This window comes from Phoca vitulina, unplaced genomic scaffold (assembly GCF_004348235.1).
Source record: "Phoca vitulina isolate PV1807 unplaced genomic scaffold, GSC_HSeal_1.0 scaffold3, whole genome shotgun sequence".
NCBI classification, from domain to species: domain Eukaryota; kingdom Metazoa; phylum Chordata; class Mammalia; order Carnivora; family Phocidae; genus Phoca; species Phoca vitulina.
Window position 1 is genome coordinate 78,775,543 of NW_022589706.1, and position 281,440 is coordinate 79,056,982.

The 281,440-nt window shown below is 38.5% G+C and overlaps 6 protein-coding genes and 2 pseudogenes across 15 annotated transcripts in view; 4 read left to right on the forward strand and 4 right to left on the reverse strand.

Annotated features, from left to right (window-relative positions):
* NFKB1 (nuclear factor kappa B subunit 1) overlaps nucleotides 1–8,399 on the forward strand; it is a 113,475-nt gene extending 105,076 nt beyond the window's left edge. For 2 of the 3 annotated variants that reach the window (XM_032400905.1, XM_032400906.1), the window contains 5 exons: nucleotides 2,274–2,398; nucleotides 3,801–3,867; nucleotides 4,193–4,365; nucleotides 5,117–5,297; nucleotides 7,542–8,330. In XM_032400905.1, coding sequence (XP_032256796.1) covers nucleotides 2,274–2,398; nucleotides 3,801–3,867; nucleotides 4,193–4,365; nucleotides 5,117–5,297; nucleotides 7,542–7,699 — 704 coding nt within the window. In that variant the 3' untranslated portion in view covers nucleotides 7,700–8,330. Of the gene's footprint in view, nucleotides 1–2,273; nucleotides 2,399–3,800; nucleotides 3,868–4,192; nucleotides 4,366–5,116; nucleotides 5,298–7,541 lie in introns of all 3 variants that reach the window. The other variant, XM_032400904.1, reaches the window with a different exon arrangement.
* Nucleotides 8,400–19,481: 11,082 nt separating this feature from the next.
* MANBA (mannosidase beta) lies at nucleotides 19,482–129,195 on the reverse strand. 3 transcript variants are annotated; one of them, XM_032400907.1, is made up of 17 exons: nucleotides 128,910–129,195; nucleotides 112,890–112,984; nucleotides 110,037–110,142; nucleotides 109,048–109,215; nucleotides 102,469–102,592; nucleotides 87,577–87,752; nucleotides 86,525–86,635; nucleotides 69,915–70,066; nucleotides 67,577–67,694; nucleotides 65,973–66,059; nucleotides 62,742–62,909; nucleotides 52,357–52,575; nucleotides 42,423–42,587; nucleotides 29,281–29,425; nucleotides 25,378–25,520; nucleotides 24,241–24,498; nucleotides 19,482–21,852 (listed from the first exon to the last, which is right to left on the reverse strand). In XM_032400907.1, the coding sequence occupies exons 1-17, from the start codon at nucleotides 129,084–129,086 to the stop codon at nucleotides 21,628–21,630; spliced, it is 2,637 nt and encodes an 878-aa protein (XP_032256798.1). In that variant the 5' UTR covers nucleotides 129,087–129,195; the 3' UTR covers nucleotides 19,482–21,627. The 3 variants fall into 3 exon arrangements, with proteins under 3 accessions (XP_032256798.1, XP_032256799.1, XP_032256800.1); XM_032400908.1 differs by lacking the exon at nucleotides 52,357–52,575; XM_032400909.1 differs by lacking the exons at nucleotides 109,048–109,215; nucleotides 110,037–110,142; nucleotides 112,890–112,984.
* LOC116630185 lies at nucleotides 119,760–123,205 on the forward strand (annotated as a pseudogene).
* A 20,336-nt stretch (nucleotides 129,196–149,531) lies between the features above and the next one.
* Nucleotides 149,532–224,072, reverse strand: UBE2D3 (ubiquitin conjugating enzyme E2 D3). Of its 6 annotated transcripts, none has more exons than XM_032400915.1 (8): nucleotides 223,874–224,072; nucleotides 178,109–178,263; nucleotides 164,990–165,053; nucleotides 164,871–164,902; nucleotides 158,137–158,214; nucleotides 156,861–156,966; nucleotides 154,654–154,747; nucleotides 149,532–152,628 (listed from the first exon to the last, which is right to left on the reverse strand). In XM_032400915.1, exons 2-8 carry the CDS (start codon nucleotides 178,130–178,132, stop codon nucleotides 152,583–152,585), a joined length of 444 nt encoding a protein of 147 aa, XP_032256806.1. In that variant the 5' UTR covers nucleotides 178,133–178,263; nucleotides 223,874–224,072; the 3' UTR covers nucleotides 149,532–152,582. The 6 variants fall into 6 exon arrangements, with proteins under 6 accessions (XP_032256806.1, XP_032256804.1, XP_032256807.1 ...); XM_032400913.1 differs by lacking the exon at nucleotides 223,874–224,072 and adding an exon at nucleotides 179,567–179,657; XM_032400916.1 differs by lacking the exon at nucleotides 223,874–224,072 and adding an exon at nucleotides 179,294–179,439.
* Nucleotides 224,073–224,153: 81 nt separating this feature from the next.
* CISD2 (CDGSH iron sulfur domain 2) lies at nucleotides 224,154–241,464 on the forward strand. Its single transcript, XM_032400917.1, has 3 exons — nucleotides 224,154–224,393; nucleotides 235,403–235,617; nucleotides 237,183–241,464. Exons 1-3 carry the CDS (start codon nucleotides 224,291–224,293, stop codon nucleotides 237,270–237,272), a joined length of 408 nt encoding a protein of 135 aa, XP_032256808.1. The 5' UTR covers nucleotides 224,154–224,290; the 3' UTR covers nucleotides 237,273–241,464.
* Nucleotides 241,465–247,702: 6,238 nt separating this feature from the next.
* On the reverse strand, nucleotides 247,703–248,883 carry LOC116630190 (melanoregulin-like). The gene is made up of 2 exons (XM_032400920.1): nucleotides 248,320–248,883; nucleotides 247,703–248,208 (listed from the first exon to the last, which is right to left on the reverse strand). The coding sequence occupies exons 1-2, from the start codon at nucleotides 248,664–248,666 to the stop codon at nucleotides 247,890–247,892; spliced, it is 666 nt and encodes a 221-aa protein (XP_032256811.1). The 5' UTR covers nucleotides 248,667–248,883; the 3' UTR covers nucleotides 247,703–247,889.
* A 2,511-nt stretch (nucleotides 248,884–251,394) lies between these two features.
* LOC116630288 lies at nucleotides 251,395–259,550 on the forward strand (annotated as a pseudogene).
* Nucleotides 259,551–261,860: 2,310 nt separating this feature from the next.
* The window catches only part of SLC9B1 (solute carrier family 9 member B1), a 49,161-nt gene continuing 29,581 nt past the window's right edge, over nucleotides 261,861–281,440 (reverse strand). The window contains exons 6-11 of the mRNA XM_032400918.1: nucleotides 273,048–273,223; nucleotides 268,866–268,972; nucleotides 267,630–267,779; nucleotides 264,084–264,192; nucleotides 263,494–263,630; nucleotides 261,861–262,091 (exon numbers count right to left, since the gene is read on the reverse strand). Of these exons, the coding sequence (XP_032256809.1) occupies nucleotides 261,879–262,091; nucleotides 263,494–263,630; nucleotides 264,084–264,192; nucleotides 267,630–267,779; nucleotides 268,866–268,972; nucleotides 273,048–273,223 (892 nt within the window). The 3' untranslated portion in view covers nucleotides 261,861–261,878. The remainder of the gene's footprint in view (nucleotides 262,092–263,493; nucleotides 263,631–264,083; nucleotides 264,193–267,629; nucleotides 267,780–268,865; nucleotides 268,973–273,047; nucleotides 273,224–281,440) is intronic.

The window sequence follows — 281,440 nt, forward strand, 5'->3', positions numbered from 1 at the left end:
GGCCTGGCGGGCAGAGCTGGAAAGTGCTATCGGGAATGCAAACCCTACTCCTCCGGGTTGAACAGCCCCGCCTCCTTTAAGCCGCGGAGCTCCTGCTGAAATGCAGGAGTAAATAAAAGTCACACTTCCACGGCCCCCTGGAATGGCACTGCTGGGACTCGTAATCCTGGGCTCCATCCTGATGGTCATGTCAGTCTTTACCCTCTAATTCATCCGTTTGTTTTGGATATTGGTGGTTTAGGTTGACTCCCATGCCAGGAGATCTTCTTAAAGTTGAATTTGATTCCTTAAAGAAATCTGAGCAGTACCAGCCTCGGATCATGCCAGAAGTCTCCAGGAAAAAAGCTGATTGGTAGAAGACATTTTAAAATTTCCTTTGACAGGAGAGGTCCCTTAGAAGTAGAAATAATAGGAAAAAACAAATGGGCAGTGTATTGAGTGCTACCATATGTGAGGCACTAGAACTTGCTAGCATTTATTGACCTTACTATGTGTCAGGCACTGTGCTAGAGCTGTCAGACGCACTGTCTCATTTAATCTGCAACAACCCTTAGAGGTAAGTACCATTATTATTTTTCCCATCTCACAGCAGACAAAATAGACTGAAGAGACCTGTGGGACCCAGTCCTGGGGTCCTAGTAAAGGCATAACTATGAATCACACCTCGTCCATCTGAGCTTCCAGACTATTCTCTCTACTGTTTCTCTCCCCTGCTCTGCTCAAGGATCTGTAGACGTTATTCCATTTAATTCTCTAGTTCGGTGAAGTATAGAAAGTTATCCCTGCTCACCCTTGAATCTCTCTTGCCTTGTATACTTAGAACCTCAACACATGCTTAATGGGAGTAGTCTCTCAAACCTTGAGCTATCTGATTTCCTATAGAGGTTTTTAAAACTTTTTTAGAAAATAAATGCTTTATAAATTCAAGAAAACAGAGCAAGTTAAATACCTCTTTAAAAACTGAGTCCAGGAAGATGCACAGACTTTTTCTTTGGGAGCCCCACATACTTCTAAGTGAATAAAATCATATCCAAATAAACAATAGCCTTTTCTTTTCTTCGTCTCAGTCAAGTCAAACTTTCTCTTGGACAAGAGACTCTGATTGCAGTATGTATGAATAGTTTGGGAAGTCACTAGTTATAATTAAGAAATGCCTTCAGACAAGAAGCTATAACCCTTTCAAAAATGCTTTCTCTTGAATTCTTAATATCCCATGAAAGGAGTGCCGAGTAGCAGTTTCTCCATGATATAAATGAAGGCACTCGGGTGAAAAACCTAGTCCTGAGCTCCCAGTCATGAAGAAGGTCACTTCAGGAACAGATAGCTCAGCTCCTCTAGCATTCTCCAGCCCATAAATTGTTCGTCTTGTTTCTATTCTGTTTCCATGGTCAGATGGCACTCACTGCCTTCTAGATCAGGCCCGGGCTGGAAGGTTGAAATAAGAAACAGCATGAAGATCCTTCTCTGACTCTCATTAGGCCCTCTCCTGTTATTGAAGTTGGCACAAAGCAAATGATCTCCCAGCAAGATAAAAACAAGTTCTTCCCAGAAGGGTGTACCAAACTGACTACTGTTTGTTAGACATTAGACTAAACACTCATAAAAATAGTCTCTAAGCCTCTAAGAGGTAACTAGCTCTAATCTCTGAGTTACTTTTGGTGCACATTAAGAAACAGACTACATTTTTCCAAGATCAGCCCTAAAATTTTCAATTACTTTACATTGTAGGAGAAGGTTTTTGCAGTGTTTGTCTGTTTAAGGATCAAGACCCCGGCCGTGCTGTACCCAGGAATAAAAGTGAGCCTGTTGTCCCTATACAGCAAAGTTTGCTCTTTTGAGCAAGTGGGAGAACAGCCTGAGACATGTGCAGTGGTGGGCACGAACTTGAACATTAAATTAGGTCCTGAATCCTAAGGGTGCAGCCCAGCCCCTGTAAATTGCTGCTGTTACTCCTCAGCTTAAAGGTGTATCATTCGGTTGAAAACTGTCCTAGAGAGTTAAATGTGAGGGTCAGGGTACTTCCAAGTCTTTTGTCTTTGAAAATGTCCTTGGCTATATAGCGTATCGTAAGACATCTTTACAGTCAAAATAAATTAGAATTTAAAAGAAGTTTTCTGAATATTTCAGTGGAAGCATGTTTTATGTAATAAAAATTATCCAGGTAATTGCCTCGAGTAGCTGTTATGCTTTGCCTTTGGAAATCTGACCTCTGCAGGCATTTCAGAGTCGACAGGATCGTGGTTTACCTAATGCTGTGTAACTTGACTTAACAGGTGCAGATCCCCTGGTGGAGAACTTTGAGCCTCTCTATGACCTGGATGACTCTTGGGAAAAAGATGGAGAGGATGAAGGAGTCGTGCCTGGAACCACACCTCTAGATATGGCCACCAACTGGCAGGTGCGTGTGGCTCCAGTCTGTTTGATGGCAGCTCTGGAGGGAGCTAATGATTCAGGAATATAAGAACAGATGGTCTTCTTGGGTTTTTACTCCCCAAAGCACAAGCCTTTTATTTTTAAGAGAGTCTGCTTATCAAGAGACGTATTTATCTTGAAAAGCCTATCCATGAAAGATCTAGGTCAGCGGAGTTATGAGTATGAAAGTGTATGCCTAATCAGATCACGGTTAAGTTGTGAGAGAGGGTTCCACAAGAGAAAACATAAAATTCACAGAAGAGTTTCCCGTTCTGAGCTCACACCAGAATGGTCCCCGTCTCCATTTCGGAAGCTAGGAGAAATGTTACAATTTGCTTAGAACTTTGCTAAGTGATTTCTTTACATAAAAAGAACCCAGGGATTCTTCTGAGGATTTTAATAACTATAAACATAGTAAATAGACTTAAACTCTTCCTCCAAACTCCAGTGACCTGAGATCTGAAGGTGAAAAGCAGTGAGTAGGTATTCATGGCCCAGGGAGAAGAGCCAGAGGGAGGACACGGGTAGCAGACGGATCTCCAACACAACAAAATCGACTTTCTTAGGGCCAAGCGCTGCTCCACATCCAAAAACTGCTTGTTTGCCCCTTGGAGGTCCATGGTGTTGAGCTGAGTGACCCTGGCAGAGACCACATGGTTCCCCTTTAATGCTGAGCACCTGGCTTTCCCAGAAGCCTCACCACAGAACACACAAAGATAACCCACTTCAGCGACCCCATGTCGTCCTCACCTAAGTCAGCAAGCACGGAGTGACTGCAGGGCACACAGAAAGGTCTCCATAGCTACGGAATTGTGTTTTTCCTTTTAACCTATGACTTTTCAGTTTAAAATGTAGCTGGCGCTGGAAAGAGAACATCAAGCCTTGTGAGCATTACTATACCTCAGTTTGAGCAAGTTTATAGAATTCGTTCTCAGAAGGCTTTTCCTAGGGAGGAGGGGGCAGTGAGGCACGGCTGGCTTCAGCGTAAGCTCTGCGTAAGCTCAGTCCTCATCCGGGCCCTCAGGGACACATCACTTACTGATGACTCTCCAACCAACACATGGCCGATTCTGGTGGCCTGGACTGTCTTTGTCCTTCAGAAGGACCGTGGCACCGGCTCTCTGCAAGGTTGGCTTGGGTCTTCCTACCCACCTCAGAAGCCCCTGTAGAGCCCCGCCTCCTGGCCCCAGAGCCCCCAGGGCTTTTCTTTGCCCAAAGGGCATTGTCATGACTTTGTGGGTCATGGGACTAACTCCTTCCCATTCCCCCATCTTTGGGGTACTAGGCCCTCCTCAGGAGGACACAGTGAGTTCTTCATTACAAAGAAACTGACTCCCGTCCTGGTCCCTTTAATGTATAATGTTTCTCCACGGTTTTCTCCCCAACAGGTGTTTGATATATTAAATGGGAAACCATATGAGCCAGAGTTTACATCTGATGATTTACTTGCACAAGGTGAGCTCTTAACCAGTGTTCCCTCCACACAGTCATGTAAAGGGCTGAGGGAGAAGCAGCATTATCCAGGCCATACTGTGAAAGGCTCGGTGGCTTATTCCAGCATCGAAAGATCCTGGACGTATGCAAAGGAGACCGTCCAGTTGTAATCTGCTAAAGCACGCATACTGCTGTTACTCAGCGGGGCTGCTGCCGACTCCAAGTAACGCAGCTTCAGTGCTCCCACTGGGAGCTGGGGGCCCAAGGGCAGCAGCGTGGCCGTACTCAGTCCCTGCCGATGTCTCCGGTCGCTTGGGACAGCTGTGCTTCTTCTTCATTCCTTCAGGAGACATGAAACAGCTGACTGAGGATGCAAAGCTGCAGCTCTACAAGTTGCTAGAAATCCCTGATCCAGACAAGAACTGGGCAACTCTGGCACAGAAACTAGGTCTGGGGATACTAAATAATGCCTTCCGGCTGAGTCCTGCTCCTTCTAAAACTCTTATGGACAACTACGAGGTAACCCATCACCTCACATTTGTACTTGACTCCCGTCTGTTAACATCGCTGACCCCGGCATGGTCCCCCCCCCCCCCCCCCCCGCCCCGGACCCTTAACTCTGAGGAGGAAAATCAGTCATTACCCCTGTCCTGGGAGGGTGACCCAGGCCAGGGTGGAAACCCGCCTTCAGAAAAAGCAGTTTTCAGATACCCTAAGGTGTTCCCTATTTTCAAATACTTTGGGATTTCCTGCAGAAATCCTAGGTAGAGGGTCAGGGTTGTCGCCAAACTCTGACCCCCACCCCCCAACCAACCTGATAGGCTGTGATCCACATGCGTTATCTTCCCGTCCCCAAGAGCGTGCCTCGATCCCGTGTCGGGGCACGGAGTCAGCTTTCTGTGAGGTGCAATCATTGTCTACTGAAAATGCCCTCGTTCGCTCTGGTTTCTCGGTGGTTTTCAGAGCTTCCGCCTAAACAGGGATACTGCATGACCTTGGCGGCACGTAGGGTTTCACTGCCTCAACCCCTCTCCCCCTCGCTGCCTTCCGCGCTTACTGGAAGCCGCTTGTCTGATTTCCTGAGCGGTCTCGGAGCTGACACAGGAAGCTCGACGCAAAGGTCACGCGGCTCCGCAGCCGGCTTCGCTGTGAGCCCTGGCGGCCCAGGCGCTCGCAGGGGCGGAGCGGGGCGTGCGTCGTGGCCCCAGGCCGCCTGCTGGCTCCGGGCTCGGGAACACCTCGGGAACACAGCTTCCTGTCTCTCGCGCAGGTCTCCGGGGGGACCGTAAGAGAGCTGGTGGAGGCCCTGAGACAGATGGGCTACACCGAAGCCATCGAAGTGATCCAGGCGGCCTTCTGCGCCCCGGGAACCGTGGCCCCTGGCCCCGGGAAGGTGGCGCCTCAGACCCTCTCGCTGCCCCTCTCACCTGCCTCCACGAGGTTGCCAGTAGGTAAGGGAAGAACAGAACCAGCCCCTGAGGTAACCTCCTGCTCCCCAGGCTGTGTCTCGGCGTCTTGGGCTGTGGCTGTCCTCCCCACCGTTGTCCCCTGTCCCGTGTGCCTGTCACCCCCACAGCTCACAGGTGCTCCCCTCTGCGCCTCTCCTGACGCTGCTGGTCAGGTGGGCTACTCTCCCCAGGAGCAGTCACATTGACCCGGGAGTCACTTGGATTCGTTCTAAATACTAAAAACAACATGATGTGGCTGCTTAAGGCTAATAGTGTTTCTCTCACTTCTTAAATGTAAAAGAGAAAGAAACTCACAGAGCAAGGCGTAGAGAGCCAGGACTGGCCCCAGACTGGGGATGACACCGCAGTTCCCACCACAGCGCCCTCAGCTCCTCACCTCAGCCCAGAAGTGGCTTCACCTTCTCCCTGCGCCTCCTCCAGGTCCCCAGCACTGAACCTCTGTCACCCACCCGAAACACGCCACAGAACAGCACTCCCAACAGCCCAGTAACCCTTTGTTTCCCGCCAAATGTGTTCTCACACTCTCTCAACAACCACTCGGCGCTTTGTCTGGACCCTCCCTCTCTCAGTCCCCACCGAGAACACAGCAGCAACTCGAATTCCCTCGTCCTTGAGAGACTAACAGTTGGCCTTGTCGGGCAGAAGCTCTGCCATCCTCCAGGAGGTTAAGACAAAAATCCGAGCCTCGCCCATGGACACTTGCTGCTCGCAGTCAACACACAGCCCCTAGTCCTTCCTCTGGGACCACCTCTCTTGTCCATCCACGCTTCATTTCTTGCCTCAGTTCCTGCAGCAGCTCCTGGTCTGCCCCCCTCCCTTCAGTCCACTCTTGACACAACAGGCAGTAAGAGTCTTTTTAAAAAGGAGTGCTATGCCTATAGCTGTTATGTGCCTCCCAGTTCACCTGTCCGCTCACCAGAGCTTTATTGAATTCCTCCCGTGTGCCTAGTACTGTCTGAGGCTCTGAAGATGGAGCAGTAAGTAATAAAGGCAATGTTCCTTTATCCATTCTCTCTCGCAAATCCCTTTCATACGCCTTTCCTCCCGCCCCACTTCCCTGTACCCCCCGTCCCCCAAACCTCCGCTCACAAGTCTGATCCCATCTTAGGACCCGAACCTTCTCTTCCCCTTCCCTGCAAAGATCCTCACCTCGTGGCTCCTTCTTGCCCTTCAGTTTCAGCCCAAATGTCACCTCGTCAGGGGCCTTTCTAGGAGAGTAAGGACAGATGTTGCACACTTTGGAAGGAGTAATGTGTCCACTAGCAAAACAACCCTCATCTCCTATCTCGTGACCTGATGCTCCTTCCACACAAAGAAATAGGAAAATACTCATATCTTTAACATTTGATTTGATCTCTGACTTGTAGTTATTTTTAAAATTCCTCCTACACATAATAGAAACCCAGTAAAGATTGGGTGACTGAATCATCAATCAATAAATCAACCAAATTAGTAACAAGACAATAGTGTGTCACTGCCATTAAGGTCTTTATATTTTAATATTGGAACTGAATATACAAGAAGATAGCATTTTGATTTGTGTATATCAGACTTTGTTTCTTTGATCACTTTCTCTCTATAGGAAATAATTCAACATTGTTCAGATCTCTGAAGACACTTGTCAACAAGGAGAATGTGACCTAATTGTTCATCACAGACTCCTTTTCATCATAATCACCTTATCTTTTTTCTGTTACCGGAAGGTTTTTGAGGCAATGTGTAGCATTTATTAGCACGTGAGGCCCAGAGAGATACCTCATTTTTAGTTCCTACTTCAGTCACGCATTTATTTTGCCTGGGTTCAGCAATTTCCCCAGCTGGAAAATAGGTAATACAGTGATTGGAAAAATACACCTGATTTCTAAGAAAAAAAAAAGGCCCACCATGAGTTAGGAGAAATCAGAAAGGATTCTGATAAACGTGATGGTAAGAAAGAGATTTGAAAACATTTGCCTAATTTTGATGTCTTCCTGGTTTTTCTGTTGCTCGGGGCTCTGCCTCCCTCGGCCGACCGGCGAGCACAGTAACGACATAGTGACAGGCCGGTGGCGTGGGGCGGGGGGGGGGGGGGGGGGCCTGGGCCTGTGGAAGCTGACAGGCAGAGCTGCCGCCGGAGAGCCTCTTAGAGCCAGACTCGGAGCCCCGCTGGAATAGAAGGTGTACGAGAGCCACGGCTCTGCCTTTTCCCCCAGCTGTGCCCCAGTGAATCTGTGCTTCTTTCCCCAGACGAGGCCCGAGATGACAGCATCTGCGACAGCGGCGTGGAGACATCCTTCCGCAAACTCAGCTTTACAGAGTCTCTGACCAGCGGCAGCTCCTTGCTGACTCTTAGCAAAGTGCCCCACGAGTACGGGCAGGAAGGACCCATAGAGGGCAAAATCTAGCCTGCTGGCCCTTTCCCTCACACCGTGTAAACCAAAGCTCTGAAATTCCACCACTGTCCAAAAGAAGGAAGGCGAAGTGCATCCGCAGGAGCTCAGAGGAAAACCAGCCTGCCTGAGTCTCTCGGAATTTCATTCAAGGCCCCTCGAAGTCAGCTCCCTTTCTCGGTTCTCACGGGAATATTACTAGTCCGGTCCACGAACACATGGTCCCGAGTGGTCACCGGCCGGCCCGCCGCCTCGCCGTGGGCGAGTTCGCTTAGTGAGCTTTCCCAGCTGCTTCCCGTTGTCACTGCTGCTGCCCCAGCCCCCCCCCTCCCCCCCGCGCTCCCACTGGCATTAAAAGGCGGCCCAGTCCCCACCTGGTCTTCTCTCTGGCCGTCCACAGCACTGTCGTGCATTCAGATTAAGGATTATGAAAAGGGATATTTTTAAAATGAAAGTGACGTGTATAATAAAAAAAAAGGCTTGACTGCTTTTTCTAATGTGGTTATCTATGTGATTTGAAAAAAGAACATGTAATGTCACTATGTAAACATGGTTACAATCAGTGCTGAAAATGGTCTTTTCCCCCCTTTTCTGCATTTTGCTATTGTAAATATGTTTTTTAGATCAAATACTTTAAAGGAAAAGATGTTGGATTTATAAATGCTATTTTTTATTTTACTTTTATAATAAAAGGAAAAGCAAATTGATGATCTCATTTTGTTTGATCTCCAGAAATACTTTTCTAAGATGATTCCTTGTAATCATGGGATCATTCCACAGCCCGTTATCACATTCACATTCCCCTTTAGAGCCCGGTTTTTGACCCAGAAATGAACCAAAAAAAAAAAAAAAAAGATCAAAAGAGCAGTGTTTTAAGCTGAGATGAAAGCTTTGGGTTTGTCAAATCGTCGCTTGGCTCATTTCATTCAGTACCGCCTCACCTCCCGCTACCTCATTGGACAGCGGTCCTCCGCACCCCTCAGGGTGCTCTCAGGGCCCCTGCGAAGCATCAGGTCCTGCAGTCTCAGCACACGGGTGCTGTGATGAACACTGTGATATGCAACCAAGAACCCTCTTTAACGAAGGCCGTGTGGACCCAGCCGCCAGGAGCACACTTGGCTAAAGTCCTCTCTATCTGTCAGTTCCTTCGGGGATTGCCTCAGCCACAGAGAGCTGCCCCACCAGCTCACACTCATGTCCCTGATGGCCCCAAGTAACACCGATGGACGTGGGGTACAAAGGCTCCCTGGCATGGGACGACGGTGAAGAGCTGTCTGTGCTCCCGAGCCCCCTCACTGGCTGAGCTGTTGTTTGGGTCTGTGTCACGGCTCCGGTCTTCCCTCTGCCCAGGACGGCTTCCTCCCCTACCCTGCCGCAGGCGTGGGTCCCAGGGCACCCCGGCTCTATCTCAGAGCCGGCTTCCACGGAGTCCGACCTGCACAGGGGCTGGGAGCTAATGATGGCCACTTTTGCACAACATATGAAGTCATGCAATCTTGAAAATAACCCAATCAGGTATACAGAATTATCCCCAATGTACAGAGAAGGAAACTGAGCCCCAGGAGTTCAAGTAGGCAGTGGCTAAGCTGCTTCTGAGTCTATATCCAGATCTGTCTAGTTCCAGAGCTCATGGGCTAGAGAATTATCTTGGTGAGGATAAAAAGATAAGTTAAAATAATTGAGTCCAGAAGTAGACCCCAAAATATATAGGAATTCAGTATATAATTTCAAATCAATGAGGAAAAGATGTTTAATCAATAAGTAGATGTTCCATCTGGTTAATCACTGGGAAGAAGTCAATCTGAACTCCTACTTCCCTTCTTTCATCAAAATAATTTCCAAATATATCAAAAATGAAACCATAAAAATGCTAGAAATACTAGAAATCATGTATGAATAATCTTGAAATAGAGGAGGCCTTTTTAAGTAAGACTTTGTCCTCTGGAGGTAAACAGTTTGGGTTCTTCATTTCACAGTGTGCCTCAAAGAAATGAAATATTTTTCTTTTTTTTTTTTTAAAGATTTTATTTCTTAGAGAGAGAATGAGAGAGAGCATGAGAGGGAGGAGGGTCAGAGGGAGAAGCAGACTCCCCGCTGAGCAGGGAGCCCGATATGGGACTCGATCCCGGGACTCCAGGATCATGACCTGAGCCGAAGGCAGTCGCTTAACCAACTGAGCCACCCAGGCGCCCCGAAATATTTTTCTTTAAACTCTACTTCTATGTTTTACTACATTGCCATTTCTCCACATGCTCCAATCCGTTCTTCCAGTTTTTGAAAGTTGTATCTTTAACGTTTTTATTTTTTTTAAGATTTTATTTATTTATCCATGAGAGACAGAGAGAGGCAGAGGCAGACGCAGAGGGAGAAGTAGGCTCTCCAAGGAGCAGGGAGCACAGTGCGGGACTCGATCCTAGGACCCTGGGATCATGACCTGAGCTGAAGGCAGATGTTTAACCATCTGAGCCCCCCAGGCACCCCAAAAGTTGTACCTTTAAAAAAAATACCTTACTTTCCTTAATTTTCCAGCAACAAGCCCATGCCACTGTTCCTCCACCTGTTGCTCTCTGTGGCAGATGGTCCTTTTCCAGCTGGCCAACACCGGGTCTCCTGTCTACGAGATGTGCTCCTCCCTCATCAATGTAGGCCTATGACAAGGATAGAAGTGATGGGCTTCCAAGGTTAGGTGGGAAAAAGCAATGCAGCTTCTGCCCAGGCCCCCTGGGTCACTCCCCCTTGGAACCCCGTTACCATGCTCTGGGGGAGCCGCGTGGATACATGGAGAAGCCGCGTGCAGGTGTTCGGCCAGCAGCTGAGGTCACAGCCAATGCCAGCACCACCAGCAGATGTGTGAGGGAGGGAAGCCTCGAGATGATTCTAGTAGCCATTGGGTCACACCTGTCTAACCTTCAAGCTGCCTCAGCCGATGCCGTCCAAGTAGAGACAAGCTGTTCAGCCAAGACCTCCGCAAATGGCAGATTCACGAGTAAAATCATGGTTGATGGTTTAAGTCCTACGTGCGGAGAGTTACCATTCTCCAGGTCTCTAACCTGACAGTTCCCATGCCAGAAAGCCACTTTAAAGAGAAGCTGACTCCAGGAGGAACAACTAAGCAACTCCTGCCGAGACTAAAAATAACATTCCCCTTCTTCAATAAGAAGCCCTGTTTCTCTTCTGTTCCAGAAACTTCCTCTTTCTCTCCTCCCAGAACTCAGTGTGGCCTGAGCCTCTGCCACGGTGCTGGAGCAAAAAAGCTATCGATGCGGTCTGTGCCTCCGAGAAAGTAGTGTCTTTCATACTGTGCCAGCAGATGGGGATAAAGACCAGGAGGAATGCAGGAGGTCAGGTGGAAAGCTACAATGGGCCGGAAATAAACCTTCCCAGAAAGCCGGTCTCTCAGCAGGAAGCCATTTAAAAATAGTTTTCTCAGAACTTTGTCATCTTTACTGTGCAGACATCACCTAGACGTCGGCAGGATGGGCAGTCTCTGTTGGCAGAGGGAGGCCCTCTCCACCCACCTGAGTCCCCTGCAGTAGTCCGACGGGCCATGGATGGTCCTAGTCACCGCATGGACTGCAGCCTCACAAACCAGACCCTCTGCACCTTCGCCAGAGAAAGGAAAGGAAGGAGCCAGGCAAATTTACATGCAATTCCCTTTGCATTGATGATTTCTACCTTCTACATGATAGTTGTCAGGACATCCCTATGAGGTACATATTTAACGCCAATTTCACAGCGAGGAAACAGATAATCTGAATATTAATTCAACTCAGATTTAAATCCAGGTCTATCAGATCCCATACGTTACTCTTTAACCATGTCTGAAGACCTTTGAAGGAAAGAGGTTGTATTTAAAAGAGAAAGAAAAAAAATCCATACAATTCTGTATGAGGATGATGGAGTTAAAATGTACCCCAACCAAAATACAAAATGAACCCAGAATATCACTGAAGGGATATGTTGCTTAAATGTTAACCTCACTTGATTTTCCTTCTAAAACCAGGCTAAGATGCTTAAGTATGAATTATTCATGGACTGGAGGTCACTAGGGGCATCTCTTTCTCCTTATTGGGCTTTCGGGGGGAATTTTCTTTCTGATTTGTGCTTCCCCAGGTAATGGGCTTGGGGAGGCACAGGAGTCAAGAGATGGTGAAACCAGAATGCTGTCTATTTTGGGGTGCCTGGCTGGCTTAGTTGGTAGAGCATGTGACTCTTGATAACAGGGCTGTGAGTTCGAGCCCCATGTTGGACATAGAGATTACTTTTAAAAAAATGCTGCTTATTTTCTTAAGCATCACAGAACTTAGAGCTGGGCAGTATCTTAAAGATCACCCAAGTAAATCATCCAAGTTGTCATCTTTTTTTAAACACCTATGATAGGAAACATCTCGTCTCTATAATCCTCATTATAGCCTGCTGCTTCATTTAAACACCAATCCCAGAGACTATAAATTCTTGTCCATTGGTTGGGGGAGGCGCAAAAGAGGGGCTTGAAATTAAATGGATTCTCTCATTCTCCATTATTTTTTTTTTAAGATTTTATTTATTTATTTGACAGAGAGAGAGACAGCAAGAGAAGGAACACAAGCAGGGGAAGTGGGAGAGGGAGAAGCAGGCTTCCCGCCGAGCAGGGAGCCCGATGCGGGGCTCGATCCCAGGACCCTGGGATGATGACCTGAACTGAAGGCAGACGCTCAATGACTGAGCCACCCAGGCGCCTCCTCATTCTCCATTATTGTGGATTCCATTATGTCTACAATGGCCTGCTTCCATTACCCTGGACAAAAGATGAGTTCTACACATTGTTCAAGCTTCTTAGAATGAGAGGGAGGAAGGGGCTGAAATATCATTTTTTCACTTCCATCAACTAGCTTTTCCATCTTGATCTCTTTCCAAAATAATCATTTCATTGAAATATCACAACAATCCTCCAGGAGTGAAGATACGTATTCAGTCAAGATTTTTTTGAGCATCTGTTGCGTGCCAGGTGCTACAATAAGTGGTCATCATTCACTAACTCGTATTACTTCTTTGAAAATCCTGTGAAGAAAAATTTGTCCCTATTTTACAGATGAGTAAACTAAGGCACACATAAAGCATTTAACCGCAGGATCTCCTGATTGCAGTAAAGTGGTTTCATAAGCCACACTTGCAGGAGGGACAGGGGTGGGTGGGTGGGGTATGTCTCTTCCACTTAGTCATGAAAGGATCCTGGCTGACAGTCACTCTTCCTCCCACCCTTGGCTCCCAGGGTCCCAGTCAGCTGAAAGAGGAAAGGAGCATGGAGGAGTACGTGTGGGAGTTTTGAACGGGTCACTTCCTCTTACATTGCACTGGAGACAAACTTCAGTCCCATGGCCATGGGACTAAAAACAGGGAGGCGATAGTGGTGATCAACTTTTGTTCCCAATATTAGGAGGGGGGTTGATTTTGGTGAAGAGATCCCAGGCGCTGGCGCGGATCAAAATTCTATACCTAACTGTAGCAGGAGCTTGAACCTGAAGCTTCTTTCTAATTCTAACGTGTATGCAAACATCCCCTCACTGAGAGTCCCCTGCAGTCGTGGTAAATGGCTATAACAAAAGCAAAACCATATCCCAGGATTAAGAATGAAAGATGCACTGTAAGGACAGTCACCGTTCTTCTTCAGGAAATCCTCAGAAATAATCAAGGCTATTAGACCGGGTAGGATGGGGGAGAATTACAACGAGGGCTTATTGCCCTAGCACTGACTCAAGGAGGACTCCTGCTCTTCAGCCCCTGTCTGTAATTCCTTATATGCCACACAGTACACCTTGGGTTTATTGATGCTAAAGATTAAGAGTCTTCAAGAGTCCATGTCCCTTGGGACCCCATCCAAAGGAGAAGGGCAAGCAAGTGATCTTCCTTGTGATCTGCAGAGAACTGGCAGGACCTTGATTCCCATTTCGCGGATGAATGGGAAAGGAGCAGAAATGGGTTCTTAGGGAAATAATACCCCTCCAGGCCAGAAGAATAGCAAGTGAAACAGAATTCTAGAAACCCCTTCTGGGATTCCTAATTCTTAGGACTCAGGAAGCAGGGTTGGTGCTGAAGATGGTCAGATGAAACCTCTGGGCACAGGAGGGGAGTGTGTAGATCAGGGGAGGTTCTGAGTTCATGCTGGATACTAGACAACCAGGTTGCTAGGACTATTCTCTGGCAATAAGAGATTTTTTTCTTTTTCCATTTCAAAATTGATGTGCCGTTGCCCTTCCCTTTCAGGCAAGAATTAACAACAAATTATTTTGTTTCAGAAATTCAAATGAGAAACTTCTAGTTATGGATTTTTTTTTTCTTTTACAGGACACCTTTTTATCACTTTGTTCAAATGTAGAGGTTCCCTTTTGCTTTTGAAATAAATTTCCTTTTGTAGTTTTGGGGGAAACAATCCAAAAACAAAATCTTAAACTTTCACCTACACAACTTTTTCAAATGTTTATTCTCATAACAATCTGAGAAGGAAACAGGGAGGGGTTTTAATTCCCGCCTTTTTTCATAAAATGGCCAAGCCCCCGACGTCCCTGGAGGTTCCTGGTCTAGTGGAAACAGTGAGGGCTGGACTCGGCCTTCAGTGCTCACACTGCCCTCCTCGGCCTGGCGCTGCAGCCCATCCTAGAACGCGTGGCTGCTCCGAGGGGGAAGGTCACATGGGCAGGCCCGGGAGAGGGAAGAGAAGGCGGCCGAGTGCAGGCACTGGAGGCTGGCAGAGGCACGCGAAAGCAGCCTGGGGCCAGCGGCGCACGCGGCAGCACGTGGCGCAGCGCACCAGTCCCTGCGGACAGCGCCCCCCCCCCCCCCCACCAGCCACCACCACCAGCCACCAGGGGCCGCGGGATCACGCCGGCTGTCCTCCCTTCCGGCCCCTCTCGCCTCTTTGCTTTGGGGCTCAGGAGCGGCTTCTCAGCACTCTGCCCAGTTCTGCGTTTTCTTCCCCCTCCTGTTCCCCCAACAATTCAGCCGGGGCCTCCAAACTCTCCCGACGGCCCCCCAAGTTAATGTGGGATTCCGCCCCACAGCTGAAGCGAAGCCTGGCCCAGAGAAGCCAGAGGGCCACAAATCATAACCCGGGGAAACCCCACGCAGCTGCCCCCCAAAGTCCCGGCCTGCGCCCCTCCTGCCACACGTGAGACCACCTCCCCGGGGCTGGGACCTCCCCCTCCCCACCACAGGGGCCTCGGCCGCCCAGGATGTGTTCACCCGCTCCTGGACCCCAGCAGTCCCCAGTTGATCTGGGAAGGTCAAAGCCGCCCTTGGGCCCTCCTGACTTCCTACCTGGCCCAGAGCACCTCTTGAGTGATGGTCAACATATGCGCACTTACATGAGCCAGGGACCATTTTAGTTCTGAAAGGCAAAGAGACTCCAGATTTAAAGCTTCAAGAAAGAATGTGTGGGCAGCGAGTCACCCACACGCCCACATGGCCGCCTCCTTAGCCGGGCTCTCTTCGTCACCAGCAGGTCCTGCCTTTCTTCAAATGACGCCTTAACTGGGGTTTCCGTCCCTTCCCACAGCTCCCGGTTACTGCGCCTTGCAAGAGCTCGTCTGACTTCTCCCTCATCCATCACCTCTTCTGGAGGCTTTGTGCCGTTTTCATGATCCGTCGTAATGAAATTAGGGTTAAAAATCATAATCCCTCCTCCACCCTCCCTCGGCCTCCCCGCCTCCCTGCCTCCTTCCATTTTTCCTCCCTCCCTCCCTTTTCTGTCTGCCTATCGTCCTCCTCTTGCCCTTTCTCTCCTTCCTCTTTCTTTTCTTTTCTCTCTCTCCTTCTTTTTTCCTTTTTCTTCCTCCACCCTCCTTTCTCCCTCCATCCTCCACATCCCCCACCCACTTTCTCTTTCTTCTTTCTTTCTTTTTCTTTCTTTTTTTTCTTTTTCTTTTTCTTTCTTTCTTTCTTTCTCTTTCTTTCTTTCTTTCTTTTTTTTCCCTTCTTTCTTTCTTTCTTTCTTTTCTTTTCTTCCTTCCTTCCTTCCTTTCTTTCTTTTCTCTTTCTTCTTTCTTTCCTTGAAGAAAGACTCATCCATTCCAGGACACTGGCCTCTAGCACTCTGAGGCAGAGAGGGGCTGGGGATGCGGGGAGACACCCTGCAGGCTCTTCCCCAGAGTCTCCTCCACACCTTCCTCAGGGGAAGCCTCCTGGAAACCAACACCCTGGCCCCACCGACCCCATTTCCTGTGCACAGGAGGCCTCTGCTGGAAGAAGCAGAATTTTGCACAATCATGCAGCAGCTGGTCTGCCTCTTGCTACTCAACTTTTTTTACTTCAACAAATTTGGAAAGAGGCTTACAAGAAAAGGGAATTAGAAACTTCTTGGGCTTTCTGCCTGAATGTTTTTCCTTCAATTCAGGTCACAGAATCCTGATGTTATTTTCCCTTAGCAGAGAGGACTTAAATTGTTTGTTCTTTTGGCAGGAAACATGTAAACTCCCCGAGGCCTGATCATTCCAGCCAGGGCAACCTCGTAAGCCAGCATTTGCTACTTGCCCATCCTAGGCATTGTACATCCTGCCTCTTAGTTAATCCTCACAATCCTATGAGATCCTAATTACTATTAACCCCATCTTAAACATAAGGAAACAGAAGTGTGGAGCTTAAGTGGTTTGTCCAAGTTCAGTACGATCTAGAGCCAGATTTGCTTACTGGAGGTTCCATATCAAAGCATGAGCCACTGCACTACGTGGGGCCTTCATGTGTGTACACACTCCCCCCCCCACACACACACACCGTTTGGATCTTTAACATGGGAAGATCTAGTTCATTGTATTTGCAAGTTCGATGAGCTAAAAATCTTTTTGTTCAAGCACCAAAAACATAGATAGGGAAACACTCCAATCACCCAACTTGGGCTGGCTTCCCATGATAAAAGAGCAGGGTTCTTCCTTCACTCACCTGGGCAAGTCAGGCCTCCACCGCCTTCCTTACTAGCGACACCCAAGTGCAGGCAAGTGACGACCAGGAGGCCCTCGGCTGAGAGAAAACCTCGGCATCCACCCCACCCCCTCCAAGGCCCAGCTGTGTCTGACCCCCAAGCCCATGCCTGCATCTGTTTGAATGCTTCTGATCACAGAGTAAGAATACCTATGATTGAATTAAACAAATAGTGGCTTGCTTTTCTTATATCATTACAAGATGAGAGATAGATAGATCTAGATTTCACATGGAATGTTCCCTTGTTGGCAAGTAATTCAACCTTTCAAATCACTATTTGTGCCAACAAAATTATCTGCTGGCCAAATATGACCTGTGTGACTTGACCCACACTTTCTACAATTGTACCTTCAGGATGACCAGGTAGAGTGATGAGCTTAAGGCTTTGGGAAAGAATCAAAGTCTTTAACTCTCCCTTTCCATGTGGCACTGCTGGCCCCTCCCTCCCAGCAGGGACCCTGGCTGATACCGTTCCCAGCCATCACCCAGTGCCTGAGCAAGTTCCTGTTCTGACCACCTGCCTATGCCTAGGCTTTCTTTGATGACTTAACACAGAGGAAATGATAATTATAATAGCCAACATTTGTTGAATAGTTATTGTGTGTTATCAATATCTAGGCATCATCTAATTTAGTCCTCACTAGTGTTATTATTTTATTACTCCGATTTTTATTTTTTAAAAGATTTTATTTATTTATTTATTTATTTATTTATTTAGAGAGCATGCAAGCGGGGTTGTGGGGGGCACAGGGAGGAGGAGAGAGAGAATCCCAAGTAGACTCCATGCTGAGTGGGGAGCCCAATGTAGGGCTTGGTCCCACGACCTCAAGATCACTACCAGATCTGAAACTAAGAGTTGGACACTTAACCAACAGAGACATCAAGGCGCCCCATATTACTCCCATTTTTTAAAAAAGATTTTGTTTATTTATTTGAGAGAGAGAAGGAGAGAGAGAGAGCACGAGCTAGGGGGGAGGGGCAGAGGGAGAGGAAGAAGCAGACTCCCCAATGAGCAGGGAGCCTGACGCGGGGCTCAATCTCAGGACCCTGGGATCATGACCTGAGCAGAAGGCAGATGCTTAACTGAGCCACCCAGACACCCCTCCCATTTTTAAAGATAAAGAAATTAAGGCACAGAAAGACTCAGTAACTTATATGCAATGTCAAACAGCCTACAAGTGGTGGGTCTGGAAGTCAAACGTAAGTACGTCTGATTTCAAAGCCCACACCCTTAACTGCTATATCAATTTGGATATTTTTGGTTGTAAAATGAGAATACCTGACTACAGCTGGATTACACAAATAGGGCCTTATTTTTCATAAGAAGACCAGAGTTAGATGACTGCCGGGTTAGCTCAGCAGCTCAACATCTCTGACATGCCCCGGTGTCAACAATGATTCCTCAAGCTCACAAAAAGGCTGTAGCAGCTCCAAGTATCAGATCCTCACACAGCAACTTCTCAACTTCACCAACAGCAGAGTTCCTCCTCAGGTCTCTTCCTTGTCAGGCAGGAAAAACCTTCCCACCCCAAACCCCATATTAAGTGTCAACTTGTATTTCATTCCCCAGAAGTGGGTCACATGCCTCACCCTAGACCAATATTTGGCAAAGAACAGAATTAGTGTAACAAATTACAATTCAGTCCCTGGGGCTGGACACAAAGTCACCTCTATTAGCAGAGGAGAGGTGGATATGGCTGTCGGGTGGCTGGCCCATAATGTCTGCCCCAACTATTGGGAATATGTGAATTGTCTCTCAGGATCCAGTAAATTTTACAAAAGCCTAAGTAAGTAACAATAACAGAATAAGGGGGCGCCTGGGTGGCTCAGTCAGTTAAGCGTCTGCCTTCGGCTCAGGTCATGATCCCAGGGTCCTGGGATCAAGCCCCGCATCGGGCTCCCTGCTCAGCAGGGAATCGGCTTCTCCCTCTCCCTCTGCTCCTGCTCTCTCTCTCTCTCTCAAATAAATAAATAAAATCTTAAAAAAAAAAAAAAAAAAAACAGAATAAGAACAAAGGGATTGTTCTCACATGGATGATGAGCCAGGAAATGAGTATGAGTACTCAACCAGAAATTTCCATGAACCTGACAGCCCATTTCCTGGGAATTCTAGGTCACTTCGGTGTTACTGTCATCCGCCGTACTTTGTACTATGCTCATGGCATAATGCGCCACAGGCTGTTGCTCAATAAATCCTGTGTAAACGCTGAGACCCGACCTAAGGGCTAAGCTGCATTATTGTTGCAAACGTTTTTTTCATGGCAGGATTCAGTAACCCATGTCGAAGATAGAAGGAGAGGTAGTGATAAACCTGACAGAGTGACGCAGGACCTTTACTTTTGCAAAGTGCATTCACGATTTGGCCCCTATTCAAGGGCTCAAAGATGTCTTGGCAGGTTGCCCAGGCTCAGCTTAACAATCTCAAGCTCAGAGTCCAGCCTCACTAACTACCTGGTCTTGTGCTTTTCCTTCCTTATGTATTAATTACAGTGAAGATCTTTTAAGACTCTTTTCTCAATTGAAAAGCTTTTCTTCATTGGTATTTTATCATAAACTTTCAAAACAACTTTCCTAAAGGGTTGAACAAGACGGCCTTAACTAACATGGCTCCCCCTATCACTGTCACATTAATCTTACAGGACTTGTCACCAGCTGAAATGGCCTTATTTGTCTACTCGCGTGTTGTCTGTCTCCCCCCGAAACCACTTAAAAGCATAAAGTTGAACAAAAGTCAAAATGGCTACACTAGAGCTTCAGCAAAACCGATTTTAAAGCAAACTTTTTCAGGGCGCCTGGGTGGCTCGGCCTATTGGGCGTCCGACTCTTGATGTCACTTGGGTCATGATCTCAGGGTGATGGGATCCAGCCCCGCATCAGGCTCTGTGCTCCACAGGGAATCTGCTTGAGATTCTCTCTCCCTCATCTCTGCTGCGCTCCCCCGCTTGCTCACTCCCTCTAAATAAATAAAATCTTTAAATAAAATAAAAATAAAGTAACCCATTTCCTCTCTTCCTCAGACTTCCCCTCCTCCCTTCTTAGCCTTTTGTTTCGGGATCCCAGGCCCACCCTGAAAAGGACTAACAGCATATACAATTCCTGTCGAAACCAGCTAGATCCTGTATTTCCCGACAAACCCCCCAGACCCTCTCTGGGGGTGGGGGTGGGCGTGGGGCTGACAGTTGTTGAAGGCCATAGCCTGGTGCTGCTCAGTGTAACTGCTCATTACAGTTTGGTAATTTCCCACAGCCTTACATAAATTCCCATGTATTTTCTAGTATCTGACACAGTGCATGGAACGTCAGACTTTGGCAGTGACAGAGCCAAAGCCGGAGGAGACGCGCTCCTTGTTGGCCCCCGTAAATGTGCCGACAGGCATTGTGGATAGAACAGGTAGGTCTCCCCTCGCCGTTCACTTAATTTATCTTTTTCTTTCAGGCCCTCATCTGTCCCTCACTAAATGCTTGGTAAATGAACGAATAAATTAAGCTCAACAGTCTTTGCAGTCAGAACATAGATGTGTCTTAATCCTGGTTTTGTCTGTGACTTTTAGGGCCTTGCACACTATCAACCATCAAGTGGTTGATACCCTCTGAGAAGTCTATTAGAAAACAAGAATTCTGGGCAGATTTTGAAATGCTTTGAATTTCATGCACAAATAATGCCTACTGGTTTTTCTCCCTAAATCTTACCAAGTTGGGGAGCAAGTTTCATATCTAAGACAAGAGGATTCTTTCTGTCTCGGGTCCCTGTCACTTTGGGACTGTGTGAGAAACTCAGCTTTATTTCTCCTGTGCTCCAATTCACTTTCATTCCAACAGAGAAAACAATCTTCCTATTTATTTTCCAAGTGACTTCCCATGGTTTGAAAACCTCTCACAATGAAAAGTCAAGTAAGAAAAAAAACAAGAAGAGTTACAGTGAATGTGAATGAGGAAATTACCATTTTTATTGTCCTCTTGGTTCTCACATGAGAAGACGGAATCCCGTGAACTGACCTCTCTTCATCTCACACTCGAATGTGCTTTGCATCCAGCACGGCAGAAGGGCCCCACCCCGCTCTTTCCATTCTATCTGTTAATGTTTGCATAACTATTAGCAGAAAAGTCTTCTCAGAAATCCAAAGCCAAGAGTAAGTACATCAGACTCTAACCCAGTATGTGTGGCAAAATAAAATCTATTAAAATGGTAGAGATGACTAAACACAGCGCCACACAGGAGCTGTGGAAGACCATTTCCAACGTTACCATTCTCTTACGGCGATAACGTGTATACAGCACATTTCTCTCTTTGATACCCATTACCGGGCTCACCCCTGTGAGGTGGGCTTTGAAATTGATGCACCAGAATTTGTATCACAGTTCTGCCCTTCCTAGCTCTTAATAAGTTACTTCACTTCTATGCTCAGTTTTCTTATAGTGAAAGGGGAATACATACACTGCCCTTGTAAGTTTGCCTTGAAGAATAAATTTAAAGTTTAGCTAAGGGCTAGGCCCAGTGCTGGCACATAATGAGGCCTCCGTGAATGGAAGCACCATCCTGGGGGGTGCATTTTCCAATTCAAAAGCTGTGAATTAGATTTATATTTGTTGACCCTGGCAGCAAAGTGGTATTTCTTTTAGCTTGGGTTTAAATCATTTTTATTGGGACGCCTGGGTGGCTCAGTCAGTTAGATGTCTGCATTCAGCTCAGGTGGTTGGGTCATAACTGGGTCATGTGGTGCCAGAGCTGGAGGGGGAGGGCTAAAGTCACAGGCCTGGCACAGGGTGAAGGACACCGATGCCCAGCCTTGCTGGAGGATGTCACCTGAGTAAGCAACCTTCCCCGGCAGAACGCACCATACAAACTCTGCACAGAAGGATGAATCGGACATGTGGCGGCAGGTGGACACATTTCCTCGCTTCTTGATCTTGTCTCTGGCTGTCTTCAGCTCCAGCTGGGGCCTTAGAAAGGCTTTATTCCAGGGTCCGCTGAAAATACACCCTGCACTCACTCCCTCAGTAAATATCCATCAGGGAAGTCACACGAAAAGATTGCTCCAATTCGCTCTTGCTGGTGGGCTTCCAAGGGTAAAATAATACAGTCCGCGTCTTTTCAGTCATGAGGAAACCGTTGTCGCTGAATCTCCCGGGGATGCTTCCTACATCTAACCAAACAAAGGGAGCAACAGTGGAGGTTTCCAGATCAAAAGCAAATGTGTCACCTTGCTGAGAGATGATGGCCTGAAAGAAAAAGATAAATTAAGTGAACGGCGAGGGGAGACCTACCTGTTCTATCCACAATGCCTATCGGCACATTTACGGGGGCCAACAAGGAGCGCATCTCCTCCAGCTTTGGCTCTGTTACTGCCAAAGTCTGACGTACCATGCACTGTGTCAGATACTAGAAAATACATGGGAATTTATGTAAGGCTGTGGGAAATTACCAAACTGTAATCTCCAGCCAAGTGTAGAAATTCGTCGTCTCCAATTATTAAGGAGAATATTTCACAAGAAGCTCAGAGCTTTATATCTTTTACAGTTTTTCTCAGGGGATGAGAGGAACATTTTGGCATAAGGGCTGGGAAGTTTCAATGACTTTCTCAGGATATATGTGGAGCTAGCACCACCATGGAACTTGTTCTTCTAGAAAGATCCAGCAACCTAGGCAGCCGCCTGCCAGGCATTTACAAAAGCTCTACCGTTAGAGCTTTCTCTCTTCTGCTGCATAGTACCAGAAAGCCACATTATTAGCACTTTTAACACGTGCAGATCCCACACAGTATCAGCAAAGGAAAGTGCAATTTAAGCCCTGTCATTCACTCACCAATTAGCGCCCGCTAAAGTGAGGCTAGGCTGGGCTGTGCCCCAGAGGGTAGGGGGCTGTGAGTTTCTCTCAGTGCGAGCGTGCAGCTGAAACTGATCTGGTATTTAAGGCTGTGCCTTTGACATGAAACGTGACCCCCTCAACATGCAGACACGCCACACCGTAGGTCTGACGTTGCACGTGATGTGTGGCATAGAGAATTTCAAGGAGCCGTTTTTACTCTATATAATTTCGGCCTTACACATCATGGAGGGTTCTGAGTTATAAACAAGAAAACGTACTTTGGAGGAAACAGCAAAGAAACTTAACAAAGCGTATTAGGTATCTCTCGGAGTTTGGGAGAGTCAGGTCTCAAGCTGGATGTTAAATTCCCAAATCACGCCGCCCAGCGGTTGGGTGAAGACCCTAAGGCAGGCCCAGGCATGCCATCCGCGCGGCTGGCCCCAGCCGGCCTGCAAGGCTGCCAGGGACGCCTCAGCTACTGTTGCTCCAAGGCCAAAGCCAGAAGGGACACTGGTGCCGGCTCCCTCGTATTGCCTGCTTCCGATCTGAAGTCTCATCTCTATATGTGACTGCAGAGCCCAGGGTCAAGCTCGTAGCCTGGCTTCCGGGAGGTATGGACAACAACTTCCCGGCATCCTACTGGGGACAGCGCACCCGCGTGCCCGGCCCGTGTTAAGCCTGCCGTAAATGTTAACTGTTACTACTACTATTATATCCCTTTAGGAAGGGCAAGTCTCACTGAAGTCCAAATGCGGTAGGACAAAGGAACAAGTCCCACTTCTCTCCCACACCCACTTGTCCCAAGGTAATGAAGGCCTGGTTTAGGAAAGAGAAAAAGATTTCAAAACTCTAAGTCTAGAGACTGCGAATTTGTCTGCTACAGTGTTTCGGTTTTGTTGCCGTTATTGTTGTTGTTTGTCTGGAAAGAAGCTGTGTAAATGTATGGCATTCCCTTCAGGCTGCTCTACCCCGGCTGCCCCAGATGACTTACATGTCATCATGTGAACATTTCACTATTAATTAGAAAGAAAGATATGTTTTCATTTCAAGGACTGAGTTTTAATACGATTATTTCTAAGTAAATGCAAATAAACCCTGTCACTTAAGCATTCTCAGTGAAGTACAGGTCTGAAACAAATTTAACCTTCACTAAACAGAGTAAAACTTTCTAGAGAATACATTCAATCACCGTGTGTCCGTGTGTCGGGGAAAGGGTAGGAAAGGTTTTCAATCAACTAGACAGACTCCACGTTCTCCAGCTGCACAATTTTTATAACAACACATCCTGGTCATCCCATTTGCTTCTTGGCAATTATAGATTTGGTGATTAAGCTACTTTGAAGCAATAAACCAAAGAGAACAGAGGGAAATTTTTAAAAATTCATCGATTGTCCTTAAACCCTCAAAGTCAGAGTGTTTCTGCTGGGGCTGCCTGGTCCCCCCCTTTACACAGGTCTGCTGGCTTGTCAGGGCGGCGCATGACACTTCAGGGGTGAAGCAGGAAAGGCCGGGGACAGAGCCTGGAATACGGTGACAAGTCCTGCTGCCTCTTCCTGCCCCGGTCCAGCCCACTAGGGGCCAAGGGGTGGTGGGGGTGGCAGGAACCCGAAACTCTGACAGACACTGAATTAGAAAAGCAGTCATTTGGTCTTTGCTTCCAGTGGGAAGAGACTACCATTCCCCAGGTCCCGGGTAAACTCAGTACCAAGGAGAAATTCTGCAAAATGCAGGATGCCATGTGCTTGCCCCAGAAGCAGGGCACCTCTGCAAGGCCACGGGGACCCCAGGCCACCGGTACTTACGGTGATGTGAGCCTTGTGGAGCCCCACGCTCTCACTCAGTGAAGACAGGAAGTGATAGTTGGTTGGGCTCACAAGTTGGCTGTCAGCTGAAAGGTAAAAGGAAACCACACAGCTTTGCCGTGTACAATTCCCACAATTCTCCAACAATACAGGCACCGACTCCTTATAGAGGAGAACGGCCTCCCCTGCTTTCAGGACAAAATGCTCCGTCTCAGAGGAGCACAATGGCTCCAGGGAACGCCACGTATGGACTCTCACCTGGGGAGAAACAAGACAGAGCAAAAACAAACATTCTTGGTTACTATCTTTTTTTTTTTTTTTTAGAGAATAATAGATGGAAGTCAGAATAGCAGAACTAGTTAAGAGCCTATGGACCCTGGGCTTAACTGCAGCCCCACTGAGTACCAGAGCCTGGAACAAAGCAAGTTACTCAACTCCTCAAAGGCTCTGTTTCTTCACACGTAAAATGAGAATAAGAACAGCACTAACTTCACTGGCTGTTGTGAGAGTTAAATAAAGTAATCTATGGAAGACACAGGACCTGGTGCACTGTCATTATTCTGTAACTGTGACCTATTTGCAGTGTCCTCCAAACTGCAACCACCTGAGACTCTGAGTTCCTCCCGTTTTGCCTCGCATTGTTTTAAATACAGGTGTATTTTTCCATATACATACGGAATTCTTTTACAGATTTTCACTTTAACAAACCACTTTTAAGGATTTCTTTCTGTCAAGTTTAGGCTATTTCCAGCTTCTTGTGATTATATAACCTTATATCATAGTGGCACTTTACAGTTTATAATTTGCTTTCGTCTAATTATTTTATTGTTTATTTTATTCACTGCCCATTGAAATCCTTCAAGACAGGCTGACAAGTGAAGGTATGATAGTCACAGATGAGGAAACTGAATCACCAAGGCATTAAGGCTTAAGGTCACGGGATAAATGGCAGAGTTTTACCCTGAAGGTACAGGTATTCTGAGTCCAAGGACAGCCCATTTTCTGCGACAGGCACTTAGAAACATTTCAATACAAATTAATTTCTCTTTTCTTTTTCCCAGAAGAAATACAACCAATAACTAAAGAGATGACCAAAAACTCTCATTCTGTCTCAGAAAAAAACTCCAAGCAACTTACAGTGAGCTTTGCCTTGCAGTCAGAGCGAAGGTCTGACACACCATAGATGAAAAACACGTCTTGATCCTCAAAACCCACTGGCAACAGTGGAGCGAAGAAATGCCGAGCAAAGTAATGAAGCATTTTCCACTTTCCTCCATACTCTAAAAATAGGCAAGTTAAGAGATGGGCAGGGTCAAGCAGTCAGGGTCATCTCCCCCATGGTCCAGCTATGCTGACTTGTCATGATTCTAGGGACTGAACATAGCAGGGAGCTTCAACAGGGGCATGAACCCACGTGCACTGAGGCCTCGGGGCATTCCAGTCTTTACCTCACGGCATCCTCACATCTGGGTGAGGCAAGCATTCACATCCACTTTACAATGAGGAAAGGGAGGCTCAGACCGTACATCAAACATGCCACAGGCAGTACTCTGAGCCCAGACCCGACTCCTAGGCAGCACTTTCTCATACATAATTCTGCTTCCAGTATTCCTTTTTACTACATACACATGAAGAAGGAAATCGGTAGCATGGAAGTAAAAATATTAAATGTATTAGCAACTGTAAGAAAATATTACACTTGTATAAAACATTATAAATATTCATTTATAAATGTTAAAGGGAGGGGCGCCTGGGCGGCTCAATCGATTAAGCAACTGACTCTTGATTTCAGCCCAGGTCATGATCTCCGGGGCATGAGATTGAGCCCCGCGTCTCCATGCTCAGCAGCTCAGCACAGAATCTGCTGGAGATTCTCTCCTTCTTTTTCTCTCTGCCCCTCCTCCCGTTCACGCACACTGTCTCTCTCAAATAAATAAAATCTTCTAAAATTTTAAAAAAATAAGAGTTATAGGGAACATAGTCAATAACATTGTAGTAACTTCGTATGGTGACAGATGGTAACTACAGTTATCACGGTGAGCATTTCAAAATGTACAGAAATGTCAAATCACTGTATGGTACACCTAAAAAAATATATAAACAGAACACTTGGGAAAAAAACAATTAAAAAAGTGACAGAAAGAGTTATTTAGAACTCAAAGTCTCCTTCCTTTTCCCATAAGTACAAAAGCCTCTGAGTGAAATAAAACAACCATTATCACAAATGCCACTGGCAAGTGCAGACTCGAGGAGAACATCCAAACAGATGACAGTTAATGACAGTTGCCCTGATACAATTAGAAGCTTTTGAGAACCGGGGCGCCTGGGTGGCTCAGTTGGTTAAGCAACTGCCTTCAGCTCAGGTCATGATCCTAGAGTCCCGGGATCGAGTCCCACATCGGGCTCCCTGCTCAGCGGGGAGTCTGCTTCTCCCTCTGATCCTCCCCCTCTCACGCTCTCTGTCTCCCATTCTCTCTCTCAGATAAATAAATAAAATCTTTAAAAAAAAAAAAAAAAAGAAGCTTTTGAGAACCTATGAATTCTGTGCCCTGTTGGCATGTCCAGGATGCTAAACCCCCAAACTAAAAAACGTGTCACCATGCCTCTATTCCAAAAAGCTCTTTCCCACAGAGCACTGCACCAATGAACAACTTCCAGAGAGATGGTGGGGAGGGGGAAAGGGTGGAGGAGGGGCGAGGGAGTGTGTGTGTGGGGGAGGATCATGTCCAGAATTCACAGTGCAAGCTGCTGAGATGGAGAAATGTGGTTTGAAGTTCAGAGAGAACCAATTTCTTCTGGCTTTCCAAAATTTCAACTCTCAGTGCTTCAACTGCAACTCCTAATATTTCCCCTTAAAAACAACAAGCAGGGAGGGGTGGAGAGGCCTTTCATATTAGATCTATAAAATGAACTCGAAGTTACAAAGTTGACCTTGAACAACATGGGGTTCGGGGCACCAACCCCTGTGCAGTCAAAAATCCACAGGTAACTGCTGACTCCCTCAGAACTTAACTAATAGCTTACTGTTGACCAAGCCTTACTGATAACATAAGTGGTCAACTGACACAGATTTTATATGTTATATGTATTATATACTGTATCCTTACAATAAAGCAAGCTAAAGAAAAGCAAATGTTATTAAGAAAGTCAGAAGGAAGACAAAATACATTTACAGTACTGTACTGTCTTTACCCAAAAAATCTGCATCTTCATGGACCTGCACGGTTCAACCTCATGTTGTTCAAACATCAACTGTATTTGGAAAGTTTTCTCGTAAGTGGAAGGTGGCTCAGACCTGAGGTAACTTACAGACTCTCGTGTGGTATCCATTACAGAAGAGACTTCATATGCATGGTTCCAGCTTCATGGCCACACACAGAACACAGGAGGACAGCAATTGAAGCACAAGGTCTCACTGGGACACACACTAGTTACTCATCAGTGACAATATAGCTACCAATATAATATCCTGCATAGCCAGCTAAAAATGCTGTGGGATTTCTGGCCTTTCCGTTAGCTCTGTGCCTGTCCAAGCTTATGAGCCAAGCAAAATAAAATGCCCAGGTGGATTTCTGTATTTGCAAAATTATAACTAAAAATGAGACTAATTTTTTAAAAGGAAATGTGTAAGAATCTATAGATTCCAAGCGGCTATGATCCCTTTAAAGGATCACCATTTCAGATACGAGCTGACACATGCCTTCCCCCACCCTCACCGGCACACACTATAAGCAGCAGATTCATTAAACCAATGACACAGAGTTAAACAGACGCTGTGAGGCTGTCCAGACCAGGAGCAGACATGGCATACCTTGTCACAACTCCTCCCTGGCACCTGTTTTCTGTACCAGGTACAAGAAGACGGTGATCCTCTCCATGGAGGCACTGTCCTGCGAGACTTTAGAAAACAAATTCTTGCTCTGCCATCATACTCCTGGTTCCTGGGTTTACTCACCCTTTCTAAAGAACTCATTAAAATAATTTGCAATACAGTCATTTAAGGGAAGATTAACAAAGACTGGGCTCTCCCCATTCTCGAACCAAACTCTGCTTCAGGAGTCCACGACCTCATCCACGTACAAGAAGGCAGGGTCAGGGTCCAAGTGTCCCTGAACAGTATCTCTTTGTCCAGTTTTAAGCTTCCCAGAAAGGCAACTCTCCCCAGGCTACCCCTGATTCTCATCCAATACTCTTTATCTGGTTGGTGTTGATAAACAGTTTGGTCAGAGGTGACTCGGCACACTAATCAAAGCACGCGGGGAATGGACTCCTTTGGATTTGCATTCACAGCTAGTTTAAGAGCCTCACCCAGCAAAGGGGCTTTTTATTGTATGGCCTTGCCTCAGTTTTGGCCCCAAATTCTTGTGTACATTATTAACTGAATTTCTTTTCAAACCACCATTAGTGAACACCAAAGATTCATTATTACTCCTTGATTTTTAAAAATATATCAAAATAGAATAATTCAAACTGCAGGCACCATGCCAGTCATCTCCCTGTTGCCAACGGAACTGGTGCAACTGCTAACCCCTCCTACGTGGATTTCTGACTCCACCACGTTTCCCCCCAACAGATAAATAGGGCAAAAATAAAGATGACCTTATGGACCTAGAGGGGAATCCGGGAAAAGGACATTTTAACATTCAGCTGGGCCAGCCTTCCACTTGGCTGAATTCTTCCGAGGAAGAAGCTTACATAAATGCTTCTTTTGCCTGGAAATTCCTCCTAATTAAATTCAAAATTTTAAGCAATCATTGTAAGACACACGGCTGAGACCTTCATGCATGAATCTACCCCCTTCATTAGCCGGCTTTTGTGACTCTGCACAGCCCCGAACTCGAACAAGGCTGCCGCGAAGGCTCCCGGAGTGACCAGGAAGGTGGGCGGGGCGGCCGCAGTTCACGGGCTGCAGGAGGAACCCCTCCACTGCGCTGGGGTCTACCCCGATTAGTCTGACCCCTCAGGCTCCGTGCTTTCTCAGTGCGTCTCCGCACCGGAGTTGCTTTCTCTCACAGACACAAAGAATGCTGCAACACTTACCTAGAGAAGCCCAGGAAGGAGCCTGCCAGATGTCATTCAGCTGCCAATAAAGTGCTCCCATGGTGTAGCCTTGCGCATCCACTATCTCGCTGCGACTGCGGCGGTAGAATTCAGTCTCTATTTTGACACACTGGGCCTGCATCACCTGATTCGGGGGACAACATCGAAGCACACGTGTTATTGTTTGACGTAAGTGTGTAGATCTGAGAAAATTGCAGGCTTGAGGGTGTTTTTTAAAATTAGGTTGGATAAATTAGGGAATCTGATTAGCATTATGTCTACCATTATTATACTAGATCTGTAACTAGCCCCTCAGTGTGACAGAAGGGTTGTCTATAACAGCTGATTTATTTGGGAGTCTTAGTGTTTCCTTTATTGTAACAATGGGTGATCGAGGAAATAGGATGGTATGAAAGGTTCCTTGCTAATGATAGTGTAGGCGATGATGGAAAGCAGACTATTATTCCAGAGTAAATGGTATATGTAGTCAAACACTAAATTTTTTTGTGGTGATGGGTTTTACAAATATATTCATAGCTACTGAAGAAAAAAGTTGTATTAGAAAAAAATTCTACAGGAAAAATAACATTATTATGAGTCTTACACTGTCCAATCCCTAACCCCTTTTCTCTTTTTTCTTTTTTCAAGATTTTATTTATTCATTTGAGAGAGAGAGACAGAGAGAGAGAGCATGAGCAGGGGAGAGAGGCAGAGGCAGAGGGAGAAGCAGATCCCCTGCTGAGCTGGGAGCCAGACATGGGGCTCCATCCCAGAACCCCAGGATTACAACCTGAGCTGAAGGCAGATGCTTAACTATCTGAGACACCCAGGTGCCCTCCCCAACCCCTTTTTTCTACTCAAGCAACTGTTCTTATATCATGACTTCTGATAATGAAAAATTTCTTATGGATGTAATTCCTTCATTATAGCAGAACAGATGGTAAATTGCAGCAATGAGACAAGTGAATTTAGTTCCTATTGAAGAGGCATTAAAGAACTTTATGCAGGACTCTTAATTATTGGCAACATCATTGAAAAATCACTCTTTCATTGCTGCTGTTATCACGTACTTTTTAAAAAGATTTTATTTATTTTATTTTAGAGAGCACAAGCCAGGGGGAGAAGAAGAGGGGGAGAGAGAGAGGAGTCCTAAGCAGACTCCTCACTGAGCACAGAGCCCGATGCAGGGCTCGATTCCACCACCCTGAGATCATGACCTGAGCTGAAACCAAGAGTGGGAGGCCCAACCAGCTGCACCACCCAGGCACCCCTGTTATCTCATGCTTTTAACTTAGAGTTGTAGTAGGAGAGGCTCATGAGTGAGAGGTTCTTAGGCTCATTTGGAGAGGTCACCAAGGAGAACCTGCAGAGACGGTCAGAGCTGCAAGGACTCCTCATTAGAGTGGGGCCTGGATTGTAACAGAGGAAGGAAAAGAAGGATGCAGATAAGGTCTCTTGAAGACTAAGCCCAGATGCTTTCCTAAAAGCTGGAAGAGCTCAGATAAAGGTAGAACCTTTAAATAGGGTTAGGCTGGCTAGTGAGATAATCATAGGTGAAGGTATGACTTATATGAGGTGGGGCCACAAAATTCCAGAAGGATGAAGCAAGAAGAAATCATGGTCATTCAATAAAGATTTAGTAAGCACCTACAGTATGTGTTACATGCTGGTAATGGTCCACCTCTCTCCCAGCAAAAAAATACAGGAGCCCACCCTCATGGAGCTTATTGGCTTGTGTAGAACACAGGACTTAATCAAAGAGTCACGCAAATAAATGTAAACTTTAAACAGTAGTAAGTGCTAAGAAGGAGGAGTGAGCAATGTTACGAGTGTAGATAGTAGGGGAAATAGGCCTAGCCGAGGAATGATGATTAGTCTCAAAGAAGAGGAAAGAGACAAGGAGAGAGGGCAGAACCTGGCAGCCGGAGAGGACATGTGTGTTGAGCAGAGAATTCACAGGCGAAGAACTAAAAGGCACAGAGAGCCAGGAACAATGGAAGGGAGGCCAGTGAGATGCAGGGACCAGACCTGGGAAGGTTTTGGTGTGTGTCCTAGAGGCTACTGGAAGTCACAGAAAGCTTTTAAGCTCAATGGGTGAAGGGACCAGATTTGCATTCCAAAAGAAGATACTGCTGACCAAAAGAAGAAATGGAGGCACCGGGGTGGGGGAGGTGCCTACAGTGGGCTTAGGGCGACCATTCAGAAAGCTATGAAAACCATCCCAGCAAGAGATGATATCAGCTGTGAGCAGATAAAGAAATGTCCTCATTCAGGAACCAGACCACTGGGACCACAGCAATGAGAGCAGTGAATACACTCTAAAGAAAGAATCTCACAGACGGAGTGGAAATTGTGCCAACTGAAAATGACCACAGGATACAATCTGCATGTATTTAGTCCCAACACTAAGTCAGAGGGAATGAAATAGAAAAACAGACCTATGAAATTTGATCTGTCAGTCAAGCCAATCTGCAATTATACTCAGAAATTTCCAGCCAAGTTCCTTGTAAAAATACCAATCTTGTCTGAACTAAAAAAGAAAAAAAGAGAGAGAGAGAGAGATTTACCTACTTCTAGGCCTGGATACGTAGGCACAGAGAAATTAAGTCCCTTTGTAAGCATTCATGTATGTTGAGTTATGGTACAAAATCAGTGCTGTGGAGCAACTTCTAGAAAATTCAGTGAAGATGAAGCAGCCCAAAAGTAGAAATCTCAGTAGAAACAGATTCTAGGGCAGCATCATCCATGCCCACTAGAGATCTTTACCTTACATCAGCACGGAAAGTAACCTTTATAGTTGTTAAAAAGATTTGATCTCTGAACTCATTTATATCACCCTGAGCCTCCATATAATAGCCCCACCGACCAACCTAAATTTGGCCTATGTGCACAAAATCGAGCCAGCCGCAGTCTCTGCCTCCTCAGGACCCACACCCAAGACCCCGAACAAGAGGAAATCTCAGTTCTCATCCAGAGAGTCCTGAAAAACAGCCATTGCTTTATAGACTGTGTGTGGAGTGATCATGAGAGGAGAAGCTGAGGAAGTCCTCATCAGACTGGTGAGTAACAATAGGAGGAGAGGGGTTCTAGTCACCAGATATTCTAGAAACTGCTGGTCCAGCCAAGCACGGGCATCGAATGGCAACCACCATGGACAATCCACTTTTGGTGCCAGCCCACAATTCTGGAACTCCCAGTACCTGAAGTACCCCCGAAGTCTGGGCAATTCCTGATATACCAAAGAAGCCAAAGAACCTGCAACATTCTGTTATTACCCCAGAGACTTGGTTCAGTGTCAACTCATGAGTGGTATGGAAGGAGGGGTGTCATTCATGAAGCTTGGGACTGGAATCACTTTCCTTGGATCCACATTTATAAAGTAGGGTAAATAGGAAAAAAGTAAAAACAGAATTCTGAGGGAACAAAATATCAATGTATACCACAGTAGGAAATTAAGTTATCTCTTTCAGGCAAAAATGAAAACTTCTAGGACAAAGCCATAACGTATTAAATAGTCATGCTTGTGCTTAGCTGGATCTAATCCAGAGGACAACTAGATATTTTACTGATGGCCTTGGTAGAGGTGACCTGCATTTTCTTTTTCTTCATGTAAGTTTCTTTTCAGGAAAAAAAAAAAAGATCTCATGAGCATCGAATTATTTACATTGCTCCAAATTCTTTTCCAATCTTTGTGAACACATATTGTAGCATATACATTTAGTGTTCTATTCTCACTTAGTTTTCACATATGTATATTTCCATGCCCTGGAACTTGCTAGCATCTCTGTGCTTTAAATGGTCATACAGTTATACCACAGTGTGATTCATCATTCTCCAATTATTAGGCATTTGAATGATTTCCAGTTTTTTCTTTCAACGCAAGAGCTAAGAACATTTTATGTCCTTGTGTTGCTTCTTTTGGTAATAATAGATGAAAAATGTTAAACTCCTTGCTGCATATTGCTATATTAGGTTCCAGTCAAGAGGCTGCTATAGGGGCGCCTGGGCGGCTCAGTCGTTAAGCGTCTGCCTTCGGCTCAGGTCATGATCCCAGGGTCCTGGGATCGAGTCCCACATCAGGCTCCCTGCCCGGCAGGAAGCCTGTTTCTCTCTCTCCCACTCCCCCTGCTTGTGTTCCTGCTCTCGCTATCTCTGTCTCTGTCAAATAAATAAATAAAATCTTTAAAAAAAAAAAAAAAAAGAGTCTGCTATAAACCGGTGGCCTCCAGACTGAACTTTGCCCCACAAAGACTTTTTTTTATTATGTTATGTTAGTCACCATACAGTACATCATTAGTTTTTGATGTAGTGTTCCATGATTCATTGTTTGCATATAATACCCAGTGCTCCATGCAATACGTGCCCTCCTTAATACCCATCACCGGGCTCACCCATCCCCCCACCCCCCTCCCCTATAAAACCCTCAGTTTGTTTCTCGGAGTCCACAGTTTCTCATGGTTCGTCTCCCCCTCCAATTCCCCCTCTTCATTTTTCCCTTCCTTCTCCTAATGTCCTCCATGCTATTCCTTATGTTCCACAAATAAGTGAAACCATATGATAATTGATTTTCTCTGCTTGACTTACTTCACTTAGCATAATCTCCTCCAGTCCCATCCATGTTGATGCAAAAGTCGGGTATCCATCCTTTCTGATGGCTGAGTAATATTCCATTGTATATATGGACCACATCTTCTTTATCCATTCATCTGTTGAAGGGCATCTCGGCTCTTTCCACAGTTGAGCACTGGGGAGCATATGGCCCTTCTTTTCACTACATCTATGTCTTTGGGTAAATACCCAGTAGTGCAATTGCTGGGTCATAGGGTAGCTCTATTTTTAATTTTTTGAGGAACCTCCACATTGTTTTCCAAAGTGGCTGTACCAACTTTCATTCCCACCAACAGTGTAAGAGGGTTCCCCTTTCTCCACAACCTCTCCAACATTTGTTGTTTCTTGCCCTGTCAATTTTTGCCATTCTAACTGGTGTAAGGGGATATCTCGATGTGGTTTTGATTTGAATTTCCCTGATGGCTAATGATGATGAACATTTTTTCATGTGTCTGTTAGCCATTTGTATGTCTTCTTCAGAGAAGTGTCTGTTCATGTCTTCTGCCCATTTTTTGACTTGATTATTTCTTTAGTGGGTATTGAGTTTGAGAAGTTCTCTATAGATCTTGGATACCAGCCCTTTGTCTGTAATGTAATTTGCAAATATCTTCTCCCATTCTGTGGGTTGCCTCTCTGTTTTGTTGACTGTTTCCTTTGCTGTGCAGAAGTTTTTTATCTTGATGAAGTCCCAAAAGTTCATTTTCGCTTTTGTTTCCTTTGCCTTTGGAGACGTGTCTCGAAAGAAGTTGCTGTGGCCGATGTCGAAGAGGTTACTGCCTATGTTCTCCTCTAGGATTTTGATGGATTCCTGTCTCATATTGAGGTCTTTCATCCATTTTGAGTTTATTTTTGTGTATGGTATAAGAGAATGGTCGAGTTTCATTCTTCTGTATATAGCTGTCCAATTTTCCCAGCATCATTTATTGAAGAGACTGTCTTTTTTCCATTGCATATTTTTTCCTGCTTTGTCGAAGATTATTTGACCATAGAGTTGAGGGTCCATATCGGGGCTCTCTATTCTGTTCCATTGGTCTGTGTGTATGTTTTTGTGCCAGGACCATGCTGTCTTGGTGATCACAGCTTTGTAATATAGCTTGAAATCAGGTAACGTGATGCCCCCAGCTTTGTTTTTCTTTTTCAACATTTCCTTGGCGATTCGGGGTCTTTTCTGATTCCATACAGATTTTAGGATTGTTTGTTCAAGCACTTTGAAAAATGCCATTGGTATTTTGATTGGGATGCCCCACACAGATTTTAACTGGCCCACAGAGGTGGGTGTTTTTTGGTTTTTTTGAGGTTGGTGGTCTTTTTTTTGTTTCTTGTTTGGATATTGTTTAATGTCTTAAGTCCTGGCCTATATGTTCCATTTTGTCACAATTCCCAATAATCATACTCCTATCCATTTAAATTACCTTCCTAGCCCCCAGAAACATTTGAGTTTTCAATCTCTATTTCAATTTTCAGAACTACTTGCAAGATATCTTGATTTTTGTATATCTGTTCTAACAATCTCGCTGTAATTTATCTTTTCTGGTTTAATAGATAAATGTTAATAATCTTTTAGAATTTTTAAACTTAAAATTTTTTTTTACATACATGCAGAATTCCTACCCCTTGCTAGCAATGAAAGGAAAAGGACACTAGGCAAGCCCTAACTAGTGGCCTATCATAGCTGAACTTAGTGTGAAGGAGGATAATCAAGACTCTTGAGTGCTCTGGTCTCTAGCATAGTGCAGTACACTCCACAGACAGATGGTGCCGCGTGCCAATATCATGGATCTGGGTTTACCCGAACCAGTAGGTGCCAGCAAGGGCTAATGAATGACACCTTTGTTCATAAAAGTGCAGAAGGCCACTGCCCACTATCCTCCCTAAAGGGTTGTTGTACAATCCCACTTCCCTGGAAAATGTCTGGAACTGCCTCTTTCCCTTTAAAAATTATACCTGTATTTATACACTCATGCATCCTTCCCTAAAGAGGACAATCTTTACATATAAGAAGGATAAATGCTTAGTCATTTCCTAGGCTACTCAGTCCCACTGTTAGCAGACAAATCTTATTTTAGTTTCAAAAAAGTCTATTTTCAGCAGCTTGCTTGATTACACTTATGAAATCAGTCTCCTTGGAGAAACAGATGGTAGGGTAAAAAGAAATTGGACCAGGATACAAGACCTAGGTTCCAGCTTTGCCACTGTGATGGAGATTGCTAGCTGTTTACAAAAACCCATTTCCCCTGTCCTCCAGAGTCACAGAGTTATAGGTGGGCTCCATCCTCCAGAATCACATCCCTTACCGTTGGAACTAGGGGTAAGCCATGTGACTAAGCTCTCCTGACAGAATGTAATTTATATTCTTCATTTACTTAAAATTATCCTGACAATAAGAATTTCCAATAAAGCCATGTTTCAACTGATATAATTCATACCATACAATTCACCCTTATAGCTCCCAATTTGTTGGCTTTTAGTATTATCACAGGTTGTGTACTCTCTCCACTACCTAATTCCAGAATGTTGTCACCCCAAAAGGAAACACTGTACTGTCCTGGTTAACAGCAGCTCCTCATTCTCCCTTCTCCTCTGCATCTGGAAACCACTCATGGACTTTCTGTCTCTATGGATTTGCCTATTCTGGACATTTCATGTAAGTGGAACACATTTTGTTTATCCATTCTCTATATATAGAATTATATATTCTAATATATATATATATATAAAATATATATATAACTATATAATTATATATAGTCATTATAATAATTAACTTACTAGCTCTCATAGGTTTTTTAGGTGGATTTTTAAAGCTTTTCTATATATAAGATCATGTCATCTGCAGACAGAGATAGTGTTACTTCTTCCTTTCCAATTTGGATGCCTTTTATTTTATTTCCTTGCCTAACTGTTTTGACTAGAATCTCCAGCACAGTGTTGACTAGAAGTGGCAAGAGCAGGCATCCTTGTCTTGTTCCTGATCTTAGGGAGAAAATGTTCTGGTTTTTTTTCACTATTTAACATGATATTAGGTTTAGGTTCTTCATAGGTGCTCTTATCAGGTTGAGGAAGTCCCTCCTTGTCCTGGCTTGTTGAAATTTTTTTCTTCATCTATTGAAATGATCGTGTAGTTATTTTTCCTTTATTCTATTAATACGGTGTATTACATTGATTGACTTTCATAGGTTGAACCAATCTTACATCCTGGGATAAATCCCACTTGATTATAGTTTATAAACCTTTTTATATGCTGCTGGATTTGGATTGTTAGTATTTTGTTGAAGATTTCTTTCTTTCTATATTCATAGAAGATATTAGTCTCTGGTTTGCTTTTCTTATATGTCTCTGTCTGGTTTTAGTATCAGAATAAAAATGATTTCACAGAATGAGTTAGGAAGTGTTTTCCCCCTCTCCTTTTTTGGGGGGACAAATTTGTGAAAGATAGTGCTAATTCTTCTTTCAATATTGTTTAGAATTCACTAGTGAAGCCATCTTTGTAGAGGACAATTCTTTGATTACTAACTCAATCTCTTTAGTTGTGATAGATCTACTTAGATTTTCTATTTCTTCTTGAGTCAGTTTTCATTATTTGTGTCTTTTTGCCATTTTGTCTAGGTTAAATGACTTACTGTCATACAATTATTTACAGTATTCTCTAATCACCCTTTTTATTTATTTGAGGTCAACAGTAGTGCTCCCTCTTTCATTCCTGATTTAGTAATTGGAATCTTCTCTCTTTTTTTTTTTCTTGGCCAATCTAGCTACAGTTTTTTCAATTTTGTTGATCATTTCAAAGAACTAACTTTTTGGCTTTGTTGATTTTCTCTATTGTTCCAATAAGGCCTCTTTTAATGTGCCAAATTTCTGATGTCTGCTTTATTTAAGTGCTGCAAATTGATGTTAAAATTCAACCAAACACCTCAGTAGTTATAGAATTTCCCTTATCTCAATTGTGAAAGGACATAATATTGTAGTTTAAAAGGCAGAAACTTGTTCCATTCATTGCCTGAGAACTTGGGAAAATACTTAACCTTTCTGAGCCTGTTTACTCAAATATAAAATGAAAACAGTAACATAGATGTCTGGAGATGTTGTTAGAATTATGTAAGAAGATATACAACACATCTCATGGCCCAGGGCGAGGCATTTGGTAGACACGCAAAGAATGCTGACTGTCTTCTTGACTGCTAAATTACATGTTGCATATATATATATTAGTATGTAATGTACTCTATTAATCACTCCTCTCTTTTACTGACCCCATCCATCTTAAAAGCTCAGCATAGCCTGGATCTTCTATCAAATCTCAGTGCTGCTTACCAAACAAATAATTGTTCCAAGGTAGCAAGTATCATCAACACCTGGGCCTACAACATAGTCTTCCTTTTTTTTTTTTTTTTGTTCTTGTGATCAAGTTACACGCAACATAGGAAGATAAAATGGACCCCTAAAGAATATGAATCTCTTAAGGACATCCCCAAGCATCTAGCCCTGATTACGTGCTTAATAAATATGTGAAGAATAAATGAAGGCACTAGAGGGAGCTATAAGCTAAGGGGTTAGTAAGGATTGTCAATAGCCCAGCTTCCTAAGTGGCTAGTAAGAGGCCTACTGGCAGAGTTAAATTGATCAAGTTTAGATGTGTTAGTTTAGACAGTCCTCGGACTAAGCAGTGAGCCTGTGCAACATAGCTTAAGAGAGTGTGCCTAGGTAAGTAGGCTATTTGGAATACAGTATAACAGGATAAGGTAGGAAAATGAAAGGTGAGGCAAGATTATTTTGGAATATTAGAAGAATTAAAGAAGTAAAAACCGAGGATACTTTTGCTGTTGTAAGATAAGGAGAAGATAAGAAAAGATCTAAATGTGAAGAAACTTAGTGCACAGCTTTCTCAGCCAAGATTTTTCTGAAAGTTGCAAAAAATTGCTCTATAGACCGTCTTAAGAAGTGGTACCCAAGCAGGCACTTCAGAACAGTCTGACAACAACGAGAGAAAGAAGAGAGGGTGGAAGCAGGAACAGAAAAAATGGACCAAAGAAAGGTTTTTATTTCTAATGCACATGTCAAAGATAATTGTTCTAAAATCAAAGTAGCAAGGGGGAAAAGAATGTTTTACTCTAACATTTCCTGTCTATGTTTCAGTCAAGAAAATTCAACACTAAAAACAAAAAAAAATCATAATTCTGATTTTTTTTTCATCTCAGATCCCATCTAGTGCATTAGAAAGTTCAAGGTACAACTAACACAATCCAATTCCAAGCCAATGCCTGATAAGACACCAGTGCTAAATTATCATATGAAAGCCATCACCAACAAAACCCAGCAACAAATAATTCCACTTGTACACCCAGCTCCTAACTATGTACCGCTAATGCTAATGAGTTCAGAAAGAACAATTATTTTTGTCAGTTCTCTGAATGTCGTTTTGAGAAAATAGAATAAAGTAACAGTAATAAAATGAACAGCTGGGAGGAGGACAGCCAGCATGAAAAACAACAGCTGAAAAGGTTCCCGCGTGTGCGTGCACACACACACACACACACACGCACACACACACACACACGAATAAGGATCATCCTATTTCATATATCAAAACTGAGACTCTTTTATAGAATATTGTCTATGAAAAGCTAATAATGACGAACTTCAATACTTTAAAAGGGACAGATATCAGCTTTATCTTTTAACTTGTGTTCTATGAGGTAAGTTCATAAATTACACATCAAAACTTCCCTAACTGATAAGCTTATGGTTAAAACATTAGAATTTTCTTTATTAGTTTATCATCTTCTAAAAAGGAGTATTCTTTTGGCTTAGAGTTTTCTGCTTCAGCTTCCATCCAGATTTTTTTGTTTTTATACAGGAGAAAACTGATGAGAGTAGGCATGAGTTTAGATTAAAATTGGTATATTTTTAGGTGCTAAGATGCAAAAATTAAAATGTGATCATGTTTAACAAAAACTTCAAATCTATTTCAGATCAACTCATATGACTGAGATTAGGCTCCTGCCTTCTCTCTCTGAACTTGAAACAAGTATGGCAAAAACATCAGATAAATAAGCCCTGGCTTTAATATAGTCTTATGCATGCATGTAGTTCACAGGTTCATGAAATAAAATTGGCAAATAAAGAGAGTAAATGAAAACATTAAGAAGAAAATATTACCTAAAATTTAGCTCGATAGTTTCTTACAAAGTTAAATATAAATTCCATATAACTCAGCAATTTCACGCATGTATTTCAACTCAGAGGAAATGAAGATATGCGCACAAAGATTTGTATGCTAATATTCATAGCAGTATTATTCATAATAGTCAAAAATTGGTAATAATCCAAATGTGCATCAAGAGATGAATGGATATATAAAATATGGTATATCCATTACAACAGAATACTATTTAGCAAGAAAGAGGAATGAAGTACAGGTGTATGCTACAACATGGAAGAACTTCAAAAACATTATGCTAGGTGAAAGAAGCCAGATGCAAAACATCACACATTGTATGAGTCCAGTTACAAGAAATGTTGAGAAAAGTAAAATCTATACAGACAGAAAGCAGATTAATGTTTACCTGGGGCTGAAGGTGAGAAAGGAGAGTAACTGCAAATAGGCACAAGGATCTTTTGGGGATGTCAGAAATGTTCTAAAATTGGATTATGGTCACGGTTGCATGACTCAATAAATATTCTAAGAATCACTTAATTGTACACTTAAAATGAGTGAATTTTATGGTATGTCAATTATCTCTCAATAGAGCTGTTTAAAAAATAATCCAGGGGCGCCTCATGGCTCAGATGGTTAAGCGTCTGCCTTCGGCTCAGGTCATGATCTCCGGGTCCTGGGATTGAGCCCCATGTCAGTCTCCCTCTCCCTCTGCCTCTCCCCTCACTTGCACTCTCTCTGTCCCTCTCTCTCTCAAATGAACAAATAAAATCTTTAAAAAAAATCCAGTAAGGTGCATAAAGTAACATGCAGATATCTTAATTGTATGCCTCAGTGAATTTTATCATGTATATACACCCATGTAACCGGCACCCAGATCAAGATATAAAGCTTTTTTAGCACTCCACAGAGTTTCCTGATACCCGTTTCTAACCATAATTCACTATCCCCTCCACAAGAGTGGTTACCACCAATTTGCTCTCCATCATCTTCATTCATTTTGTCTATAACTAAAACTTGAATGTTTCTTTTGCTCAACATAATGTTTGTGAGATTCATCCAAGTTGATGCTGATATCAGCAGTTCATTCTTTTGTATTGCTATGGAATATTCCATTACATAAATATACCATAGTTTATAAATTCTTCTGTTAAAAAACATCTAGGCTGTTTCCAGTTTGGAGCTATTATGAATAAAGCTGGTATGAACATTATTTTAGAGGTCTGTTGGCAGACATATGCACTCATTTTTCTTGGGTACATAGCTTGTAGTAGAAATGCTGATTCAGAGAGGAAGCAAATGTTTAGCTTGGATAGAAACTGCCATAAAATTTTCCAAAGTGATTAAACAAATTCCTATTCCTACTAACAATGCCTACAAGTTCCAGCTGTCACACATCCTCACCAACAGTTGGCATTGTCAATCTATTTAATTTTAGCCATTGTGCTAAAATGACATTGTGTACCTTGTAGTGTAGGGGTACCCTAGCATGATTTTAATTTTGCATTTCCTTGATTGAGAATGAAATTGAACACATTTTCACATATTTACTGAACACTGGATATCTTCTTTGGTGAAGTGCCTGTTCAAGGTTTTTGTCCATTTTTTAATAGGTTATATCCTTTTCTTATTACTTCATAGAAGTTCTTTATTTTGAATACAAATCTTTTTATCAGATATATGTATTACAGATACTGTTGCCCAATCTGTGGCTTGTCTTTATCTCTCTTAATGGTGTCTTAATTTACAAAAGTCCATAATTTTAATGAAGTCCAATTTATCATTACTTTCTTTTATAGTTAATGTTTTTTATGTCCTGTTTAAGAAATCTTTGCCAAGGTTATGAAAATGAGACCTTTCACAGTTGATTCCTTGATCACTGATCAAATTAATTTTTGTATATGGAGTCAAAGTTCATGTATTTTCCTACAAAGATACCCACTTGACACTGTACTGTCTATTGGTAAAACTATCCTTTCCCACCGGATCGCAGTGGCATCATGGCCATCAATCAAGTGATTATATTATACATAAGTCTGTTTCTGGACTCTACTGTGTTCCATTATTCCATTTTATCCTTGGGGAAAGCTATTTTCTTAATTACTGACACTTTATAGTGATCATGAGCTAGGGAACATTTTAATGCACAATTTGCTGTAGAACATTGTGAGCTGTTTGTTCTTTGTAAGAGAGACAAATGCCAAAAATTAACTATTTCAAGTATTACATGTCATCATTCATCTGTTTTGAAGAAGATAAACTCCTCAATCAATGAAATAAAAACCTGAATATTTTTTCACCACGTAAGGCTTACAAAATCTACATGATCCCCTACGTTAACTGAAGGAACCAGTTGAACTCCAGAATGAAAATGCCTTACCTGAGTAAGGTAAATGGTATCTTTGAATGTCTGTAATGTATCTGTGCTTTCCGGGAGTTTGAAATGAAATCCAATCTGAAGCAGCATTTCATTATTACCATCTGCATGATGTTGTCGATGAAGTGAAAATTTGCTGTTGTAAGACCAGTCCTCTTCAGATGAAACCTTTCGAGTAAAGAATAAGAGGTACAAATGGGGAAGTTAGGAGTTCCACACACTTCTGACAAACTCAGAAAGTACTCTGCATACGGAAAAGAGCTCAGGGTTTGTGCTGCGACTCTAATTTCACAGATGGTAGATGTTTTTGCCATCATACTTGTTACTGGTGAAAGAGTAGCCCTGTGCAAAGTTGAATCACAAAACCAGGATTTGGCACCTATACCTTCCCTTACTCAAACCTAGGAAGTTACACTTTGGCATTTCTATCAGAAGTCTTATCTTATCAAAACATTATTCCTGTTTTTAGAACACTCACGTGCTTATTTTTAAATGTCATTTAAATGTCATTTACTTTTATTCAAGTAAATAAATTGTCACAAAAGAATAATGGCCTGAAATCAGCGTTCTGTTAAAACTGTCAATTCTTTAACAGGAATAAGATATGACTACTAAGACAGTAAATGCTTAGCACTTGCTCATTTGTTTCTCAATTACTACTAAATATATTTGACATATACAGATGTTTAATTTTGATATAGTTGAAGACACAAACCAAACAATGATGCTCTTTTCCCCTAACAGTAAATCTTTTTTTAAAGCCAAGTACAATTTATGTGATCTTTCTGTCATCTCTTTGAGAAGCTATCATCAGGTCAAAGTAAAAAAACAAAAACAAATACCACACATATGTTAGTAGTATACCTTTTACAGAAAAACAGACAATGATTCTGGCTTCTAGGCCTATGATTTAATGCCCTGTTAGCATCTGAGAAAGATGTAAGACAACTGCTGTCTACACCTGAAAACATCAGTTTAATCCAGGTTATACAAAGACTTTGAAAAACACTCTACCCCACCCTCAAAAATCCCTGAAAATTAAAAATATTAATCCCTGTTCATAAAATATGACTTATAATTCCCTATAATCATGCAATGTACAGACCAATCACCTTAAAAGGAAAAAATTATTCTTTAGGAAATTGTTTATACCAAAATGTAAGTAGTGTACATTACCCATGTTTGATGTGGAAGTTTTTCCAAATTATACGTATTTTCCAAAACTATTATCACCACAGTTTAGAGAACTAATTATTTCAGTTACTTATTTAAAAGAGGTATTAGTATTTACAGTCATCTTGTACACATTTGAGATGTACACATCTTTACCAACAGGCTTCCTTTCTTTCAATGCTTCTTCCTTTTTAAAGCCTGAAACACATCTTCAGGCTTCTCAGCCCTGATTGGTAATGATATGAACGTATCCCATAACTGGTAAACCTGATCTTCTGTTATGTGGAAAGCTTTCTAACTTCTGATAGCCATGGTTTGAGCGTCTTATAAATTTCAGCTGTAACAATGTTATCAGAAGGAATTCAAAGTGCCAAAGAAGGCTCTAATTGTTTTAAGACTATTACCTCACTTAATCCTCATGACAACTCTACAAGTTGGTATTATCACTCTATTTTAGAGATGAGGCACATCTCTAAAGGTTCAGAAATTTCAGTAATTTGTCCAAGACCCTAAGCTAGTTGGCACAGTCTAGCTCTAGCCTCTAGTTCTTTAAACCTAGATGCCTCTGAAGAAAATAAAACTTTCATACAAATCCTATGGCTAGAATGGATTGTATTAATAATAATAATAGCTTACATTTTATGGGTTGTAGCTATGTGTCAAGAACTGTGCTAAGTGCTTCAATGTGTAAATTAACTTAATCTTTACACATGATCACATGCACACACGCATACCTGCACACACACACACACACACACACACACACGCACTCTCTCCCTCTCCACCCCAGAGGTATTTTATTACTACTAAACCCAATTTACAAATGAGGACATTAAAATTCAAAAAGATTAAATAATTTGTCCAAGGCAATAGAGCTACTGTATGGCAGTTCTCGTATTAAAATCCAGATCTGTTTATTCCATAGCCCAAGCTTTTAATCACTGTGCAATACTGATAATGGACTATTGAAAATATGATTCATTTACAAAGAAGTAATGCATCCCAAACTAGAAAGGGACATTTTAATATTTTTGTTAAGTACATGAAAAAAAACTCTAACTAGAAACCTAAGTTTTATGTAAAGTTATTCTTTTGGTTTCTTTTATATTCCCAATTACCTAATTCAAATCCCCAACTAAGCAATGTAGCTCAGAAAAGAGGTAATGGTTAAATCAAGGGTTCATAATGAACAGAACTTCACCTTTCCCTATTTTAAAACAGTGTTTAGTATCTTTGAACATCATCAGGCGTTTCACAAAAACACGGCAATTGGATTACTGTCAGACGGTAAACAGAAATGCTAATAGATTTAAGAAAAAGGTTTAGCAGTTTATAACACTCACCCTCCCGAAATGTAGTGAAATGAAAATGGTTCAGCTTCTGGTGTTAGATAATAAGTTTGTATCCAGATATGCTCCTTGGTTATCTGGGGATAATGATGGAACTCTCACCCTCGAGTACCTTGATTCCTCCCAGACCTCAGTCAAAGGGTTGGGGGAGGGGGTAGATTATTGTTAAATGAAACAATGAGTCTCTGGTAAAGAGCATCCACTCAGTAAATATTTTTCCTTCTTTCATTCCTTCCTTCCCATTCTAACACCTGTTCCTACCTGAGTCAGGATACTCAACTCCATCCTCCTTCATTTTGAAACAATAGTATTCCTAAAAAATCCACCCCATAAGATGCAAGTAATAAAAAAAAAAAAACAAGGGGTAGATCTAAGGTTATGACATTACACTTATTAAAGTTAAAAATACAGGGGCGCCTGGGTGGCTCAGTTGTTAAGCATCTGCCTTTGGCTCAGGTCATGATCCCAGGGTCCTGGGATCAAGTCCCACATCAGGCTCCCTGCTGAGCAGGGAGTCTGCTTCTCCCTCTCCCTCTGCCCCTGCTCATGCTCTGTCAAATAAATAAATAAATGAAATCTTTTAAAAAATAAAGTTAAAAATACAATATAACTGCACTGTGTGGAAGCAAATATAATTGGGTTCAGGTAGTAAAATTGAGGAAGATTTTGAAATTGTCTTAAATTTTTTTTGTGGTTACTTTACACAAGTAATAGGGGAGGGGAAACAAAAACTACAGGTACATGATTATTTTTTTATAACTTTTTTTAAAGTTCTTATTTACTTATTTATCTTAAGAGAGAGCACACGTGCACGTATGAGTGGAGGAAGGGCAGAGGAGACAGAGAGAGAATCTCAAGCAGACTCTGTGATGAGGGCAGAGCCCACGACCCTGAGATCATGACCTGAGCTGAAATCACACTTAACTGACTGAGCCACCCAGGGAACCCCAGGTACATGATTATTTCAACAGATGCAGAAAAAGAGCATTTGACAAAAATCCAACACCCTTTTATGATACAAACACTCAACCAACTAGGAATAAAAGGGAACTTCCTCAACCTGATAAAAGGCATCTATGAAAAACCTACAGTTAACATCTTACTACACAGTAAAAGACTAAAAGCTTTCTCCCTAAGAAAAGCAATGAGACAAAGATGTCTGTTCTTACCATTTCTATTCTATGTTGTACTGGAGGTTCTACCCAGGGCAATTAGCCAAGAAAAGTTAATAAAAGGCGTCCATATTGAAAAGGAAGAAGTAGAACTAATTCTATCTGCAGATGACATGCTCTTAAATATAGAAAAACATAAAGGATTCACAAAAACTATTAAAGCTAATAAATAAATTCTGCAAGGTTGCAGAATATATGTTCAATCTACAAAAATCAACTGTCTCTTTATATACTAGTAATGAACAATGTGAAAATAAGTTAAGAAAATAATTCCATTTACAAAAAGAATAAAATACTTAGGAATAAATTTAACCAAAGAAGTATAAATTTTGTACAATGAAACTACAAAATAGTGAAAGAAGACATCACATGTTCATGGATAAGGAGACTTCATATTGTTAAGATGACAACACTTTGCAAACTAATCTACTGATTCAACACAATCCCTATCAAAATCCCAGTGGATTTTTTGGCAGAAACTGGCAAGGTTATCCTAAAATTGATATGTAAATGGAAGGCACCCAGAACAGTCAAAACAATCTTGAAAAGAAGAACAAAGTTGGTGGAGTCACCCTTCCTGCTTTCGAAACTCACTACACAAAGCCGTAAGTAATGATGACAGTGCATACTGGCATAAAATAGACAGGCAGATCAATGGAAACAAACTGAGAATCCAGAAATAAACCTTAACATTTATGGTTAATTGATTTTGACAAAGGGGTCAAGAGAATCAATAGGGGAAAGAATACTGTTTTCTTTTTTTTTTAATTTTAATTTTATTTTATTATGTTAGTCACCATACAGTACATCATTAGTTTTTGAAGAATAATGTTTTCAATAAATGATGTTTGGATAACTAGATATCCACATGCAAAAAAATGAACCTGGACATCTACCTCACACCATATAGAATAATTAACTCAAAACAGATCACAGATCTAAATGTAAGAGCTAACACTAAAAGACAACACAGAAGTAAAACTTTGTGATCTTAGGTTAGAAAATGGTTTCTTAGATGCAATACCAAAAGCACAAGAGATGAAAGAGAAGATTGATAAGGACTTCATCAAAATTTAAAACTTTTGGGGCACCTGGGTGGCTCAGTCGGTTAAGTGTCTGCCTTTGGCTCGGGTCATGATCTCATGGTCCTGGGATCGAGTCCCATGTCAGGCTCCTTGCTTGGCAGGGAGTCTGCTTCTCCCTCTCCCACTGCCCCCTCCCTGCTTGTGCTCTCTCTCTCTCTCTAATAAATAAAAAAATCTTTTAAAAAATTTTAAAACTTTTGGGTGCCTGGGTGGCTCAGTTGGTTGTGTGACTGCCTTTGGCTCAGGTCATGATCCTGGAGTCCCAGGATCAAGTCCTGCATCGAGCTCCCTGCTCAGAGGGGAGTCTGCTTCTCCCTCTGACCCTCCCCCCTCTCATGCTCTCTCTCTCTATCATTCTCTCTCAAATAAATAAATAAAATCTTTATTAAAAAATTTTAAAACTTTTGTGCTTTAAATGACACCATCAACTAAGTAAAAAGAAAACATACAAATTAGGAGAAATTATTTGCAAATCATATATCTGATAAAAAAAAATATCCAGAATATATATATATAAAACTCTTTTTAAAAAAATTCTTTAAATTCAATTTAGTTAACATATAGTGTATTATTAGTTTCAGGGGTAGAATTTAGTGATTCATCAGTTGCATATGTATGAAGTCAGTGCTCATTACATCACATCCCCTCCTTAATGCCAATCACTAAGTTACCCCATCCTCCCCACCTACCTCCCCTCCAGCAACCCTCAGTTTGTTCCCTATAGTTAAGGGTCCCTTAAGGTTTGCCTCCCTCTCTGTTTTTATCTTATTTTATTTTTCCTTCCCTTCCCCTATGTTCATCTGTTTTGTTTCTTAAATTTCACATGAGTGAAATCATATGGTATTTGTCTTTCTCTGACTGACTTATTTCTCCTAGCCAAATATAGTCTAGTTCCATCCATGTCATTGCAAATGGCAAGATTTCATTCTTTTTGATGGCTGAGTAATATTTCATTGTACATATATACCATATCTTCTTCATACATCCATCTGTTGATGGACATCTGGGCTCTTTCCATATTTTGGTTATTGTGGACATTACTGCTATAAACACTGGCACAATTCAATAACAAAAAGAGAAATAACCTAATTAAAAAATAGGAAAAGGGTTTGAATAGACATTTCTCTTAGGTAAATATAAGAATGGCCAACAAGCACATGAAAAGAGGCTCAATATCATTAGCCATGAAGGAAATGCAAATTTCCTATAAAGGCAAATTTCCAGGGAAATGTGAAAAAAAAACAAAAAGGGAAAATTAGTGTTGACAAAGATGTAGAGAAATTGGAACCCTCATACCTTTCCTGGTGGGAATATAAAATGGTGCAGTGATTGCAAACTATGGGAAACAGTTTGGCAGTTCCTTGGAATATTAAACATATAGTTACCATATGACCCAGCAATTCCACTTCTAAGTGTATACTTAATAGAATTGAAAACACATGTTCACCAAAAAAATGTATACAAATGTTCACAGCAGCACTATTCATAATAGCCAAAAAGTGGGAATAACACAGTGTACATCAACTGATTAAAGGATAAACAAAATGCGGTACATCCAAATGGTAGAATAGTATTCAGCAATAAAAAAGAATGACAAACTATTACATGATACGACATGGATGAACCTTGCAAAATTTATGTTAAGTGAAAGAATCCAGCCTAAAAAGATCACATATTTTATGATTCCAATATATGAAATGTGCAGAAAAGGCAAATATATAGACATACAAAGCAGATTACTGTGCCTAGAGCTGGGGTGGGAGAGACTGAGAGAGTGGGGAGTAATTTGGGTATAGAGTTTCTTTGGGTTGATGAAAATGCTCTAAAATTAGGTCATGGTGATGGCTGCACAACTCTGTGAATATACTGAAAACCATTAAAGTGTATCTTTCAAATGGGTGGATTGTATGGTCAGTGAATCATATCTCAATAAAGCTGTTTAAAAAAGAACACATACTTCCAAACTCATTCTATGAGGCCAGCATTACCTTAATCCCCAAACCAGGCAAAGACCCCATCGAAAAGGAGAATTTCAGACCGATATCCCTGATGAATATGGATTCCAAAATCCTCAACAAAATCCTAGCTAATAGGATCCAACAATACATTAAAAGGATCATCCACCACGACCAAGTGGGATTTATCCCCGGGATGCAAGGGTGGTTCAACATTCACAAATCAATCAGTGTGATAGAACACATTAATAAGAGGAGGGAGAAGAACCATATGGTCCTCTCAATTGATGCAGAAAAAGCATTTGACAAAATACAACATCCTTTCCTGATTAAAACTCTCCAGAGTATAGGGATAGAGGGAACATTCCTCAAGCTCATAAAATCCATCTATGAAAAACCCACAGCGAATATCATCCTCAATGGGGAAAAGCTGAGAGCCTTTCCCTTAAGATCAGGAACACGTCAAGGATGCCCACTTTCGCCACTCTTGTTCAACATAGTACTAGAAGTCCTAGCAACAGCAATCAGACCACAAAAAGAAATAAAAGGTATTCAAATTGGCAAAGAAGAAGTCAAATTCTCTCTTTTCGCAGACGACATGATACTTTATGTGAAAAACCCAAAAGACTCCACCCCCAAATTACTAGAACTCATACAGCAATTCAGTAATGTGGCAGGATACAAAATCAATGCACAGAAATCAGTTGCTTTCTTATACACTAACAACGCAACTGTAGAAAGAGAAATTAGAGAAACGATTCCATTTACAATAGCACCAAAAACCATAAGATACCTCGGAATAAACCTAACCAAAGAGGTAAAGGATCTGTACTCTAGGAACTACAGAACATTCATGAAAGAAATTGAAGAAGACACAAAAAGATGGAAAAACATTCCATGCTCATGGATCGGAAGAATAAACATTGTTAAAATGTCTATGCTACCCAGAGCAATCTATACCTTCAATGCCATCCCAATCAAAATTCCAATGACATTTTTCAAAGTGCTGGAACAAACAATCCTAAAATTTGTATGGAATCAGAAAAGACCCTGAATCGCCAAGGAAATGTTGAAAAAGAAAAACAAAGCTGGGGGCATCACATTGCCCGATTTCAAGCTGTACTACAAAGCTGTGATCGCCAAGACAGCATGGTACTGGCACAAAATCAGACATATAGAACAATGGAACAGAATAGAGAACCCAGATATGGACCCTCAACTCTATGGTCAAATAGCAGGAAAAAATATGCAATGGAAAAAAGACAGTCTCTCCAATAAATGGTGCTGGGAAAATTGGACAGCCACATGCAGAAGAATGAAACTCGACCATTCTCTAACACCATACACAAAGATAAACTCAAAATGGATGAAAGACCTCAATGTGCGACAGGAATCCATCAAAATCCTAGAGGAGAACATAGGTAGTACCTCTTTGACATTGGCCACAGCAACTTCTTTCGAGATACATCTCCAAAAGCTAGTGAAACAAAAGCAGAAATGAACTTTTGGGACTTCATCAAGATAAAAAGCTTCTGCACAGCAAAGGAAACAGTCAACAAAACAAGGAGGCGACCCACAGAATGGGAGAAGATATTTGCAAATGACACTACAGATAAAGGGCTGGTATCCAAGATTTATAAAGAACTTCTCAAACTCAACACCCAAAAAAACAAATAATCAAGTCAAAAAGTGGGCAGAAGACATGAAAAGACACTTCTCTGAAGAAGACATACAAATGACTAACAGACACATGAAAAAATGTTCATCATCATTAGCCATCAGGGAAATTCAAATCAAAACCACATCAAGATACCCCCTTACACCAGTTAGAATGGCAAAAATTGACAAGGCAAGAAACAACAAATGTTGGAGAGGTTGTGGAGAAAGGGGAACCCTCTTACACTGTCGGTGGGAATGCAAGTTGGTATAGCCACTTTGGAAAACAATGTGGAGGTTCCTCAGAAATTTAAAAATAGAGCTACCCTATGACCCAGCAATTGCACTACTGGGTATTTACCCCAAAGACACAGATGTAGTGAAAAGAAGGGCCATATGCACCCCAATGTTCATAGCAGCAATGTCCACAATAGCCAAACTGTGGAAAGAGCCGAGATGCCCTTCAACAGATGAATGAATAGAGAAGATTGGATCCATATATACAATGGAATATTACTCAGCCATCAGAAAGGAAGGATGAATACCCAACTTTTACATCAACATGGATGGGACTGGAGGAGATTATGCTAAGTGAAAGAAGTCAAGCAGAGAAAGTCAATTATCATATGGTTTCACTTATTTGTGGAACATAAGGAATAGCATGGAAGACATTAGGAGAAGGAAGGGAAAAATGAAGGGGGGGAAATCGGAGGGAGAGAGACTATGGACTCTGAGAAACAAAGAGGGTTTGGGAGGGGAGAGGGGAGGAGGGATGGGTTAGCCCGGTGGTGGGTATTAAGGAGGGCACGTACTGCATGGAGCACTGGGTGTTATACGAAAACAATGGATTGTGGATCACCACATCAAAAACCAATGATGTATTGTATGGTGACTAACATAACATAACAAAATTTTAAAAATTTAAAAAATAAAATTAAATAAATAAATAAATAAAAAAGAACACATACAATTCTGAAATTGAATCCATCTATGAACCTGAATCTGTAGGAACAAGGAAAGTGAAATGCCATTGTGAAAATCAAATACACCAACATGAAAGAAAAAAGGAGGAGGAAGGGGGGAGGACATAGAAGAGGAAGGAGAGGAGGCAAAAGAAATAATATGACTGATAACATTAGATAAAACTTTACTTATCACATTCATTTCTCTTACTGTAGCAAACCATCCAGTTCTGAATATCTGTAAATGATAAAACAGTTGTTGGATATACAGAAACTAGCAAGTGAGAATTAGTTTCATGCATGATAAGAAGTCAGGCTTAAGCAACACTGGTTCCCATTTAATTTTTAAACGTTAGGGAAGGAACATAATTAAAAGCAATATCAAAAAGTTATAATCCTCAAAATGATGACCACAAGAAATTTAGCTTCCCAAACTTTAAAGAAAAAAGTTCTCTTCTATGATCTTCCTAAACTTTCATTTAAATAATAAACACATTTCATTTGACTTTCTGAACCACTGTTGAGAAAGTGACATACGCCTATCGCCTACCATTCTGAATCACTGGGAAATCAAAAGTGGCTTACCTTTTCTAATGTACTGAAGGAAGGCCAGGACTGATATCCATATTCAGATACAAATCGAGCTTTTGGGAAAACTTTCCAATTCCAGCAATCACTGATATAGTCATAAAAATGTACATCACCAAAATTATTGTCATATGGGTTGACAGAGAGCCAGCCTTCTTTAATAGATTCGGCCCCATTTGTAGGGCTGGATATGATAAAAGGACGAGTCTTGTCTTCCTGAGTCCAGAAATAAAATGAGTTAAAAGATATTTTCAGCCGGGAAAGTACGTATCACTTACTTTTTTATTAAGTTTTTGTTTTAATTCCAATATAGTTAACATACAGTGTTAAATTAGTTTCAGATGTACAATATAGTGATTCAGCACTTCCATACATCACCCAGTGCTCATCAAGACAAGTGTCCTCCTTAATCCCCATCACCTAATTCACCCACCCCCCTCTGGTAATCATCAGCTTGTTCTCTATAGTTAAGAGTCTGTTTCTTGGTTTCTCTCTTTCTCTTTTTTTCTTTTTTTCCGTTGTTCATTTTTTTGTTTCTTAAATTCCACATATGAGTGAGATGATATGGTATTTGTCTTTCTCTGAGTGACTTATTTCACTTAGCATTATACTTTCTAGCTTCATTCATATTGGCGCAAATGGCAAGAATCCATTCTTTTTTATGGCTGAGTAATATTCCATTATATATACCATATATACCACACACACACACACACACACACACACACCACATCATCTTTACCCACCACAACACCATTTACCCATCTATCACTGGACATTTGGGCTGCTTCCATAATTTGGCTATTGTAAATAATGCTGCTATAAACATAGGGGTGCATGTTATCCCTTTGAATCAGTGTTTTTGTATTTTGGGGGTAGATACCCAGTAGTATGATTACTGGATAGTAGGGCAATTCTGTTTTTAACCTTCTGAGGAACTTCCATACTGTTTCCCACAGCGGCTGCACCAGTTTGCATTCCCACCAACAGTGCAAAAGGGTTCCCATTTCTCTACATCCTCACCAACACTTGTTGTTTCTTGTGTTTTTTATTTCAGCCATTCTGACAGGTGTGAGGTGATGTATCACTGTAGTTTTGATTTGCATTTCCCTGATGATGAGCATCTTTTCATATGTCTGCTGCCCATCTGTATGCCTTCTTTGGAGAAATGTCTGTTTATTTTAGATCATTTACTTTAAAAAAAAAACAACTGTCAGGTTCCAGAAATGCCAGTGGCTGACAGACAAATAATAGAACCATTAACCTTCTGCCTTCAACAACCACCAGTACCTGCCGTTCACCGATCCTTTATATCCTTTTGTAATTAACACTTAGCTTATTACTCAGTACCTGCTCCTAATTTTTTTAATCATGTCGTGCCTCTACATTACCTTCTAACAACAAGGGTAGTGTACGGTCTACTGCAGAATTTCTCATCCTTGGCATTATTGACATTTTGAGCTTGATAAATTTTGTGTGTTGGTGACCAGGGAAAGGGAGCAAGGGGAAAGGGAATGTTTAGCAGCATCCCTGGCCTCTACCCACTAGATGCTAGTAGTACCCCCACACACACCAAAAAATGTCTACAGACATTGCCAAATGTGCCCCTGTCACTTGGGGGACAAAATCACCTCCTTAAGAAACATAGGTCCAGTGCTTAAGAATAAGAAGCTAAGGTGCAGGGCGCCTGGGTGGCTCAGTTGGTTAAGCGACTGCCTTCGGCTCAGGTCATGATCCTGGAGTCCCGGGATCGAGTCCCACATCAGGCTCCCTGCTCGGTAGGGAGTCTGCTTCTCCCTCTGACCCTCTCATGCTCTCTCTATCTCATTCTCTCTCTCAAATAAATAAATAAAATCTTTAAAAAAAAAAAAAAAAGAAGCTAAGGTGCAGATACAAAAATAGTACCCAGAAATTGGTAGTATTTCTATACACTAATAACAAAATACCAGAAAGAAATTTTTTTTGAAGATTTTATTTATATTTGACAGAGAGACACAGCGAGAGAGGGAACACAAGTAGGGGGAGTGGGAGAGGGAGAAGCAGGCTTCTCGCTGAGCAGGGAGTCTGATGTGGGGCTCGATCCTAGGACCCCAGGATCATGACCTGAGCCGAAGGCAGACGCTTAAACCAACTGAGCCACCCAGGAGTCCCTCAGAAAGAGAAATTTTAAAACAACACCATTTACAAATGCACCAGAAAGAATAAACTAAACCAAAGAGGTGAAAGACCTCTACTCTGAAAACTATAAAACACTGATGAAAGAAACTGAAGATGACCCAAACAAATGGAAAAATAGTCCATGCTTGTGGATTGGAAGAATCAATATTGTTTAAATGTCCATACTACTCAAAGAAATCCACAGATTCAATGCAATCCCTATTGAAATAACAACAGCATTTTTTACAAAACTAGAACAAATAATACTAAATTGTATGGAACCACAGAAGACCCCAAATAGCCAAGGCAATCTTGAAGAAGAAAAACAAAGCTTGAAGATGTGAAAATTCCAGATTTCAAAATATACTACAAAGCGGTAGTAATCAAAATAGTATGGTACTGGCATAAAAATAGATATATAGATCAGTGGACTAGAATACAGAGCCCAGAAATAAACCACGGATTATATGGTCAGTTAATCTATGACAAAGGAGGCAAGAATATACAATGGGAAAAGACAGTCTCCTCAATAAATCGTGCTGGGAGAACTGACAGCTACACGCAAAAGAATGAAACTGTATCTCTCTTTAATATCATAAATAAAAATAAACTCAAAATGGATTAAAGACCTAAATGTGAGATCTGAAATCATAAAAATCCTAAAAACCATAAAAAAACACAGGCAGTAATTTCTCTGACTTTGGCCATAGGATCATTTTTCTCGATATGTCTCTTCAAGCAAGAAAAACAAAAGCAAAAATAAACTATTTGGATAACAAGTAAAAGGCTTTTGCACAGCAAAGGAAACCACCAACATACACACACACACACACACACACACACACACACACACATGTATCCAAAATATATAAAGAACATGTACAAGTCAACACCAAACAAACCCCAAATAATTCAATTAAAAAATGGGCAGAGGACTTGAATAGAGTTTTTCAAAAAAAGACATAAAGATAGCCAATGGACACATAAAAATATCCTCAGCATCACTCATCATCAGGAAAATGCAACTCAAAACTAAAATAAAATATCATTTTATACCTATCAGAACGGCTAAAACCAAAAAGACAAGAAACAACAAGTGTTGGTGAGGATATGGAAAAAATGGAACCCCTGTGCACTCTTGGTAAGAATGTAAATTGGTGCAGCTACAGTGGAAAACAGTATGGAAGTGCTTTGAAAAATTAAAAATAGAAATACCATATAACCCAATCATTCCACTACTGGGTATTTACCCAAAGAAAATGAACACACTAATTCAAAAAGATATGTGCACTTCTGTGTTTATTGCAATGTTATTTACAACAACCAATATATTGAAGCAATCTAAGTGTCCATCAATAGACAAATGGATAAGGAAGATGTGGTATATACATATAATGGAATATGGCACAGCCATAAAAAGATGAGGTTGTGTCATTTGAGATGGACCTAGAGGGTATTATGGATGGATGCACCTAGAGGATATTATGGTAAGTGAAATAAGTCAGACTGAGAAACACAAATACTATATGATTTTACTCACAAGTGGAATCTAAAACAAAAACAAATGAATAAACAAACAAAAAGCAGAATCAGACCTATAAATACAGAATAAACTGATGGTTGTCAGAGGGGGATGGGTCAGCAGTTGGGCAAAATGGGTAAAGAGGAGTGGAAGATACAGAGTCCCAGTTATGGAATGAATAGTTCATGGGAATAAAAGGCACAGCAGGAGAAAAAAAGAAAATAATAGAGGCTATTGAGTCAGAATGACTTGAATTTAAATCTCAAATCGGAACCTTATTATTTTTGGACAGGTCTAAGCCTCAATAGTCTCACCTGTAAAACAGGGAAATTGGGAGTCCTTCATAGGACTACAGTAAATGGTAAAGAACTCATGTGTGGACGACATGGCTAAATGTCCACCAAAATTCATGTTCCCATTTCCATAATATAGAGCTGTTTCTAGGAAGTGACTTTCTAACCTCTTTGCATCACTGTGGGGCCATGTGCCTCATTCTCATCCTCCTGGAATCATGAGCTCTTAACCACTGAGCTGTGAAATGAAAATCCTCAAATATTAAAATCCATTTCTTAAATCCATCAGATATGAAAAATGTAACACCAACACTATGAGTAAAAAGATTATAAAATAAATGTTTTATAAATATTAATTAAAGCTTATACCATAACAGTGTATAGAAAAATTCTTCATGACACATGACTAAGCATATCAGATAAGCTAAAAATCTGAACCTAAGATTTTCGTGAATTCTCACTGAAGTTTCTTCACATAAATGAATAGTGCCATGAACTGAACACATTTGGATGCCAAAATCACATACTGTTCTTTTAAATATATCCCTTTTCAAACTGCCTCAGGATATACCCAAATATTTAAAATATCTAATTACAGGGTCGCCTGGGTGGCTCAGTCGTTAAGTGTCTGTCTGCCTTCGGCTCAGGTCATGATTCCAGGGGGATTGAGCCCCGCGCCAGGCTCCCTGCTCAGCGGGAAGCCTGCTTCTCCCTCTTCCACTCCGCCTGCTTGTGTTCCCTCTCTCGCTGTGTCTCTCTCTGTCAAATAAATAAATAAAATAAAAAAGAAAATAAATAAAATAAAATATCTAATTACAGATAAAAAATTAAAAGGACAATCAGATTATTAAATCACATATTAAACATTAAAGTTTTTAAAACTTAAATCCTTTGCAGGGATTACTGCAAAAACAAAATAAATGCTGCTTCCTCCCCTTGAAAAAAAAAAGCTAACTTATATTATTATATAATGTGTATATAGTAAATGCAAGTATAATATGCCTATTAAAAAGTTGTGATGAAAGAGAACCACCATAAAGGAAGGGCTCTATGGTGGAGTTGGGAACAAGCTCTTTCCTTTCTTCTTATTTCACATATCAACATATTCATATATATCAAGCTCTGCTTTAGCATTTATAATTACAGAATTTTAAATGACACAGGAGACCAAATGGACTTAACAGATATACACAGTACATACCATCCAAAAGCAACAGAATACACATTCTTCTCAGGTGCACATGGAATGTTCTCCAAGACAGATCATCTGTTAGGCCATAAACCAAGTCTTAACAAATTTAAGAAGACTGAAATCATTCAAGCATATTTTTGGACCCCACGGATATGGAACTAGAAATCAATTATAAGAAGAAGGCTGAAAAATTCACAAATACATGAAGATTAAGGAATATGCTACCGAACAACCAATGGATCAACAAAGAAATCAAAAGAGAAATTGAAAAATACCTTGAGACAAATGAAAATAGAAATACAACATACCAAACTTATGAGATGCAGCAAAAGCAGTTTAAGAGGAAAGATCATAGAGATAAATGACTACTTCAAGAAATAAGAAAAATGTCAAATAAAGAACCTAACTTCACATCTTAATAAACTAGAAAAAGGAGAACAAACACGGTCCCAAGTTAGCAGAAGAAGGAAATAACAAAGATCAGAGCAGAAATAAATGGAATAGAGACTAAAAAGACAATAGAAAAGATCAATGAAACCAAGAGCTGGTTTATAAAAAAATAAATAAATAAACAAAACTGACAAACCTTTAGCTAGACTTGCCTAGGGGGAAAAAAAAAGAGAGGACTCAAACAAAATCAGAAATGAAAAAGATGTTACAACTGATATCTCAGAAATACAAAGAATTTTAAGAGACTACTATGAACAACTATATATCAACAAATTGGACAACCTAGAAGAAATGGATAAATTCTTAAAGACATACAATCTTCCAAGATTGAATCATGAATAAATAGAAAACATGAACAGACCAATTAACTAGTAAGGAGATTGAATCAATAATCAAAAATCTCCCAGCAAACAAAAATCCAGGACCAGACATCTTCACTGGTGAATTCTACCGAACATTCAAAGAATTAATACCAATCCTTCTCAAACTCTTGCAAAAAATAGAAGAGGAGGGAAAACTTCCAAGTTCATTTTACAAGACAAGCATTACCCTGATACCAAAACCAAATAGAGTCACCACAAGAAAACTACAGGCCAATATCCTTGATGAACATAGATGCAAAAATTCTCAACAAAATATTAACAAACCAAACTCATATAAGTAAAAAAAAAATCATATACCATAATCAAGTGGAACTTATTCCAGGGATGTAAGGATGGTTCAACGCCTACAAGTCAATCAACATGATACACCACCTTAATAAAATGAAGTATAAAAATCATATGCTCATGTCAACAAATGCAGAAAAAGCATCTGACAAAATTCAGCATCCATTTATTATAAAAACTCTCAACAAAGTGGTTACAGAGGGAACATACCTCAACATAATAAAGGCCATATATGACAAGGCCACAGCTAACATCATACTCGATGGTGAAAAGCTCAAAACTTCTCCTCTAAGGTCAGGAACGAGAACTGGATGCCTACTTTCACCACTTTTATCCAACATAGTATTGGAAGTCCTAGCTAGAGCAATTAGACAACAGAAAGAAATAAAAGGCATACAAACTGGAAAGGAAGAAGTAAAGTTGTCACTATTTGCAGATGACATGTTATTATATGGAGAAAACTCTAAAGACTTCACAAAAAACCTGTTAGTATAAATAAATTCAGTAAAATTGCAGGATACGAAATCAATATACAGAAATCTGTTGCATTTCTATGTACTAATAATTAACTACTAGCAAGAGAAATTAAGAAAACAATCTTATTTACAACTGCATCAAAAAGAATAAAATATCTAGGAATAAGTTTAACCAAGGAAGTGAAAGACTGACATTATTATCGAAAATTATAAGATACTGAAAACTATAAGACATTGTTAAAAGACACCGAAGAAGACATAAATAAATGAAAAGATATTCTGTACTCATTGACTGGAAGAATTAATATTGCTAAAATGTCCATACTATCCAAAGCAATCTACAGATTCAATGCAATCCCTACCAAAACCACAATACATTTTTCATGAAATAGAATGAATAATCCAAAAATGTTTATGGAACCACAAAAGACCCTGAATAGTCAAAGCAATCTTGAGAAAGAAGAACAAAGCTGGAGGCATCATGCTTTCTGACTTCAAAATATACAACAAAAGCAAGGTAAGTAAAACATTATGGTATTGGCATAAAAACAGACACATGGATCAATAGAATAGAATAGAGAACCAAGAAATAAATTCATATATGTATGGCCAATTAATGTATGACAAAGGAGACAAGAATATACAATGGGGAAAGGACAGTCTCTTCAGTAAGTGGTGTTGGAAAAACTGGACGGTCACATGCAAGAGAATGAAACTGAATAACTATCTTCAACCATGCACAAAAGTTAATGTAAAATGGATTAAAGACTTGAATGTAAGATCTGAAATCATAAAATTCCTAAAAGAAAACATAGGTGGTAAGCTCCTTGGCATTGGTCTTGGCTTGATTTTTTTGGATTTGACACCAAAAACAAAGGCAACAAAAATAAACAAGTGGGACTACATTAAACTAAAAAGGCTCTGCACAGCAAAGGAGACCATCAACAAAATAAAAAGGCAACACACTGAATGGGAGGAAATATTTGCAAATCATATGCCTGCTAAGGGGTTAATACCCAAAATACATAAAGAACATGTCCAACTCAACAGCAAAAAACAAACAATTCAATCAAGAAACGAGCCAGGGATCTAAACAGACATTTTTCCAAAGAAGACATACAGATAACCAATAAGTACATGAAAAGGTGCTCAACTTATTATCAGGGAAATGCAAATCAAAACCACAATGAGGTATCACCTGACACCTGTTAGGATGGCTATTATCAAAAAGATAAGAGATAACAAATGTTGGCAAGGATGTGGAGAAAAGGGAACGCTTGTGCATTGTTGATGGGAATGTAAGTTGGTGTAGTCACTAAGGAAAACAATATGGAGATTACCTAAGAAATTAAATGTAGAACTACCATATGATCCAGCAATTCCACTTATGGATATTTATCTGAAAAAAATAAAAACACTAACTCAAAGAGATATATGCACCCCCATGTTCACTGCAGCATTGTTTATAATTACCAAGATACTGTAACAAACGAAATGTTCATTGATGATGAATTGATAAAGTAAATGTAGCATACACACACACACACACACACGCACGCGCACGCACTGGAATATGACTCAGCCATAAAAAAGGAATGAAATCTTGGAGCACCTGGATGGCTCAGTCAGTTGAGCATCCATCCAACTCTTGATTTCGGCTCAGGTCATGATCTCAGGGTCATGGGATCAAGCCCTGCATTGGGATCTGTGCTGGGCATGGAGCCTGCTTGGAATTCTCTTTCCCTCTGCCCCTCCCCTCTTGTGATCACTCTCTCTCTCTCTAAAAAAAAAAAAAAAAAAAAGAATGAAATCTTGCCATTTGTGACAACATGGATGGACTTTGAGGGCATTATGCTAAGTGAAATAAGTCAGAGAAAAGCAAATACTGTATGATCTCAGTTATATGTGGAATTTAAAAACAATAAGAACAAGCTCATGGAAACAGAGAACAGACTGGTGGTTGCCAGAGGTATGAGGTGGGAGGTGGGTGGAATCGGTGAAGGTAGTCAAAAAAAAAAGAAAGAAAGAAAAAGTAAAAGAGTCTCTACGTCTCTAAGAAAGGAAGGGAAGGGAAGGGAAAAGTGAAGGGAAGGGGGGGGAGGGAAGGGAAGGGAAAAAGGGAGGGGAAGGGAAGAAGGGAGAAGGGAAGGGAAGGGGAAAATGGAAGGGAGAAAGAAAGAAAGAAAGAAAGAAAGAAAGAAAGAAAGAAAGAAAGAAAGAAAGAAAGAAAGAAAGAAAGAAAGAAAGAGAAAGAAAGAAAGAAAGAGAAAGGAAGGAAGGAACGAAGGAAGGAGGGAGGGAGGGAGGAAAGTAGGAAGAGACAAAAATAGAAAAGAAAAGAAATATCCATAGAACAGTTGAGCCTGCTCTGTGCCTTCTTCTCTCTGTCTATGGAAATCTTCTGGCTGGGGTATTTGCTTCCAGAGGTAATTCCAGACATCCACAATGGACACACACACACACACACACACACACACACACACAAGAATGAGAGCAACTTCCACATTCAAACACTATTTGCACTGACAATCCTGGAGTCTCTCAGCCTGCACAACTTCTCTACTTACAGCCTGCTCTACAAAGCATATCTACTTACACAGAAATCTTTTAAGTTCTAGGTAAAATGCTATGTTCCTGGGAAACATAAATATCCATAGTTCCAGAAGTTGTAAACCCAAATTGGATAATAACTATAGGAGAAATGTATATGAGGGAGGAGATAATTCTTGCCCCCACAAAGGCACTGGGCCCAGATTGTTTTATGGGTGAATTTCTCTCAGTAAAACTGATAATCTCTATTTTATTTAAATTGTCCCTAGACATTAAAAACAACAACAAAAGGCTCCTAACTCATTCTGTGCAGTGAGCACAAACATATACACATATACGAAGTGCCACAAGTTGGGTTCTCTAGGCTAAATCTGTCTCACAAATAGTTTTGTTTACATTGCATTTTTTAAAATACTGAATATAAATGAGACCCAACATCCATATCCTATTACCACAGTCCCCTCTTCTTTATGAGCCTCATCAACTCTACTTACTTTTTTTAAACAAATTTGGCTCCTCTAGGCATATGAGTTTACAACTCTTACCATAGACTGAGTTTGCTTGTGAACATAAATTTTTAAATTCTAACCAAAATATTAGCAAATCAAATCTAGCACAGGATAAAAAACAAAGCATTATAGCTAAATAGAGTTTATACTAGAACTATTTTGTCATTAGAAAATTAATTCACAGGATTCACTGTATTAATATATTGAGGAACAAAAAGAAAGAAAGAAAAAAAGAAATGGCATTATCAATAAGTCATCTAAAGTAGAAATTCTCAACCCTTGGGGTTCCATGGATGGGCTCCAGAAAGAGTCCATCATAATCTGCAGTTGTAAACACAATATTGGTGTATGTGTGGTGAGTTCCACAGATAAGTTAATTCTCAAGTAAGTCCAAAACCCATAAATCCATTCACATGCTGCAGCATTACAGTGGACTGTTCTGTATTAAAATATTATTGAAGGTTGCTCTAAAAAAAGGACACAAAGATATACTACACTAATATTCAAACTGATCCATTTTTAAAACAGGTTCTTAAATTCTATTGCATGAAAAATCATTACTTACTGCCAAGACAATCTTTCGAATGTTTTTCACATACAGTATCACATAGTCTTTGATGTAGGTATGCAGTTCACTGGCGGGTATATTATACCAATTCATCATCAGCGCTGCTTCATTTTCATTATTTCCACCCCATACGATGATGGAGGGATGATATTTCAGTCTCCTGATCTAAAATTTCAGAAAACATAAAACAATTTTCAAATGATCAACAAGAAAAAAAAAGCCTCAGAGCTATAGTTATTCACAAAATGATAGCCATTGCATTTCTGCACATAAATTCTTATGTACCAGAAAACTCATTAGAAAATGGCTTGTAACATTACCTGTGGGAATACATTTTAAGAAATCTCTGATTCTTTTTACCTAGATTTTATAAACACCAGTAAGATAGGGTTCTTCTTCTCTACTGTATAAAACCTGAAGAAAACATAATCCTTTTTATTAAAAAAGAAAAATAAATCAACCTCATCATCATCTGACTTTCCACAAAAAGGCTCTAAGAAACACAAAAGGCAGGAGACATTACATTACAGAGGAGTTTCTCAAGAACAAGTTGGAGTTTTGTGTGAAGAAACAAATGAGGAAGAACAACCACTTCTGCTGAAAGAGGGATTGAGGTTGTCACGGTCTCCACTGAGATCAGAAAACCACAAGGATAACCAGAGAGGGTTTTACAAAGCAAGTGAGTTCCCAGAGATACTCTGTAATTTAAGACAGATATATGGAATATCCTAAAGGAAAAAGGATTAGGGCATCAAGAGGATGTCTCCAGAAAGAACTATCAGTGTCATGTCCTGAGAAATCAACTAAGCTTAAGTAAGTTACTGAATATATCTGAACATGGAAGAAGAAATTAGGGAATCTGTCTGAAAATCTTGCCAACCTTAAGAATTGAGCCTGCATGAACTGGGCTCTCTGTGGGCTGGCCCTACATAAAGGTGGAAGGATCCAGTTCTTCAGACATCCTGGGAGATGTACTCCAGCAGAAAAGGGCAGTTAAATCTCTTTGAGAACACAATGAGTCAATGGTCAGGAGAAATCCTCTGGACCACATTTTAGCAAAATAACCTTATTGGTTATAGCTTCTCTTCCATGTAATGCATGGTTACAGTGATGGATCCCAGATGATGTTCTCACTGTGGCCTCCATTCAAGATGCTAAGTATCTCCTACATGAAACAGAGATGCATTAAGGAAGCATTAAAGGGATTTATCTCATTCTTAAAAATTACAGGTGATGGGTATTAAGGAGGGCACATATTGCATTGGAGCACAGGGTGTTATATGAAGACAATGAATCATGGAACACTACATCAAAAACTAATGATGTACTGCATGGTGACTAACATAATAAAATTAAATTAAATTGAAAAAAAATTACAGCCTTGTGTTTTTCTAAACCAGCCTTATGAACGCTATTTCCTTTATTTGCCTCTGTGCGTGCCCAGGTAAGTGACGACTGCTACCAACTGGGACTGGCACGTTCATGGTGCTACTGAAAACACAAATACTGAAGAGGCAAAAAGACCCAGTGACTCTGTGCTACACATACCCTTCAAACTGACCCAGAATTTTTGAGAAGCTTCACTTTAAAATCTTAACAAAGTCTGCATAAAAAGCTCTCCTCCTCTTTAATAATACATAAAAGAATTGAAGGTACATAGATACCATGTTTTATTTGTATGAGAAAAAATTTTAAAAAATTGAAATGTTTGCAACCTACACAACTATAATTAATATTTTTTAAGCTCATCCATCCATCTATCCATCTATCCTCCTGACGAATAACCCAGCCAAGTAGTGGGGATACAGAGAGGAACAAGCTCCTAGGCTGCAGGGAGATTACAAACTTGCAGGGGAAACAAAACATTGAACAAGTAAGTCAAAGTGTGGTACAGGTCATAAAGGGCAAATGATGTGATCTAGACTGGCAAATATAGAAAGGTTTTTTTCCCAGAAAAATTCATGCTCAAGGTAAGAGGTGCCAGAAGAAAATGAGAGAGGTGGTCCATAGGGAGGGTGAGGGGGAAAGTTTTCCAGAGCATAGATGGCACAGGAAGAGGGTGCCTGATGGGGCCAGGGAGGCCAACAGAGACAGGATAGTGCACAGTATCTTTATCTGGAGGGCTCCGAGCAAGAGATGATTCATTTGTACTTTTTAAACCTTTTTTTTTTTAACTTTTTTTTTAAAGTAAAACAAAGATATAAAAAACAAATTGTGAAATAGTAAATTACTGTAACACAATCACCCTTGTAACCACCACCCAGATCAAGAAAGGGAGCCCCAGAAGTCCTCAAGCACTCCTTCCCAATTGTAGTCCCTTCCTGCTTCCAACAGTAACCACTATCTTGAGTATTATAGTAATCATTTCCTTGCATTTCTTTTGGTTTTCCATGCAAATGTCCATCCACAGACATTGTAACTATGAAATCACGGATTTTAACATGCTTTCTGGATTTCAATCCATGGACACTCTTTTCCTTATTGAATCTCAAATTGTCCCACTTTTGGTTGGTGAGAGTTTCATCAAAGTTCTTTTAACATATCTTTGATAGTTTTCTTGTCATATGTATGTCAAAATATTCCAGGGTCATCTATTAAACTTCCTGTCCCAGACCTGGAATCAGCCATTTCTCTAAGAAGCCCATCTGTTAGTGGGAAAAATTATTTCAATAGAAGGATACACAATATTATTAGGTTGTTCTAGTCCTTTTCGGTGGACAGAGCTAGGTTATAATCACTTCCTTGCACTTATAGATCTATAAATATAAGTGTGTACATATGGAATGCAAAAGAAATCAAGGAGTCAAGAATCACTTTAAATTTCTGACCTTAGAAATGCAAAGACTGACTTTGCCATTTGTTGAGGTGGGGGAAACTACAGGAAAAGCAGGTTGGGAGAAGGTAATGCAAGTTTGGTTCAGACATGTTACATTTGGGATGACTATGAAACCTCCAAGCAGAGGGGCCAAGTAGGCAGCTGGATACAAGAACCAGGAATTCAGCAGAGATGTCAGAACTGGGGATAAATGTGAAAGTCATCAGCACAGAGCTGGTGTTAAAGCCATGAGACTGGGTGGAATCACCTAGGAAGTCAATTATCCAACCGTGATTTTCATGGGATTTAGTAAAGAGAACAACAACAAAAAACAAAACAAAATGAGGAGAGGTTTAACAAAAGGCAAATGAAACATTAGCATTTTCCCTCTTCTTGGAATGGTAATGACATACCTGGTGAGCAACTTCTGCTCTCACTGAATTCATGAAGTCCCGATCGGTTGGATAAAGGGCACAGGCAAACATAAAATCCTGCCATACCTGTCAAACCAGTAAAAAGCAATAAAGTACTTCCATAGACTTTATTACACAGAAAGAAATTCTTCATTCTGAACTTTGGGAATTATCTTTCAGGCAAATGAAAAAACAAGTTAGCCTGATGAGTGTGACCATTTGAGCACTACTATGATTGAGGCAGTGGGAGAGGCTCTCATACGGACCACACGACTTTCCAGAACTGCACAAAACTGTGGGGGAGACCCGAGAGGAGAAAATGTTAAGTAGGGAGAAAAGAAAGAGAAGGAAAGGGAATTCAAATAAGGAAACAGTGAGTGTGTTGAGGGGAATGTGAAATTCGAAAAGAACCTTACCCCAGCCCCTCCTCACTTGCAATACTTTAATATTCACTGGGAATTTGATATTGAGAGATGGACCAGATTATTTATAAAAGAATTAACTTTTCATGGCCAAAAGGATTACTACATGGACATTTTCATAATGAAACCACATAAGTTGATCGTTCTCTTCCTTCCTTCCTTCCTTCCTTCCTTCCTTCCTTCCTTCCTTCCTTCCTTCCTTCCTTCCTTCTTTCCATCCTTCCTTTCTTGAAGGAGACAGAGAGAGTGTGTGTGTGAGCTGGGGTTCAGAGGAAGAGAAAGAGAATCCCAAGCAGGCTCTGCACGATGCAGGGCTCAATCTCACGACCCTGAGATCATGACCTGAGCCAAAATCAAGAGTCAGACGCTTAACTGACTGAGCCACCCAGGCGTCCCACAAAAGTCCATTTCTAGAGAGGCTGTTCTGATGCAGTAGTTAAGAGCACAGGCCCCAAATCAGCCGACCTGAGTCAGAAACTTGGTTCCACCACATACCCACTGCGTGGTTTTGGGCAGGTTATTTCACCTCTCCTCCATGTGTCAGTTTCCTTACTGGTAAAATGGGGATGGAGAACAGCAGTAACTACTTCATAGGATGGGCATGAAGATGAAATAAAATAACAGATGCAGAGCACTGAGAACAATGCCTGGTCCTCAATAAATATTATAGAATATTGTCACATTATCATGACCATCAGCATTATCAATATTATAATTACTATTCTTCTATGGAATGCTTTGTATTTTAGAACTGTAATGCCAGAACTAAAAGATTATATTTCCTGCGCTTAACCCTCACCAATGCAAAACATGTTTGGAGTACTTAGTAACAATATTAAGCATAGCTTTTCTTCATTGAATTTTATGATTTTTCTTCTCTCTAGGTCTTGTTAGATCTCCTTAAAGTTAAAATTTTTAAATATGTTTATGCATACCCTCATATCAAAAAGAAAATTACAAATATAGAATGTTTACCACTTAAAAATAATTAAATAATTATGATATTCACCATCAGCTATGGTTCTGGGTTTGCAAGATGTCATTTATTCCTCTGCAAAAAATGGAATATCAGTCCTGGCTCTGAGAAAAGAAGGAATGAGCCATAGCACCCACTCAGAACACAGGAGCTCAAAGTGAGGATATAGTAACATATCAATCAATAAAATGCTGTCGACTACCCACCATTATTCCTAGTTCATCACAGAGTCTATAGAATTCATCCTGCTCATAAATTCCTCCTCCCCAAACCCGGAGAGTATTCATGTTAGCATCCACAGCAGACTGCAAAAGGAGCCGTAACCTATAGAAGAAAATTTAAAAACAAATGTTAATTTGAAAATCTGGGGCTGTTTAAGAAAAATTTAAAAAACACATGATGGAGGCGCCTGGGTAGCACAGTTGGTTAAGCGTCTGCCTTCAGCTCAGGTCATGATCCCAGGGTCCTGGGATCGAGCCCTGTGTCGAGCCCCACATGGGGCTCCCTGCTCAGTGGGGGGTCTGCTTCTCCCTCTCCCTCTGCCTGCTGCTCCCCCTGCTTGTGTTCTCTCTCTCTCTGTGTCACATAAATAAATAAAATCTTAAAAAAAAAAAAACAACACATGGTGGTTGATAAATACATTTCAAATCTCTTAGAAAAACACGTTCTAAAATTATGATGGTTTGGATATAATGCTAGGTGAAGAAAGTGAGACAAAATTATATACACAATAACTGTAACCACATAAACAAAACTGGAAAATTGTGGGTTATATATCTTTTCTCTGCCTTCTAAATTCACACTGTTATTATACTGTTTTTGAAACTAAATTTTTTCTTAGTTATTCTTATAGAAAAAGAAAACATTTGTAAACCTTAGAAAGTATGAGCTAATTTTATACAACCATTTCAAATTATAAGACAAAAATCAAAGTTTGCATATTAGTACCTGGCTTACTCTTACCTCCTTTTTTCAATTCCTCCAGTCCAGTACAGATTTTCCTCAATTTACAATGGGATTATATCTCAATTAGCCCATCATTGTAAGTTGAAAGTATTGTAAGTCGAAAATGCATTTAATACACCTAACCTACCAAACATCCTAGCTTAGCCTCACCTGCCTTAGATGTGCTCAGAACACTTACAGTAGCCTACGGTTAAGCAAAACCGTAACACACAGTCTAGTTTATAATAAAGTACTGATATCTCATGTAATTGAATACTGTACTGAAAGTGAAAAACAGAATGGGTATACGGGCACAGAATGGTTGTGAATGTATCGGCTGTTGACCCTCAGTATGGCATGGCTGACTGGGAGGCCTCGGCTTCTGCTACTGCCCAACATCACAAGAGGTTACTGTACCACACAGCGCTAGCCCAGGAAAAGATCAAAAGTCAAAATTCAAAGCAAAACTTCTACTGAATGTGTATCTTTTTTACACCATGGTAAAGTCAAAAAATCACATCAAACCATCATAAGTAGGGTACCGGCTATGTTTCTTTCTCTAGTAAATTAAATTTCCTTTCTGATTTTTCCAATTCCTATTCACATCACCCACAGGATGATGTCCAGCCACTCTGAGAACATCTACCCTGCATTTCCAGCACAGAGTTCAGAGAGGAACCAAGAAGCCCCCAATAACTGGCTGGCCAAGGACCCAGAGCATTGTGCCTCAGCGGATATACTAATTGGCCCAGCTGTACTGAAAAGTCACTGCCCAAACCAGCCAGATGAGAGGAGCCGGAACATGAAAAGGAAAAGAGGCAGCAAATTATCTGTGTCTATGTCTGGAGAATAACTTCATTTTCATATGAAATTCAAGACCATATATATACAGTTTAAAGTAAAAGCAAATTACTACAACTTTCGGCAAATTCTAAACACCAAATAATATACTACAATGCATATTTATACATATGTAAATAAGTTAAATGTGTTTATTTTCTCTTCACAAAGTTTATTTTTACTATCACAAAGACAGTTTACAATTGCAATCAGGAAATATTATTTTCTTATGAAGTGCTATTCTCAAAGCTTCAGATAAGCACTTTAAATTTTCTTCTAGATTTAAAATTGTAAAGCTTTTTTAGTTCCTTTTACTAACGTAAAAGTAAAAGAATATACAAATAGCTTAGAATGAAGAAGGAAATATGGGTTTCCATTTTTTAAAAAGAATGTACAAAAATATTTAAGGTATTCTTTGAAAAATTAAAAAAAAACAAATTTAACCATTTTTTTCAGGGATTATCCAAAATGTGCATTAGTCATTTTCTTGTTCCTCCAGAGGAAATATATAATAGTTTTCTAGAAATTGGATGGTTTCAGCAGTCTCAAGTCATTTAGCTGTTAAGACTATCTATAGCTCATGAAAATGGAATATATGATTTAAAAATCCTTTCCATTCTAAAGTTTCCATCATCCTAGAATTCTGTCTTACCTCTCAGTTCCTTCCACTGGAACCAAAGAAAATAAAAATGAGTAATTCTTTAGCTTTGTGGGACTGTTAATAAAAAGAAAAACAAGAAACAAAAAATGATAACTTACAAGTCAGAGGTTACTCGATCCTGGAATGAATCTGCTGGGATCCAGTTCGAGCCTTTCAGAAATATGGGCAATCCATTAATTTTGAAGTAGAAACTCAGACCTTGAGATCCTTCAATGGGCTCTTCTATAAGTTCCACTGTCCTAAAATAAACCTATTATGAACAAAATTAAATACTGAATATCAAATTTAAAACATAAGCAAAAGAGATTTTTTTAAAAAGGAAAGCAAACTTTTAAACAATTGACACGAACATAATTTAATGTTAATTTCCTATTTGCTATGAGGCATTTAATGTGGAAGTACACGCTTCAGAAAAATATATATATAATAAATTATTGCCAGATTCTGTCTTTTAATAGATATAAAATATAGAAACTATTAAAGAAGAAATATATTCTAGGGCGCCTGGGTGGCTCAGTTGGTTGAGTGACTGCCTTCAGCTCAGGTCATGATCCTGGAGTCCCGAGATCGAGTCCCGCATGGGGCTCCCTGCTTAGCGGGGAGTCTGCTTCTCCCTCTCCCGCTCCCCCCTCTTGTGCTCTCTCTCTCTCTCACATTCTCTCTCTCAAATAAATAAATAGAATCTTTAAAAAAAAAGAAGAAGAAATATATTCTAGTCTTCCTCATGAAACAGGCATTTGTAATTCCATCAAAAGAAATATATTTGAAGGGTGCCTGGGTGACTCAGTTGGTTAAGCATCCGACTCTTGGTTTCAGTTCAGGTCATGATCTCAGGGTTGTGAGGTGGAGCACCATGGCAGGCTCAGCATGGAGTCCGCTTGGGATTCTTTTCCTCTCCCTCTGCCCCTCCCCCCGCCCACTCAAATAAATAAATAAATCTTTTTTTTTTTTTTTAAGATTTTTATTTATTTATTTGACAGAGAGATAGAGAGAGAGCACAAGTAGGCAGAGCGGCAGGCAGAGGGGGAGGGAGAAACAGACTCCCCGCTGAGCAGGGAACCCGACATGGGGCTCGATCCCAGGACCCTGGGATCATGACCTGAGCTGAAGGCAGCCGCTTAACCGACTGAGCCACCCAGGTGCCCAATAAATCTTTTTTTTTTAAAAAGAAATCTATTTGAAGATAACATTTCAAAATTAGAACAAAAACTTATACTATTTCACAAAAACGGGGGAGAAATCCCACCAGTTAAACTGATGTATCCTGCATATATAAACACACTCTCACTTCAGTGTTGTTAACATGTGCCAAAATGTGCATCTTAGAATCAAAGACATATAGCACAAGCAATTTAATCCCAACTAATCATCACATTAAACTTGATGCTGGAGCTCTAGAGATGTAAGTGGTGTTTCAACTGGAAGATGGAATAGGAGTGCATACTCCAAAGTTATAACTGGTATGCAAGAAGCTGAGACCTTTGTCTCTGTCACACTCTAGCCAGGTTTTCCCACGGTTAAGCAGGAGCAGCAAGACTCTTGATAAAGAAGACTGATGTTCCTATCCAAATCTTCATTCCTTCCAGCCATGAACTGGATCAAGGAGTGAGGAACATGGTTCTACGCCAACAAGGCCTAGCCTTGAACCAAGATTAAACTTTTCTTCTCTAATTAAAATAAATAAATGAGGGGCGCCTGGGTGACTCAGTCGTTAAGCATCTGCCTTCGGCTCAGGTCATGATCCCAGGGTCCTGGGATCGAGCCCCACATCGGGCTCCCGGCTCCGCGGGAAGCCTGCTTCTCCCTCTCCCACTCCCCCTGCTTGTGTTCCCTCTCTCACTGTGTCTCTCTCTGTCAAATAAATAAATTAAATCTTTAAAAAATAAAATAAAATAAATGAATGAATTAATCAATTTATTTCATGAAATAAAAGTGCCCACCATTCTTCTACTTCCTTACCCTTGCCCTTATGATTCTGACAGACAAAAAGATACGAATTAACTTTATGAGAAGACATAGAATAAGGCTTGGTTGAGGGGGATCTTGACATGGAATTACCATAGCTGCTTTAGGATTGCAAAATATAAAAAATGTAAAGTGATTTTCACAGATAACTTTTAAAACACCTTGATGGGTAGATTCAAATATCTAGAACAGCAGTTCTTCAAGTATGGCCGGGGACTACAAGGGACCCCTTGGAATCCTGCCAGAGGTCCTTGTGTTAAAAAAAAAAAAAAAAAAAAAAAACTATTTCCATAGTAAAGCTAAAACATCATTTGCCTTTTTCACTCTCACACTCTTGAATGTACCGTGGAATTTTCCAGAAGCTACATGATATGTGATGACATCATCACTTTGTTGGCTAATGGAATGCATGCTTGCATATTCTGCTGTGTTCTACTTCTACGGTAGAGGTTTAGTGTTTAAAGAGGTGTGTTTTCAGAAATTAACTCAGTTTGTTCTCAGCTTCTACTGTGTTCTTAGTAGTGGTGTCTGGTTATTCCTGCTATAATGTCTGTAACCTCACTGTCGTTCAATAAACTCTCCTTTTGAATCTCAAAGTTTCCCTTGCAACCTACACAGAAACACAAGAGAAAGGGCGCCTGGGTGGCTCAGTCGTTACGCATCTGCCTTCGGCTCAGGTCATGATCCCGGGGTCCTGGGACCCAGCCCTGCATCGGGCTCCCCGCTCAGGGGGACGCCTGCTTCTCCCTCTCTCACTCCCCTTGCCTGTGTTCCCTCTCTCGCTGTTTCTCTCTCTGTCAAATAAATAACTAAAAAATCTTTTAAAAAAATAAAGTAATACATGCATATTTATATCAATTTTCAAATTATACCAAATATTTATTTATTTATTTTTTAGGATTTTATTTATTTATTTGACACAGAGAGAGAGAGAGAGCACAAGCAGGGCGAGGAGCAGGCAGAGGGAGAGGGAGAAGCAGGCTCCCCGCAGAGCAGGGAGTCTGATGTGGGACTTGATCCCAGGACCCTGGGATCATGACCCAAGCTGAAGGCAAATGCTTAACCGACTGAGGCACCTAGACACCCAATATATCATTAGTATTTGATGTAGTGTTCAATGATTCATTATGACAAGCACATGTATTAGCTGAGAGAGTTTTACAGTTGACATTGCTGAATGCCTACTGGATAAAAAGTCAGAAAATGAGATCACCACATTGTCACATTGCAATGATACAGTTAAGTCATCCAATTAAAGATTAAGCTGCAACAGGATACTGAACTGATCTCTCATCTGAAGTATCACAGTTTGCCTGAGAAATGGATGAATCTCCAGAATGATGGGCTTACTGTTTGCTTATATTTATCTGTTAATCAGCACAATGAATCATCAAAGATCTCTTTTATGTGAATCTTTGGCAACAAAATACAGAAGATGCTGAAATATTCGAGGTATTGAATAGTTTCTTTGAATCTCAAGGTTAGCAACAACTGTGTTAACATTTGCCCTGATGTTACAGAAGCAGTGGTGGGTAACACTCCTGGTGCCTCAGCAAAAATCAAGGCAGTAGATCTGAACTGTGCTAACTGTCACTGTATCTTTCACCTTCAGGCATCAGCAGGAAAAAAAAAAAAGTCAGTTTCACTTAAGAATGTCCTTGATAAAGCAGTAAAAATTACTAATTCTATCCTAACCTTGAGTAGACATCGTTATAATAGTCTGTGTGATGAAATGATAGAATGGGAAACACGGATAAAGTCCCACACAATGGATTTCTTGAGGAAAAGCATCTGCGCCATTGCGTGAGTTGTAAACTGAATTAGTCACCTGGTCCATGAAACTTCATTTTAACTGGAAAGAACTGCCAGACAAACTATGGTTATTCAGACTTGGTTATTTGTCAGACATTTTCTTGAAAATGAATGAAGTGAGCCTTGTCACTTCAAGGAAAATAAGTAAAAGTATTGTGGACAAGGATAAAACTCAAACTTACAAGTAAAAATTAGGATTTAGGAAAACTTGTATCCACTACCATGAGCTCGAGCGCTTCCTAATACTTAAAAGACTTTTCAGATAACATCAGTGTGGTATTAACAAATGTGAATGTGATATTATATAATGGAATGTTTCAATGTTTGGAAACACTTGGAAATCTCAAGACACTAATATTTTTCAAATAACCAACGCACTATATTATGATATCACATACAAATAAAAGATCCATTAAGAATGAGTAAGTCATGTTTTTTTTTTTTTTTTTAAAGATTTTATTTATTTATTTGACAGAGAGAGACACAGCGAGAGAGGGAACACAAGCAGGGGGAGTGGGAGAGGGAGAAGCAGGCTTCCCGCTGAGCAGGGAGCCCGATGCGGGGCTCGATCCCAGGACCCCGGGATCATGACCTGAGCTGAAGGCAGACGCCTAACGACTGAGCCACCCAGGCGCCCCAAGAATGAGTAAGTCATGTTAATAAAAGGTACAGCATAGAGAACATAGTGGTGTTGTAATAACATTGTATGGCGACAGGTGGGAGCTGCACTTGTGGTGAGCATAGCATAAGGTACAGAGTTGTCAAATCACTATGCTGTACACCTGAAACTAATGTAACATTGTCAACTATGTCTCGGTAAAAAATAATAATAATTTAAAAGATCCCTTAAAGGTGCAAGATATAAAACCAACAGATTTTAATGTAACAGAGTACAAACAGTTCATTAAAATGGCTTCAGATTCCACATTGCAACTAACCTTTAAGAAACAACCACTACTTAAGTTCTGTAGTACCAAAGAATAGCCTCGATTATTTGAAAAGGCTATTAAAGTACTCCTCTCTTTTCCAACCAGGTATCTATGTAAGATCCTTTCTTCTTCATATGTTTCAATGAAAACAACATGTTGCAAATTGAATGGAGAGGCAGATGAGAATCCAGCTGTCTTCCATTAAGCAACACATTAAAGAGATTTGCAAACATGTAAAACAATGTCATTCTCTCTACATTTTCTGTTTTGTAAATATACCTATTCTTCATAAAATAACTCATATATTAACATGTCATGGATTTGGTACTGTGATTTGAAATGAGTAAATATTTAAACCTCAGTTTTAAAATCTACCCACATAAACAAAGGTACGTTGGGATTCTCAATAATTTTTATGAATGTAAAGTCATTGTGAGTCCAAAAAAATTTGAGAATCACTAACCTAGAAAATAGAACTCATTTATTTCTTTAGACCGATTAATGCTACAAATATTATTAATGATAAAACTCATCTTCCCCAATTTTTTCTTTTCTGTTCAACTTTTCTCGTGAAAAGACAGCTATCCCCATCTTCCGCTCTGGCAATAACAATTTTATGGCCCAGGTCAAAGTAAACCCTAAAGCCCCTGACAGTTGTCAGAGGTGAAGCAGGAATTACCAGCCACCTTTCCCTCTGGACATTCTTTGACAGGTTAAACGCTGTTGGGTCTATGATTAGTGTCAGTCATTCTCCGTGTCCTCTGGGAGTCCTGATAGGTAACATAAAAGCCTTCTTCTACAACAGGTATTTTACTTCAGAGGAAATAATAGGCTCTGAAAGAGGTTTTTTGAAAAGACCCCTCAGTAACACATATTTACATCCAGAGTGAATTACAAGATCAAAACTATTTTAAACAGCCCAACAAAATAAATTATTGTCTAAAAGTAGAAAAAAATACCTAAGAACCTAAATGTGTAAGCCAAGCAGTTTGAATTTAAATTTTTTTAAATTTCCAAATTTGTCGGGGAGTCTGGGTGGCTCAGTCGTTAAGCATCTGCCTTCGGCTCAGGTCATGATCCCGGGATCCTGGGATCGAGCCCCCGTGTCGGACTCCCTGCTCGGCGGGAAGCCTGCTTCTCCCTCTCCCACTCCCCCTGCTTGTGTTCCCTCTCTTGCTGCGTCTCTCTCTGTCAAATAAATAAATAAAATCTTTAAAAAAAAAATTTCCAAATTTGTCTATTGTTGATGATTCTATTAGCAACTCACTAGGTAAGTTTTTAAATTAGCTTTATGATTACATTTCTGAACTAGAAGGATTAACTTTCAAAGTACACTTTGACAAGAGTTAGGAATATCTTAACTAAAGGGCTTAAGAGGTGTGTGACTGATAATACTGTACTTCTCAAATTTCTTTCTCTGGCAGACCAGATGATGATGTAATGAATCATAGATTCATAAACTGCACATCACTTCTCAGCTGTTTGTAATCAAATCCTAAAAAGGCTGTCATAGTTGGGGCGCTTGGGTGGCTCAGTGGGTTGAGTGTCTGACTCTTGGTTTCGGCTCAGGTTATGATCTCAGGGTGGTGAGATCGAGCCCCAAGTCAGTCAGTCAGTTGGGCTTTGTGCTCAGTGGGGAGTCTGCTTCTCCCCCTCTCCCTCTGCCCTGCTCATGCTTTCTCTCTCTCAAATAAATAAATCTTAAAAAAAAAAAGCTGTCATAGAATCACTAGATACTACTGATTTTCTTCTTAATAAAAAACCTTATTTCCAAATATTGACAAATGTTACCTGAAATATTTTTCAAATAATTTTCATGATTTTCAAAATACACCTAAAATCATTTCACCTACATTATGTATTTTTAGAGACAAGCAAACGTATTTCTGTCTGTTCTGAAAGTGCTTTAACATGCAGAAGCACTGAGAAAACACGTGCTGGGTTTCCACAAAGAGCTGTCCTCACACAGGCCTGAGCAGGAGGACAAAGGAGAGCCTCGCTTTGTGGAGCCCTAGAAACGTACAGAGAGCACAACCAGAAGTTAACGGCTTCAAGTTTACACCAGCATAGTTGTAGCCAGAAGTGTATTCTTTGTATCGGACAGAATAGACAGAATCACTTTCTAACAAGCCCCCTCTTCTCCATGACAAAATTATTTTCAGTAATAATAATGAAATGAAATGAATAGTGATAATATCCAGAAAAGAAACGCAGACACTTTCCTTTATTTAACTTTATATGAACAATCATACTATTTTTAAGTAAAATAAATATTAGAGTAGAAAAAAGGAAAAGTGGGCGCCTGGGTGGCTCAGTCAGTTAAGCACCTGCCTTCGGCTCAGGTCATGATCCCGGGGTCCTGGAATCGAGCCCCGCATCGGGCTCCTTGCTCAGCAGGGAGCCTGCTTCTCCCTCTCCCTCTGCCTGCCACTCCCATTTCTTGTGCTTGCTCTCTCTCTCTCTCTGTCAAATACACAAAATCTTAGAAAACAAAAAAGGAAAAGTAATGGACTCGTGTATTTGATTATATTAATGTTTTTGAAAAAAGTAAATAATATTTCCATATATTGGTTCATTATGGAAATGAATAATATTATTTTGAGCCTTAACTTCTAACAATGTCAAGAACTTTGTCAAAATTGATCTTCTTTGTATGTATATGATTTATAAAGAATATAGGCAGATTTGCCAATCTATCCTTGCATAGTTGATAGAGGAACACCTCTTATTAATTTTAATTTAGAAATGTTTTTTCAAAAGAAGCCCAAAATATACAAATATTTTGGGAGAGTATTAGACATAAAGGTAAGTCTGACAGAGATTCATAAAAATCCCACTTCTCATTAAATTCCAAAAAATGCAGTAGTATCCATGCCTTTGTTTCTTTGAGAAACACTCAAAGTGTTTACAAATGCCTCTGGGCTGAAAAATTTCCACTTCTCAAGTATGTCTTCTGAACACAGCAAAATCAGAGAAAAAGAAAATGGCCAAATGCTAGTGAACACAGACATTATTTGATCCATTGCTTTAGAACAAGCATCCAGTTCTTGGTGAAAATGACTGGGGTATTCAACACTGCTGTTTTGATTTCTCTTGGCAATGTAAGATCAGCATCTTGTTGTTCCCCTGACACTCTTCTTCAGAATTGGATTCTTTTTTTCTATGTAAACGTCCTTACAGTTTGTTGTTGCACAGTGAAGAGCCTTCACCAAAATTTCTGTGCGCTTATCTTCAAAGAAAAGTTTGAAAGCTTGGTATTTCACTGTACATCGTTCAAGGCAGATTCTGGCTATTTGCAAATATGTTTGTATCTGATTAACCTCATCTAAAATTCTACACCAGGAAAAAAAAAAAAAAGGATAATTCAAAAGAGAAAAACTGCAGTAGCAGAGGAAAAATCTGAGCTGATTCTCACACATCCACATTCCTTTGGATCACGGAGTACTTCGAAGTGGAGATTAACTTTTCGGAATTTACTGTGTCCTTACCTCATAATTCGCATTCCATATTATCTAGGAAAGACTTTCTGTAGCTTTTTCCAACAATGAGGTGAGATTTAAAAGAATGAACAGAATTTTTCCCAAGTTCCAGAAAACATCACACATGAAGAAATGTTTCCCCAAAAGAAAATTCCACAAGGTTCAAAGAATGATTTCCAGAAGACAGAAATAAAATTTGAGATTAATCTCTTTGATTTCTGTATGAACTCTACTGTGAACACTGGGCACGTATGCAGCAGGCTCCTGTCACTGACGACAACAGAGGTTTATGAAACAAGCATCCAGTTGTTTCAAGATATCCTCTGTGAGTTCAGCTGCAGTCTTTCCAGAAACATAAGAATGACTTCTTTATATCAACTCTTAACACCTTTCATACAGACAAATCTAACTTGCACATTTGATCTCTATGAAGCATCTGAAGTGCTACCAAAAAGAATTCCAAGGTATTTTGGTGTTTTTTAATATCTGCCACTACTAAAGCATACACTGATGTCATGTTTCACTTTCATTCTTTCTTTAGTTTTAGTTTTAGAACAATTAACAATTCCCACAACTATATGGTCAACTAATCTTCAACAAAGCAGGAAAGAATATCCAATGGAAAAAAGACAATCTCTTCAACAAATGATGTTGGGAAAAAATTGGACAGCCACATGCAAAAGAATGAAACTGGACCATTTCCATACACCATACAAAAACAATAAATTCAAAATGAATGAAAGACCTAAATGTGAGACAGGAATCCATCAAAATCCTAGAGGAGAACATAGGCAGCAATCTCTTCGACCTCAGCCATAGCAACTTCTTATTAGACATGTTTCTGGGGGCAAGGGAAACAAAAGCAAAAGTGAACTACTGGGACTTCATCAAGATAAAAAGGTTCTGCACAGGAAAGGAAACAATCAACAAAACTAAAAAGCAACTGATGGAATGGGAGAAGGTATCTGCAAATGACACATCTGATAAAGGATTAGTATCCAAAATCTATAAAGAACGTATCAAACTCAACACCAAAAAGACAAATAATCCAGTTAAGAAATAGACAGAAGACATGAATACAGATTTTTCCAAAGAAGACATTCAGATGGCCAAAACAGACACATGAGAAGATGCTCACTATCACGCATCATCAGGGAAATACAAATCAAAACCACAATGAGATACCACCTCACACCGGTCAGAATGGCTAAAATTAGCAACACAGGAACCAACAGGTGTTGGCGAGGATGTAGAGAAAGGGAACCCTATTACACTATTGGTGGGAATGCAAACTGGTGCAGCCATTCTGGAAAACAGAATGGAGGTTCCTCAAAAAGTTAAAAATAGAACTACCCTACAATCCCGCAATTGCACTACTAGGTATTTACCCAAAGGATACAAAAATATAGATTCGAAGGGGCACATGCACCCCAATGTTTATAGCAGCACTATAAACAATAGCCAAATTATGGAAAGAGCCCAAATATTCATTGACTGATGAATAAAGAAGATGTGGTATATATACAATGGAATACTACTCAGCCATCAAAAAGAATGAAATCTTGGGGCACCTAGGTGGCTCAGTCAGTTGAGCATCCAACTCTTAACTTCAGCTCAGGTCATGATCTCAGGATTGTGGGATCGAGCCCCATGTTGGGCTCCGTGCTGAGAGGGCAGTCTGCTTCACTTCCTCTCCCTCTGCCCCTCCCCCTGCTTGCATGCTCTCTCTTTCTCTAAAATAAATAAATAAATCTTAAAAAAAAAAAAAAGAATGAAATCTTGCCATTTGCATTGACGTGGATGGAACTAGAGTGTATTATGCTAAGTGAAATAAGTCAGAGAAAGACAAATACCATATGATTTCACTCATATGTGGAATTTAGGAAACAAAACAGATGAACATATGGGAAGAGAAAAAGAGAGAGAGAGGGAAGCAAACCACAAGAGACTCTTAATGATAGAGAAAAAACTGAGGGTTTATGGAGGGAGGTGGGGGGGGGATGGGCTAAATGGGTGATGGGTATTAAGGAGGGCACTTGTTATGATGAACACTGGGTGTTATATGTAAGTGATGAATCACTAAATTCTACTCTTGAAACCTATATTACACTATATGTGAACTAACTAGAATTTAAATAAAGTTTGGAAGAAAAAAAGTAACAAATAAGGAATTTCAACTCTAAAGATATTAAAATTAGTAAAATATTTCATATATGAATTCAAATATGCACTTACCAAACAAAATATTACGTATTACACATCACAGTTCACACTTTTCTCTATGTAAGTTTTTTTTAACAGACTTTTTTTAGAGCAGTTAAGATTCACAGGAAAATTGAGGGGAAAGTACAGAAACTTCCCATATACCCTCTGCCCCCATAGTGCATGGCCTTCCTCATTACCAGCATCCTCCACTATGGTGGTACATTAGTTACAACTGATAAGCCTATATTGACACATCATTATCACCCAAAAACCTAGTTTACATTATACTTCACTCATGGTGTGTTACATTCTACAGGTTTGGACAAACGTATAACAACATGTTATCATTATGGTGTCATACAGAGCAGTTTCACTGACCTCAAAATCCAGTATGCTTCACCTATTCATCCCTCCCTCCTCCCCACAGCCCCTAGCAACCACTGATCTTTTACTGCTTCCATAGTTTCATCTTTCCCAGAATGTCATATACATGGAGTCATACCGTATGGAGCCCTTTTAGATTGGCTTCTTTCACTTAGTAATCATCATTTAAGCTTCCTCCAAGTCTTTTCAGGGCTTAATAGCTCATTTCTTTTCAGCACTGAATAAAATTCCATTGTCTGGATCCACCAGGTTTACTTAGCACTTCACTTACTGAAGGACATCTTGGTTGCTTCCAAGTTTTGGCAATTAGGAATAAAGCTGCTGTAAACAGCAATGTACAGATTTTGTGTGGACATAAATTTTCAGTCCTTTGGATAAATAGTGAGCAGATCGATTGCTGGATCATATGGTAAGAGTATGTTTAGTTTTGTAAGAAACACCAGACTGTCTTCCAAAGTGACTGACTGTACCATTCTGCATTCCCACCAGCAATGAAGGAAGAGTTCCTGCTGCTTCATATCCTCACCAGTATTTGCAATTGTCCTTTTTGGCCACTCTTTTTTTTTGTTGTTTGTTTTTTATTTATTCATTTGACAGAGAGAGCGAGCGAGCGAGATCATGAGCAGGGGGAAGGGTCAGAGGGAGAGGGAGAAGGAGACCCCCCACAGAGAAGGGTGCCCAACTCAGGTCTCCATCCCAGAACCCCAGGATCATGACCTGAGCCACCCACGTGCCCCATCTTTTGGCCATTCTAATAGGTGTGTAGTGCCATCTTGTTCTAATTTGCATTTTCCTAATGACATGTGATGTGGAATATCTTTTCATATGCTTATTTGCCATCTGTATCTCTTCAAGTTTCTGTTACAGTTTTTGGCCCATTTTTTAATTGGGTTATTTTCCTATCGCTGAGTTTTAATAGTTCTTCATGTATTTTGTTTAACAAGATGTCTTTTGCAAACATTTCTCCCATCTGTGACTTGTTTCCTCATTCTCTTGACATTGTCTTTGGCAGCGCAGAAGTTTTCAATTTTTTTTAAAGATTGATTTATCTATTTGAGAAAGAGAGAGAGCACAAGTGCAAGTAGGGGGAGGGGTTTAAGGAGAGGTAGAGAGAGAACCCCAAGCAGACTTCCTCGGAGTGTGAAGACTGACACGGGGCTCAGTATCACGACCCTGAAATCATGGCCGAAGCCAAAATCAAGAGTTGGATGCCGAACCAACTGAGTCACCCGGGTGCCCCCAACCTGGGTGTTTTTAATTTTAAGCATAAAAATAAAAATTCCAAGAGGTCACACTGAAGTAGCTCATGTTAAGTTTTTGCTTTTTTATAATCACTCTGCTATTGTTGTTTCTAATCTACTTTTAAATACAAGAATATGTAATAAGACAGAGACTGGGGACATAAACTATTCCAAAACAAGTTTAAACTATTTTAAACTATTATAAACTTGCTTTCAAAATGACTATATGCAGCTGAGTCTCCATGATCCTGGGGACAACTAACTATATAACTAAGAGTTCTCCAAATTTACTTCTAGGTAGAATATAACATTTATTAAAGAGTTAATAATTAAAATGTGCTAAATTGAAGCCTACGTATGTTACTAAAACTCAAGAATAATCTCACAGATGGATAAAACTTAGACCAACAAAAGATTTTGCAAGGAGGAGTATTTAATCACTGACATTGTAGAGAATTGCCAGACATACTACTAATAATATGCAGACCAACCTGTAACCTACACATAATGCACCCACTTACTGCCTGTACCCAGGGCTAACTGCTCCCATGGCCCAGCCTGGGTAAGCCACTACCCATAGCCATTTTGGAAATGTTTAATTAAAATCTGACAGAAAGACAAAAGGGGGTGGGGCACCTGGGTGGCTCAGTCCATTAAGCGGCTGCCTTCAGCTCAGGTCATGGTCTCAGGGTCCTGGGATCAAGCCCTGAGTTGGGCTCCCTGTTCAGCGGTGAGTCTGCTTCTCCCTCTCCCTCTACCCCTCCCCCTGTTTGTGCACGCTCTCTTTCTTTCTCTCAAATAAATAAATTAAATCTTTAAAAAAAAAGACAAAAGGGAAATTTACTAAGATGCACAGTGTCCCTCAAAATTCATGTCACTCAGAAACTCAAATGTTTTTGCCCTAGGAAACCTGGGACACAGAGAGGGAGACATACTTCACAATCTCTGTGAACTCTCAGTATTGATCAGAAGTACAGAGTGGTCAGAAATACACCGATTATTCTGAATTCCGTATTTTTTGGCTATGTACTTTTAAGGTCTTTAAAGAGCAGCACTTAGAAAGAAAAAGAAAAAAATTTCACTGGCATTGTGCTCTCTTTCTGCTCTGTAGATACTGCAAAGATGAAACTGGGAACTTAAAAGAAACAAAGAACAAAGCAAAATCTGAAAAAAGAAAAAAAGAGGAATAAATCTCCATTACTGTTCTAATTATAACAGCTAGGGGCAATTTTTTACCTCTTCTGGCTTAGGAACTGTGCAATATAATTTCTAATCGTGGATTACATACTATTACATTATTTTGTCTATTTCCCTACAATAATTTAATTGGAGAACCTTGATGCTAAGTCAAATACAAACAACTACCTTCTGTTGCTTTTAGCAAGATTTATCTTACATAGGGAATACATGGGAGAGTCTTACAAAATAAGTGGTGCTAAAGAGAAATATCAACTAATTGATTTCCTATTTTTCTAGAAAGGTAAACTATAATAGTCCTTCAAACATACTTATTATGTCTTTGACACATATTAGGTAGGAATTCAGTATAATCAATTAGTAGGATAGAAATATTCAATAAACCTGGGCATAAGATGGCAAAACAGTGATTAGGAAGATTTTTGTATCCCATTTACCCAGAGTAGCCTCTCCCACTACACTTATACACAAAACTTCCTTTGTTAAAAGAAAGCTGAATCTACCAGACTTGCATTCTAGGGTCCCCGTGAAATGACTTTTTGGACAGAATTTATAATATCCCAATGCCTATCTTTTGGTTTTTTAATTTATTTTAAAAATTTCCTATATTTTCTTCATATGACCTCCCTTCAACTTACAGTATATGCCTCAAAGTTATTTCTTTCAACAAAAAAAAAATTTTCAGTCATCAAGATATTCTTCCCTGTTCACAAGGAAATGTAGTCAGCCCTTTCCCCTCCTACTAGACCCAGTACATCTCTGCTGCATGGGCTGTATCCAAAATTTGTGACTTCCCCAAGGCCTTTTGTCTGAGCTAACTCTGCTGCTGTCATGAGACATACTCAGTAAAACAAAAAATAAAAATGCAGATGTCTAGGACGCCTGGGTGGCTCAGTTGGTTAAGCGTCTGCCTTCGGCTCAGGTCATGATCCCAGGGTCCTGGGATCGAGTCCTTGCTTCTCCCTCTACCTGCTGCCGCACCCCACCCCACCCCCCCCCACTTGTGTATGCTCTCTCTCTCTCTAATAAATAAAATCTTTTAAAAAAAAGTATATGTCTAATCTCAATGGAAGAGAGGCATGAAAGATATAAAACTGAAGCAAGATGGATTTCAATAAGATAGTTTAAAAATAGGAACAGTTATACATAGAGCAAGCCCAGGATAACAACAGAACCATCAGGATACGAGAGCAATTGAGGTGAGACAAGGAGGTGCCTGTGACGAGAACAAAAGTCCTGACACAACAGCTAGTACTGGGGGGCATGTGAGCACGTGGAGTAGAAGTGAAATATAAGCACTCTGGAAGGCAGTTTAGTACGCTCTCTCAAAGCTGACCTACACGTGCCCTGTGATCCAGTGATTCCAGTCCCAGCAGAAATGCTGTGCTCTGACTGATCATCAATAATGTTCATAGTAGTGTTAGTCAGAATGGCCGAAACTGAAAACTACCTAAATTTCAACAGCAGAATGTATCATACATTGAAATATCACACAGTAATATAAATAAACAAACTACAGCTATATGTGACCACAGATCTAAATGTCACAAATATAATGTTGAGCCAAGTTAACCAGACACAAAAGAATACATACCACGTGGTTCCCCGTACATAAAGGTTAAAGACAGGCAAACTACACTATAGTGTTACAAGGCAGGATAGTGGATCTTTGGGAAGGAGGAAGGCGCAGTGATTGGGGAGGCTCACAAAAGGCAAGGGGAGTTTCGGAGGGGCCAGCAATGCTCTATTTCTTGATCAGGATAACTGTTACATAAACGTTCTTTTTCTAATCATTCACTAAGCATTTCACATATGTTCTGTGTATTTTTCTGTATACTTCACAATAAACAGAAAATAAAAAGAAATTCTAATCTGACAACATGGATGGACCTAGAGGGTATTACATTAAGTGAAATAAGTCAGACAGAGAACGACCAATACCATATGATTTCACTGACATGTGGAATCTAAAAACCAAAACAAACAAGAGCAGAAACAGATCCAATTTCTATTTCAACAAATTGATGGTTGCCAGATGGGAGGGGGTACGAGGATGTGTAAAATGGGTGAAGGGGAGGGGGAGGTACAAGCTTCTGGTTACGGAATGAATAAGTCACCGACATTAAAGCACAGCACAGGGAATATAGTCAATGGTATTGTAATGGTGTCACATGGTGACAGACAGTAACTCCACTTGTGAGCATAGCGTATTATACAGAGTTATCCGAATACTATACTGCACACCTGAAACTAATGTAACATTGTGTGTCAACGATACTTCAGTTTAAAAAAAGAAGAAAAGAAATCCCAATCTGACACTTTCCCACTAAAGAGATAAGACTAAGAAACCCCTGCCAAGACAGATAAGGATGGCAAGTAGCAGTCAAATTCCTTGCTTGCTGAAACACTGGCAAGTCTGAAACCATTGAAAACATGAAGAAATTTAGGGCTGACAAGTATTGAATTCCCTGTAAGAACCACCCTGGAAACACAGGTCAATTAGGTATTATTTCTCACTTACAAAACGTGAAATTAATCTATACTTTAATCTAAATTTCAAAGGCAAACACTGATTCCTGAAACTTGCAGAGAGCTCAAATTTTATTTCATTCTGGTTTCCTCTTTTGGGCAATCAGAATCGTGGGGAGGCACAAGAGATCCTCTGATCCAATCTCTACCATCCCAGTCTAATGGACAAATGGACATAAATACTCTTCAAAGTTCCCACTGCAAACACATGCTGAGATGTTCCTCAGTGGCCCATTCTAGTGTGCACCACCTTGACTGCCGCACAGCCGCTCCCATGGGTGATCTTGGAAATATGATTTTAGGACACCATGCAATTCAGCTTTGAACAGTATATTCATAATATAATAATGTAAACACTGAATACTAAGTTAACAAAAATGGCCACAGGACAACACTGGAAGGGCAGAGGGAGGTAATGTGTACATTGGGGGCCAAGCAGGGGTCAACAGAGAAAATCATGTAAGACAGCTATATCCTCATCCTCTAGGTTTGAAGTCAATAGATAATACATCATACTGAAAAATTAGAAAATGCCAGTAGAAGCAGGTTATTTGGGAAAGTGAAGATAAACAGAAGAAATAAGTAAAAGTTAAAAATGATTGATTCTAAGGAATAGAAAATAGGAATAGGAAGCATTGGGCAAGGTACCCTATTACCTTCTGGTAATATCTGAGCTTTAAAATTATACATATGTACTACTTTGATATAACGTAAAATGTAAAAACACAGTAGGAGAATATTTATAAATAAAATAATATGTAAAGCCTGATCCATTTGTAAACATAAATACACACACATACACACACACAGAAGCTTTGGAATGCATGTAACTGTTACTAATGACTGTCTCTATGTGATGAGATTACAGGAGTTTTGCTGGTTTCTTCTTTTCCTACAAAGATCTGTTTTGCTATTTTAACAAGAAACGTACTTTTTCTTCACAAAATATTTTAAAGTATTTGCTTACCTTAGCTGATTTTTCAATACTTAAGCCTCCATCCAGTTTAAAAAGAATTGTCATGTTGTATCCAGTCTGGTTTCCATGTCCATGAGGCCACCAAGTTTCTACGGTAACATTCTTTGAAGAAACAATGTAAGTCATTCTATGTAATTTGTGGCATATTTTCAGCAAAATATTATAGTGATTAAGAGCATTATATCAATGTCTCATAGAGTCAATCACAGAAATTCTAGGTTCTATATTAGGCCAAATTATACCAATCCATACATAATACTTAAAAATCAACATGCTAGGTGTTTTAGCATGGATTAATATACCAAAAGGGGAAGGAAAGAACAGAATAACATGGGTTTTCAGAAAAACAATTATTTCCATTTCTAACACTGAAGCTTACATTCATTCTGTATTCTTAACAGTTAGAATTGGACTTTGAGGTTAACTCTTTTTCCAAGCCCAGAACTAGAAATTGTTTCTCACTTTTAATCTAAAATTCTCACTTTATCCGAATAGTCACAACGTTGCTTTACTCCATCCTGTTCAGTTCACAATGATCAATTAGAGGAATAAAAAAAGGAAAAAGAAAAGGGAAAATCCAGCCCACTTCTACCCATGAAAGATCAGGAGTTTGGAATTAGAATTCTGCATGTAAAATAAGCACCAATATTCAAAATAATTTACTGTATTTAATAATCACTGAAATCAGAAATAATCAGAAATTATACAGAATTATACAGAAATAATCACTGTATTTAAATGTAATGCTTAGAATGTATTTTGGATTTCGGATACTGCAAAGAGTGCAGAAAAATTAAGATACAACACACCTGACTTCTTGAGAGAAAAGGATGCCAAATCATACGTTCTCCATTTTCTTAATCTTAAAATTTGGAAATATCGTTCCTTAGTTCGTAACACACACAAAATATATGAGAGGTTAAAAGTGAAGGAGAAAATGGAAAAGTACATTTCTCTTTCATTCTCAGCCCCTTTTTTCTAGCCATTTCTTTTGAATAGTATTGCTTTTCATCTAGTGGTTCTGAGGAAGTACCATCATTCACCTTATTAATTTTCACAAATAGCTCAACAATCCTTTCCCCAGGTTGAAGTTCAATGCTGTATGTCTGCTGTGTCTGCAGTTTAGGGATGGCTACGATCACTTGACCAGAAATTGGCTTTGAGCTGACAACATCAAAAGAAGACTCTATTTCAAGATTCCACCCCTGGGTATGGTTATCTAAGGCATAGAGAAAAAAAAAAAAGAAAAGAAACATATATATATGTATATATGTATATATACATATATATATATATATGAAATATGCTAAGCATTATTGCTGCACTCTTTAGGATTCATTGAAGAAAACACTGAAGCAGCTTCTAAACTAATAAGCACTCCACTGATCCTGTCATGAGAAAAAGTCCAGTGGAAATTCTCATTTAATCTTTAGAGTTTAATCATTCATTTTGTTTTCTTGTGTTTTTTTAAATCATTCATTCTGAAGAAGAAAAACCAAAAGCATATATTTTATATATACTTCTACTCTAAAAATGTTACAATCATAAGTCATAAAACTTTATATATAGGGCATGAATAGAATATCACAAATGAAAATATAACTAAGATTGATACATGCTCGTTCCTTTTTATAAAGCAAAGTAAAAATACACAGTTTGAAGCCATGTAATAAGATATAACTTAGATGTAGTAGAATTAATCAAATGTGAAAAAACAGAGATATACAGTTGACCCTTGAACAATGTGGGTTTGAACTGCATGGGTCCACTTACATGATTTTTTTCAAAAAATACATTGGAAATTTTTTTGGAGATTTGTGACAATTTGAAAAAACTCACAGTTGAACTACATAGCTTAGAAATACCAAAAAATTATTGTAAGGGTACAGTATATAATACATATACAAAATATGTGTTAGTCGACTCTATGTGTTATTTGTAAGGCTCCTGGTCAACAGCAGGCTATTAGTAGTGAAGTTTTGGGGGAGTCAGTGGAGTGCCTGGCTGGCTCAGTTGGTAGAGCTTGCAACTCTTGATCTTGGGGTTTAAGTTCACACCCCATGTGGGTGTAGAGATAACTTCAAAAAAAAGTTATATGTGAATTTTCAATTGCACAGGGAGTTAGTGCCCCTAATCCTCATGTTGTTCAATGATCAACTGTTATTTTAAATGTAGATTATTTAACCAAGAAATATTTACTGAAAACATTCTATGTGCCATGTACTTTGCTAAGTGATGGGAATTACATGGTGACCAGGATAAACATGGCCCCTAACCGCATGAGTTAAGAGTCTAATGGGATATAGCCAAATACAAAAGTGACATAATACGAGGATGGGAGAAATATGAGGTTGTTCTGAGAAAACATTCATAGGAAGGAAGGTCACTTAACTTACAGGGGTGAGGGAAGGCCCTTAAGAATAAACAGTATCTAGCTGAGCCCAGAAGGATGCTTTAGCTAAGTTCAGAGGCAGATGAGAAGTTTTCTAGGCACAATGAAAACCAAGGGTGAAGAGCCATGAGTGAGGAGAGCAATGCTTTTAACAAAAACTTGAGCAATAATGAAACTGGTAAGGGACATCAGAGCGACAGAGGAAGTAAGCAGGGTCCAGCTCATCCTGACTCGTGTGAGGAGTTTGGCAACTTTACCCTAGATCAATGAGGAGCCGCTGGAGATTCTTCCTCAAAAAGGAAAACATGGGGCACCTGGGTGGCTCAGTCAGTTAAGCCTCTACCTTTGGCTCCGATCATAATCCCAGAGTCCCAGGATCCAGCCCCATATCGGGCTCCCCACTTAGCAGGGAGTCTTCTTCTCCCTCTGACCCTCCCCCTTCTCGTGCTCTCACTATCTCTCTTTTTCAAATAATCTTAAAAAAAAAAAAAAAAAAAGGAAAACACGATCAGATCTGCGTTTTAAAAAAATTACAAAGGGCTCCCTCACAATGACATAGCAGGATAAAAACAGAAGAAGCAGAGAGACATGAAATTTCTATCTGTGCAAAAGGGACAGAAGGTGCCACTTGGAACATCTAGGAATGGAGAGGAAGAAAAGAAAAAGAAAAGGGAGCAAGACTGAAGAGGGAGGCCACAGGGAGAAAAGAAAGATGAGACAGCTGCCTAAGGAATAACACTTCGGGAGTGGAGTTTGTGAATGGGGTAGAATGTTTCAAGAGGGTTCTGAAGTAGTGTTTTATATTATGTGCAACATAACCCCTTCCTCCATCATCCACTAAACTTACATCATTTAGTCTCCAGAATAGAATCTGTGTTTGGTTTTGGTTTTAAAATAAGACAGTATGCCAAAGGAGGCTTTGGGCAAGAGCAGAGTGGAAAAGCTGACTCATATTTTTTAAGTTACCCAGGAGAAACCAGGGATGGAGTACCGAAAAAGGTTGCATAGGCAGGATGTGAGAGCCACTAACAAAAGTTCTCATTCCTGACTGCCACAGAAAGGACAGTGACTAGTGCAGATACACTTAGTTTGTATGCTCTATGGCAAGAAACAGGAATTTCCTGCTGAATGGCTTCTATTCTTCTCTGTGAAAAAGAGATGAGAGAAGGTTATCAGATGACAAATATCTTAGAGACCCTTTTCCTACAAATAAGGAGGGGACTAATAACCATGGCTCTGCTGCAAATGAAGGAAAAGTATGTATGCTGATCAATGAGCAAAGACTTTATAACTGGCATTCCTTACAAATGTAGAGCCACAATCAGGCTTACTGTAAAGATGATCATAGCACGTCTCATCATCTGTATCCCACATCAACCAAAAGTAGAGATGGACTGGATGCACACAGAAGTAAAACTAATCCTGAACTTAAGAACTATTTTATTTTTTAAATGATCCATTCTTTTTTTAAAGATTTTATTTATTTATTTGAGAGAAAGTGCACAAGCTGCGGGGGGAGGGGCAAAGGGAGAAGCGGATGCCCTGCTAAGCAGGGAGCTGGACGCGGAGCTCAATCCCAGACCCTGAGATCATGACCTGAGCCAAAGGCAGACGCTTAACCGACTGAGCCACCCAGGTGCCCCTTAAATGATCCATTCTTAGGAACATTAGTCAATGAGCCTTGAATTAATTTGCTCTGATCCAGCCAATTCTGGAGTTTACCCGCCCATAGCCTCCAAGTTTTTCTAAGATATAGTAAAGTATATCAAGACAACCACACTTGTTTGTTAAAGATACTTTCTTCCTACCAAGTATATACTAAGTCTCTCAATTTTCCCTTTACAGCATTTTTATTGTTTTTAAACAGAAGCACACACTACAATCTGATCCAAAGGTATTTATTTTCTAAAATATCCCCAAATCTTTGACAGCTACATGACATTTAGCTCTCTATCACATATTCCCTCTGGCTTCCCTTACTATCTCTTATTTCAAGAAATAAAAATAGATAACATTTACCAAGAACTTCCTGTGAGCTAGGTACTGTTTTATGCTCTCAACATGTATTAACTTATTTAAGCATCACAACATTTCTATAAGGTAAATTTTATTATCATCACCGTTTAGATAAGAAAACTGAAATACAGAGGAGTTACGTAAATTGCCCAAGGGCACACAGCTAGTAAGTTGCAGAACTTGGACATGAACCAAGACAGTCTGAAACTAGAGACTGTACACTTAACCTCTAAGTTATGCCAATTGTAACCAAATAATTTCCCCCAAAACCATGTCTTACTGGTGCTCAGAATTTTTACAGCAGGGAGGGATTTAATTATATAGGGGATCATTTATTTTAATGATATCAAGCGATGACAGACATCAAATATATCTTTTGGCTGAGTCTTTAGCCACAACAACACAGAGTCATAAAACTTTTGAACTAGATGTTGACAGATCCCCCAGTGTACTTTCTGGTAAGTGTTTAATTCCCTCTAGACCATGGCTGACAAACAACTGGTCTTTGGGCCAAATCTGACCTACCTCCTCTTTTTATAAATAAAACTTTATTGGAACACAGCTGCTATGGACTGAATTGTGTCCCCCCACCTCTCCGAAATTCTTACGTGGAAGCCCTAACTCCCCAGTATGATTGTATCTGGAGGTAAATCTTTAGGAGGTAATTAAGTTAAGTGAGGTCATAAGGGTGAGGCCCTAATCTGATAGGTCTGTGGTCTTATCAGAGGAAGAGATCTACCTCCTTCTTTCCCTCCCTCCCTTTATCTCTTTCTTTCTGTCTGCCTCTCTGTCTGTTTTTCTTTCTTTCTCCCCACCACCCCAATCATGTGAGGACACAGCAAGAAACGCAGCTATCTGCAAGCCAGGAAGAGAGTCCTCACTACAAACTCATCAGTGAGCACCTTGATCTGAGCCTTCCCAGTTTCCAGAACTGTAAGAAATCAATGTCTGGGGGCATCTGGGTGGCTCAGTCAGTTAAGCGTCTGCCTTCGGCTCAGCTCATGATCAGGGTCCTGGGATCAAGCCCCACATCGGGCTCCCTGCTCAGTGGGAAGCCTGCTTCTCCCTCTTCCACTCCCTCACTGTCCTTCTCTCTGTCAAATAAATAAAATCTTTGAAAAAAAATAAAATAAATCAGTACCTATTGTTGGAGCCACCCAGCCTGTGGTATTTTGCTAAGTCAGGCTACAACAACCATGCTCATTTGAGGACACGCTGTCTTTGGTTGCCTCTGTGCTACAATGGCTGAGCTCAATAGTTACAATAAAGGCCACATGGCCCAAAAAGCCTAAAACATTTACTATCTGACCCTTAACAGAAAATGTTTATTGATCTCTACCCAAAAAGGCTATTCTAATCTCTCTAATATCTATAAGGAGAAAACCCTCTGCCTCACAAAATAGCCTTCCCTTTTTGCTAGCCTTGACTACTATAAAGTCTTCACAGTGAACTGAAATCCCCTTTTCTTTAATTTCTTCAAAAAGATTTTAGTTCTGCTCTACTAATAACCAACCAAGTTCCAGCTGACCCCTTGGATGTTTCCTATCACTTCCTCTTTAGTGGAAAATTAGCGCTTGTAAGAGCCTCTGGCAGGAAGACAAATAATGCAGTTCCCAAAGCTTACTGGCAGTTTCTATTGCTTCTAACAGGGAAAGTTCTAAAGTAAGTCAGCAGTCCTCTGGCGCTCATCCAGCTAACTTCCTTGGATGCTGCTAACTAAAAAAACTAAGGCTGCAGAATTCAAAAACCCAATATGAACACTTGTAAGTCTATTGTGTCATCAGCAGAGACACTATACCGACATATTTAGCCCTCTCCTCTACTTCCAAATGGAATACAACCCTTCCTTCCAGAAGCCATGGAGAATTTAAGTAATTTAGTCTCCAAAAGCACATGTAGAGTTTTAAGTCATCAATAATTTTCCTGGTATTAACTAGTCACTTCTTTTTACTTGTTACTTTTTAAACATATAATCCTGTTTTTAGTTAAGGAGAGCTCCCTCTTATAAATGAAGACCCATTTCTAGAATCCAGCTTCCTGTCATACCTCCCCTAGCATTGACAAATTACCCTTTCCTAAAGAATACCCATCACTCCTACCATGAATAGTCAAAGCAATCTTGAGAAAGAACAAAGCTGGAAGTATCACCATTCCAGATTTCAAGATATACTACAAAGCAATATGACACTGGCACAAAAATACACACATAGATCAATGGAACAGAAAAAAAGACTCCAGAAATAAACCCATGATTATATGGTCAATCAATTTATGACAAAGGAGGCAAGAATATACAATGGGGAAAAGACAGTCTTTTCAATAAATTCTGCTAGGAAAATTGGACAGCTACACGCAAAAGAATGAAACTGGACCACTTTCTTACTCTATACTCAAAAATGAACTCAAAATGGACTAAAGACCCAAATGTGAGACATAAAACTATAAAATTCCTACAAGAAAACGTAGGGAGTAATTTCTCTGACATCAGCCTAAGCAACATTTTTCTAGATATGTCTCTTAAGGCAAGGGAAACAAAAGCAAAAATAAGTAAGTAGAACTATATCAAACTAAAAAGCTTTTGTGTAGCAAAAAAAACCGATCAACAAAATAAAAAGGCAAGCTACGAATTCAGGAGCACGAGTGGCTCAGTCGGTTAAGCATCTGCCTTCAGCTCAGGTCAGGATCTCAGGGTCCTGGGATCGGAGCCCCAAATCGGGCTCCCTGCTCGGCGGGAGGCCTGCTTCTCCCTCTCCCTGCTCATGCTCTCTCTTGCTATCTCTCTCTCTCTCTCAAATAAAGAAATAAATAATATCTTTAAAAAAAAAGGCTACTGAATTCAGGAAGATATTCACAAATGATATACTCTATAAGGGGTTAATATCCAAAATACACAAAGAACATATACAACTCAACACCAAAAAGACAAATAATCCAATTAAAAAATAGGCAGAGGATCTGAACAGACATTTTTCCAAAAAAGACATACAGTTGGTCAACAGACACATAAAAAGATGCTCAACATCACTAACCATCAGGGAAATGCAAACCAAAACCACAATGAGATATCACCTCACATCAGTCAGAATAGCTAGAATCAAATAGACAAGAAATAACAAGTGCTGGCGAGGATGCAGAGAAAAAGGAACCCTTGTGCACTGTTGATGGGAATGTAAATTGGTGAAGTCACTGTGGAAAACCATATGGAGGTTCCTCAAACAATCAAAAATAGTAATACCATATGATCCAGTAATTCAACTACTGGGTATCTACCCAAAGAAAATAAAAACACTAATTTGAAAAGATATATGCATCCCTATGTTTACTGGAGCATTATTTACAACAGCCAAGATAAGGAAGCAACCTAAGTGTCCACTGATGGATAAATGGATAAAGAGGACATGGTGTGTATGTGTGTATAATGGAATTCTACTCAGGCACAAAAAAGAATGGACCTAGAGGTTTGGTTTTTTTTTTTTTTTAAGATTTATTTGTTTATTTATTAGAGAGAGAGAGTGTACAAGCTGGGGGAGGGGTAGAGGGAGAAACAGACTCCCTGCTGAGTGGGGAGCCCCATGCTGCAGGGTTCTGCCCCAAGATCATGACCTGAGCCGAAACCAAAAGTCGGACGCTTAACCGACTGAGCCACCCAGGTGCCCCTGGATCTAGAGGTTTTTATGCTACATGAAGTAAGTCAGACAAAGAAAAACAAATACTGTATGACTTCATTTACATGTGGAATCTAAAAAACAAAACAAGCAAAAGACAAAAACAGATACATAAATACAGAGAACAAACTGATGGTTGCCAGAAGGGCAGAGGATTGGGGGGTGTGGAGAGGTGGTGGGCAAAATGGATAAAGGAGAGTGGGAGATACAGGCTTCCTATTATAAAATGAATAAATCACAGGAGAAAAGACACTGCATAGGAAATACAGGCAATGGTATTGTAATAGTGTGGTATAGTGGCTGATGGTAGCTATACTTGTGGGGAGCACAGCAGAACATACAGACTTGTTGAATCACCTGAAACTAATACAACATTGTGTGTCAACTACACTCCAATAAAATAAAATAAAATAAAATAAAACAAATAAAAATAAAAATAAAAAATGGAGACCAAAAAAATAACAAATACCTATCATGCCCAGCTCTCCTGCAGTTGAATGCAAATAATTCCAAAAATGGATAAAGTACTGGGGATGGGGATAGCTAAGAAGAAAAATTATTAAATGACTCAAAATCCCTTCCCAGGTCTCCTTCCCAATTCCACCAAATTTTACATCCTCTCCTCACTCTGACTAATCAACTCTGAGCCCAAACAACACAGGAATTCTATCAAAACAGGGTAGACAGGCAAGGCTGACCTGCTCTCTCTACAACTTGAGGCTTTCGCCAGCCCAAAGACTCAGGGATGCCCTAGCTGATGTCCTGCTCCCTGCAGAAGAGACCACGCTCTATAGTTTGTTCCATATAACCTCAATCAGGCAGGCAACCCAGAGAATGGCAGAGAATGTGGTTCTGGCCACTGACTCATTTTCAGGTTTTTCCAAAACTGATTCAGTGAGGTCTCTTTGAAAACAAACCAACCAACCAACCAACCACCATGAATCTGACTTGGATGGAAATTTGTATAAAGAGTAGGCAGCTATACAACCAGAATAATGTATGCTGTTTCTTCATCCAAACAATCTTCAAGACAGTTCCAATTTGTGTAGATGTGACCAATACATTAACCTTTAAAAATCCTCTAAAATATGCCAGCTTGCTCCTTTTATATTCCCATAACTACTTCTTTGTCAAGATGTGGTCAGAAAAAAAAAGAAAGAAAAAACAGCTTGGGGCGCCCGGCTGGCTCAATTGGTAGAGCATGTGACTCGATCTTGGGGTTGTGAGTTCAAGCCCCATTTTGCGTATAAAGATTACTTAAAAATAAAATCTTTAAAAAATAGCTTTAGTCAGTTGTCTAAGAGAAAAAGAAAAGTGTAAAAAGACAAAGAAGTAGAAAAATAAGAGATGGCTGAGTTACTTGAATTCAAATGTGTTCACAACTACCAGAAAGGCTCAAACTATATCCTAACCCTTGCTTTAACTGATTATAATTAAGCCGCAAGTATCAATGTCTTTATTTAGTCATGTGTCTAGCTTCAAGAAAAACTGAATTCTTCTGTAAGTAGAATTTCTTCTACTTATACCCTCACTAGGTTGTAATGACTGCTGTAACTTTTACAAACACAAGAAAAGAACTATGGAATGTTAAAGGCAGAAGAAATTTGGCAATCTCTGCATCACTTTGTAGATGAGGTTCCTGAGGCCCCAACTATAGAACCTAGCTCAAAAGTTCCTGAGCCAAAGGACAAGTCAAGGGCCCAGGTTTCCTGACTCTAGAGTTCTCCACTTTGCATGCATTTCTCACAGAAGCACCTCTCAAAGACAAAAATACTAGCAGGCATACACCACAATTTGTGTATAAACACTGAGGAAAACCAAAAGCAAAGATACTTTTAGGATCCAGGAATCACACTACTGGGTATTTACTCAAAAATATACAAAAACACAAATTCAAAGGGATACATGCATCCCAATGTTTATAGTAGCATTATTGACAACAGCCAAACTGTGAAAGCAGCCCAAGTGTCCATTAATAGATGAATGAATAAAGAAGAGGTGGTATATAATATACAATGGAACATTACTCAGCCATAAAAAGAATGAAATCTTGCCATTTGCAACAATGTGGATGGAGCTAGAGAATACTGGGCTAAGCGAAACAAGTCAGTCAGAGAAAGGCAAATACCACATGATTTCACTCATATGTGGAATTTAAGAAACAAAACAAATGAGCAAAGGAAAAAAAAGAGAGAGACAAACCAAGAAAGAGAACAAACTGATGGCTACCAGAGGGGAGCTGGGTGGGAGGACTGGGGAAATAGGTGATGGGGATTAAAAAGTACACTTATCATAATGGAAAAAATAAAATAAAATGATAAAAGCAAAGGTACTTTTTGCCTTTCAGAATCCTAAGTCCAAATACCAAATACATTCAATGTGAAACAAAGCATTTGGGGGGGCGAGGCAGAATGTAAAAATAAAATGTTAGCCTCTTAATAAAAGAGTCTGTGAAAAAGAATGCTGACATCTACAAACACAAAGGATGTGTCTGACCCTCTACTAAATGCATAATTATATGTTGCCACAGTTCCTCCATTTTCAAAATACCATTTTTGTAACCTAAACTATCTCACAAGGGCATGACAACAGTTATGGGAGCATCGAAGAGTAGAAATATATTTCTTGAATAATTACTGTCTGTAAACCTTGACAGGCACTATAAATTATATCCCAACCCAAAAAAGCAAGATGTTGAATCTACTTAGAGAAACAAAATATACCCAAAGGTCACAGTTAAGAATACAGGATGGTATCTGGGGGGTTAAGAATTAACACGGAGATGGAAGAACATTCAGGTCAGCATGGGAAGGATCTGCAAAGGATGGTAGGTTGCTTATGTAAGATGAAAAACGATGCTTCATATCATGGGGCGGGGGGGAAGCTATTCAAAGATAGCTGCCTTGATTAGCTTCGCCCTGCTGAGCATCTAACAGCTCCTCCTTTTGCCCGCTTGCTTCCTGCATCTTTAATAGGTGATGAAAAGCTGCAGTGATGAAAAGCTGCAGTGAAGAGGTAGCCCTGTGCATGTGAAGAAACAGCAATGACAAGCTGAAATGACCAAGCCACAGAATGTTTCAGTTCAAACACAGGATATTTTCCTGTGCTCCTGCTAGAATTATAGGACAGCCTTCGGCAGCTGCTTTTCAAAGAGCTAACAGCTTGCATTAGACAGAAAGGCAGGCTCACAGTTAGTTACAACAGCTGTTTTCCCCTTCTTTACCAAGCAGCAAGATCTCCTTGCTTACTCAGCAGGACAAAATCCTCAGAGATGAAAACTAAGACAAAACAGACCCAAAAAGCAAAATTTCCCCCAAACAAAGATAAATTGGTAAATTCCAGAGAAAAAAATCTATTCAGGCAACAAGGCGAGATTAGTCAAGCAACCTACCTACCCATAAAGATATTTTCAAGGGTGAATACTGTTATTTTATGGGTAAAGTAATTCAAAGATGAATGAAAAAGTCATTCAAAATGAAACCATTCAAAAAATGCATCAAACAAGGCACTGAGCAAGATTGACAAATCTTTGCTATATTGTAATATTATATTCCCTATAAGCAAAGGGCAGCAATGACCTTCAATACAGGCTTCTGCTGGGCAGGCCAGGGTCTAGGTGAGAGCTAAACTGACTCCTCCAACTCAAATGCCAGGTCTTCGAGAATGAAGGAGGGGGCACCTTAGGCTGAGGCAGCAAGTAAATGTGGATAGGGTGTGGGAAGGCAGCATCTCTGGGGTGGTGCAAGTGCCCGAGCACAGGTCAAAGATCCACAGCTCACCTCAGCTTGTGAGGATTCATATACTGAAAAATTTCTCTATACTATTTTTTTAAAAGATTTTATTTATTTATTTGACAGAGAGAGACAGCGAGAGAGGGAACACAAGCAGGGGGAGTGGGAGAGGGAGAAGCAGGCTTCCTGCTGAGCAGGGAGCCCGATGCGGGGCTCGATCCCAGGACCCTGGGATCATGACCCAAGCCGAAGGCAGATGCTTAACCGACTGAGCCACCCAGGCGCCCCTATACTATTTTTTTCTGACTGTGGTAACAAAAGATTAAACAGTGTAGCATTTCATCAGAACATACTTATTATATATTTGGACTTAATGTGTTTATGTAAGCTTATGAAAAGCTCATAAAACTATATGATCATCCTTCCCTAATAAATTTTAGGGCATAATGTGAACAATTCACATCAGATTACAAATATGAAGGACCTAGTAGCATGGAAAAGACAATCAATAAATGAATATATGTCTCTCTCTCACACACCATCACCACCACCACCACCTCCACATGGGGCCAGATTTCTTGCTTATAAATGACTTAATCTTTGGATTGGGGCATCCAGCCCTACCAGCTATCTTCTCCCCATCTCTCCTCCCCACACACCTTAAAAAACCCAAGTCCAGCCAGACTTTCCCCTCCTCTCCCCCAGCAGATGGGGTCATTCTTCCACCTCCTCCTCAAAAGAAAAGAACAGGAGAATCTTCCTGGGTTTCTACACCCAGTAAAAGGCCTCTGAGCTTCCCTTTTCAATACCAGGGTCAATCTTGCACTGTTCAAAACACTGAAAATGTGGGTGCCCTAGAACAGCTACTGCTATTTAAAACCTGATTAGAATATTTCAGGGCTAAGGAGGAATTATTCAAATAAATATTTCTAGTAAGGTTTTAAAGAAAGTCATGTCAATGAACTGGTATCTCTTAATACCTTGATCAATGACAAGAGCCTAAGACATAACGGGAGTAATTCTGGTTTTCCTTTGACCTCAGTATTTTTTTCAAATATAAATTTGCTTTTATTATCTTAAACATTAAGAATAGGTGAAAATCATTGAGGAAGCTGAGGTTAGGGCAAAATCAAACAAATGACCACAGGATACTGAAAAGTGAAAAAGTTTAGAAACCACCATTATAAGGACTGAGAGTACAGAAAAGGATATATATACACATATACATATATATATAAATTAATATAAATATATAAATCTGTACATGTATTACATAGATATATAAAGTAAATTAATTCATAAGAATTTCAAGTTAATTTTTAAAAAGTCAAAGAAACCTTTTTCTGTCATACTGCACACAATTAAATTGGGGAGTTATTGTCAGTCATTTGATCTTCAGTGGTAAACTTACTAATTCAAACTCAGAAAAAAAATTGAACATTTGGAAAAACAATAAGGTTATCTTTTTCTAGCCGCAATAGGGAGAAAGCAGAAAGTGCCAGACAGTCAAATCAGCTAAGCCTTTCATAACAGGTTGGCTGAAATTACTAAATAGATTGTTTTAATGACTTTCTTCCCTTACTACAGAAACAATATAGGCTCGACATAGAAATCTAGAAAAGACAGTTGAGCAGAAGAATAAAATACATACTATCTGTATTACTGTTCTCCAAGATAGCCACTGTCTGCATTAGTTTTGACCAACCTCATTTCACACTAAAATTTTAAAAATTAACATATGTGATTTTAAAGAAAAGTTATATGTATCTAGTTTTGATTATGAACTAAGCCTCTTAAAAAATTTTTAGTACCGGGGCGCCTGGGTGGCTCAGCCAGTTGAGCGGCTGCCTTCGGCTCAGGTCATGATCCCAGGGTCCTGGGATCGAGCCCCACATCGGGCTCCCTGCTCAGTGGGGAGCCTGCTTCTCCCTCTCCCTCTGCCTGTCTCTCTGCCTACTTGTTCTCTCTCTGTCAGATAAATAAATAAAATCTTAAAAAAAAAAAAAAAATTTTAGTACCTCTCACAGTGCCTGCCTCATACTACATACCAAGTAAATGCATAAAATATATTACCTTATTCTCTTTATTTTTCAACTTTTAAATATCTATTGATTTCAGTGATGACTGCAGTCTTCCAAAGGAAAACTGGAAAAAGAGTTCTGGAAAAAAAACTCCTAAAGGAAGTTCCTCTCCTCACTTTCACATGTTTATCTTTCAATTTTCTTTATTACATCAAATAACCAAATTGAAATCTATAAAATTAATCATATTAAGAATTACTGCTTAATATGCACAGGGCATATCCTCTGAACAGGAAGCATATTTTTCTCTATGCTAAGTACAAAATATATTGCAGTCACAAAATATCAAAAATGTAGTTGATATGGGGAATTGATTACAGTGAATCTAAATTAAATTTTAAACATCATTTAAATTGATTTAACTCCAATAAAATTCACACAGTCACTAGTGACTAATAAACTGAACTCTAATGACTCATATTCAGGAAGATATGTTTAGTTTCATATTCAAAATTTTATATTAAACTAGAACAGTGTTATTCAAATATTTTCAGGTATCAGGGTAACTAGAACTCATAGTACTTTTTGCAAACCACCTAAAACATTGATTAAACTTCAAAATGATTAATAACTCTTTGCAAAATCAGACCCCTCCTTCCACTAGATTTTATTATACCTGAGAAAAAAATATCAGTGGGAATGGGGAAGAATGAACCATTCTTTGAATTTAGTAGCAAGACTCAGTTCAAGTTACACCTCTGAATAGTTCAGAAGCACTAGAGAGCTACGAACAGCCACATTTACACGTGCAATTTAAATTGCACCTTTTCATCCCCTTTTCCCATTTAAAAATGCCAGCAGCACCTAATAACCCCAATTACCCACCACCTCTGATTTGCTTTTGTCTTCTGTCTTCAGAAAACAGATTTGGCTCGACGGAATAGCAATCTTGGGTCACCAGGGCCTTTAAGATAACAGAACTCCAGTACTGACATACCACATTCTTGCTGATTCCAACCAGTTAGGCCTGCCCGTAAATGGACTGAGCATCGTGAGGTATCATTCAAGAACCCCCTTCACTGGTTTCCCTGACTTCGCAAATCCTCCCTGATCTTCAGTTTTCTGAACTACTGGGGCTCCCATCCCACAAGCCTATTACACAGTCTTGCTTGGTGTGGTAAATTGCTCACACCTCTCATCCCCACCGCAACCAATGTGCAGGCAAGAGTATATACTCTAGGTCCTTTCTATGCCAAACACACACAGTGCTGGGCAAACAACTCAGTAACTATCTGACCGGTTTTCCACTGATTTGTTGACGTCAGTGAGATGTCTGAGGTTTTATTCAATGCTCCTTTCTTGTGAATAGTTCCTTCGGCTGAAAAAGTAGTATTCTTTACCTTACAAAACTTTCTTTATGCCTTGTTTGCCTACCAGTTTATTTTCAACTCTTAACAAGGCTGGTACGGGGGCACCTGGGTGGCTCAGTTGTTTAAGCGTCTGCCTTCGGCTCAGGTCATGATCCCCAGGTCCTGGGATCGAGCCCCACATCGCTCTCCCTGCTCAGCGGAGAGCCTGCTTCTCCCTCTCCCTCTGCTTGATGCTCCCCCTGCTTGTGCTCTCTCTCTCTGTCAAATAAATAAATAAAATCTTTAAAAAACAAACAAACAAGGCTGGTACGTCATGGCCTTTAGAGGAGGAAACGTGCAGTGATAGTCAGCCCAGTGATGTGAGTGAATCAAGAACTCAGCAGAGTCAGAGTTCTGAAAGTGAGAACAGAGGCTGCAAAGAGGAGTATAAGGCAGCAGGCCCAATTCTTTTAGAAGGAACACTTAGCTCAGAGAAACCTAGAGCTGCTCTGGCTTTCTTTCTTTTTCTTTGCAAAATATGTTTAAAAGTATCTATCTCCCTCTTTCTTATATTATATTGTAAATTTTCATGACAAATCACAGTTTGTATGTATTTTTCATGCTGACAAATTTAATGTGCCACAAAATTTTTTAAATGAGTCTCTGAAAAGTACATCTATATATTCAAATTATAAACACAACTTTTATTACATAGAGGAGGCTCAAAAAAGAAAAACAAGAAATCACGTCTCTTAGCTTACCATATATAGGGGAAAACATGAAGTAGTTCAGATGACAAATGTTATAGGCTTCAATTCTGACATCTTTCCAGATGCCCTGGGTAGGAAAGGATGGCCCCCAGTCCCAACTAAAGGAACTCTGCTCCTGTAATTTCAAGAGGAAAAAAGAAGACAGATCCTGATTACCGTGAAATTTAAACATGATGAAAAACCTGTTTTTTTAAAATATTATATACATGTATATTAGTTTGCTAGGTCTGTCATAACAAAATACTATAGACTGGGTGGTGTAAACAACAGAAATTTGTCTCACAGTTCTAGAGGCTGGTAAGTCCAAGATCAAGGTGTTGGCAGGTCTGGTTTCCTCTGAAGCCTTTCTCCTGGGCTTATAGACAGCCACCTTCTCACTGTGCCTTCACATAGTCTTTTCTGTGTATGTGCGCGCGCGCACACACACACACACATTTCCTCTTCTTATAAGGACATCATTCATATTTGACTATCTCCCACACTGAAGGTCTCATTTTATTTTATTTTATTTTTTTATTTTTTTAAAGATTTTATTTATTTATTTGACAGAGAGAGACACAGTGAGAGAGGGAACACAAGCAGGGGGAGTGGGAGAGGGAGAAGCAGGCTTCCCGCGGAGCAGGGAGCCTGACGTGGGGCTCGATCCCAGGACCCTGGGACCATGACCTGAGCCGAAGGCAGACGCTTAACGACTGAGCCACCCAGGCGCCCCTAAAGGTCTCATTTTAACTTAAGCACCTCTTTAAAGACCGATTTATGTCCAAACAAAGTTACACTTTTAGCTACTGACGATCAGGATTTCAACATAAAAATTCAGCGGGGACACACAATCCAGTCCATAATAGTGTGTGTATATGTGTGTGTCCCATTCAGAGCATCTAAAATGGCCTACAATGATCCCCTCCTGGTATTCACACCCTGTGTAATCCCCTCTCCTCAAGTGTGGATTAGACCTAGTGAATCACTTGTAACCAAGAGAATACAGGAGAGGTGATACCATTTCCAAAATTAAGTTACAAAAAACTGTACCTTCTGTTCTGGGTGCTCTCTCCCCCTCTCTCCTGGCCATGAGGGAAGCCAGCCGCCATGTTGTGAGGCAGCTCTGTGGAGAGGCCCACATGAGTAATGAGCTTGGACGCCAATCTGAGGCCTACCGACAACCATGTGAGTGAGCTTAGGCCCAGACACTTCAGGCCTAGTAGAGCCACGAGATTACCAGAGCCCTGGTCCAGACTTCACTGTAACCTCACAGCTGGCCTTGAGCCAGACGCACCCAGCTAGGCCACATTCAGATTCTTGACTGACAGAAACTAGGATAATAAATGTTATTTTAAGCTGCTAAGTTTTGGCATAATTTGTTTTTGTTTTTGTTTTTTTTAAAGATTTTATTTATTTATTTGAGAGAGAGAATGAGATACAGAGAGCATGAGGGGGGGAGGGTCAGAGGGAGAAGCAGACTCCCTGCCGAGCAGGGAGCCCGATGTGGGACTCGATCCCGGACTCCAGGATCATGACCTGAGCCGAAGGCAGTCGCTTAACCAACTGAGCCACCCAGGCGCCCTGGCATAATTTGTTATACAGCAATAGATAACTAATACAATAACTAATACATGAACCTATGCAACATAGTTAAGTTTCGCAGAAATGTTTTAAGAACATAAAATCTGATTTTGTACATGTATTCTTTAAAAGCATATGACATTGAAGCAACACAATAGTCACTCTTTAAACTGCTCCAAAATATCTCTGAACCAACCATTGTATTTAACTGTAGTAACTATAAAGGACATTCTATTTAAGTGTAATAACTATAAAGAACGAGGAAACATTTAAAAATAAAGATAATTAACATGTTGAGGCTATGAGCTCAGCTTTTAAAAAGGAATAAGCACCACAGGAAATACTAAGCTCTTTCTGAATGGAACATTTGTAGAATAGAGCCTGAGGAATTGGCCAAACTGTTCTCATTTAAGTATTATTTCCTAAGATCTGAGATAGAGATAAATTAGTTTCCATTACAGAGAAGAACAAAGAATTAAAACCACTTCAGAGCATTCACATTTGTCTAAATTCACCACTTCAGGATCAGATTCTCATGTTTGGAATGAAAACCATCTTGGAGCTATTTATTAAAGAGTTTGTAAGTTCAGGTATGTAATTCCTTTGTTAGAGACAGGGATAAGGAGGAGGGCAAAAATATTCAACATCTTATAAGGCAGACTATTTTCCCCATCAAGGGCTACAAATCACTCTTATTCATACAACTTCTTCAAATAAAAGTTTTCACTTATTCAAAAGAGATTTGTGAAGTGCTCTTTATATTTCAGGCTGGGAGACATCAGTGTACAAAACAGACAGTCCTTCCATTTATAGTGCTCACAGTATGGCAAGAAATTCAGGTACTGAATAAATAATCACAAATGCAAAAGACAGTGACAGGGAACAATATAATGGGGGAGAGGAGGGAAAGGTGTCAAGACAGGTTTCCCTGAATAATAGTGACTTTTATATGGAGATCTGAAGGGGAAGTACGACTTGTCCAGTGTGTTTAGGGGAGAAGGAAGTAAAGGCATCCCTTTCAAAAGGAACAGCGTGTGCAAAGTCCTTGAGGTGCAAGAGACCATGACACATTCCAGGAGATGAAGAGAGAACAATGGGAAGAGATGGGGAGAAGACAGCAGAAGTGGGCATGAGCCCACTCAGACCGAACTAAGACCTGTTACTTTAGCCTAAAGGCAATGAGAAACTGTTGAACAGTTTTAAGAAGGAGAGTGCTACAATGATTTTTGTCTGAAAAGAGCATTCTGGCTGCTCTATGTAAAATTAATTGGAGGAAGGCAAATAAGGTTGTAGGCTGCAGTTAGGTGGCCGGGGTAATATTTCATGCAAGAAATGATGATAGACTGAACTCAAGCATGCTAGTAGAAATAGAGCATGGGAAGATTAAAGAACTATTAAAGAGGTAATGTCCACATGGTCAAAATGACTTAGGGATGGATTGAAGGACGCATAAGAGAGAGAGGGTGTTATCAAAAATAACTCTTAGGTTTCTGGTTTGAGCAACTATTCCGGATGGCATTCCATTCAGCGAGACAGGGAAACCTGGGAGAAGGGTTTAGATCCAGGTGTTGGACATCCTGAGCTTTAGGTCCCTGTGAATCAGGCAAGTGAAGATGCCAAGTAGGCAATCCAGTATGAGGCAATCCAGTATGAATTGAAGAGAGGTCTGGACTGAAGATACAATATTATAAATCATTAGAAATTCGACTGGTTATTGAAGAAGTGAAGCTAAATGAGATGGCCTAGAGAAGGTATAAAGTGAGAAGAGGAAAGTGTCTAGAACAGACCAAAGCATGAATAATACAACTTCTAAGAGGGGTAAGTTGATCTGGATAAAGCAACTTAGAAGGAACAGCCAGAGATGTAGGCAGAAAACAAGGGGGAGGTGGAGAATATTGCTAAGAGGGTAGCTGAAGGGATGTGCCCCACCAGGCTGGACAGAGAAGGAAGCAGAGACAAGAGGGGACCTGTGTTGATACCTCTATTCCACTAACTTCATATAATCAGTTACACACTTAGAAGTCTGTAACTACAGAAGTAAGTCTCCAAAATCAATAATAACACTACCCTACATTTTGAATAGCTATATAGCACTTTATAATATGCAAAATGCATTTACATTATTATTTCACTGTATGCTCCTATCAACAGTCAAGAAGGGAAGGGAATAGCTCCATACATAAATGATGGACTTGCTTAAGATCGTTCTGGTCATAAAGCTAGAATTCAGATCTACGATTCCTGACTTGCTCTCCAGTTCAGGTCTCTTTCCACTGGACCGTGTTGGTCTAGCCAGAAACATCAAGATGCAATTCATTGCTCTGGTAAGTTTGCCCCAGGGTTAGTTTTCCACACACCCTGAGAGCAGAATCTTGGGTCTGATTCCTGATTTCAGTGATGAGGGCTTTGTTCTATCTAGATAACCTGAAAGTATGTTTGGTTTTTTTTTAAGATTTTTTTTTTTTATTCATTAGAGAGAGAGAGAGAAAGAGAGCCCAAGCAGGGGGGAGGGTCAGAGGGAGAGGGAGAAGCAGGCTCCATCCCAGAACCCCAGGATCATGACTCAAGCTGAATGCACATGCTTAAACGACTGAGCCATCCAGGTGCCCCGAACATGTGCTTTATATGCCACAAACTGAATGGGGGAGGGGGGATAGAGGAAAACTACTACATGGATATATGCATAACATATATATACTTTTATTGAGGACCTGAAAAGTAACATTAGGATTCAGGAAGTCCTCATTTTGATAGAAGATTAAAGACAGAAGAGGAGAGAGAAAGAGTGCAAACTCTAGTATTCAAACCACTGAGCCATTTGAAGCCGAAGGCCAAAAACAAAAGATGAATTTGAAACAGAAGTATAAGTACACAATATTCCACAGAATAGCTGACTGCTCAGTTACAGACTGTTCCTTTATGGTAGTATGAACAAATGGTTATACTGAGACACTGACACAAATTTAGGTAGGTTGAATAAAACAAGAGGAGGTGTCATTTTGACCTTAGTACTTATATTAAAGAAACATAATTTAATGATAAATCCATCCAGCGTAGAGAGAGCCACTTAACTTAAATGATCAGAATTTATCAACCTAGGCTTTAGTGAACAAGTACTGGAAAAATACTCTTAGTATCTTCACAGTGAAACCGATGATTATATTTGTTGTTAAAACTAAATGCCAATTTCTAAGAAAATTTAAAATAGAATTACCATATACTCCAGTATCCCACTTCTCGGTATTTATGCAAAAGAACTGAAAGCAGGATCTCAAAGAGATATTGGTACATCCATACATAGCAACATTATTCACAATAGCCAAAAGGTGGAAGCAACCCAAATGTCTATCGACAGACGAATGAATAAACAAAATGTGGCACGTACATACAATGGAATATTATTCAGACTTAGAAAGGAGGGAAATTCAGACACATGCTACAACACGAAGAACATTATGCTTGTGAAATAAGCCAGGCACAAGACAAATATGCATGATTCCACTTATCTGAGGTATCTAGAGTAGTCAAACTCATAGAAACAGAAATAATGGTGGTTTCCAGGGGCTGGGAGGAGGGGAAAATAGGGAGTTGTTATTTATTTATTTATTTATTTTAAACTATTTTATTTATTTATTTGTGAGAGAGAGAGAGAGAGTACAAGCGGGGGGAGTGGCAGGCAGAGGGAGAAGCAGGCTTCCTGCTGAGCAGGGAGCCCGATGTGGGACTTGATCCCAGGATCCTGGGATCACGACCTGAGCTGAAGGCAGCCACTCAGGCATCCCTGGGAGTTGTTTTCTAATGGGTATGGAGTTTCAGTTTTGCAACATGAAAAAGTTCTCGAGATTGGTTCCACAACAATGTGAATATACTTAATGCTAGTGAACCACACACTTAAAAATGGTAGAGATGGCAAATTTTGTGCTATGCATATTTTACCACAATTAAAAATTTTTAAAATAGGGGCACCTGGGTGGCTCAGTCGTTAAGGGTCTGCTTTCAGCTCAGGTCATGATCCCAGGGTCCTGGGATCGAGCCCCGCATCGGGCTCCCTGCTCCACGGGAAGCCTGCTTCTCCCTCTCCCACTCCCCTTGCTTGTGTTCCTTCTCTCGCTTTGTCTCTCTCTGTCAAATAAATAAATAAAATCTTTAAAACAAATTTTTTTTTAAATAAAAATAAAATCAAAAAGTTAATGCCACATAGAATACTAATCCAACCATGTACTGGAATAAACTCAAGTCACTCAGACTCAGATGAAACTCAAAGAATAATCACCTTGTGGATTTTGTCCTTTTTGTTAGATTTTATGTGAACTTAGCAGTAAAATATAGGAACACATCAGCAAATATATTAATATTTGTAGGAGGCTTCCTGGTAACAAGAATCACTAATAAATATAAACCTTACACTCTGGTGAAAAGCTTGATAAACTTAAATGTTAAAAAAATAATAATAATTTGTAGGGGCGCCTGGGTGGCTCAGTCAGCTTTCTCTCTCTCAAATAAATAAATAAAATCTTTAAAAAAAAATAATTTGTAAAATTACATTATCAGTCACTTATTTTTCTTCTTTTCCTAAGTTCTGAGGCATGCTGCAGGAAGGAAATCTAGGAAGACGAAGATTCTTCACAAAAATTCGTATCATCTTTTGGTTCTGATTTCAAGTTTTCTTTTTTTTTAAGATTTTATTTATTTATTTGACAGAGAGAGACACGGCGAGAGAGGGAACACAAGCAGGGGGAGTGGGAGAGGGAGAAGCAGGCTTCCCGCCGAGCAGGGAGCCCGATGCGGGGCTCGATCCCAGGACGCTGGGATCATGACCTGAGCCGAAGGCAGACACTTAACTGACTGAGCCCCCCAGGTGCCCCTGATTTCAAGTTGTCAATCCCATAAAGCAGGCAGGAAAGAGAGGCCCAACTTCTGAAATACTACTGGTGTCTCCAAACAAGCACTTCACGTGGCGGCACAGCCCATCCTCAAGGCTAAAGTCCCCTCCATTTGCAAGACCATTACCTTTCGAATGAAGTTGACATGGCACTGGCCCTTCTGCACAGGCGGAGGGCAGTCCGGAGGCACGGAGTAGCTGTGAGCTTTGCTCCGCTGGGCCGCATACAACACTGGTGACTGGAAACACAGCTCAAGGGAGTTCACCTCTCTAACCACACTGGTAATATCAAAGCTCTGCATTAAAGGAAACAACAGATGTGGAAGTAGCCTCGTGTGTCAAATTTTAGATAGAGATAATACAAAAATGTATGAAAGATGCATAAAATAACGGAAATCTTCAGGGCTAGCCTTTTTGTAGAAGAAAGCACTTCACTGAAATAGTATAACCTCGTTGCCTGCTTATAGGTACAAGTGAACACATTCTCCTACCCAAAAGTAGATTTCTAGGTTTCTCCTTCTATTTGTACTGACAGATGACGGTCCTAGGCAAAGAGAACAAGCAGAAAATATCTTTAGCCCTGGAATGTCTGCTCTGGCTATTTACACTTGGCCTTGAACTGCCAAGGAATTTCCTAGATGCTTCATGACAACCTGACTCTCTGGTATGAACAGCGTGTATTTCTAAGTCATAAGTTATTTTTGTTTTGAAAAGTCTACCCTTGAATGGAGATCAGGATATGATATCTTAATGTAATTATTCCAGAAAGAAAGGAACATTTGCCTTCTTAATAGCTTGTCAACTGGCGTTTCGCATGAAACTCTGGATCACCAAAAACAGAGAAGTGAATAGCATTTGCCGAACACTTCTCATGTGCCAAGAACTGTGTCAAACACTTTATATAATTAGCGTATTAAGTCCTCACAACAACTCCACAGGGTCTGTGGTGTTTTCATCATTCTACAATGAGGCAACTGAGAAAGAAAGTAACTTACCCAGTGCTTCAAAGAGCTTGTACCAGCCTGCACGGGCTTACTCACTTACGTCTCTCTAATCAAAACAATTAACACATAAACACATATAAGTAGGTTTTAACCTGGTATCACTGTATACTTACATATCTTTTGAACATGTTGCCTGTTTTCCCAATAGGAACACTATTTAGCAGGACTTTTGCAACTGTATCGACGCCCTCAAAAATCAAATTCACTTTTTGCCATTTGCTTAAAAAAAAGAAAAGATTTTTAAAACAAGATGTATAAAACATTAACTTAGATAAATCTTTTTTTTTTTTTTTTTTTAGATTTTATTTATTTGACAGAGAGAGCACAAGCAGAGGGAGAAGCAGGCTCCGCACTGAGCAGGGAGCCCGATGTGGGACTTGATCCCAGGACCCTGGGATCATGACCTGAGCCGAAGGCAGACGCTTAACGACTGAGCCACCCAGGCGCCCCTAAAGTTTTTTTTTTAAATGAGTAGAAATGTCTAGGTAGGGGTGCCAGTTAAGCATCTGCCTTCAGTCATGATCTCAGGGTCCTGGGATCGAGCCCCGCATTGGGCTCCCTGCTCAGCGGAGGACCTGCTTCTCTCTCTCCCTCGGTCTGCTGCTCCCCCTGCTTGTGCTCTCTCTCTGTCTCTGTCAAATAAATAAATAAGACCTTTAAAAAAATTTAAAAAAAAAAGAAATGTCTAGGTATAAGGTAGACCCCCAAGGAAGAGCAAATTAAAAATAAGGAAGTGCTAACAGCATCAATACATTAAGATAACAGGCTAGTGGGCGCCTGGATGGTTCATTCAGGTGGGCCTCTGCCTTCAGCTCAGGTCATGATCCTGGGGTCCTGGAATCGAGCCCCGCATTGGGCTTCCTGCTCAGCGGGGAGTCTGCTTCTCCCTCTCCCCTTATTCTTACCCCCCGCTCATGTTCTCTCTCTTTCTGTCAAATAAATAAATAAAATAAAATAAAATAAAAGATAACAGACTAGTTTCAGGTGCAGAGGTTGTGCTAAAGAGCTAAAGGGAGGAATCTGGTCAAGTCCACAGGGCAAGATGGGACACAGGAAGTGGGACAGGAATAGGCAAGATTAAGCAGTATTTTCATAGACAAGCAGAGAAGATTAAACTGGTTTTGTCTTTTTTTTTTTTTTTTTTTTTTTAAGATTTTATTTATTTGAGAGAGAGAATGAGATAGAGAGAGAGCATGAGAGGGAGAGGGTCAGAGGGAGAAGCAGACTCCCTGCTGAGCAGGGAGCCCGATGCGGGACTCGATCCTGGGACTCCAGGATCATGACCTGAGCCGAAGGCAGTCGCTTAACCAACTGAGCCACCCAGGCGCCCCTGAACTGGTTTTGTCAATTAAAAGGAAGACATTGTCAGGGCGCCTGGGTGACTCCGTTGGTTAAGCATCCAACTCTTGATTTCAGCTCAAGTCATGATCTCAGGGTTGTAGGACTGAGGCCCCCCAACACCCACCCGCACCCCGTTGAGCCAACCTCAGGCTCCCATTGGGCTGGGAGTCTGTTTGAGATTCTCTCCCTGTCCCTTTGCCCTTCCCCCTGCTCATGCTCTCTCTCATGCTCTCTCTCTCCCCCTAAAATAAATAAATAAACCTTAAAAAAAAAGAAAGGAAGACACTGCCATTCTTCTTTTTTTTTTTTAAGATTTTATTTATTTATTTACTTGAGAGAGAGAGGGAGAATCTTGTGCAGATTCTCCCACTGGGTGTGGAGCATGAGGTGATGTGGGACTTAATTTCAAGACCCAGAGATCAGGATTTAAGCTGAAACTAAGAGTCAGATGCTTAACCGACTGAGCCACCCAGGTGTCCTGACACTGTCATTCTTGAGCAAGAACATCATGGCAAAACCAAAATTTGGGGAAGATGAATCTACTATTTGGGGAAGATGAGTCTAATGTTTCCATATACTTGTGTATGGGATAAAAAAACAAAGCAAGAAATTTAATTATGCAGCTTTGGCCTAATTGCAGGCACTCACTGACAAAGGCCTAGGCAAATGTGGAGACTGGGAATGAGGAGAAAGGGGCTGAATCAAGAAAAGTGATAGGCAGAAATTAACAGGACTCAGACTCAGACCACATACAGAGATGAAGAAAAGACAGTATAAGCCAAAAACACCTTAGGCATAGAAGATCAGCAAAATGGTGTTACATTAAGAGAAACAATAAGACTGTTATAATAGAAAGTAAGCTTTAAGTGGGAAAGTCAATTGTTTAAATTTTGGATATGCTGAGTTCAAGATGAAAGAGAACCCTCTACAGAGATATTTTAAGTATTATCTGGAAATAGGAGCCTGGAGCACAGCAATGTTGCGATGTTGAGCACCACATTCTGGATTTATTTCTCTTTCAAGAGGCTAGTAAATAATTACCCCCCGCCCAAAAAAAAGTCATACAAAAGGGACAGAAGATTTTTTTATTTAGCAATAATGGTGGTAGATATAACTGGGTTACTTTCTGCTTCGTGGAACATTACTGAAACTGAACTATGCTTTTCCTCATGGCTTCATGACATAATATAAGGCCAATGCCATGGCTTCGATGGCTGGTTAACACCACATGGAACAAATGATATATCTCAGATCCTACTTGACAAATTATAAATATACACACTCTATTGATTATGGGGTGGGGGGCAGAGAGAAGGAAATGGAAATAAGAGAATTGACTAGGTGTAGGTGACTCCATTCTAACCCATGGAAGAATGACTGAGTAAGACCTGATTTCATGACTGATGATCAGTGGCACCATTCTTATATACAAATCAAAACATAAATCAAATATTCACTTTTATCAGACAAGGCTTTAATCTCACAGCTCTCTGTCATGCAATCTAAACAAACAAAAGATTATTGCAGAGAAAGAAAAAGAAGATCAATAATAATAACTAAATATAACTAAATAATAACTAAATAAATAAATACGGATGTAGATACAGATATACACACAAACGTACCTAATGTTAAAGGGGATTTTAAATTTCTTGCTATAAGTCCAGTTATCCAAGGAGATCCATCTGTAGTTAAGGTCATTAAATCTGTAGTAAGGATCCTGTTGATAAAAATTATGGTAGATGATTATGCAAAAATAAATAAATGAAATAAAATAAAAAAAATATTAACAATAACTATTTGTCACCTAAAAATTAATGAATTCTTGGCCTAGGAGTATAAGCATTTCATATGCTGGCACATCCCATCCTCAAGGCTAAAGCTCCACCTGTTTAACTTCCGAGAAAGTTAACATAGCATTCAGATAACTAAAAAATACTAAAAAATGTTTTTTTAAAAAGTCCAACAAAATTCCTCAATGAAAGAGCTTTGAGATAGAAATAACATAGTTTCATTATCAATAAGAACATGTGTGGAAATGAAAATTACCTGCCCTTGTTCAAACCAAACAAAGAACCTCTGAGGTATTAGCAGAGAATAAAAGTTAGAACTTCTGGTGTGTGGCTCTCAGTCTTTTCCTTTTTTAAAAAAGATTATTTATTTATTTATTTATTTATTTATTTATTTATTTATTTGACAGAGAGAGAGAGAGAGAGAGCATGCGATAGAGCACAAGCAGGGGGAGTGGCAGAGGGAGAGGGAGAAGCAGGCTCCCCACTGAGCAGGGAGCCCGCAGGAGCCCCATCCCAGGACCCTGAAATCATGACTTGAGCCAAAGGTAGATGCTTAAACTACTGAGCCACCCAAGTGGCCCTCACTCTTATAGCCCTTTTATTCTCACCGTGCTTATTGCTGCCACTATCGCAACTGGCCTAAGGGGGACTGGTTCTCCTCTCCTACCCAAACATCAGCAGAACTCCCACTCCTTGGATTCACCTAGCATTTCCAAAGTTATTTTTCACCAAGCTTTACTACGTGAGCACAAAAAGGACCTCTACGGAGAATACACAAGCAGCACAGATACCATCAAACTGACAAACTTCAGGTCGCCTATATTATCCTAGACCAGGTCAGCAAACTACAACCCATGGGCCACATGCAGCTCACTGCCTGTTTCTGTGCGGCCAGTGAGCTAAGAATGGACACGTGTCAATAAATAAAGCTTTACTGGAACACAGCCATGCCCATTCTTTACAAATCATATATAGCAGCCTTCATGCTACAATAGCAGAGTTGAGTAAGTATAAGAGAGGCCATATGACCCATTATGCCTAAAATAGTGCCCAGGCCTTCACTGAAAATGGTTGCCAATCTCTGCCCCAGGCAACAGGCCTGCTGGGTGTTCACAGATGCTGTTCTCACTGAGTGACCAGCCCCAGGTCCTTCCTGTCATAATACTTAGAGCTCTTTCTTCTCCTACCCATCTTCCATGCTTTACCTTCCAGATGCGGACACAGAAAAGAAAGTGGTAAGTGAAGCTTTTTGGTCCATCTTTCTGTGAACAACATCACAGCTACACAGAGGGAAACAGTGCAGTCCTCTCCAACTGGGGCCAAGGGGTATTTCCTCAGGGACTGCATCTCCAGATGGAGAAGGAAAAGCCAACTTTGTCTAACTCCCACCGATGACCAAGTTAGGCTGGCAATGGCCAGTCGGGCACTTGCTCGGAGCACCAGTCAGCAAGAGGCGCTACAACATGGCTGGGTGTATACCAAGATGGAAAGGATGCTATCTGTCAGAAATTGCTCCTGACTAGGAGAAATATTTTATTTTATTTTTAAGATTTAATTTATTTTTAAGTAATCTCTACACCCAACGTGGGGCTCGAACTCACAACCCCAAGATCAAGAGTTACATGCTCTATCGACTAATCCAGCCAGACACCCCTGGAAGAAATATTTTAATAAGCTACTAGGGAAGGGTATAGTTAATGAGATTAGTAACAACTGATAATCACCAAACTGACTTTTAAGGGTGATGAACAGTGAGGTTTCCGTCTGCTAAGTGGGATGTGTCAGGCCCAGCCAACACACACACGCAGGACTCAGCATCTCCAATGAATAAGCATGGAATAAATATTTAAGGACACAGGTTTAAAGAAGTACCTAATTATTAGCCTGTCCATGTGTCTCCACCCAGCCTTATTTATAACTCTATACTGTGGACTTACTCCAATACAGTTAAAAATATCATGAAAAGGAAGGTGTGAAGGCTAATGCAGTTGCAACATGTCATCCTGCTAAGCCGTGGGGTTGGCTGATGATCTGGCTTGTGGGGCACAAGTCCCCTTCCTGTCTCCCAGCCCCTTGAAGGAAGCTGCTTGTTGAGTTCAAGAGGGCAAGCTTCTCAGATATATTTTTTCTAGACAAATAGAATGTAGAGGTTAAAATTTTTCTTTTACTTGAAAGAAGCCAATCTGAAAAGGCTACATACTATATGACTCCAACTACATGATCTTCTGGAGAAGGCAAAACCATGTTAACTCTAAAAAGATCAGTGGTTGCCAGGGCACCTGGTGGCTCAGTTGGTGGCTCTTGGTTTTGGCACAGGTCATGATCTCAGGGTTGTGAGATCAAGCCCCACTGAGCTCTACATGCAGCGGGGATTCTCCTTGAGATTCTCTCTCTCTTCCTCTCTCTCTGCCCCTCCCCCCTTCAATCTCTCTCTCTCTAATAAATAAGTAAATCTTAAAAAAAAAAAAAAAGATCAGTGGTTGCCAGGGATTAAGGGAGAGGGGGTGAATAGGCAGAGCACAGAAGATTTTGAAGTCAGTGAAACTCCACTAAATGATACTATAATGGTAAATACATATCATAATATATTTGTCAAAACCCACAGAATATATAACACCAAGAATGAACTCTAATATAAATTATATACTTTGGGTGATAATGATGTGTCAGTGTAGGTTCACTGATGATAAAAAATGTACCACTCTGGTGGAGGGATGTTGATAATGGGGAGGCTGTGCATGTGTGTGTGTAGGCGGGTGTATATGGAAACGTTTGTATTTTTCATTCAATTTTGCTGTGAACCTAAAATTACTCCAAAAGATAGACTCTACTAAAAAAAATTTCCTCTAAGGGAAAATATCTTACCCCCTAAAATAAAGACTGCAGAACCTTAGATTACATTTATAATAACTATTCCAAATGCTAAGCAACCAACTTAATTTAATTCCAGACTGGTCTGACCCCCTTTGCTCATATTAAAATTCTGAGTCCTATTTAAAGCTAACAGCCCAGTCTCTCTGCTCCTCGATGATAGCTGTTCTTCTGGTGCTTCCGCTTAATTTGCAGTACTCAAACTCACTGCCATGTCTTCTGAAGAAGGGAAGATTTTTGTGAGAGGGCTCAACTTCAACACCAATAAGCAGACTGGAAGACCCACTTTGGCAGCTCTGGTCCTATTTCTGAGGTGGTTGTTGTCAAGGACTTGTGAGACTCAGCAATCCTGGGGTTTTAATTTCATCACCTTCACCAAACCAGAGCATGTCTCAGATGCCACAAGAGCCATGAATGGAGAGTCCCTGGATGGTCATGATCCACATGGATCACTCTGGCAAGTCGGCCAGGGGAACTAGAGGGGGTGCCTTTGGGGCCCAGGTGCAAGGTTGCAGCTAGTCTAGAGGTGGTAGGGACCAGGGCTATGGGAGTGGCAGACACAATGACCTGGAGGATATGGATATGGAAGGCCAGAGTGCTTATGACCGCTACACTGGAGGAAATAACAGAGACAATTTTGACAATGGAGATGAGGCATGTGTACCTAATGTAGATACACAGGAATAAAACTTCTGATCCAGGATCATCCTTCCAATGGCTGTACTTACAAAGATTTTTAAAGCTACACTGAAACATCTGTTTTAGTGCATCAACTTCTATTTTTGAACTGAACTCCCAAGGTAGCTTGTTAAAGACATTTTAGAAAGCTCCATGTGTTTTTTAAAATTTTTCTCCCATTTAAAGACAAATCCTGGGACATTTGTAGGGTCTGATATTTTTCCTTTTACCATTTTTTAGTTTGGGCTCTCAGAATTACTGGTTCTGGCAAAAAAAAAAAAAGATAATAATGCACATTTAGGAACATTTTAGAAGCCTGTATACAATGTTTATCATGAGTGGGAAGCAATTTCCAAATAAAATCATAAGACATCAAGAACATGATTAGAGGTTTTTTTTTTTTTTTTTATTCAAGGTCACCACCCTGATTACATAGAAGTTTCTTTAAAATATCTGTTAATGTCATTTTTTTTTAATACTGGAAGAAAAAAATATTCTGTTGTGTCTCATTTAGCATTTAGGATGTCCTTCACAGCACTGATTAAAAAATTGAAAACTGAAAACAAACAAAAAATGAATTAAATAAAGCTAACAGCAGTTCAGTGTTACACCTGATGACTAAGATATCATGTAAGTCACTGAGTTGTTAAGCAAACCCATGAGCCCTAAAAAACAATAGAAGTATCATTTGTTGTCCAAGGTAGGTACTCACATACTCTTATCTTCATAAGAAACATATGCAGTAAATACCATTTACAGAGGAAGAAACTAGAGGTCCAAAAGATTCCACTCCTGACGTCCCACAACTAAGCAGTACATCCAGGAACTAAACCAACTCAGTCTAACACCAAGGTCTGCATTCTTTCAACCATCCTACAGTGCCTCCTGCCACACACACTTACAGTTTTATACCAGATGATCACCTGACCCAAGGAGAGAGGTATTATCATCATTTCCATTTAGTAACAAACAGTCCAAAGCTTAAAGTTAAATGAAGTGCTGGAGCACTGATTCACCCCAGGACGTCTGGCTCCAGAGTCCACACGCTCAATCATTACCTAATACTGCCATTAACAAAAACCACCAATAGTTACAATGTCAGTGCTTCTACTAAGCAGGAACCAGGAGATAAACATGCTATATAAAGCCTGTGCTAGTTATTTATAATTGGCATTTACCATGCTTCCTGTCTATCAACAAACTATGTGGCATCACACCATACAAATGACATCATCAGTCTCGTTTTTCTCTGTAAGCTTCTGAACTTCATCTGTTATGACTGCTTATAGATAAATTCCTTAACCAGGTATAGCTTTTCCACTCCCCAATTCTGCTTCAATCCAATGCCTGATTCTATCCCAGACATAATTACTTCAAATGGAGTTAAATAGAGAAAAGGAAGTCTTTGCAACTGTTTCATACATAGATATTTTCTTAGGCAAAAAAATAAAGTTTAAGAAAACATTTAGGCAAAAATGACACTTAGGCAAAAAAATAAAGTTTAAGAAAACATTTATTTAAAAATGAGCAAAAGAAAACAATATATTGAGTAAACAATATATTAAGATATACAGATATTTGGTAAAAACTTAATTTGTAAAAAGCAATAAAATGGTAATTCAGGATAGTAGTTACCTTAGGGGGAGGTAGATGATGGGACTGGAAGAGGCAAGGTGATTGCAACAATGTTAGCTATGTGCAGGCTCATAAACTTGATGGCAGGTGCATGGGTATTCACTTAATTATTAGACTTTAAAAATCACAAACACACATGGGCATATAACTTTCCATGTATTGGATACTATATAGTAAAAAGAAGAAAAAAATGTTCATAGGAAGCTATGAACATTCCTCTAACCTACATAAGGGTATTTATGTGTTCCATTCCGAAGAAGCTGCACTCTCCAAACCTCAGTTTGTCCGTCGCCCAAAGGAGCTTCAGCTACGATTCTTCCTTCAGAAGATGCACAGGTACAAGAACTCAGGTTCATGAGTCAAAACATTTTGGTTGGCCCTAACATCATTTTTGCCTAAAATCCTTAAACTAGTAAATATTGCTTCATGTCTACCACAGCTCTAGGTAAAAGGGGTTGCAAGTTAAGGAAACTCCTTGTTTTCTGACCAAAGAGAATTTAAAAGGAGAAACAAGATGCTTTTCTTAGCCCACTCCACAGCGCCAGGCTAGAACTCATGAAAGATTAGCATAAATGCCCGGACAGAGATTCTTGACTGACATGAAGGGTCAGAGGAGCCACTGATCACACTTGCTCAGGGAGCAAGGTTGGACAGTTGACCAGATCCACAGCCGTAATTCCTGCCTCTGAGATGAAGCTTGAGCTGGGGGGCGGGGGAGCTGACAGGTAAGAGCAGCAGTGGGGAGCAACCTTGTTTGCATGAGTTCAAGTCCCAGCTCAGCCCTAATACCCGTGGGATCCTGGGAAGCTCATGTAACACCTTTATACTTCTGTTTTCTCAGTTCTAGAACAGGGATAATAATAGTACCTCCCAGGATCAGTATGAAAATTGCAAGAGGTAACATGTGGAGAGTGCTTAGAACTATTCATTGCGTATAGCAAGCATTCAACAAATGATAGCTATCGTTAACTGTTATAGGTACTGATCTGAAATGACTTCTAGGATATGTCAAGTTAAAGAAAAAAGTCAGTACCAAACAATATACATAGAATGTGATCATCTGTGGAGAGAAATGTAGATAAATCTATTATGTATATAGACATATCACAAGATACATGAATATACACAAGAATCTGGTTAACAGTGGTTGTTTCTGTGGAAGGGAACTAGAAAACTAGGAGACAGGGATGCAAGGATACTTGCTTTCATTACGTATCCCACCTTTAAATTTTTTTTTAATCATTACAATTAACCCTCGGGCGTACAGTTAACAATACGGTGTTCCTAAACCCCATGCAGTCAAAAATCTGCTTATTAACTTTTGACTCCTCAAAATTAACTACTAATAGCCTACTATTGACCAGAAACCTTACCAATAACATAAACAGTCAATTAACAGACTTTGTCTATGTATTATATACTGCATTCCTACAATAAAGTAAGCTAGAGAAATGAGAATGTTATTAAGAAAATCACAAGGAAGAGAAAATACGTTTACAGTACCGTATTTACTGAAAAAAATCTGAGTGGACCCACACAGTTTGAGGATCAACTGTATATCCTTTACCTATTTCTAAAAGTCATTAAAATTAGTTGACCTCTTTTTAAAAAAGAAAACAATAAGCTAGGTTGATAGCAGTACAAATGACTAGGCAGGAACGGTTATACGATGTTGTAGGTTGGACCTACAAAATCCAACAAGTAGCAACATACTACTTGAGTGAGAAGAAACTAAAATGGCGTCAAAATTCCAGGCCTCCTTCACTGAGAAAATGTTGGTGCTTTTATTGGAAATAAATAAAAGGCTCTTCCGCCGCCATTTTAAGCCCAGCTCCATACGACGCTCGGCCGCTGCCGCTGCCGGGGCCGCACTACGCGCCAGCCCCGGCCCACAACTCCGCCACCGTGGAGGCATGAACGAGCACGGCAACGCAGAGGAAGTCGCGGAGGGATCCAAGATCAACGCGAGCAAGAGTAGTAGTTACCTGAGGGGGAGGTCGATGATGGGACTGGAAGAGGCAAGGTGATTGCAACAATGTTAGCTATGTGCAGGCTCATAAACTTGATGGCAGGTGCATGGGTATTCACTTAATTATTAGACTTTAAAAATCACAAACACACATGGGCATATAACTTTCCATGTATTGGATACTATATAGTAAAAAGAAGAAAAAAATGTTCATAGGAAGCTATGAACATTCCTCTAACCTACATAAGGGTATTTATGTGTTCCATTCCGAAGAAGCTGCACTCTCCAAACCTCAGTCTGTCCATCGCCCAAAGGAGCTTCAGCTACGATTCTTCCTTCAGAAGGTGCACAGGTACAAGAACTCAGGTTCATGAGTCAAAACATTTTGGTTGGCCCTAACATCATTTTTGCCTAAAATCCTTAAACTAGTAAATATTGCTTCATGTCTACCACAGCTATTAGAAATTATAGATAATTAGAAATTATCCATTTCTAATAAAAGCATGACGGTAAAGTGTTCATTGGAGGCTTGAGCTGGGATACAAGCAAGGAAGATCGAACTGTATATTTGTCTCGATTTGGGGAAGTTGTAGACTGTACAATTAAAACAGTGACGGAAGATCAAGAGGATTTGGATTTGTGCTTTTCAGAGATGCTGCTAGTGTTGATAAGGTTTGGGAACTGAAAGAACACAAATTGGATGGCAAATTGATAGACCCCCCAAAAGGGCCAAAGCTTTAAAAGGGAAAGAACCCCCCAAAAAGGTTTTTTGTGGGTGGATTGAGCCCAGATACTTCTGAAGAACAAATTAAAGACTATTTTGGAGCCCTTGGAGAGATTGAAAATATTGAACTTCCCATGGATACAAAAACAAATGAAAGAAGAGGATTTTGTTTTATCTGTATGACATATACGGACGAAGAGCCAGTAAAGAAATTGTTAGAAAGCGGATATCATCAGATTGGTTCTGGGAAGTGTGAAATCAAAGTTGCACAACCCAGAGAGGTATACGGGCAGCAACAGCAACAACAAAAAGGAGGAAGAGGTGCTGCAGCTGGTGGACGAGGTGGTACTAGGGGTCGTGGACGAGGTCAGGGCCAAAACTGGAACCAAGGATTTAATAACTATTATGATCAAGGATATGGAAATTACAATCATGCTTATGGTGTGATCAAAACTATATTGGTATGGCGGCTATGATTATAGTGGGTGTGACCATGGGAACTAGGGGTACGCAGACTACGGCGGCCAACAGAGCACCTACGGCGAGGCGTCTCGAGGGGGTGGCAGTCACCAAAACATTTACCAGCCATACTGAAGGAGGACGTTGGAGAAAACCGGAGGAGATTGCTGAAGTTAACCCATCTTGCAGGACGACACTGAAGACTGGTCTTCTGTTGATCTAAGATGATTATTTTGTAAAAGACTTTCTAGTGTACAAGACACAACTGTGTCCAACTGTATAGAGCCGCCAGTTAGTTTTCTTTGTTTTTACTTTGTCTTTTGCTATCTGTGTTATGACTCGATGTGGATTTGGGTTTATACAAATTTTATTTGTATGATTTCATGTTAAACCTCAAATAAATGCCTCCTTATGTGATTGTTAAAAGAAAAAAAAAATGGATAAAAGAAGAGAAACTAAGGATTTGGGAGAATTGAGAGAAGAGGCATTTGGATATATTGAGTTTCAGTACTCCATGAAGACATTCAGGTGGAAGAGTGGAGCAGAATTTCCAGCCACAAATCAGGAGAGGACAGAGTTAGAGATTAAGGCAGTGGAGCAATTCTGGCACAGAGCCACACAGTTCTCGCACAAACGGCAGAAACTAAGAGACTTCCAAGGATGGAGAACAGAGAAGAAGGGATGTGTGGACTGACCCTCAGGACCTGCTTGCATTTATCAAGAACTTTTAGCAAATGGGATGCTTTTGGTGGTATATTTTGAACAGTATATTGTGCTCGTCACTGTTTTCACTAGACATCTTTAAATTAAAACAGTAATTGTTCTCTTTGCTTACTATTTATTCTTGCCAACAGGCAATATGGGATGTGAAAAGATGTGGGTTGAATCCTTGTCCCACCGTTTAATAGATGCAATGATCTTAGGCCATAACTTCTCTGAGCCTCAGTCAGTGTAAGAAATGATAACCTTGTGGTGGGAACTGTAAGATCAGGTGCACCTGAGAGGGTCAAGGATAGTGCACTGCACATGGAAGACATTAAATCATTATTACATGAAGATGAGTCTCATAGCCTAGGTTGACTATGTACACTTACATGTGATAAAGACCAACCAGCCCTTACCTAAAGATTCAACTCTCAGATGTTCCTTTGATTCCCAGTGTTGGGCCATGAGAAGCAAATCCTCTTCACAAGCAAACACACCCCACAAGGCATCAAACGAAGAAGCATTATGTCCAGGTTTAAGGATCAGGATTTTCTAAAGCTATCTTTTTTTTTTTAAAGAAGGCTTAAAAACCTCAGGGTTCTCTCTTCCCCAAAACTGAATGACTGTTTCTGCTCAAACTTAAACTTCAAATAGAGTCCTAAACTAATTTATCTCCTTAATGTCACACATCGTTTAAGCAGTCAAACTTTTAGAAAACGTCTAGACCTTTAAATGACTCCTTTCCTAGAAGCTTTTGAGATCATTTTGCAACATAAAATGATCAAATAAAATCAAATATTCCATTTTTAAGTCTTTCATAGAAGGTGAGTACAGACACCGGAAAAAGTACCTTCTATTTAAGGATAAATTTATATTTGGTCAATTTGGACCATAATCATGAGACTTCCTCCTCTGAAACACAACAAAAATATTCAAATGGGTGATAATGGTATTATACTTAGAGATCCATAGTGAAATGTTTGAGGATGAAATGATGTGATGTCTAGGACTGCTTTAAAATAAGGGGGGGTGCATAGTGAATGGAGGAAGAAATAAACTATATTGAAGGCAGGGTGGTGGGTAAATGGGAGTTCATTTGCTACTTTTTTTGGTATTTGTTTGAAATTTACCATAACAAAAAGTTTTAAAAGTATATCTACATGACAATTGCCTCTTGGCTACTTCAAGAGTTCAAAAATACACATTTATCCACACTGATGCACATATTTTATTAGAATTTATTGACGAGTGATAATCGGCAGATCAGTGCCTCCATTGACAGACTCGTGGCTCATAGGACAGAATGACAGCTCCTAGGACAGAATGATTAAGACTAACTTATTAATCACATGTATAGCTACCATGATATAATCTTAACATTTATATTTTACAAATTTACACATCTAAAAAGTCTTCTCTGATCATTTGTCCCAATTACATAAGAAGGATATAAGACAGTCATAAAATTTAGAGAAAAAGTCCTAAGCATTTGGTGCCTACCATTTTTTAGTATATGTGTATATTCATATATTTATAATATATTCTCTTCTATTTTTAAGTGTAGATTTCAAATATGAACACATCTTCGTAATGGAGTCTATGTAGTTATTAAAAATTATTCTAGATCTATACTTACACTTATAGATACAGAAATATGTTCACCATATATTTTAAATGAAGAAGTACTTACAAAACCATTTCAGGAATTGATTTCATATTATTGTATTTGTATATACTTAGAAAAATCTGGAAAAATACACATAAAAAATTATACAGTGGTTACTTCTGCTTTGTAGTATGCTTTTTATTGTTTTTCCCTTGTTCTTTATATTTTATATTTTTGTGCATCAATTTTTTGTTCAAGAAGCATTAAACATTTATAATTCTTTAAAAAATAATTTTAAGAGAGGGAATAAGAAAATTATCAGTATATGAGAATTTCATACATGAAAAAGTAATGTTTTATATCAGTGAACAAAAGAGAAATTGTTAAATTATGGGATATAAAAACCAACCATTTGAAAAACTCAAATGGATCAATATTTTAAACATGTAAGGGAATTATAAAGATACTAAAAAAGGGAAATAATTGTAAATATTTATTTAATTGGGAAAAAGGGAATTACTTCTGAAGTATAATATCGAAGACAGAAACAATCATAAAAGGAAAAAACCTTACAAGATTTTCAATATATAAAACTTTAAAACAGCTATATGACAAAATAAATCATTAACAAAAGAGACATTTTGAAAATATATAACAAGAGGTCTAACAAATCTGTATTTTAAAAGATGAATAACCAACAGAAAAATAAAAAACATGAGTAAATAACCCCAAATCACCAATAAACATGAAATAAACATATAAAAGATGTTCAACCTCACTATAAATTGTGTTTAGTTTTGCTTTTTAAAATAATGTCCAGGGGAGCCTGGGTGGCTCAGTCGTTGGGCGTCTGCCTTCGGCTCAGGTCATGATCCCAGGGTCCTGGGATCAAGCCCTGCATCGGGCTCCCTGCTCAGGCAGGAAGCCCGCTTCTCCCTCTCCCACTCCCCCTGCTTGTGTTCCTGCTCTATCTCTCTCTGTCAAATAAATAAATAAAATCTTAAAAAATAATAATAATAATAATGTCCAAATGGGGCACCTGGGTGGCTCAGTCAGTTGAGTGTCCCACTCTAGATTTTGGCTCAGGTCATGATCTCAGGGTTGTGGGATTGAGCACCCCCCCCCAACCAAGGCTCCCTACTCAGCGGGGAGTCTGCTTGAGATTCTCTCTCTCCCTCTCCCTCTGCCCCTCCCTCCACTCACATGCGCCTGCACTCTCTCTCTAAAATAAATAAATCTTTTTAAAAACTAAATAAATAGAATAACGTCCAAATCTAGCACCTAAAATGAGCACTCTGAAAAAATGATGATGGGAATGTAAAACTGTTACAGTTTTTATTGAGAAAAACTTGTAAGTACATATTAAAAGGCTAAAAAAGTGCATACCCTTTGAATCAGCAATTGCACTTCTAAGAAATGTCTAAGAAAATAAGGATATATGCTAACTAAAATTTAGTCAAAAGGATCTTCATCAAAGAATAGAAAAAATCAAGTCAGATAACTATCCAACAGTAAGTGATTGATCATATGATAGCAAATATATACAATGAAATCAAAAAGAGCCCTTAAACATGGTTTGTAGAAATATGCTTATCATATGTAAAACCATCAAAAATATTCTATATAAAAATTTTGTTACACTGTATATTTAATCTCTACACCCAACATGGGGATCAAACTCACGACCCTGAGATCAAGAGTCCCGGGCTCCACCGACTGAGCCAGTCAGGCGCCCCTTGTTACACTGTATATTTAAATAATTATCAAAAATGTGTATAGACAGAAAAGTTCTGAATGGATATATTTTTAAATTTTAATAGTAGTTATCTCTGAAAGCCAGGTTTCCAAGTTTTCTTCTTCTCATCTATATTTTCTAATTTTGGCACACTGAGAATCTTTTATCTAAAAAAAAAGAAAAATGTGGGACACCTGGGTGGCTCAGTCTGTTGCGCATCTGCCTTCGGCTCAGGTCATGATCCCAGGGTCCTGGGATCGAGTCCCACATCCAGCTCCTTGCTCGGCGGGAGCCTGCTTCTCCCTCTGCCTGCCGTTCCCCCTGCTTGTGCTCTCTCTCTCTCTCTGACAAATAAATAAATAAAATCTTAAAAAATTTAAAAAAAAAGCTTTTCAAACTTGCACCACTGAGGAATTGCATAGGAAAGCTGAGAACGTTCTTACAAAAGTCCCCTTGTCCAAGCACTTAGTATATCATATGGTGATTAGTTAGGTTTTCTGCCTCACAAGAATGTGACCTCCTACAAAACAGGAACTGAGTCTTATTCATTTCTTTTTTATTATAATGCATACTTTATTTAGTGTGTGGTATAACAGTAGGCTGAATGAATGAATGATAACCTTTATCAGGGAGTTCAAAGGCTCTCCAAGACACCTAAGATTTAGATCCTGTATAGGAAACACAGACAAGTCACCTATGAAACACCAAAGGCCGGCCAAAGGAGCCTCTCAGTAAAGATGAATTCTATTAAACTAACTGCTCAGACCAAAAAATCCTGAAGTTTTCTTTGACTCCTCTTTCTTTCACACCTCACACCCAATCCATTGACAAATCCAACTGAACAAATCCTGTTGGTTCTACATTTAAAATGTGTTCTCACAAGCTTTCTCACCATTTCACCACTACCACCTTGGTCCAAGCAAGAAGTCATCTCCTGCCCATTTAAGGGCAATAGTCCTCTACTCAGTGTCCGTGCTACCATTCTGTTGCATTTTGGTCTTCACACAGCCAAAATGACCTTCTAACAGGCAGATCCATTCATGCAACTCTATGCTCCAAACTCCCGATACATGTAGAATAAAATCCAGCATGCTTCCCATGGCTTACAAGCCCTGCATGATCTGCTACAGATGCCCTCTTTGAATACATTCCCTTCTGCGATGTCTCACAGGGTTCTAGCCACACTGGCCACCTAGAACTTGTCAAGCACGTTCCCACCTCAAGGCCTCTCCCCTCTCCACACTCGCCTTTTTTCCCTCTTTGCTGGGAATCCACTTCTTTTTAAAACTGAACTTATCAAAAAGATCTCTGCTTAAAAGTCACTTTATCAAAATGGCTATCTTTAACCGCTTTATTCTAATAGCAGTCCTTCCCAACCAGCCTTCTACCCTCGCTTCCTCTAATCAGCTTTCTTTTCCGTGCACCACCTGCCATTATATTATCTATTAATTTGTCTGTTGTCTATCTCCTCCACTGGAATGCCTATTGGGACAAAGTTTGTTTTCTTCACCACTCAATTTCAGGCACTTTGAATAGTGCCTGTTATGTTGGAAGTACCGAATACTTATAAGGTAATTAGGGGAATGAATAAGTAAATACCTTTGGCAAGATATGTTTCAAGTTCTCTGTGTAAACACAGTATCGGGTCCAGTATCTGCTCTAAACGACAGAATATTTCCTGAGGCCAACACCAGGAAGGGAAGTTGGAATGAAGCAGGTGGAATAACAGCAGCATATTACTCAGTAATACTGATGTTGCTGATGATCAGGCCCAGAGTTCCCCAATCCCCAAAAGCCGCCCCGACCTCTCATCCCACTACCATTTAAAACCCACATATACCTTATTGAACTTAAAGTTTTTCTAAGAATTTCTGAACATATTTAACAAACACTGTAAATTATTTCCATGAGGAAAAGTCAGTTATTTCATACTCTGACAACCTCCTTCTCATTAGCTAGTAACCAAACACTGTTTCTTAATATGTAGCCTTGTAACATGGAATAATCATCTGATTTGCTAAAGCCACTAATTATTTCTCACTGCCCTTAATTTTTCAGTAAAATGAGGCAAGGAGAGACCCTGCAAAATAAACACAGGCATTCTCAAAGCATGTGTGAGGGAAGCCTCAGGGTACCAAGGTCAGCTGTGATCTATGTCACAAGTAGTTTGTTAACTAAAAGTAGTTAACGTACCTAAATTTGAGAATTAGTTATTTTAAAAAATAAACTGGACTATGGTCAGTGTCATTTACAAGATTCACTTCCTTTCTGATATATATTTCTTGAAAAAAAGCTAATGTGTACCAGATCAGAAATTTTGCATAACCCTACTTGATGATCCTGTCATTTAAGTAAACTGTGAATGATATTCCTCATAGTCAACCACAGGAATAGCATAATTTTTCAAAACACCACGGTAAGGGTGGTAACGTTGAGAACGCAGGCTATGGAATGGAGTCAGGCCAGCCTGGGCTAGACTTCCACTTCTGCCACTTAGTTGCTTTGTGATTTTGGGTAAATTCTCTAACTTCTCTGGGCTCCATAACTCCCTATCATCCATAAAATGCAGTTAAGAAGATCTACTCTTGTAGAGATGTTATAGGGGCTGGGACAATGTATCAAGTACATCTTGTCCCAGGCAAGAATGGTTAAAGAATGGGAAAGCCACATGCAGCTGATGGAACAGTGCACAAAAACAGTGGAAGGTGGGAAAGTCTGTTTGCAAACTTCTGCACACAGGCAGCCAAATAGAAAACCGTCCTCCACAAGGAGTCTATAAATTGGAGCATCTGTTAAGACACACACACACACACACACACACACACACACACACACACACACGTATCACGTGCCCTGAGAGGAAATGGCATCTTTCTTCATATCCCAATCAGCCTTAAAAATTATTTAGCCTTTACACTAGTACTAATAATCCTAACCTTACATTTGTATGTCTCATCTTCCTCACCCTAGGAGGGTTGCATCAATCCCAAATCTGACTCCCTGAGGTCTACAAGCGAAAGAGAAAAACTAAGACATTACTGAATACAACTAACACTTAGCAAAACTATTGTCCCCTGAAGTGTCCATATAGTAAAACAGTAAGCCCCTGCCTTATGCTTTGTCAGTAACAAGTCCTTTCTATACACTCTACAGTGGAGAACTATCGCAATAGGAAAACCGCCAGCAGAAATACTGTATGCCCTGTATGAACTTCCGCCTTCCAGAATGAGTGATGTCCCACACTGGGTCGGTCCGTCTCCACCAAGCCCAGACCCCAGAGGTGCTCTCCGCCAACAGTACGTAAATGGCCTCAGCATTTCCCCGCCCCAGACCACAAGACGCAAAGGGAAAGTTAGGGCCAAACCCAGGAACACAGCCTAAAGCTTGGGGGCTGCCAAGCCGTTCCTGGGCCCCTCTCAGCAGGAGGGGCATGCGGGTGCAGGTTCCGGCCGGGCGGCCGCACACAGTACCTGGATGAGGCCCCGCTGCAACAGGGCGCTGTGCACGCAACCGGGGACCCTCCCCGGCAGCTCCAGCGAGCCGTTCCCGCTGCGGATCCTCCAGCTTCCCCGCAAGCTGAGGCTGCGTCCCAAGGCAGTGGGGCCCGCTCCGCACAAGGCGAGCAGGAGAAGCAGGCGGAGGCGCATATCGAGAGCGGGTGCTACTGCATCCGGATCGGCGGCCGCGGAAGCGCGGGGCCCTCGGAAGAAGCCGGGCTCTCGCTCTCTCCGCCCGGGCCCCGCCCCCAGGTCAGCTGAGCGGCTGGGACCGCCCTGGCCCCCGAGGCTGCGCGGGCTGGCGGTGAGCGCCGAGCTCTGGTGGCTGGGCAGAATCTGGTCCCGGGCTGGTACCTCTGCAGTCTGGGCAGTTCTCAGCGCTTGTTCCTGCTGCTCCGATGTCTGAACAGGAGGCGAGAACTGTGCAGGGTAATTGGGACACACAGATCCCTGGGCACAAAGTGGCGCGCAAAGCCTCGGGGAGCTCAAGGACAGACAATAGGATGACGAGACACAGCTAGAGAGGCTCCTAACGGCTTCAGAGAAGGGAAACACCGAGACACTCGCCGCCTCAACTCCCCCAAATTTCCCCAGACCCTCATCCACACTGCAAGGGCCTGCCTGGCGGCCGTAACGCTCACCTCCTGCAGCTCCACAGGTGGGCTCAGAGCGTACTCCCACCCTTCAAAGAGTAGACAGTGACTAAAATTACCTCATTCGTAGAGTCATTTTGAAGGCTGAGAAAATCCGTGCACAGCGTGCAGCGTGGGGCCTGGCCCAGAGATAAACAGTTAGTTACTGTTAGTGGACTACGACCCTCTGTTTTTAAAAAGCCTCACAGAGGAGGCTTCCTGAGGTTCCAGAAATTTGCCCTAAATGCGCTGGCAAATTTAAAATCCTCTGCCGCTCAGTGAGTGTGAGACTTGAACTGGAAAGTTTCTGAACTCACAAATGTAGACAGTACATTTTTTTCAGGTTGTTATAAGCATAAAATGAATTGACATGTATAGCTGTTCCTACCAACGCAGGGGTACCCAAGGAATACCACAGGCTTATTTCAGGTTTCATTGTCACGTGGTCTACTTAAGTCCCATTTTGCAATAGGATGTAACAGTGATCCTAGGAAGGTGACACGGAATTTTACATTACATAAAATAGATTTATTCCTGTGCTGATGTTATCTCCCTTGTTTCCATATTTAGGAGGAAGCCTTTTAAGAGTTCTCCCTTCATCAAATCTGAGCTTTATTTTGGCTATTTATAATGACCCTGGAATTGCCTGAATCTGTAGACACAGGGCAGTATTTTACTTTTACAGAGTCATTATTTTTCATAAGCCTAGCATCTTGGCTTTAGGGATATTATGGATTATCTAGTCCAAGCCTCTGGTTTTACAGCTGAGGGAACAGAGTCCAAAGCGGTCAGGTGACTTGCCTGTCATACAGTGGCAGGCAGGACCAAAATTCTCCAATTCTGGCTTAGTCTCCTTGTAGTAGAGCCTATTGATATTGAGAAGGCTCTGGCTGGCTCAAAGCCTTCCTCACTTCAGCGGCGTTCTTTTGATAGGAACAAAGCTCTCAATTAAAATAATATGCCATAACTCAGTGCATTAAATAGTCAGCCCTGGTCTGTTTAAAACTAATAACAAGACATAACAGCAAGAGTAGTACAGGAATTTTTTCATAAATCTCAGAGATTCCATTAAGCCAGGTCAAAGGCAAACTCATCCCAGCAAGTATGTTTCGATATATTCTGTTGTTCTATTAGGAAATAGTTTAATGTGGCGCCTGAGTGGCTCAGTCAGTTAAGCGTCTGCCTTTAGCTCAGGTCATGATCTCAGGGTTCTGGGCTCAAGCCCCAAATCAGGCTGCTGCTCAGCGGGAAGCCTGCTTCTCCCTCTCCCCAACCCCCCCCCCCCACCCCTGCTCATGCACGCGCTCACTCTCTCTTAAATAAATAAATAAATAAATAAAATCTTTAAAAAAAAAAAAGAAAAAGAAATAGTTTAAGGAATCTATTTTAAGAAAAAAATAAGAATACACACTTATCATTTCTCTTTTCATTCCAGGACACAAACATGGCATGACTTGGATTGCTTCACCTTGAAATCAGAGAGCTTTGAGAAAATCAAACCCCTAATAAGTATTCTGCCTAAAGTTTGGATTGGCACAGGTAATATGATGAATTTTCATTTTGTTATAGGATAATTTTTTGTCCATTATTTCCAGGAAGAATAAATCTTATTTTTAGCCATAAAAATTTTTAACTTAAGTAACTTAAAGCCACAATATGAAAAACAATTTTAAAAAATAGTCACAAGTCCTTACACTGTATAAATGGATTCTATTTTATCATCTCATTTGATGCTTTCTAAAATTCAAATTGTTTAGATCAAACGATAGTTTCCTGGTTTAAAAAGACAAGGCTTATAGAAGTTAAATGATATGCAGGGTCAGCATCCTGCTACAGAAGACCAATGAGGGCTTTTTGGCTCACATGGCAATGCTTCCAATCATCTCTAAATATATGAAGTTGGTAAACTCATTAGATTAGAACACCAAGGTATACCAAGGCCAAAGATGTTCCAATCCCATGAGATAATTACATAAATTATAATGAGGGGAAGAAAAATGACTCAGAGTGTCTGCTTAATCCCCAAAGCTAGGGATAGTAGGCCAGAAGTATCTCCCTAGAAAGTTATACAAAGAACTCTTAAACTCAACAGTAAGTTCACAAATAACCTGGCTAAAAAATGGACCAGAGACCTTAGCAGACAAGTCACCTAAGAAGATATACAGATGGCAAATAAACATATGAAAAGATGTTCCACATCATATATCATCAAGGAAATGCAATTAAAACAACAATGAGATACCCCTACACACCTATTAGAATGACCAAAATCCAAAACACTGACAACACCAAATGTTGACAAGGATGTGGAGAAACAGGAACTCTCATTCATTGTTGATGTGAATACAGAATGGTAAAACCACTTTGGAAGATACTTTGGTGGTTTGTTACAGAATTAAATATGCACTTACCTTATGATCCAGCAATCACAATGCTTGATATTTACCCAAAGGAGTTGAAAACTTATGTCCATACAAAAATATGCGGGGGCATATGGGTGACTCAGTCAGTTAAGCATCTGACTCTTGATTTCAGCTCAGGTCATGATCTCAGTGAGATCAAGGCCGGGCATGGAGCCTGCTTAAGATTCTCGCTCCCTCTGCCCCTCCCCCCCCAACTCGTGTGTGCATGCATGCTTGCTTTCTCTGTAAAAAAAAATTTTTTTTAAATGCATGTGGATGTCTATAGTAGTTTTATTTGTAACTGTTAAAACCTGGAAGCAACCAAGATGTCCTTCAGTTGGTGAATGGATAAATAAACTGTGGTATGTCTGAACAATGGAATATTATTCAGTGCTAAAAAGAAATGAACTATGAGCACTGGGTGTTATATGTAACTAATGAATCATTGAACACTACATCAAAAACTAATGATGTACTGGGGCACCTGGGTGGCTCAGTCGTTAAGCCTCTGCCTTCAGCTCAGGTCATGATCTCGGGGTCCTGGGATCGAGCCCCTCATCGGGCTCCCTGCTCTGCGGGAAGCCTGCTTCTCCCTCTCCCACTCCCCCTGCCTGTGTTCCCTCTCTCACTGTGTCTCTCTCTGTCAAATAAATAAATAAAATCTTTAAAAAAAAAACAACAACCTAATGATGTACTATATGTTGGCTAACTGAACATTAAAACAAAGAAAATAAATTTGAAGAAAAGTGAGTCAAAAAAATCTTATGACCAATAAAGATATCATATAACAGTGTATTACTATGTATTATATATAAAATTTTGACACAAAAATGATGTTTGTTATTTTGATTGCATTTCAAAACTAATAAATTAATCTTGAAAAACAAAACAAAAAAACTAAAAACAAACAAACAAAAAAAAGAAATGAACTATCAAGCTGTGAAAAAGAGGGAGGAAACTTAAATGCATATTACAAAGTAGAAGAAGCCAATCTGAAAAGGCTATATAAAATATGATTCCAACTATATGACACTCCGGAAAAAGTAAAACTATGGAGACAGTAAAAAAGATGAGAAGTAAAAAGATGCCAGGGGTTAGGGAGGGATGAATATATGGAGCACGGAGGACTTTTAGGGCAGTGAAACTACTCTGTATAACCATAATAGTGGATATATATCGCTATACTTTTGTCAAAACCCATAGAATGTACAACACCGTGAGTGAAGTGCAATGTCAACTATAGACTTTGGGTGATAACGTAGGTTCATCAGTGGTAACAAATATACAATTGTAGTGGGGGATATGATAACGGGGAAGGCTGTGTATGTATGGGAGCAGGGAATGTATGGGAAATCTCTGTATTTTTCATTCAATTATGCTGTTAACTTAAAATTGCTCTAAAAATAGTCTATTAAAATATATATTTCTAGAAATTCCATGGGTCAAAGAAATAAGACTTCCTGTGACTTGTCATGTAAAGATCTTGGAAGTCATCACTGCATCCTAAAAATAAGTAAAAAGCTGAACTGAAAATCACTAACTCTTCTTAGATCCATCAGAGAATTCAGGTGACAGCAAACCACTACCCCCAAAACTGGAGAGACAGGTGGATACAGAGAATCACAGCTTACCAAAGCAGAAACCCATGAGCAGAAAGCTCCTCAGGAACAGGTACTAGGGTAGGAAAACCTAAACTATAAATGATGAATTGCTGGAAGTTGAGAGTTAAAAACTCTTATCAGGGCCCAGTCTTAGGGGGTTACCCATGCTTTTGTGAGTTTTGCTTTATGGAGCTTAACCAAGTTCTCACACTGAAGATTAGAGAACAATTCCCTGATACTTCAGCAGGGGGAGGGGAAAAGGAACCATTTTGAAATACATCAGATGATTCTGTTCTTCTTAACAGGACTTGTCATCAAGAGAAACTATTTAACCAAAGCCTAACTAAACCTTTGGGGTTTTATCAGGGTCTAACCAACCTAGAAGAAGGGAAATACCAACTCCAGCCCTCTCTAGCTATCCTGCCCACTAAGGAGGTGAAAAAAAAAATGAGAAGCTCTTATGAAGTTCATAGCTCAGGGCACAAGCTCACTAAAAACCTAAGCCTAATCATAGGACTATAGAAAGCTTCCCCTCTCTTGGGGCACCTGGGTGGCTCAGTCAGTTAAGTGTCCGATTCTTGATTTCAGCCCAGGGTCATGGAATTGAGCCCCACAATGGGATCTGCACTCAGTGTGGAGTCTGCTTGTCTCTCTCCCTCTGCTCCTCCCTCCTCTCTAAAATAAATAAATAAAATCTTAAAAAAAAAAAAAAAAAGCTTCTCCTCTCCCCACATCCTCCCATCATATCACCAAAGGCCTATTTACCACAGTTCCTTTCACCCAGAACACCATGTATGGCTTTCAACAAAAAATTACAATGCAAAAAACACAATTTAAAGAGGCAGAGCAAGTACTAGAACCAGACTCAGATATGGCAGGGATATAGGATTAACAGGCCAGGAATTTAAAATAACTAACTATGATTAATATGCTAAGGGTTTTAATGGATAAATAGCATGATAGAACAAATGGGGAATGTAAGCACAGGGAGTCTAAGAAAGAAATTCTAAGGAAGACTCACAAAGAAATACTAGAAACTAAAAACATGGAGAAAAATGAAGAATGTCTTTGATGGGCTCATTAATTAACTAGAGATGGCAGTGGAGAAAATCTCTGAACTTTAGGATATGTCAACAGAAACTTCCCAAATCAAAAAGTGAAGAAAAAAGACTGGGGGAAAAAATGGAATAGAATATTCAAGGACTGTGGAAGAACTTAAAAAGGTGGAACAAACAATGTGAATATGAGTAGGAGAGGAAAAAGAGAAAGGAACAGAAGCAATATTTGAAGCAATAATGACCGAGAATCTGCCCCGAATTAATATCAGAGGACAAATCACAGGTCCAGGAAACTCAGAGAACACCAATCGGAATAAATGACAAAAACAAAACAAAACAAAACAACAACAACACCCAAAGAAATACAACTAGGCATATCATATTCAAACTTTAGAAAACCAAAGATAAAGATAAAATCTTGAAAGAGCAAGCAGGGGAAAAAAACCCTACATTTGGAGGAATAAAAATAAGATTACATCTAATTTCCCTTCAAAAACCATGCAAGCAAGAAGACAGTAGAGTGAAATGTATAGTGTTGAGGGAAAAAAAAAAAAGCATCACCAAACTAGAATCCTGTATCCTGCTAAATTATCCTTCAGAAGTGAAGGAGAAATAAAGATTTTCTTAGACAAACAGAAAATGAGGGAGTATGTTGTCAATATACCTGCCTTGCAAGAAATGTAAAAAGAAGTTCATCAGAGAGAAAGCAAATGATATAGGTTCAAAAACTTATATCTACATAAAGAAACGAAGAGCATTAGAGAAGGAATAAATGAAGATAAAATTAAAACTTTTATTTTTCCTGTTCTTAATTGATCTAATAGATAACAGTGTTCAAAATAATAACAGTGACAATGTATTTGATGATTATAGCTTGAATATAAGTAAAATGATTGCCTGTAATGACACAAGGGACCGGGCGGGAGGAACTAGGAATACTTTGTTACTATAAAGCACTTGCACTACCCATGAAGCAGTATGCTGTGTTTTGAGTGTGGACTTTGACAGTGGAGTTGTAAAAGGTATATTGCAAACTCTAGGGCAACCACCAAAAAAAAGTTTAAAAACAATAATTCATATGCTAATTCAGTAAGTAAAGGAAGTAAATAGTGTACAGATTGTGAGGGAAGATACAAAACTATCTTTGTTTATAGATGATATGATTGTGTATGTAGAAAATCTGAAAGAACAACAAAACCTCTGGGACGAGTATGCAATTTATAGCAAAGCTGCAGGATACACGGCTAATATACAAAAGTCTATTATTTTCCTATATATCAGCAATGAAAAATTGGAATTTGAAATAATAAATGCAACACTATTTACATTAGCACCGCAAAAATGAAGCATTCAATATAAATTAACAAAAATGTATAGGATCTATATGTAAACCTACAAAACTCTGATGAAAGCAATCAAAGAAGAACTGAATAAGTGGAGAGATAACTCTATGTTCACAGATAGGAAGACTCAATATTGTCAAGAAGTCAGTTCTTCCCAACATGATTTATAGATTCAATGGAATCCCAATTAAAATCCCAGCTAGTTATTTTGTGGATTTTGACAGACTGATTCTCAAGTTTATAGGAGGAGGCAAAAGGCCCAGAATAACTAAGACAATATTGAAGAAGGCAAACAAAATTGAACACTATCCTATCAGGAGCTCAACTAATTTGGGAGAGACGAGCTGCCAAGTGTTGGAACAATCAATCAAACCAATAAGGAGCCAAAATGAAAGTAACAGTGAAGCCTTTAAACACTTATTGTGATAGTATGAACAAAAGGCTAAAACAGAGAAGATGCCAGCTCCCCCCTGCATCATTTCCCCCATGAAATGGCATACCAATTGAGGGTCAGGTGCATCAGCAGAGATGTGGGCATTGTCTCACTGTTGAGGGAACCCTGAACAAAAGGCTCTGGCTGCTTTATGGACCCTAGGGGGAGAGAGGAGAGGAAGGGCTAGGAGTAGAAAATTACTGGGTGCTGAGTCTAAGTAGGGATAAATGTGTTTAAGGTTTCCCACTTGTCCTGCCCAATAAGGAGATACCAGCAGAGTCAGCTGAACAGGACATTTTCCCAAGACCTCAGATAAAGAGACCTAGGAATGAAGTTACAGGGACTGGGAATGTAAATATGTGAAGAGAATGAACAGCCAGAGGGACATCAGTTCTTCACAGCAACTCCCTTTAGAGATTGTAATACTTGGCTGTATACCAAGTCTGGCATGAGGGGATGATTTTTTCCCATGAGGCCTGTCAGGTAAAGCCTTGTAATTGCCTATGGTCAGGCCTGAAAAATTATACTTACATCATGCGATCCAACAAATCTGATAGTCCTGGAGATTTATCCATGGAGGATATAGAGAGTTTGGGGCAAACTCCAATAGAAGAGTCTCGTTGTAGATCCTTATATTCTGGAACAAAGCTATGTACTTCACCATAAAGATCCTACTCTGAAAAATATGTCCTAGTATGCTACTGGGTCTTAGCAAAGACCAAACTTCTGACCATGGTACATTAAAGGGCTATGCAGCCTGAACTGAGGATTATCAAATCAACCAAGTCATAAAGCTGGGCAGAAGCATCAATGTCCCATTGTATGTAGGAAGTGATATATTCAAACTCAAGCAAAGCCCAAAGGACTCAAGTAAACTACATGAATAAGTGGTCTAGCCTTCCATGTCACTTATCTCTGCTGCACTGATGACCTCAAGGGGAGTTCCTTATGACCAACTAACAGAGGCCTGATTCACATGTAGGTTGGTGCAATGTATATTGGAACTAGCCATAAAAGGATAGCTGCCAGCCACATTACAGTCCCATTCAGGAATGGCCCTGCCTGACATTGGTGAAAGGAAATCTTCTCATCACACAGAGTTGTGAGACCTATGTTTGATTTTTCACTTCATGTGAAAGGAGAGGTAGCCTGAGCTACAGTTATATATTGAACATTTGAGCAGAGCCAAAATGTTTGGTTGGGGCCTTAAAAGGGCCTTAGAAGAGGAGTGCCTGGGTGGCTCAGTTGGTTGAGTTTCCGACTCTTGATTTCAGCTCAGGTCATGACCTCGGGGTCACAAGGTCGAGCCCCATGTTGGGCTCCACGCTCAGCAGTGAGTCTGCTTCTCTCCCTCTCCTTTTGCCCCTCCCCCGGCTTGTGCTCTCTCTCTCTCTCTCTCTCTCTCTATCTCTAAAATAAATAAATAAATCTTTTAAAAAAGGGAACCTTAAAAGAAATGAGAGTGGAAAATAGGTGACATGGAGGTCTGGGTAGATAATATGTGGAGGGACACAATAGGCATGGGCACAACACACGCAGTTTCGTTGTTTCTCACATTAATGCTCACAAGAGAACACGTACCACAGAGGAGGGTCTTGAAAATCAAGTTCACAGAGAGCCCAGTTCTATGGATTTTAGCCAGTCTCTGTGTGTACCACTCCAATACTTGACATTGAGCACATGAAGAAAGTGATCATAGGAGCAAAGATGAAAGCCAAGCACAGACCCAACAACATGGGTTTTCTCTCACCAAAGATGATCTTACTTACCAACCAGCCAGAAGCAGAGACTGATGCTGAGTTCTAGATAATGGTACCAGCCAGCCCCCTGTTGGCAGATTGATTACACTCAACCCTTTCCTCCTTGTTGGAGCCATCAAATTGATTTACTGGAATTAATACATATTCTGAAAATGTTCTGCCTTCCCTGACTGCAGGTCTCCATAGCACCATCCTAAAGTTACAGAATTCTTTCTTTTGAAATGGTATCCCTATGACATTGCCTTAGAAAATAGGCCCACTCAATGTCAAAGGAAATGTGAAGATGGGCTCATGAACTTAAGAATCACGGATTTTACCAAGTACCCTGTCACCCAGGAGCTGCCATCCAGAATAAAACAAAACAAACAGCAAAACAGTGGAAATTTCAGCTTAGGTGTCAGCTGGAGGACAGTATCTTGTGAGGTTGGAGCCCTTTCCTTCAGAATGCAGTATATACACTGGTCTCTCGCCAATATATCGTGCTGTGTCTCCCAGAATTAGAACACTCAGGTATAAGAACCAAGATGTAGAAGTAGCTGTTGCCTCTCTCATCATCATTATGAGTGACTCACTAATGGAATTTGTGTTTCCTATTCCTGAAACTGTTGACTCTGTTAGGTCGGAAGTCTTGATTCCAGGGGTGAGAAAGGTATAGGGTTCCACCCAGTTGGAAGTTGTGACTAATATTTTGGAGTCACTTTGGGTTCCTCTTACTACTGGACAAACAGGTAAAAAAAAAAAAAAAAACCCGTAGAGTTAATGTACTGGTTGGGGTAATGAATTCTGATTACCAGGTGAAGCTAGAGTTGCTACAGCCTAATGAATGCAGGGAGGATTATGTTCGGAACCTTGGGGAAGTCAGTGGAACATGTCTTACCACTTCCATGCCCAGTGTTAACTGTCATTGGGAAATTACAATAACCGTAACCCAGTAGAATCAAAACAACCCAGCATGCAACCTACGTGGGCCTCAGTAGTCCCAGGACCCAGGCCTAAATCAGTCCCATGGTTATTCTGGCTCCTGTCATCACTTTAAATCTCAGAGGAGGCACCATGCCACAGAAGCTAGAATCAGACATTCCCAGCAACTGCCCAAAGGTGCTTTCCTACTTTCTCTGACTCATTTCCCTTTTCCTACACTCTCACTATTTTGGGATTGTACCTCCCAAAGAAAACATTAACAATTAAACTTTGCCTCCATCTCTGTTTGCTAGGGAACTCCAACAAAGACAATCTTCTCTCTCAATTTCTATTCATTAGCTTACTTGATCATTCTAGGCCGTCCAATAAAAATTAGACATCCAGAGCTGTTCAATAGAAATATAATGTATGACTCATAAGTAATTTTACAATATCTAGTAGTCACATTTTAAAAATCACATCTTAAAAAAAACGTGGCTCAGGAGAGCATGACTCTTGATCTTGGGGTCATGAGTTCCAGCCCCACAGGGCGGGTAGAGATCCCTTAAAAAAAAAAAAAGTAAAAGGAAACAGGTGAAATTAATTTTAATACATTTTATCTAAACCAATATATACAAAATATTATTTTAACATGTTGAATATAATTATTAGTGAGATATTTTACATTCTTTTTTTCATGTAAGGTTTCAAAATCTATTGTGAATTTTGTGCTTACAGCACATCTCAATTTGAATCCTAACTTTTGATCTGTATTCAATATCATAACTTTTACAGTGAAAAAGATTCACATACCAATTTGTTCTGAAATATCGGGGGACAATTCTCCATGGATCTCATATTTTTGAACATCTTGTGAGCAGAGGCACTGGATACTTTTGTTCTGGACTATCTTGTAAAGGATATTTGTATTTCAAACAGCCTTGGAAGAAGAACACCCACCCATGTCTTACTTTAAGTAGTCAGGCAGAGAGCAAATTTTCTCTTCCAGTGCCTTTTTGTTCTATTTAGGCCCTCAGTGGTTTAGATGATGCTGAGTCACATCAGGGAGGACAATCTGATTTACTTAGCCTACCGATTCAAATGCTAATCTCTTCTGGAAACGTCTTCACAGACACACCCAGAAATAATGTTTAACCAGTTATCTGGGCATCTTGTGTCCTAGTCAAGTTGACGCAAAAAAATCAACCATCACAGTGTACAGTTCAGTTGAGTTTGGCAAATGTATATACTTGTGTAATCACTACCCCCATTAAGAAACAAGACATTTAATCCTAGAAAGTTTCCTTGTGCTTCTTTCTAACCATATCTGCCCCCCACCCCTTCCCAGGTAACCACTTTTCTGATTTCTATCACCATAGTTTAATTTTGTCTCTCCTTGAATGTCATGCAAATGAAATCGCACACTATGTTTTTTTTACTTCTGTTATTCAGTGTAATGTTCTTCACATTTATCCATGTCATTCATCCTTATTCTTGATAGATCTTTTTCTTGGTGTAGTATTCTAGGGTGATAGTTATTTTTCCTCAGTGCATTGAAGATAATATTCCACTATCTTCTGTTTCCAAGATTTATTGAGAAATCTTTCATTTTTGCTCCTGAGTTGATCTACTTATTGTTTCTTTGCAGGTAACCTACTTTACCTGTGGGAGTGGCAGCTCTATGTGGATCCCCGGACTACAGGTGGGATGCGCACGGGCTGTGCAGAAGCTTGTAGAAGTGGGTTCTGGTGTATGACACTCCAGGACACAGGAAGCTGTGTGTAGGCCATACAGGAACATTGGCTGATTTGCAAATATTGAACCACTCTTGCATCCCAGGAATGAATCCCACTTGATTGTGGTGAATGATTTTTTAAAATGATTATTGGATTTGGTTTGCTAATATTTTGTTGATGATTTTTGCATCTATGTTTATCAGAGATATTGGCCTATGGTTCTCTTTTTCTGTAGTGTCTTCATCTGATTTTGGTATCAGGGCAATGCTGGCCTCAGAGATGAATTTGGTTGCTTTCTTTCCTCTTCTACTTTTTTGGAATAATTTGAGAAAAATAGATATTAACTCTTTTTTCAGTGTTTGGTAGAATTCCCCTGTGAAGCCATCTGGTCCTGTACTTTCAATTGTTAGAAGTTTTTCAATTGCTGATTCAGTTTCATTGCTGGTAACTGGTCTGTTCAAATTTTCTATTTCTTCCTGCTTCAGTTTTGGCAGATTATATGTTTCTAGGAATTTATCCATTTCTTCTAGGTTGTCCAGTTTGTTGGCATATAATTTTTCATAATATTCTCTTATAATCCTTTGTATTTCACTCTCTTCTGGCCTGCAAAATTCTGCTGAAAAATCCGCTGGTAGTCATAGGGTTTCCCTTGAATGTAACTATTTTCTTTTCTCTTGCTGATTTTAAAATTCTCTCAAAAAATAAAATTCTCTATCATTACTTTTTTGCCATTTATTTACTATGTGTCTTGATGTGGACCTCCTTGGGTTGATTTTGTTGGGGGCTCTCTGTGCCTCCTGGATCTGGATTCCTGTTTCCTTCCCCAGATTCAGGAAGCTTTCAGCTATTATTTCTTCAAATAAATTTTCTTCCCCCTTTTCTCTCTCTTCTTCTTCTGGGATCCCTATAATATGAATGTTATTAGGCTTGATGATATTGCTAAGTGCCCTAACGCTCTTTTCGGTTTTTTTTCTCTCATGTTCAGCTTGATTGCTGTCCATTACACTTTCCTTCAGGTCACTAGTCCATTCTTCTTCCTCCTGTAGTCTACTATTTATTCCATCTAGTGTATTTTAAATTTCATTTATTGAGTTCTTCATCTCTGGTTGATTCTTTTTTTTTATGTTTTCTATCTCTTTGTTAAGGGTTTCCCTGAGGTCCTTCACTCTTTTCTCAAGTCCAGTGAGTATCTTTATTACCATTACTATATATTCTCCATCAGGCCTATTATTTATCTCCATTTCATTTAAGTTTTTGCTGTGATTTTGTCCTGTTCTTTCTTTTGGGACATATTCCTCTGTTTCCTCATTTTGTCTGTCTGTGTCTGTTTCTATGTATTAGGAAAGTCAGCTATGTCATCTGCTCTTGACAATAGTGGCCTTATGAAGGAGAGGTTCTGTAGTGCCCTGCAGTGCAATATCCCCTGTTTACCAGAAACTCACTTCAGGGATATCTCCTATGAGTGTTGCATGCACCCAGCTGTTGTGACTGAGCTGCTTTTGCCTTCAGTCCGGTTATCAGCAATGGCTCTCTTTGCCTATTTTGGGCAGGGTTTGGCCTTTGTGTTGTTAGTGGGCCAGTCTGGGGCTGCCTTGGGCTTGAGTCAGACCAGGCATTTGCCGGAGATGCAGTACTACTGATGGGGGAAGGAACCTGGAGTGGAGGCAAGGTAGGTAGTGAGTGTTGGCAACATGCTGGTTCCTGCAGGTGGCCTGTGTATTTATGGGGGGAGGATGAGGGAGGGAAAAGGTGCCCTCCAGCTCTTTTGTTCCTGGAGAAATCTCTCAAAGATCCCTGCCCCTCCAGCACATGCTCTGAGATTAGTAAACAAATCTCCCTCCTGTGTACCCCAAGCATTTTTCAAACTGCTTCTCTGTTCTATCTCTGTGAGACTGCTGTGCTATCTTTTGAAGGGTTGGGACTCAGTTTCCTCCTGCCCTCCCAGCTTTCCAACTGGCCTGCTGATTTTTTAAGTTCCAAATTTTAGGTTTCACTGATTTGAAGAACTTGTGAAATCCGGCCCTCAGGTTTTCAAGGCCAGTTGGTCTGGGGATTCATCTTCCCAGCGTGGGTCCTCCATGACCGGGGTGCCTGGGGTGGGGTCTGCTCTTCTCCCTTCTTCCTCCGTGGCATCCGTCCCTCCTGCGGACAGTCCTGTGGGTCCATTTAGCTCCCAGTTGTGTCTCCACCCTTTCTACCCTCTTTGACGTGGCCACCTTTCTACATTTAGCTGTGGAGAGTCTGTTCTGCCAGTCTTAGGGTCATCTTCTTGGTTCTTTACACTGATGTGGCGGTTATCTAGTTGTATCCATGGTACAAGATGTGCTTAGGGTCCTCCTACTCTGTCATCTTCCTCAGAAGTCAGTATGTGACTTTTCCTGTCTGGCTTCTTTCACTTAGTGTGTTTTCAAGGTCCATCCACATTGTAGCATGCATCAGTACTACATTCCTTTTTATGGCCAAATAATATGCCATAATATAAATATACCACAATTTGTTCATTCAACCATTGTTTCCACCTTTGGCTACTGTGAATAATGCTGCTATGAACATTCATGTACAAACATTTGTTTGAATTTGTTTTCAATTATTTGGAGTATGTATCTAGGAATGGAATTGCTGGGTCATGTGGTAATTCTGTGTTTAACTTTTTAAGGAACTGACAACCTGCTTTCCATAGAAGCTGCGTCATCTTACATTACCACCAGCAATGTAAAATGGTTCCAATTTCTCCAAATCCTCACAAACACTTATTTTCCGTTAAAAAAAATTATAGCTATCCCAGTGGATAAAAAATGGTATCTTATTGTAGTTTTGATTTGCATTTCTCTAATAACTAACGGTGTTGAGCATCTTTTTCATATGTTTGCTGGCCATTTGTAGATCTTTTTCAGAGAAATATTCAAATCCTTTGCCCATTTTTAAATTGGGTTACTTGTCTTTTTGTTGAGTTTTAAAGATTCTTGATATATTCTGCAAACTAGACCCTTGTCAGATATATGATTGCAAATATTTTCTCCCATTCTGTAGGTTGTCTTTTCACTTTGATACTGTCTTTGGACATACAGAAGTTTATAATTTTGGTAAGTCCAACTTACCTATTTTTTCTTTCATTGCTTTTGCTTTTGGTATCATTTCTAAGAATTTATTGCTAAATCCAGAGTCATGAAATTTACTCCACTTGAGAGTTTTATGGCTGTAGATCTTACATTTAGGACTTTGATCCATTTTGAGTTAATTTTTGCATGTGATGTGAGGTAGAGGTCCAAATTCATTTTTTTTTTTTTTTGCATGTGAATATCCAGTTGTCTTAGAACTAATTGTTGAAGAGACTATTCACATTGAAAGGTCTTAGCACCCTTGTTGAAAATCAGTTGACCGCAGATGTGTATGGCTTTATTTTTGTATTCTCAGTTCTATTTCATTGGTCTGTATGTTTATCTGTATGCTACATACTCTTAAATACTGTAACTTTGCAGTAAATTTCGAAACAGGAAGTATGAGTCCTCAAACTTTGTTCTTCAAGAAAGATTGTTTGGTTCTTTGTGCTCTTTTGCAATTCTCTATGAATTTTAAAATCATCGATTTCTGAAAAAACAGTCATTAGGATTTTGATAGGGACTGCATTGAATATGTAGATTGCTTTGAGGATCATTGCCATCTTCACAATAATAAATCTAATCCACAAACACAAGATGTCTTTCCATTTATTTAGGACTTCTTTCAGAAATGTTTTGCAGTTTTCAGTGTACAAGTTTTACACTTCCTTGGTTATTCCTATTTTATTCTTTTTGATGTTATTTTAGTTTTTTTTTTTAATTTTTTTATTGTTATGTTAATCCCCATACATTACATCATTAGTTTTAGATATAGTGTTCCATGATTCATTGTTTGTGCATAACACCCAGTGCTCCATGCAGAACGTGCCCTCCTCAATACCCATCACCAGGCTAACCCATCCTCCCACCCCCCTCCCCTCTAGAACCCTCAGTTTGTTTTTCAGAGTCCATTGTCTCTCATGGTTCTTCTCCCCCTCCGATTTCCCCCCCTTCATTCTTCCCCTCCTGCTACGTTCTTCTTCTTCTTCTTTTCTTTCTTAACATATATTGCATTATTTGTTTCAGAGGTACAGATCTGAGATTCAACAGTCTTGCACAATTCACAGCGCTTACCAGAACTCATACCCTCCCCAGTGTCAGAGAGGGAACACAAGCAGGGGGAGTGGGAGAGGAAGAAGCAGGCTTCCTGCCTAGCAGGGAGCCCGATGCAGGGCTCGATCCCAGGATGCTGAGACCATGACCTGAGCCAAAGGCAAACTCTTAACGACTGAGCCACCCAGGCGCCCCTGGAATTTTTTTTTTAAATTACATTTTCAGATTGTTCATTGCTAGTTATAGAACTACAACCAATTGATTTTTGTGATATCTGTACCCTGCAATTATGCTGAATTCCATTTTTAGCTCTAGTAATTTTTAAAATTGTTATCCTTTAGGATTTTCTGTATCATGTCATCTGTGAATGTATAGTTTTACTTCTTTCTTTACAATTTTTGATGACCTGATAATTTTAATATCTGAAATTTTTGCAGGTCACATGGCTCCCATTCATGGTGCTATATTCCTTTGTATATATTTTTTTCTTTCTGATATGTACCTGTGAGCTATCACTGAGTCTCTGCAGAGTGTTTGCTTCTGCCAGTACCTGGCTGCTCTGATTTGGAACTATTTTAAAAATTCAGTCTTCTTGGGGCACCTGGGTGGCTCAGTCATTAAGCGTCTGACTTTGGCTCAGGTCATGATCCCAGGGTTCTGGAATCAAGCCCCGCATCAGGCTCCCTGCTCCGTGGGGAGCCTGCTTCTCCCTCTCCCTCTGCTTGTGTTCCATCTCGCTGTGTCTCTCTCTGTCAAATAAATGAATAAAATCTTTAAAAAGATTAAATCTTCCCTCTCGCTGTGTCTCTGTCAAATAAATGAATAAAATCTTTAAAAAAATCAAATCTTTTTTTAAAATATTTTTTAGAAATAAATATATATATATATATTTTAAGATTTTATTCATTTATTTGACAGAGACACAGCGAGAGAGAGAACACAAGCAGGGGGAGTGGGAGAGGGAGAAGCGGGCTTCCCGCTGCGCAGGGAGCCCGATGCGGGACTTGATCCCGGGACTCTGAGATCATGACCTGAGCCGAAGGCAGACGCTTAAGGACTGAGCCACCCAGGCGCCCCTAAATCTACTTTCTAAAAAGATATTTTGCTTGAGTTTTCTGGGACCACCTAAGTAGTAAGATTTAGGGCTGCAAATCTTCACAAAGGCCTATCACTGCAGATTCTGAGAAAATATTCTCCTGCCACAGAGCACCAATGTTCAAGAGATGCAGACTCCTCACTGTACAATACTATTAGGGAGGGACTTCTCTCACTTGACACCACTCTTTGGATGCATTCTGGGCTTCGCCAGGGTCACAAAAATTACAGTTCACTTGGTTTTTCAAGTGTTTTTGAGGTGAAAGTTGGGTTTCTGGTTATATTCTGCTTTCTTTTTGGGCTCCTGGCTTCAATTTGTTTTTGGCTTGTGAGTACTCCATTCTTGACTGATTGTAGACACATTATAAAAAAAAATGTTTTTCCCAGGATCTTTTTTTTTTTTTAAAGATTTTATTTATTTATTTGACAGAGAGAGACATAGTGAGAGCAGGAACACAAGCAGGGGGAGTGGGAGAGGGAGAAGCGGGCTTCCCGCGGAGCAGGGAGCCCGATGTGGGACTCGATCCCAGGACCCTGGGATCATGACCTGAGCCGAAGGCAGATGCTTAACAACTGAGCCACCCAGGCGCCCCTTTCTCAGGATCTTTAGTTGCTTTTTTACAGGAGAGTTGGTCAGCATAATCATCCATACTAATGGAAACTGAACTGTCCATCTACTGACTGTGATGCTATTTTTCTTACAGTAGTCAGTGAGTAAAGAAGCTTCCATTCATTACATCAGTCCCCCTTATCTGTGGAGGGTATGTTTCAAGACCTCCAGTGAATGCCTCAAACTGCTGAAAGTATTGAACCTCTATATACTATATATTTTCCTATACATACATACCTATGATAAAGTTTAATTTATAAATTAGGTACAGTAAGATTAAGAAAAATAAATTATAACATATACTGTTATAACTGTATAAGAAAAGTTACGTGGTCTCTCAAAATATCTTGCTGTACTGTGCTCACCCTTCTTGTGATATAAGAGGATAAAATGCCTGCGTGATGGGATTAAGTGAGGTAAATGTGACATACATAGGCTACTATTGACCTCCTGATGATGTAACAGGATGATCTGATTCTGGACCACAGTTGACGAGTAACTAAGACTGTGGGTAAGGGAGAACTACTTTTCTATAGTATATTGTAGGGTTTTTTTTTTTTTGCACTTTTGGAGTTAAAAATATAGCAAGGAATATTTTTGGTAAAGTCCGCCGTTTAGACTTTAAATATTTGGCCACCTAACAATGTGCCTGGCAGTCATCTAGTCATTGAGGAATATAGCAGAACAAAACAGACAAAATCCCTAACAGCTTACATTCTGGGATAGGGTTGAAGAAGAAACAATAAATATTACATGCAAGGTGGATAATATTGAATATGCATGGAACACTTTACAATGGCAGGGTTGTTGGTATTTCATGTGGAATAGTTGAGAAAAACCACTCTAATTCAAGTTTGACATTTGAACACTTATAGGGAACAGGAAGCCGTATGGCATCTGAGATAATTCCAGGCAAAGGGAAGAACAAGGGCAGACATCTTAAGATGAAAATCCTGCATGTTCAAGTCTCACCAGAGGCCTGTGTGACTGAGCTGAGGGAGCTGGGGAGTGGTGGAGCAGAGTATGCTAAAGAAGCAGAGGTGGTGGGAAAAGTCATTACAGCTTGTAGTTCACCTTAGTAATTCTGGTTTTACTCTGAATGAGATGGGAAACGGTTAGGTTTGCAGTGAGGACATGTAATGTGGCTTAAAAGGATTATTCTGGGTGTCGTGTGTGGGACAGACTGCTGCAAAGTAAAAAGCGGGAGGACCACTGAGAAGGCTATTGCAATAATCCAAGAGGTGATGGAGCTTTCTACCATGGTGGCAGCAGTAAATACAGGGAATAAGTAGATTGAGTAAAAATTAAAAGTAGAACTGAAAAAAAAACAAAAACAAAAAACTGAGAGGATTGCTGTTTAATTTGGAAGTGTGAGAAATCAAGGCTGATGCCTAGGCTTTGGGCCAGTGCAACTCAAAGAAATGTTTACACTTACTGAGCCCAAAAAGAGGTAGGGGTGTGTCCATCTGTGTAGAAATCAAGGTTTTAGACACTTTTAAAAGGGTAGCTTTTAGGTAGCCAGGTGGATAATGAGTAAGGAGCTATACAGTTTAGAAGAGATAGCTGGGAGGTCAGCAAATGACAATGGTTAACTATGTTCTCTTAAGCAACCAGGGCACGAAACTCCAGTTGTTTGGTCTTGACACTATTCAAATTTAATATACCAACAAGGTACTGAGTTATTTAAGAGGCTCACACAATAGTATGCACAATGAAAATGAATTCATAAAACCATTTTCAGTACAGGAAAACTTTTGAGGGCTCTTAAAATTTTTTAAATTTCATCCAGAAATAGTGCACAATTTGGATAACTGACAATGGGATCTTAACTAAAATTCCATGTAAAAGAGCAATTACTAGAAATAGTGTGCCAGAGTTAAAATTCATAAAAAATTCTCCAAAATGAGGCAAGAAAATATGAGTTATAGCGTAGCAGGAAAGAATGCAAAATTCTCATTACTGGAGACCTAAAGAAAACAATCTTCCTAGCCTTTCTAGAACAGTTCTTTTACACAGCTCTTCCATAACTTTTTGGGGCATTGGGGGTGCAGAGGTGGTCATGCTTTTAAATCCTGTTTCCAAATACCTTTACAATTTATATTACATTGGGGATGTTGAAAGCTTTAATAGCTACTTTTGAGTATGTTCAATATATGCTAAAACCAGTGAACACTGCAAACACCCTAAACATGAAATTTTACCCTTTCACTAACCTCCCCCCCAAAAAAAACTACTAAGCCATTTTAGGCCACAGGAGACCAGTGTTCAAATCCTTGCTCAGCTTTTCAACCAACACTTGGCCTACTTTTGTACCTGGTTACTCTTTAAATACTACTTGGCCATTGGTTGAATTATATATACACAAATAAAGCTAAATGTTATAAATCTGAAGGTCACTGGGTTAGACAAATTAATTGTAGGATGTTAAGTAAATGTGTAAAACCACCTACATTATACTTCAAAGTGCTATAAATTTGTCAGATATAAAGTGGAAATGTAGTATTTGGGCATCCAACAGAAGTTCTCTTATCCCTATGAAACAGCAAGAGGTGTCCAATAACTAGCTATAGGGCAAAGACTGCTGCTGTGGGGTTAGAGCTAGATTTCAGAATCACCTGGACGGCTTTTTAGAACAGAGCACTGGGTTTCTCAAATTTTCTCAATCAGTAAACCTGGAGTGTGGTCTGATAATTTCCATTTTAAAGAACTTCCCAAATGATACTGATTACTAGAGTCTTGGAACCACACTTTGAGAACTAGTCTTAATTCTTTACAGACCAGTTTTATAACTGCTATTTTAAGAGGTTCAAAATAGAACTCACACACAGTATTAAAGTGTGGATTTCATGTTAGCTGGAATTACTGAGACCAAAGTGTCTTTAAACACAGACTTTAATGGTAACAATTCCTTTAAGCTCAATTAACCTTAGCTATTACAAGTGTTAAGCAGATGTCACTATTAAGACAATATTCAGTGACTTGTACTGGTTTCCTCATAAAATAGAAGACAAATTCACTTAAAAGTGTAATCAACAATCATTTAACAGTTTTGTTATGCCAACACAAAACACGGCTAATTTGAGTTACCTCCAAAATCACTAACACAGCATGATCAGTAACTGAAGCATATTTTAACTAAGCCATTAAAAAAAAAAAAGTGAGTGTTTCACTACCCCTGAGACCACTAGTTAACTGTGGTTCATACTTTTAAAAAATTGTGAGTACACCCACACAAGAAAGCAAACTAACAAGCTTTTTAAAAAATCTGGTATCACATTGCAAACTTGCCCAGGAAAAAGGAGTCACTTAAAATATAATTTACCATTAACAGGTCAGATGGACTATACTTCTCATAGATTGAGAAACTCAGTATTAAAAATTTGACTTTATGCATGAAAAGATCTAGGAAATATGTAAGAACCAAAATCAATTTTTAATCTTCTAATATGCATCCAGTCCTACACACGGCACTAGTAATGTATATGGGGAAAAAGGGCAAATTCTTGGATTCTTTTGAAGGTTTCATTGGAGATGATCTCAAGTCCGGTGTCCATACATTCAAAAATGTTGGTTTTCCAGGTACTTTACTGTTCTCTTAAACCTGGAGAAGCCATTATGGCTTATTCCCTTAGAAGTGACGTAAGAAATGTTGTAGAAAGCATCAAAGATACAGAGAACTGGACACATCTAGTAATTATTATGACAATCAATGGTTTAAGTCATCTCTATGAATACGTAAGGTTGTCTACGGCTAAAAGAAAAAATCAGCTTGAAAGTTATTTAGGAGTTCAGAAGCTCTGACAAACTGTTTATTCACAGCTGGCTTTCAGTGATATGCCTACTAAAGCTATTACTTTGAGAGTATAGAATCAGAAGTAATTATTTTGAAAACAGAGCAAAAGAACAGTATTTCTTACCTTATGGAGCAGTAGGCTACTAATTTTTCATTTGTAATTTGAATCCAAAATAGCTTTAACAGTATGACATCTACCTTTAAGGAGTAATTTTTTAAGTAAAAGATGAAATGAAAAAAATTCACTCGTTGGAAAATTGTATAGCTGGGTTGATATTTCTCAATGAAATGCTTAAATTACAGAATTAACAAAGTCAGAACATCTTCGGAAGGCATGCATTTCACTTGCAGTTTAGAGAAAAACCTTAAGTCAATAAACCATGTCCAAACTACGTATTAAAATGTTTATAAAAAAAAATCAAGCTTTAACATTTATTTTATATCTAGCTTTCCACATCTGTGTGCAGACAAGGAGTAAGATTGCACATAAATGTAAGCAGTGCAAAAATGTGGAAGTGGAGAAAAGTCACAGATGTGCTAGAAATCAAATACAAGATTTTAAGAAAGCAATGGACAAATCAAAATAGGAAAAAAGTGAAACTATAGGGTCAGGATTAGGAAGGGTGAAGAATGATAATGCCCTTGTTACTACAGAAGTTAAATTAGTGGCACAGATAGCACTTGTCAAACAAAAAATAATCCAATAGCATTGACTTTTATTCATTCATGTTAAGTCACCTGAAATGATATTTGTTGCATTTAAATGCTCATTAATGTAAATGGCTGAACAAATCCATTTCAATGGATATTCAATATCCCACATAGTTAAGTCACTTCAACACAGCCTCATGACAACTCCCACACCAAAACAGTACTTTATTTTGTAAATTTTGACCCATTATTACTCCCATGTTATGGTTTTTTCAGCTGTCAAGTGTACAAGGTGAAGAAAAAAATTTAGTTAGATGGGGGTTGCACCTGGAAAATAAATTTCTTCAACTCCATATACATGTTTCAAAACTGCTGGGTCCCAAGTCCATCTATGAACTCCAGGGCTGCCAGTATCACGTGCAGCATACTAAAGCTACACTATCTGAATAGCTTATTAATTCTGCATAAATCAGGTCAATCAATGTGTCAACCTGTAACAGACTGTGCACTTTTAACTGAACATGGCAAAATATTCACTCTTTTGAACTTTACATCATCATTTGATGTCAAACAATGAAGCAAATCCCAACAGTATATACAAAAACAGCTTTGCATTTACAAAAGATTGTTTCCCATACTGATTAATTCAGGCAGCTAACTCATTGGTTTATGCAACTTTATTGAAGAAAAATAAATCAATTACTAGCAGAGCTATTAGTTGATCACTCATCCATTGACAACTTGCATCATTTATTCAGTGCTATATTAAACAGTGTATTGGAAGATAGATTAACTAATAGCTCCAAGCCTCCTAACAATTTAAATGAGAATTACAAAATGTTTGAGACCCTATTTTGGAATACAAAGGGTGTTTGACTTCCAATTTCCATTCTCTGTAGAACAAGAACAGGTCATTCCTTTATTGACATGCATAAAATACATCACATTTTCTGTTCTGCTGATGCTATAAATTCAATACCAATTCTCCAGCCACATCAGTTATGAGCATAAAGTATATCATGTAACCTCAAATCTCTAACAGTGGAAGGCTTAAAAAAAGACTGGATGCTAGAATAATGCTGCTTCCTTTGATGTGACAACTGAGCATCCATCTCCCTCCCCCTCAGATGATTTCTTCAGCATGTTAGAGCAGTGAGGAATGGTTTTAGTCTCATAACCAAGTTAGAGTGAAGACATTGGCCACATAATACACATGCTCCATTTTTAAAAAAATTCTGAATCTTGGGCAACTGTTCTCTTGTAACTACTTTACAGTTTCTAAAAGCAGTTATTGTCCAAAGCTGGAAGAACTTAAGTCTTCTCAGATGAGCATGTGAATGAATGGAGGGAGGTAAACAAAAAATAAAATTAAAAAAGATGAGGTCTGATAGGGGAGCAGCCGGATAAGAAAATCAAAAAAGGAACAGTAATTTAAAGTTTATTCCAGCTATAATGCAGGTTATTCTGACTTTAAGGTAGCATCACATGGCATACTTCTGAGTCCATTCCCGAGATATTCTGTTGTACCTGTAAATAAAGAAGATGTTACTTAAAAAGTTAAAAATGAATTCTTAATACTTTTAAAGGAAAAGATTGCTATTTTACCTCCAGACTCATCATGGAGTCATCTCTCATGGTTATGATTAGAATTAAGCCAACGGAGAGAAAAAGCATTGGTACTCAAAGCAATGTGGGGAATGGAAACCTTATGCTTCCAATACAGTGTTTCCAATACACTAAAAATATTTTAATAAACACAATAAGGTGGCATTGAAATTGGGGAGGCTAACAAAAATCAAAGACCTTTTCTCTCCCCTACCACCTAGTTAAATGTTCTATTTGAAATTCTAAAATTAGTATCCATTCCAACAAATTTTAACATTAAAAAGTATTTTACAGTTCATCATGGACTTATGTCTGAGTACAACACAGATTCTGAACATCTATAGAAATTTCCATCAAAGCTGGAACCAAACAATTTTATGTGAAACCTAGACCTTGAGAAATTACTAGAGCCAGGGTAATACCAGAAAATACCTTTGAGATTTAAGCACAGGTAGAAGATTAGACACTGAGGAGGGTGAAAAAAGCAATTTTCAAGAGGGAGGTGGGTGGGACTGGTACGTATATGTTAATTAGAACACTTATGTGTTACTTTTAGAAAGGGTGGTGACTGGAGCTAACAAGCCCCACTTGAGACCTAATAAATGGGAATCTCTACTAGGAGTACAACTTGGGGGCATCTGTTTAAAAGATCAACAGATAATTCACACAAGAGCAACGTTATTTATTACTGAGGAACATCTCTAATATTGACAAATGCTATCAATTTCTCCCTGTATTACATCCATGCGCCATAGGCTACTTACCAAAATAGTGATTTAAACTAAGAAATGAATATACATCAAAGGGCACAAGAGAACTTTTAGATTTGTATTTCTAGTTTAAACTTTGTAAAATATTAACTAGCTTCATTTCAAACCAAGAACTAAACATGGTTCAACCATTTTTCTAAACTTTGGCATATAGAAGTTCTTTCTACCATTCATGGTTACCTCATTTAAGGACACCCTCTCAAAAAGCCAGCACTTTAAAACAAAGGTTTCATTTAGCATACAAGGAGCCACAAAGTATAGTTGATATTAATGCATGCTTGTCAGTAATGAACATTTAGTTTAGATGCTTAGAAGCTTTATTAAAAGTGTTTTCCCCTTACATTATTATTTCTTGGCCAAATTTGAACTGAATCACCACATTCCATATAGTACTGGTATAAAGGTTAAAATACGCCAAATTTAAAATGTAAATACCATAGTAGTTTGAAAAAGATACTACTTAAACTTTAATTTCTTACTAGTGCTATATATAACTGTTTTGCCATGCAAAAATACTCTCAAGCAATAATGACTACTGGGTATACTTTCACGCTAAACAGAGATCAAGCAGTTAACTGTACAGTTTTCAAAAAACTGTAAATGTTACCTTTTGTTAGTTAATAAAGTGCCTTAAAACATGCAGCACTCAAGTGCTGGCAGTACCATGAATAAGCGCACCATAGAGTGCAGATCCTCTTACCCTACAACATAGCGTATTTCTCTGTCCACTCTCTTGCTAACCTATTGTACCTAATTGAACAAGTATACTTAGCATTAATTATAACATACAACAAAGTTATAATGGTGAAGTCGTACATAAAGATAATTCAAATATTTGAGAAATTTAGACAAATTTTTGTAACAGTACCAGTGTTTCAAAAACATAATTGGGGTCAAGAAAACTTTGCTTTCTTCCCAAAAACTTAGTGACAAAGCACTGAACATGTTAGAAAAATAGAACGTTTTAGAGGGGCTACTCACTGTCACATAAACTTAAAAAAAAAAAAAAAAAAAATCCCATTTCAAAAACCACCTTTCTGTACATTTTAACTATTATCTTACCAGAAATAAATCATCAAATCTTCTTGGCATTGCCAAAACTTACAACAGACTATAAGCCTAGCTCATTAAGATAAATCACTCTTTATATTATTTCCTTAAATTACTACATACTTACTTATCTCTGTCTGTTTTATAGATCCGTGCAATCTCTGGCACTAGGGGGTCATCTGGGTTTGGATCACATAGCAGTGAACAAATGGATAAAAGAACTGCAAATAAGAACAAAAAAAAAGTCTGTTACCCAGCATTGGGAATTTGGATAAATAAAAGTGTATTTAAAAACGTCATTCCTCAAAAGATTTTTAGTTTGTACCTTAATGTCAGTGAGAGATTTTGCTTCATAGGAGACAAACTCCTGGTAAATAAGGAATGCTAGAAATAGAGCTTTGTACTGCCCAACTCAGGAGTTCTGAGATATTCAAATGATGCTATATTAGTTTATTAATAATCATTTTTAAAAAGTGACATTAGAATTTAAGTAACTGGAGTTTCTTGGTACTTTGAGGGGGGAAATCTAGCAAAGAATATGCAGGGAACACCTGTGCAATGTTATTCTCAGCTGTTAAGGCATGATGAAAAATCCATTCTTGGGGAGCCAGCTGGCTCAGTCAGGAAAGCATGTGACTCTTGATCTTGGGGGTTGTGGGTTCAAGTCCCATGTTGACAGTAGCAATTACTTAAATAAATATTTAAAAAGACAAATCCATTCTCTGCCCTACCCTCAGGGGAGTTTCACAAAAACTCCCAACTGCTCCACTGTGTTTTGTCTCCTTGAATATAATTATAAACTAACAGTACTGGTTAAATGAATGTGGAGATCTAGCTCTATTACTAAGTGAGCCTTCTCAACTCTAGTTCTTACCCTGACCTGTTCAATATATGAACTTGGAAGATACCAAGCATCACAGAGCATATATCTAGTTCATTTTGTATGCCTGTTATGTGCCAGACACTGCAAAGTGTTATAAAATTTTAACATATAAAAGCTTAGAGCGGTTATGAAAATCTTCAAAGATAACATTACCATAAAAGACAGTACTAATCTAATATATATTACAGCAAATATAATTTTAAACCCAAAAGGCAGGAGGACACACATAAAAATTCAACCCACATTTACAGAAACATAGTGTTGATTCCCAACAGTGATAAACTTGGAACCTACTATTAGGATGTTCTTGATACTGCGTCTGTATACTATCTGTATACATGCAGATCTGTAATACATGGTGTTAAGAGAGCTTGATTTGCAAGGAAACTGGAATGTATCCCAAGAAGGTGAAAAACAATTATGTCACACTTGAAATTATAGCAGCGTTCACCAAAACTGATTTTTTTCCTCTCCAAGAGTGATTTCAAATTCATTGTACCAACATGTATCTGAAACACTGTCTTAATTAGCAATATTAAAAAAACCTCATTTTTTGTACCTAAGGGATGCTAAATCAACACCAAAAACCAAAATTTACTGGAAGGCAAACTTCCTTCCCATTATGTAGTTTTGTGGTAGGTCATTTTGTGTGTGTGTGTGGGGGGGGGGTGGTGGTGACAAAAGCCACCATAGTCATTCAAAATGGAGAAAGATGGAGGCACTCCATCTCTATCTGGGATATTCATGTGGAGACCAGAATTAATCTAGAGACATTTCCAAGACTAATAATTTTAGCCTATTACTAGGTAGGAACAACCTATTAAACACAACACCTAACTAAATTGTTTTAAAAGGCTTTTTATCTAAAAAAATACTGTAATAAACACAAGAAAGCAAAATTGGAATCTTCCTATAATGGAAACCAAGATTTAAAAGCTCTACTAAACTTTAGATCTACCATTTTATAAAACGCAGAAGCGAGTTGAGATATGAGTGGGCCTAGGATTGAAAATACTACAGAAATCGATTTAAGAAACTATGTATTTGCAAATAATGCCTATACCCTAATTTGAATTTTAACTTTTTCCCACAAAATCTTTAATCAATACCACTAAAAGCATAAAATGTAACTTTTTTCTTCCCCACCTCTTACCAAAACATCGGCATATTAAGTAGGCCCCAAAATCAAACTCGTTTTTTTAAAGATTTTATTCATTTATTTGACAGAGAGAGAACGCAAGCACAAGCACACAAGCAGGGGGAGCAGCAGAGGGAGAGAGAAGCAGGCTCTCTGCCAAGCAAAGGAGACCGACGCGGGGCTCGATCACAGGACCCCGGGACCACAACCCAAGCCCAAGGCAGACACCCAACAGACTGAGCCACCCAGGCACCCCAATCAAACTCCTTTAATTAGAAAGTCAGAGCAGCTCAAGACTCTAAAAATACTTTACCTTTAGAAATAGTTAAAGCAGGAGACCACTGTGATCTTAGAATATCGAGACAAATGCTGCCATTACTGTTAATATTTGGATGATAAATTCTTGTTGTAAATGCAACCTAAAATAAATAAATAAAAAACTTTTAGGTATTTTTCCCCAAGTAAAAATAAGCATCCTAATCTGAAATAGAAGACTTCTAAGCAAGGCTTACAATACTGCGTGTCTCCCTGTCTCTCTCTCTCTCACACACACACACATTCTCACACTCTCAAATGGATGAAACCTATTTATACACATTAAAGGAATAAAAATTACAGAAAGAAGTTTGTATATTCTGATCAAGATCTTTCAGGGGCTACCTCTCTTTAATTAAAATGGAAAATGTAACTTTGTGGCAAAAATTTTACTATCAATGATATGATGGGATATTCTGAAGGTTAACTTTGGCTCTTCAGTATCAAAGAGCATTGTGAACAGTAATCAACATTCATTAAAAAATAAAGGAACTTCAGAATGTAAACCAAATTTATAGAACAACTCATTTAAGGTATCAAGTTACAAAGGTATGTGTTTTAGTCTGCATTTCCACTGTACATAAAATAAAATTTGAATGATCGCCAAGTATTTCATCTAAAGTAACTATTATACTGCACCTATAACAGGATTGCAAAGATGGCTGAAGTGCCAATGTTGTTATTTTCTATTGTTATTCATACAGGTTGGCTTTATGTTAATTGCTCTGAAGAGTCAAGACCTTATGCTTTTAATAACTGTACACCAGGCACCTCAGTGCATTAAGCAACCCTAAGTTTTGATAGGGTTATTATTATATATGCAAATGCAAACCCCTGAAAGACAGCCCATGTAAACCCCAACAAACATAGACAGCATAGGCTGCAACAATATGGGCAAATGCACAGGAAACTAATACTTGAAGCCTACTATTACAAAGGTTAATAATACAAATCTGTATGAGCGTAATAAACGGTGGGAAAAGCTTCCACTTAATGTATCAGAGTCTTGCAACATTAAGGATAAGTCAGTTCTTATCTCCATTTACAAAGTTCAAATCCAGGTCTAACTGCTCTCTTAACTAAAGGTTAAAAGTTAGCATTCTGTACTGGTCACTTAATACATATATATTTAGCCTTAATTATTCTTATTCACTACATACACACACCCCAATTTAGCCTTATTTATGTAGAACGTTGATTTCTAAGAATATTCTACTCCTCTGAAATAATGCACAGATCTTATTTACTAATGGATTTTGGGGGCAAATACTTGCCTTAGGTGGTTTGAAGGGGTAGTCTGTAGGAAAATGAATTGTCAAAAAGAATACACCGCCTTGGTATGGGCTGTCATTCTGTGAAAAGAAAAATTTGCTTAACTCTGATATTTTTTTTTTTTCACTCTGATATTACTCCTAAATAATCCATGTAACATTTCTATTTTCTAAGCATTTCTTTAACATGAGCCAAGATTACCTATTTATGCTGCAGTAGTCTAAATTATTCCACAATTCAGTTCATATTACTAAAAACTACACAATCAAAATTTACTATAGAACAATGAACCCTTATTTACTTAGACCCCATTTTATGTAAGTCACCAAAGAACTGAAAAATTAACCAGAAACCAATAGATGCTGATTTTCACAAAGTATACGTAGCAATAAAGTCTATATACAGTATTATATATCAAACCTGAATTTGAAAATAAGGTCTTATATTTATTTCCTCTAATGATAGCCATATACACATATATGGGCTTTGTACCTCAACACACCACTCTGGTCACTTTGGCAAACCAAAATGTTGGCTATTGTAGGTTAACCCATAACTACCTTCAACAGGTGAAGCAAAACAAACAAAATAGGTTTTAAATTAAGTTTAATTCCCAACTGGCTCCTCAAAATTTTCATTCTTTAAAACGTTTATTTATTTAAGTAATCTCTACACCCAGCATTGGGCTCAAACTCATGACCCTGAGATTGAGAGTCACATGTTCTTCCAACTGAATCAGCCAGGCACCCCTCAAAATTCTCATTTAAAACCATGAAGGTTTTTTTTTTTTTTTTTAAGATTAGAGAGTGTGTGCGTGTGTGTGCAGGTGCACGTGCCCAGGACGGAGGGGCAGAGAGTCTTAAGCAGACTCTGCTAAGCATGGAGCCTGACTTGGGGCTTGATCCCAGGACCCTGAGATCACTACCTGAGCTGAAACCAAGAGTTGGATGCTCAACCTACTGTGTCACCCAGGCGCCCTCAAAAGCATGGAAGATTTTTTTTTCAAAAGCATACTGAATTCTCCACAACAAATCAATACACAGGATTACTAGATTTGGAAAACAATGTGCAATATTTGCTCTTCCACTTCAACAGAAAACAGAAACTTTCAAGCTATAGCATCACTCTTCCTCCTTTGTTGTTTTGCTTATTATAATCTGAGTATGAAAAACTCTCTTAATAAATAACATTTGGGAAACAATTCTTGGTAGAATTTTACATTTAATTTAACCAATAGCAGGAAAAAGATATCACTGTATTCCCATTTTATAGAAAAATAAAAATGGGACTTGAAAAAATAATTTAGGTGTACAAGTGGTATAAGAACCAAGACTGAAACCCAGGTCTTATGAAGAACACTGGTCAAAATGGATCAGAGTGAGGACAAAAGACAGTGACCTCGTTAAAAACTTTAAGGTAAAAGCTGAAAACATGAAAACTGCTTAACTGCTTCTGGATATGCAAAGAAGCTACCTGGTGATGTCTTCGACAATTTACAGTAACCCAGTTATTACCAACATCCATTCCTCTCCATTAGAGAGAGTATGTGCACAGTGCTAATTATAAGCCTTTTACTATGCCCATTCTGGATGTCAGGAAAGTAAAAACTTTTCCAAATCTAACACTTTAATACAGCTCATTTAATTCCCAGCCCTCTGTGAAATAGTTAAACAATAGCTGAATTAATCTAACTTCGTTCTTGGGATGCCTAGGTGGCTCAGTCTGTTAAGTGTCTGCCTTCGGCTCAGGTCATGATCCTGGAATCCCAGGATCGAGCCCCACATTGGGCTCCCTGCTCACCAGAGAGTCTGCTTCTCCCTCTGCCCCTCACACCCTGCTCGTGCTCCCTTTAACAGATAAATAAAATCTTAAAAAAAAAAAAAAAATCGAACTCTGTTCTATAGATCAGGTATATATAAGGGACATAGAGAAGAATTTCTTATCTTGATGGGCTAACATTCTGGTAAAGAAGAGACATGCAATAAAATGTTGCAATTATTACGAAAAATGAACAGGGCATACCTGCAACTTGAGGAAAAATGTCAATTTACTGATGAAGAATGAAGTTCAAAGAAACATACAACTAGTATAATGAAAGAGCTACAATTTGTGTCCTTCTTACTCCAAAGTCCTTTCTTTTCATATTGTCTACAAAATTTTAATTCAAAAAACTAAGACTGCAAAGCAGCATATAAAAAGTATAGAAAAAAATCAAAGCACAGAATATGATCTGAATTAAATAACATACCTTTGTTAACAGCTACATTAACTGGGAACAGATGCTTCAAATGGCATAATTTTACAAAACAGACTAATATGGAAAATGTTTATACAGTGTATAATGAACCATTGAGGGTTCTCCTAAACAGTAAAAGTTTTTATAAAACCACATTACCAAAGTTCTAAGTTTTTATTCCAAGTTTCATACAATCACAAGTACTGTATCTGACTGCTTCTGAATAAAGGCAATCTAATGCTAAGATTTAGGCAAAGCCAAATTTCTTTTCACTTATTAAAAAAAAAAAAAGAACTTAGGGATGAAAATATTTCAGTGTTACAATTTAACACTACAGTTCCATCAACACAAAGAGGAAAAACTGGTAAAACCACAAGATCCAGAGGTCACCAAAGTATACTAGCTAAAAAACTGAAGCTCTGTATCAAATTTATTATAAACTGAAAGCAAACAGAAAATAACGAAAACAAAGAATACTTTCATCAGTAAACTGACCTAAGTCTTAGAAATTCAGAATTTATTCTGGATCTCTTTAGACACCTTCTGCTCCCTGGTTTTAACTCCAATTTGCAGTCCAAAGTTGCTCCTTCTCAGTGTCTGTACTCCTCCCCTAGGGCAACCATTAAGTGCTGGTATTCCCCCAGATCCATCTTCTGCTTCTATCTCCTGACCCATACTTCAATTTTTCTCTAGTATAGTTATTAATTCCAGGACATATATATTCAAATGCCTATAAATATTTATCCTTGGATGTCTCATGTGTCCAAAACTCAAACCACAAACCAGGAACAGATCACCGATCACAGTAGTTACTAATCTTAAAGATCCTTAAAAATCTCTTCAACTAGCTTCCTCTCCCCTTTATGCTGTCACTACTCCATTCAAGATCTTACTATGTTTTGTTTATGTTATGGCAATGGCTTACTTCTGGTATTCCTGCCTTCACTGTTTTTTTCTTCTAATTTATCCCTTACCCTAATGCTGTTGTTGTCCTAAAACACAAGTTACATCCCTGCTTGAAATCTAGCACAGCTTTCAAGATAAAGTACAAACTCCTAAGCACACAAGGTGCTTTATGATCTCCTTCCCACCAATATAGCTGGTCTCATCTTCCACCTCTTCTCCTGAATATGCCCTCCTTACTGCACTTAAAATATTTCACATCTCCTTTTTCTCCTAGTATTTATTTCTTCCACTTGAAATATTCTTATCTGTATCCTTATCTTCTTCATCTCTAGAACCATACCTACACTGTAGGATCCATATCAAGCTTAAATGTCTTTAAAAAGATAATACAGCCTTCCCTTTATTTAGTTCAATATGCTTGTTGCCCTTCTTTTATACCTTTCTATACAACACAGTTATTACTACCCAACATACTTACGTAACTTATTTTTATTTTCCTCTTCCTCTAGACTACAAAGTTCCTTAAAAAGGTACTGAACAGAAGAGCTGTCATGCATCATTAGCCTTTGCAAGAACTGAATACACTTAAAATAAGTTGAAAAATAACCCTTATGGACCAATAAGACAATACCTATGAGCGAATTATTTGACCAGACGGTTTTTGCAGCTGATTCTGCTCAGGCTGCCAAAGATTACGTTATATTACCCAAAAACGGTACTTTCTTCCATTACTGTATCAAAGATTAGGTGGAAGTCAGTGTGGTTCTCCAAATAACTTCAAAACATCTTTCTATCAGCTCCATTTCCAATTAAAGAAAAATCAAGTGTATAAATATCAGATGAGTTAATTTCTCCTAACTGCATCAATTGTTAATGGGAACTACCCTTAATACGAAAACAAACAAAAAACATAAAAACAACCAAAGTTTAAAAAACCACATAGCCAGCAATGCTCTGTCAATTCTTTCAAAGGTTTAGTTTTTATTAGTATTTGTGCTTCCAAAGTATCCTACCTTCAGAAAGAATCAGCCAATTTAAATAGTTACTAGAAAGAAGCATTTTCCTCATAAATTTAATGATTGAGAACATTTCCAGACTATAGAACGCTAAAATTCAATAATTAACTGTATTAAAACTTAAATTAGATGCTCCATTCCTTTGTTAGGAACCTTTAGTTATGTGGCACTGCCAATCACTTTTACTGACCTAAGAAGTACTCCAAAGCAAAAGTACTTTTGTCACCATTTATCCTTTCAGCAAATCTGCAAATATATGGATTGTTATGCCACCAATGGCCCTATGTTTTAGCTCATTCAATCTGCATGTCACATACTAACAAAATAAAGCAATTATTTATCTAATCAAACTGTGATGTTTTATCACAAAAATGCAATCAAAAGCCAAAATAAGAATGAGTTATTTCATTGATGACTCTACAAGTAAGGGTAACTATTAACTATTTGCAAACTGGCATCTAAACAAGTGCTTATTTATAGTTTTTGCTTTTGTTAATCAGGGAATATTTAAATAGTTCTGATAATCAAGTATTTGTTTTTAAAAGCAGAGCTATCATTAATACACATTAAAAGGTTGCTGAAAAAAATTTACAGGGAACAGCCACAATCTGAAATAGGTATAAACAAGTGAAAAATGTTTTCTGAAAATAAAAGCAAATCAGGTGAACAGCTACAAAAAGGTCAGGATAAGCAATCTTCTTTTATTCTCTGGAAAATTACTAGTATAAACTACTCACACTTCACTTTCATTTACTCTAAGTATATTCCTTACCTTTTGGAAAGACAGTTCAATAAACAGTGAAGTCTCTAAGTCCAGCAGAAAAATATCACACTGGTTGCAAAGAGCTGGTTTATTATGCACACCATAGAAGTCTTGATTACCAACTCTTTAGTGCTTTATTAATACTGACAACTAATTTTTATAATGAGGTCATCTTAAAGCACCATCTGGATCAAAGACGAGCTTTTATTTGCTAGAAATGTTAAGGTATTTTACGGAGTACTCTGCTTTGGAAATTGGTGATCTATAATGAGAAAATTCTAGGAATTACAAATGCAAGTGCCTACAGAATCTAGGTAGGCACAATGAAGTGGATAGGAATAGTGTGAGACACAAACTCCATATAAAAAAGGGAGGTAGGTGCTACTCCATCCCAAGCCATTACTGCTGTGGAATGAAGGTCTAGTCTGGCTTTTTTTGCGAAGATTGCCAACTTTCAAAGTGTTCTGTGGACCAAACTGGGTAAAAATCACACTAAGTTAACTATGTATTTAAAATAAATAAATCACAATTTTGTTACCAAATATTTTAAAGCAAAATAAAATTTACAACAGTAAAAACAGTCCTTGAGGTAACTGGGAGTGAACAATTCTGACTTTGAGGTTTCTTAAATTAGGATAATACAGATATATTTCAAATTAGGAAGCTAAATATCCCCCACTACCACCACCACCATGACCACCACCAAGTTTAACTTAGGTTGATTCACAATCTCCTTACCTTTAGGTCCTAACATTTCAGAATTACTCTAACTTAATCATCCCTGCTATGATTTCCCAGAAAATTTCTCCCACTAAGCACTTCATTTATGTATCACTTACTTCCCAACTTATCACACTTATTGTAATTGCCTGTCTCTCCCAGATTTTAAGTTCCCTAAAGAATGAGAGGGACCATGTCTATCCTTAATGGCTGGCACACAGTGGGGGATCACATTGATTGAGATAGAAAAAAAAAATTACTGCTATCAAAATCAGAACTACAGAATAAAACCTTACTAACTTTTCCAAGAGCATTTCTTCTTTTAGAATGACAGACATCTATCTATTGACCATTATCTCACCAAGTACATTATTGACATTATGTTGAGATTAAACCACCGGGGGGGGGGGTGCAGATTAAGACATACATATAACTTAAAAATAGAAATCCTCAAGTGCCTTCCAAGTAAAAAAAAATATTAAGTATTGTGCAAGATACAGTCTTACCCCAGGTTGTTTTACTGCGCTCTAATTCTGTGAAATTCTTAGATGGTATCCATAATTCTGAATATTCAATTATCCAGCATATACAGTTTCTTATCTACCCAGGATAGAAAGGAATTTTGCTGTATTCAAAATATCACTTTCTACCTAAAAATATTCAAATTTTGTAAAAAACTAAGGTTCTATAAAGAATCAAATATCAAAATACATCAACAAAAACTTAGATTTTCAGCAGCAAAAGGAATAAGATCTTTGAGTAACACCATGATAGAGTCAATAAATTAACTGGCTCTATAAGTAAAGGGAAGCTCTGTGACAATGCTTTACATTACTATGAAAGAAAAACTAGAATAAAGTGAAAAAATATTTGATAGGTCAGAGATGCTATATTCCAGAACCTGAATACAGGGACAGACACATAGCACATGTAACAATGACTAATTCATTAAATTGTTATGTCTTTCAAAAACAGTACAACTATGGCAATTCCAAAACAGTACTACAATGTAATAAAATAAATATAAGTTAAATACAAGTAGGTCAATGCTGAATTTTTAATTAAAAGCAGAATGTTTTAATTCTTAATACTTACAGGTCCCATAATTGTGGCTTGCCAATGAAACACTAGGGAAAAACAAAACAAAACTGTTATCTAAAAATGTACTAGCTTTTTTGAAATTAGCCATTAAAATCAACTTTAGAGTTACTTACTATCATCCCCAACTGGACCTGCAGAACATTGTGCTGGAGGGTCACGGGCCAAATCACTAAGTTCCTATACCAAAACAGAAAATGATGGGTCATGTAACCATAATAAAAAAACGTAAGCAAGCAAAGAATTTTCACCCCATTCTTTAAGGAATATACAATCACAGTTCACATTAATAAATTCTAGGAGAAAAAGCGTAAGTAGCCATAGTCCAGCTCTTGGGACAGTAGGCATAGATATGAAAATTGTTACACCCACAAAAGGTGTCCTTATTAAAAAAAGTTCTTATCAGATACTTTCATGGCTTAAGAACTTAGACAAAGCAGTTCTCAATATTCATGTTGTTTGCTGAACTTCTGGACATCTCAGAGGCCCTCGCCGTTTCTATTATCTTAAATCCTGTTATTTCTGAACCATACTAACCGCAGACCTCATTTTCCAATTGAAAACTCTCTCATGGGGCTAGGTAGGTATCCTTTTTGGTTTGATCTTATTCCTGCAACTCAACAATGTCTTTTATACAATGTTCAGTAAAATTACAACTCTGGAAGAACCTGAAGTTTGCTTGTTGTAAAACATGCAGTTTCCAAAATTCCATCTGACCTTATATTTACAAATATGTACTTGGCTCTTCCATGACTTGTATGTAACAAATATGGATAATGTAATAAGAAAATACAGTGGTTTCTTTAGTTTTTTAATTTAAGAGAATATAACTTTAACTATATACACCTATATATAAATCTCTATAGGGATTTATAAACCCATGAGGTAATAGCGGGCTTCTAAGAAAGACAGGGAATATACAATACTGTAGGGAGATAACTAGAGCAAACATTTGCCTCTATCATATGGTCAAAATGCACTTTAGGAAATAGCCAATTGTTCAGGAGTGATTAATCCAAATTCACTCCATTAAAACAACAACAACAACAACAACAACAAAAACCAATGCAGAAGAGTTGTCCTTGTGGTAATCATTTCACAAAATATCAGAACATTATGTAGTATATCTAAAACTAAAAACGTTACATTACAGGTCTATTATATTTCAATTAAAACTGGGGTTGGGGGGGGAGGGTGCTCTGATACACTCTGCTAATTTGCTTCTGAAAACTCATACCAGATCTGCTTTTAATATTATCAGAACAGCCAGAGATCCCAGGATTCACAATCTCAGGATAATGGAAGATCAGATCATTTCTGCTTGCCTTAGTAAATACACCTTCATATGTTCAGCATATTTTAAAATGGGAGAAAATTCATTCCAACCACTTTTGATCCCGATCAGTAGAATTACAGAAACTCTTGAATGGAAGTTAAACAAATGGTTAAAAGAAGCCACGTGTGGTTTTTAGCTTAAAAATAAAAACAGGGGCGCCTGGGTGGCTCAGTTGGTTAAGCAACTGCCTTCGGCTCAGGTCATGATCCTGGAGTCCCGGGATCGAGTCCCGCATAGGGCTCCCTGCTCAGCAGGGAGTCTGCTTCTCCCTCTGACCCTCATGATCTATCTCATTCTCTCTCTCAAATAAATAAAATCTTAAAAAAAAATAAAAATAAAAATAAAAACAAACACCCTCACAAAATATCAAATGATTCTGAACCAAGTTTTGAAAACTATACTTTTTTGAATAAAAATAGAAATGTACTTGCAACCTGAATTGACTATCCATTATCAAGCAAATTACTTTTTCATAGGCCAGGTAAGTTTTCAATCAGCCACTTTTGTTATAATGGGAATCTACTTTATCATCTCAAGGCATAAATATTTTACTGTAGGTAAGAATCAAGTAGTCTAGTCTAACTGATATGAACAAAATTCTCCCATGTTCCAAGGCTTATATAACAAGTTCTTCTGTTGAACTGGCCCACCAAAAAAAAATACAAAAAGTTAACTTATGCAGTCGAATTCCCGCTCTCCTTCAGGAACATAAGGGTTCAAAAGAAAAAAAAAACCAACCCCCCCCCAACACAACTTACCTGTTCCAAACCACCCTCTCCCTCTTTCCACAAAGATTTACCTCCTAGTTTCTTACAGTGATCTATCCCAAATTATTTACTTATTTGTTTAAATGCCTGAAAAAAAAATCTAGCAGTTATTTTTAAATAAAAACCAATCTAATGATAGGCTGATCTAACAAAATACCCAAGTGACCCTGAAACAACTTCATTATAAATACAATTGCAAGAATCTATAAAGCTGATCTAGAACATATCAACATCCATTTGAAAATTAATTTTAATTATGAAAAATGTAAGAAAATGTTTCTTATAGAAGAAACAAGTTTTTAGGCACAATATTTATAAATCATTAAGCCTTTATATGCCAGCATTATTACTCTAGAGTGAAGATCTAATTTCAGCTTTTCCCTCCCATAATTTCAGGATCTTATTCTCAAATAATTTCTAAGTGCCTTATTTTTCAAGTTTTCCATGACCAAGACACCTCTGAAGTAATCACCAAAGATCTAAAATTAGGCCAATTACCTTACGTACTAAAATCTACGTTAAATGCAACACTGAAAAAAATGACAAAAGTTATTTTAAGTATCAAAACAGGTCTTTCAAATCATGTACCAGTACTCACCTCTAAGAAAACAAGTAATTCTCATGACATTATTATGACCATAGCATAAGCAAATGAGATTACACAATAGCATCTTAGCAAGGAAAAAATCTTAGAAAGCAGAGTAACAAGTCATCTTAAGACGCTCTTCTATATATATGACATTTTGTCTACTCAATAAATATCTTAACCTGCTTTCATGAAAATGCTTTTCCTTTACTCCAAACATGTGATTGTAGTTAATGGTGTTTGGTTAATGGTGGCTGACAATCACCCATTACTCAGACAAGGCTAATCACAGAATTTTGTTCCTTCAGCCTCTGATTAGCTCAAAGGGTTGGAAAGTAACCTAAGCCAGGACCTGACCTAATGAAGTCCATCCATCTCTGCCTGGTTTTTCAAATTAAAGCTGGAACACTTCTTCCTTCTCTAAATCAGGAGCTGTAAGGATGTGACCTAGAGCTGTTGCAAGGCATGTGCCCCGAAATTACATGGTGAATCCAAAGAAAAAGAGACCACATTGAGCAGCAGAGATAGTAAGAGCTGACTTGGCATATACACATGCCATTTTAGTCCCTGAGGTTGTAGCTTGCTCTGGGTTCCTACACCTATTTCCTTTGATCGTTAACCACTCCAGTTTCCTTCTAATAAATCCAAGGCCAGGGAAAACCCCAAGAATGAGGAGACCCATTCTAAGTAGAGAGCTACTGGGACCCATATAGACTATCCCACTAAAGCACAATGTAATGCTCAAGTCTTGTTTTTTGAAAAACATGTACGAAAGAAATCTAAATGAAGCAGTCTTAAAATTAAGCTAGAGGGAGCAGTCATGTGTCCTGTCTAGAAACTTTTAATCTGGGGTGCCTGGGTGGCTCAGTCATTACGCATCTGCCTTTGGCTCGGGTCACGATCCCAGGGTCCAGGGATCAAGCCCTGCATCGGGCTCCCTGCTCTGCAGGAAGCCTGCTTCTCCCTCTCCCGCTCCCCCTGCTTGTGTTCCCTCTCTGGCTGTCTCTCTGTCAAATAAATAAAATCTTTAAAAAGAAAAAAAAAAAAAAAGAAACTTTTAATCTAATCACAGAAACCAGGGATTAATTTAAATCCATTTCTAAAATGAAAAGTGCAATATCTGCTATTAAAGTTTCACTATCAAAACATTTATTCACTTACAGGAAGACTGCATTTTTGGTGTCCAGCAGGTTAGGCTTGAATAATACCAAGATAAAACATGAATGCCTTTCCCAACAGACCGAGCTAATATAAAGTAGGCACATGCAAAAACAAAAAACTACATTTCAACAACTTAAGTGCTTAAAATAAAGGCATCCAAATGCTTCGTGAATCCTAAAAAGGTAACCACTAACCTTGCCTAGGTTTAAAAACAGTGACAACTGAGCTAGGTCTTGATGGAGAAGGATAAGCATTCCAAATAGAGAAACTCAAAGTTGAGGGTGTGAAAGAACACAGGCTGTAAAAATTTGCTTATAGTCTGGCATACCAGAAACACAACAGGGTACCGGTAAGGAAGCAGCGCATGTGGCCACAAAGGTTAACCATGGCTGGATCTTTCATGAGCTTTGAATATGTCAAAGACTATCCTAAAGGCAATGGGAACCGTGGATAGTTTTTTTGTTTTTGTTTTTTTAAGATTTACTTACTTGTTTGAGACAGCGAGTGAGTGAGGGAGCATGGGTGGAGGGAGGGGTGCACAGAGGGCACCGTACATGGGGCTCAATCTCACAACCCATGAGATCATGACCTGAGCTGAAACCAAGAGTCAGATGCTCAACTAAGCCACCCAGGGGCCCCGAACCATGGATAGTTTTTAAGCAGGAATAAAACAAATCCAATTTGGTTATTTTTTAAAAATGTACTTGGTCAACAGTACACTAGAAGGAATGCTTTTAATTTTTTAACTTACTAGGTCATAGCCTAAAAGTACCCATGAATCTGTGTACCCAGCCTGTTAAGTAAAGCTTAAGATTTTTACTACACTACCTTCATATTAAAAAAAAAAATGTTGCAGATATAACTGAAGATCCCTCACATACTCCTCAAATTCCATTCCCTTTCCCCCACAGAAGGTAACAGATTATCCCAAATTTGGCTTCTCCACATTTTTATACACTACTAGATATTATCTTTTTCACATATAGCATTGTTTTGCAGGTCTTCAAATTTTAAGAGAAAAAACTATGAACCTTTACATAGACCTATACCTATGTATCTCTCTCTATATATTGTTCAGAACGTTGGCTCTTAACTTTTTATAACAAGGACTTCTAAGACTGAGTGACTACTGACCTTCTATCCCCCCAAATACACATAAGCCCGCACAAAATTTTAATTTGTGGGGTATCACAGACTCATCCCCCTATTGTAGGAATCCCTAATACAAAGAACAGAAAAATAGGTTAACTACATTAGGAAGCTAGAGCAGTAATTCAGGTGAGAGAAGAACAGAGAACTAAGTCACTGAGGATGATAAAAGATCTTAAATAACAAGCATTTTACCCTTACAACAATCTTATGGAAACAGGCCTTATTTCTACTCTACATCAGAACCCCTTACACTAGGGGAAAGATTGCATTCAAGTGTAGGACATACTAAGCTTTAGTTTATCTACTAGACACTTGAAAATTAGAGGTCTAGGGATAGATTTCAAATGGCTGCTTTTTCAAAAGGGTGTCCTTACATCAAAGATGTATTTTAAAAAATTTGATATGGCATTTGGCAAACTGAAGATAAAAATTTAAACTGTACCAACCCAACTCTATTCTACTCAAGGTGTACTTACTGGACTTAAGATCAATTTTCAATGAAGCACCTACTCAAAGAATTTTCAAAAGTAATTTTGCCTTTGGTTTTAACCTTACGAAATGACTTTAAACCCTAAACTTTCATAGGCTTTAGGGACAAAAACAATTTGTAAAATTATATGAAGAACTGAAACCGTTAGCTCTTTGCTTCCTAGTAGAGAGGAACAGTGGCAAGGACCAGAGAGAACAGCTCACATTTAGCACCTGTAAATCTTCATACTGTTGACCATCTCTTTCCCCAAGGCCAGCATTATTAAGGTGGGCTCTTGGCCAACTATTAAGACCACTAAAATAGCAAAGAGGTTGGCAGGGAGACTGGTACACACTAGTTGCTAATGGCTCCACTCACGGTGAAGGGACACTAAAATGGACCAAGGGCATACAAGGACATAAAAAAATAAAACCTCACCAAAGTTAGACATCTCTTTGCCATGGTGTGTTCTCCTGGAGGGAATTTCCTTTTTGGATCATCTTCCTCTGAAACCTTCTCCTGAAACCTTCCCGCACACCTGGCTAGCATGAGAATCCAGGCCTCTTCTCCCTTAGAAATATGCTTCCTTTCCATTTAAAAGCCTAAACAGACTCATAGGATAAGGAGTCAAGCAAATCTCTCTAAAAGGTACCAAAAGTACAGCTTAAGCCACTGAGTGTTCTCATCTGGAGGTACATAATTACACAGTAAGGAGTTTGACCATTCCTTTTCTGGGACTCATAAGAGAAAGTCTACAGTTTATCTTGAGAAAGATCTTTGATCATCTTTGGTCATTATAGCGCACAGGATCTCTTTGACCGCTGAAAATCATGAAAAGGCTGAGACACTGGCTTAGAAGTCTAAACAGACTGCTAAATATCTGCTGCTTGCTTCTCTCGCTACATCTTACTCATTTCAAAGAAGTGAAATGACTAACCCTATGAAGAACAGGAAGCCAAGGTATTAAACACAGAGGTATACAGAAATGATAGGGAAGTATAAAAAATGGTCTCTGCCTTTAAAGAGTTTATAAATTGGAGATGTAAGAACTATTTATGAATAATGAAGCTATACAGCAGCCATGCCAGATCAGTGTCCAGTAAGGTTTAATGCCTCTAAGAATAACCATTTAAACATTCTGCTAGGGGCGCCTGGGCGGCTCAGTTGGTTAAGCGACTGCCTTCGGCTCAGGTCATGATCCTGGAGTCCCGAGATCGAGTCCCGCAGCGCAGGGAGTCCGCTTCTCCCTCTGATCCTCCCCCCTCTCATGCTCTGTCTCCTTCTCTCTCAAATAAAAAAAAAAAAAATCTTTAAACATTCTGCTAAACATTCTTCCAATGATAGCCACCACTTGTATGTTAGATTAACATAACCAAAGTCAGCATTTATGAAAACAAAGATGATTACTATGGTAAAGCCAAGTTCACGGGTTCCATCCTTGAGTACAGTAATTATCACCATGTTCACAATCACTTGTTATCCCATACTCCACCATTCATCTTATACGTTATCACACAAAGGTCATAATGATAGTAGTAGCATAGATACAATTCCCATCATCACTTTTGGGAAAACTTAGACGTTCATGTCATTACTAAAAGGTAATTTCTTGTATTCTATTAAAGAGTCCATTTCTTTAAAAACTTTTGACTTAAAGACAAGATGTGTATAACTATGTGAATCAGCACTATAAAGACAGCCCTTGCCTCTTAAAACCTATACTGAGCAACAGAAAGTACTACCTTGGGGGCTGGATGAGATGAGGCCATGAGGTGGGAGGCAAGAAGAGTGCCTTTACAAGAAATTTTGAGGTAAGAATCACCCTCAAGGAGCCTTTACAACCTAGCAAAATATAAAGGTACATATTCAGACCAATGATAGGACAAAATGCAGTACAATTAATTGCCTAATTAGGCAGATGAGAACTGCTCTAATTGTTCTTATGAAGATCAAGTTTACTATGAAGCAAACAATTTTCTTATTACATTTAATGTTGTGAAATTCCTATATACCATGTGTAGACACAAATGATAACGAAGGAAACAGCAAACATTTCAGAAATGTATCCCTACCATAAGTTATTTCAGAAGGAAGCCTGGCAAAAATATTATGGGATCTGAACAATCTTATAGAACTGTAGACTTAAGAATGAGAAGGAATAGTCACTTTAAAATCATTTTAGTTTGGAATTTATAATTTCTGAGAAATCCTGAAAGTTTCTTTTAGCTTAAGGATTAACAGGTAAACCATGTCTCATTGTATCACTGACAATATATTAATTTCCTATTTAGTTGTAATTACAGGTGAGACAGTGTGCTTGCTCGTCTAATTAGACAAGATATAAAGAATGGGTTGAATGAATACTACTACAATTTTCTTTCTTTAGATCATCACTTAAATCACTTAAAATTATTCAAAGCTATTCTTCTATAGGCACTATTCAGCAAAACCAGAAAGCCAAATTTTGGTTCTCAGCTTTGATACATAAAACCATACAAGACATTTCGTAGATTTTAAAAAACAAAATTAACAACAGTCCAGTGGTGGAAAACATCCAATTATACATTAGCTTTGAAATGATAACAAGGCTAGGATGAATGTGAACAAGTACTCCATCCTAAAAATGAATAAGTAACCAAGTAGTGATTCACAACAAACCTACAAGGCCAAAATATGACAAATCCAGCTATGAAAAGTTCAAAGTCTGAATGATACAAGATTATGTTGAAAGTACTGGAGATAAAAATCAGATGTTTAAGGGAAAGTATAGAACACTTTATTGAATTTTTCTCTTCCCCAAACAACAAGGCAGAGGGTAGTTTTGAGAATCTTATCTACCAAGGTTAACTTGGCTAGTAAGTTATTCACTAAACGCATCTGTTCTTAATTACACTGTTCAATTTTCAAATAAGATCATTGCTGTTGTAGCAAAACCAAATCAAGAACACAAATTTTCCAGTTAAAGAATGAAAATACTTTAACTTTGCTAATTTCAAAATAGTTTGACACTGAGAATTAAGTATAGTTAGAAAAACCACTCTGAAATGACAAAATATAGTATAGGTAAAATATTTAAACTACCTTTAATAATAATGGGTAAATCTGATAATATGACTAAAGATTCCCTTTTAATTTCTTTTCAATAAGTGTTTCTCATACTTGATTTATAGTCTCGAAAGCTAAGTTGCGCAAGGTGACAAACACCTATTCATGTGTTTATGTGCTTGTTTCTTCCACTCAAAGCAGAGATTCTCATGGGTAATGACAAGGCTTCCTTATTTTTTATCTCCTGGGACTAGACTACTGTGCCAAACAGAGCAAAACCTCAGTTAAGTATTGATTAAATGAGTATCCCTAGGTCTGTGGGTCTTAACCAGAGGGAGGCCTCAGAAGCACCTAGGGGACATTTCAAAATTATGCCTGTTCCCAGAGAAAATGATTCCATAAATCTGCTAAGATCCCATATATTTTTTAAGATCTCTGCTCAATATCCTGATATATAAATGCAACTAATGTCAAAACCCACAAACAATATAGAATGCAAAACCCAATCTAAGATTAGAGACTTTAATCTGAAAACTTTTATGTCAGTAGTAGAAACCTAGTATCTTCTTTACTAGAAAGGGATCATTATAGTCAAAAGGATTTGGAAAATCTTCAAGAATTGACTGTGTATTAGACTAACAAGGGGTACTGAATCCTTGAATTAAGTAACATATAACCTAACAACAGATACAAGTAGTAGTTTTCCCCCTAGTTCTAGTTAAGAGTATTCAACTTTGCATTTGTAGGAACAACGAAAACTAGAATACTGCAGATGAGGATGATAAAAGCAATGTTAAAGTAAGTCACTCTTAATAAAATTAAACACCAAGGTCACCGTGATTAGCATCCATGAGTCACACAACCATCCCACAAATTTAGCTGGCTACAGAAGCACCTTGAGGGTCTTAAAGAAACCCCTGCAAAACCATGTATCCAGCCTACAGGCTCTTTGGGGATAAGTGTATTTTAAGATACCCCTAGCAATTAGTTGGCACCTGGTAGTTCCCATAGTCCTTGAAGAGACTAATCAAAAAGAAACTCACTCCTGCTTTCAAAACTTAGGTTAGTGAACTAAGGGCTTAGTTTACAAAGTTAGCTATAACCTGAGAGTAAGAGTAAAGTCAAATCCCAATTATTTAAATGTGAACTGGGAAAGGAGAGCAATAGCTTATCTCAGGTAGCAAGACCAAGTAACATTCATTCATTTGATAGAACAGAAATCGAAATGGTTCAGAATAGCAGAACACATGGAGTTTAAGAACTTAAGCTCTTGAGATAGACTATCTGATCTCTTAGTCACTTAACTAGCCGTGTGACTAGACAAGGAACTTAACCTCTCTGTGCCTGTTTCCTTATGTATAATATTGAATGGTAAAGAGCATCTATCTCAAGAGAACTGTTGTGAGGATTAATGAGTTGATTCTTATAAAGGGCTTAGGAACAGTGCTTGGTACATAGTAAATGCTAAGTCCTAACTATTATTAGCAGTACAATAATGCAAAAGAAAACCTTTTTGATTACCAAAAACCTAAAGGATGACAGAACAGTTAAGACACACTGTGGAGCCAGACTGTGCAGGTTCAAATCCCAATTCTGCCATGGAATAACTCTGGGTGTTTTTTGACCTTTCTGTGCCTCAGGTTTCTAATCTTGAAATGGGGTAACAATTTAATTGTACCTACTTCCTTGAGTTGTTTAATATTAAATGAGTTAATACAGGTGTCTCAAATAGTTCTGACACATTGCAAACACTCAAAACATTAATCTTCTAGGCTCGGCTCACATATTTTATGTAAAGTTCTTTTTAAACTTCCCCAAAATACAAGCACTATAGTTATTCTGTTTAAGAGGAGTAGTAAAATTGTCTACGGTCCTCAAACACCACTAATCAACTTGGGAGTTCCCATTTTTGATTCTTGTTGTTTAATAAATAGCCCTATAAAACCATACTACAGCTTATTAAATAAATAATATAGTAGAAAACCAAGTAAGATTATTTGATAAGGCTGCCTGGTCTAAGAAATACTCAGAATACTGCAACGTAGCTTTAGGAAAAAACAAATCCAAAGGCTTGACCAGATGACTACTAATGGCTAAAAATATCCCAATGATAAGCATTTCAATAAAGTATCAACAAGGAATACGAACATCTTAATGTTTGGAATTTGGGGGCTTCAGACAGTAAATTCAAAACAAAGAGATACATGACACAAGAAATACCATACTAACATCAATGCCTACTTGAGCTCGTATTTCTAGAACAGAGGTCCCTAAACGAGCCATTTCCCATTACCTGTCTACTCACTAAAATTCTGTTTGGATCTTGGATTTTTTGTTTTGTTTTTCTTCAAGTTTCATCCTGTGATTCTGACACTAACAGCTAAATACCAAGCCCTGTGCCTTTCAAAAACTTTCTATAGGTTGAATTAACAGTCCCACATAAACACTGTTTCTTCCAATTTGGAAACTATTATATCCAGTTTCTGTATTACACATACTTTCAAAATATTTACAACAGAAGACAATCTGGTATTAATGAAAATACTAAACCAGGGAAGTTCTTTAATTAAAGTTTCTGAGGATTAAAAACAGTGATATTAAATAGCAGTAATAATAATCTGAGTGCCATGTGCTAGGGGCCTGTTCAAAGCCACACATTAACCTCTTTAATCCTAAAATAAACAAAATCTAGAAACCTAGTTTTGCCCACTGCTGCATCCCTGGTGTCTAGAACATACTAGGCACTCAACTATTGTTCATACATAACAAGTATTCATTTGAGAGAGGCATACAAATAACTTGTCCACTCCTAGAACTCTAACTGGAGTATTTTTACCCCAAAGTTCACATTCTTAATTATATTGCCTCTCTAGAGCTTTTAAATCAGTAAGTGGTGTCACAGGAGTTGGGTATCACCTGTAAAAGAAAAAAAATCAATGAGACCTTCCTTTAAAGTGTTCTGTTCCACACACATAAAAACCTATGGATTTGAAATTATTCCACATCTTAGTAACCTGAACTAATTCTCATATATAAAAGATTTTGATTCGTATTGAATGTTATATTCTTTGTATTAACTATGCTGTAAAATAGGACTGTGCTTCTCCAATGTATTGCTGGCCTTAGAAGTGGTCAGAGATGCTTAATCCTTTTTACTTTAAATCTTAACTCCTAAAAATTTTTTCCTTTCCTTTTCTATTCTCTCAAAAACAAAGATTTAAGTTTATATTTCACATAAACTCACAATGACAATGCAATGATGGACTAAATCAAAATTCAAGATTTCAGCCTTAATACATTGCGTGAAGATCTGAACCATCATCTTTCATAATACGTTTGGTCAAATAAACTCCAAAGTTACACGTATTAAATAAAATTAGGCAGCATCAGGTCTACTTAGTAAAGCCAAGTCCTTGCCATTCCTTCCACGTAGAGCCCCCTTAAAAAAAAGTAACCCATCCAAACCGAAGTTACTAACCCACAACCTCCTCTGTCTTCTAGTTTTAGTAAGGCTGAATTTATTCCATGACATTTTTTTCAAGTTAGCTGTAAATACTCCACCCTCCTCGATTGTGCAAGAACCAAACACACCACACGTAACACAAGTTACAAAAAAGGGAAATACAGTCTCAGAGTTTGAATGTAAAGTCTTGAGCAGGTTGTCTTAAGAGCTGTGTACAATCTGATGTCAAAGCTAACATTTAACAAAGAATATTATTTCATATTATTACGAAAGGAGATGCCGGAAAAACCCTGAACCAGTTAAAGCAGCCGCCATCTTAAAATGCGGGATAAAGTTAGAGCAAGAAAATGAGACTAAACCACCGGAGGTGGAGGTTCCGCTTACCCCCTCATCCCGAGCCTCGAGAAATCCTATTTTTTCAACTTCTATCGATAGTTTATATCAAACCACGTTTTAAGTAGCGAAACAATCTTCTCCGAGAGTGTTATTAAATGAGCTGAGGCAAAAATAGGTACACCGAACCTTCCCTTACTGCCATCACACCCCTAGTCCCCCCTTCCCCCCAAAAGAAGGGAGCTTCCAGAAGCCTTTTACATCAGTTCCCAGTGTCCCTCTGATAAATAGCTTCGGGTGAGAACTCTCTAACTACAAAACATAGAAAGTAGTAACATAGTGTCAGCCCATCTCCTCCCAACCCCACTTACTCTTGTGTAACCTGCCCAGAGTCGATGAAGTTTTGACTAGGCTCATTCACTACATTTCAGCCGCCAAGAGACTTCTACACCGACCCCCAATTATTCGGGACCCGCCAGATTTCAATGATCTTCTCCCCTATGAGTTTCTTATGATTCTTCCCCCTAGAAAACCCAAGAGCCTTTCTCTTACAACTGAAGTTTTTAAGCACCGAGAATAGGAAGCGCCATGACATCTGCGGGAGCGTCTCTCGGCAATTCTGACCCTTAAACAAGAACTCTTCTTTTAGAAGCAGAACCAAAGCGCCTGAAGTCACTCTCCCCCAACCCTAATTTGCACCGATTCCACCGAAACATAAGATACACCTCATTCGCCACAAGTGTTCTGTTTCTAGCTTTAAACCTCATTTCTTTAAAGTACATCTGCGTTTCCCATCCCCCAACAGAAGTGACCCAAGGAGAGACGTTTTCGTAATTATACTTCCTCCCCACCCCCACGCTTTCCTCCGAGACTAAGCCTTCCTTTCCTCCCACGACCCCATTCCCTTCAGCCCCACGGGTTACCTTATTAATCCGTTTCAGCGCCATAGTCTGTGCTTTTCGTCTGGCTCCTCACTCTCTCGGTGTGTGCTCAAAGGTCCGGCCAAAACTCTTGATTATCCGGGCGGCAGGGAAGGATTGTCTCTTCGTCTCACACCGGCTCTGCCAGACACAGGCGCCTTTTGCAAAAACGGAGCAGATCAGCACTCGTACAGGCCCCGGAGAGACCCTGATGAATCCAGGTCCCTTAAAACGGTCGCGATCCGGGGTGGGTGGGGTGGCGTGGCAAAGCCACCAACAGCCTCTATGCCGTGCTTCGGCCCGAAGAGGAGGCGAGGGTGACGGGAAGAGCGGAGGGGCGGCTACAAGTTTGACTTCCCGGCCTCTCGAAAGGAAGAGACCCGGGTGGGAGAGGAAGAGGCGTAGGAGAAAGGGGTGGGTGCGGGGCAGGGTCCGGAGCCCAGCAGAGGAGGAGCCGGGGCCTAGTCGGCGCTATGCCGGCGTCACTAGGGCAAAGAAAGGCTAGGGGGGAGGGGGAAACAGGAGACTCCGGACTGACGCCGGGCTTCTTTCGGTTTCTGCTCAAAGGTGCGGCCAGGGAGGAGAAGGAAATAATAGAGGAAAGACTTGATGTGTGTTGCTGTCCCCGCAGCTACAGCTATTCTGTGTCGGCCCCTGACGCCACCGTACACTCCGCCTTCCAGCGCGCTCCCGCACGCGCCCGCCCAGCCACCGCCACCACGCGCCCGTGCTGCCCCTGAGGCTCCGGCTCAGGCGCGAGGACGCGCCCATTCCCCCACCCCCTTAAACAGGAGAGGCCCTGGCTTCCCCAACCTTCCCACCCTACCCCACCCAACAGGCTGGTCACTCAAGCCACCCCAGGCCTGTATTTCCCCTCTTACCCGGCCGGCCAGTGGGCCGGCCTCCCTTCCCTTCCCCTAGCCGTCCACACCCACGCGTACAGAGGGGCCGGGGCCTCCCTCAAGCTGCGGCCTCGGCCTCCTCCCCGCGCGGCAGCTGGTGCCTCCCCGGCCCTACGGGGCTCACGCGCACGACACAGCCACAAGATGTCCGCTCTGACGGAACTACTGCCAGCTGCCACGCTCCGCCCCTCCCCCCTCCTCCTGCCTCTTCACCGCCGCGTATCAGTCCGCCAACGCCGCCGTCGCGAGCACAGGACGAATCTAAGGGTGAAGGGGAACGGTTTACTTCCTACGTCCAGGGCCGAGTTTATCTGTGCTACCCCCTTTTCCTTCTTTTTCGGAACAGCACCTTCTTACTAAACAGATCGGAGATTGGACTGGGAGGGCGGGGGCCGGAGGCGGGTCATGGGCTGGGGGGAAGGGTAGACGAGCGGCGGAAACCCTCAGATTCAGAGAAGCATCGAGAACCGGAAGAAGACCATGGGAGGAAGGTAATGGAAGCGGCAGCTGCGCGGTCGAGACCCACGCCCCTCCCAGCAGCGTCCCCCAATTTCCTCACTTGGTATTGAGGCGGCGGATCTCGCGAGAACCTCGTGGCTGGCTAACAGGAGCTATAGCTCTGCAATGACTTAAGGGCAGTTTTGTGCGCTCTTCCTGATGGGGGCCCGCCCCCCAAACCCACAAATTCTCGCGAGATGCAATAGGCACCGGCTCGAGTTGGGGCGGGCCGTCTCCTGGAAGCACCGCCCCTGAATGCTTATACTGGTGGGAGGGAGAGGAAATGGAATTCCCCGGACTGGTTAGAGCGCGCGCCGACACATCCGTCTTTCACGCGCCCAATCAGGAATGTGCGGTGGGAGGTACCACGGTCTAATTACTAGATGCCTTTAGTCCTGGTTGATCCGGGGTTTTGAAGTTTTCGGTTAAGCAGGTGAGCGGTATTTACTCGCCTGCCCGGTGGGCTGGTTAACCAGTGGGAGCAGGCACCCCTCAAAATGGGAACAGTCATTTTAAGTAGAACCCAGCGGACCGCTGATCAGCGCTCTCACGTGCTGAAATATAGTGCATTTCAGACCTAGAGGGTCAATGTTGAAAAGAGTGGGCCCATATAGCCCTTCCTAGAATTACAGCAGGCTAGAAATCAAATTCAACTATGAATTAACAAGGAGGATGGGGAGATAGGGGCGGGCTATTTATTTGCCTCGCCCCATCCGCCAAGATTGAGATAACGGGAATAGGCTTAAAAACTTTCCTCCTCTTTCTTTCAATTTCTAGATCCACAGAGTTGCAGAACTCAAGAGATCAGAGTTTTGGGTCAGAAAAACTTGTTACTTAACTGAAATATCCGGGCGGGGCAGAAATAGAAGGATGGAATTGGCCTGTTTTAATCTGCCGGATGTAAAATATGGAGAGGGTGGTTTTGCTCTCTGTGTATCCTTCAGGCAAGGGGTAGTGCGACATTAATTTTTAAAAGGAATAAAGGTAAGCGCTGACTTGTTTAAAGTTTTCTAACATTCCTTTCTAACCTAACGAAGTGGGTATTTTAAAGAATTAAATAGAAATATAAACTTGTTTTTAAAATATATTTAAAAAGAAAAAAGAAAACATCAAGTTCTTGTTACAATAAAGTATTACCTAATAACTAAAATAGGTCTGTGATGAATGGGCTAATGTATACTGTTTAAGTGGCCAGAATGAGTGTCATAGAGCAATTAGTGAAACGGTGCTTCTCAAGCTAGTATCTATGTGAGTCACCTAAGGATTTTGTTCAGAATGCAGATTTTGATTTAGTAAGCCTTGGTGGAGCATGAGAGTCTACAGTTTTAACAAACTCCGAAGTGATACAGATTATTCTGGTCAGAAGACAACCCTGTGAGTAGCAGAGCACTAAAGTGCTCATCACATAGCCTATTTCCCTTCTTCCAAAATAATCTTTGTTCTCTGTTTTAACCGGTCTAATATAGTAGAAACAGAATTAGGCAGTTGGGGCAGAGGATGAAATACAAGTTTGAGTTCTTGCTCTGATCTCATTTGGGTGATACCGTGTTGTTACCATCTTAGTTTTTTCCAACACTGAACTATACATAATAAGAGCTGTCCTTTTTCACAGGGCTGTGGTATGGTTCAGATGTCATAATGTATGTAAAAGGGTACTGTAGACCGCAGTGCTGTGTAAACATAAGTTATTAATGTAACCAGTCAGACATTAACTGGCCATAATGTGAAACATGTGTAAAAATAATCATAAATATAGGTAATGTTTATGCAACAGTTGTCATGTGTCAGGTACTGTGCATATTAACTCCTTTTACAAATAAAGAAATTGATGCACAGGGAGATTAAGTTACTGATCCCAGGGTCACATAGCTAATAAATGGCAGAAGTAGAATTTGAACCCATGCAGTTAACTTCAGGGTATTTAACCAGTGGTTTCATATTGTCTTCTAGTTTAGAAAGTAGGAGAGTAGGATGTTTTATATTTCTACTTTCAGTGTCCTCTGAATCTCATTTCGTTTGGCTTATTTTTCCCTCTGTTTTGTTCTTTCAGAAGTTATACAAGAGTGGTAGGAAACATTGCTCCCTACCCAAAGGGAACTCACCATATCCAGGAGGTCCATAAAGAAAAGTCCCAGATAAGCCAATTTGTATTACCCTAATCTAAACAAGCTTCAGTATGAAGAGTATAATGGAACATGTTAATGCTCTTAATTAACAATGCACAGCAGACTGGGACAAATTTGAGGTCAGAGTTTTTAACTTTTGTGCCACAGACCACTTTGGCAGTCTGATGAAGCCATGGACTCTTCTAAGAATGTTTCTAAATGTATAAAATAAAATTCATAGCAATAGTTATAATGTGATACAAAGTATCTCATTCCTAGTGGTGATACAGACATAGGTATAGCTGTTTGTTGCTTACATTCAAAATTGAAGGAAATGCTAAATTTCAGTTAGAGATTAGTAAAAATAAAGATGTATTTTTTTTTCTCCCATCCAAGTTCACATACTCCCTGGATTCTATCCATGAACTTCATGATAAAAAATTTTAGGTAAAGTCTAGTGGGCTTATTCCTCTTAGTAAGCCTTGAGGGGATTGTGAAATATTAACGTAGTTATAATTTATATCTGTAACAGTAGTGATTCATTAAAAAAAAGTTTAATTACTACCAGTATACTCTCATTAAGAATGCGTGGAAGTACATAACAGTATTAGGAAATAGTTGTATCCAATTCATTGATTTTATTTATTTATTTTTTAAACTATATCTATAATCATACCCTATGGAAAACTTTCCTATCCAGATGACTTATTTCCCAAGCGTTCTGGTAACTTATGTTTTACTATATCATTCTTATTTATTACATGCCTTTGCAAATAAGATGTGGTGGAAGAACTGCAAAATGAAAATAATAGCCAAAGATTAAATTAAAATACTGTATAAATTTCTTAATAAGTGTTAATAATTATTATTTGAAGTACTATGTGTGGGGTCTTTTAATTCATTATCTTATCAAATCTCCATTACATAGATGAAACACTCAAGATCTTAAAATTATTAACTGGTAGAGTCAGGATTTAAACCTAGGCAGTATGATCTCAAAGCTCACACTCAACCAGTAAGCTGTTTGATGATTTTTTAGTCCTTTGACTAATAGCCAATATTAATTTGCCTAATAGTGCAACAAGTATATATTTGCTGCCTCAATTATTTATGCATTTCTTAGTATTCCAAGTAGAATTGCACCCAGTGACTGAAAGGAATTTTTTAAATTCTTCCTTTGCAGCAATATTGCTTATAAGATCCAACACCACCTTTAAATAAGTGGGTGACCATTTGGGGCTGGAAAATTGTTTTGCAGAGATTTTTGTTGCAATGGAGTTTTGCTTAGAAAAATCCACTTATGCCTTTCCCTGCCCTACAGACATACTTTCTCATCTGAAATTAAACCTGTTTTATAATGGTGCCACTATATTTTTATGTTGGCCACTGTCAAGATTGTATACAAGAAATGATGACATATAAATAAATGCTAATATATGAAAGTCTAGATTATATATGCCTGGAGACAAGTGATTGTGTAATCCCAATTTTTTATTTGGCACTGAAGTGAATTTATTGGTTGATTACACCTTTTATTTATTTGCTTGTAGTTACACTAGCAAACTTAACAATTTTACTCAATTTTGTTAGGGGTAAAATTAAAAGGAACATGACCTAGAAGCATTTTGATGCTTTAGGGCAGCCTAGGGTTAGCTGAAAATTTAAAACACTATTTACATATCTAGTGTTAGAACTCACTTTACAGTTGCATATAAGGTTAAAATTGACTTTCATTAATTTGACTATTTGAATTACAGTGGTTGAAATGTCTCTATCTGATAAAAAGGAAAGACATGTTTTTTATATTACAGTCTTACAAAGGGCTAAAAAGGTTTTATATATGAAAAAACATTGACATTCAAAAATTAATACAGATACAAAAATGTTGAAAAGATGAGCTTTAAAAAATCCTTCTTAGTGAATATTAAAGTCTCAAAAACTTTCTAGTTATGGTAGATCAGATGTTGCGTGAATTGATGTAAAACACAAGAAAAATATAAAGAATCAAGAAGATTAGTATAAAAGTGGCAATGAAGTAAGTAATAAATAACTAATGAAAGTGTGTCAAAGTCCTAATGTAATGTGAACGTATCAGCAAAGCCACATAATTATAAAAACCTTAGTACTGGGGTTAATTAAAATGTACTTGTGAATAAATACAGTTAACATAGATTGATACATATACTTAGGTTTATGGAGTCCGTATTGTCAGATCTTTGTAACTTTGTCATGGAATTTTATAACTTGCTAAGGATACTGGCTTGCTAGGATACTGGCTCTAACACACTGTATGCCATTTTATTAGTTTAATTAAATTGTAAATGCTGTGGTCCAGAATCTATGCTTACATATGCTGCTTGGAATAGGTAATTTAGAACCCAGGTCAACCAAATGTTATTTCATATTGTTTGCATAAAAGTTAAATTATCCCTTCTCTATACTTTACCAGTTTAGAATCTCATTTTATGATCAAGACAAGTTAATGTGGTTTAGGGAACTGTATTTATGCTAAGAACATCATTTTGACCTTACATTAAGATGGCTTTTGGTACATAATGAACCATGCACAAATGTTTGAGCTAAAAATAAATTTGAGCATTTTCCCATAAAAACCTGTATACATGAATGTTCAGAGTAACATTCATAATAGCTAAAAAGTGGAAAGAACTAAATGTCCATCAGCTGATAAATGGATAAATAAAATGTGATATATCCATATGATGGAATAGTATTAGTTAATAAGAAAATATGAAATACTGATACATGTATCTTGAAGCTTGAAAATATTCTAAGTGAAAAAACCCAGACACAAAGGCCACATGTTTCATTCCATTTATAGGAAATGGCTAGAATAGGCAAATCCATAGAGACAGAAAGGAGATGACTGGCTGCCAGGGATAGGGGCAGGGAGAATGGGAAGTGATTGCTAAATGAGTATGGGGTCTTTTGGGGGGAGATGGTGAAATGTGCTACATTGAGATAATGGTGATGGTTGCAGAACTCTACAGATACACTAAAACCCCCTGAATTGCACACTTTGAAAGAATTTTATGGTATGTGAATTATCTCAGAGTTTTAAAAAAAAAAGTTAATTAGAACCAAATGTGAAATCAACCTGAAGCTTATTACTAAATATTTTCAATATCTCAACATTCTCAGATTACTGATGATAAATGAGATACAGCATCCTTGTAAAATGAAAAATTTACAGCCAGCAGTAGGTTTTTCCTTCAATACAAACAGTATAATTAATCCAGATTAGATTTTAATACAATAGTAAGCCTTTGCTATCAGTTAGGTTTTTTTTTTTTTTTTTAAAGATTTTGTTTATTTATTTGACAGAGAGACACAGCGAGAGAGAGAACACAAGCGGGGGGAATGGGAGAGGGAGAAGCAGGCTTCCCGCTGAGCAGGGAGCCCGATGCGGGGCTCGATCCCAGGACCCCGGGATCATGACCTGAGCCGAAGGCAGATGGTTAACGACTGAGCCACACAGGCGCCTAGTTAGTTTTTAATTTGGGGGTATTTTCACCAATCTTATTTAATGAATAAAACATAGTGATTAAAATTAATTTTAAGTAGCACTGTATTTTCCTTGAAAATAAAAGTTCGAGAGTATGGCCAGAAATAGAATACATCCAAATACAAATAGTCTAAACAGATAAAAACTTTTCTTTAAAATTTCAAATGAAATCAAGTTAGGTTGAAAATCATGGATAAATCATCTAGATAAGGATTTTGAGGATTAGGTAGTGTCAAATGAGAAAAACAATGTAGTAACAAGTTTGATGTCTTTTATTGAAGGGAAACAATCCATCTATTGGGGGAGCATACTACCTAACAAACAGTAGAACACTCTTTTCAGGGGATTTTGGACAGGAGCCAGTTGTACAGAGCATTAGAAGCAGTAAGATGGTAGCAGTAGGATTGGCTAGGAGGTCAGGGATTTCCTTGTAAGGCTAACAGGTCCTGTGTTCTAGGGTAAGGTAAGCTAGCTAAAGTTGAGTTGAAGGATTGTGATTGGTGTATGCTAGGTTTCCCTGGCAGGTGTTTTCCATAAGCTCTGGCTGATTTACGTTTAGGTTTATGACGCGGGCCTGGCCACTGAGGTGGCCTCAGTTTTGTGGATCCCAGTATACAAATTAACTTTATCAGTACTTAACTAAAAAATAAATACTTTGAATTAATATTACTTTCCAACAATAGATATAATCTTTGTTGCTTCAATAACAATGTAAAAAAGTCGAAAGGAAACATATTGTGATTTAGACCAGAAATGGATCATTGTTTTACCAATAGTGAATTTGATTATTTAAATATATCTATGTGAGAATTCTTTAGTAAATTAATAAATTCTTTTATTAAAAAATTGTAAGTTAGGAGTGATGGGAATGCTGTACATAGTGGTTCTGAAGGATCTGATCTATATAGTATCTAAGTAAATGGAGGCACTATGTGAGACTTTGGTTTTTTTTTTCAGTATTTATTTATTAGAGTGTATACGCTCTAATAAAGGGGGGAGGGGCAGGAGGAGAGGGAGAACGAGTTTTAAGCAGACTCCATGGTGATTGTAGAGCCCATGTGGGGCTTAACCTCAGGACCTGAGATCATGACCTGAGCCTAAACCAACAGTCAGATGCCTAACTCACTGTGCCAGTTTTTGATACACAGTATTTGGTACCTGTTGATTTTTTTCACTGCATGAAAGCAGTAATTTTAACACATGGCACTAAAAGAATGAAACTAAGAAACATTTCACTACATCTAAAAAAACCTTAACGAATTTGACTTATTTGGTGTTGAAGAAGTGTGACAGTTTCAGAGATATCCCATCATCAAAGCATATTAAATCCCAAAAGTTAACGATTAATAATGAGATTGGTCTTTACCCTATATATACTTGGTAAGAGAACAGTATGATACAGGTTCTCCACCTTACAAAAAGACCCGTACAAAAATGGAGAATCTTGGGTGCTACAATACTTGAAATTCAACTCTCCGAGAATACTTTCAACAAAACCCCCTGGGATTTAAGATATAATTAGATAGTCACAGATTTTTGTGAATTTAACTTTTCCTTATTTTCCTTCTTTCTATTCTGCAATAATGGAGAGAAGGGGATTACCCTGGAGCATTTTAGGGATAAGGCTTAATTCCTACTCCTGGCTTGTATAGGGCTATAATTAGGGACAAAAGGTAAGGACATTGGAGACTACACGGAAAGGCGTGCAGGAAGAAGCGGGAAGAAAAATGTCAAAGGCAAAACTATTCTTAAGGAAACAAGGAATAAGGAGGATATTTTTTTTCTTCCCCCTCTTTGCTCAAGCACTAGAAGATCTACCCTTGAGCATAGAATTCAGGCTACCACCATTATGGTGGTTCAGTTTTACACAATTTGAGTGCCATTTCTATACTTGTTAACTTGAAATTTAGTCACGATAACATTGTTCACATATGATAGTGCATTCTGCCTTCCAAAAAAGCCTCCTTATTTACGGCTTTTAAAAACATCCATTTATAATATGGGACTGCTTTTGATGTAGGTTGAGGCAGAATCAAGAGACTCCTACAGTTTGTCAGTCAGTGATATTTGCGTCTAACTAGGCCAAGGGAAGTTTCTCCCTAAGTGAAGGTTTAGGCTGAAGAATGTTAATGTAATAGAGACCTATTGATATAATTACACCCATCTTCCTAAAAAAATATATTGAATGCCTTTTATATGCAAGGCATTGAGCTAGATGCTGAAGATACATAAATGAAAGACCCAGATGTCACCTTGAAGAACGTCTTTTAATTGGGAAGACCATTAAGGATCAGACAATCACAGTAATGTGATGACATAAATGCATGCATAGAGTAATATTAAGGTACTTAATTTAGCTGGGGATGCTCAGGGCAAGTTTCTATATGGAAGAGAGCTGTCTTTAAAGAAATGAAAGAAAGGCATAGCTGGGGGGGGGGCGGGGGAAAGGAGGAAGCTTCCTAGGCAGAGGGAACAACGCAAAGACTTAGAGAACTTGACCTGGTAAGTTTTGGAAACCACAGGTTTGGCAAGTACTTTGGCTTGCAGTTGGGGAGTAGAGGAGGGCAGAGGAAAGAATGAATGAGAAGAGACGAAACAGTTGAAAGACAAGGCTGGATATATTGAGGGCCTTAACATGCCATGGTAATGAGTTCAGATTTTATTCTGAAGGGTATGGGATGGGAGAATTGAATTTTAACATAAAGTCTTGACCAGACTTTAATCACAAGAAGATAACTATGTGATAGCAGTATGGAAGATGTAACTGAAGTGTGTGTTAGGGTGGAGACTAGAAGCAAAGAGACCACTTGGGATGCTGTTGAATAGTTGAGATGTGATTGTGAGAAAGACCTAGAATAGTTGCAGTACTTGCACTAAGGACCATAGTATGTTTAGTGTATTTACTGGGTGGAGTTTACGTTAAAAATTTTTCTGAGTATCCTCCAGTTATTTTTATTAGAATATTATAATAAAATCATGTATAAAAAACATTCCAATAAGCTATAACATTGTAATAAAAATAGGTTAAGACCTAATACTTGGTATTAACTCTTTATGCTCTTACCTCTTGAAGAACCTTAAAACTAAAGTTTATAAAATGTAGAAAAATATAAACTAATAAAATTAATATCTGTGTGTAACCTGCGTGCTACTTAAGTTTTTTTACTTTTTACAAATTGCCTCTTGAAACGTAAATACAGAACTAACTGCCACAATTTAGGTTCTTCTAAATTTGGAATGTCTGTACTAACTGGTTGTGTTCCATATATGATGACCAGTTTTCTTTACTAAACCTTTAAGAGACCTTTGTTCATTCTTTCACTGATGTTATTTGGCTTTCACATGGCCAGAAAGAAGTGTTTATTATCTATTTCTTTTCTCATTTGCCTAAGAGAGTGCTATTACACAGTACCAACAAGATCATAAACCTAAACACAACACAGGTTCTGGAATCACATGGCAGTATTTAGTTATAGGTGGCAATTATGGTGATTTAGACTATGATTGTATTAGGGATTAATGAAATAAATCACAAAATGGGAAAAAATCTGGTAAAGAATTCAAAGATTCTAGTTTGAGAAACACTGATGTAGAGGTTATAAAAAACCTTTTTGTCACATACCTAAAGTCATATTGGTTGAGTCTTGACTTCGTGACTCTGAGTAGAGTCAAGAAATGGTAGGCAGGTAGGACAGATAAGTAACTTGACTCTAAAGTTAAAGTAAAGGGGGGGGAAGGGCTTAGGTGAATTTTAAGGTTCATTCCTGTTCTGGAGCTAAAAACATAATATCTAATGGGAAAGTAATTCAGTCTCCAGGTCAGCCCACAAAGGGCTATTCTCTAAATCCAACCTCTCTGTGTTTCATGTTACTATGAGAAAATACTCCTTAGAATTTCCAGTTGATACAGCAGGAATGATCTCTGCCCATCAGAATGAGGCATCCTACCTTTCTGTTTTGTTAGCGAGAAATTCTCCTACCTTCAAGTAACAGGAATTTATTATTTCCTGTAATTTAGGGCAAGAACTCAAGCAGAGCAGGAATAATTGGACTGAGGGTAAAATCATATTGAGTGGTCAGATAAAAGCTTTAGAAAGTTGGAGATTGGTGGCCAAGGAATCTGTATATTTAACCTTAGATGTTACTGTATGGTTTAGGTCGGCTCTGGGACCCCCTTCTTTTCTTTTTTAGTGCCAGATTGGTTCACCCATGTTCCTCTCTCCTGCCATTACCAATTGCTTCCTAACAGAAACCAACAAGCTTTCTTTTCTGTCCTGCTAACTAGGCAAGTATACAACCTCACAGAATACAGAAGAAGAATACAATTCTTTTTTTCCTTATAGTTTTGTTCCTAAAGCAAGTCTGTACCCTGTTAAGTTTTCATAAGGGTTTTAATTTCTGGTGATAGTACGTTAGTATTTATATATGATTATAAGCAAGCTCCTGGTAGTATGAAGGTCAGCAAGAGAGTAGTTGCAGTGATACAAAGAACTCTCATTTGGTCCTGGTTTCCTTCCTATCATCACTTCCAAGCCCCCACTCAACAGATCAGACTCAATAGAAAAAAATCACAAGATTCAACTGTACTTTAAAGGAAAATTAGAAATGGTTTCTGTAATACTCTTGATATAACAAATTAGTATAAATTCAGTGACTTAAAACAACAGTTATCTTAGATATTTGGAGCTCGGAAGTCTGAAATGGGTCCTACTGGTGTAAAATCAAGGTATAAGCAGGATTGGTTCCTTTCTGGAGGTTTGGGGCAGAATCTCTGTTCTTGCCCTTTCCAGCTTTAAGAGGCTGCGAGCACTGTGGCTCGTGATCCCCTTCCATCTTCAAAGCCAGAAATGGCTGGTTGAATCTTTCTCATATCACGTCACTCTGACACACTTGCCGGCCTCCTTTCATTTATAAGGATCTTTGTGATTGTATTGGGCCTGCATAGATAATCCAGGAAAATCTACCCATGTGAAGGCCAGAGGATTAGCTACCTTAATTCCATCCCCAATCTTAATTCCCCCTTGCTATGTAACATAATATATTCATGAGTTCCAGGGACTGAGATATAGACATCTTCGGTGGGGGTGGAAGATCAAGGGGAGACATTATTCTGGCTACGACAGCTATTTATAATTCTTTGGGTACTCTTGAGTTTAAGAGCAACTTTTTTCCTTCCATCAGTTCTCATTTTATTCATTCAAAATATATTTGACTACCTACTCAAAATATCAAGTGTGAAATGGTATAGAAATTTAAATATACTAAGGATTAGAAACTTGTCAACTAAATTTTGTCACTGATGAGTCAGAATTTTATTGAGATAGTGTTGACAGAATTTAAATTTAAGCACATTGGGGAGTGAATGGAAAGTGAAAAAATGCAGAGCTTGGTCATGATAGGAAGTTAGAAGATAGGGAATTAGCTTAGAGTAATTCAGGGTCAAAGGAGGATTATTATTATTATTATTTTTTAGAATGGGAGAGATTTGAGTATATTTATAGTCTAGAGGAAATCGTGAGAGAGATGAGATACAGAACAGAGATGAATAGATGGAGTCATTTTCTTCACAAGATGTGACTGTAGGTCAAAAATAGAGTATTTGATTTTGAACAATGGGGAAACATCAGACACTAGAAGGAATAAGATTAGAATGGGTAAAAATGAAGACAATTTTAAGTAAGAAGAGGCAGAAAGTTGACCATTAATACTCAATTTTTTCAACTTAATTAATTGGAAGGAGTGCTTTATCTATTCATCTGTTGAGGAACGCTCAGGTTGCTTCTGTATCTTGGCTATTGTAAATAATGCTACAATAAATAAAGGGTTGCATAATCTTTTCAAATTAGTGTTTTCATTTTCTTGGGTAAATACCCAGAAGTGGAATTACTGAGTCATATGGTATTTCTATTTTTAATTTTTGGAGAAATCTCCATACTGTTTTCCATAGTTGTTACACCAGTTTACATTTCCACCAAGAAAGCATGAGGGTTACCTTTTTTTCCACATCTTTGTCAATGCTTATTATTTCTTGTCTTTTGATACTAGCCATTCTGACCACTTTGAAGTAATAGCTCATTGTGGTTTTAAATTTGCATTTCCCTGATGATTATTGATGTTGAGCATCTTTTCATGTGTCTGTTGGCCATCTGTATGTCTTCTTTGGAAAAATGTCTATTCAGGTCCTCTATTTTTAAGTTGTATTATTATTGGGGCACCTGGGTGGCTCAGTCGTTAAGCGTCTGCCTTCGGCTCAGGTCATGATCCCAGGGTCCTGGGATCGAGCCCCGCATCGGGCTCCCTGCTTGGCAGGAAGCCTGCTACTCCCTCTCCCACTCCCCCTGCTTGTGTTCCCTCTCATGCTGTGGTTCTCTCTGTCAAATAAATAAATAAAATCTTAAGTTGTATGAGTTTTTTAAGTATATTTTGGATATTAGCCCCTTAGCACATATGTCATTTATAAATGTCTTCTCCCGGGGCGCCTGGGTGGCTCAGTTGGTTAAGCGACTGCCTTCGGCTCAGGTCATGATCCTGGAGTCCCTGGATCGAGTCCCGCATCGGGCTCCCTGCTCAGCAAGGAGCCTGCTTCTCCCTCTAACCCTCCCCCTGTCATATACTCTCTCTCTCTCTCTCATTCTCGCTCTCTCAAATAAATAAATCTTTAAAAAAAATAAAAAAAATAAAAATAAATGTCTTCTCCCATTCTGTAGGTTGCCTTTTTGTTGTGTTGGTGGTTTCCTTTGCTCTACAAAAGCTTTTTAGTTTGATGTAGTACAAATTGTTTATTTTTGCTTTTGTTTCCCTTGCCTGAGGAGACATATCCAGAAAAATATTGCTTAAGTCCAAGAGTTTACTGCCTATGGTTTCTTTTAGGAGTTTGTGATTTCAGGTCTTACATTTAGGTCTTTAATCCATTTTGCATTTATTTGTATAATGTAAGAAAGTGGTCTTAGTTGCATTCTTTTGCATTTAGCTATCCAGTTTTCTCAACACCATTTACTGAGGAGACTCTTTTCCCCAATGTGTATTTTTGCCTTCTTTGTTGTAGATAATTGACCATGTAAGTGTGGATTTATTTCTGGGCTCTCTATTCTGCTCTATTGATTTCTGTGTATGTTTTTGTGCCAGTACCATACTATTTTGATTACTGTATCTTTGTAGTACAGTTTGAAATCTGGATTGTCAATACTTCCAGCTTTGTTCTTTCTCAGGATTGCTTTGGCTATTTGAGGTCTTTTGTCATTACACTCAAATTTAAGAATTATTTGTTCTAGTTCTGTTAAAAGTACTAATGGTATTTTGATAGGGATTGCATTGAATCTGTAGGTTGCTTTGGGTAGTATGGAAGTTTTAACAATATTCTTCCAATCCATGATCACAGAACATCTTTCATTTGTGTCTTCTCCAGTTTCTTTCCTGATGTCTTATAGTTTGTAGGGTACAGTTCTTTTGCCTCCTTGGTTACATTTATTCCTAGGTAATTCTTTTTTGATGCAGTTGTCAATGGGATTGTTTTCTTAATTTCGCTTTCTTGTAGTTTGTTCTTAGTGTATAGAAATGCAACAAATTTCTGTATATTGGTTCTTTATTTAGCAAATTTACTGAATCCATTCATTGGTTCTAATAGTTTTTTGGTGGAGTGTTTAGGGTTTCCCATATATGGTATCATGTCATCTGCAAATAGTGAAAGTTTTACTTCTTCTTTACCAATTGGGATGCCTTTTATTTCTTTTTCTTGTCTGATTGCTGTGGCTAAGACTTCTAGTACTATGTTGAATAAATGTGGTGAGTGGACATCCTTGTCTTGTTCCTGATTTTAGAGGAATGCTTTTAGCTTTTCACTGCTGAGTATGATGTTAGCTGTGGATTTGTCCTATATGGCCTTTATTATGTTGAAGTACATTCTTTCTAAACCCACTTTGTGGAGAGGTTTTATAATGAACAGTTGTTGAGTTTTGTGCAGGGCTTTTTCTGCATTTTTGGAGATGATCATATGATTTTTATCCTTCATTTTGTTAATGTGGTGTATCACATTGGTTGATTTGAAGGTGTTGAATTATCCTTGCATCGCCAAAATAAATCCCATTTGATTGTGGTGAATGATCCTTTTAACATATTGTTGAATTTGGTTTGCTGAATTTTGTTGAGGATTTTTGCATCTCCTTTCATCAGGGATATTGGTATGTAATTTTCTTTTTTTGCAGTGTCTTTGGTTTTGATATCAGGATAATCCTGGCTTCACAGAATAAATTTGGAAGCATTCCTTCCTCATCTGTTTTTTGGAATAGTTTGAGAAGGATAGGTATCAGTTCTCTAAATGTTTGGTAGAATTCACCTCTGAAGCTCTCTGGTCCTATACTTTTGTTTGTTGGGAGTTTTTTGATTACTGATTCCATTTTGGTACTAGTAATCAGTCTGTTCAGATCTAATTCTTCCTGATTCAGTCTCCAGATTTTGTATGTTTCTAGGAATTTATCTATTTCTTCTAGGTTGTCCAAATCTCATTTTCCTTTGTATTTCTGTGTCAGCTGTAACATCTCCTCCTTTGTTTCTGATATTATTTTTTTAGAGGGAGGGGGGAAGGGCAGAAGGAAAGGGAGAAAGAATCTTAAGCAGGCTCCACACCCAGCACAGAGCCTGATGTGGAGCTCAATCTCACAACCCTGAGATTATGACCTGAGTCAAAATCAAGAGTTGGACACTTAACCCACTGAGCCATCCAAGCTCAGTTCTTTCTCTTTTTTTGTTGATGAGTCTGGCTAAAGGTTTATCAATTTTATTTTTTCAAAGAACCAGCTCTTTCTTTATAAGTAATTGATCTACTATCATTACCATGTGCTTGCTTTTACGGTGGAATTTTTTCCTTTTATAAAGTTTTCTTCTAGTTATGGCCTTTCCATTTTTGCTTATGGACTTCCCTTTAATATTTCTTGTAAGGCTGGTTTAACAGTGCTGAACTTTGTTTATCTGGGAGACTCTTTATCTCTCCTTCAATTCTGAATGATAACCTTGCCCAGTATTCTTGGTTGTAGATTTTTTCCTTTGAGCACTTTGAATAGATCATGCCACTCTCTTCTGGCTTGTAAACTTTCTGCTGACAAATTAGGTGATAGCCTTATGGTGTTTCCCTTGTATGTAACTATTTGCTCTTGCCGCTTTTAAAATTCTCTCTTTATCTTTAATTTTGGACATTTTAATTATTATATATCTTGGTGTGGACTGCCTTGGGCTCACTTATTTGGGGCTCTCTGTGTAGCCTAGGCCAGGATGTCTGTTTTCATCCCCTTAAACTTAGAGGTTTTTAGCTATTTTCTCAAATAAGTTTTCTGCCCTTTTCTCTTCTCCTTCTGGGACCCTATAATATGAGTGTTAGTATGCTTGATGTTGTCCCAGAAGTCCCTTAACCTATCCTTATTATTTGTTTTTTTATTTTCTTTTGTTTTTACTATTAGGCTTGGGTGCTTTCCATTACCCTGTCTTCCAGATCACTGCTCCATTCTTCTGCATTCTCTAATCTGCTATTGATTCTCTCTAGTGTATTTTTCATTTCAGCTATTGTATTCTTCAGCTCTGATTCTTTTTTATATTTTCTCTCTCTTTGTTGAAGTTCTCACTGAGCTCGTATGCTTCTCTCAAATCTGGTTAACATCTTAATGACCATTACCTTGTACTCTTTATCAGATAGATTCCTTATCTCTTTCATAGTTCTCTTTCTGAGGTTTTGTCTTGTACTTTTGTTTGGAACATACTCTTCTGTCTCCTGATTTTGTCTGACTCTGTATTGTTTCTGTATATGGGTAGGTCAGGTCTCCTGATGTTGAAAGTAACGGCCTTATGTAGAAGGTGTCCCATGGGGCCCAGTATCACAGTCCTCTGTGGTCACCAGAACCAGGTACTTCCAACGGTATCTCCTGTCTGGGCTGCATGCACCTTCCTGTTGTGACTGGGCTTGACTGCTGCAGGCATACTGGTGGGCAGATCTGGCCTCCAGCCTAGGTAGCTGCAGTGATTAGCCATGACTACTGTGGGCATACTGGTGGGGAGGGCTTCTTAGAGAGGACCTCCATTCCTGTGATATCCCTCCTGCTTGTGGGTTGCTATACCAGGGGTTTGGTTCCTGACTGAGTCTCTGCCCCTTCTACCCTTCTGAATGTGGCTTTTTCTTTATTATCTCTAGCTGTGGAAAAGCTGTTCTGCTAGTCTTCAGGTTGTTTTCAGAGTGACTTGCATTAAATGTAGTTGCAGCCTTGGTGTGTCCCTTGGGGGAGGTGAGCTCAGGATCCTTCTACTCTTCCATCTTCCTTGCAATTGGTACCTTTTGTAGTGTAAAATCAACAGCACTTCTCAAAAATTAATACTCCCATCCCAAGAAACCCAAATGGCAGAATAAAAGTTTATATGCCACATGAGAGGGAGTACAGAAAGAAGTGAGAGTGGCATTTTAAATTTAATCAAGATTCATTCAGCAGATATTTATTGAGCAACTACTATGCATTAGCTTCTGAGCATGGGCTTGTGGAAAACTTAGATGATCTATTTTCATACTTTTCTTCCAAGAGTCCTTAAGTCTACAAAACAAACTGCCTGAGTTGGAGGCCGAAGCCTTGCCCATTCAGAATCTTTATCACTTTCCCTCTATCTCCAATCCCATACCCACTCAGGATACCTCAGATGGTTCTGTGAGTATCCCTAGTGTTCACTGAATGGAGTCTGAAAAACTGATGGTTTAATGAATATTAATACCAAAGCCTCATTATTATAGTCATGTGAGGAACAAATAATATGAAATATATTAGAGATAAGTATAAAGATAGGTACTCAGATGAAGAGAATCTGGCCTAACAACAGACATGTGATAAAGACATGAGAATTTCAGTTGCTTGACATCTCAGTATAAACCAGCAATGTGCTTAGGGCTGCCCAAAGAACCTACACAGTTTTACTCTGAAAGATGGAAATATGTGGTCCAGAACAAAGCAGTTGCTTTTTCCACATCTCCATTGGTCAAACCACAGTTTAAAAAAATTTTTTATGGCTTTATTGAAGTACAACTGACATACAATACATTGCATATATTTAAAAGTGTATGGTTTGGTAATTTGACATATGTATATACCCATGAAACAATCACCAAAATCAAGATAATAAACATATGCATCACTACAAGTGTCTGTGTACTTCTTTGTAAACCCTTTCTGTTGTTCCCCAAACCCCTCTCCCCTTTATCCACAGGAAGCCATTGATCCGTTTTGTCCTATAGACTAATTTGCATTTTCTACAATTTTAAGTAGAATCAAACAGTATGCCCTCTGACTTTTTTTACTCAGCATAATTATTTTGAGATTTACCTATGTTGTGTCACTCAATAATTCATTACTTTTTTATTGTTGAGTAGTAGTCTTTGTATGGGTATGCCACAATTTCCATATCCATTTACCCATCAGTGGACATTCTGGTTGTTTCCACTTTTTGTCTATAACAAATACTCCCTTTTTTTAAAGACCCTATTTATTTATTTGGCAGAGAGTGAGAGAGCACAAGCAAGGAGGAGTGACAGAGGGAGGGAGAAGCAGGCTTCCCGCTGAGCAGGGAGCCAGACACGGGGCTCGATCCCAGGGCCCTGGGATCATGACCTGAGCCGAAGGCAGACGCCCAACCAACTAAGCCACCCAGGTGCCTCTGTAACAAATACTCTTGTACGAGTGTTTGTATGGACATAGGTTTTCATTTCTTTTAGGTAAATAGCTAGGAGTGGAATAGTTGGATCATTTGATAAGTATATGTTTAACATTTTAAGAAACTGCCAAGCTGTTTTCCAAGTGGTTGTACCATTTTACATTCTCCCCAGCTGTGTATGAGAATTCCAATTCCTCCTGACTTGTTATGACTAGTCTTTTCAATCAGCCATGCTAATAGGTATGTAGTGGTATATCTCATTGTCATTTTAATTTGCATTTACCTAGTGACTAAAGATGTTCAACATGTTTTCATGTACTGCTTTACCATCTACATTTCTTCCTTGAAGAAAGGTCCCTATATTTTTCCCATTGTTTATCGAGTTCCTTTTGTTTGTATTTATTTACAGGTGATACAAATTAAGCATTTACACCAGCCTTAGAAAATTTTTAAAAAGTCAAGTCATAACAAGGTAACATATACATGGAGGAATATGAAAAAGGCATGAAGGACTCAACTCATATTGGCTAGTGCCTAAGTCACTTCCGAAACTAAGTGTGCAGACAGTAGTGTGCTAGAGTTGGCTTATGCTGCCTTATGAGTGCCAATTTAAAAATTTTTAGAAATTCTGCAGGCTATTAAACACAGCCGTTATTAAAAATTAATTATATAAGCTGACAATTATGTTAAAATTCAATATATAAGTCTCAGTAAAACTCAAAATTCACTTCCTCATTTTTACTATTTTCCATGTTTTTGTGGTTATGTCTATCATATCCATATTGTAGAAATCCCATATTATAGTTTGATAATTATACATCTCCTTCCAGTTCTGTGTTCTGTGATGTCCTGTGGTAGCTTGAAATGAGCCAGTGGGAGTATTTACCACCCCCAAATTTGCAGACACCACAATCAAAACTTTTTTTTCCTGGTGAGTTGTCAAACATTTACCAGCTCACCAGTAATGACAAAGACCTTCAAACTGCACTGACTTACTCTCCATGATGAATAATTGAAGCTTTAGTCACATGGAGAACTCCCCTTTGTGAAACAATTCCTCAAGAACAGATCAATATTTTTGCTGCAGAATAAAGCTTACAAAACCTATTTTCCTTGCTGCTCAGGTTTTTTTTTTTTTTTCCTCATTTCCAAGTACCCTGAGGTTGAGAATGCCAAAGTCTACTGGATAAGGGAGCATGCCAATACATTATTTCTGTGGTGACATGTAAAAAATACAAAGTATTTTATTTGAAGTAGAACTAGAAGGGCTGTTAAATATTAAAAATTGTAATGGACAAAAAAATAGGAAAGGCAAACAGCTCTGTATAACCAAATTTCTATTCATGTAAGAGTAGGGGAAACTAGACTAAAATGAGAGGGAGCAAATGATGATACAAGAGGAATGTTTGGTCTAAACACCCAATCAGCTTTCTAAAGGTGGACAAAGCATTTTTGTTTTAAGTCTAAACTTACTAAAGATGCTGGATATTATTAGAAATGTAAAGTTACAGATGCAGTATACTAGAGCAGTCCAGAGATAATCAAACTATGGGGGACAAGTTCGTAGTGCAAAAGATAGAGCTAATGCTATGGTTGAGTGTCCATTATGATTTAATTTTAAAAACAACTAGGAGAAACTAAGCATTTTAAAAGGAAAAGAAACCATCTTAAAGTTCATAGTCTAAATTAAAAAGGCATATACATTTAAAATATAAAAGAAACATATACCACGAACCTTTTTTTTAAAGATTTGAGAGAGAGAGAGTACACGTGAGGGGGGGCAGGAGAGGGAATCCCAAGGAGACTCCCCGCTGAGCACAGAGCCTGACGTGGGGCTCGATCTCGTGACCCTGAGATCATGACCTGAGATGAAACCAAGAGTTGGGACGCTTAACTGACTGAGCATCCAGGTGCCCTGATCATCATGCATATGACTTTCAGTAAGACACTTATTATGTCTCACATGAAATTCAAATAGAAGTTAAGATGTTTGCCTGATTTTTAGTAAGATACTAGTACCCTAAAGTACTAATAGTGGTAACTGTTTAGAGTGATGCGTACTGAAGAATATCAGTTTAGTATTAAATTAGAGGGAACAAATAATCCTTAAATCAGTCAATGCCCATGTAATCACTTTACTAATAAAATGGACAAAATAGATGGAACTTTCATCAAATCAGCAGGTACAGGCTTTATTTTTTAAATTAAAAATGAGGAAATATATATCCCCAAGGAGATAACTTCTTTCTCTCTCAAAACTTAAAATTTTATAAAGGAGATTGAATCATCTCACATGAAAATAAGAATATATGGAACTAATAGATGTAATAGAGAACTGCCTGCTGAACATTTCCACAATTAAAATGAAATAAATCACTGTTTTCTCCCTAACCTTTGTCCTGATCTCCTAAATCAGTTCCTCTCCTGACTGACTGATTTAAGTGGGACTCTATTTTCTAGTCACCAGGATTCATTTTTTTCTTTCACCCTTCTCATTCCTTACCAGTCTCCATTTTTACATCTTTGGATCTTCAAATGCATATTACACTTTAAATTTTATAACATACATTTAAAAAAGATTCTTGTCATTATATTTGTATAACCACTCTGAGTTAAGCAAAAGTTATTAGCATTTCATCATTCTATTAAAGGCCTCCAAAGTGATGGGCATGTAAATAAGCAGAATCAGACAGGTTAAATGACTTGCCCAAGTTGACAGGACCAGTAATTACAAGTCCTGTGATTCTAATGTCAGCATTGTTTTCATTACACTATGATGCCTGTCATCAACAACTCCTATTCGGTCCATTACTATAGATTCCCAGTGGGTCTCTCTGCCTCTGTTCCTACTTCTTCAGTCTATTTTGCATGTCACTATCAGATTAAACACAGCTTTTATTAAAAGATACCACAATGAAGAAATTTCCAATGGCTTCCTATATAGAGAATACAAATCAGAACTTTATCTCTGCTTTTATGTGTGAAATCTCTAATCAAACTGGGCTCCTCATGTTCCTTCAAATATACTTGTGGGGTGCCTGGCTGGCTCAATTGGTTAAGTGTCCACCCTTGGCTCAGGTATTATCTCCAGGTCCTGGGGTCAAGCCCCACGTTGGCTTCTGCTTCTCCCTCCCCCTCGGCCCCGCCCTCCAGCTTGTGCTCTCTCTCTCTCTCTCTCTAATAAATAAATTTAAAAATATCTTTCAAATATATCGTAACTTTCCTGAGACTATGCCTTTGCTTCTAGCAGTGTTTCCCTTCCTTGAGTTATAAATCCCTGAGTAACAGTTATTGCGTTTATTACGTATTTATAGTTTATATGCTAAACATGTACAACTACTACCTTGTGGATTTTGATAAGAGAGGCAGGGGCATCCAGTAAAATTCTTGACATTAAAAATGAGTCTTCAAGGGGCACCTGGGTGGCTCGGTTGGGTGGCGGCCTTCAGCTCGGGTTGTGATCCCAGGCTCCTGGGATCGAGCCCCACGTCGGGCTCCCTGCTCAGCAGAGAGCCTGCTTCTCCCTCTCCCTCTGCCTGTCGCTCTGCCTACTTGTGCTTTCTATCTCTCTGTCAAATAAATAAATAAAATCTTAAAAAATGAGTCTTTGAGGGACCTGGCTGGCTCAGTTGGTAGAGCATAAAACTCTTGATCTCGGGGTTCTGAGTTCAAGCCCCACATTGGGTGTAGAGATTATTTAAAAAATAAGAAAAACTTTTTAAAAATGAGTCGTCTGCAGTTCCACTTCTGGTAATGAAGAACTACGTGGGTTTTGATCATGCTTTAGCTGAGAACAACTAGAAGAGTGAACCAAGAAAAAGAAAACCACATTTCTTTAAAGGCACTGAAAAGCTGCCAAATTGGTGAAGATTGCAGGACCAAGATCTAGGAGAGGGAGACATGTTGGAGAGATGCTTGAATATCTGGGACCTCCTTTCTGCTGGACGCATCGGTCTTTTCCAAAAGCAACTGAGAAGGTAAACAGATTTTTGCAAGCTCACAGGCCTAGGAGAGGGGGCAGGGAGGTTGAAAAACTGGAGTTTAGGGCTCACCAAGGAAGAGATAAACATCTCAGCCTTTCAGTTGAGATCCTGAAGGGCTGTACCCTAGCAGTCAAAGTGAACTGAAAATAGAACTGGCAGGGATTGAATCCTATCTGGCCCTAACTGGACCGTAGTGATCTGAGTCTGCTAAAAGCCCCAGTTGAGCTGCCTAATGGAAGCAAAAGAAATCCTCTCTAGAGGAAAGCACTGCTATCCAGAGCTTCAAAATACTTATGCAATCTTTTATATATAATATCCAGCACACAGAAAAAATAATCAGGTATATGAGAAGGTACAACAAAAGCAGAGAAGCAACAGATCATAGAAACAAACCCCACAGGGATTATGAAACAAAGACTTTAAAATGCTGTTTAAAATGCTCAGGAACTTAAAATCTAAGAATAAGAATGTGTGTAGAGAATGAAAACACAAACAAATGGAAATTCTATTGTTCAAAGATTGCTAACATTAAAAACCCAGTGGATGGACTTAATAGCCAATTATACAGAGCTAAAGACAAAATTAGGGAACTGGATGAAGTTCAGAAGAAAATATTCAGATTTACAGAAACAAAAGGATGAAAATATGGAAAAAAATTTTTTAAAAAGTGGAAGAGACTTACGGTATAGAATAAAAAAAAAAGTTTAATATAGTTATAATTAAGACCGAAAAGGAGAGGAATGAGAGAATATAACAAAGTGATACCCGAAGAGATGTCTAAAGTAAGTAAAAGGCATCATGCCTTGGATTCAAGAAACACTGTAAACTAGAAAAAGGCAAAAAACCACACCTAAGCACGTCATAGTAAAACTGCTGAAAACCAAAGAGAAAAATTTTAAGCATCCAGAGGAAAAAGACAAATTACTTTATCAAATGAATGACAGTAAGACCACTGCTTTGCAACCAAAATGAGCTATCTTCAGAGTACCAAAGGAAAGTATCAACTTAGAATTTATGTTCAAACAATATAACTTTCAAATATTGAGGCAAAATAAAGACATTTTCAAACAAACAGAAACAGAATTTGTCACCAGCATTTTTGCCTTACAAGAAAGAGTGGACCTTGGGCAGAGAAATGATCTCAGATGGATGCTCTCAGATTATGGAAGAGATGAAGAGCAATGAAAAGGAAAAATATATAGGTAAATCTCAATAAATAGTAACTTTACAAAACAATGCTAATATATTTTGATGTTAAAAACATACAGATTTAAAAACGTAACAACACGGTAACTGAGAAGAGAAGGTAAATAGACTTAAAGTGGTCCAAGGTGTTCCCATTGTCCAGGAAGTGGATAAAATACTAATATATCCTAGGCTTTTAAAAATCAAGGATGTACATTCTAATTTCCACAGGAATTAAGAATATTAAAAGAACATAAAACCAAAAAGCTAAACAAAAAACAATGAAATTAAAAAAAAAAAAAACTTGAACAATCCCCAAGAAAGTAGAGAAGTAAGAATGAAAAACAGGTGAGACAAAAACAGCTGGATGGCAGCTTTAAAGCCAATCTATCAGTAATTACATTAAATGCAAACGGATTATCCCAATTCAAAGACAAAGACTGTCTTGGACTTATAAAGGTATACTTTTAACCTGTTTCAAGAGACAAATCTTAAATGGAATGCAGAAAAGCTTAAAGTAAAAAGATGTGTACCATGCAAAAACTAACAAAGATGGTGTGATTATGCTAAATCCAAGTAGATTTTAAGCAAGAAGCAATACAAGAGAGAAAAAGTTCACAGGCGCCTGGCCGGCTTAGTTGGTAGAGCACGGGACTCTTGATCTCAGGGTCATGAGTTCAAGCCCCATCTTGGTCATAGAAAAAAAAAAAAGTTCATGTGTCCAAGAGTCCTAACAGGAAACAAATGATACACTCAGGATCATTTAAAAGTTTACTTAACAAAGGGACTAATTACAAATGTGTGTGTGTAGGGTATAAGAGAATTACAAGGATAGACTCTAAGAGAAGAGGAAAAAATCAGAACCAGGAAGGAGAGAGAATTGTGAAGAGTTCACTTTGAGAGAGGCACTGACCTAAGGTCAAGGTATACATCCAGTTCCAGGTAGCCTCTACTGGAGGGAGCCAGAGGGAATAAATATGCTTACCTCACTCTTTACCACTATGCAATCTCCTCCCATCAGCTACAAATCATGGGGTGGTGTCATTCAGTCCTGAAACCATAAACATCAGCCACCCCAGAAGTCTTCATATATGGTATGGGAGAAAAGAAACAAGTTCCAAAACAGTCTCATAAAACTGCTTTTTAAGCTGGTCATGAGGCCTGGATTCATAAACATAGTTCTCTTTCACTATCCATTCTTAGTTTCTCTCACTTTTTGCTTGTACCTCACCTGAATGGGATTTTTTTTCTTTTTTAAGATTTTATTTATTTGAGAGAGAAGGAGGAGGAGCAAAGGGAGAGAGAGAGTAGAGAGAAGAGCAGAGGGAGAGGGGGAGAGAGTATCCTAAGCTGACTCCATGCTGAGCGTGGAGCCTGAGGCAGGACTCGATCTCACGACCCTGAGATCATGACCTGAGCTGAAATCAAGAGTCAGATGCTTAACAGACTGAGCCACCCAGGTACACCCTGATAGGATTTTTTACCAGGTGGGGTGCTCCAACATTCATTCTTTTTTTTTTTAAAGATTTTTTTTTTTTTTTTTGACAGAGACAGCGAGAGAGGGAACACAAGCAGGGGAAGTGGGAGAGGAGAAGCAGGCTTTCCGCCGAGCAGGGAGCCCGATGCGGGGCTCGATCCCAGGACCCTGAGATCATGACCTGAGCTGAAGGCAGTCGCTTAACCAACTGAGCCACCCAGGCACCCTCCAACATTCATTCTTATTAGTCCCAGTGGAGGTCCTTTTTGGGTTACCCTAGTTTTTTATTGGTCTACTGGCTGAGAATACAAACAAGAATTTCAGAGAATACTCTTACATTCCATATATAGTCCTATTTATTCCATTGTATAGCAGTGATGCAATTTCCCCGTTAAAAGGGATCCCAGGGCACCTGGGTGTTGCAGTCAGTTAAGCGTCTGACTCTTGGTTTTGGCTCAGGTTGTGATCTCAGGATTGTGGGATCTAGCCCCAATTTGGGCTCCATGCTCAGCGTGGAGTCTGCTTAGGTTTCTCTCTCCCTCCCCCCCCCCCCCCCCCCCCTCAAAAAAAAAAATCTTTAAAAAAAAAAAAGATAAAAGGGATTCCTCACCCTGCCAGTAGAGTGATCCCCTTCTCTCTTTGTTGGTTAGTGACAGAAAAAGCCCAAACCTGCCAGTAAGCAGTGTCCATTTCCAATTCACTGAAACCATTTTCCTAGGAAGATTTCCTAGGAAACATTCCTCTCTTCAATACTAAGACCTCCAAAACCACTAAGTCCAAAGTTTCAGGGACCAAAAATTCTTCAAATGGGTTATTAGGTATAATAGAGAACCCAACAAAAATGCATACATGTGTACACCAAAAGATGTACACAAGAATGTTCATAGTAGCAGTCCTTATAATAGCCCCGAATGGAAATATCTCCAATGGCTATCAACAGAATGGATAAATGTGGTATATTCATGAAATGTGGGACATATTAGTGTGGAAGGTAATGAAGTGGGTGCTGATCACATAGTTATCTTCACTTTGTGGTAAGTCATGCTAAATAATTATATTTGTGTACTTTTCTATACTTGTGTTATGCTTCAATTAAAAAACTTAAAAATAAATGCATATAATAGCCCTCTTGTGTGTAATGTGTACTTTCTCTGAATGCTTTTAAGATGTTTGTCTTTTATCAGTTTGACTATAACATGCATTGGTGTGATTTTCACTGTAATTTTCCTACTTGTGCTTCACTAAGCTGTGTGGATCTGTAATGTCATGCTTTTCAAATTCAGAATTCAGAATTCCAAATTCAGAAAACATGCGGCCAGTATTTTTTAAAAAATTAGACATGTATAAAATAGACGGGCCAGGCTCATCTCCACTATGTGCACTTTCTGGGAAAGATGGCACTATATATTGATTACTGGGGTTAAGCATATACTTCATTCTGTAGGTCAGCATCCTAAATTTGCAGGTTATTGTCTCCTGGTCGGCCCCGTAAACTGAATCAGTTTTCCAGTTTGTTCTAAGTTCTTGTCCAGCCCGTCAACTCATAAGCCACTAACAATGAACCAGTGTCTACCCTTACCTCAGGCCATTGTCTTATAAAGTTCTTCTCAATGAAAGGATTTCCCTTTACTGTTGTGTTTCAGGGCCACTAATGAGTGATGGTGTTGTATAGTGACCACTCACACCCCAGTATTGCCAACTCACTGCAGATCCTTTTGTGAATTAACAAGACCAAGGGGTGCCTGGGGGGCTCAGTCGGTTAAGTGGCTGCCTCCAGCTCACGTCATAATCCCAGGGTCCTGAGATCGAGTCCCACATCTGGCTCCCTGCTCCACGGGGAGTCTGCTTCTCCCTCTGCCTCTCTCTGTCTCTCATGAATAAATAAATAAATAAGAATCTTTAAAAAAAACAAAATAAGACCAACACATTTTTCTCTTCATTAATTGGTCAGAGGAACTCTTTTGAAGCCAGTTTATGTGGACTGGGGGAGAGGTGCTGAAGGAATATGGGCAGGTGTTACTCGAATGAGTCACCTGCTCATTCAGTTTAGTTGTGATGGTGTTGCCAGTGTCGTAGGGAGTGGACTGCTGTTGCGCCCATCCAGTTGTATGGTTTGGTGAATCAGGTAACACCAGTTCATGAGGGGTAGTTGATTATTCACGCAGTCACTTGATGTCCCATGGTCAGGTGTTCCATCTCTACCAGGTACCAGGAGCAAGTCAGGAGCTACTTTTCAACAAAACAAAACAAAACATTGGTCGAGGAAAATAGATCTTTACTCAAAAACCAAGGAATCGGTGTTGTAATTCTCCTGTTGGCACTCATTAGAAGCTTCATATAACACCTCTACCACATGAAGTTCCAATACCATTGGATCTGCCCACTCATAAGGCCCAACTAGCAAGACAGTTTGCTCTGGGTTCCACTGAAAACTAGTTACCCAGGAAACAGGTTAGAGGAGGCCACCCAAATGTTCTATTTTGTTGTCTCCAGAACTCAAAAAGACCTGCCACAAATTTTGCCTTTTTCTTTATTGCGGTGGTGAAAAACACAACAAACTGTCACTCACTTGACTGGATAACCTAACATGTCTCAGGCCATTGGACCCCTAAAAACTTGTGGCAGGTCCTGGAAGTTTTACAGGGTTTTTCTTGCACCTTCTGGCATGCATATGTCTTACGAAAACATGTAGAGTGCTTACCACTTCCTGCTCATTGGGTTCATTTAACATTCATTTCTGTAAGACCAGCGTGATATTTTATGACATAGCAAGATGATCAAGGTCCCTTCACACCACAGAACAGAAAGTTGACACAGCCCTGCGACAAGACAGGGCTCACTGTTGTCCTTGCCAGTTAAATGCGATCTATTTCTGACTTCCCTTACTAACTGGAATGGGGTATACAGGGCACTTCAGACCAAAACCTATATATCTTGTCAAAGTCTATTAATAATGAATTTCCTCCAATGAAGATCCCACACCTAGAACAGCAACTACAATTGGCATCTCCGCCTGATCAAACTCTTGGAGTAGTCCAGTCATCCTTTACTACCCATCTGGTTCTTACACTGTCATTCTCTATGACCCATCCAGTGACCACAAAGGGAATTTAAGTGGGAATGTGGTATGAATCACTATTCCAGCATGGTGGCACTAATTTCTATGAGTTCCCCAGGATGTGGTACTTTTTGTATATGGTCATAGTGTAAGAGTGGTAGCAAGCAGTTATGAACTTCTACATGGCCCTTCCTATCATTATAGCACTCACTCCATTGGTCAGGAAACCAAAATGAAGATTGCTTCAGTTATTAAAATATATCTATTCTTACTACACATCTAGGACTGGAGAAATAACCACAATATGGGTCTCTCTGGACTCACTGTTACCCAGACTCAGGCCAAGACTACATCCATCACTTGACTTTCACAGGCCTCCTATTTTAACCAGTTGTCCAGGATGGGGTTTTGGGTCTCTAGGTATCACTAGATATTAAGAGGCAGTATCTAATAAGCCTCAGGAGGTCTGATATTTTCCTTTCTTCAGTAAACGGCCACTAGAGAAGGATTAGGGCAGTGATCCCCTAACTTCTCACAGGATTTACCAGGGGAGCTTTAAAAAATATCAATGCCTTGATCTCACTCCCAGAAATTATGATTTAATTGGCCTGAAGTGTGTTCTTTAGAATTCTCAGGTGTTCTAAAGTACAGACAGGTTTGGGAACCACTGGATTAGGGGAAGGTTCATGGTTATACAACCATGGCCGCATTGCTGGGTTCTTCTTCAAAGGGACCCAGTCTCTCCATCATCAAGGAGTTCAAAGCCTTCAAATTTCACTATGACAACACAAGTTAGTTTAGAATTTTCCCACCTATATATGTCAAGCAGCATCTTACTGGGCTACTTAAGCCATTTCATTTCTAGGGACTTTGTTATCATTTGGTCATTATCCCCCTTTCCCCATAGGTCAAAACAATCTGATTAACTTCTCTTCTTTGACTTATTATGGTAATTGTGCCCACCATGTCTCTGGTGGCTATATGCCATCATGTAGCCTTTGCCACTTTGGGACTGTATTATTCTCTTTGAGATCAGGAAACAATTCTACCACAGCATTCATCACCATCATTCTGACAGAGGACAGACACTTCAGAGCTCTTTGGAAATGCTGATGCTCCTATCACCAAAGTGTTTCTTAATGACTTGGTGAAAAGTGAGAATATCTACGGAGTCTTTGTATTCCCTCCTCTACAGTATGCCAGGGTATTTCTGGCATTTTGAAATTATTATTTCAAATTGCATTTGTAGGCCATTTATTATTTGTAACCTGTTACTGAGCCCATGCCTCATCCTAGCAAACTATTAATGCCAGTATATTAGATGTTGACTCTCAGGTGAGTACACCCATGCCAATAAATTTGCCATGATAAGTAAAGCCTTGTATTTATTCCCCCTGGGTGTAATATCCTTAGAACCCACTTCTATATATACTCCTCGGGCTCCTGCTCATCAAAACGGCAAGGTCTTTAACTTCTGTGTAGCTTATCTCTTGCCAGAGCAGGCCACATACTTCTCTGACTAGTATGTCTTGAGATTTAACTGGGGATACTGTGAGGTGGTGAAGGTAAGTTCTGAGAACAGGTATCAGCTTAGGAGAGAGCTGTCCCAAGTGCAATCACTGAAAGCCTCTATGTAGGGGAGGCTAGTTTCCTCAGAGAGCAAAGGAAGTTCAGAGGATATGCAGGGTCAGAGTTCTCAGCTTCATTCTTGTCTGCCCAAAAGTCCACATTCTATGTCTGGGCTCCACATCTTCCTCACCAATGCTCCACCCTTAGAGTAAGAAAACCGGAAGAATTGAGCATATAATTGGTACTACAAATCTACCTTATCTGCCCACTGATTATAGGAGATAAAGGACTCCTTCAAAGCTGCAGTGGAGGGGTTTTGACTCTCTCCATACATTCTTAATTGTATTTTCATAGTTTTTACCTTCTTCTGTGTACATCCTGTTTAGGATCATAAGAGAAGCCTGGTGGATCCACAATTTTAAATTACTATGGTTATCACAGCGATACTTTCTCCTCACCTTCATTCTATCCCATGCTATTATAATGGTAATTAAAATAGTACTGTAAGGCATGGGTCTCCTGTGGTCCCTTTGTCTATAGCAATGAGGTTATCCCTGTGATTGATTTTATTGTGTGTGTGTGTGTGTGTGTGTGTGTATTTAATTCAATCTCAATGGGTCCATCTCCTGTAATAACTCTGGTACCAATTACTCTACCAGGGTTACAAAAAGAAATAGAAGGCACACTCAAAATAATTTAAGAATGAAAAAGATTGGTGAAACATGTTACATTAAAATCAAGAACTTTGTTTTTTCAAAAGATGCCATGGAGAAAATGAAATGACAAGCCATGCTATAGGAAAGGATATTTGGTCAAGAACTCACATTCAGAATATATAAAGAAGTCCTAAAAATCAGTAAGAAAATGACCAACAACCCAACAGATATATGGGCAAGTGACTTGAACAAGCACTTCAAAAAAGAAGACTCTCCAAACGGCAAATAACATAAAATGGTGCTCAACCTCAGTAATCATCAAGAACATGCAAATTATGCCCAAATGAAATGCCACTACACACTCATCAGAATGGCTAACGTTGGGGCGCCTGGGTGGCTCAGTCGTTGAGTGTCTGCCTTCGGCTCAGGTCATGATCCCAGGGTCCTGGGATCGAGCCCCGCATCAGGCTCCCTGCTCTGCGGGAAGCCTGCTTCTCCCTCTCCCACTCCCCCTGCTTGTGTTCCCTCTCTCTCGCTGTGCCTCTCTGTCGAATAAATAAAATCTTTAAAAAAAAAAAAAGAATGGCTAACGTTAAAAAGAGTGACGATACCAAGTGTTGCCCAGGGTGTGGAGAACATGAAACTTTCATATACTGTTGGTGGGGATATAAATAACATAAACTTCGGAAAACTGTCATTCTTTATAAAATGTGCACACACCTTATGACCAAGGAATTTTAATTATAAGTATTCTCTCAAAAGAAATGTCTTCCCATGCATACCAAGAGACACAGAATGTTCATGGCATCATTACTGGTTAATAGCCCCAATGTAGAAACAACCCAAACATCAACGATAGAATGAATATATTTGGTTCATTCATATAATGGAATACAGCAATGAATATGAACTACTTCTACAAACAATACAGATGAATCTCACATATATATAAAATACACACTTAATCTCATTTATGTAAGATTGAAAACCAGGCAAAACTGGTCTATGGTTAGAAGCTGGGAGAGTGATTATATTGGGGAGGAGGGGCAGGACAGTTATTGAGAGGTTGCCTAAGAGGGTTTCTATGTAACTAGTAATACTCTATTTTCTGGGTGGTAGAACAGTGGTATGTTTACTTTATGAGAGGTAGTTCATTTATTTCTGTGGTATGCTATATTTCAATTTTTTAAAAGGGTGGGCCTAAAAAGATTGGAACTATTTGTTTATGCCCCCCTTGCCCCTCTCCATTAATTCAAATACTTCTTCCTTCAAGGTCCAGTTCCAATTCCATATCTTACATGAAGCCCAACCACTCCAGGTAGAAGCAATTTATCTTTCTACATGGTTTTTACATCTTCTGGGAAGTAGTATAACACAGTAGAAATAGTATGGGCTAAAGGGTTTGGGCTTTAATCTGTGAGGCAATTAAAAGTAGGAGAGTGAGAGTGACATGGTCATTTTTGTATCTGCCCATCATGAACTTGTTTAACCAATTTTACTTATTTTTAAAAATATTTATTTATTGAGGGGGGAGGGGCAGAGAGAAAGGGGGAGAGAATCTCAAGCAGACTCCCCCCTGAATGCAGAGCCCAACATAGGGCTCAATCCCATGACCCATGAGATGACCTGAGCTGAGACCAAGAGTCAGACACTCAACCAACTGAGTCACCCAGGCACCCCACCAATTTTACTTATATTTCTTCGAATATGTGGACAAATATAAAACTTTACATATACATATAAGTATATCATATGATAGACTGTTATAATATTTGCTCCCAATGAATCATGCCACCTTTGTTCATGCTTTTTTGTAGTGTGCCTTTGCAGGAATAGATAACTTTTAGGGAAAAAGAAGTCCCCTTTCCTTTTTTACCTAGCTCACCAAAGTCTGTTGTAGCAAAAACTACTATTGTCTCTCAATATCCTTTCTTCTCTTCTTCCCCCAGTTTTAGCTTTGGAAACTGCCACATAACTAAGGACTATATCTCCTAGTCTCCCTTGAAAGTGTGGCCATATGACTACATTCTGACTGATGGGCTATAAGTGGAAATGATGGCTGCAACTTCTTTTTTTTTTAATTTTATTATGTTATGTTAGTCACCATACATCATTAGTTTTTGATGTAATGTTCCATGATTCATTGTTTGCGTATAACACCCAGTGCTCCATTCAATACATGCCCTCTTTAATACCCATCACCAGGCTAACCCATCCCCCCACCCCCCCTCTAGAACCCTCAGTTTGTTTCTCAGAGTCCATAGTCTCTCATGGTTCATCTCTCCCTCCGATTTCCCTAACTTCATTTTTCCCTTCCTTCTCCTAATGTCCTCCATGCTATTCCTTATGTTCCACAAATAAGTGAAACCATATGATAATTGACTTTCTCTGCTTGACTTATTTCACTTAGCATAATCTCCTCCAGTCCCATCCATGTTGATGTAAAAGTTGGGTATTCATCCTTTCTGATGGCTGAGTAATATTCCATTGTATATATGGACCACATCTTCTTTATCCATTCATCTGTTGAAGGGCATCTCGGCTCTTTCCACAGTTTGGCTATCGCGGACATTGCTGCTATGAACATTGGGGTGCATATGGCCCTTCTTTTCACTACATCTGTTTGGGCTGCAACTTCTATGGCATGTCCTTAAGAGGAAAAGGTAGACAGAACAAAAGGTATTTGTAGTTTAAAAAAATTTAACACAGGTTGCCAGGCTGCTTTGCAAATAGGTTGAAAAAGTTCACCTTTCTACCAGCAATGTAAAACAATACCTTTCACCTGGATCCTCACTAGCAAGAGGTCATTTAAAATTTTGCCCAGTGTGAGAAGATGTTTCACCTCACTCATAACAGGAGAAATGCATAATAAGACTATACTAAGATTAAACATTTTCACTTTTCAGTCTCAAATCCAAAAGTTTGGTCACATACTCTAATGACAATGCTATACATTCTCAATTGTTCTTTATACAACATCTATGGAGGGAAATTTGGCAGTATCATCCAAATTACACAAGAAATAAATGCTGGTGTGAATGCAGAGAAAAGGTAACCTTTATGCACTGTTGGTGGGAATATAAATAGGTACAGCCACTATGGCAAACAGTATGGAAGTTCCTCAAAAACTTAAAAATAGAACTACCATATGACCTAGCAATTACACTTCTGGGTATTCATTCAAAGAAAACGAAAATGCTCCAAAAAATATATGCACCCCCATGTTCACTGCAGCATTATTTACAATAGCCAAGATATGGAAACAACCTAAGTGCACATTGAAAAGTGAATGGATAAGGGAAATTAGTATATATGGAATGAATACGTCATGGAAATAAAAGCCAAAGCATAAGGAATATAGTCAATGATATTGTAAAAGCATTGTATGGTGACAGATGGTAGCTACACTTGTAGTGAGCGTAGCATACTGTACAAACTTGTCGGATAATTATGTTGTACACCTGAAACTCATGTAACATTGTGTCAACTATACAAAAAAATAGTAAAAAAAAAAGAAAAGAAAAGAAAAATACATGATTGAATTTTAGAGGGAAAAACAGAAAGGAGATGTAGTATACATGTACAATAAAGTATCATTCAGCCATGAAAAAGAATGAAATCTCACTATCTGCAACATAGATGGACCTCAAGGGCAGTATGTTACATGAACTAAGTAAGATTGATTAAAGACAAATACCACATGATCTCACTTATATGTGGAATGTAAAAACACCCAACCAACCAGCCAAGCTCAGAGATAAGAGAACAGACTGGTGATTGCCAGAGGTAGGGTGGGCAAAATGAGTGAAGGGGGTCAAAAGGTACAAACTTTCAGTTACAAAATAAACAAGTCATGGGGATGGACTGTACAGCACAGTCACTATAATTAATAATAGAGTTGCTAAAGGGAGTAAATCTTAGAAAACTTAAACATTCTCATCACAAGAAAAAATATTCTGTAACTATGTATGGTGATTAGACTTGTGGTGGTGATCATTTTGCTATATATACAAATATCAAATCATCATGCTTTACACATGAAACTAAGATTTTATCAATTATAACTCAATTAAAAAAAAAGAACACCATGACAAGAACAGCGAGACTGCAGAAGGGGAAAAGAGAAAAAAAAGAAGCTCTAGGAAGATATTTGAGAAAATTGTAAAAATAGTTGTGGGATCGATGGCATTTGCATGGGAAATGGTGGATGGAATACACATGTGGGAAACTTCAACTGAAAACATAAATCTAGATCTATCTAGATACACACTCCCCACCCCCACACCATTTGAATGAATTACCTACTCAAAAAGAAAAGTATTTCCCATAGAGTGAATTCCCTAGTTTCCTTTATGTGATTTTTTCCAAGTCAATTTACCTGCCTGATTCTTTCTTCAACTGTAAAACAGGGCTATGATACACTTCACAGTACTTTGTGAGCACTTATATTAGATGTGTGTGTAGCTCAGTGCCGGTCACATAATAAGCATTTAATAAATGTTAAATTAAGAAATGGTTTGCAAGTCTGTTAGGCCTAATTGGCATCTAATTATTATTTTAATTTGCATGTCCCTGATTTCTCCTGATTCTGAGCATCTTTTCACATTTGGATTTATTCTTTGCTGAGTTCATATTCTTTGCCCATCCATTTTTCTGTTGAATTGCATGTTCCCTTAATGTGAATTTCTAAGAGCACTTTGTATATTATAGATGTTAAACCTCCTTATGAGTATTTTTCTAAATTTATTGCATATCTATTAACCTTAATTATAACTTCTTTATGCAGGCTATTTTTTTATATATTGACAAATGTCTATCTTTTTTGAGAAGAATGTGTATTCTGCTGTTTTGGGGTTAAGTATTCTATAAATGTCAATTAGATCCAGTTGACTGATGGTAATACAAAGTTCAAATATATCCTCACTGATTTTCTGCCTGTTAGATCAATTACCGAAAGAAGGTTGTTGAAATCTCCAACCATAAGAGTGGATTTGTCTATTTCTCTTTGTAGTTCTATCCATTTTTACCTTAGCTTTTTTTAATGTTCTGTTGTTAGATGTACCGTTAAAGGTTGTATCTTTTTAGAGAATTGACATCTTTATCATTATGTAATGCTCCTCTCTATCCCTGATAATTTGCCTTGTTCTGAAGTCTGTTTTGCCTGAAGATAGCAACTATATAGCTTTCTTTTGATTAGTATTAGCTAGGCGGGATTTCTCCATTCTTTTACTGTTAACCTATCTGTGTCTTTATATTTAAAGTTGGTTTCTTATGTAGGATTCCTGAGAAAATGGAGCATTAGTAAGGGCTGTGGGCCTTCTCCCTCCAAATCAACCCTGGGTAACTACAGAAATAAGGAAGCAAGGGCTTGAAGAATAAGATAAAAAACTGAGAAAACCCTAATAAGGGTTAGGAGTAAGTTTTTACATTTCGTTCCCGGCACTTGCCTCCACTGCTTTGAGACAATCAGTGCCAGACAACCGATCGTTCCAGATACCATTAGCAACAGCTTCCCAGTATAGAGTAATACAAAGGGTCTGTTGACGGGAGCTGCTGATGAAAAAGAGTGTGGGGCTGGCCAGATACTCTAGAGAACTGAGACATTCACTCCCCTACTCCTTCCCCAAACCTTTAGGGTTTTGGTTGATTATAAGGGCCTTCTCCTACACTATGAGTTTTAAGGTAAATCCTCACCAGAGAAGTTGTCAACAGTAGCAACAGAGATAGAGCACTATAGCTCCTCTGTGGTACCTGGAGCTCTTTGCTCTCTAATCCTTAAACTTGTGGGAAGGGATAAAAACTAGGGTCTGCCCTTTTCCTCTTCCTCCATATCTGTGATCAGAAAGGGTCGTAGAGGGGTACCTGGGTGGCTCACTCAGTTAAGCGTCTGCCTTCAGCTCAGGTCATGATCTCAGAGTCCTGGGATGAAGCCCCACATCAGGATCCCTGCTTCTCCCTCCCGCACCCCCCACCCCACCTTGCTCGTGCTCTCTCTAGGGTGTTCTCTTTAAATAAATGAAATCTTTAAAAAAAAAAAAAAAAGTGTAGTAGAGAACATAAGCTTGTGAACCAAATATCTAGACACCTGAGGAGTATGGTCACTATGTAACACAACAAATTACATAACATATACCAACTGAAGCAGAATTATAGGCATATATTTAATTTAAAAAATGTTTTAAGAATTTAAAAAAACAATTCAATCATCCAACAATATTTTACTTAGCACCTACTAGTGTCAGGCACTGAGGATTCATCAGTGAGCAAGACAGACAAAAATCTTTATTCTTGAGTATTTTATTTTCTAGTGGTAGGAAATGGCACATCAAACAACTTATCTAACTAAGGAATAAGCCATTTTAGAAAGTAATATTTGCTATAAAAATAAAGTAGGATAAAGCTGATTGGGATTGCTGAAAAGGGTCACAATTTTAAAATGAAACTAAGCCTAAAATAGGAATCAAGAGGATGCTGAGCAGGAGGTTAGTAATATATAAAGAAGGAACAAGAAATTAAACAGCCATGGGAGAATATTAGGTATGGAAATAGGGGCTTAAAGAACATCATATATAAATTAAAATAAAATTTAAAAAAAGATCATCATAGATGGATAAATAGCAGGGTTGATGAGATCTTATGCTTTTGAGGTACAGAATATTTTTATGTAGCTAAAATCTCTAGATTTTTTCCCTTGTGGTTCCTAGTGCTTTCACGTTTGAAAAACTTGACATTTAAAATATTTTAAATTACAAAATAATATTTGTACATGGTAAGACATTCAAACAAAATAGAAGTAGAAAGTAAAAGATATCAACACCCCTCCCATTATCCTTTACATAGAGGCAGTCATTTTTCTATGTATCCTTCCAGAAATTTTCTATGTATAATCAAATATGTATATATACATGGTTTAAAAAATTTATAAATAGAATACATATTTTCTGCAGCCTGCTTTTTCTTTTCCCACATTTAGATCTACTCCAGAGACTGAGGTTTTAAATGACAGTAAGAATTTCTTTTAGGAGGTAGAATTATAAAGATAATAAAAAGATCAGTAGGTAAAAAAAAAAAAAGATCGGTGGTTGGCAGGGATTGGGGGAGAGTAGGGATGAACAACAGAGAACACAGGGCCTTTATAGGGCAGTGAAACTATTCTGTATGATCCTATAATGCTGGATACATGACATTATGCATTTGTCAAAACCTACAGAACTGTACATAACAGAGTGAACCTTAATGTAAACTATGGACTTTAGTTAATACTAATGTATCAATATTGGTTTATCAATGGTAACAAATATACCACAAGATATTAATAATAGAGAAAATGTGTGTGTGTGTGTGTGTGTGATGTGGGAACTCTGTATTTTCTGCCCAATTTTTCTGTAAACATAGAACTGCTCAAAAAAAAAAAAGCCTATTAAAAAAATTTCATTTAGAAAAACTATTTTGTAAACTATTTTTGTAAAGCCTTGTACAGGGTATTTTAGAGTTGGAGGCTAGAGGTCAAATATTAGGCGGAATGTTGCTATGGTCCAAGCATAAACTGATTAGTTCTAAGGTAGCAAATTAAATTACTTTGAAAAGATTTGCTAACACTGCACCTTAGAAGTCTTAAGTGGAATTTACTGTGTTCTTTTGTTTTAGTAGGCTCCACGCCCAGCATAGAGCCCAACATGGGGCTTGAACTCACTACCCTCAGATCAGAACTTGAGCTGAGATCAAGAGTCAGATGCTTAACTGACTGAGCCACCCAGGAGCCCCAGAAGTCTTAAGTGGAATTTAAAGTTTTTGATTTAAAGAAGTAATCTGTCAAAAATATTATGTTAATCAGGAGTAGCAAAAAAACCCCAATATGCTTTTTTTTCTTTTTAAAGATTTTATTTATTTGAGAGAGAGAGCACACAGTGCACACGAGTGGGAGGGGCAGAGAGAGCGGGAGAAGCAGGGTCCCCGCTGAGCAGGGAGCTCCAAATGGGGACCAATCCCAGGACCCTGGGATCATGACCTGAGCCGAAGGCAGATGCTTAACCGATTGAGCCACCCAGGCGTTCCCTCCACTCCCACAAAAAAACCCCAATATGCTTAAGAATTATGAGAAAAGGAAATATGGCTGAAAAGATGTGAATAGCCATAACTGACATGCTGAATATTTTTTAAGTTAACAGGACTGGAGGAGTCAGGAAATTATTCATCTGCTACACTTGGTATTGCTTATATTCTTAAACCATTTATTTCCAGGTTTTTATAACCTAGATATGTCCTTATCAAATCAGTCATTAACAAGATATTACACTGGGTGCTTTTAATCTAAATAGCATGATTCCATACAAAATTCAGCCATCTCAAATTTATTCTGTGCACAACAGTATTATCACAAAGCATTAGTTTCCTGTTTTCTTTACTGCCTCATTCATCACACTTGGGAGTAGGCTAGTTCTATAACCTGACATAAATAAGAATCTGTTCTATTATTTTAATGATTACATATGAAGATTACAGTAAATATGGAATTTCTACGGCAAAAAAAGTGGCTTCCAAAAGAGAAAAAGAAACGTCAAAGGTCTACAGAATCAAGCTTTTAATTATGTATGTATGCATATACCTATGTTTGTATTTAACTTAAATCTTTTTAACTGTAATCTTTTTCTAGTCAATGACTGCAAAGTGGTATCTCAATACAGTCCCTTACCAGTTTGATTCATAAATTTTCAACTTTATAATGATGCAAAAGCAATGTGCATTCAGGAGAAACCATACTTCCAATTTTGATTTAGGATTTTTTTCTGGGCTAGTGATATGTGATAATGAAATCCACGAAATCACCAGCATCAACAACCAATACATGTATAGCTATTCTGCACCAATACAACTATTCTGTTTTCACCTTCAATACAGTATTCAATAGATTAGGTGAGATATTTGTTATAAACTAGGCTTTGTTTTAGATGATCTTGCCCAACTATAGGCTAATGTAAGTGTTCTAAGCACATTTAAGGTAGGCTAGACTAAGCTATGATGTTCTTTAGGTTAGGTGTATTAAATGCATTTGCAACTTAACAATATTTTCAACTTCTGATGGGTTTGTTGTGGCATAACCCCATCATAAAGTGAGGAAGAACTGTATACACTCATAGAATTATAAGTAGAAAGGCTTTTTCAAGGCTCACTCTGTTCACCACACGTCTCTAGGAACTTCCGATTAGGTCATTCTATATACTGCTTGTTTTTAGTACCAGGAAGTATTATGGAAGATGATTTTAAAAGTTTTACCGTATGTTTTTAATTTACCAATGCCAGTTTTGTTTCTCTAATTTTGCTTTTATTCCCAGTTTGCTGCATTTCCTCTTAGAACTGTGGGTAGGGCAAGCAGTTAAAAATGTGGTTCCTCATGAAGAAAGGGGAGGTATAATGCGACACCAAACACCAAAATCAAAATAGTTTTTAGTAAGTTTTGTTTATCCCTTTAAAAATGTTTGAATAAATAAACTGATAAGTTTAAGAAAAAATCTTTTTAAAAATTTGCTTAGTTTCTGATGTAATAATCATTCATTTAACCCTAACTTACAGCCCAGGAGGGTAAACCTGCAAATAATTTGTTCAGACATACAGGCATATCTAAGAGATATTGTGGGTTCAGTTCCAAACCACCAGAATAAAGCAGATATCTCAATAAAGTGAGTCAAATAAATTTTTTGGTTTCCCAGTGCATATAAAAGTTATGTTTACACTATACTATAGTCTACTAAACGTGCAATAGCATTAAGTCTAAAAGAACAATGTACAAGCCTTAATTAAAAATCCTTTATTACTAAAAATGCTAACCATCATCTGAGCTTTCAGTGAGTCATAATCACTGATTATAGATGACCAAGACAAATAATAATGAAGTCTGAAATATTATAAGAATTACCAAAATGTGACAGAGACACAAAAGGAGCAAATGCTGTTGGAAAAAATGGTGCTGACAGACTTACTCTATGCAGGGCTGCCACAAACCTTCAGTTTGTAAAAAATGCATTATCTGTGAAATGCAATAAAGTGAAGCACAATAAAAAGCTATGCTTGTGTTAGGTGTTCCGGTAATTCCATCTTACTGTTCCAATCCATCAATCTGCAATTCCTTTATCTCTCTCTTATTTTGGGTTTCATATTTCCTTACATGCGCTATTTTTTCTTGATTTAATCCTCATTTAGGTGGCACACATTCTCCATTAGCTTCTTGGGAAAGGATGTATGAAGTGTGTATTTTCTGAGACCTTTTGGGTTTGAAAGTAACTTTATTCTAGCCTCATAATTAGGTTGGCCTATATAGAATTCTGTATTAGAATTTTCCCTCAGAATTTTGAAGCACTGCTCTATTATCCTTTTGTTTCCAGAGCTGCTACTGAGAAGTCCAATACATTTACCTTTGTGTGCATCATACGAAACCTGTTTTTCTCTCTCTATGAACCTGTACAATCTAGTCTTTGTCTCTCTACTTGCTATCTTTGTAGAGTGGAGTAAGGGAAGAAGGAGATACACAGAAGAAGTCCAGAAATCCGCATGGGGTCCCCTTAAGCATTTTGTATTTCCAGCAATCTTAGTAAGACCCCCAAGAGACATGTGCTTCGCACTGACACACTGCACTATCATCACACCAGCCACGCAGCCCCACAGCAGCCACTGTAAAACACCACGTGCAGCTAAAATAAACAAGATGTGCTAACAGTGATGTAAAAACATAATTACGACAGTGATAGAAGGTAACACAACTGTGCATGTGTATGTGTCAGGTGGGTTTAGTTGCTTTCTATGTATTAATCCACTGAATTAGTATATGCAATACAATCTTAAGAGGTAGGTATTATCTATATTCTTATAAGTCACATAATTTATTTTGGCAGAGCCAGAATTCTAGCCTAAACAGCCTAGCTCCAAAGTCCATGGTCTTAACTGTTAAGTTATACTACCTTCTAATAGTAGGTAGTAGTAGTTTTTTGTTATATTGCTTTTAAATATCTTTTCTTGACAAAATAAAAAGTTGGCAAACCTATGCTGATTATCTCAATTAAAAAACTTATTGGTGAAATCTAAAAGCCTGGAGATCACCAGTTTGTGGGGCCAGTAGAGAGCAAGAAAAATGAAAATTTGAGAAGATAATTGATGAAGCAAGGTCTTGGAGGATGAGCTCTAGAACACGGGGTGCAGAGGCCTTGGAGAGCAGGGCAGATGCTAATTATACGAGGAATTACAGCCATGTTCAGAGATGCTGGTGAGGGGAGCTTATCTGTTAACTAAAATTCAGGGTCATCAAAGCTCAAAGTAAGCCTAGTAGTGACAACTAGAAGGCTTAATAAATAAGTAATGTAAAATAGTGAAGATTTGAAGGAATGATAAAAGTAAATAAAACCGGGAATGGACTGACAGACTAGAAAAAGAGATGGTTTCAACACTAAATATCTTGATAAAGTCAAATAATAAGTTCAATAGGAGTAAGGGAGTGGAAGGTGTATAAAGAGATATACAAGGTTGTGGTCAGAAGGTAGTATTTCTGAATTTAAGATCTCAAAGCCAGAGTAAAGGCTCATTCATTGATGATGATGATGATACAGATGACAGTAACCATTCATTAAGCAAATGAAAACTATTAATTATATCTAGTCATAACAACCATTAATATCAGCATATTAGAGGAGAAACTGAGTCTCTTAACAAATTTTCAATAAAACTCAATTTTAAGTTTTTGCAATGGATCTTAACAAGATAACTCTAAAATTCATATACAGTTATCTATAACTGGCATCTCCAAGATAATTTCGAAGAAAATATGTGGATATTAACTGTTGTTAATATCCTCCTGGGCATTAACTTACTATAAAGCTGTAGCAATTTTAATAGTGTGGTAATGTCACAGAAGTCCTACAAATTGACTGATGGAAAAGAACAAACTACCCACAGATGTGTGGGAACCTGCTTTGAGATCGGTGACATTTAAGTTAAACTATTCAATAAATGCTTCTAGAACAATTGTACGTATATAAATAAAACAAAATAAAATAAAATTAGATCTCTACCTCATGCACAAAAATAGGTTGATTAAAAACCTCAATGTGAAGAATAAGAGTTTTAAACTTTTAGTAAAAAGATAGATAAAAATCTTTATTATTTTGACGTAGGAAAGGATTTCTTTAGATACCCAGAGCGCAAAATATAATGGAAAAGATAAATCTGACTACATTAAAACTAAATTTCAGTATAAGAAAAGACACCATAAACAAAGGTCAAAGAAAAGGCTTAGACTGGAAGAAAATAGGTAACCAATATAACCAACCAGGTATTATTTTCCAGAAAACATAAATCAATGAAAAAGATGAGCAAAGCATTAGCAAAATGTGTAAAGATAAATGGAGATGTCCAGGAGGCATCTGGGATTTACAGTACAAGAGAACTCTGGGGGGCACCGGGGTGGCTCAGTCGTTAAGTGTCTGCTTTCGCCTCAGGTCATGATCCCAGGGTCCTGGGATTGAGCCCCGCATCGTGCTCTCTGCTCAGCGGGAAGCCTGCTTCTCCCTCTCCCATGCCCCCTGCTTGTGTTCCCTCTCTCGCTGTCTCTCTCTCTGTCAAGTAAATAAAATCTTTAAAAAAAAGAGAGAGAAATCTGGGCTGGAAAGAGAGATCTGGGCTACATCAACTTATTGATCACATTTGAATTCATGGGACTAGATGAGCTTATAGAAGGAAACTAGTTAAGAAATTAGAGACTTGGGTCTAGCTAGGACAGTTGTAGGCAGAGGATTTACTGATCCTCATTCAAATTCTTAACACTAAATAATAACTCCTTCAGCTTTATTCACATATTATTTTGTCTGGCCTTTTCTAACCATAAAATATCTTTACGTCTTTTATTTATTTATTTTTTTAAAGATTTTATTTATTTGACGGAGAGAGCGAGAGCAGGAACACAAGCAGGGGGAGTGGGAGAGGGAGAGGCAGGCTTCCCGCGGAGCAGTGAGCCCCATGTGGGGCTCGATCCCAGGACCCTGGGATCATGACCTGCGCCGAAGGCAGACGCGTCACGACTGAGCCACCCAGGTGCCCCTTTATGTCTTTTAAAGATGGCATCTAAATATAAGAAATAAACACTAATAAAACCAGATTTTGTTGGACACCATGTCAGAAAGTGGTTAGATAAGCCTGTCACCTCTGTGTTGGATATTATTTTCAGCCCCTCTGTTTCATGTACTGCCAAGAAGGCAGGGCTGTGGAAATGAAATGCAAAATTAAAAAAATATGAATGAAACAAGATTTAAATTTTAAAGTAAAAGGAATCAAAGAAAATATTCCCTAAAATACACACAAAGAATTTTATTGGTGGGGTTAGGAAACTATCAGCTTTTATACATTAATGTAGTTCGTGTAATGAATCTTCTCTAAATTTTAAGATATGAGAGAGAGAAAGAAAGAAAGAAAGGAAAAAAAAGATAGATAATGTGGATAACCCACTCACTACATTTCTTCTACTTGGAAATAGCAAACCAGCTATCCACATAAACTGCTCAGAAAAGCCATTCACAAAAGAACTACATGCTGTAGAATTCCTTTTATATGAAGCCCAAGAACATGTAAAGCAAGATAGAATAGTAGTGGTCGTGGTGGTGGTAGGGGGACATGGTTTGAAGGGGCAAAAAGAAGCTCTCTCGGGTATTGGATATATTCTATATATATTGATCACATCAAATTGTACCTTTGGCACTCGAACATTTTACTATGCTGTATCTCTTAACTGAAGTATTTATTTTTTAATTGCTTTAAAGAAAAACCTTAGAAGCCTAAAGAATCTCACTCAACACAGCTCGTTTTGCCCTTGTCAAGGCTACAAAGCCTCTAATTAAGAAACAAATATTTAGGGGCTATCGCCAAGCCTTTCTTCCCCTAATTTGCCTCACTCCCAACCCACCTGTAGGTCAATCATCTCCCCAAGGGTACTTCTACATCTGATCACAGAGATTAAAGATAACCCGTAAAAGAACAAAGGACAAAAATATCTGAGAATATCATATTCATAATAAACAAGCTTCCGGGTCCTTCTTTCACCAAACCAAAAGTAAGCTCCCAACAGGAAATTTAAAAGAAATCCTACTGTAAACAAACTTTTGATCATCACTTTGTATATAACCTTCTATATTGCTCTGGTTCATGACCTGTACCTAAACATCTTCATTGAATTTCCATTGTAATTGTATTTTGAACAGGGTAAAATGATAGAAAATTGGTTTATCTAGATTTCAACTAACTCTCTTACTGACGGTTATCTTTTTTTAGTGAAAAACCATCATATATTGAAGACTCCAGAGAAGGACTTTAAAAAAATGTCTTCCCTTTCTCACTTTAAAATGAAAATACCCAGGGAAAAATAAAGAGAAAACGTATTTATTACAACTGGCTGTTATATTAAGTCGCACAAAATGAAATACTGCACCATGAGCAGTTCGTTGGTATTGCAGGTTATTGGTCAGGTCGAGTTCAGAACGGTAAGGAGGCACCGTATTAAGATAGCACACCACATACACAACATGCAATCAGCAAGTGCATTACTTCGGATATTTCACACTTCAGTAAAAATAGGAAACAAAGTCATGTCAAGGAAAGCGCTGCAAGGAAGTGAAGCTGTCTCCTTTCTTCAATTTTTAAAAAAGTTATTAATAAACAATTAAATTTAAAGATCTTCACGGATACTTTAGCTTGTAGCAGAAATCCTACAACATAAAAGTCACTTGAAAGGTTTATATTCTTTTACCACTTTCCTAGTTTTAGTTAACTGAAAAAAGAAAAAAGATCTGCAGAAGGAACCGAAAGTATCTAAAAAACTATCACGGGTCATATCTAAGGAGAAAAAAAAACCCAAAAAACAACCAGTCAGGGTTGCACAAAACTGTCGAGTAGTTAGCTTTAAGCAGTTAGTCGTTTAGGTATTTTCACTTCTTTTTTAAAAACCTGGCTTGTAGGGGTGAGGGAACGGAGTTAGGCACTGCCGGGTAGCTGGGGAGGGTGCTCTTGGTGAGTATGCAATCCTAGGGCCATGGCACCCGACCGGTTCCGGGAAGAAGGGGCCGGGACGAGAGGGGCCGAAGTAAAAAGCGACGCCAGGAGAAACTCACTTTTGAAAGGCACTTTCCGGTTACAAAGCACTCTCACATGCTTTATCTCATCGGACACAGTATCCTTTCTGCTGGCCTCGAGCGTCTACAGATGTAAAAGGCCCAACGTGAACACAGGCCCTCTTCAAAACCGAAATCCCACGGAGGCCTTGTTACTCATCCACTCCCGAGGCTCCACACCTCGCGGCCGCGCGCACCCCCTTGGCGTCCGCGGGGCGCGCACGTCACTCGCCCGCTGCCAATCGGCGCCCAGCAGGTCAACCTCTCCTCCGAGGGCCCCCCCCAGCGCCGCCCCCTCCAGCCCGCCGCGGGACCCAGGCCGCGACGCCCGCCGGCCGCTTCCGCTCTCGGCGCAGGCGCGACAGCTCGGCCGGAGAACGGCGCGAGCTGGGAGGGTAGTGGACGCTGCTGGCGAGGATGGTGCTGGAGAGCGTGGCCCGCATCGTGAAGGTGCAGCTGCCGGCGTATCTAAAGCGGCTCCCTGTCCCCGAGAGCGTTACCGGGTTCGCCCGGCTCACAGGTAATCCCCGCCTTCGGCCAGTCCCCATGCTTGCAAGTTGCCCAGGTGGGAGTGGGGGGTGGTCTAAACCTCCGCGGGCCAAGGGGCGGGGCGGGGCTTGGCGTGTGGCGCGTGACCCCGTGACCCTGTGCGCAGAGGTTGGGGGCGCGCGCCGGCGCAGCAGCTTTGGAGCGCGAGTGATTCTTCTTCTCGTCCTTGTCCTAGTGGCTCTTGCGTGGCCTTTCGTGATGGGAGACTAGGTTTTTGTAGAGAAAGTGCTGAGTTGGTAGCGGGCCTATATCTTCCATCTCTCATCGCTTGCTGCAGTGTGGTTGTTTATGTTAAAGTAGGATAAGTCATCGTTATCTAAGGCACTGTGAATCAGGCATTCCCAGCTTTCAGCGGGGTTTAACCCGCAGCGTGTGAGTGTTTGGGGGGGGGGGGGGGGGGAAACACAGCCATACACGCAATATGTGTATGGCAGTTTTATTCGGTAGCAAAATTGGAGACTAACCTCCACTCCCATAGAGAAGACTTCAACTACCCCGGGGGCATTTGAGGTCAACTCCATTACTGTGGGCCTGGAGGTAGTTAAGGTAACTTGAGTTGAGGAAAGATAAGTTAGCCAGGTGTTCAAAGGCTAGTACGATGGACCAAATGTTAGATAAGGAAATTTAATGAATATATGTTAACATTCTGTTTTTAAGATCCCTTCTTAAAAAAAAAAAAACCCACAACTGAGGATTTTACATCTAAAGGACGAAAATTTCCATAATGCAGTCAACACTTGGAAGATTTTGTAGGGTTTTGGGTGTTACAGTGTAAGTGGGGTATTTGTCAACCAGACTGAGACTGATTAGGACGGTGAGGGGGGAAAAAACCATATTGATTCGGCAAACTTTGAACTCAGGTCCTGAATGTCAGGGAATGAAACATGAATTACGATAATTTTGAGATAAATAGGGTTGCTTAGCTGGAGCATTCTGAAGTTCTATGGTAGCTGACATGAAACATAGCATTTGGAAGGCTTACTGGTGGAAGAAGAATAGATTTATTCTGTGTAGACCAAAAGACAGAACTAGGACCAAATTAGTGAAAATTATTTGGAGGTAGATTTCAGCCCCAACACACAGAAGGCTTCTTTTTGGTTGTTTTTTGTTTTTTAAGGCAGAGTCGGGTAGTAGACAGATTTAGATGAGGTAAATTAGATGACATTCCAAACCTAGAGATTTTTCGATTTATGGCTTAGTAGGAAACATGTAATTGAATAGAAAGCATGGTAACTGAATAATTAACATTAAAAGAAACATCTAAACATCATAATCAGCATAAAAGTAACATAAAATGAAAAAAAAAGTTTCAAGTCAAGTATTTAGAAACATCAAAGTTTTCTTTTGATCCTATTATTCTGATAGATTTTCTGCAGTTCTATAAAATTTTGACTTTTTTCCCCTTTATCTTTGCTTTTACTTTAGTACTTTCCATATTTTAATATATTCCTTATCTTTTTCTAACAACTATATAATCCTAATCCTATTTTAAACTAACATCACGGTAGGCCTAACCATTCCCCTGCAGCTGGAAATTTGGAATGTTTGTGCATGTATAGATTTTATTCATAATGTTCAGTGGTAAGTAGCCCTATACCAGTTGTTAGGAGTTTTTTTTTCTCCTTTGAATTATACCCTTGAACGTATTCACCAAAATGGTAATACCAGATCAGAAGAATATGATTGTTTTGTGACATTGTTTTCCAGTTGTCAACTTATATTAATAATTTGCCCAAATTAACTGCCAAGTTTTTAACAGGAAAGAAAGAAGTCCCCTTACTCCTAACCCCATCCAGTATAACCTGAATTTTGTGTGTTGATTCCAGTGGTGGCTGGTTTTATATTAGTTTCAATTTTCTGTAAACAGAGTGTAGTTGGAACAGATAGAAAGTATATAATTTGATTGAGTGGCTAGATTTTAGAAGCATATTTTTTTTTCTTGAAGATCTCCACTGTCAACAAATATTTAATTCCTATTAAAGGCATTAAGGAACCTCAGCCTAAACCTTTTCTCCCTTAAATCAATAACATATAGTAACTTCCTCTTAAAGTAAGGACTGATTCTCAGAAATAGTGACAACTCTGATAAATATCTTAAAAACATGTACCTAAGTTCCATTACAATGTGTCTATACTTTAGTTCTCATTGTATTGCTTATTAGGAAACATGTTTGTAATAACTGCTTTATGAACAAATGAGGTAGTCTCTTTCATACTGGACAAAGACAATATAACAGTTGCAGAATTTGTTTTGGAGCACCATGGAATAAGATTCCCACTGACCAATTTCCACTCTGAGTCTTCCCTTCAGAATAGATTGTAATAGCTAATTACATTTATCTGTCTTGATTGAGCTACTTATAGAATCCATACTTAGACTTTTGTTGAAGTAACCTAGAAGATCACTTTTCAGCAAATGTTTAAAATGTCTAAGAAACCAAAAGTGTTTTCATTTTCTATCTGAAAATTAGAACAAAGTTACAGCTTACATTATTGCCTGTTTTTTCTTCCCTATTTTCATCTAGTGTTTTTTTTTAAAGCAGTTGGTTCTCTCATGATGACTCTGCATTCTTAGTAAACACTTGGAGATCCTTAATCACCATACAGTATTTACAAACAGTCCTTATCTATCAGAAACAACTGATCTATTTTTGTTTAGGTCACATGTTTAACAGTGAGTCTTTTAAGATAAATTTGTATGATTCCGCCCTTTGGAAGTAGTCTATTCTAATACTTTGACCTTTAAAAAAGCTTTCTATGTTTAAAATACAACAACAACAAAATCTTCCTATTCAAAAGTCATGAGCAGTTTACTTCTAGATTTAAAAGCTTGCTATGAAACTTTGAATATAGTAGCTCTTCCCTCCTTGACCCTGTTTGCTTCTTTGAAACATAACGGTTTTGCTCCTAAAGATAAAGCAGTGAATCCCAAGACAATATCTTTTCCAGAGTAGCACAAACATGTCAGAGCTCACAGCTTTAAAGGCATTAGCTCTGTTTATCCAGACAGGGCCAATTTTGAATGAATAATTTAGAAGTGGAAAAGGGTTGAAAACCTATATCCATAAGAAGACTTCTACAAGCATGTTTATAGCAGCCTTATTTTTAATAGCCCCAAACTGGAAGCAACCAAAATATCTACCAACAGGAGAGTGGATAAACAAATTATAGTATATTCAGAGTGGAATACTGGTTAGCAATAAAAGGGGATGAATTACTGATCCACTGGATGAATCTCAAAAACTTTATGTTGAGTGAAAAAGCTTTGGTTGTAGACATCAGTGGTGGGGAGATAGACTAGAAAGGGACAGGAGAATACTTTCTTGGGTGATGGAGTATTTTGCGTGTTTTTACATTTTCAGTGGAGGCTACTGGGGTATATTTGTCACAGTTCAGAGCTAAACACCTAAGATTTGTTTTATTTTATTGTATGTAAAATGTACCACAATTTTTTTTTTAAAGAAATGGAACAAAAAGATTTTCTCAGTAGAGATATATAAGAAATTATTAAGTTCAAACTAGAAAGTTGCATTTATTAATATGTAAATATTATTTCTAAAACATCAAAGAATTTTACCTTAAAAAGCTGTGTTTGAGAATTTGGGAAAATAGTTACATAGTTCCTATAGGACTATAAAAGTTTTTTCCCTCTTTCTAGTTAGACCAACTCTACTTAAGTCAGTGTAATTAAAGAATTAAAGATTATACTAGCCTTTGTGGAGAACAATTTCGGTCTCATTAAAACATTTTCTGCCATCTAACTACTTTACAGTGTAAATTTCTCAAGTCATCAGGTATTTATTAAGTACTTGGTCCAGGAAATGTACTAGATACCAAAACACTGTTCTATTCATAATAATGAGGGGAAAAAAGGTCTTTAAATTGATCATTAATTTCATTTTATTGGCCTTTGGTCCTGAACAGTCTGTATTAGATTTTAAGTGGTAATAGTAAAACCGTCCCTTGAAAGTATTTTACTTTCCTCTTTTTACAATTCAGAAATAGAAATCATTTCTGTGTCTTACCTACCAAGAAAATATGTTATTAAATTTATCAGCAACCATGTTCCCAACATTATTTTAATAGTATCAATATATGCCACCTTTTGAGAAGGCAAAAGTCTATCCTAGTTTCTTAGAATATAATTCCTCATTGAGATCTGTGTGTGTCTATGTGTGCTTTTACAGATGATAAAAACATAGTATTTGTTTATATATCTTGGTCAGGAATACGGTGTGATAGGTAGCCTGTCTTTATAAAAGTTTGAACCTCCCCTGTCTTAAACTGAATTCTATTTCTCTGAGGCGATACTTTCTTTTAACAGTGTCTAAACTTTCAAAAAATTCACGTTAAAATTGCTTGCTACTCAGGTTGCTTTGAAATATTCTTTTCTGTGTAGATTTTGTTTCTCTGAGGGTACCGGTTGTTTCACTCTACCTTCTTAGTCTGTTGTTTATCTTAATAGTGGGAAGTAGAATATTACAAAACACATTTAGAACTCTGCTTGGTATTTTAGTATTAGTGTGGTCTCGTTTTTCTTTTTTTAACTTAGAAACAGGTGTTTTAAAAAAAATTGGAAACAGGAAAATTTCACTGGTAGAGGAAGAAGGTCTTAAGTAAAAAAAAATTTTTTTTTGAAATAAAGGAAAAATTTTAAGGAAATTTAAGCTTTTTACATTCAAATGAGTAAGCAAAATGTTGCCTAAATGGGTACCTTTTTAGTGGATTGAATGTTGAGGTCAGCCAGTTGCATGTACTTGACTTAATTATAGCCAAAAGTACCTACACCCCACGCTCTCCAACCCTTGATCTCTCACACTGTTATCTTCTACTCCTGGCTTGTCTACTTCATAATTTTTCATGGACGCACCTCCCTGCCTTAAATGAAACAGAGCTCTCCCTGAGGAAGTCACTTCCCCTGCCTGTAGCTCTCTCAGTGGTATCTTTTCTTTCTCTATCTTTCCTTGTCTTTCTGGGATGAGGGGGCAGAGAGAGTTGGCATCTTTTGGTCTCTGCAGAGCAGCTTCCACACTGGACTATTACACTGTTTGAAAGAAAGCTATGACTTGTGCCGTCCATCAGTATCCCTAATTTTTTGCTGGTAACTATTGACCTTTAGTCTCTCCCTTATATTCTTTAAGGATGTCAACACCTCATCTTTTCCCCTTTCTTCTACAACACTACACTGGTCTTTTCCTGCTTAAAATTGCTCTTCTTATGTTCTCTTTTGTTTTTAAATTAGAGACCAGTATCTCCATCCATCCAGACAATGAAACCAGAAATCTGGGAATCATGAAGGAGCCTCGCTTCCTCTATATTTGATCACTCACCCAATCCTATTGATTTTACTTCCTGAGTTCATAGTTCTTAAGTTTCAAGGCAAGTGCAGATTGATCACAGACCTACTCAGTGTTCCCAATGAAAGCATCAGACTATCTCCTCAAAAAATGCATGCACACATACACTGTTCAGGCAGTTTTAGGGAATCCATTTGTCCTCTTTACTTTAATGGCCACTGCCTTAGTATAAGTTTGCATGATTTTTGGGGGGATTATTTCAGTGGATTTCTAACATTGTCTTGCATCTTGTCCTCACACTACCAGCTCTCTCTGCTCCGACCTCTGTCTCTCCACCAGTCCATCTTCCATCTGATACCATAATTCCATCTGATTTCATAAATGAATAGCTTTCCATTTACATTAATATTCAGAAATATCAATGGTTCCCTTTTATGTACAGATAGATTATTACCTACCTGTTTTTTTTTTTTTTTTTTTTAAGATTTTATTCATTTGACACAGAATGAGAGAGACAGCACAAGCAGGGGGAGCTGCAGGCAGAATGAGAGGGAGAAGCAGGCTCCATCCCAGGACCTGGGATCATGACCTGAGCCCAAGGCAGACGCTTAACCGACTGAGCCACCCAGGCGCCCCACCCTGTTGATCTTTATCATCTGGCACCTGATCACCTCTACAGTCCCTCCTATTTCATCATATTCCAGCAGTATTGCGGCACTTACTTTTCATGCACCTCGTATCTCTGTGCCTCTACCTATGCTGTGTCTTCTGTGTGAAATGTAGCCCCTCTTCCCATAAGCCTGTGGACTCCTATACTCTTACTCATCTTTCAGAACTCTGGTTAGGTGCCAGGTCCTCTCTGTAAAGTCTGCTCATCCCTACAGAGTTAATCATGTCTTCTGTACTGCTTACTTATAATTGCACATACTGTACAGCACTGTAATCCTTTTTTATAGATCTGTATTCCTTACTAGATGAAAAGCTGCTTTGGGGTAGGGACTGTGTCTTGTAATTTTTGTATCTTCACCTGTCATATCACCTAATCTGTGAGGTTTTATATTTCTTGAGGGTGCTTAAAGTTTTTTTCTTAACTATTTTAAAAAGAATTTTTGTCCTTTAACTTACACTGTTATCATTCATAAGCCTTGAACAAAGGCAAACAAGTGCATACCTAATGGCAGTTACCTTAAATACCAGTTTAATGGAGTACAGACTCAATTCAGTTAAAACTCATTGAAGTCTTGGCTTGTATAAGTCTCTGTTAAAGGATAGAGAGTGGATGAGGAGACCGATATTTACATAACTGTAGTTTCAGGGCAGAATGCATTAGTAGCTTTCTTTTGCATAGTGCTCAATAGTTTTTACAGAGTGGTTTCCAGCTTCATTCGTTCATTCCTCTCAACAGTTCAATGAAGTTGGAAGTCTCTTTACATGTACTCTTCCTTGTGCCTTCAAATTTCTTTACTCAAGTCTTTGAGCCCCCAGCTTTTCCTTTGGGTCTTGGCTTAAAGATCTTTCTTCCCTTCCTGTCTCCTTTACCTGAAGTGGCAGTCAGTCTACTGCTTTGCCCCTAGGATAGTCTCTTTCTTTCTTTTATCATCCTGTTTGTTTCCTTCATAGCTCTTATTATAGTCTAAAATTATCTTGCTTATTTATTTGTTTACTTGTTTGTGGTTATCTCCTCCTCTAAAATGTGTACCTTATGAAAGCAGGGACCTTATTCATCAGCCCGAATCCCCAGCACCTAATGCAATATTTGGGATGTGGTGGGTACTTGTATTGTTGAACAAATGAATGAGTTATGTTTTTCTGATTTATAGACCAAAGAAACCTAATTCCGAGTATATGAAAATCTGGATTTATACAACAGATAAACTGAATTCGTGAGGTATTGAAATCCTGCTCTTGTGCCAGGCACTGTACTGAGCGCACTGGGTACATAGAGACAAATAAGAAGGCCGCTACACTTGCATTAGCACGTTGTCTCCACGTCATGGGTACTTACTGTATAGTAAAAAACTAAAAAGGAATTGTTTAAGAATAGCAAAGAGATCAGATTTCTTAATTCAGTAATATCTATTAAGTACATAAATTGGCGAGAGAACTCAGAAAGAGGGGATTGTACAAGAGCAAACTTGTTAGGGTGATGGAAATACCCTGTATCTTGCTTTAGGTGGTGTTTATAGGTCTATATAGTTGTAAAAACTCATCAAATTTAACACTTAACTCAAAGCTCAACAGGCTAAACTATAAATTAGGACTCAATATAAAATAAGTTGAAGCAAGCATTATTTAGGCACTGAGGATATAATGGTGACCTAGACAAATAAGGTGTCTGCTTTTGTAGATCTTACATTGATTGGGGGACATGATGGATGGATGTAGCCATTAAAATTCATGTTTCCAAATGACGCTAAGAAATTGGGAAATGTTCCTCAAATAAAGTGAAAAAACTAAGATATGGACTGTATATACAACATGGTCTCAGTTTTGGCTTTTAAGTATTTAAAACGTATATTTACAGAGCAAAAAAAACAAAAGTAAAATGTTACCAACTCTTGACTGATAGGATTAAAGTTATTTTTTATACTTTTCTAAATTTTGTAAAATAAATGCTATTTTTGATAATTCTTAACAATAAAAATAAAAAATATACTGTACAAAATATACGTTATACCTAACAGGAGGTGATAGTTTTCCCCTCAGAATATCTAAAATATCTGTGATAGCTCAACATATATCAAGCAGGTTCATAGGAAATAGCTATTCTTAAAATTTTTTTAAATTTCTTGTTTGATTTTTCTGTATTTCATATTTATTCACTAAAAATATATTTAAGTGATTTAATTATATTAAATATATTAAAATATATTTAAAGTGATTTAATTAAGCTTCATAGGCTGTTGTTATTTTTCGTTATTAAGCTTTTCTGTAGTTAAACTGAAGTTTATCACCTTCAAAAAGTTGATTGCACTCAGACTGTTGTATCAATTATTACTTGGTTGTAGGAGATAATAGTACTTTTTATTACCATATTACCACAGAGTAATGTTTTACCAAGGAATTAAGTATGTTGAAAGAACAACATTTTCGGAAGTAGATTTTTAAAAGTATTAATGCCATTTATTCTCTGAGATTTGTGGGCTAGGAGAGGAAATGCTAAACTTAGGAATCTAAGTTACAGTTTAAATTCTTACTTATTTACTTTTTGACTTTGAGTCATTTAACCTCTCATGACTTTTTAATTTTGTAATATACAGAATAATACTTAAAGTTACTCTACATTTAATAAACATTTACTGAATAACTACTACTTCAAAATATTTTACTGGGTGTTGGGGACAATAGCAATGTCAGACATTCATTGCCAGATCTAGAAGATAAGTGTAAATAAATAATTACAGTACTATGTGGTGAGTGAGAAAGGGACTGACATTTATGTTCTGCATTCATTCATTTAAGTCATTCATGAAACACCTATGAGGTATCTACTTTGTGTCAGGGAGAGTAGTAAGGACATACCTCCTTTTCTTACAGGCTTATGAGTCAGCTTTATAAGCAGATGACAGACAGTGGTGTGATAAAAGAAACATTAGGAAAAAGGGTTTGGAAGTACAGGAGGAAGTGATTGATTTTGCTTTGTGAAATCAAGGAAGACTTCTGGAGAAGGCAATATTTGACCCTAATCTTGAGGGGTCTACACAAATTAGTCCAATAGACTAGAGGTAGAAAGACAGAAGGAGTTCCTTAGGCAAAGAACACAGGAACGCAGCTACTAGGTAGTAGCTTTGGGTGGCTTCAAGTACGTAAGAGATGGGTGCTGAAGCTGTCAAAGCAGCCATGCTATGCTATAGAGATGTTGCTTTATTGAAACAATGGTTTATAGCAGTGCCATCCAAAAAACATGATGGAAATGATCTCTGGGCTGTCAGATATAGTAGCTCCTGGTACCATGTCACTATTGAGCTGGTGATATGTAACTAGTTTGTCTTGGAAACTGAATTTTGAATTTTACTTAATTTAAATGTGTTTAAAGTTAATAGCTGTATGTGTATATTAATCATGTTTTTTATTTTCTATATTTTATGATGCTTTGACATCTTGGGGGCCAAGAATAACCTGCACCTTCCCAGGAGTAGCTAATTCCTAGAGATAGTAAACAACCTGCCTGTGAACACACTTTTCATATGCAAACCAACCACCTCCTTTATCTCCCTCTCACATAGCACCCGGTATTTCTCCTGCCCTAATCACCCAGGGCTAAGTACTAGACAACTAGGGACTACCCCAGTAGCCCAGAGCCCACAGAAATTATTCCTTTTCTTTTAATACTTGAATAGTAAGAACAGTTATCTCTGGGAGTAGTTTTACCAAGAGTAGAACAGATAAAATTTTAAATCTGTTAGATTTGATTCGTGGTGATTGAGAACAGGTTATGGATTTATTGTCCTGCACTAAACCTGCTTATTAAGCTGTAGTTTACCCACATGAAAAATGGGAATAATAATGGTACCTACCAAATACAGCTGTTTGAACTAACACAGCTTAACAGAGTTAAATAAGGTAATACAGTTATACTTTTAGCATAGTCTGTTAACATTAATTAGCATGCCTTTCTCTTTTTCTTGACTAAGCTATTTCTACACAGTGCTTAGCAAGATATCAGGTAAGCGCTCAGTGAAGATTGTCAAAGGATAACATTTTAAGAACAAAGGATTCTCTGCAGAGGCATGGCACTAGCCAGCATTTGATGAACTCATGCTGAAATGTTTATCTTGGTTTCCTTATGTGTTTGTCTTCATAGACCTAGGGACCATTTTATTTATTTACTTATATTCCCTAACCTCCCCCCCACCCAAGACAGTACTTAGTACTCCTAAGGCATTTAATGGACACTTAGGGAATAAGATGTATCTAATAATGAGAACATTCAGTGTATGAAGATTTCAGTTAGTTCTTTAAAATAATAGCTTTTGGACAACATTTCTTAAGGAATGACTATGTCTTACCAAAATGTAAATTAAAGCATTGAAGACATGTTCTGTCTGAAATCCTAAATCAAGGGTAAAAATATTCATTCTTGGGTATTCTGTTATATGATATTTTTTTAAGATTTTATTTATTTATTTATTAGAGAGAGAGAGCGCGCGCGCACAAGCCGGAGGAGAGGGAGAAGCAGGCTCTCCACTGAGCAAGGAGCCCATGCGGGGCTCAGTCCCAGCACCCTGGGATCATGACCTGAGCTGAAGGCAAACGCTTAACCCACTGAGCCACCCAGGCGCCCCTGTTACATGATTTTAGACATGGAGGAAATGTTTTCTAAACCTATAAAATATATCCCTTTTGTTTGTAATTGTGGTGATCATTATTCCTGAAATAAAAACAAAGATAAACACAAATATACTTAGTGTGAGGATAATGAAATAGGATATTTGACACAGGATCTATTTCTCAAAGTTATGTGTTCCAGTTTTACAAGTTTTAAGTTAGCCCACAGATAAAACAAGGTGGTCTCAGGTATAGGGGGCTTGATTGTGTTACTTATACATAGTGTTATAGGTAAGTTAGTTTTGAGATTAACGTGAGAAGTAAAGAATAGGTAAAGAGTAAGCTCAAGGACGACATGTGCTGTTTGAGCTCTGTGACAAGAGGGCCGCACACTGTTAAATCTGTACGTGTTCAGTTTCAGAATGGCTTCGGTTACTGCCTTTCCTTGGTGTACTTGCACTACTTGGCTACCTTGCAATTCGTCCATTCCTCCCGAAGAAAAAACAACAGAAGGATAGCTTGATTAATCTTAAAATACAAAAGGAAAATCCCAAAGTGGTGAATGAAATAAACATTGAAGATCTGTGTCTCACCAAAGCAGCTTACTGTAGGTGTTGGCGTTCTAAGACGGTAAGATGTGCACTCCCATGTACTCTAACACCATGCAGTTAAAGTTGTTCTGCTTCTTAAATCATCAGTTTTGAGGTTCTGGGAGATGAACGGTTTTTCCACAGGGTTCAGTACTGAAAATCTATATGCCTAAGTTAAAGTTTGCATTTTATGATGGATACTTACCTACATTAGAAATGTTACAGCAGCAAGGAAGGATAGAAATCTGATGCTTCAGAGCTGATGTCTGCCACTGATAGTATGACTTTGGTTGGGCAGGTTACTTAATCTTTAATCTCTGATGTTCAGGGTTTTTTTTTCCCTGATAATATGTTACCATCATAGACATTTTTTAGGATTTAGTGAGATGCTGTATGTACAGTACCTTATATATAGATGAGCTAATAAATGGCACCTATAATTATGGATGACTTTTAATGTGGAAATAATAAGGAGTATGGAGTGATGAGTATTATAAGTGGCTGGTGAGATCTGTTTTCTTCTAGTACTATGATCATAGGTTATTTGAAGTTTTAAGTACGGTAGTGTTCATCACAACATTTTTTTGTAATAGCAAAGTTTTGGATCTGATAATGGAAATGATTAAAGTATGGTATAATACAAATTATGGGATATTAGGAAGCTATTACAAATCATGTTTTTAAAGACTGTTTTAATGACATGAGAGCATGATGTAATTAATAAGAAAAGCACAGTACAGTATGATCCCAATTTTGTTTTTTAAAAAAGGAATACACATTGTAAAGGCAGAAGAAAAATAGATCAAAATCATGATTATTTTAACTTATGAGTGAATTTTTTAAATTTTTTCAAGAATTTTATAGTATGTGTGAGTTTTATAGTAAGAAAACATGAAATAATGTATTTTGAATTTAAGTTGCAATCGACTCTTGAACAACGTGGCGGTTGGGGCAGTCACCCCCTGCACAGTCAAATCTGGGTATAATTTTTGGCTCCAAAACTTGATAGCCTACTGTTGACCAGAAGCCTTACTGATGACATAAACAGTCAGTTAACACATACTTTGTATGTTAGATGTATTACGTACTTTATTCTTACAATGAAGTAAGCTAGAGAAAAAATAAGAAATTTTATCTTCCTATGGTAAGAAAACCATAAGGAAGAGAAAATTCATTTACAGTACTGGACTGTGTTTATTGAAAAAAAATCCACAGTTAAGTGGACCCGCACAGTTCAAACCTGTGTTGTTCAAGGGTCAACTGTACATTCTTTTCTAATTTAAATAAATGAAGAGGTGAGCTCTAATTTGAGGTTCCACAGAGAACAAGGGCTTGTTTTGATCCCCCTTTAAACCTGTTTTATTGACTCTTGGAATAATTCAAGATAAAATAAAATCTATGTCAAATAATACATTATTTAAAATTGTTAGATTTGCTGTGAGATTGGAATGAGTTAGGTTAGATGCAGAATATACATTACTCAGGAAAGCTATCTGATGATTTTTTTTTTGAAAGTTATATACTTCTTTATAAGAGCATTTCACAAATATTTCTACTTATTAAATCATTTTTAAAATAACACTTGTAATTCTTTTTCCTTTCTAGTTTCCTGCCTGTGATGGTTCACATAATAAACACAATGAATTGACAGGAGATAATGTGGGTCCACTAATACTGAAGAAGAAAGAAGTATAATAGTAATGAATTAGGATTGAATTTAGTTGTGTGCTGTAAAATCTTACAACAATATTTTTTCATTCTTTGTGTGTAGAGCTTTCAAATGGTGGTCTTAATTATTGCTACTGGTTGAGTAATTATTTCTGCCAATTTATTTTCTTGCTACACTACTGTTTATATTTGATACTTTGTATATTCAAACAGTCATTTATATAGAAATTAAATTGTACAACCCTTTCATTCTTACTTCAAAGACTTAATGTATCTTCCTAAATAAAACCAACACTCTTGGTTTTAACTGAGAAAAATCTGTTTTTGGCAGTGGGCCCAAAGCTATTCCTTTGAATATCAATATTTTCTATAGAATCTACATTTAAAGTTTTTCTCCCTACATACACTATTAAATATTTTTCAGTCCCCTTCTGTTTTGATCATTTGAAGTGATTTTTCCTCTTGGCTGTCCACACTCCTTTCTTTTCAGATCAGTAAGAAAAATATTGCTCTCAAGAATTACTTGAGTTTTTAAAAAGATAAATGCTTTGCTTTATAAAGACTGTGTCCAATAAGTGTGAATATCCCAATTTCAGAAAAGACATGAACTGGATATAGAAAGTTCCAAAAAGGAACAGTTATTTACATTATAAAAATTTTGTTTACTTTACAAAAGGCTTGTTTGTGTTTGTTTAGGTGTGTGTTTTGTAAAAGTATCTTGAACTCTTTGACTCAGTGACAAGGTGGGATGAGGTGGCAAGAATACTTATACTAAACTCCTGAGCTGCTGCAATTTGAAGGTTAATTAGAAATAAACATAAAGTATATCTGAATTCATATTAAAATGATAAATCAGTGTTCAAAACCATATACGTTTTCCTCTTTGTAACAGTGTAAGCCAGTAAAACATAAAATACAAAAAGGTTGCAAAATAAACTTACTGGAGAATCTTTAAAACTTTTATAATTTTTTAGCCTATTTAGTTTTATTGTATATTATAGTTCTTACATTAATAGCTGTCCTTAAGTCTGTCTATGAAAGGTACAATCCTGTCAGTTTACTGTGTCTTTTTTATATAGAAAGAAGATACAGGAGGCAGACATATTTAATTCTCCCAATAATAATCAAAGCTAAAAGCACGTGTATACACGAGACCCTGCACTAAGTCCTGTACCTAGATTTGTAATTTATTACATGTAATGTCAATAGGTTCTACTGTGTGATCTTTGATCTTGACTCTTGTGACCAACAGCAGGAATTTTAAAGTTAGAGTTAGAAATGTAATTGTGATTTTGAGAAGTTTTACAAGGTGTATGTACAAAATAGTTAACATTTCCTCATGTGTGAAGAGGGAGAAATGTACCACTGCTGTCACCATGGCTCTGGATGTTCTTTCTTACAGCCTTCTCTTTGACACTCTTAAGGGGCTTCACTGTCAGATGAAGCAATTATTTTTCCATTAGTGATCACAAGACTTTGGGAAAAACCATCCTTACCAAAAGTTTGAATCTCCATGGTCTGTGGTCATGAAATGCTTTTCTTTAAAATTACTTACTGCAGCACAACAACATGTATATTCTAGTGGTTCCCAGACTTAGATTTCACAGGAGAAGGTAAAATTTCCTAAAAATGTGGAGACTAAAATGAAATTATCAACTTTAAATTTTGTCAACTAAACATATATGAAGAATTGAAAATTAATTGTCTCATAAAAGGTAACTTTAACACCCAAAAGTATAAGGGCTATACTCTCAGGATAGTTTTTGCTCCCCACATTTTCAATTTTTAAAATATGTTAGAGAGCTGTGTCCAAATATTTTCCTACCTGTGCAGATTTTTCAGAAGCCTCGGGCTGCTAGCAAGCTGTTATTTTAATGACTCCCTTTACATAAGCATTATTATCAGTTGCTGTCACATCCTTTTGTAAAATCACAGAATTCTGTCATGTCTGCTTTAAAAAGTGGGTATCTAGTAACTGCTTCTGAATTGTTACAGCAGAAGATAACAGCTCTTGAAATACTTATCTTGGGTTTCTAGAACCTTTAAGAAACAACTCTGTCACTGTCACGTGATTGTTTTGAGGCCTGCTTCTCCTTACCCAGGGAACTGCTCATTGCCTTACTCAGCAAATGAGCACTACCATTACAAAAATATCAGGTATCCAAAACTGTTGAGCAGGCTTGAGGTATTAATGACTCATTCATATGGGTAATTAAGCAAGTTGTATTACGAAAACACCTTACAATTCAACTTTGAATTCAGTGCCTCATATGATGATTCATTGAATTGCTTTTGTATTTTGTAACCTAATTTGTTAATAAGTTTATGGGAAGCTACTTAAGCCAGTTGCTGATCCAAAGAGTTCTACCTTCCTTATTGTGATTCCTATAGTTTTCCAGTAGAAACATGCTGTCAGACTCTCCCTCTGCAAAGAGAGTTTTAAAACTCTACTGTTCAATAGAGTTCTTAAATTATGGTGGGTATTTTATTAACTACCAGAAACATCTAAGAATTGAGTGCCTCAGGTCCCCATCTTCAGAGTCTGCTTATTCTTACTTCACAACTAATTCTGATGAATTTGGTTATCTGATTTCTCCTAAAAAAAAAAAAAATCAAAAGAATGGACAGGGTCTTGCTAGTGGCAGGTAAACAATAAAATGTAACAGCTGATAGCAGGGGAGGGAACCAAACAATAAATTTAATGTGAACTTTAAAAGCATAGCAGCTTGAGAATTTAACATAGGATCCTGCACACCACAGACCCTGAGAGCATCTCTGTGATCAGATTATACAAGTGATGTTTCATGATGAATTTGAATCAAGATAGGTAGTATATGGTGTTTAAGAAGGCAGGATATGTGTGGCATTTGGTGATACCAGTTTCCACTTCAAATAGTGAAAAGTTTAGCACTATCCAGGCGGAAAATTTATGCAGGAAATCCTTGACTCATTCTTGACTCATTCTTGGATATTTGGAGGGTTATCATAGGAAGTTCTTCCATTTAATTGAAATGTTTTTCAAGTTTAATGATGGTAATTCACTACATAATTTGTTTAAAGTATGAGGAAAACTAAAGGAACAGTGATTTAAACCACACAAATCATGTTAGAGGACCTCCACCTTTGGGAGGATAAAATATGCTTGTTTGAAAAGCACTCAGCCGCAGTTCCATGACTGCCTGTCTTGCTGGCCATGGAGTCCCTTTGCACCAGAGGTTGGACTGCAGAGAACTTCCGTAGCTGTTTTGTTTTGTTTTGTTTTGGCTATGCATCATCTGAAGCTGTGTTTTAGTTTGTCACGATAGTCTTTTCCTGGAAGCTCACTTTATTTTATCATGTTCAGATAGTGAGTACTTCTATCTTTTGCAGAAATCCAGTTTAGTGGAGTCATGTTATAGCAAGCATTATTTTAATATAAGAAGTAGTCCATATTATTAGCGATGGTATTATGACATTTTATATTAGTTACGGTCTTGAAGGACATTGAAAATCTGTATGCAAGAGGCATATTTATGTTGTTACTCAGAGACGACATCACCCACTAATTGTCCTTTGGTTTAAATATTTGATTCTTTGCTTATAAAAAGAGTATATCTGTGACTGTATTCTCCGTTGTCAAATTCAATATTTACTGTTGTCAAATAGATCAGCCACAGTGTTAAATTCCTGATCTCTCTTATAAGGCTGAAATTTTCCAATATGTAGAAAAGGGGAAAAGGGTAGTAAGTTGCATAATTACAGAGGTGAACCCTGTACTAGTGAGAAAATAAAAAATGTCAAGAAATAATTCACTAAATTTTCAAATTTCCTGTAATTTTCCATTAGTATCCATCATATATTCCTCTGCCTTATCACAATGAAGATAGGAATCCATAACACCCATTCAACAAATTTAATAAACTCACAACTTAGAAGTACAGTCTTCAACTATGTTGAATGCTGCCAAGAAGTGAAATAAGATGATGAACGATGTTCATTTTAAAATGCTGCATACAACTGTATAAGTAATACATTGGAAAACCTAGAGGAAACGGATAATTTCCTAGAAAAACATAAATGATGGAAAGTGACCCAAGATGAAATTTAAAATGTTAGATTGATTAAAAAAAAAAAAAAAAATGTTAGATTGATTATCAAATGAGAACATAAAAGTGAGTTTTTTTAAAGTGAGTTTTTAAATCCATAATTTAAAAAGTACTTGGGGTGCCAGAGTGGCACAGTCTGTTAAGTGTCCTACTCTTGGTTTCTGCTCAGGTCCTGATCACAGGGGCTCTGTGCTCGGCGCAGAGTCTGCTTGTGATTCTTTCTCCCTCTCCCTCTACCCTTCCCCCCCCCATGCACGCGTACTCTCTCTCTCTCTCTAAAATAAATCTTAAAAAATAAAAAGTACTAAGATTGCAAGAACAATAATTCCAATGTTATTTAAATTATCCCCAATTTTTTATATAGGAAAAACTTCCCAACTCATTTGATATCGTTATATAACATGAATATGAAAAGCTGATAAACATAAACTCAGAGCAATCTCACTTATACATATTAATGAAAATTCTAAAAACAGCAGTTAAGAAAAAAAAGGTTAATATACCATGGCAAAGAGAACTGTATCCAGGAATTGAGTATTTTGATGAGTAAATCTATTAACACAATTATATAAATGAATTAAGAAAACATGATCATACCGATAGATGCTGAAAGAACTATTGCTAAGATTCAATAGCCATACCTAATCAGGATTCTTCAGTAAAATAGAAGTTGAAACTATTTAAACACAATGAAGGTTATTTATGAAAAGCCTACAAGTATTTAAAATCAAATTCTTCCATTTAAAATCAGGAACTAGCAGGAATGAATGCTTACTGTCATTATATGATATTAAAAATTTTCTTGGATGATCCAGTGAATGTGACAAGATTAAAAAGTGAAATAATCAGTATAAATATAGGAAAATAGAAAACTCTGTTGATGTAATTATATACCTAGGAAACCACAGAGACTAGGAAAAACAGAACTAAAGAGAGATTTTGTAAGGTATTTGGAAACAAGATGAATCTACAAAATTTAGTAGCAATAAGCACCCTGAAATGCTAATGGGAAAAATATTTAATTCACAATAGCGAAACTTACCAAGAAAGGTAAAAGACCATGGAGGGGGGAACCTATGAAAATGTTATTAAAAGAAATTGAATGACATTTAAACACATGAAAAAAAAACTTGCTAGTGTAAAAATATAAATCTTTTAAAATTATGGGTGCCTGGGTGGGTCAGTTAAGTGTCCAACTCTTGATCTCAGCTCGGGTCTTGATCTCAGGGTTGTGAGTTCAGGTTCCACGTTGGGCTCCACACTATGCATGGAGCCTACCTAAAAAAAGATAAAAAATAAAATTAATATATAAATCTAATTAAGTTCACATTAGAATCCCAAGATTATTTAAAAATTGGATTAAATTAACGTTCATATAGAAGAATAGTCAGAAAATTCTACCCCAAAAAAAAGACTATTGAGAGGAACTTTACTCACCAGATATCAGCATATACTATAAACCCATCAGAATCAAGTTAGGTTTTTTTTTTTAATTTATTTGACAGAGAGTGAGAGAGGGAACACAAGCAGGGGAAGTGGGAGAGGAAGAAGCAGGCTTCCCGCTGAGCAGGGAGCCCGATATGGGGCTCAATCCCAGGACCCTGGGATCATGACCCGAGCCGAAGGCAGACGCTTAACAACTGAGCCATGCAGGCGCCCCTCGAGTCAGTTAATATAAGAAAAGCAATTGCATTAAATAAGAATAAACAAGATTGATAGAAAAGAATTGAGACTCCAGATGTGTATGAACATTCAATATACGACAAATGTGTTTCAATTCAAAGAAAACAAAATTGGATTCCCAATTTACACTAAAGGCTTTGATGTGACATATAAAATGATGTTTAAAATCATTTTAAAGGTGGGGAGAGGGAGAGAAAATAGACTAATGACGGGGAAAACCTATGTAGCAAAAATTAACAATTTTTGTGATAAAGGGTAGAGTCAAATATTAATATAAATATGGAGAAAATTGCAATGTGGGTTACAAAGAGTTAACATCTATACTAACATGTATAATATAAGATGTAGTGATAATATATACTATAAAATGAGCACTTACAGGAAAACACAACACAAAAATGTGGGTACATAAAGACATAACCATAGAAAAGTAAATCCAAATGACCAAAATGTATAAAATTATGCTCAAGCTCACTAGTAATCAAGGAAATGCAAATAAAGCATTAGAGGATTGTCATTTTATACCCCATTAGATGGTCACATATCAAGAGAACAATACCTATTGTTGGTGAGGATTTTGGAGTAGGGGAGCAAGTACCCTTGATAAGAAATATGGATTGTTACAGATTTTTTGGAAAATAACTTGGTAACACTTTAGAAAAAATATATGTCACAGAAATCTTACAGAAATAAAATCAGTATGTATGGGGATATATATATATATATATATTTTTTTTTTTTAAGATTTATTTGTCAGAGAGATTGAGAGTACAAGCAGGGGGACTGGCAGGCAGAGGGAGAAGGAGAAGCAGGCTCGATCCCAGGACCCTGGGATTATGATCTGAGCTGAAGGCAGGCGCTTAACTGACTGAGCCACTCAGGCATCCCTATATATGTTTTTTATTTCAACATTGATCTTAGTGGAAAATCCAAATTAGAACTATATTAATCGACTCAGCATTTCTATGCAGTAGTGAAAAAAGCAAAATGAAGTATGGCATGTTTAATCCCCAAACCCCTTTATATGATAATAAATTTCTGTGTGTATATATACACACTTGTATGTATGTTTGGGTCTTGTGTATATGCATATATGTTGGTATATGATTTTATGAGTGTGGAGAAAAATAGGGATGAAATCTAATGAGGATGACATTATTTGTCTGGAGAGGGTGGGTGAGGTAAAGATGGGAATTTGAGTGGGAGAAAGAGGAGAGAGTAAGCAAAAAAGAGAAAAAAGTACTAAATTCCATGTATGATATCCCATTTTGAATTACCTAAACGTGTGTATACACTGTAAGAAAATGTAAACCATTAACTGGTATTGATAACATGAAGGTCATTGATGACCTTACCCAGAGCAGTTTTAGTTAAGTGGAACAAAGAATGAGGTAAAATTCCTATTACAGCAGTTTTAATAATAAATAAGTGGTAAAATAGCAGACTACAATAAACTGACTGTTTACTGAAATCATGCCAATAAAAATAAACCCAAAAAACGAGTAAAATATAATAAACAATAGAGAGCAAAAAAAAAGTGATAAAGAGAATCACTACGTGTTACCCTGTGAATGAGGCAAATGAGGCCTCTGTATATTGGCCCCTGGGTTGTTTATTAGCTCAAAAGCCCACTGGCACCATATCAAAATTTTACACATCCATTTGTTTTCAACATAGCTTAATCAGAGTTTTAGCTGTTTAGAGCTTGGCTGCTTTACATACCCTATGAAACTGTGCCTAAAATCGGCTTGCCACAGATAAAATAAGTCTTGGGTTATAAAGACGCTAACCTGCTGCAGCTCTTTAGAATTCTGACCCAGAGACTCCCCGCCATGCTGCTGAGTGACATCATACAAAACCACCTAGACACATAAGCCCTCTTTCTGATGCCTTTCTCCTCCAGGAGGTCCCTTGCCCTCCTCCCCTTCTGAATGACGGCCTCCTAGTCTTAAGCCTCTGGATGGTCTGATGGTGTTGGGGCCCTTCCCCAGTACGCAAGCCTTCAAAGTATCACCCAAATAAAGCTTGTGTGTGCTACTGCCACCTCATGGCCATATTTTCCTCCTGTGATCAGCCTTGAAATGCTCAAACTCACCCCCTTTCACTAGATAATAATAAAAGTAAAAATTCACGAGGAAGATATACCAATTCTAAAATTGTAAATCCCTAATAATATATCTTCAAAATAAATAAGGCCAAAATTAATGGAATTATACAGAGTAATTGATAAATACACAAATACACAGAGATTTTAACACATCATTTTTAGTAATTGACTAAATGGACTTAAACTTAGTAAGGCTATATAGATGATATAGAACTATAATCAACAATTAAATTATCCCTATTCTCTTCAAGTAAACTTTAAATATTTACAAAAATTGACCAGATATTAGGCCTAAAGTTATCACACTTTATTTTTTTAAATTTTATTTTATTATGTTATGTTTTCTTTTTATTTTTAAAGAATTTTTTTAAATTTATTCATTTGAGACAGAGAGATACGGAGCGAGAGAGAGAGCAGGAGCAGTGGGGAGGGGCAGAGGAAGAGGGAGAAGCAGACTCCCTGCTGAGCAGGGAGCCCGATGTGGGGCTCGATCCCAGGACCTGGACATCATGACCTGAGCCGAAGGCAGACGCTTAACCATCTGAGCCACCCAGGTGCCCCTTTATTATGTTATGTTAATCACAATACATTACATCATTAGTTTTTGATGTTGCGTTCCATGATTCATTGTTTGCATATAACACCCAGTGCTCCATGCAGTGCATGCCCTCCTTAATACCCATCACCGGGCTAACCCATCCTCCCACCCCCTCCCCTCTACAACACTCAGTTTGTTTCTCAGAGTTCATAGTCTCTCATGGTTCATCTACCCCTCTGATTTCCCCTGCTTCATTTTTCCCTTCCTTCTCCTAATGTCCTCCATGCTATTTCTTATGTTCCACAAATAAGTGAAACCATATGTTAATTGACTTTCTCTGCTTGACTTATTTCACTTAGCATAATCTCCTCCAGTCCCTTCCATGTTGATGTAAAAGTTGGGTATTCATCCTTTCTGATGGCTGAGTAATATTCCATTGTATATATGGAACACATTTTCTTCTTCTTTTTTTTTAAAGATTTATTGTTTATTTTTTGTTTGTTTTGTTTTTATTTGTTTCACTATCTGTACGTTTATCTCACAAGAGCCTACAGAAGTGAGGGAAATTGTCTGCAGTCTAATTTTAAACAACATGAGAGAGAGGTTAAGCGTTAAATATAAAAAACAAAACTTTTAGCTTACTTACTATACTAGAAAAAATCTTCCTGAAACATGTCAGTTAAATTGGTCTGCAATGCATTAAGAAATGAGGAACATGTATCTCCTCTAAGAAATATTTCAAACATTGTGTACACTATCAAAAGAGCTGGTCAGCAAGTTTTCAAGTCACAGTCCCCTGGACAAACTAAAGACAAGTTACCTTTTACCTGAAGTCAGAAGAGCAAAGTCTGTAGGAGTAAAAATATTGCCAGTGTTCTCAGCAATCTACCCATACATCTGACAGGTTCTGAAAGTCTATTCAATAATGTGAACCATGATTTATTTCCCGGCAAGCTCCTTGCTCAAGTGGCAAGTAACTTCCGAGGCTGGACTTCTCAGTCTGTGGAGAGAGAAGCAAGCCGTATTGGCAGCATTGCTCCAGCTTGAAAATTCTCTTCCGAATGGGAAGAGAGTCCAGCAATGACCTTCCTTGCAACACCGCCCACACACGCAGAGCTGCAAGTCTGCACTGCGGGTCCCTGGGCAGGTGCGACTCTCAGCCACTAAGCCAAAAGCAGATTAAAGAGAAGAGAAGGAAGTGGAGGTCAAACATTTCAGTTGATAGCTGCTATAACATAGCAAGGGCTTGTGGTCTAGAAATGGATGAGATGTCAAAATGAGGTAACCAGGTATTGATAATGTTGAGAATTTAAGATGCAAGTCCCACCACTGAAGATGGAGCTTTTTGACATGGCGCTGCAGGGAGTTCTGCCTGGGATCGATCTATTTGGAAGTCCCTTCTGGGCAGCACTGTTAGATATTTCTATTATCTGCTACATCGGAACCTCTGAATAATCATGACTTATACTCAAGATGATGCCTCTGACACCTGCAAGGTTCTGAAAGATCTTCCAAATCAAAGAAAGGTCATATAATGCCTGGTATTATTTTGGCATTAGTCTATATTATATAACGATTATTTAAAATTCGGTAATCTATATTTGGGCTCAATGATAGCTCTATCAATCTTACTGTTTTCTTACCTAGAACATCCCATTCTCCCAATAGGCTTATGTACAACCAAAACCAAAGTGGGGACAGTGAGTTCTTGAAATCTAATCAGCCAAGAGGAAAGATCCCACGGGCCAACTCCCTGATACAAGATCACCAGTGTATCTCAACGCAACCTGAATACTCCTTACAGTAACATCCTCTTGAAGACCAAATATTCCAAGCCCTTAGTTTTTTTTTTTAAAGATGAATTTTCTTTTTTTTTTTTAAAGATGAATTTTCTTTTTTTAAGATTTTATTTATTTGCGAGAGAGAGAATGAGAGACAGAGAGCATGAGAGGGAGGAGGGTCAAAGGGAGAAGCAGACTCCCCGCTGAGCAGGGAGCCTGATGCGGGACTCGATCCCAGGACTCCAGGATCATGACCTGAGCCGAAGGCAGTCGCCTAACCAACTGAGCCACCCAGGCGCCCAGGCCCTTAGTTTTTTATAGGATTTAGAATCATTTTTCACTTAGCTACCCCTCCACTTGCTTACTGTCTTCTATATGCATCTGTCCAACTTGGGTTGGCTGTTGAGTACCAGTTGAGGGGAATTCCAATTCTGCCTCCTCGACTCTCCTTTAAGGACTTGGAAGTGGAAGGTAGTGCAGTTCTTTCTGGCCATCTGCCAGGCTTGAGACTCCAGGCTTCTTGGGGTAAGTTCGACTGGCAATTTTAAAGAACTCTTCTGCTGCATCAAGAGCAATGAGACGATCCACGACAAAGAGGTATCTCTCCGAGAGCTCCCAGCTTGTTGGAAAAATACTGGTTTCTTCAGCCCGTTTTAACAGTATCTCCCGCGCTTTCCTTGTGTTTTTAGAATCACTGATGGTGCTGAGTTTCCTCACTGACAACCAAGAGTCGGCTTCCTTTTGAAAACCTTTTAGTCCTTCCGAGAGTCTACACCGAGTTTCACTGTCTCTCTTACAAACAGTATTTCTTCCAATCTGCCTCTTAGACAGCGGCTCCTAACTGGCCAATCACGCTCATCTAATTCAATCCATGACGTACACTAAATCCTCTAAAATGCGTTTCCATCTATTTCTCACTCCCCTCCGAATCTGCCGCAGGGTGTAGATATCGTAGATGAGTTTTTGCCACTCCTCTGAATCTTTGGCCTGCTGATTTCGAACGACTATCAAATTGTACAGGATTCTATCGTCATCTGCCTCTCTGTGGGACACATCGTGGGGCATGCTCCACAAGTTCTTGTCATCATCTCTCGCCAGAGTTGCTCCAAACGAAGAATACGGATTGCGATCACTGACCAGGGGCTCCTTCTCTGGTGTGGCTGGCTCCTCCAGGCACCGGCAGGGGTAGCCGCAGCACACGGTCCTCAGCCAGTCCCGCGGCCCCATGGGGAGCGAGGTGCCCCGCGTCGCCCGCACACGGGGAGGCAGGCCGTGGCGGCAAGCGAGCGCGGCTGGGGCGCGGCCACCCGGCCGGCGTCCAGCTGCGGGGACAGTCGCGGCCCGGGCGTCAAGGGCTGGTCCGTGCGCATAGACTACATCTTCTTTATCTATTCATCTGTTGAAGGGCATCTCGGCTCTTTCCACAGTTTGGCTATTGCGGACATTGCTGCTATGAACATTGGGGTGCATATGGCCCTTTTCACTACATGTGTGTCTTTGGGGTAAATACCCAGGAGTGCAATTGCTGGGTCATAGGGTAGCTCTATTTTTAATTTTTTGAGGAAGCTCCACACTGTTTTCCAAAGTGGCTGTACCAACTTTCATTCCCACCAACAGTGTAAGAGGGTTCCCCTTTCTCCACAACCTCTCCAACATTTGTTGTTTCTTGCCCTGTCAATTTTTGCCATTCTAACTGGTGTAAGGTGGTATCTCAATGTGGTTTTAATTTGAATTTCCCTGATGGCTAATGGTGATGAACATTTTTTCATGTGTCTGTTGGCCATTTGTATGTCTTCTTTTGAGAAGTGTCTGTTCATGTATTCTGTCCATTTTTTGACTTGATTATTTGTTTATTGGGTGTTGAGTTTGAGAAGTTCTTTATAGATCTTGGATACCAGCCCTTTATCTGTAGTGTCATTTGCAAATATCTTCTCCCATTCTGTGGGTTGCCTCCTTGTTTTGTTGACTGTTTCCTTTGCTGTGCAGAAGCTTTTTATCTTGATGAAGTCCCAAAAGTTCATTTTCGCTTTTGTTTCCTTTGCCTTTGGAGACGTGTTTTGAAAGAAGTTGCTGTGGCCGATGTCAAAGAGGTTATTGCCTATGTTCTCCTCTAGGATTTTGATGGATTCCTGTCTCACATTGAGGTCTTTCATCCATTTTGAGTTTATCTTTGTGTATGGTGTTAGAGAATGGTCGAATTTCATTCTTCTGCATGTGGCTGTCCAATTTTTCCAGCACCATTTATTGAAGAGACTGTCTTTTTTCCATTGCATATTTTTTCCTGCTTTTATCGAAGATTATTTGACCATAGAGTCAAGGGATGCAAGGGTGGTTCAACATTCGCAAATCAATCAATGTGATAGAACACATTAATAAGAGGAGAGAGAAGAACTATATGGTCCTCTCAATTGATGCAGAAAAAGCATTTGACAAAATACAACATCCTTTCCTGATTAAAACTCTCCAGAGTATAGGGATAGAGGGAACATTCCTCAAGCTCATAAAATCCATCTATGAAAAACCCACAGCGAATATCATCCTCAATGGGGAAAAGCTGAGAGCCTTTCCCTTAAGATCAGGAACACGTCAAGGATGCCCACTTTCGCCACTCTTGTTCAACATAGTACTAGAAGTCCTAGCAATGGCAATCAGACAACAAAAAGAAATAAAATGTATTCAAATTGGCAAAGAAGGAGTCAAACTCTCTCTTTTTGCAGATGACATGATACTTTATGTGGAAAACCCAAAAGATTCCACCCCCAAATTACTAGAACTCATACAACAATTCAGTAATGTGGCAGGATACAAAATCAATGCACAGAAATCAGTTGCTTTCTTAAACACTAACAATGCAACTGTAGAAAGGGAAATTAGAGAAACGATTCCATTTACAATAGCACCGAAAACCATAAGATACCTCGGAATAAACCTAACCAAAGAGGTAAAGGATCTACACTCTAGGAACTACGGAACACTCATGAAAGAAATTGTAGAAGACACAAAAAGATGGAAAAACATTCCATGCTCATGGATCGGAAAAATAAACATTGTTAAAATGTCTATGCTACCCAGAGCAATCTATACCTTCAATGCCATCCCGATCAAAAGTCCAATGACATTTTTCAAAGTGCTGGAACAAACAATCCTAAAATTTGTATGGAATCAGAAAAGACCCCGAATAGCCAAGGAAATGTTGAAAAAGAAAAACAAAGCTGGGGGCGTCACGTTGCCCGATTTCAAGCTATATTACAAAGCTGTGATCACCAAGACAGCATGGTACTGGCACAAAAACAGACATATAGACCAATGGAACAGAACAGAGAGCCCAGATATGGACCCTCAACTCTATGGTCAAGTTATCACATTTTAAAATTCATGTATAGACAACAAAGCACTAGTATTAGAAATCAATAACAAAACGGTTTTCCAGGGGTGCCTGGGTGGCTCCATCAATTAAGCGTCTGCCTTTGGCTCAGGTCATGATCCCAGGGTCCTGGGATCGAGTCCTGCATCGGGCTTCTTGCTCAACAGGGAGCCTGCTTCTCCTTCTCCCTCTGCTCCTCCTCTCTCTCTCATAAATTTAAAAATAAATAAATAAATAAATAAATAGGTGATCCAAAAGAGATACATAAATTTTGGAAATTAAAAACAAAATCCCAAATAATTTATGGAACTAAGAAGTAATTATACTAAAATTAGAACATATTTAAAATTGGATGAAGAAGAAAAGATTATAGACCAATAGGTGTGCTATATACCTGAAGCAGTACTTTAAGGGACATTTACCAGAAGCAATTCACATTCATGAGAAGGACAACAACATACATTTACAGTCTTGTCCAAATTCTATGTTAGCTTTTCTACGCTCTATCATAATATAGTCCAAAGAGACCTGTACTGTCTGGACATTCTGTTCATTATATGGATCAGTTAAATCAGACTGGGTGAATAAGAAATGGCAAGTATGTTGGACATCTGGGACACACGCAACCCTGAGAGTAAAAGAAAACGCTTTGAAGATGAAGGGACCTACCACATCAATAGAAATTTTAAGGGTCCAGTGGTCTGCGGTAGGTTTTAAATAAAGGACAAACTATTGCATCTTGTATTCCCACCGTGAAGAAGGAAGCACAGTGTCTCATAGGTCTCTTTGGGTTCTGGCAGTAGCATAGTCCAAACTTAGGAGTACTGCTCTTACACATTTGCGGAGGGACACAGAAGGCTGCCAGCTTTGACAGGAGCTTAGAGTAGGAAAGGGCTCTGCAGCAGGTCCAAGCCACAGTACAAGCAGCCCTACCACTTGGGCCATACAATCCAGCAGACTCAATCCAGACATTAAAGATACATGCAGTGGGAAAGACACCACGTGGAGTGTACGGCAAACTGCAATAGGAAGAATCACAACATAGTCCTATGGGGTTCTCTAGCAAGGCCATGCCAGCTGCTCATAATTATATATCATATTGTATAGTATAATTATACATCTTAATAATACTGGATTCACCTGGCAATGGGTATTGAGTGACCATGTGACTAGAACTTCTCATAATGAGCTTGGTTTTGTTAGACTACCGAGTTCATAAGGACAACTTGGCCCCATAGCAAACCATCATACGATGGAAGTAGCACATCAAGGATCAGGTAAGAGAAGTACTACAGGGCACAAGTAAACAGTATGAGCAGGTGGCCCAGGTTCTCACGTCATCAAAAACTATTTCACTAGTTTCTCTCCCTCAGCTTGCAACTATGGTTGTATAGGTATTCCCATATTGCTTAGGGAGGAAAAAGTTTGTTAAACTTGGTTTATTGAAAGTTCAGCTCAAGATGTGGATGCAAGCCAAAATTGTATGGCTGCCTACTTCAGCTCTGGAAAGGTATCAAAAAATAACATCCTCCCAGTAGTCAGAACTTTGGACTGTGTACCTTGTTATTCATTTTGCATGTATAGAGAGGTGGCCCAGAGTAAGAATGTACTCATATATTCATAGCCAGATGGCTTGGTTGATAGGTCAGGGGTTGGAAGGAAAAAACTTGGAAAATTGAAGACAAAGAAATCTGGGAAAGAGGCATTTGGATGAAACTATGGAAATAGATAAGATATGAAGATCTTTGTATCACATATTAACTCTTACAGAGGGTATCTACCAACAACCAAGGCAACAAAATGATTCAGTCAATTGATGTCAGCCAGCTTCTTCCATTGGCCACCTAAGTACTGGCACAATTGTGCATAAATGTTGTGGCAGGGATGGAAGCTATAAAGAAGCCCAAACAGCAGAAGTTCCTTCTGACCAAGGCTGATGTAGCTACTGCTGCTGCTGAATGTCCAACCTGCCAGTAACAGAGAACAACCCTGAGGCCTCAATATGGCACTATCCTTCAAGAAGACCATTTAGTCACATAGTGGCAAGTTGAATATATTGAATCCCTCCCATTTAGGAAAGAGAGCAATTATCTTGACTGGAACTGAGACTTATTCTGAGTATGGGCTTGCTTTCCTGCTCATATGGCCTCAAACAGTACCACTATCCAAGGGCTAACAGAATGTTTGACCCACAAACATGGAATCCTGGTCATCATTGCATTGGACCAAGGAAGACACTTTATAGCACAGTAGTTGCAGCAGTGAACCCATGACAATGTGAATGAGTGATCCAGCAAAAATCATAAAATCATTACAGCCAGAACCTGCCAAACTGATGGAGTGATAGAAAAAGCTTTAGAAGCCCTTTGAAGCTACAAGTATGGCACGCTAGCATACACTCTAGATCAATGACCATTATATGGTCCCATGTCTCCAGCAGACAGAGGATCAAGGGTAGAAGAGAGAGTGGCACATTTACCATCATTCACAATGACCCGCTTGGGAAATTTTTGCTTCTTATCTCTCTCAATCCTGTTACAAAATGGAAGGAGAGAGGAATATGGTTGGCACATTCCAAGTGATCCACTGGGGGATCTTTAGGTAATCTTTTGTTCAGTTTTGATGGCACAATTGAAGTAGACAAGTGCAGTACCATGGCTGAGCATGACATTCTTTGTTCAGTAGAGGAGGAATAATGACCTGGGCTAAGACCACTCAGGGATGATGATCTGGGTCACCCTGCCAGATAAGTGACAGAGACCAGCAGAAGTGTGAGCTGAGGGTAAGAGAAATGTAGAACAGATAGTATGTGGATAGTAGAGGAGGGAGATAATCAATTGAGGGTGCAAGACCAGCTACAGAGGTAAGGGGCTATAGTTCATTCCATTAATGTTCCTTTCATAAATTTCCCCAGCAAAAGAAAAGAATCCTGGAGGAGCTTTTCCTAGATGGGAGTGAAATTATATGGAACAATAGAGCCAAAGATCCAAATGGCACAAGGGGTGGTGATGTGTAGCCAATGTCCTTCTTTCAGGACCGAGGTACTCATTCCCCTGACTTCTTTGAGTGTTGTCTGTTGAGGGATCACAACCAAGACCCTCCTTAAGAATTGCCTTCAGACAAAAGGAACTATGTAGCCCAAATTACACTACCTCCCTGGGGGCAGTACACATCCAATACTACTTCATTGGAATTGATATGAACTATTGCCAGTAATATTTTAAGTAATATGTTGTCAGTGAAAGAAAAAAGAAAACTTTTAAAAAAAGATTTTATTTATTTATTTGAGAGAAAGCAAGTGAGAGAGAGAGCACGAGTTATGGGGGAGGGGCAAGGGAGAGGGAGAAGCAGACTCCCTGCTGAGCAGGGAGCCTGGCGTGGGGCTCGATCCCAGGACTTTGGGATCATGACCTGAGCTGAAGGCAGATGCCTAACCAACTGAGCCACCCAGTCACCCCAGAAAATAAAAAAACTTGAGATGAACTGATACAGAATGGAACTGTTGGAAGATTGTTGGTAAGAGCAGAGGAAATAATAATGATGTGGTCAATGTGGCCCCTGATATTCAGAGAGCTAGCTGAGAGAGGTGGATTTGAGGCCCAGATGGGACACTGGCCAGTAATAATATATCTGGGTTTCAGTTTTCTCATGTAGATGAGGCAGGTTAGATTAAATGATCACCAAGTGTCTTCCTGCTCCTGTATTCTGTAATTCTAAAGTCCTCTGCCCAACATACAAACAAACAGCATGGAGGAACAATGCTTTAAACCTGTAACTAGCTTACTAATAGAAGATTATTCTTTAATACAATGATACAAATGGTTATCTAAAACCTAGAGATTCCTACACCATGAAGTAATTCTTTTTTTTTTTAAAGATTTTATTTATTTATTTATTTGAGAGAGAGGGAGAGAGAGAGAGACTGAGCGCACAAGCAGGGGGGAGGGGCAGAGGGAGAGGGAGAAGCAGGCTTCCCACTGAGCAGGGAGCCCGATGTGGGACTTGATCCCAGGAACCTGGGATCATTATCTGAGCTGAAGGCAGACGCTTAACCGACTGACCCATCCAGGTGCCCCACCATGAAGTAATTCTTATGTGTACATTCCAACAGACAATAACTCCTATGAACAAGCACAACAAAAATAATTGTTTTTATTAAAAATAATAGGACATTAAGAATACTCTCACCATGGGAGTATAATGTACAATATAAATTAATGTAGTATTACATTAAAGGATATTAAATACAGTAGTCATTCCTTCCCTTAAACAAAGAAAGTCACTTAAACACAGTCTATTCAATTCTTTTATGAAAAGCATTGATGTTCCCTGATCCACACTTTCCTTCTGTGTCTCTCCTTGTGCAGTGAATGTTGGATTGGATACTTTACCACACGTTGCTATACTGTTCTCAAGATGCAGGCAGAGTAATATGCAAGAATTATGTTCTGTATTTAAACAGTTCATCTTAAAATAAATAAACAAGGAAAGTCCTAGGGGAAAAGGAGCATTGAGGGTAGCTAGCTCTACCAGATATTAAAAGATAACATAAAGCTACTAAAACTAAAATATTCTGTAACACATGGATGGCTCAGTCAGGCATCCAACTCTTGATTTCAGCTCAGGTCATGATCTCAGGGTAGAGAGATTGAACCCCGAATTGTTGAGCTTCACACTCAGTGGGGAGTCTGCTTGAGATTCTCTCCCTCACCCTCAGCTCCTCCTCCCACTCTCTCTCTCTCTCTTTCAAATAAACATTTAAGAAAAATATTCTGGTATTAGTAGGTGAATAGATAAATCAGTGGAATAAAATAAAACTCCAGAAATAGACTCAAGTATATATGGAAATTTAATATGCAATACAGAAGACATCTTGAATCACAGAGGGAAAAGGATAGTTATTTTAATAACTACTACTTATTACAGGTTGAATTGTGTTCCCCCAAAAGATATGTTGAAGTCCTAATCCTCAATAAGTCAGAATTATTTGGAAATAGCGTCATTGCAGATGTAATTAGTTAAGTTAGGGTGAAGCTATACCAGAGTAGGCCGAGCCCCTAATCCAATATGACTAACAACCTAAGAAAGGGAAATTTGGACACAGAAACAGATATGCACAAAGGGAGGATGATGCAGAGACACACCAGGAGAAAGGCATGTAAAGACAGAGGCAGAGGGGTGCCTGGGTGGCTCAGTCGTTAAGCGTCTGCCTTCGGCTCAGGTCATGATCCCAGGGTCCTGGGATCGAGCCCCGCATCGGGCTCCCTGCTCAGCGGGGAGCCTGCTTCTCCCTCTCCCACTCCCCCTGCTTGTGTTCGCTCTCTCGCTGTCTCTCTCTCTGTCAAATAAATAAATAAAATCTTTAAAAAAAAAAAAAAGACAGAGGCAGAGACTGGAGTGATAATCTACAAGCCAGAGAACGCTTGGAAGAGGCAAGGAAGTATCTATCTTCCCATGGAGGCTTTGGAGGGGACATGGCTCTGCTGACACCTTGATTTTGGACTTCCTAGTTTCCAGAACTATGAGAAAATAAATTTCTGTTGTTTTAAACCACCCAGTTTGTGGTACTTTGTTTCGGCATCTCTACCAAACTGATCCAGGATCAGATAACTGGATAATCTTTTGGCAAAAGATAACGTTAAATCCATACCTCACATCACATAACAGAATAAATTCTAAATGCATTAGAGAAGTAACAGTGAGAAATGAAACTATATAAGTGCTAAGGGAAAAATGAGTGAATTCCTTTCTAACCATGAATCAATATCTAGTAGCATAAAGGAAAAGATTCATATATTCAGCTATATGAACAGAAAACTCTTTTGCTTAACAAAAGAAGCGCAACTAGCAAAATCAAAAGACAAAAGAAAAACTGAAGAAAATATCTGTAATTTACATCACAGACAATTGACTATTCTCTTCCATGTAAAGAGCTTTTTAAAATAGAAAAGAGAAATACCAAAAATCACAAAGGACATGAACAGATAGTTTACAGAAAAAGAAAGGCAAATGACCTTTAAACCAATGAAAAAGATGCCCACTCACTCATAGTCAAAGAAATTTAAAATTTCACTGCAAAGCTATCTCTCATTTATCAGATTAGAAAAATCCCAAAGTTTGAAAATATATAAAACTTTTAAACTATATAAATGTTTTACATATCCAAAATTATGCATATATCTTATTTAAAAGCAATTCTTAGAACTGAGAGCAAATAGAAATAAATAAATCTGTACATCAAAGTATATATATTATATACTATAACTATATATGTAATTATATATATATATATAATTTCAAGGGGCTTTAGAATTTAGTACTTTTAGTGGACATCTTTGGTGAGATAAGTCTAAGGACAAAAAGAACTGCAAAATATCTTAAACTTAATTCAGTAATTATAAGTAATAATATTGGTATTGCTATTTTGAAATTTTTGAATATTATAAAATAAAGCTAATACCACATTAATAATATTAGGAACCAAGATATTCAGTGTAAGAGAAAAAAGACAAAAGTAAAAGCCCTATGATGTTACATTTGAATTAGAAATAGCAACTCGATGTCATGTTTTTCATAGTTTTATTTTTATTTTATTTTATTTTATTTAAAGATTTTATTTATTTAACAGAGAGAGACACAGCGAGAGAGGGAACACAAGCAGGGGGAGTGGGAGAGGGAGAAGCAGGCTCTCTGCTGAGCAAGGAGCCCTATGTGGGGCTAGATCCCAGGACCCTGAGATCATGACCTGAGCCGAAGGCAGACGCGTAACGACTGAGCCACCCAGGTGCCCCATAGTTTTATTTTTAAGTGATTAAAAACTATGATAACTTAGGAAACTTTAAAAAAAATATTTAGTTATCTTATAGAATTTATGTCCTATAATTGCATGGTTTTATATAACATTTACTTTTTCCCCTCATTAATCAGCACTGAAGGGATTCTGACTATATATAATCTGTGCTATGAATTATATTCTAAAATCACCAGTAATAGTAATAGTAAAAACAACACTTTTTATTTTATAACATGTATTTTATGATTTCTAAAACTTGTATTTTTTAGCAATGTTTACCGACAAGATCTAGATGCAATGATTCTACAGCCAGAGTGAGCATTCCTAACCTTCAGATTTTGGTTTTAACGTACCCATTTTCATGGAAAGATACCAGTCTTTTGGAGACTAGCTGATTCCAGGTCTGGTGTAGGGAAAATGCATTTGTCTGGGACTTGTTTCAGCTTGTTATGCCTGAAAGGAAGAAAGCATTGAAACACTATGGCATCATGTCCAAAGAGTACAGAATCAATTGTGAAGGATACCCAAGGACCATATTTGGGACAATTTGAGAATCAAAAAATCAATTGTGCTGGGCCGAAACACACTGCATATTTAAAAAAATCATAAGTTGACGGAATACAGGGGACTTCTGGCTCTGGTGATGATATAACAGCTAGTATTCAACGTAATCACCAGCTGGAAACGACTACAGTACCTGGATACACGTCCTTCAGGTTACTTCCCGGCAGCTATCCTGTAGACTCGGAACCACGCTGCATACTATCCTCCTCACCAAATTGCTCAACTAAGACCAAGTCCTTGCTGGACTGTTCAGGGTCCCATTCCAACTATGCCTGGTACTATCTGCCCAGCTGCTCCTAGACTACCATTGAATAGTGAGTCCAGTTTCTTTATAGGTTTCACGAGTCATGTCAACAGTGTGTTGCTAACACAGCACAGTGGGTCCGCCACTGCAGCAGCTGCTGTGGTAGCTATTCCTGCCATCAGTGTTCTTCCACAGTATAAGTATGCTGTAGGAGTTTGCAATCCTCAACAACGTCTTAATGTGAAGCCACAGGTTACCATGCAGCAGCCTGCTGTTAATGTACAAGGTCAGGAGCCTGTAACTACTTCCATGTTGGCATCTGCTCCTCCTCAAATACAAAAACAAATTTGGGTGAATGCTTCCTTTTAGTCAAGCCACGCACCCTACTGTTGCTGGTAAAAATCACCAATGTGTTGTTGGAGAATCCAGAACCTCTCCATAGGCTTGAATCTCCAGTCTCTCTGATCTAAGGTTGCTGAAGCATTGGTGTACTACAAGCCCACCAAGCTAAAAAGGCTTCCCAGGAAGCAATTAACAATGTCCTTGGAGTTCCAACTGCTTAAAATTGATCAGGGACCATGAATAGAAACACATGCTTCACCAAAGAAAAATATCTAAATACCAAAAAGCTTACATATTTTGGGGGAAAATTGCTAAATATAAAATAGATGCAAAAGAGGAAAAGGAACTTTGAACCTTGTGTACTGAGCAAATGCTAGGTCTAGACTACTTCCTAATTTAAACACACACACACACACACACACACACACACAAACAAGGCCATCAGAAAAGAGACAAGCCTATAAAAACTAATGTTTTATAAATCCTGGGAAAAACAGTTTTCAGCAAAGTACAAAAATTTAAAGCATTCTTTTAATTTTATAATTCTTTACTGTGGAATAGCTCAGAATGTCATTTGTTTTAAATAACAGAATTGAATACTGAGCAAGGAAACGTAATTTGGATTATAAAATTCTTGCTTTAATAAAAATTCCTTAGTGAAAAAATATTAATGAGTAAACAAAGACATACTTGATAAATTTATAAGGAACAGTGTTCTTGTATTTACTTGTTTAAATACTATGAACACTTGAATACTGTACACATGGTTAACTGGTTGTAATTTTAAAATGACATTAATGAAGGTAATTTTTTTTATTATGTTCAATTAGCCAGTATATAGAACATCATTAGTTCTTGATGTAGTGTTCAACGATTCATTAGTTGCATAGAACATCCAGTGCTTATCACAGCAAGTGCCCTCTTTAATACCCATCACCTGGTTACCCCATCCCCTGACCTTCTTCCCTTCTGTAACCCCCAGTTTCCAGAGTCTCTCATGGTTTGTCTCCCTCTCTGATTTCTTCCCATTCAGTTTTCCCTCCCTTCCCCTGTGGTCCTTCACACTGTTATGTTCCACATATGATAATTGTCTTTCTCTACTTGACTTACTTCACTTAGCATAATCCCCTCCAGTTCCATCCATGTCGATGCAAATGGTGGGTATTCATCCTTTCTGATGGCTGAGTAATATTCCATTGTATATATGGACCACATCTTCTTTATCCATTCATCTGTTGAAGGGCATCTCGGCTCCTTCCACAGTTTGACTATTGTGGACATTGCTGCTATGAACATTGGGGTGCACGTGCTCCTAATGAAGGTAATTTTTATAAAAGTTTTTATATAGAAAATTTAAAATTCAAATTACTCGAATGCCTGCAACACTACTTTTAAAAAGTAGAGTGTTTTGGCCTTATGAACATATAAATATTAAATTTAATACTTAAGAAACAATCTATAAATCACAAAAAAATGACAATTTTCCCCTTAATTAAAAAAACATAGTTCCTCATTCTGAAAATGATTTGTTGTACCTTTATCTTTTATTAAGATCAACTTTCTATTTTAAAATCTAATTCTCTTGTAAATGTAAAATACTATCTTGTGAATGTAAATATATTTTCATTTACTTATTAGTAAAAATGATTTACCCTCATGATTTAAACATTAGTCAAAACACTGGAGTGGTTTAGAACTTTAAATTTTTAGAATTTTAGTACTAGAATTAAAATAGTTGAAAATGAGGCATAAGATCTATGCTGAGTTGTAAAAATGTAGAAGAAAATGCTACTAGAACAGCAGCTATTTTATCTCCTCCAGAGTTATCCAGGTGTGTGTGAACTTTTGACAGTTTTACCGTTATATTTTGTGGAAGGTCCCAGTCTTAACAGGAATATACATATATATATGTATATATATAGTTTTGGTTGCCTTATAGTTGTTTCACTTTGCAAATTTATGTGTAAAGTTCACATTCTGTGCTATTTTAGTATTTTACTTACATAGAAGAGGGAAGAGAGAAACCAAGTAATGTTTAGTTCCTGCATTTGGCTTTTGCCAAAGAAGTCTGAATGATTTCTAAGAAGCCATCCACTAAGGCTATTTGAGAAGCTTTTACATGACCCTTCCAACTTTAAAAATAATCTTTTTTTTAAAAAGATTTTATTTATTTATTTGACAGAGAGAAACACAGCGAGAGGGAACACAAGCAGGGGGAGTGGGAGAGGGAGAAGAAGGCTTCACGCTGAGCAGGGAACCTGCTGTGCCCCTGGGATCATGACCTGAGCCGAAGGCAGATGCTTAAGGACTGAGCCACCCAGGCACTCCTAAAATAATCTTGACATAAATGGAAACTGCATTTTGCTTGTGATTGGTTCTATATAAGCATAGCAGATTTCATCAGCCAGAATTAAAAGGAGATTCTGTATTACTAAGGAAAAGAAAAGCTCACATGGACAAGTCTATTAATCTTTCATTTCCGCAGGCTGACTTTAATTCTTTATTTTATACTCATTGAAAAATCATGGTTTATTTCCATTTGTGATTTAATTTTATATCTACAAATAAATACTACACATAATGTTTCATTTAAAAGCTATTAAACTTGTCATTTTAAGGGTACTGCAGAAGTAAATAAGTCTAATTTTGGTTCTTTTATTTAACATACCATTCATTCAGATAGTCACGAAAAACAGAATTTGAAATCCATTTTGTTGACCCACTTATTCCTGGCATTTTTTTCCTTTCTGGTGATCTTTTTAACCGAATTACTAAACTGATGGTGGGTTCTACTTCTCCTGTCTGGAGGCTTAGACTATCTTACCTTTCTGTCATTGGGCTCATTTAATTTTTTATTACACCGAGTTTGTAATACGACAGCAGATTCAGCCTGATGGATTATTTAAACTTTCCTAGAGTACTTACAGATTTACTTTGTTCTTAAAATACATAAATACTATTTTATTAAATTAACCTTGGAATTAAAAATCATAGGAAAGCTCTGTAATGAAATCACATATTTATTAAATCCTTGGTTTTATGTACAATCTCCATGTATTTGTGTGTTTTAATTTTTCTCTCATGTAAGATAATTTATTAAAAGAAGCAGGCAGGTGATGGCAAATAAACTTTTTAATGAAGTTCTAATTTTGTCAATTCTACATCGACTTTGTTTGGATCATGGCGTGTAAGTACTTTGGGTCCCAGTATGCCAATAATTAGAGCTCCATTTGGAGCTGTAATCAAGATGGCTAAAAATGCTACTGTCATCACATCTTTTGAATATGGTTCCAAGTGGGGTGCGCTGCTTCTTGCTGTTTCTAGAGCCAGAGGACCTAATACAGCCTGCATGTAGGGGGTAAAAAGATGAGACATAAAGAAAAATATTAAATAGTTAATACATGATAAAAGTTAATGGCCCTGTTAAAACAAACAAAACCTAGTAGTAAGCCATCAGAAAAGAGACAAGACTTAAAGTGCTGAGGAATTTTCATGAATTACTCATCAATTCTGTATTCTCCCTAGCAAATATATCTGGATGAAAAGTGAAATAGTGACAAATCATTGTGCACACATTTTGGGGCTGATTTTGTATTTTTATCATCTCAGTTTTCTCCTGTTTCAGTATCTTTTTTGAGTGCTCGCATTAGTCTCAGAACTTCAGGAGTTCTAGCTGAAGCAGGGCTTTGCTTATTTACCTTTACCATGGACTATACGGTTCTTGGCTGTAATAAGAAAACACAAAATACTAAGGTTTCTTATGGTTCTCTAGGATTTTGTTGCTTATCTTCTCCTTATTCTTCCTACTTGGGAGGCAGTGTGTCCAGTAAAACTGACAAGAGGTTTGGAATCTACAAAGTGGACATGAGAGATTACGAAGTAACTTGCCTAACGTTACAGGCAAAACAGCCAGGCTGGTCCCATGGACCTGCTTTTTTAACCCTGACACATAGAGAATTTTGATGCACAAGAACTCACAAACTTCTGTTTTGGAATAACAATGGAAAAAAGAATCTCCGGAAATCAAGACATTATGCTGCCAGGTTAAAAAGTCTAACAATAAGTAGTAATACCTCTTTGTAGGAGCAGAATATTGTTGAATCAGAGGGCAAAACCACAAGGTCTCCCCATTCATTCATTCATTCATTCATCATTCATTCTTGTAGAAATGCAATGCTTACTAACTGTGTACTTCCTGCGTGCCAGGCACTGTATTAAGTACTAGGGGAAAAATAATGAAAGAAAGCAGACACTGTTCCTGTCTTTCCCAGATAGTCTGGTGAGGAGATTTAGTCATTAATTAAAATCATATAAATTAAATGCATAATTAAAAATAATACACGTGCATTCATGTATGGTGGAGTGGGTGGCAAGGGTAGGAAAGATATATTTTTAAAAGAATTAATGTGTCTCTACTATAAAATCATTACATTTATCCCTATAATATTCAGCAAAATGTAAACATTCCAGTATCCAGATATATTCTTATTTTATATTTTGGGACAACAGAAAAAAAAAGTTTCAGAAGTTTAGGAAGTATTTGTCATTAAAAGTACACTTTTTAACTTCAGAAGAATTGCTTTTAAAACTGAGATTTTAAAAGATTACATTGTTTTCAATGAGTAGTTATGATCAAGTATTTTAAAAGCAAGGCTAATAGCCTACATTTTATAATTAAAGTAACATTCATTTGGAATTTTAAAAAATCAACATTAAAAATTATTAAAATGACTTAATATGTTCTTACCTGGACTGTAGCTTTGGGCATCCACGATAAAGCAATAAATATTTTCTCCTTAAAACTAAAGCCAGCAAAACACATCAATACAAATGTAAAAGAAATTCGAACCAATAGTGCCAGACTCATAGTAGCAACACAAATGCCTACACAGATAAAAACAAACATAAACAACAAAATATTTGGGAAGAAGTGGTTCTTTATACCTAGAAAAAGTACAAGAGATTATCTGATGGTGGAGGTGCCATGAAAGATAAGATAGATTACATTTATTTAATTCTGAGCTAATAGACTTTGAACTTTCACTATAAATGAAAGTATTCAAGAGGTGCTGATGGTATGTAATATTTTCTGTCAGAAAAGAATTCCAATCTGCATTTTCCTCAGATCACTCAGGGAAGGTATTCAGAGCTGTCTTTGGTAACAAAGGGCATACAGGGTAACAGAAGAGCAAATGTATGTTATTAACTGTATCAACATGAGTTTCTGAAGAAGGTTCTTATAGCATTTAAGACATATTGTAAATAAAATAAAAATTATTCATAGTTTTCTTAAATATTTTCAAATCTTATATTTTTTGTGCCTGTAATTATTCTTACCAATAGCATTTGATTGAAGAGATGCAACAGATACTTCTGATCCAACCAAGCCAAAAAGAAGGGGTTGAAAAATATACCATGTAGTTTTAATAATTCTTTGGACTTTAACCTGTAGAAAAGAATAATATATTTTTAGTTATTGTGTTTAGTTGTTGTGACACTTAAAAATAATTGCATTTTAAAAATTAAAGTCTCTCAACCTTTAATGAACTTAAGATATTTGTAGAAGAAATGTTAAAGCTTAAAAATTGAGTAGGTTCTTTTACTCAAACACTTAAGTAGAATTTGGTTAAAAAAATCATCAAAGCTTATAGCAGAATTATTTACAATAGCCAAGACATGGAAGCAGCCCAAGTGTCCATTGATTGATGAATGGATGAAGAACATGTATGTGTATACACACACACACACACACACATATGCACACAATGGAATATTATTCAACCATAAAAAGAATGAAATCTTGTCATTTGCAACAACATAGATAGGGTCAGAGAGTATAATGCTAAGTGAAATAAATCAAAGAAGGACAAATACCATACGATTTCACTCATATGTGGAATTTAAGAAACAAATGAGCAAAGAGGAAAAAACAGAGAGAGAGAAACCAAGAAATAGGTTCTTAATTATGGAGAACAAACTGATGGTTACAAGAGGGGAAGTAGGTGGGGGGAAGGGTGAAATAAGTGAAGGGGATTAGGGAGTGCACTTGCTGTGATGATAACTGGATAGTGTATGGAAGTGTTGAAACACTTTATTGTACACCTGAAACAAATATAACAATTGCATGTTAACTAACTGGAATTAAATTAAAAACTTTAAAAAAAGAAGTAAAATAGAAATAAATGCTCCTTGAAACCAGAAAAAAAATTCTACAAAGGTATTCAATAAAAATATTATTATTATTTTTAAAGATTTTATTTATTTATTTGACAGAGAGAGACACAGCAAGAGAAGGAACGCAAGCAGGGGGAGTGGGAGAGGGAGAAGCAGGCTTCCCACTGAACAGGGAGCCCGATGTGGGGCTTGATTCCAGGACCCTGGGATCATGACCTGAGCCGAAGGCAGACACTTAACGACTGAGCCACTCAGGTGCCCCTCAATAAAAATATTATTTTGTAATTTTGTCATGGAACAAATAAGATCTTTGTAGTTTCAGACATGTTTTAATGGTTCAGTAAGAATTCTAGCTTTTTTAAATAAGGTAATTGAACAGAGACAGAACTAGAACTACATCATGCCTGATGAGCACATACTCAATATTATGCCACCATTTCAGCTCTTAAAAGGGAGTTGAGAAGACCTCCCCTGACAATTATCTTGGAATCCAATCCCATGAAAGTGAATCTAGATATGTCCTAAGCTACAGGCAAAACATGTCAGTGATCTGTCAGGCCTGCTTCCAAAGGGCCCATGTTGAAAACTTCAGTGTTATTTTTTCCTTGAAACCAAACCAAAAACATATATAGATTCCTAACTTGGTTGCTTGCCTGGCTTTCCTTTCTGAGAAAGGACCTCTCCCAGGGCTACTTCCCCAATTAAGTGGTTATAACAAAGTCCCCTATTGATATAACAGTACTCTGGCTCTTCTCAAGGAATTTGGATGAAGAGATTCTAGTTTCAGTCTGGGCTTATCTTTTTTTAAAGAAGTCACATAAAACTGTGATATCCTTTGGGGTATAAACTATGTTTGTAACTATTTCCCTTATGACTGGGTTTTCTGATTTATAAAAGTAAGGTTTAAAAAAGGAAAAAACAAAGAAAAAACAATATTACTCTTTCTTCATGGTGACACATTATCCTATTTGTTACTTTAAATTTTTTTAATAAAGATTTTATTTATTCATTTGAGAGAGAGAAAGCATGAGCTGGTGGGGGCAGTGGTGGGTACAGAGGGAGAGAGAGAAGAGACTCCCCCTCCCTGCTGAGCAGGGAGCCTGACCCAGGCTCCATCCCAGGACCCTGAGATCATGACCTGAGCTGAAGGCACACACTTAACCGACTGAGACACCCAGGTGCCCCTGTTACTTTTAATTTTTAAAATATATTCTTTACTGTTTGATTTCTTTTATCATATATAAAAAAGAATTTTAGTAGTTTTCATTTTATTTAATTATAATTTATTATTGACCATTTAATTTCTTTTACAATTATGATTTTATTGGAATACAAACAAAACACTAACATAATTTTTGGGTTGGGAAATTCTCAAGCTGATTTTAAAATTTATCTAAGAAAGAATTTGTGCAGGGATAGTCAAGAAATACTTTAAAAATAAGTACAATGAGAGGGAATCTTCCACATTAGGTTTTGAGACATAAAACTACAGTAATTTAAAATAGAGTGGTATTGGCCCAGGACTAAATAGGTAGGATTAAATAGATTCCAGCAATGAACTTATATATACATGTTTATGAACACACACACATATCCTTATCTCACAGCATTTACAAAAATAAATTCCAGATGAATTAAAGAACTAAATGCAAAAATAAAACAAACAGAAACTACCAAAGTATTAGATGATACTATAGAAGACATGATTACAATCTTATAATCTTGGGTGAAGATATCCTTCTTAAACAAGATACAGAATCCAAAACAAAAAAAGAATAATGGTCAGCTTTGACTATAGGTAATTTTACTGCAATATAAAAGACATCATAAACAAAGTTGAAAATAAGCAAAAATTATATGCAATATATACATAACAAAGGATTAGTAGCACTAACATATTGAGAAACTATAAACTGGGAACAAAAAAGCAAATCAATCAATTAAAAAATGGGCAAAGAATATGAATAGGTAGTTAAAAAAGAATATTTGAAGAGAAATTTATTGCACTACTAATCAGAGAAATGTAAACAAAGAATAATAATGTTGTATCATTTCTTACCCATCAGATTGTTTAAAATCTTTGAAGGGATAATTTTGCAGTATCCCTCAAAATAGAAACATTCCATTTCTAAATTCAGCAATTACATTTCTAGGAATCTCTTTTACAGAAGCACTTGTACATTTGTTAAAAGACACATGAACAGGATTGCTCATAGCAGCACTATAATAACAAAAATGGAAAGAACCTAAATGTCTACAAATGGAGAACTGATTAAAGGAGATGACTGATTCTGGGAAGGGGGGGGTCTGATATTGGGAGTGGTAGAGGAAAAGGAGTCTTTTACATTTTGTTCTATATGTGGGCCTTCTGTATTGTTCTAATCTTTTATGAGCATTTTTCATGGATTAACTGTACAACTCAAATTTTAATGAATAAAATAAATCAATAAAAGTTCTATAATCATATTGCATAAAACTTTGGAAAAAGAAAGCAGCCTGATGCGTTAGCTCAATTCTGATTGCATTTTAGTGTATTTCCAGGTCCTTTTCCTAAATATTTTATTTCCTTGATTGATTTATGTACATCCTTGAAGACACAAATTTCTGGAACATCTTCCAACTAGAACAAAGAGATTTCCTAAATGTCTATTATAGATGTAAAAAAAATAGTTATTTTATCTTAAAAAATTATGTATTAAAAATATTCACCTTTTCTGTGGACCAATTTATCCCTGCAACAAAAGTTAATGCTAATGTGCATAATCCTCCAGCTGCATGTAAACCAATATGATGGCTTCCCAAGACAGCAGTAACACACATACTCAAAATAAGGAAAGCTCTCTTCAGTGGCAGTTTTGTCTAGAATTAGATAGATATTTGGAAATTAATTTACATTTAATATATAATAAAATATTTATATCTTCTACTGCTTATTATTGACCCTTTGGTATCATGTCTCTATATGTTATATTAAATAGTGTCTAAAATTTTTACTTACTTCCTCACCAAAAATTTTAGCAAACTTGGTACCGAGTGAAAAATTTTGCAATTATTAAGTTTTATCTTCTGCCACATCTCTGATACTAATGTCAGTAAAATGGCTATAGTACTTTAGCTATAAGTGAAGAAGGAAGGAAAGAGACCCATATAAACTGTAGTTCCTATAACATATCTAATGAGTTTTTTTTTTAAGATTTTATTTATTTATTTCATAGAGACAGAGATAACGAGAGCAGGAACACAAGCAGGGGGAGTGGGAGAGGGAGAAGCAGGCTTCCATTGGAGCAGGGAGCCCAATGTAGGGCTCAATCCCAGGACCTGGGGATCATGACCCAAGCCGAAGGCAGACGCTCAACGACTGAGCTACCCAGGCGCCCCATATCCAATGAATTCTTAAAAATTAAAGTTTTGACTATCTCTTTAGCTGAGACAGCTGTTACAGAGAAATTAAGATGCAAGTCACAGAAATTCAAGAGTAATGGCATATCCTTTAGGGAAGGAAAGGGTTGAGTTTAATAGTGTTGCCTTAGTCAAAGGCAGTGGGAGTAAATTGAAGTCAGAAAATATTCAGAGATAAATGGCAATCTATTTCCCCAAAAATATTTCAAGGGAAAATTTGAGGAAAAAAGATTAGGGAAAATTGTCAGTGGTCAATAGGAAATTTAATGAATAAAGGGCTGGGGTGGAATGGAGAAGGTACTGTGGGTTAAGTACACTTTTCTGATACTCTATTTGCCGAGTCAGGAAGCAGAGACTTCGGTCAAGGCCATTGGCCTGTATCAGTCACAACTGTGCTCCATTTTAAGCAGAGAGTAGCACTAGGGGCTATTTTGGGGAAAGAGAATTAAATACTACATTTAATAGTTCATGGATCTTCCAGCAGTTCAAATTTTTGAAAGAAATGTCTAATACTACACTTCTAAAAAATAGTAACTTTTTATTTACCTGATCTCCACTTGGAAAATATTGAACAAAAATTCCCAAAACAGCTCCTGCCAGCACGCCAATAAGTACATCCCGAAAAGACGCAAGGACATTATTAAGTATACCACCTGTAAGGGCACACAATAAGGGAAACATCTCATAGAGTAATATTTTCACATACCTAACATATCAGAAGATCAAATCTAGGTGGTTCATAGAGAAAAGCACATATCTTCTAGAACAAATATGCAAAAATGGGCCTTTGATATTCATATACTTGAAAACATAATGATCTATTTGATAAATTAAGTATGTACTCTCAAATAATTTAATAAATACACACAATTCAGAAAAGTTCATTGAAAATATAGGCCAGAAAACAAGGAAGTAATAAGCCACTGTGTGTTCCCTTATAAACACAACCTAAAAGACCAGGTGAGGTGGAAGAATGGACAGAGTTTGGACAAAGGAGCACCTCTGGCACGTCACAGGTCTGGTGATGTTTCTTCTCTGATAAACTGTTACACAAAGAAAGAAATGACTTAAACATAAAAAGAAAAATTTAACAACAACAGAAAAAAAAAGATTTACTCCAGGATCAACACTAGGAATATTTGAGTCAGCAGTCAATTGAGTTTGCAACATATTTTATGTGCCCATATCTGTAGTTTAGAGTAAAAATTTTTAAAAAAAGATCTACGTCACAAAAAAAAGTTGTTATGCTATTTTAGCTCAATGAGATGTGTAAATATATATATTTTAGAAATGTTTTTCCACGAAAAAATAACAGAAATGCAGGATGACAACAGCAAGATGGTAGAATGGGAAGCCCCAGAACCTTGATCCCTCAAAGAGGCATTAACTTAACAACAATATACAGTCCAAAAGCCTTAATGGAACTCCACAAACCAATTAAGAAGTTGCAGCAAGAGAAAAATGATTCATCATGTACAAGAAAGCTCCTATAAAATTATCAGAGGATTTCAGAGCAGAAACCTTACAGACCAGAAGGGGGTGTGATGGTATATTCAAAGTGTTGAAAGGAAAAAAACTGCCAATGAAGAATACTATTCTACAAGATTATCTTTCAGAATGAAGGAAAAATTAAGATTTACCCAGATAAACAAAAGCTGAAGGAATTCATTACTACTGCACCTGCCTTACAAGAAGTGTTAAAGGGAATCCTTCAAGTAGAAGTAAAAGGATGTTAGCAACACAAAAGCACAAAAATATAAATCTTTGGTAAAGGTAAATACATAGATGAATTCAGAATCCTGTAATACTGTAATGGTGGTGAGTAAATCACTTTCAATTCTGTTATAGAATTTAAGTTAAAGACATAAAAATAACTATAAGACTGTATTAATGGGGACGCCTGGGTGACTCAGTCATAAACATCTGCCTTCGGCTCAGGTCATGATCCCAGGATCCTGGGATCGAGTCCCACATCGGGCTCCCGGCTCAGTGGGGAGTCTGCTTCTCCCTCTCCTTCTGCCTGCTGCTCCCCCTGCTTTGTGCTCTCTCTCTCTCTGACAAATAAATAAATAAAATCTTTTTAAAAATACTGTATTAGTAGATATACAACATAAAAAGATATAATTTGTGACATGGATAACAAAGGGAAGAGGGCGAGATGTAAAGGATTAGAATTTTTATATGTGATTGAAATGATCACTTCACATTTTTATAAATATAGGGATAGAAAAAGATATTCCATGCAAATGATAACCAAAAGACAGCAGGGTGGTCATACTTATATCAGACAAAATAGAATTTAAGTCAAATACAAATAAGTCACAAGAGATAAAGAAGGATATTATATAATGACAAAAAGGCCAACTGACCCAGAAGATAGGGTTAGGTCTCCGTATCTACCATATTCCAAAATGTAGATGTATTGAAGATCTAATGTAAAAAATAAAACCTTGAAAGTCCTTAACATTTTTTTAAAAATATTTCATTTATTTGAGAGAGAGAGAGAGAGAGAGAGAGCAGGAGAGGGGGAAGGGCAGAGGGAGAAGCAGACTCCCGGCTGAGCGGCGGGGAGAGGGCCTCAATCCCAGGACTCTGGGATCATGACTTGAGCTGAAGGCAGACACTTAACCGACTAAGCCACCCAGACACCCCAAAAGTCCTTAACATTTTAAGTGACCATTTACATAGTCATGAATCAAGAGGATTTTCTAAGCATGTAGCTGCTTTTGTTTTTTTTTTACTTTTTCTGTCCTCCACAAATTAGGTTTGATCTCCTGTAGCATGTTCCATAGTACCTTATACTATGTACTATTCATCACATTTTGTAATTATTTGTTTAATACAAATTCCTTGAGAACATGAGCCTCATGGTCTTCTCTGCTGTGTTAATAGTACAGAATAGCACTTAAAAGTGTGGGTCTGGGGTCAGATTGCCAGATTGCATCTTGGCTTCCCTACTTTTTGGATCTGTGACTTTGAGCAACTTACTTAACCTCTGTTCCTTGGTTTCCTATTCTGTAAAATGAGTATAGCACTGATGTGTGACTATTAAATGAGTGGAAATAGCTATGGAACTTGGAGCAAGTACCAAGCAATTACTCAATAAAAGCTAATATTGTCGTTCACTGTTTATCCTCAGTGTTTGGCACAATTGTTGGCACAATGGAAGAGGAACACAAAAAATATTTTTTAAAAGAATTACTGATACTAGTCATGAAGGAAAAGATTGTCAGATTTGACAATAAAAAATTTGAAAAATCTGAATTGTAAAAAAAGATAAAGTTAAAAGAAAAATTATAAATGTGGAAAACTATAGGACATAAAACAAAAGGTTATCATTCCTAACTTTATGCAGAATCTTGACAAAAGAACAAAAGATGAACACACATATAAGATAAAAGCAAAGGATTTCAAGAAAAGCAATTTATAAAACAGGATGCCAATGGTCATTAAACATGAACATTTTAAAATATCACTAGTATTCAAAGTACTTCATCTTAAGAGGCCTCACCTTTCACCTATCAAATTAACAAAGATATAAAAGACTAATAATACCAAGTTCTGAAGAAGGTGAAGAGAAAGTGGCAAGCTTTTACACCCTGGTAGGACATGACATTGTGGTAATATATCTCAAAAAGCTTATAACTTTTATACTTTTATCTCAACAATTTCACTTTTGAGACTATGAAAATATTAAGATTAGGTACAACTATTTAGCTCTAAGGTGTTCAACCAAGCATTATTTTAATAGTGAATATTGGAGTCAACTTCAGTTTTCAACAGGTTACATAAGTATGATACAGCCAACAGAAAACTATACAACCATTAAAAATGTCATGGAAATATATTTACTGAAAAGAAACATGTTGGTGATATACAGTTAAGGACAAAACAACTCAGGTTACAAGAAAGTATGGCCGATTCTTATAATTTTATAAGAATATTGGGAGGGAAGTCAGAGAGAATGGGGGAGAGAGAGAGAGGGAGAAAGAGAAAGTCTGGATTTATATCAAGAGTCAGTTATTATTCCTGAGGGTATGTTGCAGAGTTTATTTTTATATTTTCCTTTTTTTCCTTCTTATTTATGTCTTATGATTTTAAGAGAAACTATACATATTACTTTTCAACTTAAATATTTTGGTGCTTCAATAATACAGAAGATGGAATTTCAAACATTGCAGATAATTAAAGCATTACAACACGTGGAAAGATTTACTTTCACAATTTATTGGACATTCAAGCCCAAATATTACCTTGGGATTCAGAATTGCTGCAGATCTTGTCCCACCACTACCAAAAAGGCACACAGTTGTTCATACTCTATATATTTAGGTTGTCTTAGTAACAGAACAACCAGTTATTTATAATGATGGCCAAAAAGGCACATTTTAGAAATATATATTAAATAGCAGTACTTAATAATATTGCTGCTTAAAATTTTCTATTGAAAACTGTGATAAAATTCCAAACCAACATAAACAGAAAAATGATAATAATATGGGTTATCAGATTAATTACAATATATGGTTATGAAAATAAAATCATGTGTGTTAGTGGTTTCTCAATCCATTGAAACTTCTTCCCTGCTCTAGAATGAGCTTTCTATGAAGAATAAAAAGATGTTACATGTCAAAATAAATAAATGTTAATAAAGAAGCAAAGCCAGAAACCTTGTTTAAAGAACCGGAAAAAGCTGCAATGAGATGGCAGTTGCTGTATTTTGTTTACCTGAGGAGAAGACTATGCTCAAGCATGTATTGAATCCAGTGATTGCTATGATGTCATCCAAACTGCTAGCAGCTATCAGTAAGGTTGGGATGCCTTTATTAATGCCATATCCATTTTCTTGCAAAAGGAGCATGGAAGGGACAACCACAGCAGGAGAGACAGCACCTAGTACAAAACTATTAGAAAGACTTTGAAAACCAATTTTAAAACATCCTTTTAACAAAGTAGTGTTTTATATTAAATTTTACAACAAATACATTAACCTTTTCAGATTTACAATAACTTCAAAAGTAAAAATGCTGAGTCAGTATCATTTAATGGGTAAAATTTTTCACACATTTTTTCTGCTGGCTGAAAGTTTATAGAGATTTCATTCAAGATGTTGGTTTGGGCACAAATTGCCTCTCCCTTCATTCCTAAATCCTTTGAGATGAAGATATAAAAATAATACGAAAACCCATAACCTAACTAGAAAAAAAAAAAAAAAAAGGAGAATCCTTAATGGATAAGAAACCAAGTATATCCCAGGAAGATAAGAGTTTAAGATTGAAGAAGGAAATCATAAGCCAAGTGTGTGTGAGTAAACATTGCTACAAAAGATATGATATACTTCTAAAAATGCTCCAAGCCCAGAAATGGCAGATGCTGGGAGCAGGGGAAATCTGAGGAAATCCAATGGGTGACTCTTTGGAGTACCACTGTAAGAATGGCCAGACAGATGTACTCTCCACCCCATTTCTAACTCTTGAACAAGTCAGTAAGGAATGGATGTCTGCCCCAAAGAAGGAACAATGAGTGTGGGCACCTAAGTTACAAAGGCAACTGAGAAAATTCCCGGGGTGGATGATGACACCCGTGAGGAATGAGGACACTCCTGCTCAGAATCTCTTTTGTTGGTATATACCATTCAGTACCTTACCTCATCTCTTCCACGTTCACTTTATAAAGGCTGAAGTATATACCTTGTGTAGAGATGATCTTGGTGCCCCACCAGAACCCGTTTACCAGGCGAGCGCACACATCCCCCAGGTGCTGCTTGTTGGCCGCTAACCCCTGACACCTGCAGCTTTCTAGCAGTCTTACCCTGCTGAGAAGGGCTTACGTGGGGAAGCTAAGGAGGTCTTCCTACTCCTCCTTCTTCCAGACAGCCCCTGTGAATTACTGACTGATAGAGAGGGTCTGATAGTTTAGCACCTTTGCCTCTCTGGCTGTACAATCTCTCTGATACAGTTTTTTCTCAAGATTTCCCTGTAGACTCAAGAAGAGCCTAGAATTCCCTGAAAATACTTATTTGCCTAGTTCGATTGTTTGTGAACTTTATGGCACATTGGAATCACCTGGTATATTATTTATCGGGAGCTGCTTAACAAATTACTCCCAATTTTAGTATCTTAAAACAACAAACACTTATTATCATACAATTTTTGTGGGTCAGGAATCTGGGTATGGCTTAGCTGTGTGCCTCTGAATCAAGGTTTCTCACAAGGTGGTAGAAGATCTGCTTTACTCACATGGCTGTTGGCAGACTTTCAATATTTTGCCCTGGAGGTTTCTCAACAGGGCCACTCATGATATGGCAGCTGGATTCCCTCAAGACAAGTAATCAAAGAAAATGCAAGAGAGAACACACAAGATAGAAGCCATGGTCTTCTCATGACATAGAATGTCTCATGACATTCTATCATTTCTACTGTATTTTGTTCGTTAGAAGCAAGTCAGTAAGTCCAGCCCATATTCAAGAAGACGGTATTACACAAAGGTATAAATATCAGAAAGCAGGGATCACTGGGAGTGATCTTAGAGGCTGACACCTTGTACTTGCGGACCTTTCAAAATACTGATGTTTGTCTCCCATTCTAAGACATACTGATCTAAGATGGAATTTGACCTGAGTACTAGGATTTTAAACAATTTTTTTAAATTGTGGCAAAAAATACATAATAAACAATTTACCCTCTTAATCATTTTTAAGTGCACAGTTCAGTAGTATTAACTATATTCCGATTGTTGTATAACAGATCTCTAGAACTTTTTTGTCTTACAAAACTAAAACTCTATATCCATCAAACAACTCCCCTTTCTCCCTCACCCGAGACCCTGACAACCATCATTCTACTTTCTATTACTATGGTTTTGACTACTTTAGATATATCAATGGAATCAGAGTATTTGTTCTGGCTTATTTATCCCAGTATAATGTCCTCCAGGTCCATCTATGTTGTAGAATGTGACAGGATTTCTTTCTTTCTTTTTTTTTTTTACAGGTGAATAATATTCTATGTGTATACCACATTTTCTTCATCCATTCATCTGTCAATGTGGGCTGCTTCCACTTCTTGGCTATTGCAAATAATGTTCCAATAAACATGGGTGTGCAAATATTTATTTGAGATCTTTTGTTCTCAGGTATCCAAAGTGTGCCACTCTTTTTTTCTGCCAGTATTCTGAGTCAGGTGAGACAGAAACCAGTCCCTTGGGTCAAAAAGCCAAAATGTAGGACACATACTCCAGCTTTTTTCTTTCCCTCCTGATGGAGAAGACAGGAGTTGGGAGTTTTCTCCTGGTTGCCCCTTGCTGTGCAGGGAGGGGGTGAGGTATGGTGGGTAAATGCAATGAAATATTCTAACTGCTCCAATGTGTCTCTTCTTGGCCTTGTACTTGGATGGGATGCTATAACCTCTCAAGTGGTTTCTGGAGTTCTCACAAAGGTAATCTGGTTCTTATGTATTTAAGTCAGTGTTGTGCAAGAAGGAGAGCTGGGGCTTCCTATTCTGCCATCTTGCTGACATTACTCTTCTGATTGTTGGGATTTTTTAAAAGCTCCCCAGGTGATTTTAATGTATAGCAAAGTTTGGGAACCACTGATTTTCCCCATAGTCTATCTAGCTTCCTTCATTCAGAGGTTTCTACTGAGAACTCCCTCAAAACATTACTTGCATAAGAATCTTAATCTCAGCCTGAGCTTCTAAGATACCTTGCTTGGTTACATGATTGGACTATTCCCTGCAAGAAGACAAAAGCCAATAGATAAAGTAATCACAAGTTAATGGGAAGATTAAAATACAAAAATGGGCCCCCATTAAAGTATCACAAAATATTTAGGGAAGTCTATCACTTTGAGGCACCATGTTCATTAAGTGGAAAAAAATGTATACCTGAGAAAAGAGATGTAGTAGGAAGAAAGCCACCAAAACATGACTTCAGAATAACTATAAATATCCTCTGAATCATGAAAGTATACTGCATCTATCCATAAAATTTTAATGATAGTTCCTAGAAATTAACAATAAATTCCCCAAATTAAAAAAAATGGGTGATATAAACACAGCTGAAGAGTGATTTAATAAGCTAGAGAACTGTGCAGAGAAAATTTTTCAGTGTATACTGCAAAAAGGTAAGCACATAGAAAGTATAAAGAAAACTTAATAGGTATGGAGGAGGGAGTTACAAAAGGACATAATAGAAGAGAACTTCAGAGAGGTAAAAGATATAATCAAGTCCTGAAAAAAATACACAATCCTCTGATTGAAACATCACACCAAATATTGAATAGAACAAATTTTAAAAAGACTTGCCTAATGATATTAAGGAATTGTTGTTAATTTAATAAGAAAAATGCTGTTACCTTTTAGAAATGCATACTGTAGGATATAGGGGTGAAATACCATTATGTGTGTAGTTTACTTTAGGATTGATTAGGGACTATTAAGTTTAAATTAAGGATATTTGGTGTTTGTTATTTTGTTATTATTCTCTCTACTCTTGTACATGTTTGAAAAATTTCACTAAATAAAAAGACCTATCTGAGATTGCTCTTTTCAAACTTTAATATGAAAATGAATTACATGAGAATCTCATTAAAATGCAGATTCTATTTCAAAAGTCTGGGATGGGGCCCAAGATTTTGCATTTCTAACTTTTAGGTGATACGAATGTTGCTGTCCAAGGAACATACTTTGTATAGCAAGAAATTTTTAGTTGGAAAAATTCAGAAAACCGAGCTTCCAAAGAGAGACAAAAAAAAAAAAGACTGGATTAGCCTACCTAGAAAAGGAATTAAAAATTAGTTTGATAAGAGATTCCTCAAGGGCAAAACTAATGCAAAGAGATAACACTGATATCCTTAAAGTATTGAGGGAAAAGAATTTTGAATCTAAAATTCAATACTGAGTCACACAGAAGTCATATTCAGACATTCAATGATTCAGTTTATTATCCACTGATCAGTTTTAAAAGAACTAGAAGATCAACTCATCAGGAAAAATATTTAGTACAAAAGAAAGGAGTTTAAAAAAAATAAAAGGGCATAGGCAGCATAATGTAGACATTAAGAATGAAGGCTCTAGCCATTGCCAAAGTTCTGGCATATCTATTTAGTTGTCTGATGTTAGGAAAACTATGTAACATCTCTTTGTCTCTGTTTGTATGCAAAAAAATGGGAATAATAATAGTATCTATTTCACAGAACTTTGTGAGGATTAAATAAATTATCAAATACTTCACAAATTGCCTGACACATGGTAAACACTATATAAATGTATGCTACTACTATAGTTATTATGATTATCATCATAAGAGATAATGATGAGCAGTGAAATTCATTGCTAAATCTACTTAAGTGTTCATTGTAAAGAAAACTTAAAAATATTCTTGGGAGTAAAATTCTAGATTATATCAACTGGGGAATATATAAGGGAGTGAAGGAAAGGGAAAACATGCTATAAATTTAAGTATGCTTTTTGTAAAATTATAGGTTAATTACTAGGAGAATGAGTTTGTAATTTCTAAATATTAAAGGAATAAACAAAAGTGGAACAAAGTAAATGCTTTTAATCCAACAAAAGGTAGGAAAAGTGAAAAAAGAATGAAATTCACATGAATGTATAATATTTTAAAAAGTGAAATAGAAGCAAGGTTAAGTCAAAATTGACCTACAAGGAATTGGTTGGATGGACCTATTAAGAAAGAGCCCCTTCAGGGCGCCTGGGTGGCTCAGTCAGTTAAGCGACTGCCTTCGGCTCGGGTCATGATCCCGGAGTCCTGGGATCGAGCCCCACATCGGGCTCCCTGCTCAGCGGGGAGTCTGCTTCTCCCTCTGACTCTACCCCTTCTTGTGCTCTCTCTCTCAAATGAATAAATAAAATCTTAAAAAAAAAAAATTTTAAAGAAAGAGCCCCTTCAATTGAATTTTAAAACTTTAGCTCTGAGCTGTTAGTAAGATATACATCTAAGACAAAATGGTACATAAAAGTTGAAAATTATAAGTATGATAAATAAATTGAATCCATTTCATAAATGAAAGTTTGGTTTACATTAGAAAATTAATTAACATAATTCACTATAATAGAATAAAGGAGAAAATTCGTATTACTTCAGTAGAAGCAAAACAATTATTTGATAAAATTCTATACCTATTTATAATAAAAACTTAGCAAACTAAGAACAGAGATAAATTTACTTAATCTTATTAAGGGCAGCTACAAAAAACTTATGACAAATATAGAATCAAGACAAAGATGCCTATTATCACCACTTCTAATTAACATTATATTTAAGGGTCTAATCAGTGCCACAAAGAAAGAAAAGTAGATGGTATACTTATTGGAAAGAAAGAAGTAAAGCTGTCATTATCCACAGATGACATAGCTGTACATTAGAAAAACCAAAGCAGGGGTGCCTGGGTGGCTCAGTCGTTAAGCGTCTGCCTTCGCCTCAGGTCATGGTCCCAGGGTCCTGGCATGGAGCCCTGCGTGGGGATCCCTGCCCAACGGGAAGCCTACTTCTCCCTCTCCCACACCCCCTGCTTGTGTTCCTGCTCTCGCTATCTCTCTCTCTCTCTGTCAAATAAATAAACAAATCTTTAAAAAAGAAAAAAAAGAGAAAAAGGAAGACCAAAGCAACCTACAGATAAATTTGAATTAATGAGCCCAGCAAGGTTGCTGGAGACAAAAGCAATATAGAAAATAATTAAATAATATTTCTAAATACCAGTGACAAATAGTAAAAATAAAAACCTAAACATATATAAGTACTATTTATAATTGCATCAAAACTATCAAATGCCTAGGAATAAATCTAATTAAATATACACAGGAATTCTATGTAGGAAATAAAAACCTTTTGATTAAGAAAAATTAGAGAATACCTAAATAAATGGAGGGGCAGGCCATGGGTATGAATTGAATAACTCAATATTATAAATGTACCAATCATCTCCTAATTGATAGATTCAGTATAATTTCAATCAAAATTTGGTAAAAATTGACAAAATGATTCTAAATTTATATGGAAATACAAAAGGTTATGCATAGTGAAGACAATTTGGAGATCATAAAAGTTTTGTTCTATAAGATATCAATAATTATAAAAACTGTGTATTTAACACAGAAGATAGAAAAATGGACCACTGGTTAAGAATAAAGAATCCAGAAACAGACCCATACTTATATGGACAGATTATTTATGACAAAGGTTACACTATACAGCAGTGGGACTGGAAGAAGTGGTCCTTTAAATCAATGGTGCAGGGTCAATTGGATATTGAGGGCAGAGAAGGTGGGAGAAAGAAAAAACTTGGCCCTATCTAATGCTAAACATAAAAAATCAATTTAAGGTAGATTATGGATTTAAATGTGAATGGTAAAACAGTAAAATTCCTAGAAAATAATATAGAGAATATCTTTATGACTTTGGATAGGGAATGACTTCTTAAACAAAAAGTACCAATAATGAAGAAAAGAATGACAGATTGGACTACATTAAAATGAAAATTTTCTGCCATTAATGGAGTGAAAAGGGTAGTTGCTAAATGGAAAAAGATATTTGTAACACATTTAACAAAGGACTAGTATCCAGAATATGTTAAGAACTCCTACCAATAAATCAGAAAAAACAACAATAACCAAAAGCCCATTAGAAATATGGGAAAGAAACATAACAGGCACTCTTCAGCCTTGTTATAAATCAGGGTAATAGAAATAAAAATCCCAATGAGATATCACAACATACCCATATGAATTGTTCAAATTAAAAAGACTGATGATTCCAAGTGTTGGCAGGAATTGGAATAACAGGAACTCTTATATACTACTGGTGGAAATGTAAATTAGGAATTCTGAAAAATAATTTGACATAATCCAAACTTTGAAACATATAGTTACCCTATGAACCAACAATTCAACTCCTAGTTATGTACTTATAGGAAACTGTGTACCAAGAGTTTTTTACAAGAATGTTTGTAAGAGCATTGGTAATAACAACCCCCAACTAGGAGCAATGCAAATTCCCACTGACAATAGAATGCACAAACTAGTATATTCATACAGATATACTATGGAAAAAAGAAAGTGAACTATGTTCACACAATAACATGGGTGAATCACAAATACAATGTTGAGTTTAAGAGCTACACCCAAAAGAATATATACTATATGATTACATTCATATAAAGTATAACTACATGCAAACTAAATTGTAGTGTTAGAAGTTAGTACAGTGGTTACCTGTGGAGAGGAGGGAGAGAAGTGATTAGGGGAGAACATAAGGGCACTTCTGGGGTACTGGCAGTATTTTACTTCTTTATCTGGGTGATGGTTAAATGAATATTTACTTTTTAATTATTCAAGGAACTGTACATTCATATACTTTACACTTCTTTCTATATGAGTTATACTTTAATAGAAAGTTTAACAATTCAAGGATGGAGAAATTCATTCCAAATAGGGTAGCCACAACAAATCAGGAGAGAAATATTAATATCTGACAAAGTAGAATTCAAGATAGGTAAGGATTAAAATGAGTGAGAAGGATATGCTGGGTGTAGAAATTACTTGAAAATAAAATCTTAAAAAAAAAAAGAATAGCAGTAGATGTGCCATTATCTAGATAAGAGTACCAGAGGGTGCCTGGGTGACTCAGTTGGTTAACAAGCAGACTTTCAGCTCAGGTCATGATCTCAGTGGCCTAAGATCAAGCTGTGTAGGGCTCCGTGCTCAGTGGGGAGTCTGCTTCAGGATTCTCTCTCCCTCTGCTCCCCCGCCCCACTACTTGTTCACTCTCTCTCTCTAAAATAAATAAACAAATCTTAAAAATAAAGAGTGCCAGAAAGATAAATATATTAAACTAGAGAAGATGGTATACTCAAAGAAAAAATGAAAGTAAATTTCCCTTAATTAAAAACAGAAGACCTTAAATCTAAATAAAGGGTCATACAGACAATAGAATAACCCATATCTAAATAATTTACAGTAATATTTAGGAAAATCAAAGACAGGAAAGTCTAAAAACATCCAGACAGAAGGGTTATCTACAAAAGAATAAGAATTAGATTGACATCAGACTTTTCAATAGCAAGGAGAACAGTTTTAAAAAGTTTAAAGAAAATGATTTTGGAC

Bases quoted from the DNA above. Each gene is read 5' to 3' on its own strand.
- MANBA (XM_032400907.1), bottom strand. From the start codon at position 129,086: ATGCGCCTCCGCCTGCTTCTCCTGCTCGCCTTGTGCGGAGCGGGCCCC. The intron at 112,985-128,909 runs GTACTGTGTGCG...TTTTATCAACAG, and splicing joins TGCAGCGGGGCCTCATCCAG to GATCCTTACTACAGATTTAA. The intron at 42,588-52,356 runs GTAAGCCACTTT...TTTACTCGAAAG, and splicing joins CCTTCAGTACATTAGAAAAG to GTTTCATCTGAAGAGGACTG.
- UBE2D3 (XM_032400915.1), bottom strand. From the start codon at position 178,132: ATGGCGCTGAAACGGATTAATAAG. The intron at 156,967-158,136 runs GCAAGTATTTGC...TATTTATTTTAG, and splicing joins ACCCCTTCAAACCACCTAAG to GTTGCATTTACAACAAGAAT. The intron at 154,748-156,860 runs GTAAAGTATTTT...TCTTATTTGCAG, and splicing joins TGCTTTAACTATTTCTAAAG to TTCTTTTATCCATTTGTTCA.
- CISD2 (XM_032400917.1), top strand. From the start codon at position 224,291: ATGGTGCTGGAGAGCGTGGCCCGCATCGTGAAGGTGCAGCTGCCGGCG. The intron at 224,394-235,402 runs GTAATCCCCGCC...GTACGTGTTCAG, and splicing joins CGGGTTCGCCCGGCTCACAG to TTTCAGAATGGCTTCGGTTA. The intron at 235,618-237,182 runs GTAAGATGTGCA...TTTCCTTTCTAG, and splicing joins GGTGTTGGCGTTCTAAGACG to TTTCCTGCCTGTGATGGTTC.
- LOC116630190 (XM_032400920.1), bottom strand. From the start codon at position 248,666: ATGGGGCCGCGGGACTGGCTGAGGACCGTGTGCTGCGGCTACCCCTGC. The intron at 248,209-248,319 runs GTACGTCATGGA...AACTCGGTGTAG, and splicing joins CGCATTTTAGAGGATTTAGT to ACTCTCGGAAGGACTAAAAG.